Here is a 288,358-nt window from a genome sequence, read left to right as displayed (position 1 = left end):
ACATACTTAACCAATTGATTGGTTGGGGGCCTCTACCGTGAACAAAGAATCAAGAAAATTGTAAGGTAATTAGTGAATTTTGATCATTTTCTATAATTTCTCAATGTTTCTCTCTTCTCAACCCCTCTCAAGCTTGAGAAGCTTAATTGGAATGGTTTTTGAATGCTATTCAAGTTAATTGATGAATGTTAGTGAAGAGTTACATAATTTGATGAATGCTATTGAAGTTAATTGATTAATGATAGTTAAGAATTACATAAATTTTCATTTATGCTTAATTCTAATAGTTTTTATGTAATTTCTCTCTCTCACTCAAGAAATGGTCATACTCATGACCCATTCTCAATCCAAATGAAGCTTTTCATAAAGCTTTTCCTTAATCCAAGATTAAGCTATGCTTGAGGCCAAATTAATGGCTTTTTTCTATGATTTTAGTTTATGTATATTGATGATTCAATCCATTATGGATTGATGATCCAATTAGAGACCATTCTAATTATTTTCTTAAAGATAAGCTTTATCCCTTAGAAAAATTGAGATTTATCAGTCATAGCAGCGGAGCTATGGCAAAATTTTTATAAAAATTACGCATAAAATAATTTCATTCAAAGTATAAAAAGAGGACTTCCTACCATATTCTAGGAATTATCATCCTAGATTAATTGAAAGAATTTCATTGTAATCATGGAGAAATTAAATTTTTATATTATGCATAAAGGATAAGTTTTTATATCAAAAGTGTTACTTTTATCATTTTTATTTTCATGCATAGAAGTATGCATAATGGATAAATTTTTATATAAAAGGTGTTACTTTTATCATAATTGGATTTCATGCATAGAGGTATGTATAAAAGTTGATTATTTTATTATAAAAGTGTTACTTTTATCACAATTGAATTTCATGCATAGAAGTGTGCATAAGAGTTGATTATTTTATTATAAAAGTGTTACTTTTATCATATTTGAATTTCATGCATAGAGGTATGCATAAAATTTGATTATAAAAGTGTTACTTTTATTATATTTGGATTTCATGCATAGAGGTATGCATAAAAGATATTCTTTTATACTAAAAGTGTGATTTTCATCATAAATGGATTTTATGCATAACTTAGATGCATAAGAGAAATTCTTTTATTCTAAAAGTGTAATTCCTACCAAATTGAATTTATGCATAAGAAGATGTATAAAAGATTTATTTTTACTTCGAAAGTATTAATCTCCTTAAATAGAATTTATGCATAAATAAATGTGTAAAGAAATCTTATATCAAATATGTATTCTATAAATAGATATGAGATGTGATAGGATGTGATAAGAGGTGTATAAGATGTGACAAGAGGTGATAAGATGCTTATGAAATAAGTTATGAGGTGATAAGATGAATGAAGATTTGATAAGATGTGTATGGGATGAGGTAAGAAGTGTATGTGATAGGATAAGATGTATATGGGTTGTGATAGGGCGAGAATGGATGTGATGTAAAAGATTAGATGTGAAGGCATATGGGGTTATATGAATGGGAATGTGAAAATGGATGTGGATGTGTGGATGTGGATGTGGAGATGGGAGTGTGGATGTGTGGATGTGGAGATGGGAGTGTGGATGTATGAATGTGGAAAGGGATGTATGCATGAAGATGTATATGCATAGATGTGAATGTGGATGTAGATGTGGCTGTATAGATGTGAATGTGGAATGTGGATGTGGATGTATGTATGTATGTGGATGTCGATGTGGATGTATAGATGTGAATGGGGTGGATGTGGATGTATGTGAATGTGGATGTAGATGTGGATGTATAGATGTGAATGTGGATGTAGATGTGGCTGTATAGATGTGAATGTGGAATGTGGATGTGGATGTATGTATGTATGTGGATGTGGATGTATAGATGTGAATGGGAATGTGGATGTGGATGTATGTATGTATGTGGATGTGGATGTGGATGTATGAATGAGGACGTGATAGTGGATGTATACATGTGGATGTGGATGTATGGATGTGGATATGGATGTGTATGTATGAATGTGGATACGGGATGTGGATGTATAAATGAGGATGTGAAAATGGAGGTAAGCATGTAGATGTGGATGTATGGATGTGAATGTGGATGTAGATGTGGATGTGGATGTATGGATGTGGATATGGATGTGAATATATGATATGTGATGTGAAGGAATCTGAAGTGAAGAGATGGAAAATGATGTGATTGGATGAGTACACATATAAATGGAATGTGGAATAAGTAATGTGGATTAATGAGGGATAATGTGGAAAAATGAGAGTTAATATAGAAATTGTATTTGTAAACTGTTTGTAAATGGCTGTTTTATGTCAAGAATGCTGGGGAAGCATTTTGACCGTCTTGTGATTAAGGTCGTGGAGTCCTAACTGATAAAGTTGCAACTGCTGACGGAGAGTCAATGGAGGACGTCTCGCGTAGCAAGGTCCGACCGAGGTCTTGACCAGCCTCGGTTCGATTAAAATGGTGAGCTTCCGGTACGGTGGATGAGGGACCAAGGAAGCGGCCTATGAGTGAAGCGCTAGGTCACCTGCGAAGGATCCTAGAGGGTGCTGACCATACGGTGCTCGGGCTCTGGGTCGCCTAGGATACCCACGCGTGTGTCGAGGAAGATATTGGAACAAGGAGTAAGAGTTGTTTTCTGAAACTGGGCATGGATCTGGTTGATTGACCTTGTTGGTCTTCAATGGATGAGTCCATGGCTCTTTTTATGGATCTGTTGGTTGATCTTGCCGATCTTCAACGAGAGTCCATCTTGATTTTTATAAGTGATTATATTGCCGAGTATTATGGGCTAGGAACTATTGAAAAGGCCCCTGAGTGGACAAGTGGTGAGCGTTCTAGTTGCCAATGATGCCATAGATACTCTGATGAAGGAATGATGGGAAATTATGAATCAACCGGATAAATTGGAAGATTGTGATCAGTGGTACTATGGTTTCATTAAAGGATTGTTTTAAAGTTAGCTGATGCTAAGAAAAAGGCAATTTCATATTGGGTGTGTAAGTGGTGTGGCTAGTTTTATGTTTGCATGAATTCCGGCTGGGGGGCCTTGGAACTCTTTTCCTTGGTACCCGAGACAAAACCTAACCAAATTCCAAATTGGATCCCATCACTACAGTGGTTGGGCGGTTGGCTAACCCATGGGATTGGATGGGGTTAGGCTGGACTGATGGATCCATAAATCGAGACTCAACTTTTGTTATTACGATAGATAAAGTAAATTCCGGATAGTAATTGTTCTATGGATAGGAATTAACGGCTGTGCCTCTTGATGGGGAAAAAAACGTTGATCCCAATGATCCAAGTGCAAGTTTCTTCCTTGATCCGACCGAGTATCTTTATAGGTGCAGTCGGATCAGTAATGATCTTGACTACGTTAGAGTAAAAAGTTATCTTGGTGGAATCGCCCATGCTTTTTGGGTAAGGGAAGTTTTTCCGGGTTCGGTTTTGGAAAAACCGACGGATTAGTCTCTTGTCCGGATATCCATGGACGAGGCCCCGAGTGTGGGTCCCTGCCCCGCGCATGAAGTGCTACTTCCGCTACTAGTACCTTGAATCCGTCGCATGGTGGGGACAGGGATCTCACATTATGACTTCAACTTCTTCCACCTCTTCCTCCTATTGAGAAGCTCGACCACTTGATCAAGAAGATCGGGCTTACACTCTACCTCGTTGCCCTTCACAAAATTAGCGAGGGTAATAATTTCATTAACCTAAAATTCATTAGCAGATACAACATCATTCGGTCTAGTTTAATGGAGCGACATCTCAGTTCAAATCAAAACTAGCTTTCTACTATGTTTCTAGGTATACTATTCTGACACATTTAGAAATGACATGGATTTTTTTTAGTTTTGGTCATGGGAAGGGGGAGCATGATGGTGCAGGAGCTGTTGTAAAAAGAGAACTAACCCAAGAACAACGAAAGGTGGATGGTACGAAGCTACATGTGCTACTGATGTTGTGCAGTTCTTGAGATGTACTCTAGCAAATGGAGTTTAATCGACATACACAAAGTCTCGTCATGTTAGCAGAGTCTTTTGGGAAATTATAGTGGGAGAAGTTGATAGAGAGAAGAGATGGGATGCTAAAGCTATACCTAAAGCACTACATTCTATTTGTGGGTATTCTAAAAGCGATATAACAACATTGAAAACCCATCCACTCTCATGCTTTTGCAATGCTTGTAGGAGATGTTCCAATTGCTCACATGTTTCCAGTTGGGATTACATAACTATGGAGCCTTTGGTAGATGGCAATTGACAACAATATTGATGATCAACTTGCTAATGATACAATTTTTGAAGGGCATAATGACATACTTAGTGATGCCCTTGTGGTCGAAGAAAATTTCACAGTGATTGTAAAGAAGAACAATAAAGAAAATACATCCTCAAATGCATCAAAGAGAAGGAACTTTGCAAAAAGGCAGCAAAGGACGGGGAAATGTTATTGCTTAAGGGTCTTATGTAATTAGAGGTGTGTATAATGCAAGAAAGACCAAGTAGATCTTTGATCTGTGGGATGACAAGCTAGAGATGCTTATATATTCACACCTTATTCAAGCAATCAAGTTTCAAATGCCCCCACACAAACATAGTAGCAAATTGTTCATGTTGCTTTCTAATGTCGACGAAGATGTGTACAATAGAATGCCCTTTGATCTTGAGTAGAAATTGGGATGTTGGTGAGACCTATATACTACTCAACTAATTTAGTTTTCTGGTTATAGTTTATATCAGTTGATGAAAGTTATTTGTATACAGTTTATAGCCTCTTGCTTTGATGGTGTTGGCCCATATAATGTTCACCATGTTAAGTTTTTTAGCAGCCAATTTTCTTAGGATTTATAACCAGTTTATACCGGTCCATAGCCTCTTTTTTGATGGTAAGACGACACGTTTGTTAAAACATTTCTTGTCTGACTATCTGTTTATGTAGGCTAAAGATTGTTAGACTACTTGGTTTATGAGCAGTTTGTATTCAGTTTATAACCAGAGTTTATAAGCAGTTTGTATAAATAAGTTTTATAACTAGATTGTCTTTGGTTTATAAGCGGTTTGTATAAATAAGTTTTATAACTAGATTGTCTTTGGTTTATAAGCGGTTTGTATAAATAAGTTTTATAAACTAGATTGTCTTTGGTTTATAAGCAGTTTGTATAAATAAGTTTTATAACTAGATTGCCTTTGGTTTATAAGCAGTTTGCATAAATAAGGTTTATAAGTTTTATAACTAGATTGTCTTTGGTTTATAAGCGGTTTATAAGTTTTATAACTAGATTGTCTTTGGTTTATAAGCGGTTTGCATAAATAAGGTTTATAATTGATTTTAAACTGGTTATAAACCGGCTGTTCATAGGTTTATAAACCGGTTGTTCATAGGTTTATAAACCGGCTTATAGGTTTATAAACCGGTTTATATCCTCTTGCTTTGATGTTGGAGATCCATATAATGCTCATCATCTAATACATAGAAATGCAAGGTTTTATGGACATCAACATATAATGCTAAAATATATCAAATAAATTAAGTAGTTAAAGTAAACCAATTGTAACTCCGTATTTCTTGTGTTCACACTTGCATGTCCTACATTTTCAAAAGATAAGATATAAAACTATAGCCGGTTTATGTAACGAGTTACTTCTATTCATGTACAATCGCCTTTAACGAATTACACTTGCATGTGTCATCTTTAACACTTACTTCATTAAAGACTTACTTGCATGTGTCATCATTAACACTTGCATGTGTCATCTTTAACACTTACTTCATTATTAAAGACTATGCATTAAAGTATAACCAACACCCAAAACCTCATCTTCCAGTAGCACCTCTTGACATGCATAGTCTCTATATCAAGGTCTTTGGACGACTATGTTATTTGTTGTGAACTCTCTCCACATAGCCTCATGGCCAGCCAACTATAATTGCTCATAAACAACTATAATCGGTTTATAACAACTTTAATGACTTGCTTCTACTTGTGTATAATTGGCTTTAATGACTTACACATGTTAACCCTTGTCGGCGACCTCTATGGCATCGACGTCAGCCACCGTATTATTTTCACTTCTTTTGGGGCACAAGCGTTAGAATGGCCAGAATTCACAAGAAAACCATGTATTATACATTTTACGTGTGTGCTCACCGCTTGTCTATTAAAGGCACACCATGGGATCATAGGTCGAGAGTGATAGATTTAGAATAGGTGTTTACACTAGCTAGAGTGGCCAAATGAGCCTATGTACCAGACTTTTAACTTTGGCCGCCCAAGAGTGTGAACCCTAGAGGTCACCTACAAAACCTAAATGTAACTCTCATGATCATTCTCTTATAGAACTAATAGAGTGCTCTTCTTCTCTACTCTCTTGCTCTCTTATGTATTACTTACCTAATTCAATTAGAGATATTTTATGCTCATTATGTATGTGTGAGTGTATTTGAGAGAGAGAGAGATTTAGTGAAAGGAGGGTTGAGCTTCCTTTTGGAGTGTGGCTACATGGCAACATCATCTCCTACAAGAATCCTAGCACAAGCATTCATGAGGTGAGTGACACACCTTGCCTATGCAATTGTGAGCAAGGTCATTAGGGAGAATTTGAACATATTTTGGGCCTTTTGCTAATGAAAGTAATTAGCATGAACCAATAGGAATAGAGGATTGTGCACCGTTGGTCTCCTTTGAATATAGGGAGGGAGACTAGGCTGTAGGGAGGGGGACTAGGCTTTCAGCACTAATAATTACACTTGTCCCTTTCAAAAATTAGGGAGGTTAGGGTAGGTATGGTCCCACCATTCTCGTGGCTCAAAAAATCCTTAAAATTTTAAAATTTTTGAGATTCCCCCAAAAGTCACTTTCCCCCCCCCAAAAAACCCATCTCAAATTTCATTATAGTCAAAAATTTCATTTTCAAGTCCGCTTTCCCTCTTGAACGTCCAAATTAAACTCTCGTTAACCTTCCTCCCTTCTTCTTCCATCTCTTCAATATCCATCAAGCCCGAAACCCTAATGTGCATAGCATCTTCGTGTTTTCTTTCTCTATCTCATTCGCTCAATCCTAATCTCACTATTATAGCTTCACAATTGATATGGTTGCACCACGAAGAAGACCAAAATATGAGATTGAGGAGATCTCATTGTACAACAAGAGGGACGATGATGGTGCTTGGGTGAGAGACATTTTGCAAGGGTGCTTGGGTTTTCCTGTAGCCTACTGCTCTATTAGTCCGCACCGAGTTTGACGATGAGATGTGATGGAGCTTCATTGGAAGGGTCATTTAGAGGGATTCAAAAAATCGAGCAATGGAGACCTGGTGGCCATTGTACAGCATGTGTATATGACATGAGACATACATCTTCATAAACAAACTCGATTCCCATGAAACTGTAAGTATCATAGGGAAGGAAGGAGGCATGTGATATTACGATAGCTACATCTTCATAAACAAACTCGATTCCCATGAAACTGTAAGTATCATAGGGAAGGAAGGAGGCATGTGATATTATGATAGCTACATCTTTCATGTTTAATGATCTTATTTTTGGGTTGTAGATATTTTTCCTTCCAACTTGGCAGAGGAGAAACCATTACGAAGCCTTACCGGAACATTTCAAGTACTCCGTGGAGACATTGGTGAGTCACTGTTTTCTTGTAATAAAACCAATGTAGAACTTCTTAAGGAAAAGATCTTCTTTTATTGGCACTCATATGTGGTGCCAATGCATGACGGTGGGTTTGGTAAGCTAGAGATCATCACATCTCCTCTCCCCTCTTTTGTTGAATGGCCAACTCCTGATGCTTGGATGGTTATGGTCATGAAATCAAAGATGCTTCGTGACATACAAGGATCTTTGAAGTTTGCAAAGCCATCTCGATCTATGGGTCTCAGTTGGGTATGCCCAATTCATCTTTTTGCTAAGATGTTCAATCAATTTACTTTCTCACAAACACTTACCATGTTTGTGTGCAAGAAAGTACTAGGTGATGACATGGTTGCCTTGCTTGGAGAGCAGTGGAACATTGTAGAGGGGCAACATAAGGATAATACATTCAAGTGAAAAATAATAGAGTCCATTATTAAATTTCGGTATCTTAAAGCTCGTGCTACCTTATACATTTGCTTTTATTATGAACGGTGGATGAAGAAAAATAGTAGTTGGGTCCCATTGCAAGCGGATGAACAAGTTGTTTTGCCTCTTAACATATGCGTTAGGTTGCCCAATGGTGTTGTGAAAATTGTAAGTGCAAGCAGGCATTGGAGCCTCCTAAATATTAGGGAGCACCTCAATATCATGGGAAGTGAGGATATAAGTGGGGCACAGTTCAAGGTGAAGAATAGAAAGATTCGAATGGGAAGTGAGGATATAAGTGGGGCACAGTTCAAGGTGAAGAATAGAAAGATTCGAATGCAAATGGAGTCGAAGACCTTGGTAGATGCTGATTGGGAATATGATTGTATAAGCATGACTTAATAAGAAAGCTTTGGAGTTTTTTTATGAAGTCTTTTTACAATTATAATATTTGCCTTCGACTCTTGTGCTCCACTCAAACATTTACGTATGTAATTCATCAATGAAAAGTTTTGTCTTGTGATTGTTGTGCCTTTGTAAATTTTTATGTTGTTCTTTTAGAATTACAATATTTGGAGCTCTTTTTATGAAGCCCTTTAAGAGTTCTAATATTTTCCTTTTAGAGCTGTACTCGAGTCATGAGATAACATTTGAAAGAAGTTATTGCAGAATATCTCAAAACCATAGCTAGCCCATTACAAACTCATGTTCCTACCTTGAAAAATTTAAGTACAAATGTGTTTTGAGTAAAAAATATCATAAAATGAGGAGAATTTCTTAATCTTTACAAAAAAGATTATAAAATTAGAAGAAAATTTACAAATATTTATAATAATAAATGGGAAGGAGAATGAAGCTTTCTATTTTGTCTCCATCTCCTCTGGTTTTTTCTCCATGTCCCCCTTTGTCTCCTCTGGTTTTGTGGCCTCCTTTGTCTCCATGTCCATTTTCTTAGACTATTTTTGGTTATTCTTACCAACAAACTTGAGTTCCTTCTTAGCTTTCTTTCCAACACCGTTCTTGGCACCCACTTGAGGACCACTTTTCTTTGAGGTACTTCTTGGTTTAGTACCCTTGGTTTCTTATGAGTGCCTTGTTGAGGAGCACCCTTGGTTTCTTTATGTAGAGTTCCTTGCTTAAACATAAAATGCTTCAGTGGTGAATGTACAGGTATTTTTGTCTTCTTCTTAGATGGAGAGGCTTGCCTTGTGGGGGTGGTGGAGAATCTGAATCATTAGGAGTAATTGAATTATTCAAAATAATATTGATTTCTCTTGCACAAACACTCCACATCCAAAACTCGTGAGATCCAAGAGTCTATCAAATTAAGAAAATTTCTCCGATTTAAGAATCTTGAACTATAGAAAATAAGTTAAAAAATTAGGTAAAGATTTACTGTAAACTAGTGGGTTTTTAACTTAACCTACACTGCTATCAATCTCAGTATATTTAGACAAAAGATATTTCCACACATTAGCAATAACATGCCATCCACATGAGGTAGAATCTTTTTGTAAAGCCACTGGGCTGATTCAAAAACTTATACTCTGCCTCCTTTTTCAAATTCAGATATTCGTCTTCAATAGCTGTAATAGCTCTCTTACATGCCCTATTAATAATTAAATTTTAATATAAGGAAAAATAAAGTATAAAACTTAGAAGGAAGATCAATATTCAAGTTATTAAGGGAAACTACTTACAATTTAATCTGCCCATGCATGCTAGTCAGGCTATTCATAAAAATAACACTTCTTCTCAAAATATTGATAACACAAGCACTCCAGTGTCCACTGGAAAAAAGTAAAAGAAATATTTAAGAAAGCGAATATCCTTAAAAGAATTCCACACATATGTCATATAGCAAGCACATAGGAATCATCAGTTAGAGATGAACCTCTCTACATATGGCAAAACAACAAAACAAATGTTCTTATTTTTCATTGGCTTGAAATAGGATGCCAGCTCGGAAGTCTTCTTCTTCATATCAATCAATGCAGGTGACACTAAAAGGGATCACAAATGAATACTTCATTGACTTGATTTGGAAGAAATTCCTTCATAAGTACCCTGAAAGAGTTTATAAAGGAAAAATAAACAAAATAGAAAATATTCTTACATTATTAAAATGTAAGAAAATAAACATATGTGAAAAATGTATTCATACCTTAAACACATGAGAACAACACTGTCATTGATCTCCCTATCCTTCTCTATAAGCACGTAAATGTCCCCAGGTTTTAATATAGAGGTAGTCTTCCTCCATTGTGCCAACATTACAGAGTAGTTGCCCTGGTACTTGGGCAAGCCTTTGAGAATTGGCCTTCTTCAGCTGCACAAGGGTCTCTAAGCTATCATGCACATGTGAGATATTCTCCTTTTCCTTCACCTCCTCCTCCTCCCCAGATTTCTTGTCATTTGGCTTAGATTTCCTAACCAACTTTCTTTTCTTCTTAGGAGGGGAAGTGACTTCTTCAACTGTTATACTATCTACCTTTGATTTCCTTTTCAATGCTGGGGAAATTACGAGGATATCAAAGGCTTTCTTATCCTTCAATGGCAAGGGATGAAGAAATTTATCAAACCTGTACACCTCACCCTGCTTACAAGTGTCATGTCTCTATCCATCAAAGTGACTCTTCTTGCATGGGTAGCACATATGAAGCTATCATTCATAAAGTCTATAAGGAAGTCTTCACAAGCTTCTTGTAGACATGCCACTACACTGCTCTGCCATCTATAATGTCCTTGCCCTTTGATAATGTCACTTACTATTCTTATAATTCTCAGGAATGGTGCCCTAGGGATGAGAAGATGTGTAGACTCTTGTGCTTGCCTTATCTCAGCAAACAATTTCTTTTGTTTCTGAAGGAAAGTTCTTACCTTAGATATATTAGTTCTACCCTTTACTAGTTTCTTCTCTAATGGTTGCTTAGATGGAGTTGCCTCAGCCTTAATTTAAGGCTCTGGCTGTGAATCTTGTTGTTTTGGAAGGGAGGGATCAGGGTAAACCATCCTCACAGGTTGCTTCATGTACGAGCCATACTTCCACGAAGCGATAGTGATAAATAAATCAAGATGATATCAATCATGCCATCGACAGAAAGAATCAATCCACGGAGCAATGAAGCAAATCCAACCCTTTGAGAAGAGTTGGATTCGCGTCGAAGGAATCTGGCGATGAGCCGAAGCGCTGTCCATATTGGAGCGATAAGGCAAATCCGCGTCATCAACGGAATTGAGCAAAGAAGAAGCGAAGCGATAAAAGAATTCACCCTACACGAGAGCTGAATCTCGCACCGTCGAAGGAATCGAGAGAAGACGTCGCATTCCGTCCACGAAGCAATAGAGAAAATCTGGTGATAGACAATCCTCAGAATTGCACCATCGATGGGAATGGGCCGATGTTGCAACCGTCCACGGAGCGAAAAGAAAAGTTCGAAAATAATGAAAATACTTCTCGCACCGTCAATAATACTCGATTAAAAAAATGAATATTTTCTCCTTTTTATAGAGTGAGATATCATTTTGCAAGGATGGCGTAAGCCCTACACGTGGCTCTTTGACGATGATGTTAGCCCTACACGTGGCTCTTTGGCGATGATGTCAGCACTACACGTGGTGAATCGACAATGATATTCGCCCTACACGTGGCACATTGGCACACTTTGGTGACATCAACCCTTTACTTTCTATATATCAACCCTTTACTTTGGTGACATCAACCCTTTACTTTCATCGTACATGGATGATGTCAGCGCTAATAATTTCTATATATAGTCATGCCTTGTTTAAATTTTATTTTTTTTATTTCGGTCCCCCTTCCTCGTGCCATAGATTGGTTTCGGCCCCCCTTCACTCGTGCTATGGGAATTTAGTTCACCGTGCGATTAGCAATTTCTCTTTTGGTTGGTTCTTCGTCCTCGCGCCGTGGCCAACAATTCGAGCATGGAGCAGGTGGTTCACTATTATGATCCTTTGGAAGATGTAGAGACACTTGAAGAGGTAATAGATGAGCCTAGTGCAAATGAAAACCTATTCGATTTGTTAAGGAGAGCTGGGCACGATGAACGTCTTTCCTAGATGTTGAACCTATATTCAATGTGCCCTTTAATTTGGAATATATTGTTCATGACATGGCAAGCTCTATGTTAGGGGAAGAGTGGGAGGCATATAGTAAATTGGTTAGTACAGAAATTATAAATGAGGGATCATCACAATATGTTCACATGTCTAGCTTTGCCCTATTCTCATCTGAAAAGAAGAGCATGTCAGGAAGGTGGGATACCTATTCAGAAGATAAGAGGATAAAGACTTGAACTGCCCTCTACACAAGAAAAAGTGCAAGGTTCTTGGGTACTACTTTGGATTTGTTGCTTATCTATTTCTTCATGCAGACAAAGAGGAAAGGATGAACTGGAAGTTTAGAAGGGTCAAAAGGTTTCACAAGCTTCATTTTTCACAGAGATTGAATCTGATGATGATGAGGTTATGGATCTAGTTTCTGGTGATGAGAAGGCATCCACTGTTATTGTGACGAGGGATCATCTATGCATGGAGAGCACTTAAAATCAAACTTCGTCATCCCTGGGCTGCCCTCCTTTCTTATAAATGGCAAGAATTTTATCCTTCTCTCCCACATACAAAAGCTTTATAATTTAAGGGAGGATTATTGCCTCGCAATTATAGCAGATGGTTGTGAAGCTGCCAGGGGTATACTCAATGTGGAAAATGAACATAAATAGGAGTTTCTGAAGTTGAACACTGAGGTGACAGAGAACTTCATTGAAGCCCCTAGAGCCATGTCATTGTGCTTTGACAAAGCCAAGGAGACTGAATCTTCTCTTCCCCACAGAGCTAGAATTTCAAAGTATTCAAGAGGAGTTGGGAATTATTGAAATGGGAAGAGAGCCCTTGCCTGCCCTTGATCAAGGAAATGAAGAAGGCTCCATCAATCTTTAGGATGCATCTAAGTTGGAAGAGGATGAGAACCAGAAGGTAATTTATTTGTTCTTAAGTGAGTTTATGGTATTGATTGAATTTCTGTGAGGCAAATTCTTTGTTTAATGTAGATTGAGCTTGATGATGCTGATGGTTTCCTTGGACGTGGAGGTGCTTCCCGTGCAAGATTTGGCCAAGGTGTTCCTCTTTCACACTACATCCCATCTATTGACAAAGAAATATTTATTGTCTACCACAACAAATATTCTAGTGATGCTAAAATTCCACTTATCACACTCAAGGCACTATCTAGATTTATGGGCTATTCTTTTATCCCTTATATACGATACACATAAGGTCATGCTTATAGAGAAGTGTGCTGCTATTCGTATCTTTGGATATGGTACAAGATTTTGGCCTTCTAGAACCAGATACTTCCTCTGTTATGCTAGCTATGCTCTATGTGCCAGACTAGAAGATGTAAATGCACTCAAAGGTTATAGTCGCAAGAAGTTTTTGCGTTATAGAGGAAAAATGCCTAGTGAAGAGGAAGAGCAAGTAGAGAAGAAACTCGAGAACAATTAGTTATCTTATCATTGTAAATATTTTGTTATATCTTATCATTGTAAATATTTTGTTATATCTTTTATGTAACGAAATGATGCGATTAAGTTTTAATTACAAGTCTGTATTAGGCAAAAATGTTTACGACACTCTTCAAAATGTTGTAAATTTCGTATACAAAATTTCTTTACACTAAATCCAAATTCTTCCTTCTCATCTTCTTGATGATCTCCATGCCGCATGACGTGTTGGTCTTGTGCCAGCTTTCCACTTCAGTGATCTCCTCATTTTGGCTTGATTTTGTGCTGCCTTTGCTAAATCACTCGTATGGGCATTTTCCGTTGATAGTTTTCGCACAAAAGTATATCTGTAGAACCAATTGAATATTTATTTGAGATCATAATTTGCACGAGTCTTTCCTCCTCCATGTCGGGTGCTTTTGAAATATACTCCTCTAGCTCAGTAGTGAGATTTTTCCATTCCTTGGGTGCTCCACATGTCAAGAGAACCATATTCATTCATGAAGTATGCACCATGAGCATACAAAATGTGTTGCAAAAGAAAACATGACCAATTTAGAAGCTATTATTCATAATCATTTCAAATTAATGAGTAGAAAGAAACTCATGTTTACCATGTAATGTGTAATGTTGGTATCACCCCATGTATCGACCATGGCTTTTGTAAAATTTTAAAGCTCTTCTTGAAATTTTAGGCGCTCCTCTACAGTCATCCTACTTTTGGTCATTAATTTAACCATCTTATTGAAGTCTGACCAAACCTTCTCACGTAGAACTACAAGGCTTGGATTGGTGCAATCAAACGTTGTACATTTAAACAAATCCTTCCACAAGTACCAAGACTTTGAGTTCTTTACTTTTTCTGGCCTCTCTAGAAAATGTCTTGCCTTATATCCACTCATAGACACCTGCTGGGCCACTTCATGATTGTCTTCTTGTTTTAACAGTAATCTGCACATTGCCGCCATGGCACCTAATTGAGTTGAGTAGCTCCTCTACTTTTTGAAGAGCTTCATGTTGTCTTTTTGTCCCTTGCATAGTAAATGTGTAATCAACATGACACTTGAGCAGACGATCAAACACACGCATGAATGCATGAAAAGTAAAAAAGTGGACATTCTTGAGTTCAAATGGAATAACAAGATTCCATTCGGGGTCTCTCAAATGCCTGTTTGGCTCAGCTAGCATGTTAGCAGACACAAGACACCACCAACCCAATTGCCAGCATTATCATCCACTGTGTCATTCTCTCATCATCTTGATTCTCTAGCTTTCTCTTCCTTCCTGCCTTCTTTTGTTTCTTTTCTCTCACCATTCTCATGCACCATGGACAGGGATTTGGGGTGTTAGCACCTTGTGGACACCCAAGAAGGCACGTTTTTGTCTTCAAGTCACCTCCTAAATGCCAGTCTATTGTATAAGTGCCCTTACCGTCTACTTCTAAATTTTCCTCTTGAATCTGTGCTTTAATGACATTGGTAATCCATGGTATCCTATTAAACATCCAAGCCAGCACTTCATGTGTCTCCTTCGGTACTTCAAACGTCCCAAGCCACCATATCTCTCTCTCAAATTGGACACTAAAAGAGGGAAAACTTGACTTGCAAACCTCTCCCTATTGCTCGTCTGATTGTCTGGGTTTTCATTAGAACCTTCCAAAGGTAACTCAGTCTCCTCAGTCATGTTGATCTCACTCTTTTCATATGCCATTGCCTCATTCATAAGTGTGATACTCATTCGTTCTTCTAACCTCTTACCTTTCACAATCTGACACTCATCCACTTTCAACACAAAACTTACCTTGTCACCATGCATGACAAACAAAAGTAGATAAGTTTTAGTACTTAAAAGATCAATAAAAATCCTTTGCCTTTCCAAATCATCAAAAAACAGATGCTAATGTGTCGAAGGTGCTTCCATGATTATTGTTCTTATCACTCTTTTACTGAAGATTGTGGGGGTATTTCTTGTGGACATCTGTAGGTATGTTTGCCTTGCTTTTTCAAACTCAACTTGGTAAACTTTTTAGAGATGTTAGTGTTGAGGAAACACATGAAGTTGAGAAGTGAGTAAAGAATTAAGAGGGTAGATGTGTTATATGGGTACCGACTGAGGTGGTCCAAGTTGGAGTGAAGTGAAGTGTTTGAGATTGTGTGTTCTTCATCAACATGTTTGAGGAGCTTATTCCAAGACAAAGTGTTCTTTCTAATGCGAGGACATTGACAAGCTGAGTGGAGGAGGAATCATAACTCTCAAGTTTATGCATTTTTTGGCATATGTTTCTAGTCTACAACGATAAATTTTAAGCATTTTAGGTATAAAAATATTTAATTCACATGCTTTCATTGTAAAATCATATGTATATTGGCATGGCATATATAGCGGGTCTGCATTTCAAAATCCATGTCCAATGTCTGTGTGTTCACATTTCAAAAAGGAGTAGGAAAACTTTTTCATATTGGATGGTTTTGAACTTTTCAAAAAAATAAAATGTATTAAACCTTAGTTTACGACTAGCACACACTTGGTCACTCGCTTTCTTTTACTGTCTTGGCTTTGATTAGTTGTGAGATTTGAGGTTTTGTAGTCTAGCCACCCTTGCGGACTGGCAATCCTTCCACGGCTTTGTGGTCTTTTGAATTTTTCACATCCGCTAGTGAGATCATGCCACAGCATATGCTCCAGACAAGCTCTTGGTCTTCCGCTTTTACTTCTTTCGTCGGTGTAGTCACCACACCGGGTGGCCTTTGTATTTTCTCATCCTGAAGCCATTTATTGTCTTTGGAAAAGGTGTAATATCCAAGTTTTCTAAGGTAAAGGCATTCTAGCTGATCGGGTCTTTCACTATGAATGGTTCGATCCACCAGATTTTGAATTTTTTGAGGTGACTCAGGTGAGCTCCCAGCTTGGAATTATAGACCAATACAAGATCTCCTTTCTAAAAAATCCTATGCTTGAGATGCCTATCAATCCAAGCCTTTCTTCTTTGCTGCACTATCTCCTCCTTTAGAGAGCTAATTTACCTTTCTTCCTCTAAGGCTAAGAGTTCCTATATTCTGATCTCCTGAGATTCTTCCATTGGTAGCTTCTCTTGAATGGCCACTCTCAGACTGGGTACCATGGAATTCGTGGGCATAACTGCTTCTAACCCATAGACTAGCTTGAATGATGTTTTCCTAATTGAGACTTTGTAGGATGTGCAAAATGCCCATAGGGTTGTATCCAGCTTCTGGCCCCAATCATTTTTATTAGCATTCACAATTTTCTTTAGAATCTTGGTCAAAACCTTGTTGGTTGATTCTTCTTGGCCATTGCACTATGGATACTAGAGTGAGGAATTCTTGTGATTGATCAGGTATCTCTCCATCAACCCTTTCATTACTTTGTTCATGAAATGCGTGCCCTGGTCACACCATCTATTTCCACCGACAATCCATGCCTAGCAATGATGTCCTTGAAGAGGAACTTCACCTGGGGAGCAAACATTTTGGATATGGCCTCTGCCTTAGATGGATTTATAGCCAATCCTTGGGCTGACGCAATGTGTCCTAACAATGTTATGGATCTCATTGTGCAAAAGCACACTTGGTCGGATTCAACTTCAGCCTTATATCTCTGCACCTCTGCAAACATAGCCTTAAATGATAGATGTGCTTTGCCTTATCTTTAGACATGCTGAAATCATCCACAAAGGCTTTCATGAAGTCTATCAGACAATCATAGAAAATCTCCTGCACCATTCCTCTGAAAGGTGGCAAGTGCAGTTTTCAAGCCAAACATCATAACAATTGCCACAAAGACACCCCATTTGGTGATGAATGCGGTCTTCTCTCTGTCTTTTGGAGCCATCTTCATCTGGTTATATCCATTGAAGCCATCTAACAAGGAGTACATCTCCTTTCTGGCTACCTTATCCAGTAAGGAGTCTGTGAATGGAAGTGGAAAGGGATCTGAGTTAGCTGTGGCATTCAGCTTACGATAGTCCACACAGATTCTGATTTTCATATTCTTTTTGGGGACTACCATGATCGGGGATATCCAGGAAGCTTTACCCACTCTTAGTAATCTGTCAATTTCTTCTTTGACTTGTTTTACATAGTTTGGGTTCATTCTGTACCTTTGTTGTCTCACAAGAATAGCTCCCTCTTTCAAGTTGATGCTGTGCTAGAAGAATTTAGGGTCAATGCCCTCCATGTCTTTGTATGACCAAGCGAAGACATCTTGGTATTCCTTTAGCAAGGATACCAACTCCTCTTTGAATTCATCTTCCACTTTGAGGCTGCTCTTTACATGCTTTTCTTCTTTTCCAGCCCCTAGATTTACCTCCTGTAGTTTTTTTGGGCTTACTTTTGGGCATTGTTTTCTTGGTTTTCCTTTCGCTTTTGCATCCAGCCGAATCTCCTGGATCTCTTCTTTTTGTTTCAAATTCAAGGTCCATTTGATTTCTTTTGAGGCTTTTTCTTGCAAGCTTTTGCTCAATTTTGAGCCCTCAATCTTTTCAGAATCTACTTCTTTCTTCATTTGATTGTCTGGTACCTCCTTATTTCCACCCTTTGCTTCTGCGCATAATGCCTTATTACTCCATCCACATTCAACATGTGCAAGGGCACAAGGTTCGGGTGTTCGTTCGCAGAGTATTATGTTCTCTTTGTCTCATCATCAAAGCCTTCTGACATGTTGAATGTTTCAGCATGGACTGGTCTCTGAGCAAGCTTCACTGATCCCCTTGCATCAGAGAGATCAACCTGCACTTTCCACTTTCCTTTTTTGATGGTGATTATGTTCCTAACACCTAGTCCTGCTTCACCTTGCCATGTCTCAACCAGGGCCTTCCCAATAACACCTGGTAAGACTTGGTGTCATTTTCTGTGGTAATAACCACCACATTGACCTTGAAGACAACCTATTTGATTTTCATTGGGGCATTCTTGATGATTCCTTTAGGTACTACTGCCCTGTTATTTGCCATTCTTATGTTGAAAAGAATGGGCTCCCACTTGAGACCATCCCAATGCAATTTCCTCGATGATGACATTCACTCCGGATCCTCCATCCAGAACTACATCATTGATGAGTACATTGTCCAATTGAATTGTGACTTTGGCCACTTCATCATCTCTGGACTGGCGGTTCTTTGGCTTGCATATTGTTGCATTCCAGAGATTCTTCTTCTATTGAGTTCTTCAATTCCTTGCTCAATCCTTCAATGCCTGCCATGAGGATTTTGGCCTTGAATCTTGGACATAAATCCAACACTTGTCTCAGCTGAACCTGTCTATCCAGCAACATTGATATCACATTGGTTTGTAACCATTTAGCATTCTTCTAGCTTTCTTCTAGGCATTCCTTATTGAAGTGCTCTGCATGCTTGCTTCCACTTGTTTTCGGGAAATCCATAATGATCTCGCGTGAGCCATCCTTTCTTGCCTTTTCTCGATTTCCTTTAGTAGTTTGAATTCTCACCTTTTCCTATTGATCCCAGTACACAGCTGTCTTCTTTGCAGGCTTGGGGTGAGTTTTGGTTATGAAGCGAGGTTATTACTACACCAGATTCATTAGCTTTTGCCCTTGTGACTGCCAAGATGTCATGCACCTCCTTCTGTATGTCATCTGCCTACATCATGTTGGCGCTTGCTGGATTTTCTTTGAGCTACATCAATTATTCTTGTCTTTCTTTATCATGTTTTTTCTTCATGGCACATTCTGCTTTGGTGTGTCCAGGATGTTGACAATAATAGCACGTGAAGGTTGTAGAACCACTGGCTTTTCTCCTTCCTGAATAATTTACACAACCTTTGTTTCCATACCTTTCCATTCCTGGGGGTCTTCTTTATGCTCCTTCCATGTTGTTTACCATGGAAGCTCTATTATTCATGTTATACCTGCAGTTTCATGTACTATGATTGTACATATTACAAATGGTGCAGGTTTGTGGCACAATGCATTCCTCCTTGAGGTGACCTTCTTGCTTGCATTTGGAATAGAACACATTCTTGTGGAAGTTTGATCCCTTGTTCTTTTTCATTTCTTGCATCAGCTTTACTTGCTGCTGCTGCTGCTGCAGCATCAATTCTTCGGAGCTTATTTGTGCCTTTCTGGTTTTCTTCGTTTTGTCTTTCTTTTTTTTCACTGCCACACTAGAGAGTCATGCCAGGAGTCGCTTGAATCATCCTCTTCAGTGGTGACACTCTTCCTAGGCTTCTTCTTTTGTCTCCTTTCTCGACTTCTTTTTTCAACCATTTTGGCTAGCTCCACCAGTTCCTCGAACTCCTCTTCAGTTTCTGCTTGTTTTGTGTTGACTGACGTGGATATCCGACTTAACCCCTTGGACAACAACAAGTTGCATACAGGGTTGGGTTTGTTCTGCCACTCTCTACCTTAAGCTTAGCACCTTTGTTGCATAAGCTTCTACATCCATATCCTCTTGTCGAAGCTATCTCATTTGATCACACAGAGTTAAGTTGCAGACTTTATTTTGCAGAATCTTCCCAGAAAAGAAGTCATGACCTCCTCAGGTTAGGAAATGGTTGTCTTGATATCTTGACACCCACTTCATGGCTCTATCTTTGAAGGTATTCATGAAAGCATCTCTGCTCCACATCCTGAGATCTAGCCACTTTCTAGTATTGCTCAAACCTCCTCACATGCAGATCTGCATCTTCTCCTTTTTCTCCTGAGAACACCAGGAAATTTTTGGCTAATGACACCATGGCTCCCTTGAACCTTTTTCGGGGGTTTTATTGTGGTTGTTCTTCTTGGTTTTGCTGCTCCACCCTTCTTGGGCTAGACTGTGCCCGGCTTCTCGCTCTTGGCACTCCTTTTCTTGGTCCAACTTGTGCTTAAATTTTGACACTTCTTCTTACTTGTGTGGGGTTGCAGAAGTTTCAGCACTGCCTTCTTGATTGTAACAGTGTAAGGAACTCCCAGCTATGAGCTTTCTAGAGGGTCTCTTGGAAGGCATTACTTTCCACCATCCTTAGATCCAAGAACATGCCTAAAGCTAGCTGAGTTGTGTGGTGTGAAGCTCTCTGTATTGTCTTCTCTGGAAAGTTCCTTCCATGCTATGGTTTCTCCTCAGACTTGTTCTAAGCAGTCCTACACTTTCCTTCCATGCTATGGCTGATGCTGTAGAATGCTACTCGACGGATGTTTTCCCTAGCAGTATGCTTTTTGTTACCCCAGTAGGATTGCCAGGTGTTTCACGTTGATTTCCCTCTCAGCGGGATGGCAAGACAGCAACCTGTGGTGACAAACCAGTCAGGAAATATCATGGGAGACGTATAGTCACCCACCAGAGTCTCTGGGTACGAACACCAATTCTCATATGGTAGTGGGGACACACAGAACACCAATTCACTAAGCAAACCTTCACTCTCACTCTCTCAGTTCTCACTCTATAGCTATCCACTAACTATCTCACTCACTCTCATACAAAGACAACATATTCATTAGAAGAACAAAGATACTATAGACTCAATCCACACAATGTAGAGAACAACAATGAAATGGCAAGCTTGCTCTTAGTTATATTCCGGAAGCATTACAGAGTAATTTCCCATTACATACTAACATTCCCTTAGTATCATCATTATAACAAGCTTCAAGACACAACTGTCAACTATCTGTGTACAACTCTAGCACCCTTCATAGATTCCTTCTAATTGAGTATTCATATCTGCTCTTGCCTAACACAGCGTTAACCCCCGTCACCCTCTGTAGAGACCAGTTTCCCTTTTATGCTAAGTCTTCTTGTTCTTAACAACAACGGCAGTTTGCCACCTCCACACGTGTGATACCGAGGTGGTGCTCACATCATGGGGAGTGGGTTTGCCTGCGCCATCTGCCACACCACTGAGCTGATGGGCACAACACACCTATTTTGAGTAGTTTGGCTTGCACATCCGATAAAGTAAGCTATTTTTGTTGAAGTCGACATCTTTGTAAAATTGGACACTATTTTGAGCCCCACAAGTTATTTCAATCTATATGATTAAAATACACCAAGAGGAAGAGTGGGCTTGCTCTCTTGAACCCAATCTTGTGTTATGATTATTTTGAGCCCCACAAGTTATTTCAATCCATATGATTAAAATACACGAAGAGGAAGAGTGGGTTCGCTCTTAAACCCAATCTTGTGTTATGTGCAAATTTTATTCTATGCTATATTAATTATGAACCCAATCTTGTGTTACGTGTGAATTTTATCCTATTCTATATTCTGCAATTATTAATGATTACTCTGTAATTATTTTATGAGTCGTTTTTCTCCAACATATATTCATTAAGCAGTCAAAGTTTTTCAAGGCACACTAATCAAGAGGTGCAATATATCGCTACACCAATGAAACCTAGTATAAAGCTTAGTAGCTTATTACAAAGGGTTATGCTCAGGAGAAGGGAATTATGATAAGACCTTTGACCCTATGTCTCGTATGACTACAATCCGCCCGTGAAGTATTTCATTAACAACATATTGAAAATGGAATGTACATAATTGATATCAAGAAATCCTCCTTGAATTATTATTTGCATGAGGAGGTTTATGTATCTTAGCCTCATGGTTTTGAGTCTAAAGTATGCAGGTTAACAAAGAATTTGTATGGCCTTAAGTAGGCTCCTAGAGCATGGTACGTGAAGATAAATCCATACTTGGTTGTAAATGGTTTTTACAACAATCCCATTGAGAGTGCACTCTATATAAAGAGGAGTAAGAATTGTTTTTTGGTCATCCTTTTATACATATGATGAAATGCTCCTCTCACAAGACATAAAGAGGAGAAGATTTTAGTCTTCAAGGCTGAATTACATGTGTTATTTGAGATGATAGATTTGGACTCATTGCATTATTATTTGGATATACATAGTTTATGCAGGGTGATGTTGCAATCAAAGGACATATAGAGATTGCTTACATAGTTTGTTCTTGAAGACTATAGGCTTGTTACTACACCAAGAGAGGTAGGTTCTAGGCTTAGTCTCTAGGATACAAGTGAACCATTTGATGCATCAATTTATCAGCACGCTATTGGATATACAAGGCAAGGAATTTAGTTTGGGGTCTCCCAGTTGAACAAGTTTATGCAAAATCCCGAAAGTAAGCATTATAATACGAGGCCAGACATTTAGTCTAGGGTCTCCAAGTTGAGAAAGTTTATGCACATTCTCAAAAGTAAGCATTGGAACGATACTCATAGGGCACTCGGTCCTATGGGGTATTCTATGGTAAGGGGTATGCATGCTTTCAGTGACCCGATTGGGCTGGATGCTTTGAGTGACCCGATTGGGCGCTAGATGTTATGACACACGAGTGTCCAACATGAGTTTGGCTTTTGCTTTCATCTTGATGATTCATGTATATCATGGCTTAGCAAGAAGTAGCCCCGACAGTGGCCACTTTGAGCTATGAAGCTGAGTACATGGTAACTTTTATACAGAAAATGTGAAGTGTATATGGCTCAAACAAATTTTGGCAAAACTTGGTGTTGGATAATAGTCCCCCACTACCACTTTTAGCTAGATTGCATTTGGCCGTTTACGAGGAAATCATACTCGCACAAAGCACATTGAGGTACATTATCAATATGTTAGAGGCTTATTTGAAGGAGAGATTACCCTAGCTTATGTCTCTACACACAACAATGTGGCAAACGTATTCATGAAGGCTCTCTCATGAGAGAAGTTCGAAGCTTTTCGTAAATATTTGGGCTTATTTCCATTTGGGGATTGATCATATGATCCTTTTATATGTTCACAACATTACTAGAAGGTGGATTTATAGCCATTTGTATGGTAGCGATGTATGGATAGAGTTTCAGGGTATTTTTTATCTCCTTAGAAGGTTTTTTCTCCCGAGCGTATATACACACTCTCATGAGTGAGTGTGTAACTGACCGTATCATGTCACTTCACTTTTACTTCACTCATTCTCACATCAATCTACTTTGAGTGTTATGCTTAAACTTTCTATCTTTGCTTGCTTCCTACATCTATGTGTTTGTTGCTACCTTTGTCTCCCTCCAAGACTCTTGGCTATAGTACTAAATATGCTTAGTAAAAAAAATGGGCCCTTGCTGAAAAGTTTAAGATGAAATCTATAGGTACAAATTATGGGAAAAATAACAATGCATCTATGAATGCTGCATAGAAAAATAAGTACATGGGATGCATTATAAGCACCTTGCAATGGATTTTGATCATCTACATTCAAAGAATGGACAAATCTACATACTTTTTTATGTCTAAATATCCTTTTATTACAAGTTTCCACATAACATAAAACTTATATACATATTTTTATCTAAAAAGAAGTTATTATCTTATTTCCATTTAGATTTATGTAGATAACCTCCATAGTTGACTTTGATCCTTGCCTCTAGTAAATCATGTATGTATTAATGTGTTTCAATTTGAAGACATATGATATTGGACATGTTCTTCATATGTCTTGAACTGTGTGATTGAAAAAAAAAAGATGTTTAGAGTGCTAGGTGTAAAATGATGGAGTCTTCAATACCATCATTTGATGTGATGAAAAGAAAGATAAATAGTGTATCGAATGAAGATATGAGAATTAAGCATCATAAATACACAAAATATACAAAGTGGTCTTTCACAATCCATGGCCATAGTAATATGCATAATGGACTCATCTTTAAAATTTCTATGATGATAGACCATGAACTTAAGAGATCACTTGTATTTTCTCATAAATCATTTCCCATACCATTGGATTCAAGGTGCATGCATAACACCATAAATGCCATTTTCTCATAAATCATTTCCCATACCATTGGATTCAAGGTGCATGCATAACATTCCAAAAACATGTGTTGATAAGTGCATGGTTACTTTAAAGATTTACTAGTGAAACTAGATTGTTTATGTCTATATCAAAACAAAGTGTACACAATTGTCATTTTTCCAAAGAACCAATATTAGTAACACACCTTCCCCATTTTTTTGAGTACATCAAAAGATGCCCCAAGTATATTAATAAAAATTAGTGGAAACGTTACAAGTGGGAACCATATAAATCACATTCACATTGCCACATGATGATGTGACGAGCATCTTTTTCCATAAAAACACTATGCTAATTACAAAAGAGCACGTTTATATGATCATGTTTTGATTTGGAATCTTTCTTGCTAGAACCAGAGAATGTTGTCACTTCTACATCTTAGTTCTCAAAGATAGATTTCATGTATAGTGTTCACAAAGCAAACATTTTGTAGTCTCTAGATATTTTTTAAACTGTAGCACTTAGTGATAATAGGTGGGGCACATTGTCATGAGAGATGGTGTTGGTGCTGGTGCTATGACCTTTTCATACGGTGTGGTAGTTACGTAGTTAATTGGTGTGAGCAAAGGGTGTGTTGAGAGCCAACTCTCTAAAGGAAGCTAGGCATGATGTGCACGGGTGGATATGTTGTAGTGAGAGGCGGGGCATGGTGGAGGAGACATGATTGTTTGTGCTTTTGGAGGGGTCAAACAGAGGTAGGGGACACGATGTTCAAGAATCACACCTTCATAATTACTAGGGTATGACAAAGTGGAAGAGATAATATTTTAAGTGGTCGAATTCATGGTCCTTAACATAATAAGGAGTAAGATGCGAGGAAAAATCAGAGTTTAAAGTATATTTCCAACCAAAGTACAAAAGAAGAGAGACAAATATCATTGTATAAATATATAAAAGGTTGGTGAATTTATCATATGGAAACCTTAGCCGAATCTTTTTTAAAAATTTAAACTTAATGTCTTGCCGTGTGTATTTTTTAGCAATTTTATCTTCATAACTCACTCAAAACTTATGCTTTTGGCGACTTTTTTTTTGGGGGGGGGGGGCTAGAAAATCTTCATATGAAATAACCCATCACGCTAAAAAATCCCTTTTTTTCTCTTGCCTTTCAACAAGACATTGTGCGGGTAGAGTTTTCTTGGGATCGCTGAATTTTGATTGGTGGATGGGTGTAATATGATTTTTGTATTATTGATATTGGTAGATTTGGTGTCATAATATTTATGGCTTATTATTGTATTTTAGAAGGTTATAACTATTGATATTGGTAGATTTGGTGTCATTATATTTATGGCTTATTATTGTTGTATTTTAGAAAGGTTATGTGTCGAACACAACTTTTGGTCCTTGCTTTGAAGATAAGTCTGAGCTCTTCCCGCCAAGCTCTGATCTCTGCCTCCAGCCAAGCTGCATCGCCGTCTCTCTTTCTCTGCGGGCGGATGCCCTCCCAAGTGCATGGGCACTGAGAGGAGGAGCCCCTCCCTTGTTCGACCCCAGCTTCCATCACCTGCAAAATACAACCAGATGCTCAGCAGTCACTCTTCCGGTGCCTCTCCCTCCTCATCTGTGCAAGCTCCTAGAACAAACCAGTGGAACCAACTCCCAGACAAGCCCTGGGGAGATGAAGCAGTAATAGAAGCAGTAATGGAAGAAAACACCCGACTGATGCAAGAACTAAAGGAAGCTAAAGAACAGCTGCTATCTTCAAAAAGCAAGGATCAACCTAAAGAAGCCCCCTTTCCCCCAAAGGAAATCAGCCAGAACAATAATGAAGTCCAACAGAAAGAACCTAGCAGTGCAGCTGAAAGAGGTAACACTCAGCCCTTATCAGTCCATGTAAATCTTCCGATTGAACAAGTCAGAAACAAAGTTGAAGATTACTCTGAAAGATGTCTGGTCGGCCTGCTTTTTGGCCCGCGCCCATCGAAGGAAGCAATGAAAGCCTGGATCCGAGACAGCTGGTCCTCCATAGGTGTTGAGGTAACGCTCACGCAAGCACTGGCTAAAGGTTACTACATCTTTATGTTCAAAGAGGCTAGCATGGCTATGAAAGTCATCAGCTTGGGACAATGGATGTTTAGACACCTCCCTTTTTGCTTTATGAGGTGGACTAAGGATTTCAACCCGGATGGCCCAAAATCTTCAGTTTACCCCGTGTGGGTAGAGCTCCCCAACCTACCCATACACCTTACTCCCTGGATCAAAGCCATCCTTGCTCCTTTGGGCCAAGTTCTAGGCACCAAAGCCTTCACTGATTACAATCCCGCTTGGCACCCCCAAGTCCTCGTTGAGCTTGACCTTTCTCTCCCCCTTCCGGAAGAGATTTCTATTGGGTGTGGGGAGTTTTCCATTTCCCAACCAATTCTCTACAAGCATCTTCCCAACTCCTGTTTTCACTGTGGAAAACAGGGTCACCTCATCAGGAATTGCCCCATAAAGAATCCTCAAAACATTCTTCCTCACCTAGCTAACAAAGCTCCCCCCCCCAGCCCTTGGTCCATCCCCCCCCCTCCTCTTCCAGCCCGCCATCCAAAGAGTCTGATATGCCAACAGGCAGCAGACGAAAGCCTACTGTCAAACCCAAAACCGCTGCGCCTTTTATAAAGCCTAACAGGTATTCAGTCCTGGCTGCCATTCCAGAACCAGGGGCTACTGAAGAGGAACAGGACTGCGTGGAAAGTACTCCACTTAACAAGCTTAGACTAGAGAAGGAGGTGGACAACCTTGACGACACAGAAATGGGCACTGTATCCAGCCCATCAAAGGGGAACAGAACTGGAGCACAGCCAGATATACCGAATGACATGGAGATCAGTAAAGAGCTTAAGAGAGGGAGAGCTCAACTTGGAGCCACCCCCCAATCAGCCACCAAGGGAGGATCCAGCAAACCCCCCAACAAAAGATAATGAAAATAACCAGCTTCAATGTAAAAGGCCTAACTGACTTGAATAAAGCGCAATTGGTCAGACAGTGGCTGAAAACCAAAGGCCTCTTGGATATCATTGTTCTAGTTGAAATCAAGACTACAGGAGAAGAGTTGACCAGGAGACTCAACTCAGTCTCTCCCGATCACTTCTGGATCCACACCCTGCATACCCACGGAAGTGGAGGCCTAGCAGTGGGTATTCACCTCGACCTTAGTTCCGAACTAAAGGGCTTTCACATAGGACACAACAACCAATGGATTGCAATGTATCTCAACAACTTTACTCTCGTAGGAATCTATGCCCACGGTCCTCAAAAACAAAGGACCGAAACATGGAATGCCCTCCTCAGCCTACAGGCCCCCACCCTCATTCTGGGAGACTTCAACATGGTAGAATCCCTTCAAGACAGGTTCCAAGCCAAGGGGCAGGTCCTATTTGGAAGGGAGAAGCTTGCTTGGGAGAAAGTCAAACGAAAACTCAAGCTACAAGACCTAGGTCAGGAAGGAATTTTCTCATGGCAGAACTACTCATCAGGGGAGCTCAAAAGAAGAGCCAGGCTGGACAGAGCTTATGCCAGCAACGAAATTGTAGCAAAGCATAACAGATGTGAGTGTCAGGTAGACTCTTCGACCTGCATTTCTGATCACTATCCCATTATCACCACTATGGATAATCAGGACACCAGGCATAAAGCTGGATGGTTCCACACTGATCCAACCCTGTTTAAATTACCCATGGTCAAGGAAGAGGTAGCCCAAATCTGGAAATATTTCTTCTCACTAAGCCTTCCCCCTGCTAAAGCTTGGAACCTCGCCATCAAGTCTACTCAAAACCTCCTCAAGCAAGTAAGGAAGGAAGTTTCAGCCCACCGGTCCAGTAGGCTCAAGAATCTGCAATCTCAGCTTAGGATACAGGAGCTCTCTCCCAACCCTGAAAAGCTAAACCAAATCAGAGCTCAAATTAAAAGAGAGGAGGAATTAGCCCATCAGCAAGCAAAGCTCTTCACCAGAGACTGGTGGGCAGGAAAAGCTGATAGACCGAGCAAAGAAATGTTCAAGATGCTTAAAGTGAAACAAAGACAAGAGCATCTTCCCCTCCTCTGCTTCAAGAATGGTGTCAAGGCCAACAATCATGATGAAAACAAGCAGCTCCTAACTGAATACTACAGGGACATCTTCCTCGAAGCTGGGCCCCCCTCTCAAAGCAAGATTAAAGCCATGCAGATCATTAAAGAGGTAAGGGAAGCCACTGTTCCGCCTAATCTTGCTAAAGTGCTGGAGAGGGACATCTCTCAAGAAGAAATTAAAAAGGTAATAGCATCTCTCAAGCCTAACAAAAGCCCAGGGGAAGACGGATTGGCTGCTGAATTCTACCAAACATTCAGCGAGGTTTTAGTGGACCCCATCCTCCAGGTTTGGCAAGAAGCGGTCAAATATGGAGCACTACCCTCCCAAGCTAATCAAGGTCTCATCAAGCTCATTCACAAAAAAGGCCCTAAGGAGGAAGTTGGAAACTGGAGACCTCTTACAATGCTTAACAGTGTCTACAAGATCATCGCCAAAGCTCTTGCCAACCGTCTGTCCGAGCACATGGATAGCTGGATAAATAAAGAGCAGAAAGGATTCATCAAGGGCAGATATATACTAGATGCCATCATAGCACTTTGGGAAGGCTTTGAATATGCTGAAAAATCTAATCAGGATTTTCTATTCATGAAGATAGACTTTGAAAAAGCTTACGACAGAATACACTGGGATTTCATCCTCCAATCTCTTAGGGATATGGGTTTGGGACATCACTTCACCCACATGGTCAAAACCCTCTTCGGGAATGCCAAAGCCAAGATTATCTACAATGGAGAGCTTTCTGCCCCCTTCCCTCTCCAAAAGAGCATCAGACAAGGCTGCCCTTTAGCCCCCCTCTTATATGCCATAGCCTCAGATGGCCTCAACTGGCTCATCAAGGACAAAATGAAAAAAGGAGAGATAGCTGGAATAAAGCTCCCTAATGGAGATCAGATGTGCACACAGATGTTTGCCGATGATACCAACTGTCTGATAGCCAATGAGGAAGAAAGTATAAAGACCCTCTGGGAATGCTTACAAGTCTATTGCATGGCCTCAGGCTCCTCGATCAACCATCGCAAAACAGGCATCAAATCTCTCTTAGATCCTCCACCTAACTGGCTTATGGAAGCAGGATGCAACCTTATCCATGACGGGGAGATTTTCAGGCTGCTAGGAATACCCATGGGTTTTAAGGTCACCCTCAAACAAAGATGGCAGTGGGTCATGGAAAAGATTGACAATAAGCTTCTGAGATGGAAAAGAAGGCAGCTCACCTTGGCAGGGAGGATCATGATTCTCCAGCACTTCATTCTGCCTTACACCATCTTTTTTATCAGCTGCTGGCGCCCACCAGATTCTGACCTAAACAACTTTACCAAGCTGTGTAGGAACTTCCTCTGGGGCGGTGACCCCTGGAATAAGAGCATACCCAAAGTCAAGTGGGACATATGCACCACCCCTAAAGCAAAGGGAGGACTAGGCATCCAAGACATCAGGATCACTGCCAATAGAATGGCATCTAAATGGATCATAAGAGCTTGTGAAAACCCCTCGGAAGATTGGGCCCAGCTCCTCCTTAAGGATACTCCCAGATTTGTTATCACAGGATTCAATAAATGGAATAGCCTACCCCTCACAACCATAGTCATATCCAAGTTCTCCATCTCCCCCAAGGGCAGCCAGCTAGTGTCCTCAATATGGAAAGCTTGGAACAATGTCAAAATGTTCCTCAACCCAGCCCCAAATCTCCGCATTTCTAATGGTGCTCTGGCCGGGGATTCCTGCTGGTGGTCCAGTCTACCTTTCCCCCCCCTTCAACCTGAGGAAGCCCAAATAGCGCTTAACCTTCTCAAGAGAGGCATAGCAACATGGGCTGATCTCAGAGATCAACAACTAGGAACCTGGCTTTCAAGAGCTGATTTAGTGGCAAAGTACGACTGCAGGACCCCGGAGCTGGACCTCGTACAAAGCAGAACCTCGAAGTGGGACCTGCAAGAAACCTGGAAGCTGGACTTCCCTCCTACTTTCAACATCTGTGCTTACCAATGGTCAGGCAGTAAACCTCTCCTCCCCATCCCTAAGTTTTCAAAATCCCCTCCCATCCACCTACCCCTCAACCGTAGATGGCACCTGCAGTGGGACCGCAAAAAATGGTACAACAGCCTCAGGAACCTCTGGAACCCCCTCACTGATCCCAAGAAGTCATGCCTAGCATGGCTCATTGCTTATAGGGCTCTATGGACCCAAAGCAAGGCAGCCAAATTTAATGTGGCCTCTAACCAATGCGCCAGATGTGGTCTCCTAGAAGACGATATTCATATTTTCTTACAGTGTCATCACATTTCACAATCTCTCAAAGAGCTGCAAAACTCAGCATCTAAATGGGGCACAGAGCTATCATGGAAACAGATATTACTGGGAGAAACCATAGGCTGTTCTGACATGCTGTGGAATGTCATTAGAACTGAATATCTATGGCATGCATGGATGCTCAGATTAGCAGCAACGTTCAACAATTCAGATATTAAATGCCCCCCGCTGTCTATCAGTTTAATTACTACATGCAGCAGATACTGGGCTCAAAGACTACCTTATCTAATCAGCTTAGAGGAAAAGCTCGAAATTAAATGTAACAGGAAAGCATCAGACTTCATCAAACAAAAATTGGAAACAATCAAGGAAAAAATCAGGTTAGTCAAGACCAAAGACAAAACGCTGATTGACATAATCTGCATGCAACAAAGCTGATCTTCATACGGCTAACAGTCAGCAACAGGTTCTCTACAAACCCAAATCGAATCGGATGAATGATTCAGGACTCATTCAATATACAGTACAAATGTTAACCAGTCTCCTGCAAGCCGACAGAAACGAGAAAGGACAGGTCCCGGAAAGCGACCTGCAAGACCACCTTGGCAGCGCCAACCCAAGCACCATCCTCAAGGCCCACCTCATCAAGAAGGGCAGACACCAGCGAAGGCCCCTTTGCCCACTGCAAGAACGGTGGATCACATCTAAACAGAGCAGCCGAGTCTCAAGCCACCCATCTCTGCAGCGGAGAGTAGCTGGCACCGTCATCCTCTGCAGGCAATACAAGGCCCAACAACACAGATGACGAGTGAGATTAAATCAGTGGGTATCAAAAGCTAAAATCAAGGCCCGCAAGATGATGCATGACATCAAACCTGAAAAAGCTGCAAGTAACCAGACCTGATTCGAGCCCTCATAAAAGAGACTACCATGGTCGGAGGAAGGAGGAGCTCACCCTCTCTGCCGATTCCCAGAATCTGCAGACGGTTCAAGCGAAGGAGATCCTGCAGTACTGCTTGGCGACGACGGCAGAGAATCTGCAATCCAGGCTTGAGCTGTGTGGAGGAGCCAGCTCAGCCCGTGAAGGAAGGGGCTAAGGAGGAAGAGGTAGTGCCCTTGCTACCCCCTCCCCTCGACCAGCCTGTTGGAGCCGGCGTCGGGGCAAGGTTTGAGCTTCAAGCGGAAGGTGAATCAGCGAGAGAAATCTACGAAGAGCAGGCTCGGCTCGCCATGCAAAGAGCCCACCCCCCTCACACGCGGCGCACATGCCTTCACGTGCGCCGCGAATGCCAATTGGCCATGCTTCCTAGGATCCGTTTTGGAATGTCTCCACGTGTCAGCCATGCAAATATGGCCCTTGTAAATCCGCTCCTCCCTCTTTCTTAATATAACAGCCCCTTTTTTGAAAAAAAAAGAAAGAAAGGTTATGTGTCATATATTCAATATAATTAATTACATATCTTTTTGGTCTTCGATGTAGCTTGGACTTGCATAGGCACCTATACTTAGGGGGTAAAACTTGGTATCATATATATGCATGCTTTAGAAAGGATGAAAACGAAAAAGAGATGCTCGCAAAAGTTTTTCACAAAGATGTAAACTAAAGAGTGTAGGCACCTAGATCAAGAAGAGTTGAGTAAGGTCATTGATGCGGTTTTAGTCTGTGTAATTATAGTTATTATTTACAATAAAGGGCTGGTTTCCACGCGACTAAATTTTCAAGTGGTGGCCCATTAGAAGACAAAGTTGTCAGATTTGGCTTGTGGTTGTGAAGTGTGAACAGATAAGATTGAACTCACAATTAATTGTACAATAGTTGGAACTTGGGCTTCAAAATTGGTAGATTTAGATATTCGGTTTGGAAAGTTATTCGAGAGGCAGACAGAGAGCATTAATTCGACGAGTAATCTCACCCGTCTTTGAGAGGTACTGCTCCTTGAACCTCCAAATTCTAACCAAGGTAACACCTCATGAAATTATTCCTTTATATAATATCGAGATAGAGATCTAGAGAAGTACTCTTCCTTTATAATATAGAGATAGAGATCTTTGCAGAGGAAGCTGCAAGTTACCGAGCCTCAGGCTCGACGCCGAAGCACGTTTGCGTATCTCCTCATTGTGGCCCGCCTCTTGTCGAGCGCCACGTGGACCAATTGCATGGGCACAAAAGGTCGCAGGATCTGTTTGGAGGGGGCCGGCCGGCTTCCACGAAATCATTTTCTGGACGCAGGGGGCTCGCTGGAATCGCCGTGGGCTTTGACGGCGCCGCTAGCTTTGACGGCGAGCCCTGCTGCTACCTTAATCACGAGAATTAGCGCAGTAAACCCCCAACGCTGCCCAAATAACGATCTTTTCCCCTCTTTTTATGCTGTAACGACTCTCTGCAACGCACAGCTCTCTCTCTCTCTCTCTCTCTCTCTCTCTCCACGCATTCTGCTTGTAGCAGGCTGGCTACCTTCTAATCACCCACTTCTAATCACCCATAGACTTAACCTGCAGGTGATGCTTAGAGCGAGACTGCCCTTAATTATTCTGCTTTCTGCATGAAGAGCGTGCCTGCTATGCACAACCGGGGGGGTGAATGGATCGTTAAGTTGGGGTGTGGAAAGAGGGGAATTCTGCTTTGATTTCGGAGCAGGCGTCGCCCATTCGAACAGGGGAGCTTAATTAACATCACAAGAGTAGCATTCAAGAGTAGATCTCTCTACCCTTAAGGATTACTTGCTTCTGTGACCATATAATGGCGGTGCTTTACTCAGCTTAGAACATGTTACCAAGGGCAGTAAAGCCTAGTGTAGTGAGCTTGTGCTTTTTAGAACCCTCTTTAATTTATGGATAAGACTAACGTAAGGTGATTTATGTGGGTGGGTTTTTTCCACTTTTGAAGGATTAGACTATGGAAGTAGGGTGATCCTCTCCGAGGGAGTAGCAAGTAGCTGGATGCCACAGTTTTTGTTCCCCATGTGTAAAGTTTTCCATTTGCATGCTCTGCTGCATATGAACACTTTACTTGCTATGTGCAGGCCCATTATCGTCTCAATAGTGCAGCAGAATTGCTGCAATTCTCTTCTTGGGGAGGCATTGGACTTTGGTGATCTGAAGCTTGTGGTACGAATCCTTTCAAGTTGAGTGCTTTTTCTCGGCTGGAAGAGCCCCAATGGAAGAGTCCGATGTGCCCTCATCCCCACTAACAGTGGAAGCAAGAATGTGGAAGAACTTTCAAAAGAGTTTTAGTGAAGTGCAGGCCATCTTAAGCCACAACACATCTCTAATCCGGGAGATAAATCAGAACCAGGAGAGCAATGCATTTGGGAGCCTGGCAAAGAATATAGGCCTGATAAGGGAGCTCAACACCAACATAGGCCAGGTAGTGGAGCTGTATGCCAACATTGCAGCCGAGTTTGTTAAGTCGTCCATGGAGGAGGACAGCACCACCTCTGCAGAGGTGGGCACTGCTGAGGCTGATGCTGTTGCCCACCTCCAGCCTTCAAATGCAGAGGTTGGTGGCTCAAGCATTCCAAAGATACTAAAGCATAAGTGAACTTATGGACCCAAGGCCATATTATCCATTGCCAACCCTCTACTTGGGGGGAGTTTATTAATCAGTGTCAATATACTCGACATGCTGCAACCTTTTATTCAGCCACCACAAAGACATTGTTCTTTAGAGGAAATCCATGGATGCTTTGCACCTGACAAAACCTAAGTAAAAGCAGCACATTTGAGCCTGCAAGTGTTGCCATGTATTTTGAAGGGAACTGTCTCCTCTTGATCGAAAGCTGGTCTTGCAAGCTCTCTTGTACTTATAGAGCAGCCCGCACTACTAGAGTAGGTCCCTTGGCTCTCATCCCCTTCATGGTGCCTCAAGTTGCAATAAATGAACAATTTCCCCCCCCCCCCCCCCCTCTCTCTCTCTCTCTCTCTCTCTCTCTCTCTCTCTCTGTTGTAGCATAAGCCAGTGAGGGTAATCTGAATGTCTTTTTAAAATTGATGTCGTTTTTCTCTCTCCCGTGGACAAGGGGAAACATAAGCTTGAAGAAAAAAATCGTAATGACTTTCTCACTTAACCTTTATATCCAAGCTCATACACTTAAGGAGGACTCTCGTCTACCTCTTAAAGGAGTCATGGATTGAAGTAAATGCCCATTTGGTAGCATGCCCACGAGTCTCGCTTCATCTTTCATGGGCAATGCACCTCAATCTTGTAAAGATTCAAGATATAAGGTTTAGAGTCACTTTATGCAGATCATGGCTTGCTCATAGCCCTCATACTTCACAAATTTGCTATCAAATCATGGAAGTAATCACAATTTTAGAACCTAAGTAAGTTTCCTAAGCACATTGAGATATGGAAACTACTATAAGGATTGACACCTTGGTAAATGGGAATCTCATGCTACAATCAAGGTTTCAAACAAGGGTCATGCAATTCTACATCCTCCAGCATGTACTAGCTCAAGTACATGTAGGTGCATTGGTAGGCCTAGGCTATTTGGGCACTCTAAGCATGATATGGACATGATGCCTCATTCTTACTCTACTCCCTACTACTGACACTACCTTATGGAGAACTTGGACACAATACTTCATTCTTACCCTACTCTACTCCCTACTACTGACACTACCTTATGGAGAACTTGGACACAATACCTCATTCTTACCCTACTCTACTCCCTACTGACATACCTTATGGAGCACTGGAAACAATACCTCATTCTTACTCTACTCCCTTATGGACATTTCCTTATGGAAAGCACTTGGACATAATGCCTCATTCTTACTCTACTCCCTATAGGCACTACCTTATGGAGCACTTGGACACACAATACCTCATTCTTACTCTACGCCCTATGTGGGCACTTCCTTATGGAGCACTTGGACACGATACCTCATTCCTTTACACCTTGTAAACACTACCTTTTGTGCTGGCACTTTTGTTACACCTATAGCATGTTTTGAGTCAACTTATGTACATCATGAGTACTTAAGGAGTTGCAGCTCTACTCATGTGACATTCCCTTGCAAGAAAATTAGTATTAGTTTGGTAGCCTAAAAAGAATTAAAAGGGCCATCTTTGAAGAGTTAGAAAATGCTTTTTTGCAATTTGAATATTTCTCCAATGAAAAGCAATATACATGATGTTAACTCAAAAGAAAATGTTCAATGAGGCATCCTATCTTCTCTCAACAAATGGGGGAGCATTGTGCCACTTATAGAAAACCAGTAGTTGGTGTCCAAACAAAAAACCTTTCTACTCATATTTGTTAGAGAACAAGAGTTGGTAAACTTGGAGGTACTAAGAGTCATTAGAGTCCCAAAAACCTCCAAGAAACTTGTGCATGTTAGCGTATGCAATAAGTTTAGTCAAAGACACAAACCTTGTACATGTACATTTTCACATGCATGAGAAGATTTCAAAGTCACCAATGATGCTTTCAATGATTAATTTATATAGTTATTGTTGCCATTTATATATATATAGGCAGTGATGTGTGTGAACACACTTAGGACCACCGAGGCACTTTTTCCCTCTTTAGGAGGTTTTTTCCCTGGCTTGTATATACGCCCATCCTTCTAGGGCTAACTTATCTTTTGTACATTGACACAATCTAATACGTTGTGTGTTGTGAGCATTCTTGCTTCTTCTTCTCCAAGCTTTGTGTGCTTTCCTGCAACCCTAATTCCAACAATTGGTATCAGAGCAGGCATCGGCTCCCTGGGCTACACCGCCAGCACCCTCCGACTCACGTTCTCCGATTGAGGTGAGCTTTCACGAGCGCTTGCAGGTCCTTATACTCTATAAATAAGCCCATAGGCCTTTGCGTTCTCAGAAATTGCATCTGAGGTCGTTTCGGGCTCCGTTTTTGCATTTCAAGTTCTGCACAGGTGTTTTCGTCATTTTGTGCAGAAATTTCGACAATGCAATTTTCTGCAAAACAGGCATACGTATTCTATTGTGGACAGTGCTACATAGCACGAGTTGTTCTCTATTCAGTCTTTGCTTCATTACAGGTAGCTTTTGCATCAGTTTCAGTCAGTGGCCATGGCTGATAATAACAATGATGTATTTCGCATGTTGTCTGCTGAAGACAAACTGGATGGAGACAGCAACTACCCACTTTAGGCATACATGATGCAGCATGTTTTGGTTGCAAAAGGAGTGTGAAACATTGTGTAGGGTATGGATGTACGTCCAGGTTCTTTGGATGTAGGATCTATTGAGGATGTTGCAGGTTCTAGCAGCTTTACTGTTGCTGCTGTTTTACCCACTGCTGAACAAGCTCGTTGGGATGGTAAAGATGCACAGACTCATGCCTTGATTGCACTTTCTGTCAAACGTAACATCACCCCACATATTCATTCAGCTAAAACAGTAAAACAGGCTTGGGATATTCTAGCTGGTTTGTATGCAGGTCGTAACGAGGCAAAAATCTCTTACCTGCGTAAAGAGCTAGAATTGAAGATTATGCAGGAAGATGATGACATGAATGTTTTTCTTACTGAGATTAAAGATCTCAAAGAACAGTTGATTTCTGCAGGTGAGATTATTCCTGATCATTCTCTTGTGCAGACTGTTCTTGATGCTTTACCTGAGACATATCAGACTTTTGCTTCCACGTGGAGACTTCTTACTGAGGACAGACCTGATGCTGTCAAGTATGATACTTTAGTCAACAAGCTCTTGCAAGAAGCGCAGTCCAGGCAAAACAAGGCCAGGCAGCGTGCAGTTGATCAAGCATTTATTGCTGCCCAGTAGCAGAGAAGAAGTGGTAAGACAGCCCCTTCCACTGTTTCTTCTCCTATTAGTAGGTCTGCAACTTCTTCTCCTTCCACAGGTAGCAACAATAAGTCTGAGAAGGCTCTTGATAAAGGCAAGAAAAAGACCAGGTGCAACTATTGTAAGGCAAATGATCATGTCATTAAGAATTGCCCTAAGCTAAAGGCTAAAGAGGCAAAGAAGAAAGAGTCAAATGCAGCCACAATAGCGGATGCTTCTACAAATGCAGATTCTGCAAATATTGTGTAGGATACAGAATGGGCGTTTAGTGTGTATTGCCAGTATGACCCATCTGTACATGATGCATGTTTGGCAGTTTCTGTTGACGCTAATGTATGGTATTTTGACAGTGGTGCTACAAAGCACATTACCTCGCATCGTGATATATTCACTTGTCTTGAGGATGTCTCTAATGGGAGTACTGTCACATGTGCCAATAATGCTTCTTACCCAGTGAGGGCGTTGGTAAAATTATGCTTACTGCTTCAAATGGCAGCGCTTTCACACTTTCAGATGCTTTGTATGTGCCAGGGATAAAGAAGAATCTATTGTCTATCTCTGCGCTTGCTAGACTTGGACTTGTAGTCAAATTTGTGGATGACAGATGTACTGTTCATGATTTGACTTCTGGTGATACGTTTATTGCATCTGGCACCTTGTTTTGTGGGCTGTATAGGCTCAATTCTTATGACAACTGTGTGGAAGATTCGGCAAATGCAGTTTCTGATGAAAAGGCAGTTTCAGATGCAAAACTATGGCATGCTCGTTTTGGTCATCTGAACTTTGCTAGTTTGCTACGTTTGCAGAAATTTGATATGGTTTCTTCATTGTCCCCTCTTGAGGCACCATTGAAACATGTTTGTGAAGGCTGTATTTTGGGCAAAATGCAGCGTTCTGCGTTTCCAAAGGATGGTTCTGTGCGGGCCACTCGCAAATTGCAACTTGTACATAGTGATGTATGTGGGCCTATGCAAACTCTGTCATTTGGTAAACACTTGTACTTCGTGACTTTCATTGATGATTACTCAAGGCATGCATGGGTATATCCACTGAAGGCAAAGTCCGAAGTGTTTTTGTGCTTCAAACAGTTTTTTCTTATGGTTGAAAATGTATCCAATTGTACTGTGGGCACCCTCCGTTCTGATCGAGGGGGGGAGTACATGTCTAAAGAGTTTGATGCATTTCTGGCTAGTCGTGGGATAAAACACCAATGTACAATGCCGTATACCCCTCAGCAAAATGGTGTTGCTGAGAGGAAAAACAGGTCACTTATGGAGATGGCACGATGTATGGTCAAGAGCCAAGCTTTGCCACATGCGTTTTGGCTTGAGGCTGTCATGTGTGCTGTATATGTACTCAACAGGTGTCCCACCAAGGCCTTGCAGTCTATTACTCCATATGAAGCTTGGCATGGTAGGAAGCCTTCTATTGGTCACTTGCGTGTCTTTGGTTGCTTGGCCTATGCTTTAGTGCCTGTGCAACAACACAGAAAATTGGATGATAAGGCTGTCAAATGCATTTTTGTTAGCTATAGTGCTGAGAGCAAGGGTTACAGATTGTATCATCCGCAGTCAAAGCGTATCTTGATTAGTCGAGATGTTGTTTTTGTAGAAGATGCTGTGCAACCTTTGTTATCATGTACCAAAGAGACAGGTGTGAGCTCACGGGATGTATTTGATACATTGTTGCCTCTGTTTACATGTGGGAATTCAAATGTAAGTCTTAATGATGCAAATATTCAGCCTATGTAGATTTCAAACGACATCATAGATCAGCCTATTTCTGATGCAGATTTACAGGATGTAATTTATGAGGATAGGGCTGAAAAAGAGAAGGCTAGAGGTATGCCTAAATGGCTGGTGCAAACCTTGTGTGATAGTAAAATTGATGCACCTATATCTAGTCGTACTCGTTCAGGTTTTCAGCATGCCTCTTATGCATCAGATTGTTATGCTTTGGCTGTGTCTAGTATGTGTGAAGAGGAAGAACCTCTTTCATTTGATGAGGCACAAAAATCAGAAAATTGGTTGGCTGCAATGCAAAGTGAATATGATGCTATAATGAAGAATGGTACATGGTCTTTGTGTGATTTGCCTATTGGTAAAAAGGCCATTGGATGTAAGTGGGTTTTTAAGTTAAAACGAAAGCCAGATGGCAGTGTTGATCGCTATAAGGCTAGACTTGTTGCAAAGGGTTATGCTCAAGAAAAGGGCATTGATTTTGATGAGACCTTTGCTCCCACTTGTCGTATGACTACCATTCGTAGCATTTGTGCATTGGCAGCTCATAATGGTTGGAATGTACATCAGCTGGACATAAAGACTGCGTTCTTGGATGGAGATTTGCATGAGGAGGTGTATGTATCGCAGCCTCGTGGTTTTGTTCAAAGAGGGTAGGAAAACAAAGTGTGCAGGTTGAAAAAGGCTTTATATGGTTTAAAGCAAGCTCCACGAGCTTGGTATGAAAAGATACATGCATATTTGACTGCACATGGGTTTCAGAATAGTCCAACAGAAAGCACTTTGTATATTAAACGTGTGGATGGTGTACATCTAATCATTGCTCTCTATGTCGATGACATGCTGCTCACAGGACCAAATGAGAGTCATATTGCTGATTTTAAGGCTGATTTGAATGCCTCTTTTGAGATGTTAGATTTGGGGCATTTGCATCATTATTTGGGGATACAATTTAAGCAGTGTGATGGAGGTATTGCTTTGTGTCAGACAAAGTATATTGAGACATTGTTGCGGAGATTTGGCCTTGAAGACTGCAAGCCTATTCCTACTCCAATGGAGACAGGTTTGAAGTTGAGTCTTCATGATGCTGGAGATCACTTTGATGTCACACTCTATCAGACAGCTATTGGTTGCCTCATTTATGTATGCATTACGAGGCCGGACATTCAGTTTGCAGTCTCACAGGTGAGCAGGTTTATGCATAGCCCAGGATCTCAGCATTGGAAGGCAGTTAAACGCATCTTTCGCTATACTTGAGTGGCACCATACATCTTGGGTTGTTTTATCCCAAGGGGGGATCATTGCCGCCAGATTTACATGCTTTTTCGGACTCAGATTGGGCTGCTTGCTATGACACAAGAGTGTCCACAAGTGGTTTTTGTTTCATGCTCGGTAGCTCATGCATATCTTGGTTGAGCAAGAAGCAACCTACTGTGGCCACTTTTAGTTGTGAAGCTGAGTACAGGGCATCTTTCACAGCTACAGTTGAGTGTGTGTGGCTCAGACGGCTTATGGCTGACTTGGGTGTTGGAGACAGGAGTCTGTCACCTCTATCTTCACTGACAGTCAGAGCGCATTGGCAGTTGCGAGAAACCCAGTTTTTCATGCTCACACAAAGCACATTGAGGTGTATTATCACTATGTCAGGGAGAGACTCTCAGCAGGAGAGATCAGCTTGGCCTATGTGCCAACACAGGACAACCTCGTCGATCTTTTCACAAAGGCGCTTCCTCGTGAGAAGTTTGAAGCTTTCCGCAAAGCTTTGGGCTTGCTCCCCTTTGTGGACTGATCTACTTCGGGCATGGCACTCCCCTATACATGAGTGCCAGCTCTCGTTCACACCATCACTCCCAAGGGGGATTTGTTGCCATATATATATATAGGCAGTGATGTGTGTGAACACACTTAGGACCATCGGGGCACTTTTTCCCTCTTTAGGAGGTTTTTTCTCCCGGCTTGTATATACGCCCATCCTTTTAGGGCTAACTTATCTTTTGTACATTGACACAATCTAATACATTGTGTGTTGTGTGCATTCTTGCTTCTTCTTCTCCAAGCTTTGTGTGCTTTCCTGCAACCCTAATTCCAACAGTTATCGATTAAAAAATATTTAAAATTTATAATAAGAGTCTAAAAAACCTCACAAGAAGCCAAAAAAGTAACTAGATGTATCAGTGAAAAGATTCATAGCACATCTAATGGATAATGGATTTCAAGTCCATAAGCCATTTAAACTCTGAAAAAAGAATCTCCACATGTAAATAACCTACAAAAGAAGAACAAGAGATCAAACTACAACAATGGGATAAAATGGGAACAATACAATGATTATTTCAAAACTTAAGGGATGATGTACTCCATATAAGTTATTAACCATAATATTAGGCCTTTAATGTGCATATAGCACATTAAAGGCCTAATATTATAGCACATTATAGCACAACTTTTATAGTATCTTTTTTGCACTAAGTGCTTATTAACAATGTAATTCTAGATTAGAAAGCTTATGTAAAAGCTGAGCATAACCTAAATTAGCTTCACATTTTGGTAGTAAACATAATAGTTAACATTGCCTTTGATGTGCAGATAGCATAACATTTGTGATGTCTTTTTCACATTTTGGTAATAAACATAATAGTTAACATTGCCTTTGATGTGTTGTTATGGCTCACCCTAACCTCCCTTGAAACACATCCAACAAGAGATTACCTGGTGACTGAACCGCAATTGTCGTGAAGATCTTTCCAATGGCGGGGCTCGTAACCCTTGAGGTCTCCAAACTCTACAACTCCTTGAGAAGCAATTCCACTGCACCTCTCCCACAAGCATTGTCACACCGCCGCGTTGCACTATGGGTACTCGTACCTCCTCTCACCACCTCACTTCACTCACACACACTCACTAGCATACATTAGGGAGAGAGATTAGCAAGAGGATTAGCAAGAGCAAGACTCAATTTCATAATGGGAGAGTATGTTGTATTATGAGAGAAATTCACTTATATACATGGCCATAAGTGTTCACACTCACTTCTTAAACTGTGGTCGACCGAGCACTTTAGGACTATAAGAGGCCTAATGCTATTACAATGACTACTCTCATAATATATCCATGAAGTACAGGACCTGGGACTTCATCCTAACTTACTACCACACGCTATTGAAGTAGGAGTTACCATAGATACTTCGTCACACCATTACGAGCGTCCGTCCGAATTGTAGATTTGGACAACATTGCTTCATATCTTGAATGTATGACCCTTTGGTGTATCTACTTTGACTCCTTAATGTAAGATAACGGTGGTATTTCTTGTTAACTCTAGGAATGGGTTAACATTCCCCTCTTCCTGTTGATGGTGATCGTGTCCTCGTGATTGATCGAATTGAAGACCTTTGTGTGGAGAGAATGGACAAGATTTGTCGATGGCTTTGATGTTGAATGACGTTCAATGGTCTTTGTTCCTTCGGAAGGAGTAAGAAAGGCTAGTTAGTAAATGAAAAGGTTAGTGGTTTATTGGGAATTTCTAACGGGGTGGTTTGGTGGGGTTTTTTGCCGCGCGAATGATTACATTTTTATATTTGTTAGAGCATGTTTTTTTATTTTTTATTTTTTGGCTCACTTTGTTTTTTGCACAATCATAAGCAAGGTTATATGTGATTTGTGTTAGTAGGGATGGTAAGAGATGTTAATAATGGGAGAGAAGAGATAGAAAGGTCCGGAGGAACGTAGACATTATCATCAGAATGAGATGGTGATTCTTAGTTTCTCATTTGATTTATTGAAGCGACATTCATCATTTGAAGAAATTGGCCTTCGATGATGTCCCTTTGTGGCAGGATTCTTGTCAAATGTTGTTGAGTAGGACATGTTCCTGCATGCTTCTTTCCATGTTCTTTTTATGTTTTTATGTATATTTAACTGCTCTTATGAAGTAGATATACATGAAGTACAGTCAAATAGGCTCTTATTAAGCTGTTGTTTTTATGTATATTTAAGTGCTCTTATGAAGTAGATATACATGAAGTACAGTCAAATAGGCTCTTATGAAGCTGTTGTTTTTTATTGAAGTAGCCACTTGTTGGTGAGGATTGAAAGAATTACGTCAACTTGTGCGAGACTAATATAGATATCTTCACTAAGGATTGAAGATCATTGATTTGTGAAGATGGTAACATCATTTGGAGAGGTTTGTAATTTGAAGGAAAATTCCATACGATGGGTTATACCATTGACTAGGCTTTCGCCCACCATGGCCCCCCATCTAGAGATGTACCTGGAAAGTTGTTGATTGGTGAGGCTTTGGTACAAATGCCCTCCAGTGTATGAGTGTGGATATGTACTCATGGAGCAGCTACTACATTAACTTAGCCAAAAGAATAGTAAGCTATAAGCTTAACAAGATATAATGGCTATTGAAGATCCTTGGGAGTTGCTTATGATATTCTACCATTTCTAGGTAGGCCATATGTGTGACTCCCTTGTGTTTTTGTTTTTTACTACCACCTTATGAGCAACAGCAGGTTCTTGTTGAATCCTAATTTCCAATCATTCCTTCATTGGTGTACCTATGGTATCATTGGCAACTGGAACACTAGACGGTCAAAATGCTTCCCCAGTATTATTGACATAAAACAGTCATTTAAAAATAGGTCATAAATACAGTTTCTATAATGAACTCTCGTCTTTCACATTGTTCCACATCTGTCCACATTACTTAATCCATATCCAATTCATATGTATTCCTATTCCTATTCTCATCCAATCACATCATTTTTCATCTCATCACATCTTTCCTCATTTATCCTCATCTCATCCACTTGCATCTACCCATATTCACATCCCATCACACCTCATTCATTTACATCACATATCATTCATTCACATCTATCTCAATTTACATCACATCTCATCACATTCATTTCACATTTCATCTCATTCATTCTTATCCCGATTCACATCACATCACATCTCATCCATTCACATCCCATATCATTCATTTACATCCGATTCACATGACATCACATCTTATTCATTCACATCTTGATTCACATCACATTACATCTCATCCATTCACTCACATCGACATCACATCCTTTGACATACACATCCACATCCATTCTTCCACATACACATCCACATCCATTCTTTCACATACACATCCACATCCATTCTTCCACATACACATCGACATCCATTCTTTCACATACACATCCATATCCATTTCCATTACATCACATCTTATTTTCATCTTATCACATTCTATTTTCATCTTATTACATCCATTCACATCTGATCGCATCCGATTTACATCTTATCACATCCATTTCACATGCTATTCCCATTTAATAGCTTTTTCTAGTTTGATTTCGATAATGGAACTTTTTCTAAATTTCTACCAATTGCTTGGCGTAATTAAAGGCTCCTTTTCTTGAACGACTATTTCTATATTCCTTCTCAATTCCTTAATTGAATTATATTCAATATTCCTCTTTTGAATAAAAGAATTCATGGGATTTATAGAAATCCATTCTACCCATATTTTCACTTTTGATAAATAGTCATAAATTGAATTATACTAAAAATTTCCCTTCTTTCCATTTAATTTCTTGGATCTCAAATACCATGGGAATTCCTCTTTTTTGCATTTAATTATTTGCATTTCAATGTCATGGGAATTTCTCTTTTATCATCAATATTTCTCATAATAAAATACCCATTAATTCAATATGCTAGGATTTTCTCTTTTCCCATCTAAATGATGGAATTCCAAATGTCATAGGAATTTCTCTTTTACCATTTAAATATTTCTCATAGATAAAATAAATTTATCCAAAATTTATCTTTGAATTTAAATAAAATACCCATTAATTTCAATATGCTAAAAATTACACTTTTCTCATTTAAATATTTGAATTCCAATATGGTGGGAATTCCTCTTTCATCATTTAAATTTATCTACGTAAAAAGATAAATTTAACTAAAATCTTTCTTTAATCTTTAAATAAAATATACATTATTTTAGCATCCCAATTTTTCTCTTACTTCATTCGAATACATGGATTTCCATTGTCATGGGGGATTACTCTTTTATCGTAAAAATGAATTACTAGAATTTTCTCTTTTTTCTAATTAACTATTTATGCATAAAAAATCAAAATTTTCATGATTATAATGAGAATCATTCAATTAATCTAGGATGATTAATCCTAGAATATGGTGTAGGAAGTCCTCTTTTCATATTATGAATGAAAATGATTTATGTGTTAATTTTTCAAAAATTTTGCCATAGCTTCGTTGCTATTACTAATAATTCTCAATAATTTTAAAAACATAAAGTTTAGTAATATCATATGATAGAATAACCATTAATTGGATCAATATCCAATTATGGACTTGATTCCTAATTTTAAATAGCATAAAAGCATTAAAAAGCCACTTATTTGGCCTCAATTTGACAAGCATAGAAATTACTTTTAGATTAGAGAATTGCTTCATGAGAAGCTTCATTTGAATATAGAATAGGTCATAGGAATGACCATTCTTTGGCGGAGAGAGACATGCTTTAAAAAATATTTAATTTAAGCATAAATAAAAATTTATGTGTTTTATCACTACAATTCATTAAAGAACTTCAATTGTATTAAAAAGCCATTCAATTGAATGCTTCTCAAGCTTGAGAGGGGTTGAGAAGAGAGAACATTTGGAGATTAAAAAAAAAGACCATAAACCACACTTTACCTCTTAGATTGCTTGATTCTTTAATCAATGTAGAGGCCCCCAACCAATCAATTGGTTTGGTATGTTGATGAAGACTCCAAGGAAGATTGAAGAGAGAAACTCCAATCTCTCCAATTTGTAGAGGATTTTTAGAGGATAATAGAAAATATCATTATTACAGTATCATATTGGCATAGTATAGTTCTCATATTTTTTTACAAAGGGCTAAGGATCTATTTATAGGTAAGGGAGGCCTCTAACCAAGTCCAACTAGTTTCTAGAAATTTTTCGATTCAGTTTGGCTGAATTTGGACAAGATTTGGATCTAGTTTGGCTCCCTTTTGATTTGGTTTGATCTAGGAGAGAGGAGAGATAAAAATATCACAATATTTTTGAGTTTAAAGCTCCACCACACATCTGTAATAGGCACCTCCTTGAAGAGCCCCCTTCTCCTTACCAAGGTGTCAAAATTGAATCATTATACCCAAATTATCTCATTTTTTAAAGTAATATTCATAGTTTTTTACTAATAAACCTTGTACTCAGTCTACTCTTTATCTTAAGTGGACATTTACTCATTTTTGGGTATTTTTATTTTATAAATTGGATTTATCTCCTCCCCACACTTCGATTGATCCTATTGGTCCATAGGAACCTTAATTGGACCATAATTCAAAATTTTTTGAAAATCTAAACCCTTAGGCTAAGGTTCTTTATACTTATTTTCAATTAATTTCAAATGCACATTGGAAAGTTCTTTTTGAATTTTTGTTTCAGGGGAAACCATTTAAACACTAGGAGGATTTTTATATCCAAAAATATCTCAAATTTGGATTACCTCTCTCTAAACATTTTCTCTCTCCAAGTCAAAATAGGGTAAAACAGAATCTTTCTTTTATTTCAAAGAGGGAAATAATTATAAGATCAGAAGGGGAGGTTTTTACACCTGTACACCTCAAAAGCTAGAGGGAGGAATCTTACATTAAAGATGTAAGTGCTGATGTTATGCTGGCTTCACCATGAGAGAAGAGCATTCCTCCAAATGAGACTAATTTAATAAGGGATTCATTGAATTCCTCATGTGCTTTCTCAACCACATAATTCATGCAATCTATCTCTAATCACTCTTCTGTAAAGGGTATGTCTTCCTCTTGAAAGGAAAAGGGGTACTCCTCTGGGTTCTGTATTTTGGTTGCTTTTTAGGATTGGCACTATTAGGTTCAATCACAACCGGTGATCCTGTAAGACACTCAACCATGCTAAGCATGCTCTCTTGAGCTTGTTTTTTGTGTTGCGCATATGTCATGTGATCATGATTTTTAATTTGGGGTGGTTGGGTGGGTTCTAGTTTCTGGATTGGTCTATTAAGTACACTTAGTGAGATGAATCAAAACTTCTTTCATCCTCACTAAGTGATGTACTAGAACTTGTTTCATCTTCTTACTTTCTTTGGATTGTCAGGTTTTCATTATGTTTGCCCATGCGACGAGAACGAATTTCTTTTGGGCTTTTGTATCTTGTGTCACACATATGGGTTTTGTGGTTTTAGTGGTGGATTTTGAGGTGGATGCTTCTGTATCATGTGTAGATTTTGGCTCTTTTGGGTTTATGTCCTATACAAGCTCCTTTTTTCTATCTTTTAATTCAACCTTGGTTTCGATAGTTTGTTGTCCTTTTTTTTCTTTGTTTTAAGGCATGTTCTTCTACCCATTTCGAAGAGTTATCTTTTGTATTCTTTTTTACACTCTCTCGTGCCTTGGCTTGTAAGCGTGTAAGCACATTCAAGGGTACCATGGATAATTGCCCGTTTTGTACACTTAAGATGTTTAGAGTTGTATTTTGTGAGACAAGTTGCATTGAAGCAACTCGTCTTGGGCAATCTTGGAACATGTGATCAATGCCACATTGTTTACACATAGGTTGCAAAGTGTTAGTGACTATGGGCATGGAAGTATTCCAAACTGTACAATCTGCTACTTTGTGCAGTCCACGACAATAGAACATTGAAGTGTTTGTTTAACTACTTCCTGAGTGGTTTCTACCCTTTGGACTATTTCTGTTTGGTACACAGGAGATGGAGGTTTTGAGTCAATTGTTGATGACTTGGGACACTTTGTAGTATCATGACCAAAGGATTTACAATATATGCAATATATAAAAATAGGTGCCTTGTATGCACAATGGGGATTGGGATGGTTGTAGTGATTGCACTTAACATAAGGCATTCACTTCTCACTTGCAGAGGCATTAAGAATGTTTGGTTTTGGAGGATTTCATCCTATCTTAGAGATGTCGATTGAAAGCTTTGAAGCAAGGCTACATAGAGTTTACGGAATGATAATTCCGAGATCGATCTTTCTTTTGCCATTACTTTACTTGGTTTAGTTGAGAGACATCTCATATCATAATCATCTTCCAGCATGTTGTTATCTAAACGTATTGCTTCTTTACAACATTGATCAAATATTTCTGGGTTGGATACAATGATCAAGTTATGTAAGCTGTTATTCTTTAAGCCCATGTTGAAACATCTCTTCAATTAAAATTCGTTCAATTTTTCCCATGACTCACATCGTGAGTCCAAGAGTTTTATCTGAAGGATAAAGTCTCTAATGGTTTTGCTTGGTTTACGCTCAATTGAATAGAGTTCTTTTGCTGTACTCCACTGATCAACTTGTCTTAAAAAGCCATGGATAAAGGCTGACTTTAAGGTTTTGAAGTTGGTCTTGATCGCCAGCATCAATGTGATGAACCATCGACTAGCTTTTTCCTCTGACCATAGGTTCAACACATGTACCCTGGTGAGGCAGGTTAGATTTCCAAAGGCCTCACATTGTTGTTCAAACATTTGTATGAATTAAACAAGATCAGTTGTTCCGACGTATTTGTCCATAATTTTGGAGATCTATAGAGCCGTATTTTTGTATGTCACTGAGACTGTATGTGAGTGCTCTTGTTGGTAGGGACTCACTGAGTCCTTGGTCAACCCCCCTTCCTAGACTAGTCAATATATCTAAGGTGTGGGCATCCACGGGTTGAAAAGGGTTGGTAAGTGACAGGGGGTGTGAAACCCGATGATACTCTTGTTGTTGGCATGGTAAATGGTATTGGAAGGTGCGTTTGGGACATAGATCTCAATGGCTTGAAGATGTCAGCCATTGGGTTCAGTGAGAGTGTCAGTCCACATAGTCCCTCTATCGTTGCCATGTCTGATTGCCTAATTGTTCCTTAATGAGCAAGCACACAGTTTTTTTTTTGTTTTTTATATTTTCTCACTGCCTGTTTTACAGCCTCAAGAGGCCTTGAGTACTCTTTGGTAGGTCAAACGAGTATCCGTTTTGTCCTAATTAGCTGATGCTACACGCACGTGAACCTCTGAGATATTTTTTCGAAAAAAGTGCATGCTAGTAACTTCCTAGATGGAAGAGGAGGTCCTAAAACCCATTTTCCATCACAGTCTTAAGACGAAATTCTTTTCCCTGTTTCGTAAAACGTTTTTTAGGGTGTTCCAAAAGGAATTTAGAAAAACTCTGTATGAGAGAGTTGTAGTATTTTTGGAGTACTACAACTTTTTCTCTCTGAGTCATTCATGATTTTGTCATTTAGACCCTCAAAAAGTAGCTCGAATATGGTTCGAAGTCATTTTTGCGCTGTTTTTTATGATTTTTAGTGCTTTTCGGGTTGGCCAAAACAATCGATTTTGACTTTGGATAGCCAAGACCAAATTTGAAGAGCTCGATGTTAGCTTTTCGACGAGCACTAGAGTGCCTTCATTAGATTCACGGTGGTTTAGGAGATACGAGCCTCCAAACAGGGGTGTTTTCTAGAGTCCCCTTTCACATCATGAACTAGTAGAGTGCAGTTCATGGCGTGAAGCGAACTTTACGGATTTTATCAAATTTGAATTTTTTTTGGGATTGTTTCACGTCATGAGATATTTAGTGTTTCACGCCATGAAATGCTTAGGGTTTCATGCCGTGAACCGGACAGACTTCACAGATTTTATCAAATTTGATTTTTTTTCGGAATGTTTCATGCCGTGAGATATTTAGTGTTTCACATTGTGAAATACTTAGGATTTCACGCCGTGAACCAGACTTCACGGAAAAAATTATATTTGATTTTTTTTGGACTGTTTCATGTTGTGAGATATTTAGTGTTTCATGCTGTGAACTGTAAGATCCCTGTTCCCACCGAGCAACGGATTTGGGGTACTGGCAGCGGAAGTAGCGCTTCTCGCGCGGGACAGGGGTCCCACACTCGAGGCCTCGCCCACGGATATCCGGATAAGAGACTAATCCGTCGGTTGTTCCAAAACCGAACCCGGAAAAACTTTCTTAACCGGAAACATGGGCGATTCCACCAGGATAACTTTTTACTCTAACGTAGTCAAGATCATTTCTGATCGAGATGATCCAATTACATCTATAAGATACTTAGTCAGTTCAAGGAAGAAACTTGCACTTGGATCATTGGGATCAACGCTTTTTTCCCCATTCAAGAGGCACAGCCGTTGATTCCTATCCATAGAACAGTTACTGTCCGGGATTTTTTTTTTCGATCGTAAAAACAAAAGTTTGAGTCTCGATTTACGGATCCATCAGTCCAGCCTAACCCCATCCAATCCCATGGGTTAGCCAACCGCCCAACCACTGTAGTGATGGGATCCAATTAAAAATTTGGTTAGGTTTTGTCCCGGGTACCAAGGAAAAGAGTTCCAAGGCCCCCTAGCCGGATGTTCATGCAAAATAAAACTAGTCACACCACTCACACACCCAATATGAAATTGCCTTTTTCAACCAGATTCAACCAGTTTAAAACAATCCTTTAATAAAACCATAGTATCATTGATCACCATCTTCCAATTTATCCAATTGATTCTTAATTTTCCATCATTCCTTCATCAGAGTATCTATGGCATCATTGGCAACTAGAACGCTCAGGAGCCGTTTCGATAGTTCCTAGCCCATAATACTTGGCAATATAATCACTTAACATGATGGACTCTCGTTGAAGATCAGCAAGATCAACCAACAGATCCATATAAGGAGCCATGGACTCATCCATTGAAGACCAGCAAGGTCAATCAACCAGATCCATGCTCGATTTCAGAAAACAACTCCAACTCTGTTCCAATATCTTCCTCGACGCACGCGTGGGTATCCTAGGCAACCCAGAGCCCGAGCACCGTATGGTCAGCACCCTCTAGGATCCTTCGCAGGTAACCTAGCGCTTCACGCATAGGCCGCTTCCTTGGCCCCTCATCCACCGTACCGGAAGCTCACCATTTTAATCGCACCGAGGCTGGTCAAGACCTCGGCTGACCTTGCTACGCGAGACGTCCTTCATTGACTCCCTGTCAGCAGTTGCAACTTTCTCATCACGACCTTAATCACAAGACGGTCAAAATGCTCCCCCCAGCATTCTTGACATAAAACAATCATTTACAGACAGCATTTACAAACAGCATTTATAAACAGTTTACAATACAATTTCTATTTTAACTTTCATTTTTCCACATTATCCCTCCGCAATCTACATTACTTATTCCATATTCCATTTATATGTATACTCATCCCATCACATCATTTCCATCTCATCACTTCAGATTCCCTCACATCACAATCGTATATTCACATCCATACATCCACAACTATATGCCTACATTCACATCTACATGCATACATCTACATCCCTATGCATACATCCACATCCACATTCACATTCACCTCCATACATCTGCATCTACATGCATACATCCACTCCACATTCACATCCACATCTATACATCTACATCTACATGCATACATCCACCTCTACATCCACTTCTACGTCTATACACCTACATCTACATGCATACATCCCCATCTCCATTCACATCTACATCTATACATCTACATCTACATGCATCCATCCACCTCCACATCCACATCTACATCTATACACCTACATCTACATGCATACATCCACATCTCCATTCACATCTACATCTATACATCTACATCTACATGCATCCATCCACCTCCACATCCATATCCACATCTATACATCTACGTCTACATCTACATCTACGTGCATACATCTACATCTCCATTCACATCCACATCTATACATCTACATCTACATACATCCATCCACATCTCTATTTATATCCTCATCTATACATCTACTTCTACATGCATACATCCACATCTCCATTCATAATAAAATTCTTTTAATTAATCTAGGATGATAGTTCCTAGAATATGGTAGGAAATCCTCTTTTTATGCTTTGAATGAATTTATTTTATGCGTAATTTCTATAAAAATTTTGCCATAGCTCCGCTACTATGACTGATAAATCTCAAAAAAAAAATTTTTAGAGGGATAAAGCTTATCATTAAGGATATAATTAGAATGGTCTCTAATTGGATCATCAATCCATAATGGTCTCTAATTGAATCATTAAGAAAACAATTAGAATGGTCTCTAATTAGATCATCAATCCATAATGGGTTGAATCATCAATGTGCATAAACTAAAAGCATAGCAAAAAGCCATTAATTTGGCCTCAAGCATAGCTTAATCTTGGATTAAGGAAAAGCTTTATGAAAAGCTTCATTTGGATTGAGAATAGGTCATGAGTATGACCATTTCTTGAGAGAGAGAGAGAGAAATTACATAAAAACCATTAAACATAAATGGAAATTAACTTCTATAGCATTTATTAAATTATGTAACTCTTCCCTACTATTCACCAATTAACTTCAATAGCATTTAAAAAACCATACCAATTAAGCTTCTCAAGCTTGAGAGGGGTTGAGAAGAGAGAATCATTGAGAAATTATAGAAAAGATCAAAATTCAATATACTTACCTTATGATTTGCTTGATTCTTTATTCACGGTAGAGGCCCCCAACCAATCAATTGGTTTAGTATGTTGATGGAGCCACCAATGGGGATTGAAGAAAAAGAGAAGTGTCAAAAACTAGTGAATTATTAAAAAATTCACAGTTCTTGGCTTAGGTGGAGTAATATAGCATAAGACACTATATTTTGGCTTAGATGGAGTAGAGTAACAAAGCATAAGACACTATCTAATTTGGCTTAGGTGGAGTAGAGTAACAAAGCATAAGAGACTATATATTTTGGCTTAGGTGGAGTAGAGTAACAAAGCATAAGAGACTATGTTTTTTTTCAACAAGGGGAGGCTTCTATTTATAGGAAAATTTGAGCTCCTAACCAAACAAACTGATTCTAGAATTTTCCAAATCAGTTTGGTTACTTTTTGACCATTTTTAGGTCAATTAAGCTAACTTTTTGGAACTAGACTTGAATGAGGAGAGAGGAGAGATGAAATATCTTAATTTTTATGAGTTTAAAACTCATTCAAGCATGTGAAATATGCACCTCCTTTAAAGAATTCCCCTTCCTTACATATGTGTCATAATGGAATCATTTTAATATTGCTCATAGTTTTTTACTAATAAGCCTTGTACATTTTCAACTCTTCATCTTATGTGAGCATTTAAGGGACTCCCCTTCCTTACATATGTGTCATAATAAAATCATTATTCCCAAAATATCTCATATTTTTAATATTGCTCATAGTTTTTTATTAATAACCCTTGTACATTTTCAACTCTTCATCTTATGTGAAATATGCATCTCCTTTAAAGAACTCTCCTTCCTTACATATGTGTCATAATGGAATCATTTTAATATTGCTCATAGTTTTTTACTAATAAACCTTGTACATTTTCAACTCTTCATCTTATGTGAGCATTTAAGGGACTCCCCCTTCCTTACATATGTGTCATAATAAAATCATTATTCCCAAAATATCTCATATTTTTAATATTGCTCATAGTTTTTTACTAATAAACCTTGTACATTTTCAACTCTTCACCTCATGTGAGCATTTACTCATTTTTGGGTATTTTCTTTTTACAATTTGGATTTATCTCCTCCCTACACATGGATTGATGCTATTGGCCCATAGAAACCTTAATTGGACCATAGTCTAAAGATTTCTGAAAATCTAGACCCTTAGGCTAAGGTTCTTTATACCTATTTTCAATTAATTCCAATTGCACATTGGAAAATTCTTTTTAAATTTCTGTTTCAGGGAAACTCATCTGAATTATAAGAGATATTTTTCTATCCAAAAATATTCAAAATCTGAATATTCTCTCTCTAGAATATTTTCTCTCTCTAGGTTAAAACAGCCACAAACAAGATCTCTTATATTTTAGAAAAGGAATTGATTACAGGGGAATATACTAGACATCAAAAAGGGGTTGGGGGAGGAATCTTACATTCTACCCCACTTAAAAAACGCGAGATGTCCTCATCTCGCAACTTGGAATAATTTCGCAAGATGCACAAATATGAGACTTAGAGAAAAATTTTAATCACGATTAACCACCAAGAAAAGTCTTAAAGAGAGCAAGATTCAAAATAAGAACAAGATTTAAACTTTATTCATTCACGGGACTTATACAGTAAAGATAGAAGAACTCTTTACACTTCCATAAGCCCGTCCATCATATGGTCACAAAAGCAGTCCTCACAAGCTGCACAAGTATAGGGTAATTCATCTATGGGAATGATTCTGCTGGTTATTGCCGCACCTATCTCAGCGGTATGAGGTGATCTAACAAAAGGACCTCTGAGAGGCAAGCCAAAAACGGGGTAAAGGCATATCTTCTCATGAGGAAGAAAACACGCCAGTAAGAAGACCCGCTCAGAAAACCCAAGATGCCTTGATCTCATGACGCAGTAGTATCGGGGACCCAAACCCAAGGCTTCGATAACCATGGCCAAGCGGACATTGTTACGAAAGTGCTGCTGACCCCAAGGTGTTACCCTAGTTATGTTTTGATAGGTCCGCCATTTGGTCTGCGCTACAGAAGTTCCTAGGTGAGGAAAAAGTAAGCGCTCATACTGTTCTATAAAGTCTTTCTTCACAGACTCTCTTGCGTCTTGAAGGTGAGAAATCATCATGGATAAAACTAGTTCTTGTTGCCAAGCCATGAAGGAGATTAAGAAAGAAAGGAGATTGACGGGAGTAAGATTACTGTGAGCGACAAGTAAAAGTTACGACTTATATAGAGGAAGGAGCTAGCATAACCTAGAAGCCATCGGTAACTTGCCACTGAAGTTTTACCGTCTTTCCATGAATTTGAGTTTGACACATTTTTCTATAGAAGGCATTAAGAATTTTGAGATGAGGAGATAAAAGAAACTTGTAGGCTAAGTCACCTACTTTCATTGAATTTAGATATAAGGATCACAATATCTGGGGGATAACTTCTTATCCTCCCCAAGAGATAAAGAACTTCTTTTGGGCCGTACTCGAATGAAAACCAAAACCTTGGTATCCAAAACACCGATTCTCACTTCTAAACTCATTGTTCTAAATCCTTAAAACAGGCGTGACTCCTGAGAAGTATTCTAGGAAAAGGATCTTCCTTTTTTAAACAGAAATTTTCTTTTATTTTAGAGAGGGAATAATTATAAGATCAGAAAGGAAGATTCTTACTCCAGTATACCTCGAAGGTTGGGGAGGAATCTTACATGAACTCTGACTTCACGAATTTTATCAAATTTGATTATTTTTTTGGGACTGTTTCACGTCATGAGATATTTAGTGTTTCACGCCGTAAAATGCTTAGGGTTTCGTGCCGTGAACCAGACTTCACGAGAAAATTAAATTTGATCCTTTTGTGCGCACAGGGATTGTTTCACGACGTGAAACACTTACTGTTGGTTCATGCCGTGAACCACTTTTAGGACGTGAAATGATTTTTTTTTGGGAGTCTAGTGGGAAATACGAATTTCCATGTTGAGGGGGGATATTTTTTGAATTTAAAATTAAGGAGATATGGGCATTTTTCCAAAAAGGTAAGTGGGAATCAAAAAGTCAATCTTTTTATGACACACCCTTACACCCTTAAATGATCCCCAAAATGGACAATTTGACAATTCATGGGCATCTACTCATTGAATGCTCATTAGCCTTAATGAGTTATGTAAAAAGGTGATTAAAAACTAATCAAAGATTAATCCTTTCAATAATCTTTTCCTCTTTTATACTAATCAAAGGCTTTAATTAACCACTAATTCTTAATTAATTCACACAATTAAGCACATCATTGGATAGAGCAAGGGAATGCTAAGCTATGTGCATCAACCAATGTGTAAATTAATCTAAAATAGGAGATTAATTAGAATCTTAATTTTGGTCTCTTGTTTTAAGGTAAAATTAAGCAAAGAGAGTCAAATTCCTCCAATTGATGAAGAAATTGATATAATTAAGTGTTTTGATGCATCTAGATGCTCTCAAAACACTAATTTTGACTACTCACATGATCAATTTAGAACCCAAATAACACATTTTCTAAATTTATGTCCCTTGAAGTGGATTAATTACTCTTAATGATAAAAACCAATCCATTAAGAGAAATTAGTCGAATTCAAGGGTTTTTTATGGTTTTGATAAATTTTTTAAAGGATTAAGCTACTCCTAATGCTTGCTAAAACTCTAATGCAAACAATTTCAACAAAAAACACACCAATTAAGATAAAATTAATGATTTTAGTTTTATGTTTAACACTAAAGAGAGCTAACATTCACTAAAAATTACAATCTAATGCATTGTTTGATGCAATGGATGCAAACTAATCCTAATACAAACTATGTGCAAGCCCTAAGAACATTGAAAACAACAACAAAAACAAAAAATTAAGCTAAAAATTAAGCAAAAAGCATTCTTTACAAGACAAAAAAGAGAGCTATTTCTCACAAAAGCACACACAAATCACCAAATTAAATCTATATCTTTTTCATGGGAAACCATTAATCAAGATAATGGACAATGGGTAATGCATAGATTAGAGGAAAAACGATGGAAAATGCCAAGGGATGGCTCCCCGGCAGCAGCATCGCCAAAAATGTTATGGCTCACCCTAACCCCCCTTTGAAACACATCCAACAAGAGATTACCTGGTGAACCGCAACTGTCGTGAGGATCTTTCCAATGGCGGAGCTCATAACCATTGACGTCTCCGAGCTCTACAACTCCTTCAGAAGCAATTCCAGTGCACCTTCCATGAGCATTGTCACACCGCCGCGTTGCACTAGGGATACTCGCCCCTCCTCTCATCTCACTTCACTCACACACACTCACTAGCATGCATTAGGGAGAGAGATTAGCAAGAGCAAGACTCAATTCTTGTACAATGGGAGAGTATGTTGTATTATGAGAGAAATTCACTTATATACATGGCCATAAGTGTTCACACTCACTTAAACTGTGGCCGGTCGGGCACTTTAAGACCATAAGAGGCCTAATGCTATTATAATGACTACTCTCATAATATATCCATGAAGTACATCACCTGGGACTTCATCCTAACTTACTACCACGCGCTCTTGTAGCGGGAGTTGCCATAAATACTCCGTCACTCCATTACGGGTGCCCGTCCAAATTGTAGATTTGGACACCATTGCTTCATATCTTGAATGTATGACCATTTGGTGTATCTACTTTGACTCCTTAATGTAAGATAATGGTGGTATTTCTTGTTTACCCTAGGACTGGGTTAACATGTACAGATAGCATATTTTTTGTGATCTCTTTTTCATACTAAGTGCTTATTGACAATACACAATTCAATGGGATGTTGAGCTTAGAAAGCTTATGTGAATCATAACTTAAAATTACCTAAATTATCTTAACATTTTGGTAATGAACACTTGTTACCATTCCTTGAGTGTTTGATTTTTTTCTTACTAATGTGCATGTGAGTAGGGATTTGCTTCACTCTTGAGAGCTTGCTTATCTTCTTCTCCCCTTGTTCCTCTGTATCTATATCTCCACATCTCTATCCCTAGCTCAAGAGAGAGTGGACACAATAGCAAGGGTGAGAAGAGCTATCCACAACTCTATTTTCTTGTTGCTATCTGGCTATTGAGAGGTCTTGTCATACAATATGACACAATGTAGAGGAGGGCATATGCAAGTAGTTTAGCCTAGACTCTTGCACTTCATCTCTTCTTTCCCCTCATGATTTGAAACACCCTAGGTAAGAACCCACCTACTTGTGTGTAACTCAAATTTGATAGATTGAGAAGCATACATAGAGCATTGCAAAACACCACACATGGACCAGTAGGAAATGAATAGGGGTTCGATAACACTCTAACCCCATAGGATCCAAACTAAATACAATGGTATAATTGAGCTAGACATTGGCATAACCTTGGCAAGCCTAGTGCCACAAAACTATGACTTAGGCATTTTGGCATGAAATCGGTTCACTAAAATTTGTTGGTGTGGTTGGCTCACATCTCTGATGGTTCACATTTAGTGGTTCTTATCTAGTGGCTCATGTATGGTGACCCATGTCACATCTACATGGGCTCATGTTGAAGTAAGCTCACATGGATGAAATAGGCTCACAATGTTGGTTTTGGAAATGAAATAGGCTCACACGGATGAAATATGCTCACGATGCCAATTTTGGATATGGAATAAGTTTACGAAGGTCTGGTGAGCTAGGTTATGCTAAGTTATCGAGCTCAACCAATGCAAGGAGACTTAAAAGATGCTATATTCCATATCAAAGTGCACCCAAGTTGAGGCTAATTACAAAAAGGACCATCCCATAAGCCATTAAAAAGGCCGCAACAACATCTGCAGATTATGTTGGCACCGCATCGTCTGCCACTAAGTGCTTAAAATAACTCCACTTTCGTTTTTCTTTATAATCCTTTTATCTCTATGAGATAAAAAGCACATATTAACATAGAAGTATGCTCTATTATTACAACAATCAAGTATTTGTATACGTATGTATATATAAAGGACATGATAGAGCTACTATAGAGTTGGAAGATACATTATATGGAACTTTTAAGAAGTGGGGATTGGATGCAATTGGTCATAGCCCACTACTACTAGGGGTAAAACCTACATTTTGATTGGAGTAGACTACTTGAACAGATGGGCTAAAGCCAGATGTGTGAAGAATATAACTGCTAAAAGAAGTGGCCAAATTTGTATTTGAAGACAAGATTTGGCATGCCTTTGGCTGTTGACAGATCAAGGGCCTGGATTCAAATGAGAGGTCATACAAGAGCTCATGCAAAAATTACATATCACACATAGGTACTCCACTCCGTATTATCCACAATGCAATGGAATAGTAAAGAGATTCAATGGAGAGTTGTGCACTATGATAACTAAGTGTTTGTTGGAAGAACATCCCAAGCAATGGGATTTGCATGTTTCCTTAGCGTTGTGGGCCTGGATAGCTGTCAGATCCACTAATGAGTTTTCACCTTACCATCTTGTTTTTGGAAAAGAGGCCATGATGCCTATTGAGGTTGAAATCCCTAGTTTACAGTTTCTTTTGAAGCATCAAGAAAGTGGCTTGGATGAGTATGAAGAGAGGTTGTTGGATCTTCAAGAGTTGCAATTAGCTAGGGTGGACACTTTGGACCACTATATTCAATTAAGCAATCAGAGAGCTAAGCATTTCAATCAGACTATTAAGGACAAAGGTATTAAAGAAGGGGATTTGGTTCTCAGGTATAACAACAAACTGGATAATACCTTCTAGACTAAGTTCCAAATTAAATGGGAGGGTCCCTCATTAGGAACTCAATGGAGTCTTCTTGGGCCCTTTTATTTGGCAGTTTAAGGGAGTCAAACCTTTTCTCTTAAGAAGAAACGTTTTCTAATTTGAAGCTTCAAAACGGCTACTTTATTCGAATTTGAATTTGGGGGGAAAAATAGAATTTAAAATCTAGCGGATAAAACCATATCATGTAACATATCTATGGAAAGCTCTTGATGCGTAGATCATGGATCTGTAATCTCCGCTCAGATCGGAGCTTGTATGTAGAAGTTATGGAGGTCCGAAAATTGTAAAATTGCCCCCCCTTTTTGGGGGAAAAAGTGCACCCTTTGACCACTCTTACACCTCTCTTACAAACCAATGGTTTTTGCTTACATGGCGGGCTCCTATTTGTCAAAAAGTTAAACGTTTCCATAACCTCATGGCAAATTAAAGGGCCCAAGAAGACTCCATTGAGTTCCTAATGTCAGGGTGGTACATATATATGAGAATGGTACTTATTAGCTAGATGACATGGATGATCAGTTGCATTAAAAAAGACTCAATATTTACAAGATAAAGCCATAATTGTGCAAAATTATGAGAATTCAGAAGGATTCAAAATGTTGGATACCAGCTTGCCTATTGTTGCAGATGTCCCAACTGATACAATAGATACTTCTTGTTGGGACCTAGCTCTACTTTTATTTGAGGATTGTTTTGGTGAGCCAACAACATGTGGTTGAGCATGAATGCTCTCCACTTAACAATCCTTCCATCCCTATATTTTGGATGAAAAGCACTTGGAATGTTTATTGCATTTGGGTTGGCTTGAGCTGATTACAGAGGTGGTCCTCCACTTTGAAGCAAAAATCCATTTTCTAGGAGCATTTTCACCTCCATGGCCTGTAGACATGTCCCTTCATCCACTGGCCACACCCCAGCAGCAGGACAAATGTGCCAATCACATGGTTTTCATCAACATCCCAAGAGTGAAAGTTATAGAACCATACAAAACACCCAACAATAACACAAAAACATATGTCCATGTGCTTCCCCTCCTTGTGCACCTTGTAGCTTGTTCACTGTAATAGTCAAATATTCTGGCCTATGGCTTTCTTCTTCTAAGATGACACCTTGATCTACATGTACCGGTCTTTTTTAGGAACACTACCTCAATGTATATTTACACATTGCATCTCAAGAGAATTTATCCCCAGTGGAACGCCCAGATGTCCCACCAAACCAACCATGTTTCCAATACTGCAATCTCTCCTTGTATTGCGTGCCTTGACCGCCGAAATTTCTTGTTTTCATTTTCTCAATTCTCAGTCCCGCTACCTCAGATGGTGAATTTCTCCATTTCATACATAAAGACTTATGATGCTCATGAAAAGGTGGCCGTATACATTTTTGGGTATGAAGCACCATGCTCTACTCCCAATGAAAAATGTAAGTTCTTTCCTTCTCTGGCACCCTTTTATTTGCCCCTCTAAAGTAAATAGCATGATTTCTAACCCTATTTGCATTGGCTTCGTCTGCCCATGAATCCCCAAAATTTTGCTTTCTCATAGCCGTTCTCTTGCACCACATGATTTAGCATCTTCCAAAACTCTATTTGTGCATACCTATCCTCTACTTTAAACTCACATGTAGCTATTGTCAAAAGCTCACGGACATAAAGGCCATACACGTGGGCACACATAATTGGCCAACCAAGGACTCTGTTTACATGGTCAAAATGCACCCACATATCCTACAGATTTCCCCCTTGTCTCATTCTATTGAGAAAGTCAAGGCCACTTCCAAGACCTTTAGTTGACATTTCAAATAGATGTGGTTGATGTTGCTCACTCAATTGTCCCGAGAAAAGCACACTATGGATAAATGGATATCTGCATCTATTTTTTAAATCCAAAACCGCCTCAAGACCCTTTTATGAGATGCTTTTGGCTCTTTTTGCATACTCCAAGCATCTTTCTATCTTCCTTTTGTTTGACAATGGAGTGACATACTGAAGAAGCTCTGCAAACTCATCTTCACAATCTCTGAACTTCCAGGTTTGATATCCCTCATTAGCATGTCTTAAATGACATCTTGAACCACAGTTGTCTCCAATTGTTTCGTTTGTTGTAAAGGGATTCATTGCAACACGAGACAAAAACTTTTCCTCAATCTCTTGTTTCACACTCCTACGTAGACCCATCTCATAATAAGGATGATTGTGATTACCAAGGTGTATAGCACATCATGTAGTATAGTCACGATCTCTTGGGAGATAATAATAAATTACGGCAAGTCATGTGGAGACACAGTCTAGCATTTGTGCACAATGCTTACATGAAATGTTTCCAAACTCTAGACCAATCAATCCCACAAGATAAGTCCGTTTTAGTCTTCCTTTCCACTGTCTTTCATTCTTGTAAGATTCCTCCCCAATCTCTCAGGATGTCTAGTGTCTTCCGCTATAATCAATCCCCTCTTCAGAAATATAAAAGATCTTGTTTCTACCTGTTTTGGCCTAGAGAGAGAAAATATTCTAGAGAGAGATTATTTCCATTTAAAATCCCCTGAACCTTATTTATATGCAAACCTTTTACATATACATAATCTTTTCTAGTATTACCTTTTAGAGTTTCCTATCAACCTCATAACATTTCCTCCCCCTTAAAAGAAAAGTTTTCATCTCAAAAACAAACTCAAGAAACCTTTTCTTTAGAGGGGTATGTCTTTTCTCTGAGCGTCTTGGTCTGAGCACATTTTTCTGAGCATGGCCTATATTGTGATTTCGTAGACAATTTTATCATAACATCACACACCCTTTACTCATAAAACTACCCTACAAAGAGGCTATATACATTTAATTACATTTCTTTCCAATAGTATTTAGGGCTTATAAGATCCCTTTATTCACAAAACTACTTTTCATGTCTACTTCATTTCAACACCCTCCACCTACATCATCCATCATTCATACTACCATGATAGATAGTGATGATGAAATGATTGCAAGTCACATGGTGAAGAATTTAGGGTGCAAATTTGCATGCATCTATGCCGAAACATTTATTAGTTGCAAGGAGATACTTCAAGATTCAATTCACCATGATGATCATTTGTACACAACTCATAGTTTTGACATGCAAACCTTAATTAAGATATGACATGATTATCACATCTCTAGCAAGTAGAAAAAGTTTTATGAAACCAACATGCTCACAATTGAATATGCGATATTGAGATTAATATTCATGGTGGGTACTCACAATTGAATATGCGATATTGAGATTAATATTCATGGTGGGTACTCACATGATGTACTAATAGTTCTTCAATATGATTACTACATCTCTAGCAAATGAAATAGGTGTAAGACACCGCAAAAGTTATGCATGTTCAATACTAGGGCATCACAAGCAAAATGAATTGCTTGAAGGGAAATACTCATGTCAAATCACTAGACTCAATGCTTGAAGGGAAAAACTCATGTCAAATCACTAGACTCAATGCTTGAAGGGAAAAACTCATGTCAAATCACTAGACTCAATCTTCTTTACTAATGTCATCCACATAGATATTGCGACGATGCCTTCTCTCTTTGATGGGAGCATTGAATGCAATGTCATTACACATCATCTCAGCCATAGCACCTGCATAAGAAGGCAAAAAGCTAAAATAGATCAATCAATATCAATGCCTCATTGATAATAATATTCTCCAACCAACAAATAAGTTTAAAAAGATTAAACACGAGAGTAACATACTTACTAGTCGTCTGGAAGATTAACAACCATTTCCACATCTTCGGAATCATTTAGAGTCCCATAGTTGCTTAACACATTTCCCTTTCCTTTCTGTCCATCCAAAAATGGTTGCAATATGGAATTGCAAATGTCAGGATCATTCTCAATAGATAAGCATGCTCTCCCAGAATGCACGCATGCTTTTTGCATAGAACCAGTCCCAGCACCTAAGTCCACCACATGTCCAGAAATTGGACACAAGAACTCCAAGAAGTACAACATCATGCATGGAGCCTTCTCCAATGCACCTCTCCATGGAATACTCTCTCCATGTTTTATAGTCTGCTCACTTGTTGGTAAATAATGATGAAACAAACTACTTCCAAAAGCAATGCCCAATTTGGTACCAACCACGGAAGCATTTCCAGGATTACAAACACAAGACACAACATCCACCTAAAGATAAGAAAAGAATTAAACATATACTTAGTACAAGCCATTTCATTATACGAGAGCATAAATTCTTTCAACAGGTCATTGTATGACAATTGTCTCACCTTATGATCAATACCACCAACTTTGATTGTGCAATATGCATCTAAGCATTGCATGTACATTTGACATGCAAACTCCAATCTACTGATCCTAGCATAACGCTCAACCAAATGAAGAACATGAGGAGCACACATAACTAGGATCCAGCCAGAATTTGAAACAACTGTGGCCGCTACTAGCAAGGAGTAGTGTACATGGTCCTCTGTTAATAAATTCCAAGATGGAGATGTGGAATCTTGTACTCCAAGAGCTTCTAGCTGTGTAGGCAGATCAATAATGACAAAATCTGCAGCCCAAGCAACACTCTTACCATTTCTTGTTTTTCTTTCACCTCCAAGACCCACAAAGTATTCCTTCATGTCTATATAGGCTTGTGTGAAGTTTGAGACAGACAATTGCTTCCCAAACTCGACATAATCATAGCACCAAACCTTGCAATGTGAAGCATCACATGTGCCACTCTGATTCAAAGTTAGAGAGGTCAATGGAATGTACAAAAAGCGGACAGACCTATCTTTCCATTTACATCCTTTCAGAATGGGTGTAGACTGCAGTACCTGCACATCTGTACCCACACCACATATGTAAAGACACAAAGTGATAACAACATATGTTACACAAACAAATAATAGCTTGAAAAAAGATCAAGAGAACTTACCATTATTAGTACCAGGATTTTTTGGTGGCCTACCACCCTTCTTTAGTTCCATACTTGAATCTTTGTCCTTTTTAGTCATCTTCTCAAGTGTTTTTTGAACCTCAATGACTGCATCATCCTCATGGACTGAATTTGAGCTTGATGAACCCATCTCTCCCTTTTTATGCTGTGTGTACAGCTCTACCTCCTCCTCGATGCAACATCCTTTTTTCATATCGAGCCACCACGGGCAGTTCTTTCTCTCCCACTCAGAGAGCACTTGCTTCCCTTCTTTTTCTATCATGTTTGGAGAGTACATACAGAATTTTAAGTCTTGAATTTTTGTCCATACTCGACATATGGGCAACAATTTTTCAATCTTACCAACAGCTTTTAAGGATTGCAAGAATCTGCATACAATAAGAGTCTTAGTACAGAAGCGAAATACTTAAGGATGGATTTTTAATTGAAAAGGAAAAAACATGTATTGCTTACCTAAACACCAATCGTCGAGGTGCCCTCGTCATCTCCATTTGTCCTGTTGCAGCTGTAGCAACAGTCATTGAATCCTTTAAATCTTCATAAAGTTCAAGTCTGTTCATTGCTTGTATTTCCCCAAAATACTCTCTCAACGTAGGATCTTGAGGAAGCACAAAGCTAGCTTGTTGACTAGCAACCAAGACCTGAGAGAGTAACCTCTCAGATTCACAAAGCAACTGATCCATCCATGCCTCTTTCGCCATCCACTTTATGAATTCTCTATCAGCTTTTGGCATCCCATAACTTGTTCTCAAATTTGAATCTGACCCTAAGATTCTGAGGGTTGCTAGTTGTGTCTCCTTTGAGACTTTTGCAATGGAGATGTTATACAACTTTTCCAATGTGACAATGGATGATTTATCATCAAATGGGAGGCTCCACAAGATATTAAACCAATCTTCACCATTTGTTGGTTTGACAATAGACAGAATCTACATATAAACAGTACATGCAATCGTCACACTCAACTGTATTCTTTAATCATACAATACATGCATATCCCATACCTTGATCATTTTGTAAACAAAGATCATATGACCAATCTCAAAAAACACTTGAACACTTTAAAAAGTCAACTTTATGTTAAGAATCATTAAATTAACCATACCTTGATCATTTTTCGACCATACTTGAGATTCACATCCTTTCGAATACTTTTAAGTGATTTCTCCATATCAGCAACACTCAAATTTGGCTGAAGTTCCTTTAGCTTTGCATCATAATCTTGCTTGTATAGTGGCTAAAATATATACCAAAGAAATGAATGAGTACAATGAATTAGTTAGTTCTAATTTAAAAGACATCCATGACAAATGGTATGAAACTTACTGCAAAAACCATTCTCCCTAGCATCAGAGTTGTCAAAGGATACCAAGTACTTGATCCTTTACTGCTTTCATTTGCCCTATGCTTTTCAAGTGTCCTTTTTTCTTCCTCAGAAAAAAGTGATAAGTACTCATTCTCATCACATGAACACATTGTCTTCGTGTTGAACAAATAATCCTTGAGATTTGTTTTAATAATTGCTGTTTCATTAAGGTTGAAAAATAAAAAATACATAGCTTCAAACATATTAAGAATTGTTCACAAAACCCTAAAAAGCTCGAAAAAAGGTAACACATATAAGTAAGAACTCGCACTTACAGATTGAACCTTTGAAGAGCAGCTATTAGCTTCATTTCTGTTTCTTTCTCTGGAGTAATAAAACTTGCTAAAACTCGAATATGCCATGCCTTTGATGTCTTGAATTTCTCCTCAATTAGAGACATCCATGCAACAGTACGGTGATTCCCCTCCCACACAAAAAACATCTTTCGAGACAAAAATGACCAATCAGCATCATCAACAATCTGTGCCTCAAATTCTGCATTTACATCCCTCCAACAAGAATCCCATGATTGTTCAATTTCATCTGTCACCTCTTGTGAAACACCATCCGAAAGTGTAGTAGATAAAATAAACATTCCTTTCTGTTGAATATATTTTTCTGCCTCTAGAGCTTGCTTTAGGCTATCCATATCAGTTCGTAGGCCTCTCACTCTTGTGTTTACAACACAACGACATAATGGGATCAAGGGAGCAATCTTTCCAGGATTGATTGCAAGAGATTCAATAACATCCTTCCCTTGGCCAATATCAAGTGCAGCAGGAAACTCTTGCTCAAACTCCTCATCTAGTTGTTTATCCTCTTTCTTTCTCTTCTTAGAAGATTCCTCCACAATTATAGTAGTGTCTTCAAAGTTTTCCATCTCCTTATCCTCTTCAACTTCAATTTCAACCTCTTTTTGAATCTCTAAATTTGGTGTAGCTTCCACTTGCAAACTTCTCTTGCTACTTGTCCTTCCACCTCTCTTGCCTCCTCGTTCTCCTCTTCCACCTCTCCCCCTCCTTTCAGAAGTTCTTAATTTTACCATCCTGCCAATGTGACAAAGATGCATTTAAAAAAAGAAGTCATCACATGGCATAGAATAGACCTACAAGGTCAATTAAGTCCTAGCATTACTTCAATAGCATACAAAGAAACCCCAAGAGGCTTCAAAATAGAAAATACCTGAAGCCTGATCGTGATGCTGCTAATTGAAGTTGCACTTGACGAGATGATGGGGCTTGAGGAGACTAGCTGGACAACAAAACCAAACAAGAAAAAGTTATCAAGCATACAAGAACAAGTTATTAACCTTAAAAGCGTACAATATCTCGAATAGTGTTATGTCTCCTAAGGCCTCCTCGTCAAGTACTATGCGTACATATGTCAATATCATTTGATGGACATATCATAATATGCCTTTCCACAGTTTTAACATGTTATATTTAGGTCACATGAGATAAAATGAAATCATTCATGTAAGCATAATAACTCTTGTAATTCATTCCTGAGCTATAAAGTTAGATTTTGGTAAAGTGTTGTTTGGTGGTAATCATTTTGTATGCATTGAAATGGAATGTCTAAAAATATCATTAACTGAGTGTTATAATCATGGATCTAGAAAACTTGCACAGGAGAGAGATGCATGTTGTTCCCCTCCATATTAAATTTTATTTTATATGTTCTATCTATACTATATAAAAAAGACTGGAGACTTTTTGACACATGTCATCAGAGAATACAGCGCGGGAGAGAGAGAGGGGGAGGGCGAAAAGAGAGAGAGAGAGAGAGCCTCAGAGAGGTGTCACAGACGGATGAGAGCCTACTTGTCTTTACAAAAACGTGGTTGCAGCTTTTGCTTTCATGCATGGCTTGAAATTTATGATTTTTTTGGCAACCGTTAGAGACAATAGAATATCAAATATACATTATAAAGGCATCTAAAGTGAAACTTCCGTTCAGAATAAAGCAGATGCGTCAAAATGCGTTTGCATTATATGCTTTATTAAAGTTGGGAGAGGCTACATCGTCGTCACGATCAGCGCCGATTCGTGTACCTTCTAAACAGAGCAAGCACGTAAAGTAATGAGTCCCTAGCATGTGGTTACGTAGGCGAGATTCAAAGCAATACAACAGACGAGCTGAGACACGTAACTCTTTTCTTGGATCCTCTAACCTAGTGATGGCGCCACAGCTGACGTGTTCTGGCAGAAGACGGTGGGCATACCTTTCAGACGCCGTCCGCAGGTTGACGTCGATGACAGGTTGAGACGCCGTCCACAGGTTGACGTCGAGGGAGGCAGAGCCTTGATGATCAATAGCCTTCTATTGACTGAAGGTTTCATCTATACCGCGATGCAGAGCAAGGGCGAGGGCGAGGGAGGCAGAAAGGCGTTGAAGATAGAAAACGAAAGGCCAAAATACCCCTTTCGTCGACGAAAGGGGTATTTTGGCCTTTCATTTTCTTTAATTTTTTTAAGAAAATGAAAGGCCAAAATACCCCTTTCGTCGACGAAAGGGGTATTTTGGCCTTTCATTTGCATGAGGAAAAAGGTGGGCCACCCCCAAACGAGATTTAAAGGATACCGTCTTCTTGTTATTTGTGTAAGATAAGATTCTCATGATTTTATTGTTATAAAAAATTTCATGAAAACGATGCCAAAATTTGTCGGTCATTTAAGGATACCATCTTCTTGTTATTTGTGTAAGATTCTCATGATTTTATTGTTATAAAAAACTTCATGAAAATATCGTGTGATATCGTGTGTCTGCTAACACAATTGCAAAAAAACAAAATGGTTGTTTGAAGTTTTAAGTCACTTTTTCATAGGGATATCATTTCAAGTTATGGCATTTATGGTTGGTGTTTAAGAGACTAATGAGGAGAATTAAGACAAACATTTTTTTTCAAATTTGGGGTCCCTTTTTCCTCATGAAAATTTAAAGGCCAATACACCCCTTTCGTCGACGAAAGGGGTATTTTGGCTTTTCATTTTCATGAGCCCTTAAGAAAACAAAATGGTTGTTTGAAGTTTTAAGTCACTTTTTCATAGGGATATCATTTCAAGTTATGGCATTTATGGTTGGTGTTTAAGAGACTAATGAGGAGAATTAAGACAAACGTTTTTTTTTCAAATTTGGGGTCCCTTTTTCCTCATGAAAATTTAAAGGCCAATAGACCCCTTTCGTCGACGAATGGGGTATTTTGGCTTTTCATTTTCATGAGCCCTTAAGAAAATTTAAAGGCCGATAGACCCCTTTCGTCGACGAAACGGGTCTATTGGCCATTTATTTTCATGAGAGCCTAGAGTACAGAGAGACACGAGGGCGCGGGAAAGGGGGGCGACGTGCGGGTGGGTCACGAGTCATCACGAGGGCGAGGGCGGCAATGGCCGATCCAATCCATAATTCATCCAAGGGCTCTCATGAAAATGAATGGCCAATAGACCCCTTTCGTCGACGAAAGGGGTCTATTGGCTTTAATTACAATCTATGCTACCAAACTATGATGTTAATAGGAACCATGACTTATAATGATTATCATATGAATGTAGAGATGGTTCCTATTACCATTGTCACACTTGTGCCGACTTTCACAAGACCTATCTTACAAAGTTGTGAGTATAAACAATGGGCAGTGTGTGCAAAGCATTTGTGAGCATTTTTTCTTGAGGCAGACTCTTGTTTAAAATGAGTTCTTGAAACGAACACTCTCCTCTTGATCTCACCCTTTGGACTTCATCTCATTGAGTTGCACAGCTCAAACATTCCGTTCTTATGGAATCTGTCACAATTCAGAATGAGGATAGATCTTTGCATATGTTTGTTCGCACTTCCATAGGTAGAGGAGTGTTGTCAGAGATGGTGCTTGCTAGCCATTTTCAATTCACACTTGGGTCCATATCTGTCCATCAGCACTTTGGTGATAATGGGTCTGATTTGACAATGGAGCTGCAATATGAAGTCCATGACGATGGATACAAAATGTTTCACCTTGATGCGCAGTTTGGTGATATTTTCACCGTGAAGGGAGAAAGATTCAAGCTTGATGACAATGAACTTCAGAAGACTCTAGTGCACGAAAACAAAAAAGATTTCTACTCTGTTTGCAACAAAAATGATGAGGCAAGGAAACATGATTCAGCTAGCAACATTGAGAATGACAAACAACATAGTGTCATTGAGATTATTATGCAACTACCTATAAAGAATAGATTGCGTGAGGCCTATGAGAAGGTTGGAATGTGCGTCACTGTGGATGAGTTGCCTTCTACTTATGATGGTGATGTTTTCTTTGAGCTACCAGCTACTTCAATGAAACATCGCACAAAAGGTACGGAGTCAAAATTTGATGGTCATGTTTGGAGTGATCCTGTTACAACAAATATAGTATTTCCTGGTGTGGTTCGTAGAAAGGAATGTGGAGGTCACCTCCGTTGTATAAATGCAACTTGTGGTTATAAAGAAAGAATTGGGATAGAGAATGAGACACAATGGGATGGGAGATTGATTAGAGTGTCCCCAGCAAATGTGTCAATTGAATCATATGGCTCCTTATCATGTATACATTGTGGTCGTCCACCAATTTGCTTGGAGAGATGTTACTGTGAAATGTTACTCTGCATGCCAGAATGTAGAGATGGTGTGAATCTTACTTGTGCAGTCATACACCATGGCCATCATAATCATCCCGTTGGAGATGGTTTGTGAAAAGATGCAGGTGGGAGGAGAGCTTGAGCTCTTGCAAGCACACACACACACTCACAAAACCCTAATAGAGAACACACAAGGTGAGAGGCTGAAAATCTTCTTCTTCTCTACTCAACACTCAACACACCATATACAAAGATAAGAGTACAGACAATATGAAAGGTACTCAAACAATACATACACGGGTTCTCTATAGTGTGAACCCGACTAAATGAGCTGGCGCTATAACTATGCCAGTCTCTAGAGTGGCTGTCACACAGCCTGTCATCCCACTGGCCGCATATCACCCAAGATCTCACCAACCATGCCAGTGGTGTAAGTGTGGGGCCTATCCCCCAGGCGGGTCATCAGTGTCCACCGCCTCACTAGAGCTCGATATCTCAACACTCCCCCTCGAGCTCAACTCCATCTCATGTACACCAAGTGAAGCCCTGAATCTGCGGAGCTTCTCTGTACCCAATGCTTTGGTGAAGATGTCAGCTACCTGATCCTCTGTGCTGACATAAACAAGGTCAAGGTCTCCTGCCAAGACCTTCTCTCTGACGAAGTGGTAGTGGACCTCTATGTGCTTCGTACGAGCATGAAAGACTGGGTTCCTGGCCAGCTGTATACTGCTAATGTTGTCACAGAAAATGACAACTTGTCTATCCACTGATAGACCCAAATCTGCAAGTAGCTTTCTCAACCAAGCTACCTCACATGCTGCCATAGCAGCTCCTCTGTACTCGGCCTCTGTACTCGATAGAGCAACCGTAGGCTGCTTCTTGCTGCTCCAAGTCACAGCAGCACTCCCCAAAGAAAACATGAATCCACTGGTAGATCTTCTGTCTGAGATACTACCAGCCCAATCAGCATCTGTGTACCCATGTACACATATCTCTGTCCCAGTCTCATAGAATAGTCCACAATGCAAAGTAGACCTCACATACCTCAGTATGCGTCTCACAGCATCCAAATGCGGTTTCCGTGGAACCTGCATAAACTGACTCACCAACCCAACAGCATAGCTCAAATCTGGTCTGGTGATCGTCATGTAGATCAAACTTCCGACTATGCTCCTGTACATAGTAGGATCCTCCAAGATCTCTCCTGAATCTGCACTCAACTTGCCATTCTGATCCAATGGCACAGAAATAGGCTTACAGCCTGTCATACCATACTTGGACAACATGTCCAAGCCATACTGTCTCTGCAGTAATCCAATACCATGTGGTGACCTAATCACCTCAATGCCCAAGAAATATCTGAGCTCTCCCAGATCCTTCATCTCGAACTTCTGTCTAAGCAAGATCTTTACATCAAAGATCTCTGCATCATGGTCCCCCGTAATGATCAAGTCATCTACATAGATGACAACAAGCACAACTCCTCTATCACCATGTCTCACATACAATGAGAAATCTTCATTGCTACATGAAAGCCAATAGTGACAAGATATTCAGAAATCTTGTCAGACCATGCTCTTGGTGCTTGCTTTAAGCCATACAAGGCTTTCTTCAACCTGCAAACATGCTCGGGGTGACCCACATCCTCATAACCAGGTGGCTGTAACATATACACCTCTTCTTGCAAATCCCCATGCAAGAATGCATTCTTTACATCCATCTGATGTAAAGACCATTTCTTTGACGCAGCCACTGCTATCACAACTCTCACCGTTGCCATCTTGGCAACTGGGCTGAAAGTTTCCTCATAATCAATCCCATATGTCTGCGCATATCCTTTGGCTACCAATCTAGCCTTGTACCTGTTTATGCTTCCATCACTGTTATGTTTAACTTTGTACACCCACTTGCATCCAATGGCTTTCTTGCCTTCTGGCAATTGCACTAAATCCCAAGTTTCATTTCCATATAGTGCATCCATCTCCTCATCCATAGCTTTCTCCCAATTCACATTTCCAACAGCCTCATCAATGCATGTGGGTTCAACAACCTGCACAACCTTTGCCATATATGCATAGTGATGTGCCACATAACCATCATATGTAAATCTCTGCACAGGGTTCTTCACTCTCCCTGATCTTTGCAGCTTTTCATTCATGGCCTCCATAGCCTTCTTTACACCAGGTGTTCTCATAGCTGGGATCCCAAGCTCCTCATCAAGGCTCATATCTGAGCCACTAGACTCTCCATCAACATGAGAATGCCCTGCAGAAATGTCAGGCATACCAAGGGGCTCAACCACTTTCTCTTTTCCTTTACGTGATGTACTAATCACATTTGCAGGGCTAGTATTATGACGTAGCCTGCCACTCCATGGTCTATCAACAGACCCACTAGATGAGGACTCTCCTGGTCCACTCAAAGACTGTGATTGCTGCTGACCTGCATTCTGTGCAACCACACTTCCACTCAAATCAGCCCCAACAGCTTCTTTTTCAGCAGCATACCAGCTGCTCATCTCATCAAAGACAACATCCCTGCTTACCCTCAACTCACGTGTAGCAGGGTTATAACACCTGTATCCCTTCTGCTCAAGGGAATACCCAATAAACACACATTTTTCAGCTTTCGGATCCAGCTTAGTTCTCAACTCATCTGGCACATGCACATATGCAATGCATCCAGATGAGACAAATCTGGTTTTCTGCTAGTAAACCTCTCCTCTGGAGTTACATCATGTATGGCTGCAGTTGGAGTCCTGTTCATGATGTATACTGCTATAGAAACAGCCTCAGCCCAATAGCAATGCGGCATATTCTTCTCTTCCATCAATGCTCGCGCAATCTCAGCAATGTGCCTGTTTTTCCGCTCAGCAACTCCATTTTGCTGCGGAGTGTATCTGCATGTAAACTGTCTCCGAATACCATTCTAAAATCTGAAATTCTGAAAATGAGTGAACACCTCACTCTTCTCCTTCATGCAATATACCCACACTTTCCTTGTGTGGTCATCAATGAAAGTGACATAGTACCTGCAGCCTCCCATAGACACGGTCTTCGTAGGACCCCATACATCTGAATGCACAACATCTAGTGCATTTCTGCTCACATATCTGTTACGTGGAAACACATGCTTTGTTTGCTTCCCAAATTGGCATGCTTCACATATTTTCTGCATACCTTCCACCTTAAATTTTGGCAGCCCTGTCACAATTCCTTTTGTCTGCATAGACTTCAATCTCTGCACATTTACATGTCCAATTCTTTTATGCCATATGTCTGTGTCTGCAACAACTCCTGAACCATTTGCAAACATCGCAGCACTCATTTCAGGCATGTCTACATCCAACGTAAACATTCTGCCCACTCTGTTGCCTTTTGCAACCAATCTGCACTTGTCTTTGAAATCTTCAACATAACACCCATCAGGGTTAAACCGAACCTGCAACCCCTGCTCAATCATCTGGCCAACTGAAACCAGATTCTTTGTTATGTTCGGTACATGAAGTACATCTGCAAGGTACTTCACTTTGCCATCCTGCATAGATAATGGCACATCTCCAACGTGGGCAATTGGATGAGCAGTGTCATCCCCTGTTTCCACAAAACCTGGTCTTTCCGGGTTCTTCATCTCCTTGAACCACTCCCCATGACTCGTCATGTGGTTCGAAGCGCCTGAATCCACATACCATACATTATCTTTTTGTGCTGCATCCACATTTTCAGACATGGCATTCACGACATGCTGCATAACAAACAACCTTTCATTATCCTCATTATTTCTGCTTGAGGATGCATAGTTGTTTTGCTGCACTTTCCCATTTTGCATGTCAGCCTGCTTCTTATAACATTCTGACTGCACATGTCCTGGCTTACCACAATAGTAGCATTCACGTGCATCATTATATTGCCTTTGCCAATTTCCACGGCCTCTTTGACTCCCCCTGCCTCTGAATTTGCCTCTTCCACCTGCGTGTTGTTATTGTTGTTGATTCTGGGACTGTTGTTGTTGCTGCTGCTGCTGGCCATAATTCTGATTACCTGTTCGGCCACCTCCTTGACCGCGTCCACGGCCTCCTCTACCTCGTCCTCTTCCTGAACTCGTGTAGAAGGCCTGTTGCTCTGAACTGTTTTTGCTTTGTGAAGACTGTTGGTCTTCACCCAAGCTCTTCTCTTCGATAATCAGCATAGACACCAAATCTGTAAAGTTGGGAATGTTTTCCCGAGTCTGAATGGACGTCTTGAACGCCTTGTATTGTGGCCCGAGACCACGTAGACAGACTTCCACCTTGTCATCATCATCTACTGACACACCAATAGATGCAAGGGATTCCACAATACCCTTTATCTTCAATGCATAGTCATTCACAGACATGCTCTTTTTCTCCACAGTATGAAGCTCATTCTTCAACTGTATCTTACGTGCCTTGGTATTTGTTTCATAAAGCTTTACCAAGGTGTCCCATGCCTCCTTGGGGGACTTGGCATCCTGAATGTGCCCAATCATGGTGTCCTGTATACTAATGGAAAGCCAATACATTACTTTCCTGGCTCCTTGGTTCCAGTCTTTAAACTCTTTCACATCTGCAGCAGTCGGATTTATATCCGGTATCTCCGGTGCCTCTTCATGCTCACCTTCAATGTAGTCCCAATAGCCTTTTCCCATCATGAAATTAGTCAACCTGAACCTCCAAGCATGGAAGTTATTCTTGTCCAGCTTCTCAGCCACAATCTGTGTTATGCCATCATTAGACATCTTGCCAAACACACAATTTTACCAGAAACTGCACTCTGGTTTTTCTGCACAACCTGCAGTATTTTCTGCACAGCGGTACTGGAGTACTCAAATGTCACAATCAGTGACTTCAATGTGCATACATACACCCAATGGCAACTGTAGACCTCTTTGCAGCACCCACAGTGTCTGCACAGTCAATCTGTCTTCCTGCAGTTCGTAAAACAGAGTTCTGCAGAGAATCGATGACTTACCCGCAGTGCTCGAAATCGCCTGCTTTCTGAAAAACGGAGGTCCAGACGCGCCCGAAACGCGTTTTCGGCCCGAAAAGTACAGTCCGAAGGACTATATAGTTGCCCTATAGCTTCACTCCCGCGAAGAAAGCTCCTCAATCGGAGATCGTTTGCCGGTGCCTCCCGTAGACAAGGGTGTAGTCACCAACACAATAGGGAAGAGTAGTTGTAGCTCTTACCCTCGTACCGCTTCCTGTGGTTCTCTTGCTTGCAGCTCAGCCCTTAGCACGAACCAGGCTCTGATACCATGAAAAGATGCAGGTGGGAGGAGAGCTTGAGCTCTTGCAAGCACACACACACACTCACAAAACCCTAATAGAGAACACACAAGGTGAGAGGCTGAAAATCTTCTTCTTCTCTACTCAACACTCAACACACCATATACAAAGATAAGAGTACACACAATATGAAAGGTACTCAAACAATACATACACGGGTTCTCTATAGTGTGAACCCGACTAAATGAGCTGGCGCTATAACTATGCCAGTCTCTAGAGTGGCTGTCACACAGCCTGTCATCCCACTGGCCGCATATCACCCAAGATCTCACCAACCATGCCAGTGGTGTAAGTGTGGGGCCTATCCCCCAGGCGGGTCATCAGTGTCCACCGCCTCACTAGAGCTCGATATCTCAACAGTTTGACTAGAAGAACAAAGGATGCCATTAAAACCAAAGTTTCTGAAATGGTGAGGGCTGGTGGTGCTGTATGCCCTAAAGGGATACAAAATATAATTGTCCAAGACATTATTCTGGAAACTTTATTGTCTAAAAATGTGCAAGATGGGATTAAGATGTCGGATGTTGAGCTACAAGATTTGCTTAAACAATGTGAACCTTTGCTTGACAAAAGAAGGTAATTACCATAACATTTGTTATTGCATTGGTTTATTAAATTATGTTATCATAATGAATATTGATCAACTTTATGTCTGTGTAGATTATCAAGATGGATTGAGGAGAGTCGACGTGACTCTCGACCTGTGTCAGATGGGCTAGATGGAATTTTATACTTGAAAAGACATTGTAGATATAATTATTTCCAAAGTGTAGTGTTTCCTGGACAATTGCAACATAGTTCATTCAGTAGGTGTCATGTATTTAAAATGTCTACCCAAGGTTCTGGTTCAGGGGTTGATTTGGTAAATAAAATGAGACCTGGAGAAGAACTGGGTCATTGTTGGGTGTTGTTTGACTTTGTGAAGCGAATGAAAGATTGGACTACCATGGCTTGCCATGTGTATAATCCTTTTATCCAAGAGTTGCAAACAATTGCAACTTGTGACTTCAAGGTGGAAGATACTGACGCACAAATTCTATTTTGGGATACTCTCAACAAAGTAATGGTTTCAGAAGGGTTTGACAATGCTGAATTCAAAGGGTTCATGGCAGATGAGGCCCAAGCCAACTGGAGAGCTGTACGTGCCACTTTCAATGGTGGCCCTGACAATATTATGGAAGGGAAAGAGCGTTCTTGCCTTTTCCATTGGGAGCAAAGTCTTCATTCCCATGCAAAGGCATGTATAAAAGTTGGCAGCCAAGAGGAATTTAAAATCCGATGTAGACGCTGGAAGGATGCCTCTACAGAGCAAGCTGCAGAAGTCGAAATGAGAAGCCTAAGGGCATGGTGGAATGCAGGCCATGCAAGTGACTCAGACTTGCCACGGCTTGAAACTTGGTTTGCATGGTGGCATGCTAGGATTTCCCATTGGGGCCACTACATTATAGAGGTTGGTTTTGTATTTCTCTTGAATTTTTTTTGTCATGTTAATAATGTAATTTTGCCATTACAATATCTCTGCAGAGTATGTCAGATAACGAGAAGTACTTGATACCTCGAACAAATCTAGCAGAGTCTATTCATGGTAGTTGGAGGGCTGGATTGAACCATGTCAAATATGTTGGTCTCTACAATGCCTCTATTAGTGACCTCTCAAATGCAATTTTACAAAGCGCTAGATACACATCTTTTTTGAAGGGCCAGTTTATCGGAAGTGGGCCGAGTCTGGAGACCTTAAAAAAAAGATCTTTAAAATCTCGGATTGACATTAGTGCCAAAACAGTTGTTGATCTAACAAGTGATGTTGCAAAGGAAATGGGTGTTGCATCTGAAGTATGTTTTAATGATGGAGATGACAAGACTGTGCGAAGGAAAAGGCCAAAGTCAATGCCTTCAAATATATGTGAGGATGATAGTCACCGCCCTGAGTACAGTTATGCAAATAAGAAAAGATACTCCATGTCTTCAAAATCTAGTACTAAATTTGCAACAGAGAGTTTTGAGGATGATGATTCCAAGAGTGTACAAGAATATGAAGTGCATGATGCAAATTGGGCATTACGAAGAGTTCCTATAACAAGCCAAGTCCGTTGCCAGGCTTGGCTTGGACAAGGAGGAAAATGTAACAAGCTTGTCAATATAAAGGATCGTGAAAATCGACGTGGAGTTGTTGCACCATCATTCTTTGGGAGGATTCAAACACCAATTGGAGTGCGCTCCCAAATGATTTGGTTTTGTGGAAATGATGTAACCCACACATGGAAGCCATCAACTAGCATTACAGGTATTCCAGGACCATCACCAGGAAGGTGGAAGGTTCAATCAGGAACATCCTTGACAAGTGCAGAGATTGCCAGGTTAACAAGCTCGGGGTTTGTCATATTAGGAGTGTCAACTCCGATGGTGGGTGCAAGTTGTGCTTCACCAATTCAAGCCCATGATGAAACAATAGTATTGCATGAAGATCGACCTCGGCGTCGAGATGGCAAAGCAATCAGATGGCGAAACAAAATCTCCAAAGAAATGGAAGATAGAATTCAGAGGTCATTGGTCATGAAATGCATTGTTAAGGACACAATAGTCGTGAAGGCCATGGAGCATGCTGAGTTCATTGTTTCTACAGAAGGATCAATGCAAAAAGGTATTGAATACAAGATTGACATTTCTCCATTTCCTTCTTGCAATTGTGAAGACTTCATTGGACGATCCCGCAAATTGGATGCCTATATTCCATGCAAACATATTTATTACATCTTCCTTTCATACCTTGGATTGGATAGCAGAAATAATATGTTTGTTCACCAAGCCACCTTGAGTAAAAAAGAGATATTCCAGGCATTGTCCCGCATGCCTTGAGGTTTAGTTTTTGGAGACTGTACTTTCATGATGGTCAACAAAAAATGGAAGGGCTATTATAATAATCCTTTTTCCATAAGGATTTTGAAGCACAAAAATGTATTTTTTTGAAAACTGAACCTTCATGATGCTGAATACAAAATGAAAAGATATCTATAATAATCCTTTTTTCCATGAAGATTTTGAACCACAAGAACAATGTTTTTGGGGCCTTTTGCATTTCTCCTTGTGTAAATTTTTGGTTTGTTTCTCTACTTGTTGATAATTGTGGCAAGACGCTTTGTAGGAAACTTATTTGAAATAACATGAACTCAACACATCTAGTAGTAGCAAAATACCAAACTATGAGTGTAAAATATTGACTTAAAATTTGGCTATGTTTGTTACATTTCCTTTTGTACCTTGGATTGGATATAAGAAATCCTTTTTTCCATGAGTAATTTGAACCACAAGGATAGTGTGCTAATTATTCTCCACTTGATAATTGTGGTAGGACATTTTGAAGGATGATTTTACATCACAAAAGTTTGAACATGTCTTCTATGTGATAAATCATGTCTTCATTTTCATTTGCATAGGTAGAAAACTAATTTGAAATAATGTGAGCATGTATTGGAAAATACAACAAATAGCAAAATAGAAAATATTGTGAGTGTATTTGACTTAAAATTGGGCTATATTATTTACATATTAACTTATATGGATAGAAAAGATAATATTTTTGGTCACCAAGCTAACTTGAGTACAAAAGAGATCTTCACAGCATTATCTTGCATGCCTCAAGGCCTGGTTTTTGCAGATTGCACACCTTCATTATGTTGAACAAATTTGAAAGGACTATTATAATAATACTTTTTTGCAGATTGCACACCTTCATGATGGGAAGCCTCATTATCTTGCATGCCTCAAGGCCTGGTTTTTGCAGATTGCACACCTTCATGATGTTGAACAAATTTGAAAGGACTATTATAATAATACTTTTTTGCAGATTGCACACCTTCATGATGGGAAGCCTTGTAGGATAATTTTACAATCACAAAACTAGTTGTTGTGGTTTATTAGTTTACAAGGATAACCACTTCTTTTATTGTTTCTTTAATTGAGCAATATGGACCCTTCATTTACAAAACGGTTTCATAATCATGGCCTCATTTCATGAACTTCAAGAGTTAGAAAACTTGTTTAGTCAGAAATGAGGATATCCATTTCTTTTCTTAAGCAATATGACCCCTTTATTCACAAAAGGGGTCCATACACTTGGATTGTTTTCATAAACTTTGACACAAAAAAACTACATTCTGATCCAATTTGCTCAAATGCTCAGATGGTTTTGCTCAAAAATTAGAAACCCCCTCTTTAGAGTAGCCACTTTCCCAATTTGATCCTTCTTTTTTGATCTCTCATTCCATTTTACTAAACATTCTTTAAACACAGAATGTCTAGTTTTCTTTTCTCGATACTCGAGAATCTTTTCAAGATCACGAGGAAGAATAGGTGGTTCTATAAAATCAACCATTACTTCTTTTCCAATGATGTTGTCATTGTTTCCCATCTTGTGTTTCAATCTACTAAAATGGAACATAGGATGTACTCTGGATCCTTTAGACAAAGCTACCTTGTAAGCTACACTTCCAATTTTTTAAAGTATTACATAAAGGCCACAATGGCTTAGGCTTAACTTTGGAATGTTTGAACTAAATCACCTTCCTCAAAATTAATTGGTCTTCTTTTACCTTTCTCAACTAATAGAACGATCCTCCACTCTTTTAACATTTCTTTTTGCAACGTTTAGCATTTCTTGCATGTCTTTGAGAAAGTCTTTTACACTCTATAATTTTTCTTTTTGTAACCCAATAGCTATGGGTGCTCTATGTTGAAATCCATAAATTAGCATGAATGGACTAAAACTGGTAGCAGAATGTTTAGCACTATTATAAGCAAATTCTAATAATGGAAGATACTCATCCCAGCTATTTTACTTATGATTAACATATGCTCGAAGTATATCTTCTAGAACTTGATTAACCCTTTCCGTCTATCCATCGCTTTGTGGATGTTCAAACGTACTCATACTAAGTTTGGTGAATAACTTTTTGAATACTTCAACCAAAAATGGCTTGTAAACTTTGTATCTTGATCGCTTACTATATCTACTGCTGGCAATCCATACAATTTGTATAGATGATGGATAAACATTCTAGCCAATTTTAGTGTTTTTACTTCTTTTTTAGTTGGTATAAATTGTACCAACTTGGTTAACCTATCCACTAATACCCACACTAAATCATGCCCTCTACTTGTTCGGGGTAGTGCTATTATGAAATCCATAGAAATACTTTCCCACTTACCCTCGGGTATTTGTAGTGGTTATAATAATCCACCTACATTTAGGTGCTCAACTTTATTGACTTGGCACTTAGGGCATTTTATAACACAATTTTAGATGTCCTTCTTTAAACCTACCCAATAAAACTATCTTTTAACAAGTGCATAGGTCTTAGAAATTTCTGGGTGCCCCGCACTTGGATTATCATGACATTCTAGTAAAATATTCTCACGAATATTTTCTTCTTTGGGTACACAAATGCGACCTTTATATAACAAGTACCCATTATCGATGGAAAAAAATTTCCAATGATCTTTTTCACTTATTAACCCTTCTTTAAGTGATTCCTTTGAACCACTGTATTTTTAAGTGACATCCTTTTATCACTAGCAGCTGCATTTTTAAGTGACATCCTTTTATCACTAGAGCAGCTGCATTTTTAAGTGACATTTTTCTTTACTCTCTATTTGAGAGCTATCTTTTTTAATTGTGTAATTCTAAACTACTTGATAGCTAGGGTCATTAGTGCATTTTCCTTTTAAGTGAACTAGCAACTCACTTTCTAGTTGAGTAAAACTTAACTCATTTATCATGGATGCTCGACTTAGAGCATCTGCCCACCACGACATTAAATTTTCCTTTTCTATATCTGATTTGAAAATCAAACTCTTGTAGGATTTTAGCCCATCTAGCCTTCCTACCTTTTAACTCCTTTTGAGTACTTAACCATTTAAGACTTTCATGGTCAAACAATACCTCAAATTTGGCACCATACAAATCATGATACCACTTTTTAAGAGCCTACACAATTGCAAATACATTTTTTTCATAAGTTGAATAGTTACTTTGAGCTTTGTCCAACTTTCTACTTTTGAATGCAATCGGCTTTCCCTTTTGTAATAATACTACTCCTACAACAAAATTACTAGCATTTGTTTTTCCAATACAAATGGTCCATTTGGATCCACTATTTGCAAAATAGGAGCTCTAGATACTATTGCTACTTTCAATTTTTCAAAACTAGCTTGTTGATCCTCATGAGTCCACTTAAATTGTTGTCCTTTTCCTTTAAGCTAATTCGTCTCATTGGAACATCTATCTTAGCATAATTCGATAGAACTCTGCAAGTCCTAAAAGGGTTTGTAACTCATCTATATTAGATGGGACCTTCCATATCAATATAGCTTCAAATGTATCACGATCCATACAAATCCTTTCCTTGGACACTATGTGTCCAAGATATTGCACTTCCTTTGTGAAGAAATCACATTTAGACTTTTTAGCAAATAATTTATTTTTCCTCAATAATTGAAATACTTTTCTAAGGTTCTCAATATGTTCTTGCTCATTTTGACTAAAGACTAGTATATCATTGATAAAAACCACCACAAATTTACCTAAATAAGGATGAAGTATAGTGTTTTTCATAGTCATAAAAGTAGCGGGAGCTTTAGTTAGACCAAAAGGTATAACTAAAAACTCATAGTGCCCAAAAGATGTCCTAAATGCTATTTTTGGAACATCTTCCATTCTAATTCTTACTTGATGATATCTGAACCTTAAATCTATCTTACTAAAATATTTAGCACCTTTAAGTTGATCAAACAACTCATCTATCCGAGGAATATGAAATTTATTTTTTATTCAATCTACGATAATCTATGCGCAAGCACATAGTCCATCCTTTTTTGGCATTGCATAATAGAAAAACATTTTTTCTCTTATATTATCTTGATGAAGCTTTTGGAGCTCAATATTACGTATCAAAGGAGAAGATGGTACATTGTGCTCTGCTTGCAATGTAATAAGTTTGCCTTAATGCTCAAATGTTAGTGTATTATGTGCAAATAGCTTCTCAAAAGTGTTTCCCCCAATGAAAATAACCATTCTCCCCCAAGAATTACATCTACGGTCGACAAACACCACTTGAAAATCCAAAAGTGCTTCACAATCTTGGATTTTTATCCCAACTTGGTCTATCACAGTATCCCACTCATCTTTGTCATAGCCATTGGATTATGCTACTATATACTACTATGAGAACTTGGGACTTGAGGCAACTTAAATTTCTTAGCCAAGTTGTAATTTAAAAAGTTGTGTGTGGTTATATCATCTATGAGGATTCTAACTTTTTTATCTTTAATATTTCCATGCACTCAAATCAAATCATGTGGTCTAAATTATGGTTCCCACATAGATTTTGCCACCACACACAACAATGCTTTTCATCAGAATTACAAACCTTGACTGATTTATATTTAGGAGAATCCTTACATGTTAAGACTTGAATAGTGTGCACTGATTTTTCTTCAGGTTTATCATTACCATTCCAGTAAGTTCTTGTCCTTGTGGGACTTAGGATAATGCTTTTTATCATGTCTCGGCTCAAGACAAGAGAAACAAAGTTTTTCTTTAAGCTCTCTCTCAAAATCTTTCTTTTTTAGAAACTTACTAGGATTGGCTTTTTACTTTTTTGAAGGTTCATCTCTTTTAAGAAAAAATTATTTCTTTTTTGAGAGCCAAAATTTTCTCCATGAGGCTTATATGAAAATTTATTATCTTTTTCCTTTACGATTACCATTACTCATGGTATCGTAAAAAATGTTTGCAAATCTTATACCCTCATCTAATTTTTTGGCTCTTTGGAGCGAACTTCCTTCTTGTACACCCTTTACAAGTCTCTAATGAAGCCTCTTACTTTTTGAAAATTGTCTATGCCCTTAAGTTTTAAGATAATTTATCTATAGCAAGCTATATATTGAGTGAGATTTAAATTCTTTTGTTCCATAGAACAATTATCCCACTCCTCTCAATTCTAATCTTCTTCATTTTTAGGAAGATATTCCTTTAAGAATAATTCCTTGAATGAATCCCAAGAATCGGGTACTTGCCTAGCTTCTGCTGAACTCATCCACCACCACTTATAATCTTTGCTTTGTAAGGATAGGCTAGCTTTGCCTTGTAAGGATAGGCTACCTTAATGGGGTGGTTATGATCAGGCACATTTCTTAAAAGATGCAAATCTTGCCATTTCTGTAGAAAAATATGGACCGCATATTTATTTCTCCTTCTCTTCTCCACTAAAAGTGGGTGCCTTTAAATCTTTGAATACCATACCTTAGTCTCTAGTATTGGGACCCTCTTCAATTATGGTTTTCTTCAATCCTTTTTCTAGAGTTTTTTCGCTTCCCTCATCAATGTTACTTTATTTCTTTTCCTTGCCCTCCCATCAAGGAGCTAAGAAGACCCATCATTTTCTCAATTTTATTTTTTGTATTAAAGATTTTTTCTTTTATCTCCTTCATTTCTATATCATCATACTCATGAAGATCTAAATCTTGCATATCCATTTCATTTGGTTTTGTAATATCCCTTTCCATGTGGAAAGAGGACATTTGGTTTTCCTCCTTCTCACCATTTTCATACTTCCCACCTTGAGAAGCCATTTACTCTAACCATAAGCAAAATGGAAAATTTCTTTAAAATAAAAAAAATGCAACGCAATAACCTTACTCGGTTGGGTAATTATGAATTGTCTCTAATGATGTGGAGAACAATTCTATTGATTCCTCCTTATTGATATTTTCTTCAACGATTCTTTAAGGTTGTCATTACTCCACTTGCTCCATGTAGAATTTACAAAGTATGTCCAATGTATTAGGCAAGAGGTATGCCTAATTTATTAGGCAAGAAGTATTTTGTATGGAGAAGATTTGAGAAATATAGAGATTAGCTTATGAAAATTAATAAAAAAGAGATTAAGGAGTAGAGATTAGAGTTAGTAATGTAGCTCAATGGAAACATGAAAGAGAAAGAACTTGGCTCGGATACCAATGTAATGCTCCTTGCATTATAAGCTTGGGGACTTGTAAGACTAGAACTTTGATTCTACACCCAACAATATCCCAAATGAGACCTAAAATCATGGTTATATAGGCCTAAGTTATGCATGACCTTCCAACATCAGTCCCCAACCAACACTCGCCCCCCTCATGCTTGCATGTTTAGCCTCCGAGAACTTAGTTGTGGGAACAAAAATACTGGACTCATCTTGATTCACAAACCAAGATCCCCAATGGAATGCCTGGATATCCCACCAAGCTAACCATGTTTCCAATACTGGAATCTCTCCTTGTATTGCATGCCCTGACTGCCTGAATATCTTGATTTCATTCTTACAATTTTTAGTATCTGGAACACTCATTAGAGTGTGGTTGAGCTGAGGAAGGCTCATTTATAGATTTGGACGTGTGCGGAAGGTGCATTTGCATTGAGCAAATATGTCAAGACAACAACCTAGTACAAATTATGGGTGAAAAGTTGGATAGGAAGAACTTCCAGGCATGGAACTATAGGATCAAAAGCTTTCTGAAGGAAAAAGGTTTTTGGAACCTTATTACAGGTGCGAAGCCAGAGCCGGAACTACCCCCACAACATACACAGCAGCAGGTTATAGCTTATAAGCAATGGTCAGAAAGAGCATACAAAGTTTTGCATTATCTGTCTATATGTATCTCGGATGCTATACTCATACATATACATGATGCTGAGAATCCCAAGGATGCATGGGATACATTGGTAAAGCTGTTTGATACAGACACTAGTGCTTGCAAGTCTCAGTTGTGCGACAACAGATTCATAATGTGAAACGGAAAGGAAGGAGTATCCATGATTATGTACAAGAGATAAAGAAGTATGCAGATGCATTGGCAACAATCAATGCCCCCATGCCTGATGATGATTTGGTAGACATTACCTTGCGTGGTCTTGGCAAGGAGTATAAGTCTTTTGATACATCCATCTCGGTTTGGAGTACAGGTTTGCTAGACTTTGATGAGTTGGTTTCACTCTTGCTTTGTTGAGGAAATTAAACTCAGTGACTCCTTTCATGATGCATCTACTAGCCATGATGCATCTACTAGCCATGATGATAATGGCAGAAACCAGGCTTTCTATTCTCAAAGGGGATATAGAGGCAGGGGGAGATTTGCATCACGTGGCCGTGGTAATGGTCGTGGATGGCAGGACAGGTCACCACAACAGAATTTTCAGCCTACATATGGTGCTAGAGGTGGTCGTGGGTATACACCTCAGAGAGGGAGAGGTAATCTTCGTGGTAGAGGACGTTGGCAAGGCCAACAAACATCTATACAAAATGTGGAATGCCATTACTGTGGGAAATTTGGTCATATGGCACGTGATTGTTTTCGCAAACAAAATGATTTGAGAGAGGGGGTAGAGCACAACATGGTGAAAATTATGCACAACATGGTGAAAATTATGCAAGTGGTGGAAATTATGCATCAAGCAGTAATGATGGCAATGCAAATCACTTGTTTGCCATGAAACATGTTGTGGGATCTATGATGTCGAATGGTGAAAGTGATGACACTTGGTATATGGACTCTGGAGCATCAAACCATATGACTTGTCATGGTGAATGGTTTGAGCATATGAAGCCTATGGATGTGAAAGGCTATGTGGAGACAGGAGATGATATCCAACATGATATCACACATGTTGGAAGTGTACCATTGGTTATGCACAATGGTGAAACAAAATCTATGGCAGATGTCTTGTATGTGCCTTCTATTACAAAAAGTCTAGCCTCAGTTGGTCAAATGATGGAACATGGTTTACAGGTTCGTTTCAACGAGCATGGTTTCTTCGTTGAGGATTTCAAAAATGGATGTAGAGTCATTACCAAAGGCAAGAAAGAAGGGAGGTTATTTAAGCTGGACACGGTCATTTATGTCTCACACATATTCCTACCTAACATGCTAGCACATAGCACAGCTGGCACAAGCTGACATCGAGCTTGAATCTCAACAGTCCCTCTCAAGCTCATGATGTACTGCCATAGATGAAGATGTAGATGAGCTTGGGCTTTCAAAGCTCTCAACACTATGATGAAAAATAGGTAGAGGGAGAGGAGACACACACACAGGAGCAAACCCTAATGTATATTGCAAACCCTAACCATAGAGGGAAGCCATCTCCCTTCTCACACAATGCATAAAGCCATAATCCATAATACACAACACACACTATGTGTAGTGTCCACACACAGCTAACCCTAGCTACTAATGTCCACACACTATGAGTAGCTGGACGCGGTCATTTATGTCTCACACATGTTCCTACCTAACATGCCAGCACATAGCACAGCTGGCACAAGCTAACATTGAGCTTGAATCTCAACAGCCCCTCTCAAGCTCATGATGTACTGCCATAGATGAAGATGTAGATGAACTTGGGCTTTCAAAGCTCTCAACACTCCCCCTCAAGCTCATCCCACGTACTCCCAACATAGTACGGAAGTACTCAAACTTCTCCCTGCTAAGTGGCTTTGTAAAGATGTCGGCCACTTGCTCTTTAGTCTTCACGTACTGCAAATCCACTGTACCATCCATCACTTTCTCTCTGACAAAGTGATAGTGGACCTCTATGTGTTTCGTCCGCACATGAAAAACTGGATTCTTGGCCAACTGTATGCTGCTCATGTTGTCACAATGAATGACAACCTTTCCATCAATAGGCTCACCCAAATCAACCAAGAGACTCTTTAACCATACTCCTTTTCATATGTAGCAATGGCTGCACCCCTGTATTCAGCCTCTATACTAGATAAAGCAATAGTAGGTTGCTTCTTGCTACTCCAACTCACCACGGCACTTCCAAGTGTAAAGGCATAACAGCTTGGGGGCCATGCTGGAGGTTTTCAGGGGCAGAAGAGGTAAGACGACTTCTTTGTTTTGGAATTTTCGAGGTGCCAGGAGCCAGGAAAAAAGGGCGGCCTGTAGAAAAAACCTGTAGGAGGCTACTGAAATCTGCCCTGAGCAAAAACGAGCTGCTTCCAGGTGTTTTTGGGTTGTGTTTTGCTGGGTCCTTGAAGAATTTTCAGTTCAGATTTTGTGTGGGCCAGAGAAGAAGCCTTGGAGGCTGAGGACTTGTTCGGTGGACTACAGGGCCAGAAGATTGCATGCGTGGCTGCTTGCTTGGTTGTTGTTAATGTTCAAGGAGTTGGGGCGTGGACAGAAGTGTGCACATCAGGGGAGCAAGTTGCTAGCCATGAGATCAAGAACCGTGGAGTGTTAAGAGTGGGCTACTGTGGCTGTGGGATAGTTGGAAACAAGGAGCCTTGGAATCGACTCTTGCAAGTAATCCCGATTGCTAAAACAACAAGAAGAAGACACCGGAGACTTAATAGGTGTTGGAGAGCTCTTCTTGTAGCATCCAATGGGCTGCCCAGAAACATAGAGAAGAAGCTACACGAGGAGGTTTTTGGCTAGGAAAGTTGCTGAATTTTGAGAATTTCAGATCTGTTTTGGGCATTTTGATTTGCTGTATTTTTGTGGAGGTGTTCCCAAGGTGCTGCGGGTCAGGAGCTACAGGAAAAGAGGTGTTTTTTGAATTTCTAAGTTGGCTGCTGTGCAGCAAAATAGTAGCAGAAGGGGTAAAACAGGAGGAGTTTTGTGAAGTCTGGAGAGTCAGTTATATGCAAGTTTTGTGGATTGTTTGTTTGCCATGAAACATGTTGTGGGATCTATGATGTCGAATGGTGAAAGTGATGACACTTGGTATATGGACTCTGGAGCATCAAACCATATGACTTGTCATGGTGAATGGTTTGAGCATATGAAGCCTATGGATGTGAAAGGCTATGTGGAGACAGGAGATGATACCCAACATGCTATCACACATGTTGGAAGTGTACCATTGGTTATGCACAATGGTGAAACAAAATCTATGGCAGATGTCTTGTATATGCCTTCTATTACAAAAAGTGTGGCCTCAGTTGGTCAAATGGTGGAACAGGGTTTACATGTTCGTTTCAACGAGCATGGTTGCTTCGTTGAGGATTTAGAAAATGGATGTAGAGTCATTGCCAACAAAGGCAAGAAAGAAGGTAGGTTATTTAAACTGGATGCTAGGATTCTTGAGTTGAAATCAGCCTTTAAAAGCCGAAATGTGGTACAAGACATTAACATGTGGCATAAAAGGATTGGACATGTGAACATACAAAGGTTAAAGAACATGCAGGCAAGAGGCATTGTTAGTGGGCTGCTGCCTAGATTCAAGTATGATGGGAATATGCATGTTTGTGATGCCTGTCAGTTTGGAAAGCAGGCAAGGTTGCCGTTTCCTAGAGAAGGCAACATGAGTAGCAAGCCACTTGAGATAGTTCATAGCGATGTATGGGGTCCTGCACAAAACCCATCCATTAAAGGCAGCTTATATTATGTGAAATTCATTGATGATTTCAGCAGAATGACTTGGATTTACTTTCTCAGAGAGAAAAGTGAAGTGTTGGGAAAGTTTATGGACTTCAAAGCTTTTGCAGAGAAGCAATATGGCTCTTGGATAAAATGTTTGAGGACAAATTGGAGGTGGTGAATACACCTCACATGCTTTTGAGCATTTCTTGAGAAAGCATGGCATAATAAGGCAATTAACTTACAGGTACACACCTCAGCAAAATGGTGTTGCTGAGAGAAAGAATAGAGTCATTTGTGAAGTGGGCAGGGCGATGCTCAATGAAAAGAGCATGCCAGACTATTATTGGGTAGAAGCATGTGCCACTGCAGTGTATATACTTAATAAGACACCCACAACAGCCATACATGGAAGTACGCCAGAGATGCGGCTTACAGGTTTTAGGCCAGACATTGGACACCTCAAAGTGTTTGGTTGCATAGCTTATGTACATGTGCCTGACGATGAGAGAAGGAGGAAGTGAGGCAAAAAAGTGTGTGTTTGTTGGTTATGCATAGGATCGCAAGGCGTATAAATGTTACAATCCACAAACTAGGCAAGTGGTTATCTCACGAGATGTGGTGTTTGATGAACTTGCTAGTTGGTACAAAGCAAAGGATGAGGGTGTCATTGATTCTCTTGATGCTGATGTGCATGTGAACTTGCCACAAGCAAGTTCTATCTCTATGTCTGGGTCAGTAGAGTCTGAGTAGCACTATACATCCATGGTCAGGATGCTTGAGGCATGAGAGTGTGAGCACTGGGAGTAGTGCTGTGGATAAAGGGAAAAAGAAGGTTGAAGGAATTGGCATTACAGGTTATGAGTCGTCAAGTTCAGAGAGTTTGGATGAGGAACTTGGCATACCATTTTTACGCACACCTGGTGCAAGGCAGAATAGATATGTGCCTCCACATGCTAGAGTGACAGGTGTTCAGAGTGATCCGCATGCATTGTGGAGATCCCAAAGGGTCAGGTATCCAGACAGGTTGACAACGTATATATGACCTCTTTGGTGAGGCATGTGGAACCTACATGCTATACAGAAGCTATTTGGAAAGCATGTATGGGAGAAGGCAATGGATGTTGAGATGGACACATTCCACAAGGCAAAAATGTCATTGGTTGCAAATGGGTTTACAAAGTGAAATGCAAGTCAGATGGTTCCATTGAACGCCATAAAGTGAGATCCGGGTAGCTAAGGGTTATGCACAAACCCAAGGCTTGGACTATGATGAAACATTTAGTCCAGTTTGCAAAGATGGGAACAGTGAGAGCAGTCATTGCTATGGCTGCAGCAAATGGTTGGGAAATGCATCAAATGGATGTGAAAAATGCATTTCTAAATGGTGATCTACAAGAGGAAGTTTATATGGCACAACTGGAAGGTTATGTACACCCAAGATATCCCACTCATGTATGCAGATTAAAGAAAGCATTATATGGTCTGAAGCAAGCACCTCGTGCTTGGAGTGATAAGATGAGCTGATATCTTATCTCCCTTGGTTTTCAAGTTTCTTCAGCAGATTCTTCACTCCAAGCACCTCGTGCTTGGAGTGATAAGATGAGCCAATATCTTATCTCCCTTGGTTTTCAGGTTTCTTCAATAGATTCTTCACTCTATGTGAAGGAAACAGATCATGGGATTGTCTTACATCATTTCAGGTTTCTTCAACAGATTCTTCACTCCAAGCACCTCGTGCTTGGAGTGATAAGATGAGCCAATATCTTATCTCCCTTGGTTTTCAGGTTTCTTCAACAGATTCTTCACTCTATGTGAAGGAAACAGATCATGGGATTGTCTTACTTGTCAGTAGACTCTTCACTCCAAGCACCTCATGCTTGGAGTGATAGGAGGAGCCGATATCTTATCTCCCTTGGTTTTCAGGTTTCTTCAACAGATTCTTCACTCCAAGCACCTCGTGCTTGGAGTGATAAGATGAGCCAATATCTTATCTCCCTTAGTTTTCAGGTTTCTTCAACATATTCTTCACTCTATGTGAAGGAAACAGATCATGGGATTGTCTTACTTGTCATCTATGTGGAGGACTTGATTGTCACAGAAGATCATGTTATGCATGTCAAGAAGGCCCACGGCTTTGGCCACCTTCGCCTTCACTCCATGCGCCTCCAACAGCCTTTTTCTGTCAGCCGCCACGTCAGTTGCAGCGACGACCTTATCTTTTGCTCTTCTACTCCACGCTGCAGTGCATATATATAACTATATATATATGTATATATATATATATATATATATATATATATATTTTCAATCGCTTTCAACGTTTTTTGCTACAGGTCGCCTCCACTGCCTGCCTCTTGGTCGCAGTGTGTTAGTTGATTAGTGAAAAAAAAATATGCCAAAAAATACAAAAATAGAACTCTTAATCCTAATTAATGGCGGGATTACTCAACCGCAATGGGGTTTTAATTTTTTTTTGCTTCTCATCAAAAAACAGAAAACACACAAGGCGCCCTTGAGAGCACACACTCAATTCCCTTGCAAACTCTACTCTAATCTACCCTAATCCATGATTTTGCAATCAATAGAGCACTTAGTAAGAAGTAATGGTTAACACCCTTCACTAACTTAGGTGTGCGTCCCCGGCAGCGGCGCCATTGTTTGGGGCATCATAGCATAGCGGAGGCTACACTCCAACCCACACACTTTGTCAATCCGTGAATGCAACCCGGTTAGCGCATAGAGGCTATCTCAAATGGGAGAAGATTAGTTAACCACACACTAATGACTTCTAATCCTACTCAATCCTTCTTCAACAATCAAGCAATCAATCTAACATAATCAACGCATCAAGATTAGGCTACACTTAAGCACAAAAATGCAACTTATGCAAAGAATCTAACATGCAAAGAGCTATCACACAAGCCTCAACTACACATCATTTCATGCACAAGCTTTTAGCATCAAAACATCATTAAGAAATCTAGATTAGCAAGTGTGTAGACCGCAACCTCAAATCATTGAATACGTAGAGAATAGAGAGTACAAGATTGAAGCAAGAATGGAGATGGAGAGCCTTGGGAGAGCACATGAGAAGGAGCTATGGAGCAAGCTCTCCCTATGAGCCTCTCAACCAAATGACCAAAAAGTCCTCTCTAGCTCTCAAATGAGCCACTTTTTATACAAAAACTCTAAAACTCCCAAAAGTTCCCATGTGGGATTATTGTCAAGCCCTCTCCCACATTCATCTACAACTTGGAACTCTTTACAAGAGCCCTAAGTGTCTTTTTTGTTGCATCCTTGCATTGATCTTCATTTGTCATGCAACAAAGGCCCTTCATGAAATATCCAACACATGCACGGATGTCTTATCTTCTCTAAACCGTTTGAAGGAATTCATCACGGATGGCATCATAAGTGGGAAAATGGGCGTACGCATATTCAGCAACCCAGAGAGTGGCACTCCGCTGTAAGGTTGGGACGAATGTGACCTTTTTGAGGTGCTGGTCCACTGGGTCGGGTACATTTACGTGCCAAGCACTATCGAACAATAGGATGTGAGCATCCGCATCCTCCAAGGATTTCTTGGAGAGCTTGGGATACTTCATGACGCTGAGCCGATAGCATGTTATAGTTGAGAGGACGAGGCTGTGGGGGGGGGGTGGTATGAACAGTGGTGGGGGTGGGGTTACCGATTCTTCTTTGGATTGGGATTTGGGTTCTTCAGGTACATCTTCGGCTGTGAGTTGAACTTTGAGTTTGGCAAAACGGAGTTTCCAAGCTTGATCGTGCATCAAATAGTGCCTTTCATGTGCTGACATAAAGGACGGACTCAAAAACATGGGAAATAGATTCGAACACAACGATAATCAGGCACAGCAGGTGAAAGGGCACCAACAAGAAATAGCAAAAAGCATCATGGTTTCCAAAGTGTTGTCGAGGTACTGACCGTTGTCCCCTAGCAACTTGCAGAGAGACTCTGGTCATGTGCGCAACATACACGAGGTGAATACGAATTAGACTCAACATAGACACAGCCCACAGGCAACAGATAACTACTTGAAGGATTCAACTGAGTACCTTTCATATTATGTGTACTCTTCTTCTTGTATATTGTGTGTTGAGTGTTGAGTAGAGAAGAAGAAGATTTTCAGCCTCTCACCTTGTGTGTTCTCTATTAGGGTTTTGTAAGTGTGTGTGTGTGCTTGCAAGAGCTCAAGCTCTCTTCCCCCTGCATCTTTTCATGGTATTAGAGCCTGGTTCGTGCTAAGGGCTGAGCTGCAAGCAAAAGAACCACAGGAAGCGGTACGAGGGTAAGAGCTTTAACTACTCTTCCCTATTTGTGTTGGTGACTACACCCTTGTCGGGAGCTCTACGGGAGGCACCGGCAACGATCTTTGATTGAGGAGCTTTCTTCGCGGGAGTAAAGCTATTGGGCAACTATACAATCCTACGGACTGAAATTTTTCATGTTGAAAACGCGTTTCGGGCGCGTCTGGACCTTCGTTTTTCAGAAAGCAGGCGATTTCGAGCACTGCGGGTAAGTCATCGATTCTCTGCAGAACTCTGTTTTAAGAACTGCAGGAAGACAGATTGACTGTGCAGACACTGTGGGTGCTGCAAAGAGGTCTACAGTTGCCATTGGGTGTATGTATGCACATTGAAGTCACTGTTGGTGACATTTGAGAGTACTACAGTACCGCTGTGCAGAAAATACAGCAGTTTGTGCAGAAAAAACCAGAGTGCAGTTTCTGGTAAAATTGTGTGTTTGGTAAGATGTCAAATGATGGAATAACTCAGATTGTGGCTGAGAAGCTTGACAAGAATAACTTCCATGCTTGGATGTTCAGGTTGACGAATTTCCTGATGGGAAAAGGCTATTGGGACTACATAGAAGGTGAGCATGAAGAGGCACCAGAGATACCGGATATAAATCTGACTGCTGAAAGAGTTTAAAGACTGGAACCAAGGAGCCAGGAAGGTTATGTATTGGCTCTCCATTAGTATGTAGGACACCATGATTGGGCACATTTAGGATGCCAAGTCCCCCAAGGAGGCGTGGGACACCTTGGTAAAGCTTTATGAAACAAATACCAAAGCACGTAAGATACAATTGAAGAATGAACTTCATACTGTGGAGAAAAAGAGCATGTCTGTGAATGACTATGCGTTGAAGATAAAGGGTATTGTGGAATCCCTTGCATCTATTGGTGTGTCAGTAGATGATGATGACAAGGTGGAAGTCTGTCTTCGTGGTCTCGGGCCACAATACAAGGCGTTCAAGACGTCTATTCAGACTCGGGAAAACATTCCCAACTTTACAGATTTAGTGTCTATGCTGATTATCGAGGAGAAGAACTTGGGTGAAGACCAACAGTCTTCACAAAGCAAAAGCAGTTCAGAGCAACAAGCCTTCTACACGAGTTCAGGAAGAGGACGAGGTAGAGGAGGCCGTGGACGCGATCAAGGAGGTGGCCAAACAGGTAATCAGAATTATGGTCAGCAGCAGCAGCAGCAGCAACAACAACAGTCCCAGAATCAACAACAACAACACGCAGGTGGAAGAGGCAAATTCAGAGGCAGGGGGAGTCAAAGAGGCCGTGGAAATTGGCAAAGGAAATATAATGATGCACGTGAATGCTATTATTGTGGTGAGCCTGGACATGTGCAGTCAGAATGTTATAAGAAGCAAGCTGACATGCAAAATGGGAAAGTGCAACAAAACAACTATGCATCCTCAAGCAGAAATAATGAGGATGATGAAAGGTTGTTTGTTATGCAGCATGTTGTGAATGCCATGTCTGAAAATGTTGATGCAGCACAAAAAGATAATGTATGGTATGTGGATTCAGGCGCTTCGAACCACATGACGAGTCATGGGGAGTGGTTCAAGGAGATGAAAAACCCGGAAAGACCAGGTTTTGTGGAAACAGGGGATGACACTGCTCATCCAATTGCCCACATTGGAGATGTGCCATTGTCTATGCAGGATGGCAAAGTGAAGTACCTTGCAGATGTACTTCATGTACCGAACATAACAAAGAATCTGGTTTCAGTTGGCCAGATGGTTGAGCAGGGTTTGCAGGTTCGGTTTAACCCTGATGGGTGTTATGTTGAAGATTTTAAAGACAAGTGTAGGTTGGTTGCAAAAGGCAACAGAGTGGGCAGAATGTTTACATTGAATGTAGACATGCCTAAAATGAGTGCTGCGATGTTTGCAAATGGTTCAGGAGTTGTTGCAGACACAGACATATGGCATAAAAGGATTGGACATGTAAATGTGCAGAGATTGAAGTCTATGTAGACAAAAGGAATTGTGACAGGGCTGCCAAAATTTAAAGTAGAAGGTATGCAGAAAATATGTGAAGCATGCCAATTTGGGAAGCAAACAAAGCATGTGTTTCCACGTAACATATATGTGAGCAGAAATGCACTGGGGATGTTGTGCATTCAGATGTATGGGGTCCTACAAAGACCATATCTATGGGAGGCTGCACGTATTATGTGACTTTCATTGATGACCACACAAGGAAAGTGTGGGTATACTTCATGAAGGAGAAGAGTGAGGTGTTCACTCACTTTCAGAATTTCAGAGTTTTGGTTGAAAAGCAAACAATGAAATATGTAAAGTGCTTAAGGTCAGATGGAGGGGGAGAGTACTTCTCCAATGAGTTCTCTGAATTTTTGAAGAAGAATGGTATTCGGAGACAGTTCACATGCAGATACACTCCGCAACAAAATGGAGTTGCTGAGCGAAAAAACAGGCACATTGCTGAGATTGCGCGAGCATTGATGGAAGAGAAGAATATGCCGCATTGCTATTGGGCTGAGGCTGTTTCTACAGCAGTATACATCATGAACAGGACTCCAACTGCAGCCATACATGATGTAACTCCAGAGGAGAGGTTTACTGGCAGAAAACCAGATTTGTCTCATCTGAAAGTCTTTGGATGCATTGCATATGTGCATGTGCCAGATGAGGTGAGAACTAAGCTGGATCCAAAAGCTGAAAAATGTGTGTTTATTGGATACTCCCTTGAGCAAAAGGGATACAGGTGTTATAACTCTGCTACACGTGAGTTGAGGGTAAGCAGGGATGTTGTTTTTGATGAGATGAGCAGCTGGTATGCTGCTGAAAAAGAAGCTATTGGGGATGATGTGAGTGGAAGTGTGGTTGCATAGAATGCAGGTCAGCAGCAATCACAGTCTTTGAGTGGACCAGGAGAGTCCTCATCTAGTGGGTCTGTTGATAGACCGTGGAGTGGCAGGCTACGTCATAATACCAGTCCTGCAAATGTGATTAGTACATCACGTAAAGGAAAAGAGAAAGTGGTTGAGCCCCTTGGTATGCCTGACATTTCTGCAGGGCATTCTCATATTGATGGAGAGTTTAGTGGTTCAGATATGAGCCTTGATGAGGAGCTTGGGATCCCAGCTATGAGAACACCTGGTGTAAAGAAGGCTATGGAAGCCATGAATGAAAAGCTGCGAAGATCAGGGAGAGTGAAGAACCCTGTGCAGAGATTTACATATGATGGTTATGTGGCACATCACTATGCGTATATGGCAAAGGTTGTGCAGGTTGTAGAGCCCACATGCATTGATGAGGCTGTTGGAAATGTGTGTTGGGAGAAAGCTATGGATGAGGAGATGGATGCACTATATGGAAATGAAACTTGGGATTTAGTGCAATTGCCTGAAGGCAAGAAAGCCATTGGATGCAAGTGGGTGTACAAAGTTAAACATAACAGTGATGGAAGCATAAACAGGTACAAGGCTAGATTGGTAGCCAAAGGATATGCGCAGACATATGGGATTGATTATGAGGAAACTTTCAGCCCAATTGCCAAGATGGCAACGGTGAGAGTTGTGATAGCAGTGGCTGCGTCAAAGCAATGGTCTTTACATCAGATGGATGTAAAGAATGCATTCTTGCATGGGGATTTGCAAGAAGAGGTGTATATGTTGCAGCCACCTAGTTATGAGGATGAGGGTCACCCCGAACATGTTTGCAGGTTGAAGAAAGCCTTGTATGGCTTAAAGCAAGCACCAAGAGCATGGTCTGACAAGATTTCTGAATATCTTGTCACTATTGGTTTTCATGTAGCCCAATGCAAATTTCTCATTGTATGTGAGACATGGTGATAGAGGAGTTGTGCTTGTTGTCATCTATGTAGATGACTTGATCATTACGGGGGATCATGATGCAGAGATCTTTGATGTAAAGATCTTGCTAAGATAGAAGTTTGAGATGAAGGATCTAGGGGAGCTCAGATATTTCTTGGGCATTGAGGTGATTAAGTCACCACATGGTATTGGATTACTGCAGAGATAGTATGGCTTAGACATGTTGTCCAAGTATGGTATGACAGGCTGTAAGCCTATTTCCGTGCCATTGGATCAGAATGGCAAGTTGAGTGCAGATTCAGGAGAGATCTTGGAGGATCCTACTATGTATAGGCGCATAGTAGGAAGTTTGATCTACATGACGATCACCAGACCATATTTAAGCTATGCTGTTGGGTTGGTGAGTCAGTTTATGCAGGTTCCACGGAAACCGCATTTGGATGCAGTGAGACACATACTGAGGTATGTGAGGTCTACTTTGCATTGTGGACTATTCTATGAGACTGGGACAGAGATATGTGTACATGGGTACACGGATGCTGATTGGGCTGGTAGTATCTCAGATAGAAGATCTACCAATGGATTCATGTTTTCTTTGGGGAGTGCTGCTGTGACTTGGAGCAGCAAGAAGCAGCCTACGGTTGCTCTATCGAGTACAGAGGCCGAGTACAGAGGAGCTGCTATGGCAGCATGTGAGGTAGCTTGGTTGAGAAAGCTACTTGCAGATTTGGGTCTATCAGTGGATAGACAAGTTGTCATTTTTTGTGACAACATTAGCAGTATACAGTTGGCCAGGAACCCAGTCTTTCATGCTCGTACGAAGCACATAGAGGTCCACTACCACTTCGTCAGAGAGAAGGTCTTGGCAAGAGATCTTGACCTTGTTTACGTCAGCACAGAGGATCAGGTAGCTGACATCTTCACCAAAGCATTGGGTACAGAGAAGCTCCGCAGATTCAGGGCTTCGCTTGGTGTACATGAGATGGAGTTGAGCTCGAGGGGGAGTGTTGAGATATCGAGCTCGTCTAGTGAGGCGGTGGCCACTGATGACCCGCCTGGGGGATAGGCCCCACACTTACACCACTGGCATGGTTGGTGAGATCATAGGAGATATGCGGCCAGTGGGATGACAGGCTGTGTGACAGCCATTCTAGAGACTGGCATAGTTATAGCGCCAGCTCATTTAGTCGGGTTCACACTATAGAGAACCCGTGTATGTATTGGTTGAGTACCTTTCATATTATGTGTACTCTTATTCTTGTATATTGTGTGTTGAGTGTTGAGTAGAGAAGAAGAAGATTTTCAGCCTCTCACCTTGTGTGTTCTCTATTAGGGTTTTGTAAGTGTGTGTGTGTGCTTGCAAGAGCTCAAGCTCTCTTCCCCCCTGCATCTTTTCAATAGGTAACTCCACTAGACATAGTACGTGAACATAAATGAATATACAAAGAACATAACGACACATATAAAAAGAGAATAGAAAAACACACAATCTTGCGTTATTCCAAGGAGAACATATGATACAATTGGCAGCCATCCTTTTAAAGTTTAGGTTACATCCTTTTATACTACTTGCTTGTAGTATTCATAGGGGTACTGTGATTCCTCGGTGATAAATTGCACCAACTGGGTATTAAGGGAGCGTTGGCTCTGTGATAAAGTGCACCGACTGACATTCAGCGGGCTCTGACATTCGACAGCTGCTGACATTCGGCTCAGCGAGGGCGGCGTTCCAGCTGCGAGACAGTCTGGCTGTGGTCCACGGCCAACAAATGCCCAAATGTTATGGGGCTTCGCCCAATTGCACTTGGGAGCACAAACAGCTCAATTGAGAAGCCAATCTACCATAGCTTGATGCACAAAATGCAAATGGGGGTGTGTCACTCACCTTGTTGAATGCTGGTTTGTTGGGATTCTTGTGACTACGGTCACTAGCAGGAGCACCCAAGAGCTCCACTCCACCAGTGCTCTCGCACTCCAATGGAATCTCAATATCTCTCTCACACGTACAACAACTCTAATTGGATTAAGTAAGAGATTAGGCAAGAAGCAAGAGAATGGAGAAGAAGGGCACTCTAGTAGCTGCATAAGAGAATGAATGGTGAGAACTACAAAATGACCCTTATCTTGGCCCCAAGCACTACACCTTGGCTGGCCATACTTTAAATATAGGTCACTAGCTATCCAAGGATACCTAGGCTTGTGCAAACACTTAATCTAAGTATACAATCTGAATAATTAATCTTGTGGCGTGCCTTTCATAGACAAGCGGCGATCGTACATGTAAAATATACAATATTAGCATTTCTAATGCCAATGGGGCCAAATGAAGTGACAGTTGAGAATGCCTAAAAAGCACAAGGTTTTCATAACTCCATTGGCTAATATACATGCCTCACATAATGGATTTCACTTGGCATGACACCAATGCACCAATTTTGGATCCGGATTGTCAAGAATGGTATTATCAGGGATTGTCTAGCATACCACCTTTCCAAACACACTCGCATTAATTTTATGCACCATTAGGAGTGACTTATTGTGGAAATAATTGCATTGATTCATTTTTATTGCAATTCCATTCCCCCATGGCTAAATGTCATCAATGTAAATGGCGTGTACTTGTTGCCTCATCCCACCTTTGTTGGCAATGTAGAATGTATTTTCTATGTTATGGGACCGCATTACTTCAATCCATGTACTTCAATCCATGGTAGGAGTAACACCACAAAGGCATGATGACCTGAGTTTTCTTTATGCGATCAATGAACCTAACCAAGTAAGAACACCCTAAGAGGAGGCAATGGAGCAATGGAGGCAAGAGCGTTACCTTGCGCTCACCCCACCAGTTCATGAGATGCTCTTACCCCCCACACCATGTCTATTCTGTGTAGTAGTAGGCAAGTTTATAGATGATTTACACAGCATCAGATGCTTGACCAACTTACCTGTAGTACCTATGCCCTTTCATAGCCAGGATGATGCAAAGACATCATATCGTTCATATCGAGCCAAAGGTTATGTTTTAGGAAAACCCAGTGAGGGGGAAGATCAATCTAGTGACGTTGAATCGAAGCATGCTTATGAGCTATGGTTATTTGACGATGAGCTTGCTAGATGAGTTTGATTTATAGGTTATTGAGGTGCAGTCATGTAGGCTAGATCCAGATATACAACTTGCAGTGGACATTCAACCTCGATATGGACTAGATTTTTCCACTTGCTCAGGTGTATCCTAACTCACTCTCAAGTTTGAAACTCTTTTTGCATATCATTACATACATTTATAGAACTAAAAAGATCTTATGACTAGATAAAAATTTCTTTCTAATTGCCACTTAGAGAAACTTTAAGGCCATATTATTTCTTAGACTTAGTAACGTCCCTACCTGTCCATGAATGACCTTAAAATATGCCGATGGAGTATGCCAAGTACTCCCACTCAGCGTTTAGTGACCTTTAGACAGTGTTGCAGGTGAGAAAATAAACAAAACTTTAAGGAAAAATAGAGAAGGGAAAAAACACGAAAAACACCAAGAAGATAACTATCGCCATATAGGATCCTAGTAGGACTCTTGGTTACTAGTGATGGTACCTTGAGACCGATGCCTTATTTCTTATGGGGTAGCACCTTGTGTCATGAATATGTTGAAATATACAAGTGAATAGGGTGTGTGTGGGAGCAAGCCCTTGGTTAGAGGCTGTAAAAGAGAAGATGTAACTGTGAAAGAACCTATGAAAAGGTGAGAAGAATCTACTGGGAGAGAATAAAGGGTAGCATGAGAGAATTTAGGAGTGTGTTATTCTGGGAGATATTCAGGGAAAAGAGAAGAGGTGGAGAGAATCAGGCAAAAGGTGGAGATATTCTGGGAGTGAATCATGGAGAAATCAATGGGATTAGATGCTTGATGTAAACTCTATAAATTGAGGCATAGCCCTAATGAGAATTTGCTGGTTTTTGAGTATCCATGCCTACATTAATCTATGTGCTAATTATTCACTAATTACGTCTTAATCATTTCTTAATCACTTTGTTAATTATGTTGATTCTAGTGTTTGATCCACCATAGCTCATCATTATGCTCAAATTTCAACATGGTATCAGAGCCATGCCTAGAATCAATTAGATTTATGAGCCCATTAGTTAATTAATTAGGATTAGTAGATAATTAGCAAAAAAATCAAATTTTTAGTGAGTTTTCACTTCTCCCCTTCACCCCCAGCCAGTGGAGGATCTCTAGCACCTTGCACACATAGAGTTAGGGCATAATCTTTTAGCACTAGCTAGGTAACATCTATGGCTTCAAGCCTATGCAAAAAACGCAGCAAACCGCCATCAAAATGCGCTGATTTTCGCTGATTGCTGGGCACCGTTTTTCTGAGGGATTTTTGCGATTGTTGCTTCGTCAAGACAAATCTTTCTAATTCCTCCTAGCCCAAGGGGTAATCAAGCATGCTCTACAAGCTGGTGAAGACAGAATTGAGTTTTATCAAGTCTACAGTGAGATCCAAGCTCTTCATCAAATCTGCAGGTGACTTTGGTAAAACAGAGATTAAGCTTTCATTATTTGGTCAAATCTTATGTTTCTTGGCTTAATCCTCTACTAGACTCATTGCTATTGATGCCTTTGAAAGCATTTGAGCTTATTTGAAGTGGAAGGCACCAGATCTGGACTCCCCGCATACTCTGTTTTCTGCACACAAACCAGAGCATTAATTTGCTTCTGGTAAAATTGTGCTGATAAAATTGTGAAAATCATCATTTTGCATTTAACCTTTGGTTAATGCCTGTAAATCTCACTCAAATTCAAGATTATTCACAGCCAGAGTTGCATTTGGAATGTGCATGAGAATGAATGCTATACGCATTATGTATTGGGCACATTGCATCAGTGTAAAAATGGGAACAGACACTGCCCTTGTCCAGATTAAGGCAAGAGGTAAGACCTCCCGCATAAATTTGGGTTTGCATTGCATAATGATACAAAATAAACATAAAAAGCCCAAAGGAACTGTCAGCAAAACATTGAAACATGTTGCTCACATGGAGCAAAAAGACCTGACGGACGAGCTCATGGCCCCAACCATGAAAGAAGAAGAATATCTCTTCCCAAGAAGAGGATCCACACCAAGAAGATCTGAAGGAAGACATGGACACGAGAAGAGAAGCTGCCACAAGAAGAGAAGCTGCCCCGAGAAGACTGGAAGAAGAGACGAACGCGTGGACAGATGCTGCCACGAGAAGAAGACTAAAGAAAAGAGAAGATGTGAGGCTCCAAAGAGTGAGGAGCCATGTGAAAATCTCTGAGAGAGAGAGAGAGAGAGAGCCCACAACCCAATGTAACCTGCCCCAATAAAGTAAAACCACCTCTGAGCCACCGATGATGTAGGCCAAGTGGTAGATGTATGTGTGAGCACTTTAGTCAAGGTCGCGGGCACTTATAGTAGCCTTGGACACATAGAGAGAGAAAGTGTCAAGGACTATGGAGTTTAGGGACTTGAGGCACTGGTCGCGGAGTGTCAAGTAAGAAAGAAACTTGAAACAGGGTCCAGGTGTGCTGAGATAACTTGAGGGGAGGAGTAGACACTGGTCGCGGACCTCCAAGTAAGGGGAGGCAAACTTGGTATAGGGTCTAGGTGTACTAGGAGTATTCACTTGAGGGGAGGTGTTGAAATATACAAGTGAATAGGGTGTGTGTGGGAACAAGCCCTTGGTTAGAGGCTGTAAAAGAGAAGATGTAATTGTGAAAGAACCTGTGAAAAGGTGAGAAGAATCTACTGGGAGAGAATAAAGGGTAGCATGAGAGAATTTAGGAGTGTGGAGTTATTCTGGGAGATATTCAGGGAAAAGAGAAGAGGTGGAGAGAATCAGGCAAAAGGTGGAGATATTCTGGGAGTGAATCATGGAGAAATCAATGGGATTAGATGCTTGATGTGAACTCTATAAATTGAGGCATAGCCCTAATGAGAATTTGCTAGTTTTTGAGTATCCATGCCTACATTAATCTATGTGCTAATTATTCACTAATTACATCTTAATCATTTCTTAATCACTTTGTTAATTATGTTGATTCTAGTGTTTGATCCACCATAGCTCATCATTATGCTCAAATTTCAACAGAATAAACTAATAAAAGAGAGGAGGAGCCATCACCATATTAGGAGATTCTCGATGTTCTTAGATACTTGGCACAGAGGTCTCTTGACCATTGACTTGGTCTCGATGGGTTGGTGGTCAATGGTCTCGATGGGTTGGTGGTCAATGGTCTCGATGTTCTTAGATACTTGGCACAGAGGTCTCTTGACCATTGACTTGGTCTCGATGGGTTGGTGGTCAATGGTCTCGATGGGTTGGTGCCTTATCCCTTGTATTATTTTTTCTTTTAAAAAAAACACCTTCACACTTAGCGCTAAGTCCACTAAAGTCTGTGTATCTTGAGATTGAACCATAACCGTAGGCATATGACTAAGACTAGTTTAGGCATAGATAAGCTTATTACTAACCTCTAAGTTAAATTAGCCTTACCTTTCCTCTTTGTAGCACAACTTGAAGTTTACCAGTCTAACAAAAAAAGGAGAAAAAAATGCATGCATAATCATGTTTCATATTATTGTTACAAGGAACTCTTTACTGGTTGATTTATTTTTTATGCAAGTATCACGACACTTGGTCTTCAACTACTATCATCACCTTCCTATTGGCATTGACTCATCTTCACCAACATATTCCGAGGATGGAATCTACATCAAGAAGGGGGCATATTAACCCTTATTGGACACCTCTCAGCATCGACGCCATCCATTGGCAACCATCACTTCATTTGGTCATTGGCATTAAAAATGCTAATATTGTATCTTTTGCGTGTGTGATCACCACTTGTCCATGAAAGGCGTGTGCCATGGGATTAATTATTGAGATTTCATGCTTGGATTAAGTTTTTGCACAAGCCTAGGTGTAGCCAGGGACCTATATTTTAAGTATGGCCAGCCAAGATGTGAATGCTTGGGGCCAAGATAAGAGTCAATTTGTAATTGTCACCATTCTTTCCCTTATGCAGCTAATAGAGTACTCTTCTTATCCATTCTCTTGCTTCTTGCCTAATCTAACTAAAGTTGTTATATGCTCATTGTGTATATGTGTATAAGAGATTGAGTGTATATGTGAGTGTATATGTGTAAGAGATTGAGTGTATATGTGAGTGTATATGTGTAAGAGATTGTGAGGAGGATCAAGCAGACAAGTTTGAGAATTTTTTAAACTTTCGTTTTTTAAAAAACATTTTTGGATTGTCCAAAGTTTTTTCAAAATGCGTTTTTGGTGTTTCTTAACCCATTTGGCACAAAAAATAATGTACTTTTTTCAAGTTAGTCAAGCATTATAGGCGCTGGCTCCCATAGTTAAATCTTAACTATGGAAAAACATAATTTTTTGGGGTGTTACACAAGTTGCGTGTCAAAACGATCGCAATGTCCCAAAACACATTTTAGGTCAACTTGTGCATGTGCTTTTCCAAAAGTTTATACATATATATATATCGCCTCTGTGGCCCTTTTACCTTTTCCTTTTCCCTTTTCCCTTCTCTTTTTTTTTCCCTTTTTAATGTTAAACTTGCAAAAACACAAACTTCTGTGTTGCAAATCCTGCTCTAATTTCAGTTTGTATCCCAATTTTGTCATGTGAGGAGTCAAAATTAGGGTAAAAACTATGCTGCAAAACCAATTCTAAGGTCAATTTAACCAGATTCTCTCCATTATATGCTCGTGTGACTATTTTTTTCATTTCAAAAATATAAATAATGAATTACCTAAGGTCAATGGGTCATGTGAATAGAACGCATCAACCCATGTGTCTATATGGTTCTTTCCCTCGACCCAAATAACTGAAGAAGCGGATGTATTATCCAATGGTTGTTTTACATAGGAATATTTGATTGATGCACATTCCTTTTTTACACAAATATGGAGATCTAGTTTAATTTTTTTCATGTTAGTAATATCCTCTAAGAAGGGAGGCATGGGTTTAGACTAAGTTTAAAAATGAAGGTAGGGTTTTGGTTGCGAGAATGGGCTTATGAGCTTTGCCTTGGATGTGAGTTCCATGTTTTGGTTGCGAGAATGGGCTTATGAGCTTTGCCTCGGACTTGAGCTTCCCTTTTGACCCGGGAGCTATTGTCACATTCGATTCAAGGGTCCGTGTTGCATAATACATTTATCAGAGTAAGATTAAATTAGAGATATAGATGAAAAAAGAAAAATTAAAGGAGATATTTTTCATATAGACTCCAGTAGTTAGGAAGGGAGGGGTTGGTGCAGTTGATACCCACACAATTAGTAATATGTGACCCTATAGGACTAAATTGGTAATAATAAAAACTTCCTTTTTAAGGCTAGCTATCATTAAGAACTCATTTTTTAATAAAAAGACACTAAACTTATAAATTTTTATCCTAAACCCTAATTTTAGGATCCTTTAAAAGGGTTATGCTATTTATGAATTGTGAGATATGATGGAAAATATGTAGGGCTGTAATAAGATAGTTGTTGGTTAAAAAGGTCTTTGAAAAGCTATTTTTGGGGGTTACATATGATTGGGGAGACTTTTTTGAATATTAAAAGTTAATTTTTTTAATAACTCTATTTTTAGGGTTATTTATTTTCAGGTACCCTAGTTTTTTCATTTTTGCATCTCTCTAAACCACTCTCCATTATGGAGGGCCCTTACACCATGGGAAAGGCATGGGGAATGACCAAATGTTGTGGGGCTTTGCCCAATCAAACTCAAGAGCACAAACAACTCAACCAAGAAGCCAATCTACCATGGCCTAATGCACAAAATGACTCGGGGATGTATCCCTCACCTCGTTGAATGTTGGTTGCTGGGATTCTCGTGGCTATCGTCGCTCTGAAGGAGCACCTGAGAGGTCCTCTCCACCACCGACACACTTTAATGGAAGCTCGATCCTCCTCTCACTCAATGTGTATCTGCAGTCATGGAACTAAGCAGCATCACAAAAAGTTGCTTACTTTTCTCTTCAGTTTGCTTCCTTGAAGCTACATAGTTCCCTTGTTGCATGCATCTTTCTACATTTAATGTCATTCTACGTTTATAGTACTCATTTACTATATGACCCGGTTTGCCATAATAATAGCACTCCATGTTACTTCCACTTTGATTTATTTGCCACATCCACCTTAGCCTATTTGGGCTGTCCCCTTGCCTCTAGAGTGGCCTCTTTCACCCATTTTTGTGAATTAAATTCATGTTGTTGTTGTCCATCTGGTTGCCAATGATGCCATAGATACTCTGATGAAGGAATGATTGGAAATTAAGATTCAATCGGATACTTGGAAGTTTATGATCAGTAACACTATGATTTCATTAAATGACTGAATTAAATACATTTGAATCTAGGAAAAAGGCAATTAAATATTGGGTGTGTAAGTGGTGTGACTGGTGTTAAATTTACTTGAAAATCTGGCTAGGGGGCTTGGGAACTCTTTTCCCTGGTACCCAGAACAAAACCTAACCAAATTCCTAATTGGATCCCATCACTACAGTGGTTGGGCGGTTGGCTAACCCATGTGACTGGATGGGGTTAGGCTGGACTGATGGATCCGTAAATCAAGACTCAATTTCTATTTAGTTCGATAGATGAAGTAAATCGTGGACAAAAATTACTCTATGGAAAAGAATCATGATTTTTGTCTCCAAAATGGCCTACACCTTGAGCTCTAGATGAAGATCTATATCTACCTTTACCTATGTATATGTAGAAGGCGCACACCTAAATAATTGAAAAATATGGTTTACTTCTAGCATTCATCTCCTCAATGATCAAAAGGGCTACAAGTTCTTCAAAGTTTGGGAAGTTTTCCCGAGTTTGGATAGGTGTCCAAAAAACTAATCATAGTCTTTGCCAAGCCCATGACCGCCGACACCAAGTCGTCACGATCAACTGGAGCTCCAATAAAGGCAAGGAAATCTATAATCCCTTTGACTTTTAGTGAGTAATCATTGATGCTCATCTTATTCCTCTTTAGATTATGCAGCTCTTGCTTCAACTACATATTTCTTGCCTTGATACTTATGCTATACAACTTAACCAAGGTCATCTTTAAATTATGCAGCTCTTGCTTCAACTACATATTTCTTGCCTTGGTACTTATGCTATACAACTTAACCAAGGTATCCCATGCATCCTTAGGTGTCTATGTATCTTATATATGGTTGATCATAGCATCTGACACTTTAATAGACAACTAGTACATCAATTTGTTGGCTTTCTCACCCTTTGAACTTCCATGCTTGGAAGTTGTTCTTATCCAGCCAGCTTCTCGCTCACAATCTGGGATAAACTGTTAGACATGATTACCTATGGAAGATTACCAAAAATAGTGCTTATAAAAACTTCTTCACTTATAGCAAATATGTAATCTCTAACACACTCACCTCCTACCGTACTATAAACTTTTTATATTGTAATTGTATGCAACTATATGTGACCCGATCACATAAACATTCGTCCACCAATAACTTGCAAATTATAAATTATAGGTACATACTATTTGCATGGACTATCTTGCAACCAACAACCTGCAAATTATAAATTCTCTGCAACCAACAACTATATGCAACTATTTCCCAATCACATAAACATTCATCCACCAACAACCTGCAAGATATAAATTCTTTGCACGGACTATATTTGCAATCAAATTACTAGATCATACTTTGCCTTAAGAAAGGAATGCATTATAGGAGGAAGTTCACTAGTTTTCACATGCCTTTTTGATGCCTCCTCACACCAAGAGGGGCATCTTACACATGTCATTAGCACATTTTTTGTCAAAACGGTAATTCAATTCAGTATCTTCCCAAGATAGCCTTGCCAATTTTCTTCAGATGGGCAAGTAAAAGCATAAAAAACTACAAGACTTATTTTCTTCTTCACATCAACAATGTAACCATCATCCAAATATTGAAACTTTATCCCCGCATATGATACTATCTAGGGATCCTTGGAAGTGTATATGCTCCACTAGATCATACTTTGCCTTGAGAGAGGAATGCATAATAGGAGGAAGGTCACTAGTTTTCACATGCCTTTTTGATGCCTCCTCACACCAAGAGGGGCATCTTTACACATGTCATTAGTACATTTTTCATCAAAATGATCTTCCCAAGATATGTTTATCCCAAAATCAACTCTTAAATGTTCTGCTTTTTGTAATATAGCCCTGCCTTTTATACTTTATAATATACCACATAATTCCTTAATGGACAAAATACCATCAACAAAAGGAGAAACATATCTTCTCAAAACTATAGGCCCAACAAGTAATCTACTAAATAACAACTTTGCTTTAGATTATTCTTACGTCTCTTGTAGAGGAGCAATACAATAAGAATTTTTTGACTTAAGCTCATTTTGCTTGGCTTTCAATTATTCTACTTTCCTATTCTTCATCTCACGAATCTATCGACCCATCTCTTAATAGCATCCATTTCTTTCAAATTCTCTCTAGAGTGTAATACTCTCTTGGCTCTATGTGCTTCATCACATCTTTAAGTATTTTTTTGAATGCCTATACATGCAAATTCAAAAATGCCTATACAGAGTGTAACATTCTCTTGGCTCTATGTGCTTCATCACATGTTTAAGTTTTTTTTTGAATGCCTATACATGCAAATTCAAAAACTAAAACTATCACTATGTGTGTGTGTGTGTGTGTGTGTGTGTGTGTGTGTATATACATATGCATCCAACTTCAATAACTCAAGTGGGGTTTGAGTACAGGACTCTCAAGAAAGCAACATTACTTAGTTTATATTAAGTGTGAGTAAAGCTACTGGAGAGCAAGTGAGTAGAGCTACTTGAGCAAGATAAATTAATCATCACTTGAGATGTCACTCTTGAGAGATAACTTGGGTTTGTTGAAGTAGTTTACTCAAGCACAATGTAAATTACTCGAGTAGCACTACTCAAGTTAAGTTACTCATACCAATCTTTCATAGATGATGCATCACTTTATCTAGATTACTCAAGCATTGCTCAAGTTAGCTTAGTCTACTCAAGTAACTACTCGAGTTAAGTTACTCATACAAATCTTTCATAGATGGTGCATCACTTTATCTAGATTATTAAAGCATTACTCAAGTTAGCTTAGTCTAACAAGTCTATCGACAACAAATGAAATAGCCTAAGCTTCGCTTGAGCTAATAGCTATCTCAGCTTCAACAGCTCCCTAGAGATATAAGTTGGGTTATTTGATGAAGCTCTCTAAGTGTTATCTCATCTTCAACACAACTTGAGATAACTCTCGCGAGATATAACTTGGGTTATTTGAGATATAACTCTCTCGAGATATAACTTGGGTTATTTAATGAAGCTAACAAGAGCAAACCTCTATCCAGCATAGTGGAAAGAAAACTTGAGCACTTCTTGAGTTAGCTCTAGAGCGAGCCGAGCAAAGCTCTATCTAGCATAACACAGAGAAAATTTGAACAATGCTTAAGTTAACAACTCTGTTAATTCCAAAAAGGATATAATCTCTTGAAAGCTTTCAGCTTAGAGTTTGTTTTTACTAGTGACTCGTCACTCTATAATTTTGCTGATGTAGAAGATCTTGGGAAACAACTTCAATTAATGGACACTTCCTCTCGATTTCTCTACTGTTTCTTTAATTGTGATGACGGAGTAACACTACTAGAAGGCACTAAATTCATAAATGGAGTACCCATCAAAGAAGTGTTTTCACCAGCACTAATCAAAATTTACAGTAATTTATGCCCTGGCCCACCAATCTCGATAGTGTCTTAATCCTTCAATATATCTTGTGATTAAACATTTTTTGATCACTCTAAAAAAGTGCCTTAGCTTTCAAAAGCCATCAATACGTCAGTGGGCACTTGCCCTCGTGGCTCAACTCATCGCGACCCACCTTATCGAAGAGGTTGTGGGTTCGAGCCCTAACGTCGTAGGGATGTGTGTGTGAGTGATGTAGCTTCTAGCTCGGCTAGATCCCCTTGAAAGGGGACTCTCGAAAAAAAAACCCATCAATAATCTCTTTATGGGATCTCTTTATCAGAAACTATTGAGCAAATTCCATTGCAAGATGTGAATTCTTTCCTACTATTGGCCTTCATCATCGCAATATCGTAGGTGACCACCACTAATGCTCTCGGCTCATGACATATTCCCCGAACTTTCTTAATCTAGCCTCAAGCTCAATAGAGCTATATTTGGGTCATTGTATCGTATCGTTCTCCACCACGTCACTAAGTCGTTATATGTCTATCCTTCACCATCTATAAACATGGGTGGCTGGTATTGTCTTTTATCATTGTTTGCTACATTCTTTTATCATCCTCATTTGCCACCACCAATTATGTATAGGCACTTATTGCGAGGAGTTCTTCTTATTACAAAATTGTTCACTCTGGCACGCTGCTCTTAGATGTAATGAGTTTTGATGATTTGAACTTTGTATGCACTTGGCCCGTGCGATGAACAACTTTTTATGAGGGATGGGGGATGGGCTATACCAAGGTTACATGTGAATGCACGTGGAACTAGAACGTGCACTTTTTAGAGGCGGTGATGTTACCTATCCAACATCGAGGCTCCTGCACGGCCGTTTCTCACCGTTTCTGTCACCGTGCATCCGCCGGCCAAATGCAAAGGGCGTGTGTGTGTACACGACATGTCACCTTACGAGTCATTTGATGCATGCCCATCTGTCACTTCAACTTTTTCTCCTTTTTTTAAATAAGTGAATTTGACAGGTGGCTTTTTACTTCCCACTCAATTCTCTTGCAAAAATAATTTAAAAAAATACGTCTCTCGCAAAAATCAAAAAACAATTGCTGTGATAGAATTGTTGGGTGTCTTGAGAAAAATCCCGAGAAGTATACAACACGTCAAGGTCCTTCACATCATCTACTACTGTTCACGTTACTTCGTGCAACAAACATTTATGTGCAGAACGAGTGGAAAATCAGCCAAAGTGAGTCTAGAACTTTAAGAGACCACCTACACCCCCATGCCCCACTTGTAGGATTTTTTTATATATATAGAAACTGTAAATATGTTAAGATAAATATAAAGAGCATTGCAAAATTCATGCTTAGTATATTAGAAGCCTTCTATAAAATTCTACCAAAACATGAACTAAAAGTAAGTGCTTCAATATATATTATTAGAAGCCAATCCAACAAAATCAAGGAAAAATAAGATAACTTATCAACTTTGATAAGGTTATGGTTGTAAAACAATAAAACAAACTTAACAGGCACAAATATATGGATTGCAAAAGGAATGAATCCAAATGCATTATGCAACTCAAGTAGAAGAATGCATCATTATTGAGAGTACTTCACAAAGAAGGCAAGTGGGTAGTCTACCGTGAGGGTAGAGCTCTTATTGAGGATTTTTGCAAGCCTCAACGAAAATCACAACCAAACCCAAATGATTTCTAGTGAAGGTGATTGTATTTAATGCTTGGCATCGTTGATCTACTAGTAGATTAGTAGATCTCCAAAGAGGCAAGAGGAGGATAATGGATATAAAAGCATTGGCAACAAGTAGATTGGGAGCCAAATGGTTGTCATAACTTGAATGAGGCATGGGCAAATCTTCTATTGAATGATGTCTCACAGTTTAGTCCTAGGTAATGCAAGGCATGAAAAGAACTTCCTTAATTTTTAGTGCTATGTGCTAGCTTTGGATCATATTGTAGGGGCTTCATGGGCTAATATCAGCCCGCAATTTTGAAGGGCAGCCCAACAATTATTTCATTTGACATGTAAAAATTGGACTAACATTTGTTTCCCTTATAACTTGGAAGGGCATCTTTAGCAAATCCCATTAAGAGATATTCCGCATTATAGCCCGCGACTAATTCAACTTTTGCTTCTGGTGGATTAGACAGAGTTTCATGGAAGCCTTTCTTTGGAGGGGTAACATTTTGGAATGCCCTTATGTAAAGGGGTAAAAAGCCCTAAGGAAGGGTTCGAGAAGTCTTCAAAAGTTCTAAGTGAGGGTTGGCATGGGCGATTGTCCCCATCCCCACCAACTCTAGCGTGAGAACTTCATGGTGTGAAGTCACGAGTGAGAGAGAGAGTAGAAAAATGCTTGACACGTGCGATGAGAGGGGGCAGGGATTCTATACACGTACTCTACCACGTTACGTGATCTCCTTTGACAAGCTGGGGGTCGTCTTCGTCTAGAGCTCGAGTATCTTTCACACGAGTAGCTGTGGACCTTTCGACGTGAGCCTTTTTACATGGTGGGTTTGCACCTCTCCTAAGCCCAGCAACCCACCTGCACCCACTCTCAAATATTTTTTGATTTGCCTTATCATCAGAACGTGACAGGCTTTGGAAAAATTGGAATCTTAATCGGGCCCGACGAAGTTAACCCCCCCTTAAGTGCCCTCCACGCATTTGTTTTAATCCGTTTACATTACACGAGCCTTAATTTCTTTAATCCACTTGTATTATTTTGATGTTATAAACGTGATTTTGTGGCTGCATGCAATCTCGCTTTGCTTGCTTGTGCGGGCAAGCGGGCTTGTTACGCTTGGTGGTATTTAGGCAATGCTCTGATGGCGGTTTTCTCAGCGAATTGCGGCCTTATTTTTTCATTTAATTCTTCGGGAAAATGCCTCGTTTAAGGTTGATCTGAGAGAGGGTTTGTAAAGGGCCCAGCTCATGGGAAGCTCTCATCTGAACGAAGACATAATTGACGCTGCTTGGAAAGATGGTAACAGCAGTATTGAAGGGTTTTCGATGGAGCTTTCCCAACCGTGCGGCGGTGATGCTTTAAATCCAGGAAACGGTGCTTTTCTACAACGAGTGGATCGTCTCGACAACGTTGTAAGTGAAATTGGGTCTCCTATTTATTTTCTAAGAAGTATTTGAGCATATACATGTGTTACAACAGGTGTTGGAATAGAGGTTGGCATGGGTCTGTGGATGGATGGGTGGGTGTGGGTGGGTGGATGTGTGTGTGTGTGTGTGTGTGTGGGGGGGGGGGGGGGGTGGAAGGGGGGGTGTTGTGTCTCTGTGTTGTCATGAAGGCATGTTGCAGGCTGCTTACAGTGATGGGTGGGTGGATGTGGATGTGTGTGTGTGTGTGTGGGGGGGGGGGGGGGGGGTGTTGTGTCTCTGTGTTGTCATGAAGGCATGTTGCAGGCTGCTTACAGTGAATTCATGTATCTTTCTTTCTGTGGGTTGCAAATTTCCAGTATGTGACTTGTTTTTCTTGTGAAGCTCTCTTCTATGGAAGAAAAGCTTCCCACAGAGCAGTCCATCTGCTCCTCATCGAACCCGCACGCAAGTGGGCGCTCATCATCGGGCCCCCCAACTCCTTCCAGTTTGGAGAAGCGCTGCAAACCTGCAGAGTCCGTGCTTGAAGAAGTTGAGGAGAAAGGCACCTTAGTTGAGCGAGTCTTCGAGCTCGAGAAGCGGGTTTTGAAGGTATTTATGCTCATAGCTTGACAATGTTTTTATCATATATTTTTGGGGAAAGTGTTTCTCTGTTCGAGTCTATGGGTGGCACTCTAAGACCGTGTTAGACCCCGGCTAGAAAAACAAAACTAAAACAGCTGTAAAGATCTCCCTTTCCCCCTGTGAATGATGTGCAATGTTTCTATCAGGGTATAATTGAGTGTGTTGAGAATTTTCATGCCAAGTGTGTTAGGCATCTTAACAGCCATGCCCATAGAAAGCATAAAGAATTTATCTTTGTAAGTTCCATCTCTTGATGAAGTGTTGGAACTGTTGTTTGGGGCTTTTCAGCTGCAACGAATGATTTCGGCCAAGGCGGGCAGCGACTTTCTTCATCCAGAAGTGGTGGTTAATGCTGCCCATTCAGCTCGACCTCATGCTCAGGATATTGATCATGATCAGCACTGCTTCCAAGAGCTTATTGATGTTGAGAAGCATGAGGTTTTGACAATTGTGACTAGTGCCTCCACAGAGCACAATCAATATCCTGAGGCCCGTGTACGTTGTTCAAAGAACAATGGTGATCGACAAAGAGGAGAAATTCCACATAGAGGAGGGCACAAGGTCCTCTCTCTCTCTCTCTCTCTCTCTCTCTCTCTCTCTCACACACACACACACACACACACACACGCACGCACGCACACGCACGCACGCACCACGCCTATGTGTGCGGGCACACTTGTTCTCACTCGCTAATTAAGACTTCTCAATGCATTACTCAATGCCAAGTGTGTGTGAAATATTCTTAACTCTTGTGATCTTGTTTTCAGGGGATGGTGTCAAGTGAGGGTGATTCCACTCAGGAACAAGAGCCGGCAACAGACCAACAAGAGTCCAAAAAGAAATCCAAGAGAATCAAGAATTGGCTATCAAAACGGTTTCACATGCCTTTTTCAGGCAGCACTACACAGGTGGAAGCACACTAATAACGCATGACGCACGCACACATGCACACATCTTAACTATTGTAAATATAGTCTTGACAATGTATTTGTGTACAAGTGTCAAAGGGAATTTTCTAGCACCTTTACAAGTTGGACCAAACTGAGTTAGCCTCATGTGGTGCTTAATTTTAATATTATGTTCATTTTTTAGTCACCCCACATGTATCATGCGCTGTTTTTGAGTGTAATTACAATGCAAATATGAAGGTTTTAAATTAACCCATTCATCTTGCGTGTGCACGCATGTATGTGTGTGTGTGTGGGTGTGGAAGGAGGTGCACATCTGCCTGCCCATGTGTGCATAGAGAGAGAGAGAGAGAGAGAGAGAGAGAGAGAGAGATTTTAACATTCAGTGTTTTTGTACTTGGACACATTCTTAATGTTTATATGGAGTTTTGGTTTCAGGACAAGAATACCTTTTCAAATGGACATTGTTGGAATCCAAATACCAAAACTAGACCCTGTTGGAATATCAAAAGAGGAGTGTTGCATCCAAGCCCTAATGCACACTGTGGTCATAACTTAGTAGGTGACGAGTCTCCATAAAGTGCAGGTTCAAGCCATAGGTAAAGGCCATTATTGAATCTTTTAGAGGCCGTAAAAAAAGCAAAATTATCTTGATTGAATATTAATTTGTTAAGCAATAATGAAAATAGTTCATGGGCTATCTGTGTCTCAGTACCATTTGGTTAGAAAGCAAGCGGGTTAATTTACAGGATTGAGAGTCTGTGTCTTATAAATGCAAATCAAGAAGGAGAACTCTTGTATATGAGAAGATGACCAATCTTTGTAATATAATACATGGTGTACATAGGGGGTCATCAGTTTGATATTGATCACAAAAGTTTTGTGTATGCATCTGTTGAATAATGGAAAATCATTTATTTATATCTTATAATTTGCAGCTCTTGTGGCACTTTGAAATCTTTGAATATATAATCTCTATTGGCAAATTGAAGAGGAGACTGCTGAGTTTTGGGTAGTGGTCGTTACGCGCATAGGCAAACAAATGGTTTACCGATTAGCGGTTTGAAAAGATGGATGGTGCATGCAATGGTTGTAATCCCCAAGGCCAGGGATTGTTGCACAAACCGTCAGGACCAAGGGTTCCCTTGATCTCGGTTTCAGACCGTGAGATCCACCTTTCCAAGGGTACAACAGGTTGGAGTGAGCCCCTCGTGCAAATATTTGCAATAGGCATGATTACCATAGTAATAAATGGTAAAGATGTGTGGTATTTTTACTCCCCCATGCAAACATTTGGCACATGCATGGTTTCACTACAATAAAGATGTGTGGTGCTTTGACAATTCATATGACACTATAAATCTTGATCCTTGGCTCACCAATTATTGATTAATGATTGATCCACTCCACTCCGATGTGTCGAAGATGACTGGTCATGCATGCAGAAGGCTTATAGAAGAGTATAATCAAGTTGCCTAATTGACAATATACTCAAATAAAACATGTTTATTATGTCCCAGGTCGACAAAGAATCTACTGTCGGTAATCTAATTGCTTCTACTGAGTTTCCCCACCAATTTTGTACCATCCGAGTTGAGATGGCCACTAGCAAGCATATACAAGTTACAAGATGCAAACAAGAAGGAAGACTAAATCATCTAATGGGGTTAATAACCTTAAAGAGCCTACTCAATAGTCTCAAAACTATTGGCAACTTGGAACTTAGTGATGCACTGTAGACACCCCTCCCCACAAGAGATGCAAAAGCAACTACTACTACTCCCATGGTGCATAACCACACTAGATCTCTCTTCTGGAGCTCTACTTTCAACACCCTCCCTTACAGCAACAAGAAGACTCTCACTCCATGCTGCATACCCACACTAGCTCTCTCTTTTTGAGCTTTACTTTCAACACCTTCCCTAAAAGCAACAAGAAGACACTCACTTGGTCCCTCCCACAAGCTTAAATAGGGGGCTTTGAACAAGGACTCTACCATGGTCTCCCTCAATCTCACAAAGCTCCTTGTATGGCTTTGAACATAAGGTTTCACTACATAGGAGCTCACACACCCAAGGTTTACACAGTCTTCCAATCACACATTAACATGCTCCTCCTCCTAGGAGGGCACAGCTCGGCGCGCACATTAACATGCCTCATCATGGGTAGTGCAACACACTCCAAATATGGCTCTCTCCGCCATCATGTGCCTCACGATGGGCATCACAATTTTCTGGCACTCTTGGCCACTCCATGCTGAAGAACTCGTCGCGACGACAAATCTAATGATGATGATGCACATTTAGGTTTTCAAACAACCACTCGTAGGTTATCTTCTCCCTCCTTGTGTTGGAGCTGCTCACGGCCACCACACAGCGTGGATGAAGCTAGTACTCTAGCAGAGCTTACATTCCACGCTGAGTGGTGCCACCTTGTAGATGTTGCTGTTTCTGCCTGTGGAATATGAAGAAGACGACTCACAAGACTTGCTCTACTACTTGGCAAGGGTCAGGAAGCGCTAGATACTTTTGAGAAGAGAGAAAGCAAGGCTCTAGATACCATGTTAGAAACCATGAGATTGATGTAGATTAAAATATCTTCATTGCATGCGGGCGTGGTGTCATGCTACTTGACCATCATACAAGCTTCACATGCATCTAACATTCTACAATCCCAAACTCTTACATCTTTTTCAATATTATATATGTGACAGAAATTTATAATCTTTGGAAAAAGCACGGAACAAAAAATACAAACGCAAGAGAGAAACACTAGATTGGGTCCCAACTGCTCCCCAAAGCATGTGCCAAAAAGCATCCTCACTTGAGTATTTATAGTTTTTTATTACTTACAAAAATAGGTTACAAGGCTATTTTAGCCCTTGCTTGCTCTACAAGCTTTTTTTAACAAAAATTGGATAATAAAATATCTGAAAAATCTCACTCCCGTGATAGTCCTCCCGGTTGAGAAGGCAACCATCCTCGGTTGTAAATATCAGCGCCGCACACAAGTGATTAAACGCATTAATTGTTCCCATGTGTAAGCAATGATCACATAGGCGTCCGTATTTGACCATTCCCGCATTGGATTCACTCACAATGTCTTTACACGCATTGCACGTGTCTTAGAGTCAATCAGATTACTCACAATCAAACTCTCACAATCTTTACATGCATCACACATGCCTTAGAGTTGATCGGACTCACTCACAATCAAACTCTCACAATCTTTACAAGCGTCACACGTGTCTTAATCACACTGCCTTCACACGCTTTGCACGTGTTCACGTAGTTGATCGGATTTACTCACAAATCAAACTCACACCACACGTCTCACACGTTACCATTGATCAGATTCACTCACAATCAACTTAGCTTGGGCATGTCTCACACGTATTACCATTGATTTGATTCACTGTCAACTTAGCTTGAACACCTAAGATATTCTTTTCACTTGTTGGGTCACCCAACAATTAATAAATTAATTACGAAATTCACTTTGTTTCTACAAAATAAATTGCAACACTAAGATCAAGATGTTAATAAGTTAGTTCAAATCCATCATGAATTGCAAATTTCGAATATAAATCTTGTTTTCCCAAGGTTTTGGCAAAATAAATTAAGACTAGAAAAACATGTAAAAATTTATATATTATTTGTTAGCTTAATGTTAAAACAAGTGATGAAAAATAGATAACATGTGCATTTGGAACTTTTTTAAAAGGTTGCTATAAAAATAAACTTAAATAATAAATATTAAATAAAACTTGACGATATAAAATAGAATGCAAAAGTAAGAAGGTCTTACCTTGATGTATGAAAAAGTTAAAGAAAAATAGAGAATTTGAAACAATTCATAAATAATTGAAAAATTACTCATTCGATAAAGATGAGGACTTATCACATAAGTCGAGCTGATAATTGTCGGAAGCTCAACACAGCTCCATGGTAGAGATCATTGGTATAGCCTACACATTATGTTTACACCACACATAACAACATGCCTACCCTCATGTATAAACTCAAGTCCATAAACTAGTTAATTGAAATAACTATACGGCCTAGAATAATGTCGACCCGAGTGAGATATATAATTGAAAAATTTACCCAAATCGCGAGTCCCTGGAAAGCTGAGAATACATCTAAAACCATTCAAACAATTAGGTCATGATCGTATAACAATAATTGCTTTTTTTTTAATATTTAAATTCACTCTCTTCTTGTTTTTCTTCTTCTCCTTCTTCTTTCTCTTCTTCTTCTCCCTCTTCTTTCTTTTCTTCTCCTTCCTTTCCTCTTCTTCTTCTTCTTCTTCTTTTTCTTCTTCTCTTCCTTCTCTCTCCTCCTCTTCTTCTTCTTTTTCTTCTCTCTCCTCTTCTTCTTCTTCTTCTTTTCCTTCTCCTTCTTTTCCTCTTCTTCTTCTTCTTTTTCTTTTTCTTCTTCTCTTCCTTCTCTCTCCTCCTCTTCTTCTTCTTTTTCTTCTCTCTCCTCTTCTTCTTTTCCTTCTCTCTCCTCCTCCTCTTCTTCTTCTCCTTCTCTCTCCTCTTCTCCTTCTTCTTCTCTTTATCTCTCCTCTTCTTCTTCTTCTTCCTCTTCTTTTTCTTTTCCTCCTCCTCTCCCCTCTTCTTCTTCTTTTTCTTCTTGTTCTTCTTGCACCTCACCTAGCGTTGCCACACAGCCCTCCTTTAATCCCATATTGCTTTTTGATAACTTGGCGGCTAAAAGGGTACAAGTAGAAGAACGAGATATATCTTGCCTTTGTCTCTTAAAGATACATCGGTGCTCGACTCGTCGATTGCTGGCCGTGCGGTTCCGTCGTTGGTTGTTTGGCACTTGTTTTTCGTTGGTCGGTGTCCGATGTGCATTGTTGTTGTGACGCGTTGGCCACCTACTGACTGTAGGGCTTCTATTACACGCACTATGCAGTTTGCCGGGAGTTGTACTTCGATGCGCACTATCACTGCCGGTGGTGTGACATTCACAGTGGATCCTTAGGTTTTGTGCCACCGCATTGATGCATGTGCAGTTGCTTGTACCTTAACACACTGGACCTGTTGGTCCCAGGCCGTCTGACAGACTAAGCGTAACCAGGGATCTGATACCACTATGATGAAAATCTACAATCCTCGAGAAGCACGTAGAATAAAAAATACAGATGCGAGAGAGAAACACTAGATTAGGTCCCACCTGCTCCCCCAAGCGTGTGCCAAAAAGCATCCCCTTGAGTATTTATAGTTTTTTATTACTTACAAAAATAGATTACACGACTATTTTAGCCCTTACTTTCTCTACAAGATTTCTTTTATAAAAAATGGATAATAAAATATTTGAAAAATCTTACTCTCGTTGATGATAACATGGCTTAGCTATTGGCTATGTGACCCTTAAGCAAAGATGATAACATAGCTTAGCTATTGGCTATGTGACCCTTAAGCAAAGAAGATCATCTTGAGCCATGATGTAGTATTCTAAGAACAACCACATTGAATGGAGGAGGAGCTTCCCTCATCTATATCATGCAACAAAGAGATCACTAAAGCAACATAACCTCCACCAACAGCATGGGCCTCTTTGCATTCCAATGGAGGGTAGCCCAAACCTTTTCCTTAATGCATAAGCATGGTCTATGACTGAAATAGTACCTAAACCTTGATTAGCCTCTTTGCATCATTGCCCACTATAACCATGAGATTATCTCCCATAAGCTCCAGAGAGGAATTATGACTACATGTGTATAGAAGAATGATCTAAGAACATCATATATTACAACATTGGGTGTCTCACTGATCTATTTATGAAGCATGAATAGATTCTTCCTTAGTCTTGAGAGTACATTCTTAGTATTTGTTTTTATTTTCTCGTCTGATTTAAACAATTAGAATCCTTACCTTTCTTCTTTGTGTTAGTGTAGAAAGTGTGGTCTCCACCATTATAGTAATGCTCCTTATTCTAAAGTAATGAGATGAACTCCTAAAATGTGATAGGAGACGGCTTGACACCAGTATTAAAAAATGTAACAAAACTATAATATTTAGGTGGCAATCCTCTAGCTAGCATGAGAAAGATCTAGGGAGAGAACACTCATGCCGATTGAATCATTTTGGTACGGAGATCTTTGATATTGATAAGGAACACCTCCACCACTTCACCTTCATTCAAATCATCTTATCGAAGCCAACGTTTAGGATTTTGAATCTTTGAGGGATTTGAGGCCTTGTACAACAAAGCTCACACTTTTGACTGTGGAGATGTGTTGAACCACACCTATGGAAATGCGTTGAACCATGGTCAATGAACCATGGTCAACACACTATCTTCCACACGCAATGGCTCAAAGAGCACCTACATCCTTAGTATCCAAGGTTGGACAAGGTTGACAATAGGTGTAGGGTTTTACCTTCTGCATTCCTCCTTTGGTGGTGAGGGGTGAGAATACTCATAGGAGGATATAATAGCTTTGAATTTGAGATTTTAAAGAGAAAATTTGGAGACATAGAATGGTGGTGGGAAAGGTCTTTGGAAGATGCCATTTCTTGTAAGGAAACCTGATATAGTAACTAGCAAAGAAGTTTTGTGTCGACAAGACATCTAATACCATGTAAGAGGATACAATGTGTGGGTGTATACAAGAGACCATTCACAAAATAAAAATTTAAAACTCAAAATTTTATAATAGCAGAGATTTAAGACAATACTAGATTACTGCTATGATGGCAAATCCCCACACTTGTTTGCATAGCTATTAAAGCTCCACACTTGTATGCTCATGTGAAGGGAGTTTCTTGATGGTTGATCTAAAAATATTAAGAAGGATGCTATATGCTAGTAGAAGCTAGGGATTAAACTCACAGTGATGGACTAGTTGCATAGCTGGCAAAGCTCCACACTTGTATGCTCATGCTTCTTTTGATGGTGGTTGATCTAAAACTATTAAGAAGGATGCTATATGCTAGTAGAAGCTAGGGATTAAACTCACAGGGGTAGCATGACATGACTTTATAGGTGTATGGTCATAGTTGTTTGCTAGCATCCACACAGGGTGTAGCCTTGGGGCCTCACCCCATAGAAATAAACTAGTTAAACTAGAAAATTGCTACGTAATTGCCCCACCTCCCATGAGCATTAAGGATCATCTTGGGACCATTTGATCACATAATGTCAAGATAGGGTGTAAAAGAGTAAACTCTACCTACTCCATGTGTGGATCGTTTTACGGGACAATGGTAGCATGTCACCCATTTGGCAATGTGCCAAATCTAATCTAAGATGTCTCTAGATTAGCTTTGGCAATGTGCTAAATATAATCTAAGATATCTCTAAACCATCTAGTGTTCTAGGTCACCATCCAATGTGAATTCGCCAATGTGAATTCGAGGATGTCGGGCTCATCTCACCATGTCTACTCCTTATAATGGGGACTGTATGAACCTGAGTTGATGCATGTACAATATAATATAAGGGTAAAGCATTGATATCCCCAGTAAAAACTGTTATTAATTTGGTTTTTTTCTCTATTTAAGTTTTTTTCAAGCTGAGCCATGTCCACATTATGACAAGTAAGACTTAAGTCATCCTTGTATGTGAGTAGTGTGGATCCATAGGCTGGCTAACTCACTTTAAGAATATGTGAGTAGTGTGGATCCATAAGTTGGCTAACTCACTTTAAGAATAAGTGACACACTACATCAAATATTTTTCTAGCTCTTGAAACAAATATGCAAGTCTAAATTCTCTAAAATTGGATAGAAAAAATACCTTGGACATCAGGAAGAGCCACTATGGTCGCTGCTGTAGGCTTGCCCTAAGGCAACCTTCTGTAGAGGTGTTTGGCTATTGAGTCCCTTCCCTAGGCCTCAACCTAGGACATAGTTGAGGGAGTATGAGTCCATCCAAAAGTTATGACAAAATTGGGGCGAGAGGGTTATCACTGGTTATTAGGAACAATGTTGTGGGGGAGAAGGCCAGATATCCCCTTTGGAGATCACTATTTTTTTAAAGAATCAAAATTTTTCTTCCGGCTAGTCTCTATGGTGCCTCTCTCTTGATTTATCTCATAAAAGTCTAGCCACCTACACCAAAATCAAATCCTAAAGATAAGAGAGCCAAGTGGGCCTGCACCCTTGTCTTCCCCTTAGTTGGATCTAGCTTTGTGAGCTCTATCGGTAGATAACATAGTAAACATTCCACGTAGGGAGTCATCCTCTATTGCAAGGATGCACCCCATCACCCATTGAGAGATACACGTGGAGACACATTTTAGATTCAAGATTTTATTCGCGAACCAAGACTAATGTCGGTTGGTCAAGATCTTGGTGAGATTGATGACAAAATACTCGTTGGGGTTTTTGTTACCAAAAAAAAGAGTGCCAACATGTAGTCACTTAATGACTTAGGAATAGATTTTTCACCATTTAGACATTTTCCCACATGGGTTATATTATGGTCTTGTACTTGTCACCACCAACAAAGAGTGCCACCATAGAGTGTCACCATCTAGTTATTTAATGCCTTAGGAATGGCTTTGTTACCATTTAGACATTTCCCCACATGGGTTACATATGGTCTTGTTCAAGTCAAGAGCTTACCTTAGCCTTGCTGAATCATGTGTCGTTGGGTCTTTCCTTAGAGCCCACAATCGCAATTTCCCAATGTGGGTGCACTAACTCATCTGTGCATCCTCACTCCATTTTTGCAATTTCTCGACGTGGGTGCACTAGCTTGTTCGTGCATCCTCACTCCATTTTTGCAATTTCTCGATGTGGGTGCACTAGCTTGTTCGTGCATCCTCACTCCATTGTCACACATTAGAATGCTCCTTTTCCAATGGGGTGAAAGAAGAGCTCCCTATCTCTAGATGAAGGTAAAAAGAAATAGCCTTCATGATGGTTCTTTTTCAAAAAAGGTGGAGGAAGGAGAAGAAGCTATGCAAGAGGCAAACCTACAAACAAACCTATCTAGCATGCATCCATCAAGCTAGTAAGATTGAATAGCATACATGAAAATAAGAATAGAGAAGAGAAGAGAGCTCACAAGTATTATATTACAATGTGTATTGATTAATATCAAAAATTGACTTATACAAGTGACTAATTTTCACAGTATGTTGGCCAAACTCAAAAAATGGTCCGACCGCTATTACTAGTCTTAAGCAAGTATGTACATGAAGTCCTTAGACTTTTCCTATTTGACATTCAACTCAAGGTAAGGGTGATTTATATATTCTAGCACCATATTACAAAAGTTAAGTGCCCATTCGAGCGGGTAAGATGGAAAAAGTCCTCATGATAGGGGCCTTATAGTAGGCCCGATAGGTAAAACCATGTGAACCTAGGAAGTGGTTAGCATGCCCTCTTCCTCACGATGGCCGTGATCACCTAAGCCCCAATCTCATAGCATGATGCTTGGGTAACATGTTAGCCAGGGCAAGGTTAGGCGTGTGGACATCAAGTCAAAGGTTACATGCATTGAAGCTCTTTGAAACGTAGTGAAATATGCAAGTGATGTGCATATGCAATGGGCAGAAGGTCTGCCCATGTATCCTCCAACTCAAACTTTCTCACACCCAACTGCTTTCTTTAACATTTACTTGACAACCCTTTCTTGGGGAGTCAAGATCGTTAATGCATGTCATCAGACTTTGCCCATAGCCACAATGGAGCTAGATGGCCTCTGTGACTCAAGGGATTTGGCATTAGTGAGCACAATGGATAGAGGAAATGTGGAACAAGAGTAAGTGTGGTCAAAGGAGAGACTACGCAAGGTTCTTACAAATTTGAGGAGGATTCATGCCATGGGTTGGCACCATGAACTAGGTTTGTGCTTACCATGGTTCCCCCATCTAGAAATGTACGTGGACGGTTATTGACGACAATGAGGCTTTGCGCTTTGCCATGGTCTCCCCATCCAAAAATGTACCTAGACAGTTGTCCAAAATGAAGCTTAATATAAGTTCTTGAGATAGTGGCACCTATTCTTGTTAGATGTATCTACTAAATGCAAATCTTATGTGTATATTACAAGTGTCATCAGGGCATGGGACTAAAGGTGTGCATGTTGTGGGGTGAATCCTAGCCCTACCCAAAGCATGCAATATACATAAGATGGTGTGTGGTGGATCATAGCTGGCAAAGTCGACGTGTGGCCAAATGGATAAGCGCAGGTGCGCGAAACCAAAATGGAAGGTGTATGGGCAATCCCAAGGAGACAAGTGACACAGTGTTCTAGAAGAATCAAGGATGGAAATGGGAGTTCAAAAAGGAGATTTTTGTTTTTCTTTGATATAGATAAGAAGGTGGGCTTGAGAGACCACCAGAGAGGTGACTCTAGTGAAGTGTTTCTTCTGCAATTCCATTTTCTTCGATGAGAGTATGCAGGTTAGAATTCCTTCAGTTTTTCAAATTTGTATAGAAGCAGAGGAGCACAATGTGAGAGGAGTTGATTGTGAATCAGAGCACAATGTCAGAGGAGTTGATTGTGAATCAGAGCCGAGAGGAGTTAAATTGGCCAAGAGGAGTGTCCCTGGGTTTTTAGTGCAACTTCTCTGTTAGATACATGGCCCAGTTTAATTTCTTCTCCGACGGTAGTTATGAGCATGGATCTTTGAAATACTATCATCGGGGTTCACTTGAGGGGAACCTTTATGTTTTCTTCCTATGTTGGTGCCCACGTCCCAAGGTTGTTGGGACACTATTCTTTAATCTATCACGAGAAAAACAGTGAGTTTGATTTGTATCAGCTGAGTATGGATACAAAGTCTTCTGTTTTGAGGTTTCTATAGTGATATGTGTGTTGATTTGATAGAGTTTATGAAGATTGAGTCCCTGTGAGTATCAGACTGACAATTGGGGAACTGATTATGAGTCAGAATGAGAAGAGAAAGTCTACAGAGTCGGTTGAGTGTCACATCAAAACAGTTAGCTGAAGGAGCAGAGGACTAGTTTCAGCTTGTCTAAGCTTTAGGGAAGAGTTTTTTACTTAGGTTGGACAGTCAGAGAGTTGTCAATCGGATGGGTTTATGATCTAAGAGTGCTTCTATGGGTACCTGTGGATTAGTTGTTGTCATCCAAGTGTCGAAAGGCTGGATCCATTTTTGGATAGTGAGTTCTGAGGGGGGTCTAGAAGAGTCTGCGGAGACAAAGGAGAAAAAACCTGAGTTAGGTGAGCTAGTTTAGTCGGCTTTGAGGGAATTAATAGGTTGGAGTCAGTTGTGGGCTTGCAATTGTCAGCAAAGAGTCTTTAGTAGGACATCTCTTAGAAGTAAGTATTGCAAGGGTCGGCGGATGATAGAGGACACTTGGGGAAGGTTCTATTTTAATTGAGAGATTTTGAGTCAGCCGGTTCTGTGTCAGACCTCTGAGGCAGAATTCAGCCTGGTTCAGTTAGCTAGAAGGGTCAAAAGAGGGTCAGTAAGGTGTCTAGGAAGGACCTGAGGTTGTGGATATAAGGCTAGGTGATGTTGGAGGGCATCAAAGGATCCTAGAGGATCTATTTTGGACTGGGTTCAAGTGGAGGCTTTTGGAAGCAAATTTCAGACAGTTTTGTGTTAGCTGGAAGTGAATTTGGTCAACTGGATGTCACCTGAGGTCAAGAGAGGCTTTTGGGTCGATGATTAGGGACTTTTGAGGTGAGTGTTGACCTAGGAGGACAGTTTGAGGAGGCAGCTGAGTCTGGTAGGGAGGTTGGGAGGGTGTTGAAGTGTCCCTTTGAGTCAGCTAAAGGGCTGGGGACAATTGCCAGGCTGATTATTTGGTGCCCTTGGAGGTGGGACTGGGTGTCCCCCATTTATGATCCCACTATGTCTTCTTCTTGTTTGCCTGCATAGGTGGTGTAGTAGGGGCCATCACCTAACCACCACACATCATTTGGTCCCCCCACACTGAGGATCAAAAGATTCTTGTTAAGGGCTTTGATCAGCCATTTGGAGTCCACTTGAGAAGCAACTTAGAACCTATGGTGGCTGATTTTAGATCTGATGTGTTCAGAGGTGAGAAGGGTGAGGATGTCACCCAGTTTTTGAGGAATATTGAGTTAGTGGCTATAGGCAATAATAGAGATGATGATTCCTATAAGCTGAGGATGGCAGATTTTGTTGTTAGAGGATGAATATAAGACCACAGTTGATAGAGAAAGTTGGGATAGTTTGAAAATAAGACCACAGCTAACAGAGAAAGTTGGGATGGTTTGAATATAAGACTACATTTGACAGAGAAAGTTGGGATAGTTTGAAGGAAGCCTTGAAGAGAAGATATAGGAAGGTGGTTAACCTAGAGGACTTATGGAGAGAGCCCCATAGGATGAATCAGTGAGAGGATGAAGACATGCCAGATTTGGTCGACAGGTTTGAAGCTGTTTTTGGAGAAAGCTTCTGAAAGTTTTGGGTGAGAATCAGGTGCCATCTGATTTCTAAAAAAGGACAGATTCATTGGTGTGTTGCATGAGAGCATTAGGTTGAAAGTGGAGCTGAAAGATCGTGATACATATGATAGGGCAGTCACGATGGCAGTGGAAGAAGAAGATGAAGATGCAAGAACTGGCTAGGAAAGAGAGGGAAGTAGACAGGTATGAGGTGATGGCCTTGCCCATGAATATGCATGCATAGAGGGAAAGTTGTATGGAGACTCCCAGGTTTGTGAAGTCACGTAGAAGATAGTAGGGTCTGCATCAAGAGGTACAAAGGCTGATAGTTCATGTAGGGAATTTGAATATGGCTGTGCTTGGGATTTGGGGAGTTGATTAGGATCAAGAGAAACCTCTGAGTTAGTTTGATGATGTGAGTATGGCTGGAGCTATCATGGAAATGGGAGAGTCTTCTGATGAACCAGATGAGGTAGACTTGGATCAGAGTTGGGTAGAGGTAGTAGTGGAAGATACATGCATTGATGCGCATAGAGTCTTGGAGCTGACTGTTGATATGCTTTCAGAGGAGGCATATACAAGTTTGAAGGATGTTGACTATGTGTATTCAAGTGAGGAACTAGAGGAAGATGGTGTTGTGAAGCGGGCATCTCAGTATATTTTAGAATTGGCAAAGGATTTCGGGGATGTTATGAATGCTGAATGTGAATGGGTTGAGCAACGAGATGCTCCTTTGTGTTTTGTTGATACTTTTTTGAATGATATTGATGCGACCTACTTTGAAGTGGATAATGGGGGTATTTTTGCACATGTAGTTGAGCCTGTAGAAGTGGCATATGTGAATGACCTAGCCATGTAGCTGTAATGAGTTGGGTGAGGGTGGCTGCATACATGATGCTGGCTGTTGGAAACAACCCCAAGGTGTGGTTGCAAATAAAGAATGAATGAAGGAATCTATGCTGACACTCTTTTGCAAGGAGAAGAGAGATGTGAGAAGGCTTGTGACTCCATGTTGGAAGGTGAACATTCCGGTCCATGTGAATGTTCCTAGAGATTATCTGGATGGGAAGCCTTGTGATGGCAGGAATGTTGTTGGGGAAGAGAAGAGTATTTTTCTTGTAGATACAGATGTGTTTGGGAAGTGGGATGAATGCCAAATGAAGGCACATAGGTTGGGAAGAGGATATTTGTTGTGTAATGGTACCAAGATGTCTGACTGGAGGAACCAGAAAGAGAGCTAACAAGAGGTCTAGTTGGGTTGGGTCTTTTGATGGAAGCATAACATAGATGTTGTTTGCAGGTTGCCTGCAAATTTTTGATCCCGATGGGTGGATCAATTCAGCTGCATTATTTTGGAGAGTGTTTATATACCCTTTTGATCCAGGGGGATGATGAAATGCTGGATCAAGTTTTTGTAGTTGTTAGTATTGTTGTATAGATAGGTTTCTAAGAGAGAGCAGATTGGAGCTTAAGGAGTGATATGAAACACATGAATGTGTTTTACCTAAGGGGTTGGGCTATACGTGAGGTGAATCCTAGCCCTATCCAAAGCATGATGAATAGAAGCATGCATAAGATGGTGTGTAGTAGATCATAGGTGGCAAAGTCGACGCCTGGCTAAATGCATAAGCCCAAGTGCATGAAACCAAAATGGAAGGTGTATGGGAAATCCAAGGGAGACAGGCAGCACAGTCTTCTAGAAGAATCAAGGATGGCGACGGGAGTTTAAGAAGGAGATTTTTGTGTTTCTTTAATATAGACAAGAAGGTGGGCTTGAGAGATCACTAGAGAGGTGGCTGCAGTGAAGTGTGTCTTCTGCAGTTTCATTTTCTTCGATGAGAGTATGCAGGCTAGAGTTCCTTTAGTTGTTTCAGTTTGTAGAGAAGTGGAGCAACACAACGTGAGATGAGTTAATTGTGGATCGGAGTGAAAAGCTTTGGAGACTAGAGAATTGGCCAAGAGGAGTGTCCTTGGGTTTTCAGTGTAGCTTCTCTGTTACATATATGGCCGCATTCAATTTCTTCTCCGACGGTAGCTGTGAGGATGAAACTTTGAAATAGTGTCATCGGGGTTCACCCGAGGGGAACCTTTGAGTTTTCTTTGTGTTTTACGTCCGAGGGCTGTTGGGACACTGTTGTTTAATCTATTAGGAGAAAAACAATGAGTTTAAGTTGTATTGGCTAAGTATGGATACAAAATCTTATGTTTTAAGGTTTCTATAGTGATATGTGTGTTGATTTGATAGAGTTTATGAATATTGAGTCCCTGTTAGTATCAGACTCACAATTGGGGAACTGATTCTGAGTTAGAATGAGAAGAGAAAGTATACAGAGTCAGCTAGACATTAGAACAGTTAGCTGAAGGAGCAAAGGGTTGGCTTTAGCTTCTCTAAGCTGTTGGAAGAGTTTTTTATTTAGGTCGGATAGTCAGAGAGCTGTCCAGTTGTTAGCAATCGGATGGGTTTATGATCTGAGAGTGTCTCTATGGGAAAATGTGAATCAACTGTTGTCATCCAGGTGTCCACCAAAAGGTTGGATCCATGTTTGGATAGTGAGTTTTAAGGGTCTAGAAGAGTCTCTTGAGAACCCCTGAAAGGTGTATTGGATCAATTGCCGGATGGGGATTTGTTCCAGATTGTTGTGGCTCCAAATTGGTATGCTGAAATGCTTATTTTCTTAATAGAATGAAATTTTCCAGCAGACATGACCAGAGATCATCGAAAGCGTTTAACTCTCCATAGTAAACCCTTTCTGGTGAATATTGCGGGCTAATTGTACAAAATGGGTATTAATCAAATTAGTCACTGGTGTGTGTGTGTGTGTGTGCAGTCACATGAGCAGCAAGCTGTATTGATGGAAGCTCATCAAGGTATCAATGGAGGCCATTTTTCTAGAGAAGTAAGCGACCGAAAAACTTTCCAAGCTAGATTATGGTGGCCTACAGTGATCAAAGATGCATGGCAATTTTTTTGGGAGTGTGATGTTTATCAACAACCGACGGTAAATTGAGTGGTGCAGCAGATCGGATCCACATAATCTAGTGCTCTCGATGGACCTTTTCATAAAAAATGGGGTCTGGATTTTGTTGGACCATTTACAACTCTAGCTCAACAAATTGGCAATAAGTATATTCTGGTAGCCATGGATTATTGAACCAACAAATGGGAGGAAGCTAAGGCACCAAGAGATAATAAAGCCACCTCAATGGGGCAAAGTTCTTGTATGAAATGATGATCACCAAGTTTGGTTGTCCAATTGAATTAGTTAGTGATTAGGGTGGACATTTTTTGAATTAGTTAGTGATTAGGGTGACATTTTTTGAATGAAGTGATTAGGAGAATAACTCAACGGCACATGGTTAGTCTGAATCCTCCAATAAGATTTTACATAAAATTTTGAAGAAAGTGGTTAATGAGAACCAGATAGATTGGGACCAGAAGCTGCACTCTGCATTATGGGCATTTCGGACTGCTTATAAGTCAAAACAAGGTAAACCCGTTTTTGATGGTCTACGGGATGGAAGCGGTGGTTCCAATGGAGTTTGTTGTACTCGGTTTAAGAGTGGTGACTACCCAAGTATCTTCGGAAGAGTCCAAAGAAAATCGATTGGAACAGTATTGGCTTTGGAGGAGAAGAGGTTGCAGAGTATCTAGACATCCGATATTGTTCCAGCGCCACCGGAGGAAGCTTTGGATTGATCAGATTACAAAATTTTAGATTTTTGATGTTGATGATCCGGTCTTATTATTAAATTCTAGAAGGGGTCCTCACATCAGGGTAAACTTAAGTTACAAGAAGGGCCCATACCGGATATCTTCCAAACTCGGCATTGGCACATTTGAATTAATAACATTGGATGGTGTGAAATTACCGAAGCCCATGAATGGTTTCCAATTAAAGCCTTATTTTAAATGAGTACCAGAATCGATGTCTGTTCTAGTGTACACTATTGTTGTCATGCACATACCTACCACATGTCCTCATCCAAGTTGTCATATGCATTAGTTCATGTGTATCCAAATTGGGCTATTATTATCACATTGTGGGGCGGCCTTTCTTTTACTTCGCTTTGCCACCTTATCCTCTCGAATGTTGTGTGCCTTCAATATTATCATCATCAAGAATTCATGTGCAAATCTTTTGACCGTTTGGAAAACCATATTTTAACGTTTTCATCACCCACCCTTGTGTTCTTGTACTGTCTTCTGTTTTGCTGCTCTTGCTCTCATTACTTCCTTTGCTTATAGTGTTCATTCACAGCCATGGTTGAGTTTGAGAAACTCACAGTAGTTCTCGACGTTAATCTCAAGGTTAACCGTGTTTGGCTGGAGAAGGTGGGCGTACTACAATTTGCCTCATTGCCATGGAATCCTCACGTGCTCAGCATTGATGTTTTGGAGCAGTTTCTTGTTGGAGGTACAAAAGAATGACATAATCAAAATAGCTCAGACCCTCTTTACTACAGAATATGTTTACTACATCTTCGGGTTGCCCTTTGGAAGGGGCCCTGGATGTGACACCTACTTCAAATGAGGACATGGAATTTTACTTTGGCTCCAAGGGTATAGCTAAGGAGTAGAAGCCGAATAACCACAAAGAGACTCAAGACAGGTTGCACTTCAAATTTTTAATTGAGATAATCATTTTGACTCATAAAGTTACATACACGTCCAAAAGGTCCATGGGTATGTATCTTTATACTTCTGCAAGCAACCCAGTGGCATGGGCACACATCTTATTTCAGCAACACTGAAAGCGGAACTCTAAAGTATTGGGCTATGGCCCTCCGGATCCAGTTGATAACTCAGAGGAGCTATGGCCCGTTTCCTTCTTTTTTGGACACTGTGGAAGTGGACACACTAATGTTGCAAGCTGCTTGCTGATGTATCTCCCAGTGTGTTGAACAGAAAGTTACTCTGAAGACAGTCGATTTGGCTGGCCTAGATTCAATAAAAAAGGAGCTACGAAAAGCAAAATAATATTTGCAAAATCTCTTCGTCGTCCAACCAAGGGTGCAAACTATAGAGGCGGAGCATGTCCATTTTTGCAATATCATTGCACTCCAGGCCAAAGAGCTGTCCACCACAGAGGCCAAGCAGAACAAGGTACAGATGCAACAGCAGATCCGAGATCTGTAGGAGTAGAAATATATGAATGCTAAGCTGAAAGGTCAAAATCTATTGAGCTAGCATCATGAAGCCCAAGTCAAGGTGGATCGGGCAACTTTGCAAGTCCTATAGAGCAGAATTAGTGCTCTTGAAGCTGACAAATGATCAAGAAGTCTATGATTTGTGTGCAACTGATGTGGATACTTACGAAGCTCATATCCATGAACTTAATATGCAGGATATATCGAACTGTCCATGAACTCATGGACAGTTTATATGCAGGATATATTGAAGAGTTCAAGAAAATTATTGAAATCACATGCCGCTCGGATGAGCTTCATCAGAGACAACATGATGATGAATCCGCTGCTGCAGGTGGATCCGGCAGTGGTGGTGGCAGAGTAGATGAACCTCTTAGTCTTGTTCAGTAGCTGGAAGGCAAAAACACTCAAGGGCAGACATCCAGTGATCCTCAAGGCAAGGGCAAGCAGATACGCTCAGATACAGATACTACTTTGGCCCAACTCTACATGCAATATATTATTATTATTTAGGAGCAAGCCCGGACATTTCACCACAATTTTGAGTAGTATAAGAATGAGTTCAAGGCACTTAGACTGGCAAATCAGTAGTTGGAGGAGCGTAATGCTGAATTTGAAGATGAAAAAGTCCATGATTTGGCCAAGATTACAAAATTACGTGAAAAAACTGTTGCTTCTATTGAGTTGAGAGATGCAATCAAAAAGTTGGATCAGTATGAAGAACTTTAGTGCCTACAACATGAACATATAGAGTATGTAAATATGAGTGAAGGCAAAGAAAAACTTTTGGAGGTGAAGACTAGTCAACTTAAAAACTCCGTTTAGGTTTTGGGAAAGGGAGATAGAGTGGTGTGCTATATGCATATAAGAAGCAGTGGAAAATTTATGCTCCCTGAATCTACCACTTCCCTCCAACCAGCAAATTATGTAGAATATCGTGGCCCATTTCATTAGGGACATGCCAGAAACCACCTCCAGAGGATCGTCGTCAAGAAACTCCGAATCAACGACAAACTTTGGAGCACCCTTCCCGTCGATACAAAGAGCCTACACACAAAGGCCAGGCATGTAAGGGTTCAACTCATGCACACAAAAAAGGTGCCGTTACCTGACTATAATTTGTCAAAGTAACTATCTGGAGGTTGTGGAGCAGCCTGAAGATCTTCTAGAGTCCGGCAATCCGGAAGCCCACCAACCTCATTTTTTTCAATTATTGAATTTCTCAATTTCAGTCTTATAGACAAGTTCATCCATCTGCTCACATTATAGATGTCGATTTCAAAAACCCATTAGATAGAACTGGATTAAGTTTTCAAGAAAAATTTTCTCAAAAAGTTACAAAATTTGGTTTTTTCATTACTTATCCTTGTCATCAAGTGGGTTCATCTTTCATCCTCAAGGCGTATTACGCCCACAGGGTGTGCCAGGTGTTAACCCGTAGTTAGTATCCACCAAATAGTTATACTTTATTCATTATTCATTATTTAATCATCGACATACTAAAAGTATGTGTCTCTTTGTATCCTAACTGGAATTACCTTATGGTGCAAAACATAATCACTTTGAAGTACGTACATAGAAGAGAGAGAAGCAGCAGTATATGCACATACAAATGGTTTGCCAATTATTATCTTTTGAATACTTTTGTCTGTGCTTTATATTCATTTATGTTCTTTGTTTGTAATGTGTTATCATGAATAATGGTACATGGTGGCTATTTGTCAACACCAATGCCTTGCTCCACGCCCTCTACATCCCCTCTCAAGTCTGCATTATGCAGTGCCCTACCTTACGTCGTTCGAGGGGGGAGAGAGAGAGAGAGAGAGAGAGAGAGGCATGCAAGTGTGGATGCACCTTTGCGTGTATGTGCATGTTCTAAGTTTTTTTTTTGGGTTTTTAGGTTTTGAACCATTCCTGATAGATGTGACTATACATTTGAGTGGGGGTATTACGATACATATATACAATAGGGGGTTAAGGTTTAAGGTATTACTATGTGTGGGCTTAGTAAGCAAAGGTGGAGAACCACTTACCCATCCATAACAAAAGCTAAGATGCTACCACTGTCGGCTTTACTAGTGTGCTTGCCTTAACTTTACCACCCTTCTAGATGATGTTGTGGTGTGGTGCACGGGGATGTAGACCGTGGTGATCCCCTTGAGCTTGGGGGATGCTTGGTGTTTCGAAGGGGGCACACATGTGACTCTTTCTCAAGGGCTTGGCAACAATGGTGGAGGCTCCTCCTTGATTGGATTAACAAGGGTGAGACCACCATGTATGTGGTGAAACGTCCACGGGTTCTTTTGATTGTCTTCTTGGTAGGTTAACACCACATGAGTCAAGGGTACTATCACTGCTTCCACTCTTGCTTAAATTTTGGGGGTGGGTGGTGTCGGAGGCATGGCTTTAGGTCTCCACACAAATGACATTTGAGGGTATGTTTATAGAGGCCCAAGGCATAATTTTATTTGATGTTGAACCCCAAATGTAGGGGTTCCCTTCATAGAGATCTTGGGCAATAGCTTCATTAGGATCCATAAAGGTGTTGCTTGTGCTAGGTTGGCATAGGTTGGTACTAGCGCCATCGCTTTGATATTTTTGGATGAGGGGGTTATGGTGCAGAGACGACAAGGTTTTTGGGACCCAAACACAAGGTTTTCCCTTGTAGCCAACACCTTGAGCTTCTAGCACCCATAGTGAGGCTTGGGTTGGGGGTACAACATCTTTGGTTAAGGGTCCCACTCAATCGTTTATTTTTTACTCATAGGTAGGCTTCTAAAGCCAGGTGTGTTCTTTGCATCAAACCTACCATGGCTAGCTAGGATACTCTTGGGTTACCCACTGAGCCTTGTTAGTGACTTCCCTGAGGGTCTATTAAGGTTGGCATTTATGATGTGGTATTCATCTCTATTGGTGAGGTTTTGGATCTCCATTAGGGTTATTATTGTGGGCTTGTCTTCATCTTTGTTGTTGGGTGAGGTTTTGGAAATTTGCATTAGTAGGGTTGGAGGGGTTGGTCGCTCGACACATCACATCAAACAAGAGGAGTGGTGTGTGTTTGGGGTAAAATGATGGTGTGTACTTAGATGACAAGGTTGATAATGAAGGGTTCAAGATATCCTCGTTCACACCAAACGTACCATAACTACTATTCTCGGAGGTGCCTTAAGTGTCATGGTTCTTCTATGCCAGCTATGACTATGTAATTAGTGGTGGGACACGATCATCCCCTTTTGAGGATGATGCATTCTCTCATTGTACCTGTGGGGGTCCCATAAAACTTACAAGAGGCATGTTTCTCTCTCTAACACACACACACTCTCTCTTTAACTCAATCTCTTTACCTTTCTCTAGAAGCTCCTAAACTGTGGAGCTTCTCTGTAGTATGACACCTTTCTAAATATATCAGCTACATGATCTTTTGTGCTGATATATGCCAAATCCACATCACCTACTAGAACCTTCTCCATCACAAAGTGATAATGCACCTCAGTGTGCTTTGTCCTAGCATGATACACTCAATTACTAACCAAATGTATATTTCTCATGTTGTCACCAATAAAATGATAACAACCTTATCCAACCATGAGCTCACATATATCTGCAAGTAGCTTCAAACACAACCAGGCTACCTCACATGCTTCCATATTAGCTCCCCTATATTCAGCCTTTGTCAAGCATTGCTCCCAAAAGAAAACATAAAATCGTTAATAGATCTCCTATCTGAGATGCGACTAGACTGATTTGCATCTATATACTTGTACGTGTACTCGTCCATAGTGTCTACACATGCATATACTTATATATGTAGTCTAACCTCATAGAAAAGTCCATAGTGTAATATGGAATTTATGTACTTGAGTATCCTCATAGCAGCATCCAAGTGTGGCTTTTTTTTGGGGCTTGTATAAACTGACTCACCAATCCAACACCATAGCTCATGGTGATAGTCATGTTGCTGAGACTACCAACAATATGCCTATACATAATAGGGTATCCAAAAGGTTACATGTATCTAAAACCAGTTTTGTCAATGAGACTCCCAACAATGTTCCTATACATAATAGGGTTCTCCAAAAGATCACATGTATCTAAAGCTAGTTTTGTGTTCTTCTCTAATGGCACTAAGATTGGCTTATAGCCTATCATCTCATACTTGGATAGCATGTCCAAAGCATATTACCTTAGCAAAATACAAATCCCATCATGTGATCTAATCACCTTTGTACCTAGGAAGTATTGCAGCTCACCCAAGTTCTTTATTTTAAACTTTATATTAATGAGCATCTTCACCTTATGAATGATAGCATTAGTGTTCCCTGTGAGATAATAATCAAGTCATCAACATAGATGACTACTAGAACAATGGCTATCTCAATCTGATACTCTCCTATCGTGTGATTGTGCTCTAGGTTCCTATTCCAAGCCATGTAAATCACCATGTAAAAATGTATTTTTTACATCCATTCAATGTAAAGACCATCCCTTACCGGCAACCATAGCCAATGATTACTCTCACAATTGTCACAGTTTTGCCATCTAACTAGGCTAGAAGCCTCCTCATAGTCAATGCCATTGGTTTGTGCAAATCCTTTGTCTATCAATCTTGCTTTATATACGAGATCTCAGCTGCCATCCTAGTAACTGGGCTGAAAGTCTCCTCATAGTCAATGCCATAGGTATGTGCATGTCCTTTGGTTACTAATCTTGCCTTATACCTGCTCACAGACTATCTGAATTCTAGTTTACTTTATAGACCCACTTGCATCCAATTACCTTCTTCTCCATAGTAGGCAAAGGCACCAGCTCCCATGTCACATGTGCATCCAATGTAGGTTTATCCATGGCATCTTCCCAATTCTTATGTTTAAGTACCTCCTCACAAAACATGTGGTCTCTATATCTTATATTAGCTTTGATCACATATGCATAATGATGGGTTGTATACCCACCATCATATCTCTACTGGATATTTGACCCTCATAGACTTGTGTACACCTAGACCACTGCCAAGTATTCTCAACACTGCTTTGGTCCTTTTGTATGCCTCATGTAACAATAGCTAGGATCCCAAACTCCTTATTAAAGCTCTATTCTAAGCCACTATTATTCCCATCAACAAATGAATTAAAACATCAGGCATGATGAAATTCTCTCCAACACTCTTGGCTATAGTACTAAATGTGCTTAATAAAAAAAAGAGCCCTTGCTAAAAAATTTGAGATAAAAGCTATAGGTACTATCAAGCCTCCATGCAACGCAACCTAGGTCTCTGAATCAAGCCTCATGCAAAAAACGTGAGAGAGAAGAAGATGAACTCAAGAATAGCAAAAACAAACCTAACTTGGCATACCATGTATAAAAAAAATAAGTGCATGGGATGCATTATAAGCACCTTGCTATGAATTTTAATCATCTACATCCCAAGAATAGACAAATCTACAAAATTCTTGATGTCTAAATGTCCCTTTGTTACAGTTTTCACATAACATAAAACTTAAATGCATATTTTTATCTAAAAAGAAGTTATAGTTTTGTTTCCATCTAGAAAAATAAATATTTTTAATAATGTAGATAACCTCCATATTTTTACTTTGATCCTTGCCTCTAGAAAATTATGTATGTATTAATGTGTTTCAATTTGAAGATAACCTCCAGAGTTACTCAACTTTGACTTGGATCCTTACCTCTAGAAAATCATGTATGTATTAAATTAATGTGTGTTTCAATTTTAAGACATGTGATATTGCACATGTTCTTCATATGTCTTGAACTATGTGATTGCTTAAAAAAATATGTCTAGAGTGCTAGGTGTAAAACGCCAAAGTCTTCATTACTATCATTGGCTACAACAATGAAAAAAAAAAAGATAAATAGTGTATCAAATGAAGATCATGAGAATTAAGTATCATAAATACACAAAATATACAAAGTGGTCTTTCACAATCCATGGCCATAGTAATATGCATAATGGACTTATCTTTAAAACTTCTATGATGATAGACCATGAACTTAAGAGATCACTTATACATTAACACCATAAATGCCATTTTCTCATAAATCATTTCCCATACCATTGGATTCAACGTGCATGCATAACATTCAAAAAACATGTGTTGATAAGTGCAAGGTCACTTTAAAGATATACTAGCGAAACAAGATTGTTTATGTCTATATCAAAACAAAGTGTACATAATTGTCATTTTTCCAAAGAACCAATATTAGTAACACACTCTCCCCATTTTTTGAGTACATCAAAAGATGCCCTAAATATATTAATAAGAAGGAGTGGAAATGTTACAAGTGGGAACCATATAAATCACTCACATTGCCACATAATGATGTGACGAGCATCTTTTTCCATAAAAAACTATGCAAATCACAAAAGAACATGTTTATGATCATGTTTCAATTTGGAATCTTCCTTGCTAGGCCTAGAAAATGTTGTCACTTTAACATCTTAGTTCTCAAAGAAGGATTTTATGTATAATGTTCACAACGCAAACATTTTGTAGTCTCTAGATATTTTTTGACTATAGCACATGGTGATAATAGGTGTGTTGAAATATACAAGTGAATAGGGTGTGTGTGGGAACAAGCCCTTGGTTAGAGGCTCTAAAAGAGAATGTGTAAATGTGAAAGAACCTGTGAAAAGGTGAGAAGAATCTACTGGGAGAGAATAAAGGGTAGCATGAGAAGATTTAGGAAGTGTGGAGATATTCTGGGAAAAGTGAAGAGGTGGAGAGAATCAAGCAAAAGAGGTGGAGATATTCTGGGAGAGGTGGAGTGAATCAAGGAGAAATCAGTGGGATTTGATGCTTGGATGTAAACACTATAAATTGAGGCATTGGCCTAATGAGAATTTGCTAGTTTTTGATTATCCATGCCTACATTAAGCTATTTGTTAACTACTCACTAATCACATCTTAATTATTTACTAAATCACTTTGTTAATGATGTTGATTCTAGTATTTGATCCACCATAGCTCATCACATTGCTCTAATTTCAACATGGTATCAGAGCCATGCCTAGAATCCATTAGGTTTATGAGCCCATTATCTAATTAATCAAGATTAGTAGATAATTAGAAATTAATCAAATTTTTAGTTATTTTTCAACTCACCTCTGTACCCCCAGCTGGTGGAGGAGCTCTAGCTCCTTGCACACTCAAAATTAGGCCTATTTCTTCTAACCCTAACTAGCCAACTCATTGCTACTCCAGCCAATCGAAACAACGCAGCAAACCGTCATCGGTGAAGGAGAATTCCCGAATTTAGCAGGCGCCTATTTCTGGGAGAAAAATTGAGATCTTCACTTCCACAAATCAAATGGTTCTAATTCGTGTTAGCCCCAGGTGTTTTCAAGCATGCTCTACAAGCTGGTGAAGTCAGAACTCAATTTGATCAAGTCTACAGTGAGATCCAAGCTCTTCATCAAATCTGCAGAGCAGCAGGTGACTTTGGTAAAACAGAGATTAAGCATTTAATGTTTGGTCAAATCTTGTGTTTCTTGGCTTAATCCTCTACTAGACTCATTGCTATTGATGGCCTTGAAAGCATTTAAGCTCATTTGAAGTCTAAGGTACCAGATCTGGACTCCCCATATACTCTGTTTTCTGCACACAAAATAGTGGATTAATTTGCTAATCAGTGATTAATCAGTGCTAATCACTATATTTTAGTGCAATTGAGGGTTCAAATTAACCATTAGGTATCTGATACAGATTCCTATAACTTCAGATTGCAATTCGGAGTTGGTTTAATACTCCAACCATTCCGTACGAATTGGTTACCCTTGATTTAATGTAATTTCTGGTGATTTTATGTTGATAAATTTGTTGTAATCATCTCTTAAACACTAGATTGAGTTGTAAAAGGGTAGACACTGCCCTTGAATCTTGAAATTGGATTAAGAGGTAAGACCCCCTTCACATCATCATGAGTGCAGCACAAGAAATAGCCAAATTTAATGGGGAGCAGTTTTACACATGGCAGACAAAAACCATGTATTTGCTCATGAGGAAAAATCTGTGGGGGCTAGTTGTTAAAACCCTAAGATCTCTCTAGATAATTGTTATGCATAAAACATGCATAGAACAGGCATAAACTCAACCACCCAACCACCCCCGAGCCCAAGGGATGCACACATGAATAAAGAATGAAATACATCATACCTCTACCTTGATGTCCCATACCATCAAGAGGTATAATACAAACCAATAGCATGTAGCTATAGTGTGAAATGGTAGGTGAGTAGATATGGACCTCTACACAAGAGACCATAGCATAGCCTTGGCCTCATGGAGCCCAAACCTCCAAGCCCCCTTGAGTGTGCCCCATGCCCCTATTATATAGGAGGGCCCTCAAGTGACTCTTGACTTTCCATTCCTCATGTGTGACCCTTGGATGCCTGACCCTAACCTTAAACCTTAAGGTTAGTCCTAACCCATGCTCCACTAGAGCTTGTTCCCATGCTCCCATGCTCACAAGCCTAATGTGGGTTAGCCTCCTAGTATATGCACACATAATGTGTATATAATATAGCACACATAATGTACATATAACATACTTCCCCTCTCTCAAAACATTGCACTCTTGCAATGAAAAGAAGGAGAACTGCGCTGAACAATCTCAACCGACTCCCAAGTCGAATCCTCAATTTCCCTATCTTTCCACCTAATTTTAACCTCAAGGATAAGTCAACTACAAAGTTTCCTTTCCCTGAATTCATGTACCTTATCAAGTTCATGTGGAACATAGGATAATTCATCGACTTTAACGAGTTCTTGAGGAGTAACTATGTCATCCTCACCTCCCAGTTTCCCTTTCAATCTATCAATATGAAAGACTGGATGAACTCTAACAATTGGAGATAGTTTTAGTTCATACGCAACCGTGCCAATCCGATATATAACTCGAAATGGACCACAATATCTAGGAGATAAATTCGAGCATTTTCCCATTGACAAAGTCTGAAAATCTTTAGGAACATTAAAATAAACCAACGCTCCTGGTTCAAAAGACCAAAATGAGCGTTCTCTATCAACATAAAACCGTGCCCTATCATGAGCACTCCTGATAGAATCCCGAGCTTCGGTCAGAATTTCCTGCATATCTTGCAAGAAATCCCTCGATGCATCAAGCTCGATGTCCTTAAGACTGACATCAATAGGTGCCCTGAGTTGATACCCATACATAAGTATGCACGGACTAAAATAATAGCCGTAAATTTAGAACTGTTATAGGCAAATTCCATCATTGAAATATTTTCCAATATGATGATTTTCTAGAGACATGCACGAAGCATATACTCTACAATCTGATTCATACATTCTGTTTGCCCAATCAGACTACTGCGGATGATCAGAATAATTCACATTCAAAGTAACTTCCTCGTTGTAAACCATTCGGAATAAAGTAGGAAAACATGGCATTATAACAGCAGAAACCAGGGATTCATCGGTGCCCCGACATACCCACATCTGCATATGGAATACTCAACGTCTCGAGTTATCCATATCAACATAAAGAATCATCAACGTCTCGATGAGACACATATGTCCATCCGTAAACCTATCAGGTTGATTGTGTAAATCACCTAAAGTACGGAACTAAAGAAAGAAATGCCAACAAAGGAAGAATCCAAATTTCCTTATCCGAACACAACAAGATAAACTTGTTTGAACTCTAAAGAAAGAGATTTCAACAAGTGAAAATGCCGATGAGATTGCCCTCATCATAACATTTAGGCTATAGATAAAAGAAATTTATCTAGAGAATGCCCACACTATAACTTCTAGTGAATTTAGAAAATAAGATTGTCTTTGAATGTTGAGGTCAACATGCTAAGTGATGTAAGCAAAGCAACAATCTTGAGCCCAAATTATCCCATAAGATAATATATGTGAGGGATCCCTAGCGTCCCATACCACCATGATACCACCCATACATACCTTAATAATTTGAAACTCCCTAGTATGCCGTCTAGGAAAATATGAATAAAATCCTGTATAAAAGGAATAAGATGGCCTTATCCAGACTTTCACATACTAAACCTGTCTCTATATACTTGAGACTACATCAAGGAATAAATCCTTATGAGTACATCATTAGAAAAGAAATTGAATTATTGGCGCCTTTCTAATGATAACTACCCAAAACACCATAAAGTTAAGGTAGAAAAATAACTCACCTAGATATATAAGCAACTAGGTATCCGAGTTGGAATATGTACAAGAGTACAAAAAATATACTCCAAAATTACGTGCAAAAAAAATGAAGGTAAATGCTACCTTCAAAGTACATGAAATTATCCAAAAGATCAAAAGATCCTTTTAAAACCATGGATAAAAGCATAGAAGCTCCTTCAATCCATAAATAACATAGTTGATCATAAAAATCAATGCATACCATCTAATGGACATAAATCATGCCAAAAGAAGCATTTAAATTGGTGGCCAACTCATCAATCCGGAGTATATGAACATTGTGTTGTTCAAATAAAACTCCAAAGTAAGAAAGTGAAACACATGTGTGTAACACTCAATAAGAAAACCCTAGACATAAGTGATCTAGGCAAAACCTGATGAGTCCATATAAAACTTGGAAAACATCCAATAAAATCCACCAAAACAGACCGATCAACTGACCCATGATAGAGGCTTAAGAAATTAAGCACAAACCACACTTTAATAAGTGCAAAATAAATTATCATGGAAAAGTGTCAAAGGTGAAACACACTTTGAACGTAAATTATAGCCATCAAAAGAAATTAAGGAACATGTCCAAAAGGAATGGCTAAACAATGGTAAAAAATCATGAATACATCGTTTAGAATTAATCCAAACATAAATATCCATTAATACGAGGTATAATCGTATTAATAATATGTGAATAATACGCATCTATCTAATGTCAGCACGAGAAAACGTACTTCAACATTAAATAACCCTCGAAAATATTAAATTCTCGAGAAAAAGAATTATCATGATTTTTTTCTAATTTTCCCAAATTTTACAGGGCCTCAAAATATAATAATTTTGAATTCCACCAAACCTATCTCATGGCATTCCAAACCTATATTTTTCCAGAAAATTTTTAGCAATTTAATTTGCCAAAATACCATTGATATTTTAAAAATACCAATTTTTAGGATTTCTAAAAATAATTTCTAGAAATTTCCTAATTTTCCCTGAGAATCCCATCGTTCACGAAATTTCCAATTTCGCCCGACAATTCTCAAATCCAATGAAAATTTTCAATTTTAATGGATTTTTCTAATTTTCTGGGTCAAAAAATATATTTTTAAAGGAATTTGAATGGTCACGGGCGCCCGAATGGACACACCACATGCCAAACACCAACCCCACATTTTCCAAAATTTAAAATAACCTTTGTCTAATTTTCCACTAATTTTCATGAATTTTTTGAAATTTTTAATCAACCCCGAACGCATTTAGAATACGAACGGTCAAAAAATTTCGGAATTCCAACGGTTTTCCCGGAATACGGAAAGCCAAAAGTTTTGGGAAAATGAAAAGACAAAAAAAATTCGGAATGTGAAAGGTCAAAGGTTTCCGGAATACGGAAGGTCAAAAGTTTTTCCGGAATTCGGAAAGCCAAAAGGTTTTGGGAAAACGGAAAGCCAAAGGTTTTCCGGAAGTTGAAAAGCCAATATTTTTCAATAAGAAATTTTCAGGATTTTTTCTGAGATTTTTTACTCAAATCCAGTAATTTTCAGAAACTTCCAGGCTTTTTCCCAAGCTTTTTCCTTGAAATAAATTCAAAAGCCTTTTTTTTTAAATAAAAAAAACTCATTTTTAAAAAAAAAAAATGAATATATGTTTTATTAAGGCTTTTAGCCTTTTGATTTTTTTAGGGGGGGGGGGGGGGCGATTTTTCGCCGGCGGACGGCTGCTGCGCAGCCCCCCCCTCCCGTCGTCGCCTGCTGCGTGTAAGAGAGAGAGAGACATTGATTCTCTCTTCTCCCCTCTCTCCTCCCTTTCCTCTCCATTCTCTTTCTCCACCCTTCTCTCTGTTAATCAGAGATTAGCTTAATCCTCAATTAAGCTTTTTTCAATTAAATCCTTAATCATAATTAGCATTAATTATGATTAATGTAAAAAATTCATTTTTAAGAGAATTTTCACCCGGAAAAGAGAAAGAAAAATCAGATTTGAGAGGCGGAGAGGACCCCACGCACACGGGAGAGCAATTTATGCATCAACACGCTGTCCCCTACTGAATTTCAGTAGCAAATTGACAGAAATTTGATCGCATTCCCGCGGAAAAAACCCGCAAAAATGTATAAAAAATACATTTTTAATCATAAAAATGCTCAAAAAATTCCTAAAAAATTAGGAAAAATTTCTAAAAAATTCTAGAAATTCAGGGAATCCATCCTACAAAAATATCCACCATAAACTTTATGGTATTTTTGTAAAAAATTCCATTAATGCTCGATTTTAACCATTAAAAATAGAGAAAAATAGCATTAACTCACGGAATTTCCCCGCAACGTCGATTCGTCCATTGAATTGAAGTACCACACGTTCCAATCACCATAACGATGATCCATGTGCATTTCATCAACACAAATCAACAAAAAAATAACATTTTATTAGTAAATATTAAAATTTACTAAAAAAAATCAACAATTAAATAGAGATTGCTCTGATACCACTGTTAAAACCCTAAGATCTCTCTAGATAATTGTTATGCATAAAACATGCATAGAACAGGCATAAACTCAACCACCCAACCACCCCCGAGCCCAAGGGATGCACACATGAATAAAGAATGAAATACATCATACCTCTACCTTGATGTCCCATACCATCAAGAGGTATAATACAAACCAATAGCATGTAGCTATAGTGTGAAATGGTAGGTGAGTAGATATGGACCTCTACACAAGAGACCATAGCATAGCCTTGGCCTCATGGAGCCCAAACCTCCAAGCCCCCTTGAGTGTGCCCCATGCCCCTATTATATAGGAGGGCCCTCAAGTGACTCTTGACTTTCCATTCCTCATGTGTGACCCTTGGATGCCTGACCCTAACCTTAAACCTTAAGGTTAGTCCTAACCCATGCTCCACTAGAGCTTGTTCCCATGCTCCCATGCTCACAAGCCTAATGTGGGTTAGCCTCCTAGTATATGCACACATAATGTGTATATAATATAGCACACATAATGTACATATAACACTAGTTGAGGGAAGAGATGAATGCCCAGAGGCGAGAGGGAAAAATGAGTGGAAGAGTAGGAATGAAAAAGCGTTGGGACTTATTGCACTCAGTTTAAATGATGAAATCATTCATCACATCACATGGATAGAATGGGCAAAAGATGCATGGGATGAACTCAATAAATTATTTGGCACACGAGCAAAAAATTCAAAGATAAATTTGTTAATGCAATTCTACAAATTGGACATGAAGGAAAGTGAACCTTTAATCACACACTTGAACAGATATAAAAGCATTAAGCAACAACTAGCAGCTATTGGCAAAAAGGTAGAAGATGATGAGGCACTAGCAGTGCTTCTGAAGAGTGTGGACAAAGGTGAATATGAAAATATTGTAGCAACACTAAAGAATGTACCTGAATTGAAGCTACATGAGATAGAAGCAGTCTACTAGAGCAAGAGAGTAGAGACAAAGAGAAGAAATGGCTCGACTCAACAGCAGGAGAAGAAAAAGCATTCTTCACCCGAGGAGGATTCTCTCGAGGACGAGGACGAGGAAGAGGCAGAGTAGGAGGAAGGACCTTCACTTGCCACAAATGTGGAAAGCCATGACACATGGCAAGAGACTGCTACAGCAAACCCAAGAGAGAGACCCCACAACCGAATGTAACCTGCCCCAATAAAGTAAAATCACCTCTGAGCAACCGATGATGTAGGCCATGTGGTAGATGTATGTGTGAGCACTTTAGTCAAGGTTGCAGGCACTTGTAGTAGCCTTGGACACATAGAGAGAGAGAGAGTGTCAAGGACTATGAGTTTAGGGACTTGAGGCACTGGTCGCGGGCTATCAAGTAAGAGAGAAACTTGGTACAGGGTCCAGGTGTGCTAAGTTAACTTGAGGGGAGGTGTGGTAGACACTGGTCTCGCAGACTATCAAGTAAGAGGGAAACTTGGTATAGGGTCTAGGTGTTCTAGGAGTATTCACTTAAAGGGAGGTGTTGAAATATACAAGTAAATAGGGTGTGTGCGGGAACAAGCCCTTGGTTAGAGGTTGTAAAAGAGAATGTGTAAATATGAAAGAACCTGTGAAAAGGTGAGAAGAATCTATTGGGAGAGAATAAAGGGTAGCATGAGAAGATTTAGGAAGTGTGGAGATATTCTGGAAAAAGTGAAGAGGTGGAGAGAATCAAGCAAAGAGGTGGAGATATTCTGGGAGAGGTGGAGTGAATCAAGGAGAAATCTTGGGGATTTGATGCTTGGATGTAAACACTATAAATTGAGGCATTGGCCTAATGAGAATTTGCTGGTTTTTTATTATCCATGCCTACACTAAGCTATTTGTTAATTACTCACTAATCACATCTTATTATTTGCTAATCACTTTGTTAATGATGTTGATTCTAGTATTCGATCCACCATAGCTCATCACATTGCTCTAATTTCAACATGGTATCAGAGCCATATTTATAATCCATTAGGTTTATGAGCCCATTATCTAATTAATCTCAAGATTAGTAGATAATTAGAAATTAATCAAATTTTTAGTTATTTTTCAACTCACCTCTGTACCCCCAGCTGGTGGAGGGTCTCTAGCTCCTTTCACACTAAAAATTAGGCCTATTACTTCTAACCCTAACTAGCCAACTCATTGCTACTCCAGCCAGTCGAAACAACGCAGCAAACCGCCGTCAGACGAAAGAGAATTTGCAAATTTAGCAGGCGCCTGTTTTTGGGAGAAAAATTGAGATCTTCACTTCCACAAATCAAATGGGTCTAATTCCTCTTAGCCCGAAGTGTTTTCAAGCATGCTCTACAAGCTGGTGAAGTCAAAATTCAATTTGATCAAGTCTACAGTGAGATCCAAGCTCTTCATCAAATCTGCAGAGCAGGTGACTTTGGTAAAACAGAGATTAAGCATTCAATGTTTGGTCAAATCTTGTGTTTCTTGGCTTAATCCTCTACTAGACTCATTGCTATTGATGGCCTTGAAAGCATTTAAGCTCATTTTAAGTCTAAGGCACCAGATATGGACTCCCTGCATAGTCTGTTTTTTGCACACAAAATAGTGGATTAATTTGCTAATCAATGATTAATCAGTACTAATCACTATATTTTGGTGCAATTGAGGGTTCAAATTAACCTGATACAGATCCCTACAACTTCAGATTGCAGTTCGGGGTTGGTTTGATACTCCAACCATTCCGTACAAATTGGTTACCCTTGATTTATTGTAATTTCTGGTGATTTTATGCTGATAAATTTGTTGTAATCATCTCTTAAACACCAGATTGAGTTGTAAAAGGGTAGACACTGCCCTTGAATCTTGAAATTGGATCAAGAGGTAAGACCCCCTTCACATCATCATGAGTACAGCACAAGAAATAGCCAAATTTAATGGGGAGCAGTTTTACACATGGTAGACAAAAACCATGTATTTGCTCATGAGGAAAAATCTGTGGGGGCTAGTTGAGGGAAGAGATGAATGCCCAGAGGAGAGGGGAAAATGAGTGGAAGAGTAGGAATGAAAAAGCATTGGGACTTATTGCACTCAGTTTAAATGATGAAATCATTTATCACATCACAGGGATACAATGGGCAAAAGATGCATGGGATGAACTCAATAAATTATTTGGCACACCAGCAAAAAATTCAAAGATAAATCTGTTAATGCAATTCTACAAATTGGACATGAAGGAAAGTGAACCTTTAATCACACACTTGAATAGATATAAAAGCATTAAGCAAACAGCTATTGGCAAAAAGGTAGAAGATGATGAGGCACTAGCAGTGCTTCTGAAGATTGTGAACAAAGGTGAATATGAAAATATTGTAGCAACACTAAAGAATGTACCTGAATTGAAGCTACATGAGATAGAAGCAGCTCTACTAGAGAAAGAGAGCACAGGCAAAGAGAAGAAATGGCTCGACTCAACAGTAGGAGAAGAAAAAGCATTCTTCACCCGAGGAGGATTCTCTCGAGGACGAGGATGAGGACGAGGACGAGGAAGAGGCACAGTAGGAGAAAGGACCTTCACTTGCCACAACTGCGGAAAGCCAGGACACATAGCAAGAGAGTGCTACAGCAAACCCAGTGGAGAAGGAACGAAATCATCGGCAAACTTCATGGAGGCTCCAAAGGAAGTGGAGACGGATCATCTTTTCAGAGAGAGAGAGAGAGAGATAGAGAGAGAGAGAGAGAGAGAGAGAGAGACTCCACAACCGAATGTAACCTGCCCCAACAAAGTAAAACCACCTGTGAGCCCCCGATGATGTAGGCCATGTGGTAGATCTATGTGTGAGCACTTTAGTCAAGGTCACGGGCACTTGTAGTAGCCTTGGACACATAGAGAGAGAGTGTGTCAAGGACTATGAGTTTAGGGACTTGAGGCACTGGTCGCGGGCTATCAAGTAAGAGAGAAACTTGGTACAGGGTCCAGGTGTGCTAAGTTAACTTGAGAGGAGGTGTGGTAACACTGGTCGTAGACTATCAAGTAAGAGGGAAACTTGGTATAGGGTCTAGGTGTTCTAGGAGGATTGACTTGAGAGGAGGTGCTGAAATATACAAGTGAATAGGGTGTGTGTGGGAACAAGCCCTTGGTTAGAGGCTGTAAAAGAGAATGTGTAAATGTGAAAGAACTTGTGAAAAGGCGAGAAGAATCTACTGGGAGAGAATAAAGGGTAGCATGAGAAGATTTAGGAAGTGTGGAGATATTCTGGGAAAAGTGAAGAGGTGGAGAGAATCAAGCAAAAGAGGTGGAGATATTTTGGGAGAGGTGGAGTGAATTAAAGAGAAATCAGTGGGATTTGATGCTTGGATGTAAACACTATAAATTGAGGCATTGGCCTAATGAGAATTTGCTAGTTTTCGATTATCCATGCCTACATTAAGCTATTTATTAATTACTAATCACATCTTAATTATTTACTAATCACTTTGTTAATGATGTTGATTCTAGTATTTGATCCACCATAGCTCATCACATTGCTCTAATTTCAATATGGTATCAAAGCCATGCCTAGAATCCATTAGGTTTATGAGCCCATTATCTAATTAATCAAGATTAGTAGATAATTAAAAATTAATCAAATTTTTAGTTATTTTTCAACTCACCTCTATACCCCCAGTTGGTGGAGGAGCTCTAGCTCCTTGCACACTCAAAATTAGGCCTATTGCTTCTAACCCTAACTAGCCAACTCATTGCTACTCCAGCCAGTCGAAACAACGTAGCAAACTGCCGTCGGATGAAGGAGAATTCACGAATTTAGCAGGCGCTTGTTTATGGGAGAAAAATTGAGATCTTCACTTCCACAAATCAAATGGTTCTAATTCGTGTTAGCCCCAGGTGTTTTCAAGCATGCTCTACAAGCTGGTGAAGTCAGAACTCAAATTGATCAAGTCTACAGTGAGATCCAAGCTCTTCATAAAATCTGCAGAGGCAGCAGGTGACTTTGGTAAAACAGAGATTAAGCATTCAATGTTTGGTCAAATATTGTGTTTCTTGGCTTAATCCTCTACTAGACTCATTGCTATTGATGGCCTTGAAAGCATTTAAGCTCATTTTAAGTCTAAGGCACCAGATATGGACTCCCTGCATAGTCTGTTTTTTGCACACAAAATAGTGGATTAATTTGCTAATCAATGATTAATCAGTACTAATCACTATATTTTGGTGCAATTGAGGGTTCAAATTAACCATTAGGTATCTGATACAGATCCCTATAACTTCAGATTGCAGTTCGGGGTTGGTTTGATACTCCAACCATTCCGTACAAATTGGTTACCCTTGATTTAATGTAATTTCTGGTGATTTTATGCCGATAAATTTGTTGTAATCATCTCTTAAACACCAGATTGAGTTGAAAAAGGGTAGACACTGTCCTTGAATCTTGAAATTGGATCAAGAGGTAAGACCCCCTTCACATCATCATGAGTACAGCACAAGAAATAGCCAAATTTAATGGGAAGCAGTTTTACACATGGCAGACAAAAACCATGTATTTGCTCATGAGGAAAAATCTGTGGGGGCTAGTTGAGGGAAGAGATGAATGCCCAGAGGCGAGAGGGAAAAATGAGTGGAAGAGCAGGAATGAAAAAGCATTGGGACTTATTGCACTCAGTTTATATGATGAAATCATTCATCACATCACAGGGATACAATGGGCAAAAGATGCATGGGATGAACTCAATAAATTATTTGGCACACAAGCAAAGAATTCAAAGATAAATCTGTTACTGCAATTCTAAAAATTGGACATGAAGGAAAGTGAACCTTTAATCACACACTTGAACAGATATAAAAGCATGAAGCAACAACTAGCAGAGCAGCTATTTGCAAAAAGGTAGAAGATGCGGCACTAGCAGTGCTTTTGAAGAGTGTGGACAAAGGTGAATATGAAAATATTGTAGCAACACTAAAGAATGTACCTAAATTGAAGCTACGTGAGATAGAAATAGCTCTACTAGAGCAAGAGAGCAGAGGCAAAGAGAAGAAGTGGCTCGACTCAACAGCAGGAGAAGTAAAAGCATTCTTCACCCGAGGAGGATTATCTCGAGGATGAGGATGAGGAAGAGGCAGAGGCAAAGTAGGAGGAAGGACCTTCACTTGCCACAACTGTGGAAAGCCAGGACACATGGCAAGAGACTGCTACAGCAAACCTAGTGGAGAAGAAACGACATCGGCAAACTTCATGGAGGCTCCAAAGGAAGTGGAGTCGGAAAATCTTTTTTGAGAGAGAGAGAGAGAGAGACCCCACAACCCAATGTAACATGCCCCAACAAAGTAAAACCACCTCTGAGCCACCGATGATGTAGGCCACGTGGTAGATGTATGTGTGAGCACTTTAGTCAAGGTCGCAGGCACTTGTAGTAGCCTTGGACACATAGAGAGAGAGAGTGTCAAGGACTATGAGTTTAGTGACTTGAGGCACTGGTCGCGGGCTATCAACAAGTAAGAGAGAAACTTGGTACAGGGTCCATGTGTGCTAAGTTAACTTGAGGGGAGGTGTGGTAGACACTGGTCGGCAGACTATCAAGTAAGAGGGAAACTTGGTATAGGGTCTAGGTGTTCTAGGAGTATTCACTTGAGGGGAGGTGTTGAAATATACAAGTGAATAGGGTGTGTGCAAGAACAAGCCCTTGGTTAGAGGCTGTAAAAGAGAATGTGTAAATGTGAAAGAACCTGTGAAAAGGTGAGAAGAATCTACTGGGAGAGAATAAAGGGTAGCATGAGAAGATTTAGAAAGTGTGGAGATATTCTGGGAAAAGTGAAGAGGTGGAGAGAATCAAGCAAAAGAGGAGGAGATATTCTGGGAGAGGTGGAGTGAATCAAGAAGAAATCAGTGGGATTTGATGCTTGGATGTAAATGCTATAAATTGAGGCATTGGCCTAATGAGAATTTGCTGGTTTTTGATTATCCATGCCTACATTAAGCTATTTGTTAATTACTCACTAGCACATCTTAATTATTTGCTAATCACTTTGTTAATAATGTTGATTCTAGTATTTGATCCACCATAGCTCATCACATTGCTCTAATTTCAACAAGGTGGGGTACATTGTCATGAGAGATGGTGTTGGTGCAGTGATGTGACCTTTTCATATGGTGTGGAAGTTACATAGTTGATGGGTGTGTTAAGAGCCAACTCTCTAAAGGAAGCTAGGCATGATGTGCACTGGTGGATATGTTGTAGTGAGAGGCAGGGCATGGTGGGGGAGACATGATTGTTTATGTTGGAGGGGTCCAACAGAGGTGGGGGACATGATGTTTAAGAATCACACTGTCATAATTACTTGGGGATGACAAAGTGGAAGAAATAATATTTTAAGTGGTGGAATTCATGGTCCTTAACATAATAAGGGCTAAGATGCGAGGAAAAATCCGTATTTCCAACCAAAGTATAAAAGAAGAGAGACAAATATCATTATATAAATTTATAAAGGTTGGTGAATGTATCGTATGGAAACATTAGATGAATCTTTTTTTTAAAAATTATCTTATGTCCCGCCATGTGTATTTTTAGCAATTTTATCTTCATAACTCACTGAACACTTAATCTTTTGGTGACGTAAATTTTTTTGGATAGAAAATCTTCTTATGAAATAGCCAAGGTTTAGAACCTTATCTTTTGATTCTCACAAATAAGCACATGATAGATGGCACACACTAATCTTACAAATACACATACACTTATCTTATCCAGTTATAAAGGGTGTTCATACCTCAGTAGATGTTCATACCCATGTAGGTCATTCCCTTACTCTCATCAAATGTTCCTTGTCCCTTTATTTGATTCAATTTAATACCACTTTATCAGACCCTATCTCAACCCCCACCTTCCACATCATCTTAACCTAGCATCAACACACTGCATGTGGCAACACCATCACTACGCTTTTTTTCTTTAACCAAGCCATCTCCTCCTTGGACACCACACTTTTGTACTCCATTGAATCCAATTTAGTCATTGTCTAACCTTGCCATGTGGTACCACATGCTCATAAATTCTACACCCTTTACTTAAAGAAAGATCACTTCCTTGACCTCACGACATCCCGCTACCTCAACTTCCCCATCCATGAAGGATTTACTTCAATCAATCATGCCCGATGATAGCATCTTGAAGTCCACCTACCACCAACTTTGTCATATTCCCATCTCCTTCTTGGACATCACACTTATGTACCCCATTCAATCCCATTTAGTTGTGTCTAACCTTGCCGTGTAGTATCACATATTAGTAAATTCTACACCCTTTACTAAAAGGAAGATCACATGCTTGACCTCACGACATACCCCTACCTCAACTTCCCCATCCATGAATATTTACTTCATTCGACCATGCTAGACCATTAAGAAATGAAGTCCACCTACACCACCAGCTTTGTCATATGCCAAACAACCAATATAACTCATAGGTCATTTGTGACTATATCACATAGTCTACACTTTCCTCGAGCAATCCCTCCTGCCACACAAGAGATGTGACTATTCATGCCATCTATGTGGCTTACCCATAAGACATATCCATCAAGGCAATGTTGAAGTGGAGATCAATGTAGCAACACTCACATAGATGCAGTAAGCAAGGAGAGAGAGATGGAAAAACAACACTCAAAGTAAATTAATGAGAACGAGTGAAGTACAAGTGAAGTGACATGATAAGGTCACTTACACACTCATAAGAGTATATACATATGTAAAGGGGAAAATACCTCCTAAAGAGGGAAAAAGGGACCTGGCTCATTATTAGTCTATGTCCACACATCACTACCATATAAATGCTACCAGTCCCCCCCTGTAGTGATGATGTAAACATGTACAGAGATCCTGTGGTGTGGCTAATCGATCCCCAAATGGCATGGGGAAAGCTTTGGTTTTATCTCGTGAGATAGACTTTGTGAACATATCTACCACAGTCATGTGTAGAGATATAAGCCAGGCTAATATCTTTTGCAATAATCAGCCTCTCCCTAACATAATGACATAGTTCTTTGTGTGAGCATGAAACACTAGGTTCCTTACAAAAGACTACTATTACACTCTGGTTGTGAGTGAGAAGATGGAGGTGGAGGACTACTGTCCAACACCAACATAATGACATAGTTCTTTGTGCGAGCATGAAACACTAGGTTCCTTACAAAAGACTACTATTACACTCTGGTTGTGAGTGAGAAGATGGAGGTGGAGGACTACTGTCCAACACCAAGATCTAATCCATACACTCTCTAGAGTTGCTCTGTAAAATTTGCCCTCTCTTTAGCTCAGAAACTCAACAAAGTGTCTGGCTACTTCTTTACTTACACATGATACACATGAATCATCAAGGTAAAAACAAAAGCCACTAGTAGAAATTCGTGTGTCATAGCATACAGCAAAGGTGCAATCTATAACCAAAGGAATTAGGTTTTCCTTATCCAGATCGCGCGCTATCAAGAAGAGGCTTTTATGGTGGATATTTGGGGGAGACGTTGCTCGTGCTCCCCACAGAGTCAATTTTCGCCTAATTCCATGTAGAGGGAGGTTGGTCTTGGTGCCCTTAAGATTTGTCTAAGAGGGCTATGGGATTGGTGGACACAGCTGCTTGCATTTCACTTAGCACAAAACAGGTACGTTTCTAGAAATGCCTTTTTGCAGTAGCCATTAAGCCACGTGGACAACCAGTTTGGGCAACCTATACCATCCAAGTTTGGCCCTAGGGTTCTACTACAAGGCCTCAAAAAGCTCACCTCAATAAGCTTAGTGGCCATAGCAGAATCAAGTCTACAATCTGACAACCATTTCAGGTATTCTATAAGCTTCATAAGTTCAATTATTTTTGAGGTGTTCATGCCCCTTGATACGGAAGGTACTTCAAATCCCATATGCACTTGGAGAGATCCTTGTTGAGAACTCTTAATCTAATTATTAAGATTCAAAATTCAATGCTTATGTTGCCCAAGTCAATGTCCCTTCTTGTACAAAGGTCAATGTATGTGAAAAGGCTTGTGCTTTTCAAGCTAAATGCATGTATCCAAGCTAAGTTGAGAAAAGCTCATAAATGTTCTACTGAATTGAGAAAATGTCAAGAGATAGACACTAGCCCATGAGCTGGAATGCCATGTGGTAAGACCTCTCAAAGTGATCACCAAGCTGTATGTGTCTATATGCATCACATCTATGTGTGTCTATACATCTATGTGTGTCACTATGCCAAGCTATGACAAGATTATGGCATGTGTTATGACACCTATGCAACTATCCCATGTCCCAATAATGCAATGTAATGCACCTATGATTCATGCTTTTTCCATGATGTACACCATATATGTAAGCCATGAATTCTCATGGGCTATGGTGATGTATAGACCCATGATGATGGAGTCACATGAAGATCAAGATGAAGACAAACATAAAGCTCAACATGAAGATGAAGACCATGGAGCCAATGATTGGCTATGTGATGATATGTATGTTTATGTTCCCATGACATATGCCATGTTATGTGTATGATGTCTATGATGTTTATGATGGTGGTACCATGATATAGTGGTATCACAATGTATGGTTGATGTATGCCAACCTCTGAGGTCAGTGTGAGTGGGAAAAGCTGGAAATGGGCAGTTACGCCAATGTATATTCATGATGATGTAATCATCTCTAGCCACCAATGATGTAGGCTAAGTGATATATGCATGTGTCTCCATTAAGGGGGGACAAATGACATGTCTATGTATGCATGTCTCCATTAAGGGGGGACAAATGACATGTCTATGTATGCCACATTATCTTCTTGGAAGGTTTTGTGACAAGGAGCCTAAGGAGCATTCCAAACTTGTCAAATTATTGCCTAAGGAGCCTAAGGATTTCGACAAGGCAATAAAATACGCTTAGATATTCGGTGATAGATCTCGCAGGTCAAAATGATATATGGGAGTGGAGATAAAAAAATTAAAAGAAAATTCTTTTGGGGTGACAGGGACATTGTTAGGGCTCTATTTACAGTACCATAGATTATTTTACTTTGTTTTAGTTTTCAAGTTTAGCAATTCCTTTTTGTAAGTCTTTTTGCAAAATACCTTACTCAGACTTTCATTATGTCTTGGGGACATTCCAATGAAGGAATGCGGTTATAACTACTTGTAACTGATGCAGTTTTTAATCAGCCGCACTATTGTGTTTTGGATATGATGAATTAAGGAGATTCTCATGCGTTCCGTAATGGCATTCGAACTCATTTCTGTCATCTACATGTGTATTCTGATTTCAGTCTTACTTCTATGTATCCGAATTAAGTTTAGTGAAAGTCTGATTTGAGTTAGGAATATACACTGGCGATCCTACCGGTTTCTACTTTGAAAAGGGTAGATTAGAAACAAACCTAGAGTTTTTCGGGGATGAGAGAATTTTTTCTATATGGATGGGTTGCTGTATGATTTCCGAAACTGGGTAACAGATGAGGAGGAAGTAAATGCTTATGCAGAAATATTCTTCAACCAGAATTTCTCTGACCTTCCTAGAGATATTATCTCCATCATCAGAAACATGGTGTGGAGCGCTCGTGTAGGCCCTTAGCTTTGATACTATGTTAATTTCTAGGATCTAAGGAGGTTCATAGAACATTATCAAATCCATGGCTTAACAAAGATAATTAACAACTCTAAAGAGAATTAAATCAAGCACTAGAAATAAGAATAAACAAAGCACTAATCATATTATGATTGCATTAATCAAGGTCTAAAAATGAGCCAAGGATTACATGATTTAATAACTCTCAATAGCCCTTTAACCACAAGATACATGCACCCTTGTGCCATCCATGTGTCCATAAATGCCTACATACCTTGTGCACCCTTGCACTTTCCATGTGCCTACTTTTTGACCATTGACTTCCTTTTGCATTCATCCATTCACATGCCCAAATAACCTTAGCCTTTATCCATTCACATGCCCAAATAACCTTAGCCTTTATCCATTCACATGCCCAAATACACTTAGCCTTCATCCATTGCTATTTCATATCATTCTAGGCTTCATCTACTTTGATCCCACATACATGTGTCCCATACATGACATGACAGGCATCATATTTCAGCAAAGTGAAATGTCACACATAGAGCATTTGTCTCACTCCTACCAAGACCTCTGAAGCTCATTAACTGGTAAAAACTCTTTGTGGAATGTTGTCCCAAACTCTACCCAAGTGTGAGGTCGTCTGGCACTATCGACCAAACTCATCCACCATTTATATTCTTTATCCATCAAGGAAAAACTTGCCTCATTGGGCCTTAAATCCTCAGGCGTATGCTTGAGGTTACGTAAGTCTGATACTTCTGTAAGAAAATGTTAATTGTGTCTTTGTTGCGTTCCTTTTTCTCTCTCCCAATCTCTGCACTTTGAGATCCTTAAAGATCCCAACAGACGCTTCGGATTGCTTGGCAAACTCTACGGACTGCTGCCACCCTATGGAAGTCCCAACCTCCTCCTGCTGAGAAGAAGTAAATTGTACTCTTCTTTGCACGGACATAGGAGACGCAACACGAGGAGTGACTAGATGTGAGTCTAAATAATAGGCAAACTCCTAAGGATGGTAAAAATTTAATTTTGATTTTGTTCTAAGGTTTGAGTCCTAGCAAAAAGGTACAAAATGAACTCGCGTGAGACCTCCTGGTCTGAGATTATATCAACCTCGAATTGAACATCGGGATATGCATCACCGAACTTGTCCTCATTCAAAAGGTCGTCAAACAATAGATGTGCCTAGGTCCAACACTGTATAGCCAATCTCTTATCGACTGGTCAACCATCAGTGGGTTGTGTTCAGTCTCTGCGGACGAAATCATGGGGTCGTCTATGGACAAGGAGAGGGTTAGGGACGTGCCTCGTACACCACTAGGCTCTCCTACACGCTAAGTCATGAGGTGGACAAAATAGCCTCCATCTGGCATACTCTTGTCACATGCGGGCAACCTCAACCTGTTTAAGGCTAGAAATAAGTGATAATATTCAAGAAATACCCTAAACTTCCTGAGACAGGTACGCTACCCTTGCCTAAGCGAAGCCATGTTTTTAATAAATAAAAATTACAAAAACCATGCAAAATTGAAATGTAAAAAAACTTTGTAGAGTGTACACACGGAACCACGATATGTCGTGGAACAGAAGCTCGAAGCCAATGGCACCGGCACCCTACGTCATCGTCGATGGAAACTCAAAGCCGATAGTGCCGCTCGACAGAACCTCGAAGCCGATGATGCTCCGAACTTCGCCGGAATTACCTCTAGCTCGCTCGTATCCCCGCGGATGCTTGTAGGCAGCACACTAGGGCAGCAGATGATGCCAAGTGGATACCACGTAGTCGCCATGGCAGCGTGTGGCTTGTTCTTTGCTGCCTTCTTGTGTGTGTATCACCACACACATGCCACTTCAAAGGTGGGACAGAGAGAGAGCTGGGAAACTGGCGCAAGTCCTCTCAATTGTGTGTAGAAGCTCACACACGGCTGTAGAAGGCGCCCAATCAATCGTAGCAAAACGACGAGCAGCAAGAGATAGCAGCACAAGAGACAGCCCATGTCTGCACAAGAGACAACAAAGTCGCATGTTTACTTGTTGGAAGGAGTTTAAGGCCGAATGCAACTGGGTTTTTGACTTGTCGGGTCTGTGTCGTGTTCTGCTGCCTAGCGAACGCTGTCCGGACAACGGCATTACGTGCGTGTGTATCGGCCCCATGTGGAGATGACTATGGCTCTAGTTGCTAGCAGCTATTGTGCACCTGCTGCTTGAGGAAGCTCTTGAGTTTGTGGTCCTTGGCGCGCCCAGCGTTTGTATGCGCTTGCCTTGGTTGCACACATCGTTGCTGATATGGGTGTGTGATCGTGCGTTATCTGCTAGCTATGTGTAGGTTGCAATAGTCAAGAGAAGGCGCCTCTTGCCTCCCAATGTGTAGCAAAAAAAATACTATCATTTTTTCTTCTGCCTCCACACCAAGAATCGTGACTTTTCCTGTATAGAGCAACGTGTGGAAGAAAAAAAAAATTAAGATAAGAAACTTTTCCATTCACTACTACATGATAGCCTAATACCGGTACTTATACCGACGTCATTAAACGGGGTCTAAAAAAGCCCCGTCATCGGTATAAACCCCGGTATCTGCGCCGGAACCACGACGTCGGTATTTACGTCGGGCATTAATATCGGCGCTTACATATACCAATAGTTTGAAGGTCTTACATTATGGTAATGCCTCCCAATTGATGGTCTCTCCTTCTGCTTCAAGCATCTCAAATAAGGCCACAAGGCCATATTTGTGAGCATACTTCTCTTCTCGCCTACTTGGTGGGGGGCGATTCATGGCCAACTCCTACATAAACGATTAACAATTACAACTTTTAGAAATCAACATTTAGCCCACATACACACATTTAGATAAACAAAAATACTACAAATACTTACGAATTCGTGGCGTATGGTTTCGTAACCACCACTCCCAAGATGAGAAGCCCCTACTGTTTGGAGTCTTGTCCTTGCCGCCTCTCTTTGTTGTTGAAACCTCTCTGGTGTCTCTGTGAGCTCCTGAGCTATGGCTTCCCACTCCCTATCATCTAGCCAAACAGGTTTCTCTTTTCCCTCTCTAAATGCATCCCTCGCCTCTGACCTACGATGCCCCATCAAAATGCGAGCTGTATATTGTATCCACTCATTAGAGACAACATTCATAGGATCAAATGGCTGAAACTCTTGCTTTATCTTTGTATTTATGTAATTTTTCTTCTCCTTATCTTGTTGATCCCATAAAGTCATAAGAGAGTTGTGAAACTGTATAGTGCACAATTGTCGAATTCCTGTCTTCATTGCCTTCCCTGCACTATTCATTATAGGTGCCCCATCCCTAATTGTGTATATCTTGTTGTTGTCATGGTCATGTGTACCCCAAGGAGTGGAAGGTGAACCTATGGGGGTGTGCTATCAACAGATGAGAGCGAAGGACGACGCTCACGTGGTGGTGGTGTCACAGCATCTGTGGCACTACCACCACAACAACCTCCCCCTGAAGACCTACTACGTGAGCGACGTCTATCTGAAGAGGTGGTAGATCGAGCTGTAAGAGGAGTGGAAGGCTGTGTGGTATGAGGTGTGGGAACTGCTATCGTACCTACAGGTGTGGGAACTGCCGTCGTGAAGCCAGATGGTGAGGCAGATGTCCCTGCTCCTGAACCCCAATAAGTCTGAGCCATGGCTCTCTGCTCTGGAGTCATGGAAGAGAAAAAACCATATAACTGCTTGGCACTCATGCCCTGAGGTGTAGGGTTAAATGAGAAATCAGGACTGTAGTTGAGCGACGGTGAGTCATCACCCATGGCCTGTTGGACAAAAAATAATATGACAAACTTGTGCGAAATGAAAATTACATGATAAACAATGAAAGAACCATATGACAAACACTAACAATGATAAACAACAATGGTAAACCATATCACTTTGCACCTGCACTAGTGATTATGACGGTAAACATTAACAATGGTAAACAATGAAAGGACCATATGACAAACATTAACTTCTCTAAACAACAATGGTAAACCATATCACTTTGCACCTCATATAACAATGGGGACCTCAATGGAGTCTTCTTGGGCCCTTTTATTTGGCAGTTTAAGGGAGTCAAACCTTTTCTCTTAATAAGAAGAAACGTTTTCTAATTTGAAGCTTCAAAACGGCTACTTTATTCGAATTTGATTTTTAGGGGAGAAATAGAATTTAAAATCTAGCGGATAAAACCATATCATGTAACATATCTATGGAAAGCTCTTGATGCGTAGATCACGGATCTGTAATCTCCACTCAAATCGGAGCTTGTATGTAGAAGTTATGGAGGTCCGAAAATTGTAAAATTGCCCCCCCTTTTTGGGGGGGAAAGTGCACCCTTTGACCACTCTTACACCTCTCTTAATCACCAATGGTTTTTGCTTACATGGCGGGCTCCTATTTGTCAAAAAGTTAAACGTTTCCATAACCTCATGGCAAATTAAAGGGCCCAAAAAGACTCCATTGAGTTCCTATAATGAATGTTATAAAATCATTACAAATATGTCATAACTATTTGCATAATCATTAAGATACATCATTTTAAAAATCATTATCTATTCTATCATCCTCATTAAGATCAGTAGCCCCAAAGAGATCTATGTCTATGTACATTTCACCATCCTCATCATTAAAAGTCCCTTGATGAAGGATGTCCTTATCATCTATGTCTTCTTCCTCAACAGGTTTTCCAACTTCATTGGTTTGCACCTCTTCATTTGGATCTTGCTTTGGTTGCTCCTCTTCATTTGCTTGCTCCTCTTCATTGTTGATATCGGCTTGTTCTTGTTACTCCTCACTACCCTGTGAATCCACATCACCATGTTGTAGCTCTAATTCTCACAAATTTGCTTACTGCGGGGGGCGACTTGAACCACAAATAGCCAGCGTGGATCTTTTGGATCCGCTTTAAAGATAACCTGCTCACAATGCTCTGGGCACACAAAAGTATCTTGCTGATCGGTCCATATCTTTGTGGAGTCCACTTGGATGAGGCCACTCTTGTCTTTACGTACAGTTGCATGTGGCCCATTTGTGATTACCTTGAACCACTTCACATCAAAAGACAAACAACTCAAAACTTCTAAAGCCAACCTTTAATATGTCTTGAATGGTTCCAAAGTAATCAAGCATTCCACTAATTGTGTTATCATCACTTGCACTTGCACGACTTTCTTGAACAAACTGTGCTGTGACACCACAATCAAAGATTGCTCTTCTTTGGTCTATTTGTTCTACTCGAAAATGACGTCCATGTGACCAAAACGCCCCATATTTGTGATACTACAAATAGCACATAAAGATTGTTGATGGACAAACAAAAACTGAGACATGTAGAGAAAAAAAAGAGAGACATGTAGAACTTAAACTGAGACATGTAGAACTTAAACACTTACATGCCAATCGCATCCTTTTGTAAGCTCCTCCTCCTTCTCTGTTATAGTTAAATCAGCACGTTTGGCTTCTAAAATTGTAGCTTCTAGCCATCTACCTGTGGAAAAGTCCGGAAGAGCTTGCAGACCTTTTGGATATGGGAGATTTCTCGTAGTGCGATTCCTTCTGAAACTTAAACGATCTTGTACTCGCTGTCGCTTGAGAGCTTCATATGTCTCAATCCACTTCTCGATTACATGTGAGTTCAAGATGCAAAATTTGTTGATTTTTTCTCTCAAATTGTTATCCATCTTTCTCTTAATGCCTTGGCCTTGAGGTTCCTCACCAATGACTCGCCTGTTAGACTCTTGAGACTATAGTCAAGGTATCTCTGGATCTGAAGAACTTAAATATTCAGTGATGTAAACAAGGGACTCTTGTATCAGCCACCCTTCTGACATACTTCCCTCTGGGCGAGCCATTTGGTGAACAAATCCCTTTAATGTCTTCATAAACCTCTCCAAAAAGAACATCATCTTGAATGGACTGTTCCAGCATCTGCAACCTCATCTACAACATGAACTAGCAGATGCATCTGGATTGTTAATAAACTTGTAGGGAAAAACTTCTCTACCATGCAGAGTGCCACTATGGAGTTTAAAGGCGCTGTCTCCAAAGTGTCTCTCTTTATCTCTTTTGAAGAAATCCAACGCACCAATGTGCTAATATTATAGATAGTAGCTCTAATGTCTTCAGTGAGGCAATCCTTTATTGCTATGGGGAGCAAAAATTGTAGAAACTTGTGCCAATCATGACTCTTGAGGCCACTAAGATCATCATCCTTTGTAAATGCACTTTTCAAGCAATGCATACAACCTGTAGGAGTCCGAAACTCTGAAATTGTCCTCTTCACTTGTTGTTCCTCCATCTTACTAAAAACCCATGGGGCTGTTGGAAGTAGCACCTTTCCATTGGGTCTAGTGCGAGCCCACAACTCTTGCATGCAACCTATCTCTTCTAAGTGGTCCCTTTGGCCTTTAGTCTCCTTTTTTCCTGTCATGGTCTTCCACAGAATGTCAGCTACATTCTTGAAAATATGCATCGGGTCAAGCGGGGGTGGTCAAAAAGCGAGCCAAGAGCAGCGAGCACAAAGCAATGAGTAGAGCTCATGTTCTTGTGAAAGTGAGCAGGTAGGGGCATGGTATGATGTTAAGCGAGCATGAAATGTTAAAGAGAAGAGTGGAACCACAGTGCAATTCTGTAGCAATCAAACAAAGAAGACATGAAATGATCTAAAATGACCATTGCAATAATTTTTTTTTCGAACCAATGGTGCAGATACAAAAAATCACTATTAAACCCATATTGCTTGGCTCGCTAAAAAGATATTGAATCTATAGTATTCACAATGTTGGAGAGTCATTAGCAAACAAAAGACAATAGACAGGAAAATTTATAAAATAACCAAAACATTTCCAAAACAAGTACTACGGTTCAGCTGGTATGACATGACCCCCATACATATTTCAACTAAAGTGGGTTGCAGGTTCCTAAAGCTGTTGAGGATGACTTCTAATAGACTTAGTTAGTATGTCTTTTACAATTCTCTCAGAAATACAAACTTGATGAATATGCATATTGTTGTTCACATCCTGTCCAAGAATCATTAAGAACACAAAGTATATGTGCTTGCATGCAAGATATGGTCTTTTCTTGGCCACTCTATCTCTGAACTCCACACATGAACACATTGGATTCTTCTGAATAGTGACCTCTATCAGAGATGTGTCTTGGCTCCCATTGGTCAATGGATTAATACTAAATGTTTCCTTTACCCCTTCTATATGTATATGGCTGCCTACAACTTCTGCATGCATATCTAAGGCTGCAGTGATTTGACCAAATGCAGCCTTTGAAATTCCTCGTCGATATGGAAATTGTTTCACCTCCTTGTTTGTCTCGCTAGTGCCTTTTGCAAGCTCCTTTTCTAGAAAAAACTCAAGAGGAATACCAATGTCATATCCTGCTCTAATAAGCTTGCAGGCTTCTTTCACTTGTAACTTGGTACCTTTAGCAATGGGCCAAACACAAGGGACATCCTCTGGTGGATGTAATATTGTCTTTGTAATTTTTCAAGTGTGCCTAACATCTGTATTACAAAAATAGCAATACTTCTCCTTTTTCCAGGAGGATAGTTGACAATCACTCCAAAAACAAGGACTGACATCACCCCCTCGCAACCTTGAGCTACACTTGCCCAGTGGTTGCACTCAACTCGATTCACTGTTGGTATCCTCCGCAAGGCCCACTTTGTATCATGCACATCACTTTCAAGGCTCTCTAAAACTTTGCATTGCTCATCGACCTCTATTGCAGGCTCTAACCTCTCTCTTGTCACATAGTTAAACTCAGGCCTATGGCTAGAGTTGCCAAAGTTTTCTTCTGTCAAGTCATGTAGTGGCCTTTTGGCTCGAATAGTTTTATTCTCACCCTTGAATTTTACCCTATTTGAAAACATAGGGGTCCCCGCCACTGCATCATCCACTGCTCGTGAGGTAGCTATTGGGGATGGACTTGCTTTCTGTCGAGAAAGAGCTCTCTCAACCAAAAGCTCCAATGTAGGCCCACAACCTGTGTATTTTCCTTCCAAGAAAGCCAGTTGTCTGGCACATTGGAAGTAAGCATTGATTAGATCTGTCACACAAGCATCATAAAGACTAATCTTTTGCCTATACCCCTCCCCTGCCAACCAGCTTGCATGCTTGGTCTCTGACATATTTGTCCTTGGGACAAGAGCATTGACAATAGGCTCTCCATCCTACAAGAGAGTGGTAGAAACTGATTAAAAACAATGCAGTGCACATAAGTAGGAGGCACACAATAATACAATGAATAATCTCTTACAAACATTACCTTTAAAATGAAATGACCCCATCGACTAACCCTATAGTGCCACCAACTCAACCAGCTAAGAAGCTTAGGGATGTGGGTGAGCTTTTGTTTTCATTGTCCAGGTTGAACAAGTAAGTTAATTTGTTATCAGAGTCTCCTTCTATGTCAAGTAAGTTGTTTGTACTCAAGAATATTAACATATTTCTTCTTTGTTTTGTAGGACGCATGATTATGCATTTGTGCCAACCACATTTGGTGATCGTCTATTTCAACTAAGAAGATTGGGAGAGTCCGACCTAACAACTCTCATGGCACATTTGGACAATGAGGACAAGCTATGGGTTGAGAGAGAGATGCAGAGTGCATCTGCCAGAGGAAGGCCTAGTTGGCTTCATTTGCCAATCCAGATTATGACTTGGCTCTTGTTCAAGGATGAGATGGAGCAAAAAATTGATGAGGCATCAAATGGACCACTTGCCGAGTCTGCTAGGGAGAATGTGACTCGAAAGGTAGAAGTTCTCTACAGAGGAAAAACATCAAAATATGCAAGGATTGCTGATCCCTCCAACGGTGAGGCCTTTTGGTGTGCAGTGCTCTCCCTCCCATGGCACGCGTCAAGCAATCATGTGGCCACAGAGGAAAAGCTCAATATGATAGGTTCTGCTTGCATCAGAGACACAGATAAGGCTCACATTGTCAAGCTATTGGACAACTCTCAGGCTGCAGTGCGATCACTTGAGGGTATGCCAAATGATAAGACAAAGGTTAGGGAATGGCTGCACATGTACTCCTACTGGCTTCAGATCACGGAGCTGGGTTTGAGAATCCAAAATGATATTAAAAATGCCGATCGAGTCAGGTTGCCAGGTGAGAGCCGATTCACCTCTTTTGTTGTTCTATGCAGAAGAAAGTACTTCAAAAGGGTTTTCAAAGTGCACGAAGGAGGCATAAAATTTAGCCATGATATTGACCATCAACCAGGCCTACAAAGTGCTACACGGCGAGTCGTTTTTAGGTTTTCCTCCAACATAACCCAGATATTCCTTGTTAAAAAACATGCATGCTTCTTTCTGTGTGTTGTTTTATCATTTGTGCTTTGGCTTGCAGATGGTTGCTTTCTGAAATTGAGGAGCACCAATTGGATATTTTACCCCCTCTCGCTAGTGTGTGGCTTTGTGTTGACAATCAATCTTATATGTATGCCGATTTGAAGCTTGGAAGAGTAAGTGATTGAATTTGTCATTTTGAATCCATGATTGAGAAACATGTTCATATTGAGGGTGAGTTGTGTTTACCCATGTTTGTCATTGAACAGGCCATGTCAAGCATAGAGTCTCGTTTCTGCCCGTGGTGGTTGGACCTTGAAAGAAACCATGTGCCTGAGGAGGAGCTTGATCTGTATCGCCAACATAAGTCTATATTGGAGCTTCATTAGGAACTCAATGGAGTCTTCTTGGGCCCTTTAATTTGCCATGAGGTTATGGAAACGTTTAACTTTTTGACAAATAGGAGCCCGCCATGTAAGCAAAAACCATTGGTTTGTAAGAGAGGTGTAAGAGTGGTCAAAGGGTGCACTTTTTCTCCCAAAAAGGGGGGGGGGAAATTTTACAATTTTCGGACCTCCATAACTTCTACATACAAGCTCCGATCTGAGCGGAGATTACAGATCCGTGATCTACGCATCAAGAGCTTTCCATAGATATGTTACATGATATGGTTTTATCCGCTAGATTTTAAATTCCATTTTCCCCCCCAAATTCAAATTCGAATAAAGTAGCCATTTTGAAGCTTCGAATTAGAAAACGTTTCTTCTTAAGAGAAAAGGTTTGACTCCCTTAAACTGCCAAATAAAAGGGCCCAAGAAGACTCCATTGAGTTCCTAATGCGTAGCCAGCAAATTGATCATAATGAGGCCACATCCACATCACATGCAACATCGATTGCATCGGCTTCTTTTCGTAAGTCATTGCCAGTGAATTTAGGGAGGGAAATAGTGAATCGTGCATTGGAGGTGAATCGAGCAATGGAAGCAAATAGGGAGCAGAGTCAACAACAGACATCCAATAGTAGTGCAGGCGGGATACAACCAACTGACATCATAACCAAGACATTGCAAGCTCTAGGTATGTGAGCTTCCTACCTCATCTCTATCGTGATCCGATTGTTTTGACTTGAGACTATGTGTGTTAAATGTCAAAAACCTGTCTATAGGAACCATTTATGCCTTCAATGTCAGTATTGAGGACCTTGCAGCTACTTTTGTGAACATGGAGGATGCATCATCATTGGGAAAGCAAGTGCTTGATGCCATGAATGTTATTTGCACAGTAGGGAATGTCAAGAGTAGAGGGTCCGATTACTGTGTGGAGTTGATATTTGCAGACTTCCCCTCAAATATCATCATTGGAGGTTGTGTTGCAAACAAGGTTCCATATTGGAATAAGATTGGGGATGGCATGTATGACTCTACTTTTAAAGTTGTTGATTCTTGTCTCTCGGATCGAGGCTTCTTTACATGCCTTTACACTATGGAAGAAGGAGTGACCATTGAGCAGGTTGCACAGAGCGTTGGGTTTGGCATTTATCATAGACAGGTTGTGAGGTGTACTCCACCTATTGGGAAGAAGATGGGGCAAATGATTACTACCCAGGTATTGGTGTTGTTCTCTTTGGGGCTGTCATTTGTGCAAATCTTCTTTGTCCCATTTAAGGTGAAAATGCATGAACAACCAATGTGTCTTTGCTTGTAGGTCACTTGTCTAATATTGGCTGTTTTTGTTCGCTCAACATCTCCTGCTACAAGCTTTGTGATGCATGGGGATCAACTAAGGGATTTGGCACTAGGTGATGATCTTGATGTAGGGCAAGATCTTATCTTTGACATGTATGTATGCATTCAAATCAAGATAGAATTTAAAATGATTTTCGGTGATCTTTATGGCATATGGTTAATGGTTTGTGTGCGTTTTCAAGAGTGCCATCGGAGGATCTGGTGAAGAGAAAGGGTAGACCATGGCGGGGCGGTTGTCAGAGAGGTCAGCGGCTTAGCAAATACATCGTCTCCGTCTTCAGTCGTCCTGGGGACACGATTTTGGATTTGTTTGCTGGCACTGGAACTCTTGGGCTAGTGGCAGCATTTATGGATCGCAATGTCATAATGTTAGACAAGGATGAGCGGATCTATGATCACCTGTTAGAACCATACTCAGCAAAGGTATGCATGTTGAAAAGATAAATATGTTAGTAGAGAATCATTTTGTATTGATAAAGCTTATTTTCTTTTCTTTGTGTCTCTTGCAATTATGAGGATCACATGTCTACATCAGAATGCCATTAGAGATAGTCTTTTTTTTAATTGAGACAATCATTTTTTTGGGACTATTGGAAGTAATGTTTTGATGGATGTTATGCTTCTGAATGTTTTTTACAATAGCATGTAGCTGATTGTTGGACAATTTTTATTTGGATTATAAAAATTTTAAATCCTATGGTTATGGTTTCTAAAGAGTATTATATTGTTGTGTCAGTGGTATGGCTATTAAAATTGGTGTGCATCTTAATGGCTTGATTTCTATGCTCTCTGGTCGCTGTGGTTTCCATGTGGTTGCAAACAATAGTTTGTTTCTATCAGTAGCTCAATGACCAATTCAACGTCTTTTTAGCGAGCCAAGTAGTATGAGTTTTGTAGTGATTTTTTATATCCGCACCATTCATTTGAAAATGCTTTATTTGCAATAGTCATTTTTAAACTTTTTTAGTCTTCTTTGTTCTGTTCATTATAGAGTTGCACTATGGTTTCACTCTTCTCTTTAACATTACATGCTCGCTTAACATCATACCATGCCCCTACTTGCTCACTTTCACAAGGACTTTATTTCTACTCACTGCTCTGTGCTCACTGCTCTTGGCTCGCTAAATAGACGCACCCGGGTCAAGCAAATGGTTTATAAGAAGATCACCCCAATAGGGGAGTTGGTGAAAGATAGAGAGCCTCTTCATCCCAGGACATGCCAAGTTGCCACATTCCTCCCATTTGATCTTCGAATCGCTTGCCTTCAGTGCACTTGGAGGAGGTCTTCCTAGATTACCATCCCGCAATTCATGATTTTCTGGAAGATACCTAACATGTCCTTGGTAGACATTCTTTCATAATGCTTTTGAGTATCTTGAATCAAGTCGAGGACCACATAGAGGACATGCATTATAACCCGATATAGACAAACTTGAGCATTCTCCATAGCCAGGCCAATCATGCATTGTCCACTTGAGAATACCTTGCACAGTTGCAAGTCTTTGGCCACTCTGCTACTTTGACATGTCCTTCACTTCAATTCCATTCCACAAGGTGCGTAACTCATCAATAAGTGGTGCCAAATATACATCCATGTTCTTCACCTTGTACTTTCCTGGAACTATTAATGAGAGCAACAAATGACCTTTCTTTATTGCTAACCATGGCGGAAGATTATAATTCACAAGAAGGTAAACAGGCCATGTGCTCCATGAAGAGCTCCTTAAACCAAAAGGGTTTACACCATCCATTGCTAGGCCAAGACGGAGGTTACGAGGATCTTCCCTAAAAGCCGGCCATTTCTCTTCAATGTGTCTCCATGTGGGTGAATCAGCAGGCACACGCATCACTTCATTTGTGGATCGAGTTGTGGCATGCCATGTCATCAAGCTTGCTATAGATTTGCACCTGAACATGATTTTTATTCTTGGGATGATTGGAAAGTGCCTAAGAACCTTTAGCGGGACAGCTTCCCCCTGAACATCTTCTCTATATCTGTTAATTAGAGCCACAATGGGGACATTCTTGCAAATGCTCATATTCATGGCGGAAGAGGCAACAATCATTGCGACAAGCATGAATATTATTGTAATCCATGCCTATGGATTTCAATAACTTCTTGGCATCTGCACGAGATGGAGGCATCTCGTTGCCGTATGGCAATATCTGGTCTTTCAAAAGCCTGCAAGTATGGCAATATCTGATCGTTACTATTAAGATTTAGTCAAATACAAGTTGAAAATTTATCATTTCAACATTAGGTTAATCTCCATAAATCCCTTACTTGAAGAGTTCAGTGACACTTGTATTAGACTATCCAAAAATTGACTGTAAATTTAGCATCGTAAGAGATGCACGCAATAGAGATATCTTGGCACCATTGTATAGTGGAAGGCGTGCAAGTTTACGCATGGCCTCTTCCTCTGGTTCATAATTTGACCGTTGAGAATGTCGTGGTTGATGATCTTCATGTTCATGCTCCTCGAAGACACCTTCTTGTTTCTCCATAAAGGCATCCAACATTTCCTCCATTGGACCTTCTTCCATTCCCTAACCTTCTTCCATTCCCTCGGGTGCTGTTAATTGAGCTCCATCTGTCACTCCCTCCTTTGATATTCTCATCCTTTGTTGGGGACGAGAATTCATAGGCGCAATGTTATCAAGATGCGGTTGCATACTTGCTTGGTTATACGATTGAAACCGTAAATTTTGTAAGCGCTCCATTGGAAATATGCCAGCGTCATGAATATGCTGGTTGCAAATCCTTCGTTTTCGAAATATTTGGTACTTACATCGCATGCATGGACACACTATTCTCTCTTCAAGATTGAGAGGCTCCATCTAGCAGGATAACATGTATATGTAGCTCATTAAATGCAAATCATTATGCATTACACAAAGCATTATGTAAACCATAAAACAGGGCTTCTTTTCCCCAGCCGTGAGAGGGAGATTTTAAAAATAACATTTAAAGCGTCAAACGGGCTTCTTTTCCCCAGCCGTTGAGGGAGATTTTAAAAATAACATTTAAAGCATCAAACGGGCTTCTTTTCCCCAGCCGTTGAGGGAGATTTTAAAAATAACTTTTAAAGCGTCAAACGGGCTTCTTTTCCCCAGCCACCATTGAGGGAGATCAAGTATACATTAGCGATGTTTAGGCATATACATATGCTTATGGATATGTGCTTTAGGCAATTACATTAGAGTATATACATATAGACATAGCGTTCACATGCATGTCTTAGACATTAGATTTCAAGTCGAAAAAGAGACGAAAACGTCTTGGGTATGCGCCAAAAACAAAATCTCTCTCTCTCTCTCTCTCTCTTGCAAAGTGTGTGTGTGTGTGTGTAAATACAAATAAGCACATACATTAATTTCTTATGCACTCACATATATGCTAATATTAGCATATATGTGCATAAAACAACAAGCTTGCATACTCAATTTCAATTAAAAATTACAAATTGACAACAAATTAAAAACAACAAGCTTGCATACTCAATTTCAATTAAAAATTACAAATTGAGAACAAAAAGAGAAGTAATAAAACAACATAATTGGTAATATGCTTACCTCTCAAATGTGGATTGGATAGTGTGTGTTCAAAGCAGATCTGCAAGGTAGGACACACGTGGAAGAAACAAACCTACACACACATTGCATACATTAGTAATAGATTCACATACACAAGCTCTCTCACTCTCTACATCTCTCACACAACACACATACAAATCTTCTCTCCATACATAATTAAGAAGGTTAGAAGAAGGATGGAGAGAGGGGAATGAGATATACACACACCTCACACATTTAACCTAATCTCCATTTACCCTAATCTCTCCACACACACACACACACAGATGAGGAGAGAGGGAGAGGCAAAACGCCATAAGAAGATGAGGAGATGGGGAGAGACAAACCACCCAAGGAGAGAGAGAGAGAGGGAGATCTACACACACACTTCACTAGGTCTCTCCACACACACACACACACACAACAAGAGTGGGTTGAATGGAAGAAGGCGAACGCTTGAGGGAGATGGACGCATACCTTCTCTGGATGCAGTTCGACGCCGTGCAAAACAGAGAACAATAGGTTCTCGACTGTAAAAAACTTACGGGTGTCGGTATATCTGTCGGTATATCCATCGGTATATGCATCGGTATATTCGTCGGTATATGTGTCGGTATACCCATCGGTATAAGCGTCGGTATACGAACTTTTGAAAATTACCCGCCCGACTTTTTGCCTCCAAGTTTAGGACGTACATACCGACGTTCGACATTTGCGTCGATGTTCTAATGTCGGTATGCTCTAAACCTCTAGTAGTGATTCTTGAGATTGGATCACACGCTGAGAGGAGAAAGAATCGTCGCAAGCTTTGATACCAATGTGACATTACCATAGGTAGCTACTAGCCATCATAGCCACCAAGATGAGAGGGGAGAGGAGGGTTCTTGTTCACCACCTAGCCGTAGAGGAATGTAGATAAGAATCCACATTTTTGAGCTTATGTAGTGGCCTACGTTCCCACACATGCACATTTATCGCCCATGGTCCTCCGACCCAGGCACCTCACCCCCTGGACCCTTGACACTCCTGTCGATCGCTCTCCATGTCCAGTCGCTACATAGCCAGTTATAAGCTATGTGTGAGACTGAAGCTTTTGGAAATATAGCATAACTTGGTAGAGAATGAAATAGGAAAGAGGCTGAAGAAGTTTCAAACAAATCAAGGGGGAGAATTTACATCAAGTGAGTTCAATGCCGACTACTGCAAAAGGAGCATAGGATCAACATAGATTTGACAGTTACTCATAATCTGTAAACAAAATGGGGTTGTAGAGCATAAGAATCACATAACTTAGTAGAGAACAAGAGAAGAGGCTAAAGAAGTTTTAAATAGATCGAGGATGGGAATTCACATCAAGTGAATTCAATGCCTACTACTAGAGCACGGGATTAAGAGAGATTTGATGGTTGCTCGTATTCCGGAACAAAATGGGATTGCATAGTGCAAGAATCGTAGTGGTGGGAGATGGCATGAAGTAAGCTAAAAGGCAAAGGATTACATAATTGTTTTCAGGCCAAGGTAGTTAACACTGCAGTGCATGTCCTTAACAGGAGTTACATAAAAGGTAGGGAAGGGTATGGTACCGTTCCAAACTCATCCAGAACCAAGTGGGATTCCAAGAGCAGAAAGTGTACATTATGGACTCAAAGGGTTATTGACTTAGGACTCACAGGTAAAGAAGATAATTGTTAGCCATAATGTGGTGTTCGAGAAATAACCTCATCATGCGAAGGAGATGGCTCCATCCACACCATTCTTTAATGAAGAAGTAGCCCAACAGACACAACCACCACCAGTGATAGTACCAACTCCACAAGAGGTGGATTCAACAGAGATAATGATGAGAAGAACACTACACCTCATAAGGTGCCATATCCTAAATGGGTGAGGCATCTCTTGGATGGGAAAGCTCCATCAACTCACAGAAGTAGCTCTTGAATGGGAAAGCTTCATCGGCAATCGTAGAAGTTGTTTGTAGATCTAAGAGAATAGAAGAGAAGAAGAGGGACTCCACTCACATTGTCAATATGGCTTTGATGGTGGCTGAGATAATGAAAGTACAAGAGCCAGCTACCTTGGAGGAATCATTCGCAGATCTAAAGTGAAGGGGCCCTTAATGTGGCTGATATAATGAAAGTAGAGGAGCCAACTACCTTGGAGGAAGCATTAGCGAATCCAAAGTGAATGGGGGCCATGGAGGCGGCGTTTGACTTAATTTTGAGAAACCACACTTGGGATCTTGTGAATTGTCTTGCAAAACGAAAGCTTATTACACAAGTCTAATGATATCAACTAATGGTATAATGTTAGGCAAGGCTCATGGAAGGCTTTTGCATAGGTCAAAGGTTAGACTTTTAAGAGACATTTCCCCCCCATAGCTAGATTGATCACTATTTGTACAATACTCGCCTTGATTACTCATGGGAAGAAGTGGCCCCGGTATTACAAATGGATGTGAAGTCAACTTTTTTGAATGGTCACATATGAAGGAGGAGGTTTATGTGGTGCAACCACTTGGGTTTGAGATACCAATTTAAGAAGCAAAGTGTGCAAACTCCTGAAAGGCATTTTATGCATGAAAACAAGCCCCTTCTCGGACATGGTACCTATAGATAGGTGCTTTCTTTGTAAGTAGTAGTCTTTCTAAATTCCCATCATCAGATGCAAATTTGTATATTTTCTTTGAGCACATGTGATCATTATCCTACATGTGGATGACCTCATTATGACAAGGAACCATGAAGAGAAGCCACCCACCAGGTTTGAGATACATGATTCAAAGAACAGAGTGTGAATACTTTGGAAGGCATTGTACATGTTGAAACAGGCCCCTCGGGAAGCCACACATTAGGTTTGAGATACATGATTCAAAGAACAGAGTGTGAATACTTTGGAAGACATTGTACATGTTGAAAACAGGCCCCTCGAGTATGGTACTTGTGGCGGATAGATGCTTTCTTTGTAAGTATTTTTCTTTCTGAATTCCCACCATCAGATGCAAATTTGTATATTTTCCCTAAGTAGGGCAAGTACATGATCATTGTCATATATGCAGATGACCTTATTATGATGGGGTATCATGAAGAGAAGTTTCGATAGACACATGAGATGTTGAGTTCAATTTTAATATGATAAACTTTGGGCTTATGCATTTTTGTTTAGGAATAGAGGTCTGGCAAGAGTCACATGGAATCTTCATTTCTCAACAAAAGTATGCAAGAGAAATTCTGAAGGCGTTTGGCATAGCTGAGTGCAAGCTAGTGGTTACACCTATGGAGGTTGATGCGAAGCTTTTTGTTGAAGATGCTTCTCCACTACTGGATATGAAGGAGTATAGGAAAGTGGTAGGGGTTTTGATGCTTCTCCACTGGTGAAGATGATTCCCCACTAGTGGATATGACGGAGTATAGGAATTTGGTGGGGAGTTTGATCTTCCTATGTAATACACAACCTGCCATTAATTTTACAGTTAGTGTCCGTAGTAGCTTCTCAAAGTCAGCCTTAAGAGAACCACTAAAAGGTAGGGATACAGGTGTTGAAATATATCAAAGGTACCATAAGGTATGGCATCGCTTACAAATCATGCAATTCCTTTATTGGATTTTGTGATTCAGATCGGGTAGGAGATTGTGATAGTAGGAAATATGTTTCTAGTTACTGTTTTCTTATTGGGTCTAGAATCACATCTTGGATCTGCAAGAAGCAACCTACAGTGGAGAGATATTTGTTGGAGCATCATCTTCATCAACTTGGCATTGGACCGAAGAGATAGTTCACGAGTAAACATTGAGGGGGGGTATTGGAAAAACATTTTCTCAATGCTCCACCCTCATGATGTTTCTGCGGGCTAGATGACAAATGTACTCTATTTTCTCCCTTTATGAGGTGTAGCTGTTGTGGTGAGCACTTGGGCACCCGACACATGGCTAAATGTGGCTAGATGATTAGGAGATAGCTTATGTAGAATTGGCACTCTTCCAAGTAGGATGCATGCTTGTGCAGGCTATGTGACCGTGTTATTACTGAGTACTAGAGAGAGAAAACCGAGGACACTCTATTCTCAGGTTACAAGGTCCATTTGAGGGCCCAAAAAGTCTCAAGAGTTGCACAAAGTCCCCCTATGAGACCGTGTTATAGTTTAATAAGGCCTCATTTGGATGATGTGGTTAGTTGGTCATTTTGGACCAAGTCATGGGATGGTTGACATGGCCAACCTACATCCGCTAACCCTAAGTACTATATATTGTTGAGATATCGAGCTCATCTAGTGAGGCGGTGGACACTGATGACCCGCCTGGGGGATAGGCCCCACACTTACACCACTGGCATGGTTGGTGAGATCATGGGTGATATGCGGCCAGTGGGATGACAGGCTGTGTGACAGCCATTCTAGAGACTGGCATGGTTATAGCGCCAGCTCATTTAGTTGGGTTCACACTATAGAGAACCCTAGTATGTATTTGGTTGAGTACCTTTTCATTGTGTGTACTCTTATCCTCTCACCTTGTGTGTGCTCTTTTAGGGTTTTGTGAGTGTGTGTGTGCTTGCAAGAGCTCAAGCTCTCTTCTCCCCTGCATCTTTTCATGGTATCAGAGCCTGGTTCATGCTAAGGGTTGAGCTGCAAGCAAGAGAAGCACAGGAAGCGGTACGAGGGTAAGAGCTTCATCTACTCTTCCCTATTTGTGTTGGCAACTACATCCTTGTCAGGAGCTCTACGGGAGGCACTGGCAACAAACGATCTCTGATTGAGGAGCTTTCTTCGCGGGAGTAAAGCTATGGGGCAACTATACTGTCCTATTGGACCACATTTTTCGGGATGAAAATGCATTTCGGGTACGTTAGGACCTCCGTTTTTCAGAAGGCAAACGATTTCAAGCACTGCGCGGGTATCTCTGCAGAACTCTGTTTCAAGAACTGCAGGAAGACAGATTGGTTGTGCAGACATTGTGTGTGTCAGTTTCCATTGGGTGTATGTATGCACATTGAGGTCACTGGTTGTGACATTTGAGTGTAGTACAGTACCGTTGTAGAAAATACAGCAGTTTGTGCAGGACAAACCAGAGTGCTCTTTCTGGTAAATTTGTGTGTCTGGCAAGATGTCAAATGATGGCATAAGCCAGATAGTTGCTCAGAAGCTTGATAAGAACAACTTCCATGCTTGGAGGTTCAGGTTGACAAATTTCCTGATGGGAAAGGGTTACTCGGACTATATAGAAGGTGAGCATGAAGAGGCACCCGAGATACCGGAGACCAATCCGACTGCTGCAGATGTGAAAGAGTTCAAAGATTGGAACCAAGGAGCCAGAAAAGTTATGTATTGGATCTCTATCAGTATACAAGACACCATGATTGAGCACATACAGGATGCCAAGTCCCCCAAGGAGGTGTGGGACACGTAGGTACCTTGGTCTCTTATTAGCTTGCGTCCACACACCAATACCATATAAATGCTATAGATTTGTTGATAGTGGGTGCACAATTAATGATTAGAATGATAGAGACATCAGAATGATAGAGACATCACAATTAATGATCAGAATGATAGAGACATCACTGTGGTATCCGATACTCTAAGCCATGGGATTTACAGGTTGGACAAGTATGAGAGATTGGCACATAATGCTTGTTTAGTTGTTGCCACACATGCTATGAGTGATACGAAGCTATGGCATGCCCGCTTTGGTCACGTGAATTTTGACAGTTTGCCACAACTTAAAAGGAAAGAGATGGTGCCAATGTTACCAAAGCTTGGACATTGCACCTGAGGGGCGTATTTTGGGCAAGATGCAAACGAGCATCATTATTGAAAAATGGATTAGTAAGGACTATCAATAAATTATAATTCATACATAGTGGGGTATGTGGTCCTATGAGCATACCATCAATCAAGGGATATCTCTAATTTGTAATTTTTATTGATGACTCCTATTGTGCAGGTGCACTTGGGTGTATTAGTTTTGTTAAGGAAAAGTCAGAGGTTTTTACATGCTTTAAACACTTTGTTTCTATGGTTGAAAATGTGTCTACATGTAAAGTTAGCACCCTTCATATAGATCAATAGGAGGAGTATATGTCAAAGCATTTTCATGCATATATGGCTGAAAAGAGGCTTAGAACATCAATGCATGGTGCCTTACTCACCTGAACAAAATGGTATGGTTGAGAAGAATAATAGATCTCTCATGGAGATGGAATATTACATGGTTAAAGGCTATGATTGCCTCATGTTTTTTGGTTGGATGTAGTTATGTGTGCCACTTATGTGCTAAACAAATGCCCCACTAAGAAAATTACCTCTTATGAGTCTTGGAATGGTAAGAAGCCCTCTATGGCTCACACTGTGGCTCTTTTGTGTATTTTTGGTTGTCGTGCTTATGCTCTTATGCCTTAGCAACAATGTAATAAGGTGGTAAAATTAATTTTTATAGGATAGAGCTAAAAAAGCAAAGGTATAGACTCTACCATCTAGCCACAAGGTGGATTTTGGTGAGTAGATATGGTTTCTTTAAACTCAGTTCATCCATGTTTTTATGAAAAAAACATCAAAATGTATGCTCACATGACATCTTTGATATACTCCTACCTTTGTACAACGACGGACAACACGGAGGATGGCCATATGTGGAGTAAATGCATGCTCAGCAAAGTGCTACAAATCAGCCCATACTCAGCTGAAAATTAGCTTAAATTTTAGCCCACATATCAGCTCATTGATGATGCAATTGTGGATAATGCATAGTGCATGAGTAAAGGGCAGCCATATAGGCATCCAAGTGTATGCCAAAATGGTGAGCGATGCAGATATTTTAGGATAGAAAATCGGCTACTCCTTTGCCTAGCAAGACACGTACAGGTTCTTATCATGAATCTTGTTCTTTTGTGGATCATTCTCTCAATGCCACAATGAATAGAGGAACGTGTTTCCTTTGAGGGAGCATAAGAAAATGATCATTGGGATGCACACCATATGGGATGAGTATGACTCAATCCTTAAAAATGACACTTGGTATTTGGCAGATTTACCTTATGGTAATTGGTAAAAAGTGGGTTTATAGCTTAAGCATAAAGCTAACAATAGTGAGGTAAGGCTGATTTCAAAGGGTTATGCTCAGGATAAGGGCATAGATTATGTGATGAGACCTTTGTCCCCACTTCTCGTACGACTATAATCCGGTGTATTATTACATTAACAATGCATCATGAATGGAATGCTCATTAGTTGATATCAAGACTACTTCCTTGAATAGTGATTTACATGAGGAGGTTTATGTATCTCATTCTCATGGTTTTGTTTAGAAGGGACATGAGTTTAAAGTATCTAGGTTAAGAAAGGATTCATATGGCCTTAAGTAGGCTTCTAGAGCATGGTATGAGAAGGTAAATGCATACTTGGTTGCAAATGGTTTTTGCAATAGTCCCATTGAGAGTGCCTTGAGGAGTAAGATTTGTTTTTTAGTCATTGTTTCATACATATGATGAAATGCTGCTCATAGGCCCTAAAGAGGAGAAGATTTCAGCCTTCAAGGCTAAAATAGATGTAGCTTTGGGCTCATTGCATTATTATTTTGGCATATAGTTTATGCAGCATGATGATGGTATTATGATGTTGTAGTTAAAGTACATATAGAGACTACTTACACAGTTTGGTCTCTCTTGAAGACTCTAATCTTGTATCGACACCAAAAGAGGTAGGTGCTAGGCTCAATCTCAAGGATACAAGTGAAACATTTAAAGTGAACCATTTGATGCATCACTTTACAGCATGCTATTGGGTGCCTCATCTATCTATGCAATACAAGGCTAGACATTCAGTTCGGGGTCTCCCAATTGAGCAAATTATGCACAATCTCGAAAGCTGCCAAGAGAGTATTCCGATACTTGTAGGACACTCACTTGGGCTAGGGGGGGGGTGATATTCATTCAACCTGCATATTTTCAGTGACTCTGATTGGGATCGATGTTATGACACACGATGAGTGTCCACTAGTGGCTTTTGCTTTCATCTTAGTGATTCATGTATATCATGGCTTAGTCTCGACGATGGCCACTTCGACCTCTGAAGCTAAGTACAGGGCAACTTTTATATAGTGACTATGGAGTGTGTATGGCTCAAATAACTTTCCACAGATCTTGGTGTTGGTGGACAACCCACCTCCACCTTCACTGATAGAGTTAGAGTGCATTTGGATTATGAGGAAATCATGCTCGCACAAAGCACATTGTGGTACATTATAATTATGTCATGGAGAGGCTTATGGAAGGAGAGATTAGCCTAGTTTATGTCTCTACACATGATAATTTGGCAAATGTGTTCACAAAGGCTCTCTCACGAGAGAAGTTTGAAGCATTTCATAAATATTTTCGCTTATTGCCATTTGGGATTGATCACATGATCCTTATACTTATTCACCTCATCATTACAAGGGAGATTCAAATGGTAGTGATGTGTGGATATAGGATAATAATGGGACGCGGTACTTTTTCTCTCCTAAGGAGGTTTTTCCCCCTGAGCGTGTGTACACACTCTTATAAGTGAGTGTGTAAGTGACCGTGTCATGTCACTTCACTTGTAGCTCACTCATTCTTATCAATCTACTCTTTAAGTGTTGTTATGCTTCTCTCTATCTCTGCTTGCTTGTTGTATATGTGTGTTTATTGCTCCCTTTGTCTGTCAACACTCTTGGGTATAGTACTAAATGTGCTCAATAGAAAAAATGGGCCCTTGCTAAAATTTCACCAAAGAATTAAGATGAAAGCTATAGGTATGGGAAAACAAATGTACTATGTCCACATGCACATTCCTTAGAGTTGAATTTTTGGTGGATATTCCTATTATGGTGGTGGGCATCTATGAATGTTGTATAGAAAAGTAAGTATATGGGATGCATTATAAGCACTTTTGATCATCTACATCCAAAGAATACACAAACCTATAGACTTCTTTATGTCTAATATAAAGCTGAAATATCCCTTTGTTACTTCCACATAACATAAAACCTATATGCACATTTTTATCTTAAAAGAAGTTATAGTCTTGCATCCATTTAGATAACTCATTCTTTTTTGATAATGTAGATAACCTCCATAGTTAATGAACTTGTGGCTTTGATCCTTGCCTCTAGAAAATCATATATGAATATGTGTAGAGTACTAGGTGTAAAACGATGGAGTCTTCATTACCATCATTTGATGCAATGAAAAGAAAGATAAATAGTGTATTGAATGAAAATCATGAGAATTAAGTATCATAAATACACAAAATATACAAAGTGGTCTTTCACAATCCATGGCCATAGTAATATGCACAATGGATTTATCTTTAAAATTTCTATGATGATAGACCATGAACTTAAGAGATCACTTGTACAAATGCCATTTTCTCATAAATCATTTCCCATACCATTGGAGATTCAAGGTGCATGCATAATGTTCAAAAAAAATGTGTGGATAAGTGCAAGGTCACTTTAAAGATTTACTAGTGAACCGAGAATGATTATATCTATATAAAAACAAAGTCTACACAATTGTCATTTTTCCAAAGAACCAATATTAGTACACACACTCTCCCCAATTTTTTAGTACATCAAAAGATGCCCTAAATATATTAATGAAAATTAGTGGAAATGTTACAAGTGGGAACAATATAAATCACATTCACGTTGTCACATATTGACGTGACGAGCATCTTTTCCATAAAAAACTATGCTAATTACAAAAGAGCATGTTTATGGTCAATATTTTGATTTGGAATTTTACTTTGCTAGAACTAGAAAATGTATTCACTTTTGCATCTGAGTTGTCAAAGAAGGATTTTATATATAGTGTTTCACAAAGCAAACATTTTGTAGTCTCCTGATATTTTTTTACTGTAGCACTTGGCATTAATAGGTGGGGCACATTGTCATGAGAGATGGTGTTGGGGTAGTGATGTGACCTTTTCATACATTGTGGTAGTTACGTAGTTGATGGGTGTGAGCAAAGGGTGTGTTGAGAGCTAACTCTCTAAAGGAAGGTAGTAATGATGTGCATGGGTGGATATGTTGTAGTGAGAGGCGGGGCAGGGAGACATGATTGTTTGTGTTTTTGGAGGGATCAAACAGAGGTGGGGGACACGATGTCCAATAATCATATGTTCATAATTACCAGGGGATGACTAAGTGGAAGAAATAATATTTTAAATGGTGGAATTCATGGTCCTTAACATAATAAGGGCTAAGATGTGAGGAAATATCGGGTTTAAAGTATTTCCAACCAAAGTGTACAAACAAAGAGAGGCAAATATCATTGTATAAAGGTTGGTGAATTTATCATATAGAAACATTAGACAAATCTTTATTTGAAAAATTATCTTATGTCCTACCATGTGTATTTTTAGCAATTTTATCTTCATAACTCACTCAAAACTTATGCTTTTGGTAGTTTTTTTTTGGGCTAGAAAATCTACTTTATGAAATAGCCCATCGGGCTAAAAATAGTCCCTTTTTTTCCTTGCCTTTTAATGTTGGGACCATTTTTGTCGAACTTGCTGAATTTTGAATGGTGGATGGGTGTAATATGATTTTTGTATTATTGATATTGGCAGAATTGGTGTCAGACTAAGTATGGCTTATTATTGCATTTTAGAAGGTTATAACTATTCTACAAAAGTGGAATGTGTCGTATATTCAATATAATTAATTGCAAAAAAAAAGGGGAATGGTTCCTTTTGAAAGGGCACAGCCCGTATCTGCTATGTAATCGTCAGTCCCTTTTCTTTTGCTAATTCAAAATCCCTGCTTTTTATTTTGAAAAAAAAAATATAATTAATTGCAAAAAAAAATCTCCTTTGAAGAGAACGGCTCTTAAAAATCTTTACAATTCATTTTCTGTAAGAAGGGCTAATGTTTGTAGCTGGGACTTGCATAGGCACCTATACTTAGTTTATAATATATATGCATGCTTTAGAAAAGAGTGAAAATGAAAAAGAAATGCTTGTGGCAATAGGTGTAAAGGAAATAGAGTAGCTAATAGTAAAATTATTTACGATCATAGGCGACTCTAAATCTTTAAGTGGTTGGCAATTAGTGTGTGTGTGTTAGAGTAGTGTACTTTCAAATTTCCAGCCAAGCCCCTATTTTTTAAAAAAATGAAAAGAGATAAGGTTGGGCTTCAATATTGGTACTTTAGGTTTCGAATCCTGCTGAGTGGCCGAGCCTCAGGCTTGGCACCGAAGCACGTTCGCGTATCTCTTTGGATGGCCCTTATTGTGGCCCGCCTGCCTTGCCGTACCACGTGGACCAATGGCATGGCCACAAAAGGTCGCAGGATCTGTTAGGAGGGGCCCGGCCGGCCCCCACGAAATCATTTTCTAGACGCAGGAGGGTTGCCCGAATCGCCGTCGGCTTTGACGGCGCCGCTAGATTTGACGGCGATCCCTGCTGGTACCTTAATCACGAGAATTAGCGCAGTAAACCCCCGCATTAGCTTCCCAAATAGCGATCTTTTCCCCTCTTTTTATGCTGTAACGTCACTCACTCTCTGCAACGCACAGCTCTCTCTCTCTCTGTCTCTCTCTCTCTCCACGCATTTCTGCTTGTTGCAGGCTCGCTACCTTCAAATCACCCATAGACTTAACCTGCAGGTGATGCTTAGAGCGAATCTGCCCTTAATTATTCTGCTTTCTGCATGAAGAGCGTGCCTTGAATGGATCGTTAAGTTGGGGTGTGGGAAGTGGGGAATTTTGCTTTGATTTCGGAGCAGGCGTCACCCATTCGAACAGGGGAGCTTAATTAACATCACAACAGTAGCATTCAAGAGTAGATCTCTCTACCCGTAAGGATTACTAGTGCAGTGAGCTTGTGAGCTTTTTAGAACCCTCATAATTTATGGATAAGACTAACGTTCGGTGATTTATGTGGGTGGGTTTTTTTCACTTTTGAAGGATTAGACTATGGAAGTAGGGTGATCCTCTCCGTGAGAGTAGCAAGCAGCTGGATGCCACAGTTTTTGTTCCCCATGTGAAAAGTTTTGTTTGTTGCATATGAACACTTTACTTGCTATGTGCAGGCCCATTATCATTTCAATACTGCAGCAGAATTGCTGCAATTTTCTTGGGAAGGCATTGGACTTTGGTGATCTAATTTGTGTGGTAAGAATCCTTTCACGTTGAGTGCTTTTTCTCGGCTGGAAGAGCCCCAATGGAAGAGTCAGATGTGCCCTCATCCCCACTAACAGTGGAAGCAAGAATGTGGAAGAACTTTCAAAAGAGTTTTAGTGAAGTGCAGGCCATCTTAAACCACAACACATCTCTAATCCGGGAGATAAATCAGAACCAGGAGAGCAATGCATTTGGGAGCCTGGCAAAGAATATAGGCCTGATAAGGGAGCTCAACACCAACATAGGCCAGGTAGTGGAGCTGTATGCCAACATTGCAGCCGAGTTTGTTAAGTCGTCCATGGAGGAGGACAGCACCACCTCTGCAGAGCTGGGCACTGCTGATGAGGCTGATGCTGTTGCCCACCACCAGCCTTCAAATGCAGAGGTTGGTGGCTCAAGCATTCCAAAGATACTAAAGCATAAGTGAACTTATGGACCCAAGGCCATATTATCCATTGCCAACCCTTTACTCGGGGGGAGTTTATTAATCAGTGTCAATATACTCAACATGCTGCAACCTTTTATTCAGCCACCACAAAGATGTTCTTTAGAGGAAATCCATGGATGCTTTGCACCTGACAAAACCTAAGTAAAAGCAGCACATTTGAGCCTGCAAGTGTTGCTATGTATTTTGAAGGGAACTGTCTCCTCTTGATCGAAAGCTGGTCTTGCAAGCTCTCTTGTACTTATAGAGCAGCCCGCACTACTAGAGTAGGTCCCTTGGCTCTCATCCCCTTCATGGTGCCTCAAGTTGCAATAAATGAACAATTTCCCCTCTCTCTCTGCTGTAGTATATGCCAGTGAGGGTAATCTGAATGTCTTTTTAAAATTGATGCTTTGCACCTGACAAAACTTTATGCAAATCATGGCTTGCTCATTGGTGAATTTATATAATCTCATACCGTCCAAATCATGGAAGTAATCACAATTTTAGAACCTAAGTTAGCTTCCTAAGCACATTAAGATATGGAAACTACGATAAGGATTAGCACCTTGGTAAATGAAAATCTCACGCTACAAACAAGGTTGCAAACAAGGGTCATGCAATTCTAGATCCTCCAGCTCAAGTATGTATACGTGCATTGGTAGGACTGGGCTATTTGGGCACCCTGAGGCATGATACCTCAATTCTTACTCTGAGGCACCCTGAGGCATGATATGGGCATGATACCTCAATTCTTACTCTACTCCTTACTGACAGTACCTTATGGAACATAACCTAAATTAGCTTCATATTTTGGTAATAAACATAATAGTTAACATTGCATTTGATTTGCAAATAGCATAACTTTTGTGATCTCTTTTTCACACTAAGTGCTTATTAACATGACAATACAATGCAATGGGATGTTAAGCTTAGAAAGCTTATGTGAAGCATAACCTAAAAAAATCTAAATTATCTTCACATTTTGGTAATGAACACCTCGAATATCTGGTGGTGGGTAACCAATTGTAAACACATGAGGCTTCGAATATAAGACATTTTGAGTAATGAGAAATAGAGAATCCCATTGTGAAAAATTGATGAGTTTAAATTTTCTTCGTTCTTGTTGTTGCTAGTGCTTGAAGGTTTGATTTTTCTCTAATTAATGTGCATGTGCATGTGAGTAGGGATTTGCTTGAATATTTGATTTTCTTCTTATTAATGTGCATGTGAGTTGGGATTTGCTTGAATATTTGATTTTCTTCTTATTAATGTGCATGTGAGTTGGGATTTGCTTCACTCTTGAGAGCTTGCTTATCTTCTTCTCCCCTTGTTCATGTGTATCTACATCTCCATCTCTAGCTCAAGAGCGAGAGTGGACACAATAGCAAGTGTGAGGAGAGCTCTCCACAACTCTATTTCCTTGTTGCTCTCCAACAATTGAGAGGCCTTGTCCTACAATATGACACAATGAATAGGAGGGCATACATGAGTATTTTAGCCTAGACTCTTGCACTTCGTCTCTTCTTTCCCCTCATGATTTGAAACACCCCAAGTAAGAATCCACCTACCTGTGTGTCCACCCAAGACTGACAACTCACATTTGATAGCTTGAGAAGCATACACATAGCATTGCAAAACACCACACATGGACCATTGTAACCACGAACAAGCAAGGGAAATGAATAGGGATTCGGTACTCACACCTAACCATAGGCTCCAAAACTAAATGCAACGGCGGTAAGCTACCCACCACCGAGCTAGACATTGGCATAACCTTGGCAAGTCCGCAACCACAAAATGTGGCTTGGGCAATTTGGCATCAAATAGGTTCACTCAAATTTGTTGGTGAGCTTGGCTCACATCTCTAATGATGGTTCACGTTTGGTGGTTCTTATCTAGTGGTTCTTATCTAGTGGCTCATGTTTGGTTATCACATCTAGATGTGCTCACATCTCTAATGATGGTTCACGTTTGGTGGTTCTTATCTAGTGGCTCATGTTTGGTTATCACATCTAGATGTGCTCACACAATTTTGGATGAAAGAGGCTCACACGAATGAAATAGGCTCATGATGCTAGTTTTGGATATGGAATAACCTCACGAAGTTCTGTTGAGATAGATTGTGTTAAATTATCAAGCTCAACCATAGTGGAGGTATGTATAACATGCCAAGATGACACCTACACACTTATGCTTGGTGAGATTATAAAAGATATGCTGCTCCAATGCTTCACATGCTATAATGCTCTAATACCATGAGAAGAATGTAGGGGAGAGGGTGAGCTTGATCTCTTTGCAAAAGCAAACTTCTTCACACACACACACGAGTAGAGAAGTACACAAGAGAGATAGGTGGCTGAATTTTATTCTTTCTTCTTCACTTCTCTACGACCATAACGTGTTCATAAGAGTACATACTATATATGAAAGTACTCTAGTACTAAACAATACAGGGTCCATAGTGTGAAGTTGACTATATAGGAGCTAGTGCTATAACTATGCCACAACTCTAGTAAACCAAAGTGGTTATCATGTGGCTCTATCATGGTTTTCACGTAACGAGATCAAGAGGCCAGCAAGAGACAAGCAAGGGAAGCGATACTACATGGGTAAAAGTAATCTTTTTCCCTTTGATTCACAAGGAAATCTCTACAAATAGATGCTAGTCAAGGACCGACAAGAAGCACAACAAGAGAGGAGACACTATTATATCATGGGGAGCCCCCTTCTATGAAGAAAAAATGTTATTTTTTCCATCCAAAGTCATTTTGGATCCTATTTAGGTCTAACAATTTTTATGTAGAAATTCTTTACTACATTGTTTATGTGCATGCTTCACTTGGTCGGTTGTGCATAATGGTTGATTTAAAGTGCCTAAATAGATTTTGGGATTTGCACATGTGGTATATATATGTTGATGTGATTGGTTTCCATAATAAAGAGGTTGCGTACTACGTTTATAATATTGCTAGTATATGGTAGATGTGACTGATTCACATCAAGTGTGATCAATGTTACAATTATGTATGTATATGGTAGATGTATATTTATGTGATTGATTCACATAAAGTTCCTACATAACACATTTACAATACCACTGGTAATTGTGTATATATCTATCAAAAATATTATTGAAGATTGTAGGATCGTTTGTAAGTGTAGAAGTTACTGCAAGTCTACCAAATACCATATTTGGTGTTGGTGCAAGCTACAGGAAAACAATATCTATCTTGGATTGTGAGCGAGGAGATGGGCAAGTACAACTTCCAAGCGTGGAAGTTTAGGATGACAAACTTCCTCATGGAAAAGGATATTGGGAATTCATTATAGGTGATGAGAAGGAGATGAGAAGGAGATGAGAAGGAGCCAAAGCTTAATAGGAGAAATCCCATTATAGGTGATGAGAAGGAGATGAGAAGGAGCCAAAGCTTAATAGGAGAAATCCCATTCCTTAATAATAGGTACTAGCCTTGAAGGCATAGCATAAGAGGGCCAACAAGGTTATGTTTTATCTCTCTATTAGTGTGTCGGATTCTATGATTAGAAGATGAAGGGATACTTAAAGATGCATGGGATACCTTGGTTAAGTTGAATAGCACAACTACAAAGGATAGGAGGAAGATGTAATTAAAGGGATATGAACTATGCATCTTCAAGTAAACATATTGCAGTTAGAACTAAGAAACTTTTTTTATAGTAAGGGAGCTATGCATCTTCAAGTAGACATACTGAAGATAGAAGTGAGAAACTTTTTATGATGCAGCATATGCTTAGTTCCACAATTGTATATGCATCAAATTTAAGTGAATGGTATATTGATTCCACCGCACCTAATCACATGATCAGCCATGGTGAGTGGTTCAAATAATACAGGGATTCGAAAAAAACATGTTATATAGAAACACGTGATGATACATTGTACCCTATTATGCATGCTGGTAAAGTTCCTTTATCTATGCAGCATATACTTAGTTCCATAACTATAGATGCATCAAATTCAGGTGATGTATGTTATATTGATTCCAGTGCATCTTATCACATGATCAGCCATGGTGAGTGGTTTAGATAATTGGAAAAACCACGCTATGTAGAAACATTGGTGATGATGCATTGTACCCTATTATGCATGTTTGTAAAGTCCTTTATCTATGAAAGTTGGAAAAATGAAGTAGAGAAAATTGCCTGGAGTAGAGGGGTGGCGAAACCACCCATAACACTGTGTGGAAGGGGGAGGCGAAACCACCCATAACACTGTGTGGAAGGGGGGGGCGAAAACCAGCCCCACGACCTCTTAACGAGGCAACACAAGTGGCCAGCTAGCCACAGGACGTGTGCAGAGGGGGGGGCGAAGAATCTGCGTGAAGCGACCGAGCCCGACTGTGTGAAACTGCTGTGAATGGCTGTAACGAAGACCACCCGTCTGTAAAGAGAGGTCGTCTGAGGCGAAGAGAGAAAACAATGCTGGCCTACGTTGTGCAGAAAGAGCACAACGGCCGCTTTCTCTCTCCCTCGGCTCTGTGAGACACCAGCTGCGACGGCCAGGCCATACCCGGCCAGCTAGGCCAGCCAGGCGGCGGCCTGCGTGGGCCAGCCAGGAGGCGGCCTGCGTGGCCAGCCCCAGGAGGCGGCCACCAGAGCAGCCGGCGGCCAACCACCACAGGCAGCCAACGGCCAGCCACCACAGGCAGCCAGCCAGCCAGCCAAAGAAATAAAAAATTATTTCTTTTCTTCCATATTTTAATTATTCATTTTTAATTTTTATTCATTTTTACTAAAAATTTAAAAATGAAACTAAATTCAAACGGATCCTTTCTCTTGGCTGGGGAGGAGGGATAATCCCGGGCAAGGGATAATCCGACTCTTTCAGGCACAGTCTCCCGAGCAAATTTATTTTTGTTATGAGTTGGAGGCATTTTTTCTTGCGGATCGGAGCATCCCGGAGAAGAGGCACTGTCTGGAGGCTCGCAGCGCAACACAAATCGATAGGCGACCGTAAAGGGGGGTGACTATTCTCTCTCCACCACCACTGCTCATTTTATTAGTGTTCTTTTTTTGTAATTTCTGAGTTCTCGCATTGTTTTTTGCAAGAATTAAAGATGTCTGCTAGGCGTAGTGTGTCCCCACCGCCTTCTACTTCTCTAGGTTTTTCAGGTCTCTTGTCCTCGGTCGCGGACCCCGACCGAATTGTCAGGCCGTACACGCCCGACCGTTGTCCGCCGGTCCGGAGTGCGCTCGTCGATCACGCGTGATCCGCCAGCACCCTCCTCGTCTATTGACCTCGCCTTAGGACCCAGCGAGCCCGCAGCGGCCGCATTAGCAGATGACCCCTTTCTGGCCGATGAGCCAGAGGACATGAACACCGACGTCGTCTCGAGGAGACCGAGGAGGACCTCTTGGAGTACGACAATGATGATTATGACCTATTGGACCTTGCCGACGTCCTGACAGAGACGGAGCTCTCTAGTGGACTGTTTAAATATCTTAATGCCAAACTGAACAATATGGGTAAAGTCCAGGCTGATCTAGTCACGATGCTACAGAGCTTCTCCACACGATTAGATGCACTGACAGCCGCCTCGGCTAGTACTCCAACTCCTCGTGGTAGCCGAGCTCCTGCGGCACGGGTGAGCATAGCCTCGCCAGTGGTTGCAGGAGTACAGGCCGGATGCGCCTGCGGGGCTGTCCGTAGTGACAGCTTCGTCGTTATTAAAAGACTTAAAGCCGCCTAGTTTTGGTGGCGAGGAGAAGGAAAGAAACAAGGACTCGGTCAATATGTTTCTAGCGAAGTGGTCAGATTTGCACGCGCTACGACAGTAGCCTAGCCGTATACAGCCCGTAGAGGCTAGCCTCTCATTAACCGGCAAAGCATACAAGTGGTGGATGAGTTTGACAACTCGTCCTGCCACTTGGACGGAGTTTGAAACGATGTTTCGAAAAGAATTTTTGCCTGTTAATGAGGTAGAGAGAAGTATGGGACAAGTGCTCGATGGAGAACAAATCCCTAACTCAGTACATCTCAGACTATAGGGAGATAGTACTCAAGCTAAAGGGAATCGATGCATTCCAGACATTGCGAGGCTTTAAGAGAGGCCTCAAAGATGATTACCTTGAGTACGTAGAGCCCTTACAGCCTAAAGACTTAGCAGATGCAATTAAGTATGCGCAGATATTTGATGACATCAAGCGCCGTAGTACGCGTGGTGGTTCTAGCAGGGCCGAGGGTAGTGAAAAAAGGAGGTCAGGCCTCAAAAGAAAAGGGTTCCGCAGTGATAAACAAGGGGATAGGACGGACCAGGAAGGACAGGGTGGTCATTGGTCTAAAAAACCGCGGCCATCCAAGAAGAAAAGAGACAGCGAAATCCAAAAGAAAGAGCAGTATATTAAAGCGCAAAAGGAAAATTGCTGCCTTAATTGCAATGAAGTAGGGCACACGAAGCCTGAGTGTCCAAAGCCTAAAGCCAGCACGAGTGGCAACGAGCCCAAAAAAGATGGTAAATCTTCTAGGCAGTTGCATACAGTGCAGAGACTCCCTCTCAGTTCCGCAGAGTTCAGAGAGGTGACAGTGTGTCATTGTCATGAGCATCACACTTGTTCAGTGACACCAGCGATGTGGCAGCCTACTGTAGGTCCGCATGACATGGTGCGCATGTATGGCACCATAGGTGGCCGTAGAGTCACAGTTTTTATTGATGATGGAGCTAGCCACAACTTCTTGAACTACTCGTTAGTCAAGAAGTTGGGATTGATTGAGACCCGGAGTGATCATGAGTATACTGTTGGCCTAGCCAACGGATATGACAAAACGGTATGGAATACCGTAGTATTGGGGGTCCCATTATCTATGCAGGACTACGAGGCTCCGCTTGACTTTCAGGTCATGCACTTAGCCAGAGCAGACGTATATCTAGGCAGGGAGTGGCTGTATGGCTTGGGCCCTAGTCTACTAGCTCGGAATTACTTACATAATACGCTATGTTTTGAGCACGGAGGTAGAGTCATTACCGTGCAGGGTAACCGTACTGTCCCTGCCACACCACTTATTTCCTCCATGGAGCTGTGTACAGTGGCCCGCAGAGACCAGATAGCAGAGGTATATGCTTGTTACACTCTTTTGAATTTTGTTTCCGTAGATGAAACGATAAATGATGTTTGCGTAGACAAACAAGGAGAACAAAATAACCTTGGACGAGACCCACTGTTTGAAAACCCTGTTTGGCATGCATGTGATTCAAACAAGAAAAAATCCAAGGTGAATGAGACATTAAAGAAAAAGTACGTAGATACTTTAATGAATTTATTAGAGGAATTTCAAGATGTTTTTCCTGATGATTTACCAGATGGTTTACCACCATCTAGAGAAGTAGACCATGGCATTAAAGTTATGCCAGGATCAAAACCTATAAGCAAACCTGCTTATAGATTAAGCCACTCCGAGGCACAGGAGGTGGAAAAACAATTAACAGAATATTTGAACAAAGGCTTTATTCGGCCTAGTTCAAGTCCGTGGGCATCGCCTATTCTTCTGGTAAAGAAGAAAGGCGGATCTATGCGGATGTGCATATACTATAGGGCTCTTAATCAAATAACGATTAAGAAAGGCGGATCTATGCAGATGTGCATAGACTATAGGGCTCTTAATCAAATAACGATTAAGAATAAGTATCCGATGCCACACATGGATGAGTTGTTTGATCAACTCTATGGATCGAGATACTTCACAAAAAAAGACCTGAGATCAGGGTATCATCAGGTTAGAATTATTGTAGAAGACAGCATTTAGGACCCGTTTCGGGCATTTTGAGTTTTTAGTTATGCCATTTGGGCTAACCAATGCTCCAGCGACGTTTATGACGCTGATGGACAGCATTTTACATCCATATCTGGGAAAATTCGTAGTAGTTTTCCTAGACGATATTCTTGTGTACAGTAAGACACAGAAAGAACACATAGAGCATTTGCGTCTAGTGTTCGAGTTGTTGCAAGAGCACAAACTATTTGCAAAGAAGAGCAAATGTGAATTTTTTGAAACAGAAATTCACTACCTTGGCCATATTATATCCACCGATGGTATGCAGATGGAGCCAGAAAAAATAGAGGCTATTCTTAAATGGCCAGCGCCGAAGAATCTCGAGGAACTGCAGATTTTTCTTGGCATGTCGGGGTTCTACTGACAGTATGTGAAGGACTACGCGAAGATCGCACCTGATGTTTCAACATGTCACTCCTTTGCTGATGGAGATACTAGACTAAAGCTTTGACGAGGAGTTTGGGATCCCAATTATTGTTATACCTTTTGTATAAAGACCAAAAAAAGTGTTGAGAACACTTAGGAGTGATCCAAGTATATGAAGCTCTACTAGAGTTAGTGTATACAGCCCCTCATTATGCATATATGGTCAAAGCTATAAGAGGTATAGCCCACATGTTTTGAAGAGGCACTTGGATATAAGCATTGGGAAGATGCCATGGATGGAGAGATGGTTATGTTAGATGCTATAATGATACATCGGATTTGGTACCTTTGCCTAAGGAAAAGAAGGCAATTAGATGTAAATGGGTCTAAAAATTGAAGCATAATTCAGATGGTATAGTTTTGTTATCAGGTACAAGGCAAGATTGGTTGCTAAGGGATATACACAGGCATATGACATTGACTATGAGGGGACATTTAGCTTGGTTGCTAAGATGATAACGATGAGAGTAATAATCCTATGGCTTCTACCAAGGGATGGTCTTTACGTCAAATGAATTGTAAAAATGCAGTTTTACATGGTGACTTTATAGGAGGAAGTTTGCATGGTGTGGCTACTAGCATGTGGATGAGTACTAGAGTTCACATAACACATCTTTTCTTGCACCATTAACAAAAGTAGATCCGTACGGGCCTATTTGGACTCATTTTGAATAGTACTTTAATTCACTTGGATTAGAGCATCCCCCCTTCCTCGTGTAGACTAGTGTTGGAATGTTATTTCCACTTATGGTATTGGGCACAATCATATAACAACTCAACTGAGGAGAGCTACCTAGGTGGTCTAGAACCACTTATGATCTTGGGCATAATCGTACAAGTCAGGTGAGGAGATCTAACTAGGTGGTCTAGAATCTCATGCACAATGGTGTTGTGGGCATGTTTTTCCCACTTATGGTCTTGGGCACAATCATTCAACTCAACTGAGGAGAGCTACCTAGGTGGTCTAGAACCATTCAAGTGTCGGGTCTTCACTAGAGATCAACACTTTTGGTGACCCTACTACGAAGGAGACTAACTAAGGAATGAGTGTGGGGAATGAATGAGAGGAGTGAGTATTGGGAACTTTTTAGGAAGCATTGGTGATTGGAGAAAATTTGGATAGGAAGGTAAGAGGTGAGTGATATAACCATTTCTTGGAAGGAGTGTAACTACATCATGATAGGAGTTGTGGTCATGAGGAGTAATTTCTAGTAAATCTTCTTGTAAAGATATGCACATGGAGGTTGCATCAAAAATGATAAACAATCATCTAGATCAATTCATTATATTGATGCAATAGCCAAGACCAAACAGAAATGATAAACAAATCAGCTCTCGAGAGAAGACTTGGAACAACACGAGAAACAATAAAACAAGAAGCTATGAGGGAATCTGAGATCTAAGGTCAAGAAATTCAAGTAATTCAAGAAGATCAAGGATTTCAAGAAGGACAAGGCAATGGTGGAGAACAACTAGATCTGTAAGACAAAAGGTAGGAAGACCACATAGAAGCCAGATAACCTCAAGTAGTAGCAATGCCACTAAAGTACACAAAGTTCAAAGGGAAGAGTGATAAAGATCCAAATGAACATGTTTTCTCTTTTAAAATCATATTTTTGGCCATCTAAGAATTAGTAGCTTAGAAGATAGAGTTTTTTGCAACAATATTGGGAGTGGTAAAGTAGGCAACTAATATGCATAGTATGGTCTAGGCCACTTCCAGACATTTGATAAGTGTTAACCCATTTTGGGGTTAACAGAAGTTCCCACCATAATTCTACATCAAATACAAAAGACAGAGACTCTAAATCATGTATGGTTAAACTATGAAGAAAAGGTGTCCAAATCTACAACTTAGATAGGCATGCCCAAAAATATTCTGACGGAATACTTATGGCAATCATTCCTAAGAGCATGTGGCAAGCTAGAATGGACTCCCCTATGACTATGCTTCACGCATGCATTATATAACCAATAGGCCACTTATGAGCATGGGGCACCTGATGGGTAACCGTGTGCAAACACTTATAGCCTTGTATGTAAGTCACATTCTCTCATAATGTAAGAGACTCTCCCATTGTGTAATTGAGTCTTGCTCTTTCTAACCCTCTTGTTAATTATCTTCTCTAAGTTTGCATGCCAATGAGTGTGTATGAGTGATTTGAGGTGAGAGAAGGGACAAGGACCCATAGTCCAACATGACAGTGTGACGACGCTCACCAAGGGATGATGATGAAAATTACTACCTGTGGAGGTGTGGAGCTCTTAAAGTGGTGTGCTTGAGCTACAATGATTGTAGCTCATGAAGGTAATGTCTTGTAAATATGTTTCTAGGAGTGACTGGGATAGGCCATAACATTTTTGGCACCACTGTATGACTAATCCCTAGCTTTTTCTATTGTTTATTCTCTAAATCTATGCATAACCCATTACCTATACTCTCTAGTAGTGTAAAAGAGTTGGCTTGATGGAGATTTGCGACGTTTTTGCTCTCTTTTTTGTTTTGAAAAGAATGTTATTTAGATTGATTTCTTATTTTTGTTGTGTTTATATTGTTTGTAATGGTTCATGTAGCATAGGTTAAGATATGCTTAGAATACAACATTTGCATCACACAAAGCATTAGGAAGCATTTTAGTGAAAGTTTTATTCTCTTTTATATTTTAGTGAAAGTTTTGTTCTTTTTTGTATTTTTTAACATAGACTTTAGAAGCTAATTTTTGTACTTTAAATGAGTTTTTCACTGAATTTGAGTATATTAGAGTGTTAGAATGCATTTTAGTTAGTGTAATCAATAAAAAACCTTTAATTTTTACTAAATACACTATTTGGATTGGTTTCTTGCATTAGGGAAGTGATTAGTGAAGATAGAGTGGAAAAACACACAAAATTAGATATTTTAGTGGTTTTTGGATAAATGTGAGTTTAGAAATAGTGATTAGGAGAGCATAAAGTGCATCTTGATGTAATCTTGCACCAAATAAACCCATAAAACTATAAAAATTAAGGAATTTAGCTCTCTTTTGCATAAGAGAAGAGCCCATAATTATGAGCTTGATTAATATTTAATTATTTATCAATTTACACATTAGACAATGCACATGCCTTAGCAATTCAATGCTTAACCTAATGATATGCTTAATGGTATGAATTAATTATAATTAGTAATTAATTAGTATCTCTTAATCATTATAAGAGATACTAATTAACTACTAATTACTTTTTTATTTTAAAATGATTAAGGGATACTAATTAACTACTAATTAATCTCATTAGTGGCTAATGTGCATTCAATGAGAAGATGCCTAGTGAGCTAGATAGGATCCACTTTTGGATGACACTTAATACATGTGTAAGAGGAGTGTAAGGGTGTAACATACCCATTGTAAATATAGCACATTAAGCACAATATGTCATATCCATTGCAAGTATAGCTGAGGCAGTTCATTACATTGGTTGCATTTAGTTGTTATTTTTTATCTATCAAAAGCAAGTATTTTGAGGCGATTGTGAATTAAGCACTTTCTACTCAAGAAATGAGAAAAATGTCATTGGGCCACTAGGGCTTGCTCTTTGATGAAATAGAAAGTTTGCAGTCTACTGGGGATTTATATTAGAGGCAGGTATAGTTTTCCTGATGGCTCCGTCAGCTAGGGTGGCCACTGCTATCGCACCAAGAGTCTAGGGCTGTGTTCGAGCAAATGTGTTCGAGCAAAGTATAGGGATGGCAAGATAGTGTGCTGGAGAAGCAAGCTAACTAAAGAGTTCTATGAGAACATTGAGAAAGGTCAGTCTATTGCAACTGAGATCCTAAGGGAGGTGATTATCCTTTGTAATGAGACACACATTTTCTATGTCAACACAGAGGTTTGGCAAACGGTGTGAATTACTCAGTCACAATTTCTCAATTCCCAAGGTGTACATGTGTAGACTTCTAGAAGAGAGAGGCTAAGCACTCAGTTTACTTGCCATGCAAGCACCTCTACTATGTATTCTTACGAGTGCTGAACTTGGATGCTACTGCTCATGATTTCATGCATAAACAAGCACTCACAAAATTTTAATTATTCTAGGCTTTGTCGGGGCATCATTATCCCACAGCTACTAAAACTACCTAGCTACTTCCTTGTCAATGCTACATGCATTTAACTTTTTGGTAGAAGCATCTCTAGATGATAACTTTGGTCCTCTCAATTCTACCTATATGGCAAACATCTTTTGTAGGCATCGTATGTCACCCAACGGGGTTGTGGTGGTGGGACCCACCACTCGTGCGCCTGGGGTGTCAATCAGGCTGTCGAGATTTTTTAAGAAAAATTGTTCATCGAGACTTCCTCTCGGGATCCTATGTGTGCTTTCCGTCCTCGTTTAGATATCCAGAATACTATTAATTTTGGTTTAAAACAGCCACATTTTAAAACTTCACGGGTTGATTTAGGCCACTTCGATTACTCATTTCAATCCCAAAAAACCCTTCTCGGGATATTGTCGTGCTTAAGATTTCAAATTTAAATTCAATTCTCTCATTTCCTGAGTAGAAAGTGCTTAATTTGCAATCGCCTCAAAATAGCAGCTTCTCAAGGATAAATATGACAACTAAATGCAACCATAATGAATTGCCTAAGCTATACTTGCAATGGATATGCCATATTGTGCTTAATTTGCCATATTTATAATGGGTATGTTACATCCTTCCCTCCTTAAAAAAATTCAAGATGTCCTCATCTTGACATAAACTCTAGGTAATCTTTTAAGGGGATTGATGTTGCATAACTGCATGGAGGGTGGCTTGTTCTTTTTCTTCCATTTCTAAGGTCTGTTCACCAATCATGGTACAAGTGCGAGCAACAGGTAGTCCATGGCCTTTGCCATGCCCATTACCACCACTTTGTCCAACTTAGTGGTTGGGGGCCGCACGGCCCTGGTTTGCTTGGTCACCTTGTGGAATAGCACCAGGATTAAAAGAGGATCTTGCAAGTTTGGGGAAAGCTTCATTACAATAAAAACACCTTTGGTTTGTTGAAATGGTTTGTTGAAATATACAAGTGAATAGGGTGTGTGCGGGAATAATCCCTTGGCTAGAGGCTGTAAAAGAGAATCTGTAAATGTGAGAGAACCTGTGAAAAGGTGAGAGAGAGAATAAAGGGTAGCATGAGGAGATTTAGGAGGTGTGGAGATATTCTGGGAGAGGTGGAGTGAATCAAGCAAAAGAGGAGGTGTGGAGATTTAGGAGGTGTGGAGATATTCTGGGAGAGGTGGAGATATTCTGGGAGAGGTGGAGAGAATCAAGCAAAAGAGGTGGAGTGAATCAAGGAGAAATCAGTGGGATTGGATGCTTGGATGTAAACTCTATAAATTGAGGCATTGGCCTAATGAGAATTTGCTGGTTTTTGATTATCCATGCCTACATTAAGCTATCAATTAATTGCTCACTAATTATGTCTTAATTATCATCTAATCTCTGTTAATGATGTTGGTTCTAGCATTTGATCCACCATAGCTCATCACATTGCTGTAATTTTAACATGGTATCAGAGCCTAGCCTAGAATCCATCAAATTTATGAGCCCATTATCTAGCTAATTAGGATTAGTAGATGATTAAGAAATAATTATTTTTTAAATTATTTTCAAGTAGCTCACTGTACCCCCAGCCAGTGGAGGGGCTTGATCTCCCTCTAGGAGCAACATTAGGGCAAGCCACTTGAGCCATACATAGCTAGCCTCCCCATAGTCAAGCGAATCGGTGCAGCAAACCGCCAAGCCACTTGAGCCATACATAGCCAGCCAAGCGAATCAGCGTAGCAAACCGCCAAGAAAAGCTCACGATTTTTGCTAATTTGCAGGCACCGTTTTTTTGAGGAAAAATGATATCTCTTCTTCTCCAGTTGCAATGGGTCTAATTCCTCTTGGCCCTAGGGGTTTTCAAGGTGCTCTACAAGCTGGTGAAGATAGAATTTGATTTGATCAAGTCTACTGTGAGATCCAAGCTCTTCATCAAATCTGCAGGTGACTTTAGTAAAATAGAGATTAAGCATTTAATGTTTGGTCAAATCTTGTGTTTCTTGGCTTAATCCTCTACTAAACTAATTACTATTGATGGCCTTGAAAGGATTTGAGCTCATTTGAACTCTAAGGCCTCAGATCTGGACTGCATGCATACTCTGTTTTTTGCACACAAAATATTAATCAATAATTAATCAATGATTAATTAGTACTAATCACTATATTTTGGTACAATTGAGGGTTCAAATTACTATTAGATATCTGATACAGATACCTAATTACTAATCAGTATTAATCATTGTATTTTGGTGCAATTGAGGGTTCAAATGATACAGATACCTAATTTACTACTTAGTGATTAATCAATGCTAATCACTATATTTTGGTGCAATTGAGGGTCCAAATTAACAATTAGGTATCTGATACAAATCCCTATAACTTCAGATTGAAATTCAAAGATGGTTTGATACTCCAACCATTCCAACCATTCCGTACAACATTCCGTACAAATTTGTTACCCTTGGTTTAATGTAATTTCTGGTGATTTTATGCTAATAAATCTGTTGTAATCATCTCCTAAACACCAGATTGAGTTGTAAAAGGGTAGACCCTGTCAATTGAATCAAGAGGTAAAACCTCCTTCACATCATCATGAGTACGGCACAAGAGATAGCCAAATTTAATGGGGAGCACTTTTACACATAGCAGACAAAAACCATGTATCTGCTCATAAGGAAAAATCTGTGGGGGCTAGTTGAGGGAAGAGATGAATGCCTAGAGGTGAGAGGGGAAAATGAGTAGAAGAGAAGGAATGAAAAAGCATTGGGACTTGTCGCATTCATCACATCACACAGGGATACACTGGGCAAAAGATGCATGGAATGAACTCAATAAATTATTTGGCACACAAGCTAAAATTCAAAGATAAATCTGTTAATGAAATTCTACAAATTGGATATGAAGGAAAGTGAACCTTTAATCACATACCTGAACAGATATAAAAGCATTAAGCAACAACTGGCAGCTATTGGCAAAAAGGTAGAAGATGATGAGGCACTAGCAGTGCTTCTGAAGAGTGTGGACAAAGGTGAATATGAAAACATTGTAGCAACATCAAAGAATGTACCTGAATTGAAGCTACACGAGATAGAAGGAGCTCTACTAGAGCAGCAAGGAGCTCACGATATTGATTGTTCTTTATGAGATTTAGAATCATAACACTTGGGCTACTTAATCTTATACCAATCACAAGAACACTAAGAATTGGGAATAGGGATCCATCCCATCCTACATCCAACCCCATAACTAAATTAATAATAACTAAATTAGTCTTACAAGAATTCCTAGTAATCAAGAGAACACAACATACAATTCCCTAAACCTAAACTGTGCTCTGATACCACGTGCAAGGTCCCCTACCAAGCTAGGTCAAGGGGATCCTTTTGATAGGCAGCTAAGTCCCCTTGTCTCTCCAATTGTTGATGACACCTCGATCTCTCAAAAATATGCGGATACAAGCAAACAGAGGGACCTAACTCTATCTTCCAGGGGAAACATAGTCAATCTAATAGGAATCTATTCCTCCGATCAAACGGCACTCAATGTGTGTGATCGAAGGATGGAACAAGTCCACACTTGGTTCATATGCCTTTTTGCTCTTTTCTTTACGAGGCATAGTTTTGTTGGATCGTTCCCCTAGAACCAAAATTGTTCAGACCCTATTTCTTACTATGGATCGTTTAATAACTAAATCTATTGGAAAGTTACCTAACTCATCGGGTCCACCCATCCATAGGATAGCGCCATCGAGGCATCCATTCACCCGATTTCCATCCACTCACTTGTTCATTTTTGTTATAGAAGTAGAATCTACCAAACTGTGAAACATATAAAAATAGGTTATTTAATTAAATAGTGTTCCTTAAGACAACCTTTGAAAATAACAATATTTGCATCAAACAGTTCTTAATATGGCCAATATGGACCGTGCCAGCACGGGCTATCAAAGGGACCTTATTTTGCATTTTTTAGAATTAACCCCTCTTTGTCTAGCATTTTGATGGAATTGTGTTATATGTGTTTGGTGAAATTAAATAGAATACACATTGCCAATATGGACCATGCCAACACAAGCTATGAAAGAGACTTTGTTTTTCCTTTTTGATAGAATATGGTGGGGTTAGTGAAGGGGGTGGCGAGGAAACTTGAGGAGTGGTTATGGAAGGTTTGGGAAAAAGGGGAAGGGTAGTGAGTGAAGAGGTTGAAGGAGGAAAGCTGGTGCCTATGAGACGATGAGTTTTGCATGGAGGGTGGGGGGCTCGAGGGAGTGTTGACAGGCACTAGTGCGGGGTGGGTTAGGAGGAGGTGGTTGTTGAGAGCTGGGACCTGGAATGGGAGTGGGAGTGTGGATGAGGGGGAGGATGTGGTAAGGGAGATTGTGAAGTAGGGGAATCTCCTTGGATGGGGGGATCCGGGCCTTCATCCGCTGTCACCATCATTGTTGTCTTCGTCGAGGTTGCGGGGGCCTAGCCTTTGAAGAAGAAGAAATCCCTTGCTCCATGAGCCTCTTCGGGGGTGATGTTGAAGGGGAAGGCAATGTGGGAGTCATTACAAATGATAATTCGTGTGGTCGTGCCAACTTCCAATTGGCAGTAGATATGATGGTAGAGGATAAGGAGGCCCGATACTACCGAGTAAGGGGGGATCTATATACATAGTAGAGGGTGGTCCGCGCTACCTTCAAGGAAGGTGAGGGTGGCGATGACATTTGAAGAGGGGTATGGATACAAACAGAGGCCATGGGAGGTGGCAATGTTATGTGCACATTATATTATATGCATATACTAGGAGGCTAACCCACCCTAGTCATGTGAGCATGGGAGCATGGGAACATGCTCTAGTGGGACAAGGGTTAGACCTAACCTTGGGTTGGGATTAGGGTCAGGAAACCAAGGGTCATATATGGAAATGGAGACTGAAGAGTTTCTTAAGAGCTCTCCTATATAATATGGACATGGGGCTGTCTCAATAGATGTTCTCTTGTGTAAAGCATAGTATCTGTTGAAAAATACAAGTGAATAGGGTGTGTGTGGGAACAAGCTCTTGGATAGAGGCTGTAAAAGAGGAGATGTAATTGTGAAAGAACTTGTGAAAAGGTGAGAAGAATCTACTGGGAGAGAATAAAGGGTAGCATGAGAAGATTTAGGAAGTGTGGAGATATTCTGGGAAGTGTGGAGTTATTCTGGGAGATATTCAGGGAAAAGAGAAGAGGTGGAGAGAATCAGGCAAAAGGTGGAGATATTCTGGGAGTGAATCATGGAGAAATCAATGGGATTAGATGCTTGATGTAAACTCTATAAATTGAGGCATAGCCCTAATGAAAATTTGCTGGTTTTTGAGTATCCATGCCTACATTAATCTATGTGCTAATTATTCACTAATTACGTCTTAATCATTTCTTAATCACTTTGTTAATCATGTTGATTCTAGTGTATGATCCACCATAGCTCATCATTTAGCTCAAATTTCAACATGGTATCAGAGCCATGCCTAGAATCAACCAGATTTATGAGCCCATTAGTGAATTAATTAGGATTAGTAGGTAATTAGCAAAAAAAAATCAATTTTTAGTGAGTTCTTCATCTTCCCCTTCACCCCCAGTCAGTGGAGGACTCCATTCTCTTTGCACACATAACATTAGGCTAAGCCCTTTTAGGCACTTATAGTAGACTCATAGGGCTATACTGAACTCAATTCTTGTGGGCCAATTCAGCGCAGAACTGCAGATTTTCGCAGATTGAAGGGCGCCGTTTTTCTGAGATATTTTTGCCATTGCTACTTGCTCAAATCAAATTGCTTCAATTCATCCTAGCCCAAGGGGTAATCAAGCATGCTCTACAAGCTGGTGAAGACAGAAATCAATTTCATCAAGTCTACAGAGAGATCCAAGCTCTTCATCAAATCTGCAGGTGACTTTGGTAAAACAGAGATTAAGCTTTCATTATTTGGTCAAATCTTGTGTTTCTTGGCTTAATCCTCTACTAGACTCATTGCTATTGATGCCTTTGAAAGAATTTGAGCTCATTTGAAGTGGAAGTCACCAGATCTGGGCTCCCCGCATACTCTATTTTTTGCACACAAACCAGAGCATTAATTTACTAATCAGTGATTAATCAGTACTAATCACTATATTTTGGTGCAATTGAGGGTTCAAATTAACCATTAGGTATCTGATGCAGATCCCTATAACTTCAGATTGCAAATCGGAGTTGGTTTGATACTCCAACCATCCCGTACAAATTGGTTACCCTTGATTTAATGTAATTTCTGGTAAAATTGTGCTGATAAAATTGTGAAAATCATCATTTTGCATTTAACCCTTGGTTAATGCCTGTAAATCTCACTCAAATTCAAGATTATTCACAGCCAGAGTTGCATTTGGAATGTGCATGAGAATGAATGCTATACGCATTATGTATTGGGCACATTTTATCAGTGTAAAAATGGGAACAGACACTGCCCTTGTCCAGATTAAGGCAAGAGGTAAGACCTCCCGCATAAATTTGGGTTTGCATTACATAATGATACAAAATAAACATAAAAATCCCAAAGGAACTGTCAGCAAAACATTGAAACATGTTGCTCACATGGAGCAAAATGACCTGACGGACGAGCTCATGGCCCCAGCCATGAAAGAAGAAGAATATCTCTTCCCAAGAAGAGGATCCACACCGAGAAGAAGATTTGAAGGAAGACATGGACACGAGAAGAGAAGTTGCCACAAGAAGAGAAGCTGCCCCGAGAAGAGAAGCTGCCCCGAGAAGACTGAAAGAAGAGACGGACGCGTGGAGAGATGCTGCCATGAGAAGAAGACTGAAGACAAGAGAAGATGTGAGGCTCCAAAGAGTGAGGAGCCATGTGAAAATCTCTGAGAGAGAGAGAGAGAGAGAGAGAGAGAGAGAGACCCCACAACCCAATGTAACCTGCCCCAATAAAGTAAAACCACCTCTGAGCCACCGATGATGTAGGCCACGTGGTAGATGTATGTGTGAGCACTTTAGTCAAGGTCACGGGCACTTATAGTAGCCTTGGACACATAGAGAGAGAGAGTGTCAAGGACTATGGAGTTTAGGGACTTGAGGCACTGGTCGTGGACTGTCAAGTAAGAAAGAAACTTGATACAGGGTCCAGGTGTGCTGAGATAACTTGAGGGGAGGAGTAGACACTAGTCGCAGACTACCAAGTAAGGGGAGGCAAACTTGGTATAGGGTCTAGGTGTACTAGGATTATTCACTTGAGGGGAGGTGTTGAAAAATACAAGTGAATAGGGTGTGTGTGGGAACAAGCTCTTGGATAGAGGCTGTAAAAGAGGAGATGTAATTGTGAAAGAACCTGTGAAAAGGTGAAAAGAATCTACTGGGAGAGAATAAAGGGTAGCATGAGAAGATTTAGGAAGTGTGGAGATATTCTGGGAAGTGTGGAGTTATTGTGGGAGATATTCAGGGAAAAGAGAAGAGGTGGAGAGAATCAGGCAAAAGGTGGAGATATTCTGGGAGTGAATCATGGAGAAATCAATGGGATTAGATGCTTGATGTAAACTCTATAAATTGAGGCATAGCCCTAATGAAAATTTGCTGGTTTTTGAGTATCCATGCCTACATTAATCTATGTGCTAATTATTCACTAATTACGTCTTAATCATTTCTTAATCACTTTGTTAATCATGTTGATTCTAGTGTATGATCCACCATAGCTCATCATTTAGCTCAAATTTCAACAGTATCTACTCTCTTGCCATTTCATACTAGAGCTACGTGTCACTGGATTGAAGACATACCTCTTGGTGGTATGGGACACCAAGGTTAGGTATGTGGTTCTTCATTCATTACTTTAATGTGTGCACCCTTGGGCTTGGGGGTGGTCGGGTGGATGAGTATATGCCTGGATTATGTGTGTTTATGCATAGTGATTAGCTGGAGAGATCTTTAGGGTTTTAACAGTGGTATCAGAGCGGTCTCTAGTTAACTTTTGATGTTTTTTCTCCTCTTAATTCTCTCTCATTATACCAAATTTTTAGGATTTTTACGTAAATGTTAACAGTTACTAAGCAAAAAAAGATATTTATTGGTTTGTTTTGGTGTCTTATATGTTGGAACGTCAATATGGCCGGTTGAAACGTGGTGCTTCTCAATTTGGATGCACGTATCAACGATGCGGGGAAATTCCATGAGCGAAAATGCTATTTTTTCTCTATTTTTATGTTAAAATAAGCATTTTACAGATTTTTTTAAACCTAAATACCACACATGCTCTTGTAGGTATTTTTTGGTAGAAAGGATTCCCTATATCTCTACAATTTTTAGGAATTTTTCCTAATTATTTAGGACTTTTTTTAAGAGCATTTTTTGTAAAAAGGTATTTTTAATACATTTTTGTGGGTTTCATGCAGACATGTTAGCAAATTTCTACCAAATTTCTGTTAAAAATTAGTGGGGGGTAGCATATTAATGCATCGGGTTCTCTCTTGCATGCCCACTATATTTTCTATCTCTCTCATAGGAGTTTTCTCATAGGAGTTTTCCTTCAAAAGATCTCTTCCACGTGGGAACACCCCTTATGTGGGTAGAATTGATTAGTGAGAATAAACATGATTAATGATTAACCAACATCATTAGTGGTTAACCACTCTATTTAATAGAGGAAGAGAGGAGGGAGATGAGAGAAGGGTTGAAGTGGTTGATGAGGTGGAGAAGGGGAAGAGAAAGAGAATCTTTTGCTTTTCCTCTTCTCCCTCATGCAATTGCACACAGTCCCCGGGGGGGGTTCGACCCCGCTGGCGGTGGCAGCCTACGCTGTTGGTCCTAAGTGTGTTCACACACATCACTGCCTATATATATGGTAACAAATCTACCCTAGGAATGATGGTGTGAACGAGAGCTGGCACTCATGTATAGGGAAGTGCCATGCCCGAAGTAGATCAATCCACAAAGGGGAGCAAGCCCAAAGCTTTGCGGAAAGCTTCAAACTTCTCACGAGGAAGCGCCGTTGTGAAAAGATCGACGAGGTTGTCCTGTGTTGGCACATAGGCCAAGCTGATCTCTCTTGCTGAGAATCTCTCCCTGACATAGTGATAATGCACCTCAATGTGCTTTGTGCGAGCATGAAAAACTGGGTTTCTCGCAACTGCCAATGCACTCTGACTGTCAGTGTGTAGATATGTGTAGATAGAAGTGGCAGACTCCTGTCCAACACCCAAGTCAGCCACATAAGCTGTCTGAGCCACACACACTCAACCGTAGCTGTGAAAGCTACCCTGTACTCAGCTTCACAACTAGAAGTGGCCACAGTAGGTTGCTTCTTGCTCAACCAAGATATGCATGAGCTACCGAGCATGAAACAAAAACCACTTGTGGACACTCTTGTTTCATAGCAACCAGCCCAATCTGAGTCCGAAAAAGCATGTAAATCTGGCGACGACGACAACGATCCCCCCTTGGGATAAAACAACCCAAGATGTATGGTGCCACTCAAGTAGTGAAAGATGCATCTAACTGCAATGCTGAGACCCTTGGCTATGCATAAACCTGCTCACCTGTGAGACTGCAAAATGAATGTCCGGCCTCGTAATGCATACATAAATGAGGCAACCAACAGCTGTCTGATAGAGTGTGACATCAAAGTGATCTCTAGCATCATGAAGACTCAACTTCAAACCTGTCTCCATTGGAGTAGCAATAGGCTTGCAGTCTTCAAGGCCAAATCTCCGCAACAATGTCTCAATATACTTTGTCTGACACAAAGTAATATCTCCATCACACTGCTTAAATTGTATTCCCAAATAATGATGCAAATGTCCCAAATCTCACACCTCAAAAGAGGCATTCAAACCAGCCTTAAAATCAGCAATATGACTCTCATTTGGTCTTGTGAGCGACATAGAGAGCAATGATTAGATGTACATCAGTAATATGACTCTCATTTGGTCTTGTGAGCAGCATGTCATCGACATAGACAGCAATGATTAGATGTACATCATCCACATGTTTAATATACAAAGTGCTTTCTGTTGGACTATTATGAAAACCATGTGCAGTCAAATATGCATGTATCTTTTCATACCAAGCTCGTGGAGCTTGCTTTAAACCATATAAAGCCTTTTTCAACCTGTACACTTGTTTTCCTGCCCTCTTTGAACAAAACCACGAGGCTGCGATACATACACCTCCTCATGCAAATCTCCATTCAAGAACACAGTCTTTATGTCCAACTGATGTACATTCCAACCATTATGAGCTGCGAATGCACAAATGCTATGAATGGTAGTCATATGACAAGTGGGAGCAAAGGTCTCATCAAAATCAATGCCCTTTTCTTGAGCATAACCCTTTGCAACAAGTCTTACCTTATAGCGATCAACACTGCCATCTGGCTTTCGTTTCAACTTAAAAACCCACTTACATCTAATGACCTTTTTACCAATAGGCAAATCACACAAAGACCATGTACCATTCTTCATTATAGCATCATATTCACTTTGCATTGTAGCCAACCAATTTTTTTATTTTTGTGCCTCATCAAATGAAAGAGGTTCTTCCTCTTCACACATACTAGACACAGCCAAAGCATAACAATCTGATGCATAAGAGGCATGCTGAAAACTTGAACGAGTACGACTAGACATAGGTGCATCAATTTTACTATCATGCAAGGTTTGCACTAGCCATTTAGGCATACCTCTAGCCTGCTCATTTTCAGCCCTATCCTCATAAATTACATCCTGTAAATCTGCATCAGAAATAGGCTGATCTATGATGTTGTTTGAAATCTACATAGGCTGAATATTTGCCTCATTAGGACTTACATTTGAATTCCCACCTGTAAACAGAGGCAACAACGTATCAAATACATCCCGTGAGCTCACACCTGTCTTTTTGGTGTAACATGATAACAAAGGCTGCACAACATCTTCCACAAAAACATCTCGACTAATCAAGATACACTTTGACTGCGGATGATACAATCTGTAACCCTTGCTCTTAGCACTGTAGCCAACAAAAATGCATTTGAGAGCCTTATCATCCAATTTTCTATGTTGTTGCACAGGCACTAAAGCATAGGTCAAGCAACCAAAGACACGCAAGTGACCAATAGAAGGCTTCCTGCCATGCCAAGCTTCGTATGGAGTAACACGTTGCAAGGCCTTAGTGGGACACCTGTTGAGTACATATGCAGCACACATGACAGCCTCAAGCCAAAATGCATGTGGCAAAGCTTGGCTCTTGACCATACATCGTGCCATCTCCATAAGTGACTTGTTTTTCCTCTTAGCAACACCATTTTGATGAGGGGTATACGGCACTGTACATTGGTGTTTTATACCACGACTAGCCAGAAACGCATCAAACTCTTTAGACACGTACTCCCCCCCTCGATCAGAATGGAGGGTGCCCACAGTACAATTGGATACATTTTTAACCATAAGCAAAAAATGTTTGAAGCACAAAAACACTTCGGACTTTGCCTTCAGTGAGATATACCCATGCTTGCCTTGAGTAATCATCAATGAAATTCACGAAGTACAAGTGTTTACCAAATGATGGAGTTTGCATAGGCCGACATACATCACTATGTACAAGTTGCAATTTGCGAGTGGCCCGCACAGAACCATCCTTTGGAAACGCAGAGAACGCTACATTTTGCCCAAAATACAGCCTTCACAAACATGTTTTAATGGTGCCTCAAGAGGGGGAAATGAAGCAACCATATCAAATTTCTGCAAAACACAGCAAACCAGCAAAGTTCATATGACCAAAATGAGCATGCCATAGTTTTGCATCTAAAACTGCTTTTTCATCAGAAATTGCATTTGCTGAATCTTCCACACACTTGTCATAAGAATTGAGCCTATACAGCCCATAAAACAAGGTGCCAGATGCAATAATCGTATCACCAGAAGTCAAATCATGAATAGTACATCTGTCATCCACAAATTTGACTACAAGTCCAAGTCTAACAAGCGCAGAGACAGACAATAGATTCTTCTTTATCCCTGGCACATACAAAGCATCTGAAAGTGTGAAAGCACTGCCATTTGTAACAGTAAGCATAATTTTACCAACACCCTTCACTGGGTAAGAAGCATTATTGGCACATGTGATAGTATTCCCATTAGGGACAGCCTCAAGACAAGTGAACATATCACGATGCGAGGTAATGTGCTTTGTAGCACTAGTGTCAAAATACCATACATCAGAGTCAACAAAAACTGCCAAACATGCATCATGTACAGATAGGTCATACTGGCAATACACACTAGACGCTTATTCTGTATCCTGCACAACATTTGCAGAATTTGCATTTGTAGAAGCATCCGCTATTGCGGCTGCATTTGACTTGGACTCAAAGGGTTATTGACTTATGACTCACAGGTAAAGAAGATAATTGTTAGCCATAATGTGGCGTTCGAGAAATAACCTCATCATGTGAAGGAGAGGGCTCCGTCCACACTATTCTTTAATGAAGAAGTATCCCAACAGACACAACCACCACCACTGATAGTACCAACTCCACAAGAGGTGGATTCAACAGAGATAATGATAAGAAGAACACTGCAACACCTCATAAGGGGCCATATCCTAAATGGGTGAGGCATCTCTTGGATGGGAAAGCTCCATCAACTCACACTCATAGAAGTAGCTCTTGAATGGGAAAGCTTCATCGACAATTGTAGAAGTTGTTTCTAGATCTAAGAGAATAGAAGAGCAGAAGAGGGACTCCACTCACATTGTCAATATGGCTTTGATGGTGGCTGAGATAATGAAAGTACAAGAGCCAGCTACCTTGAAGGAATCATTCGCGCAGATCTAAAGTGAAGGGCCCCTTAATGTGGCTGATATAATGAAAGTATAGGAGCCAACTACCTTGGAGGAAGCATTAGCAAATCCAAAGTAAATGGGGGCCATGGAGGCAGAGTTTGACCTAATTTTGAAAAACCACACTTGGGATCTTGTGAATTGTCTTGCAAAATGAAAACTTATTAGTACACAAGTCTAATGGTATAATGGTAGGCAAGGCTCATGGAACGATTTTGCATAGCCCTTCTAAACAAGTGTAATGATGGCCTTCCAAATGGTTTTGGAAGGGCAACTAATGGTATAATGTTAGGCAAGGCTCATGGAAGGGTTTTGCATAGGTCAAAGGTTAGACTTGTAAGAGACATTTTCCCCCCATAGCCAGCACATGCTTGGCCCTTAGAGCTGATTCTACCAACTACTCCATAGTCATGGTGGCAAGATCTGCACAGCTACTACTCCTCATTTAAGTTGTTTGCTAAGGTCCTTCATGAAGTATGAGTTGAGGATCTCCTCCGTGGGCAGATTAGATGCATCCAATCTACGAAGAAGCTTTCAAAATTTGGTGATTCATCTGGCACAGCTTATCAAGCACATGCACGAAAGTCTTGTCCTCCCTAAATCTTTGGAGGAATGCATCTCGTATGGTATCATAGGTGGGAAAGTGGGCATACTCATACTGAGCAACCCAAAGAGCGGCACTCTTGTAGAGAGTCGGGATGAAGGTGACTTTCTTTAGATTTTGGTCCACCGAGATGGGGACATTCACGTGCCAAGCACTTCCAAACAGAAGAATCTGAGCATCCACATCCTCCAAGAATTTCCTGCAGAACTTGGGACACTTCACGGGTGACGATGGCGGCTGGTCGCGAAAGCATGTTATAGTTCAGAAGGTGGGTTGGGGTGGTGGGGGTATGAATATTGGTGAGGGTGGGGTTAAACAAGATTATGGTGTTGAAGGTGGGGGTGGTGGTATGAACAGTGGTGGAGGTGGGGTTATCGGTTCTTCTTCGAATTCAGAGTCCAAGTCTTCAGGTTCAGGTGCTGCGAGGGATTTTTTGGGTGTAGCAAATTGGAGTTCTCGAGCTTCACAAATAGTATTGTTCATGTGCAGAAATGAATGATTGATTTAAACACAAGGGATATTGATTTGAACACAAAAATAATAAAGCAACAAGAAGCAAAACAACACAAGAAAGAGGCATCAAGATGTATTGTGGTCACCAAAGTGTTATCGTGGATTGACCACTGTTATCTTAAGCAACATGTTGAGTGGCTCTGGCCATGTATGTAGCATACACCAGTTGAATATGGATCAAGAACAAGACAAACAATCACACCCTATCAGCTATATAGGTGACTGTGCAAACGGAGACTGCATACTAAGACTACTCAGCTCGTGCGGATGATCCCGATCATTGTGTAATAGAAATACCAAAAGATTCAATAGATAGAATCATCGATAATGATGAGTCAAGATGATTTAACAAATAGACGGACTAACCCAGGAGATACACAGAGAATGATACAAAAGACAATGATCTTCCTTTATTGCAAAGAGACAAATATATAGAGACAATAATCTTACAAAGTGTTATCAAACAACAACCTTTACAATGTTTAGCTTACATCCTTTTATACTACTCATTTGTAGTCCTAGTGTAGTATAGAGATATCGCCATGTTATGAACATGTGGATTTACAGAGTAAATGACCACCGCTTCTTCTGACATTGCCATGCTGCTTTGGCTCAATGGGGCTGGGCGTGGCAGTCTAACGAAGACCAATTGGCCAACCAACGAGATCCAATATCAAAATTTCATTCAAAAAAATCTTTCTTTTTAGTCCATCCAAATCTTCCCAACACACGCATGGGTGTCCTAGCAACCGCGAGCCCGTGCATCACCTAGTCAGAACCCTCTAGGATCCTACTTAGGTCTCCTAGCACTTTACTCAGGGACCGCTTCGTCGGTCCTCACTCATCGTACACGGAAGCGCACCATTTTAACCGTACCGAGGCTGGTCAAGACCTCAGTAGGCTTTGCCGCCGCGAGCGATGTCCCTCAACAACTCCTCGCCAGCTGTTGCAAAACGAACCTCCTCTTAGTAAAAAACATGCCAAATGCTTCCTCCAGCATTCTGGCGTAAGTCCTTTAAATGAAAATAGAGGTTTTATATGCAAGTAAAATTTCTAGTTTGAGATTGGTTCCACAAAACCCCCTTTTCTTTAATTTCTAATTTCATAATTGTAAGATTCCTCTCTCTAGCTTTTGAGGTGTGCAGGTATAAGAACCTCCCCTTCTGATCTTATAATTATTCCCCTCTTTGAAATAAAAGAAAGATCTTGTTTTACCCTGGAGAGAGAAAATGTCTAGAGGAAGGTAATTCAAAATTGAGATATTTTTGGATGTTTTACCCTGTTTTGGCCTAGAGAGAGAAAATGTCTAGAGGAAGGTAATTCAAAATTGAGATATTTTTGGATATAAAAATCCTTCTAGTGTCTAAAATGGTTTTCCCTGAAACAAAAATTCAAAAAGAACTTTCTAATGTGCAATTGAAATTAATTGAAAATAGGTATAAAGGACTTCAGCCTAAGGGTCCAGATTTTCAAAAAAAATTAGATTATGGTCCGGTTCCTATGGACCAATAATATTAATCCAAATGTAGGGAGGAGATAAATTGAAGAATAAAAGAAAAACCCCCCAAAAATGAGTAAATGCTCACATAAGATGAAGAGTGGACTAAGGACCAAAGAAAACAATTAAAAAACTGAATTTTGACACCTCAGTGTTGTGGGGATCTCCCTTCATGAAGTAGGCGCATTTTTCTCATCATTACCCCCAATTTTTAATCAATAAAATGAGATATTTTCATTTCTCCTCTCTCCTAATTCAAAACTAGATCCAAAAAGTAAGCTGAACTGACCCAAAAATGGTCAAAAATTGACCAAACTAATCTGGAAAATTCTAGAATCAATTTCCTTGGTTAGAGGCTCACTTTTTTCTATAAATAGAAGCCTCCCCCCTTTGTAAAAGCTTAATGGTGTTTATGCACTATTACTTTGCTCCTGTCCTGAGCCATCTACATTGATTTTTTTAATAATTCAATTGTTTTTGGCCTAATCCTCTTGAAAGTGAATTGGTGGCCACTCTTGCTTCAAAGAAGAGTAGAACCCTCAATCCCTCAAGCCAAAGGAGAGCTTACTTACTTGTTTAATGAAGAATCTATGGTTTTCTTAATTTTTATGTTTTGTAAATGTTGAATTAAATTCAAATGCTATGCCTTTGATAAAAAGGCCACCCCCTTCTCCTCTTTACATTCCAACCTTTCTCAATCCTAGAAAGATTAACTAAAGGATTAATTAAACTCTTTTTATTGTTTACTCTCTTGAATTTAAAAAATTATGTAGATTAGAGTTATATAAATCTAATTTGGGATAATTTAAATTAAATAAAGAATGATAAAAATAAGAAATGGTCAGTCATACCAAAGGAGGTTATGGCAAAAAAATTTAGAATTTTGTGGAAAAGAAAGTTTATTTTTTATGTTATTCCAAAAGAGTAACTCCCACCGTTTTCGCATCTAAAAGAAATATTCTAATTACTCCATGTATGTATTCTAATTAAATAAAGAATGATAAAAATAAGAAATGGTCAGCCATACAAAGGAGGTCAGCCATACAAAGGAGGTAATGGCAAAAAAAATTAGAATTTTGTGGAAAAGAAAGTTTATTTTTTATGTTATTCCAAAAGAGTAACTCCCACCGTTTTTGCATCTAAAAGAAATATTCTTATTACTCCATGTATATATTCACCTATGAATATGCATGGATATCACTCATATTAATTATTAAATTTGATTTTTATGCATAGAACGATGCATGAAGGAATTTTTTTATTACAAAAGTGTTATTCTCATTAAAATTGATTTTTACGCATATAGAAAGATGCATAGAGAATTTTTTTTATTACAAAAGTGTTATTCTCATTAAATTTGATTTTTATGCGTATAAAGATGCATAAAGGAAAATTTTTTACTACAAAAGTGTTATTCTCATTAAATTTGATTTTTATGCATAGAAAGATGCATAAAGGAATATTTTTTTAATTACAAAAGTGTTATTCTCATTAAAATTGATTTTTATGCATAGAAAGATGCATAAAGGAATTTTTTTAATTACAAAAGTGTTATTCTCATTAAATTTGATTTTTATGCATAGAAAGGTGCATAAAGGATTTTTTCTTTAAATTACAAAAGTGTTATTCTCATTAAATTTGATTTTTATGCATAGAAAGATGCATAAAGGAATTTGTTTTATTACAAAAGTATTATTCTCATTAAATTTGATTTTTATGCATAAAAGATGCATAAAGAAATTTTTTTATGCTCATTAAATTTGATTTTTATGCATAGAAATATGCATAAAGGAATTTTTTTATTACAAAAAGTGTTATTCTCATTAAATTTAATTTTTATGCATAGAAAGATGCATAAAGGAAATTTTTTTATTACAAAAGTGTTATTCTTATTAAATTTGATTTTTATGCATAGAAAGATGCATAAAGGAATTTTTTTTAATTACAAAATTGTTATTCTTATTAAATTTGATTTTATGCATAGAAAGATGCATAAAGGAATTTTTTTAATTATAAAAGCATTATTTTTATAAAAATTTATTTTTATGCATAAATAGATGCATAAAGAAATTCTTTTTATTTTAAAAGTGTTATTCCTATTAAATTTGATTTTATGCATAAAAGGATTTTTTAATTATAAAAGAATTATTTTCACTGAATTGATTTTTATGCATAAATAGATGCATAAAGAATTTTTATATCAAATTTATAATTCTCTTAAATTCTATGTTTAAATTCTTTGAGTATTTGATAAAGGAATAATTAAATACTCTGAGAGAGAAATTTCTATCGTTTTATATTCACACGGATTGTAAAAAGAGAATTCAGGAAATCTATCGAGATCGAAATATTCAGATAAATGATTAATCTCTTTCCTCATTGGAATTTGTAACTAATTTAGAAATCAGTTAAGTGAACATTCAAAGAAAGAAATTCAATAAAATAGTAACTGAATTATCAAACCTTTTCGAGAAAGATAGATCAAGAAAAATCTTATCTGACTCGAACCTTGAATCAGACTACGACCAAGGCCAAACTCTTTCGTCAGTTTTGAGGAAAGAAGGTGTGACCAGTTTAGAAAAATACACTCAAAACTCCCGCCAAATCTGAAACTAAGTTTAAGACCCTTCGAATTGATATGTGGATCAAGGTTATAGAATTCGAGGAATTCTAGTATGAAATTCAGAACTCTGATCAAGAAGTTTTGGGGATACTGATTCAAGAAATACTCCTTGTATTCAAAAGAAAATCAAACTGAAAACTTGCATAGAATAGATGTAATCAGATGCGATGCGAATCAGATAGATGTGAATGAATGGATGGTTGTGAATGTGTATGTGAATGAATGGATGGATGTGAATGTGTATGTGAAAATGGATATGAATGTGCATGTGAAGAATGGATATGGATGTGTATGTGAAGAATATATGTGAATGTGTATGTGAAAATGGATGTGAATGTGTATGTGAAGAATGGATATGAATGAGTATGTGAAAGAATGGATGTGGATGTATGTGAAGAATGGATATGGATGTGTATGTGAAGAATGGATGTGAATGTGTATGTGAAAATGGATATGAATATGTGAAAAAGAGGAATTCCCATGATATTTAAGATCCAAGTAATTAAATTGTAAGAGGAATTTTTGGCATAATTCAAATTATGAGTATTTATCAAAAGTGAAATTTTGAGCATTATTAATTTTATTGGGAAATATGGGTAGAATTGATTTTTGTAAATCCCATGAATCTTTTACTCAAAAAGAAGAATATTGAATATATTTCACTTGAGAAATTTGAGAAAGAATATGAAAATATCCATCGAGAAAAAGTACCTTTAACTAGGCCAAACAATTGGCAGAATCTTAGAAAAGTCCCATCGGTATCGAAAGTAAAAAACGGTACTAAATGTGAATAGATGTGAATGCGATGTGAATAGATGTGAATGCGATGTGATAAGATGTGGATGTAAATGGATGTGATGTAAATGGATGTGGATGAGATGTGATGTGATGTAAATGGATGTGGATGTGGATGTGGATGTGATGAGATGTGGATGGGATGTGATGTGATATAAATGGATGTGGGTGTGAATGTGATGAGATGTGAATAAGATGTGATGATATGTGAAAGGATGTGATGTGATGTATGTTGAAATATCAAGCTCGTATACAGCTGGAGGATAGCACATGGTGCTGACAGAGTGACAGTGTGGTAGATAGATATCGTGTGGTGATGAGATGTGAATAAGATGTGATGATATGTGAAAGGATGTGATGTGATGTATGTTGAAATGTCAAGCTCGTATACAGCTGGAGGATAGCACATGGTGCTGACAGAGTGACAGTATGGTAGATAGATATCGTGTGGTGTTTATGACCGCGTCCAGCTGGTCATGTGTGGTGTGGACATTATATTGGGTTTACTTTGTAGTGTGGACATAACACTATGTTGTGTTCCCTTTTTGTGTGTGTGAGAGAGATGGTGACTATGGCTTCTCTCCTTCTTTATGGTTGATGGATATGGATTAGGGTTTGCTTCCCTTGTGTGTGCTGCCTCCTGCTTCTGTTTTTTATCATGGTATCAGAGCCAAGAGCTCATTAGCTGAGTTGTGAGAGTGAGTGAGAGAAGAGGGAAGAAGAAGAAAAAGCTGTGAAGGAAGCCATTGAAGCTGTGGAGCAAAAGAAAGCTATGGAGCACACACCGGCATCAGATCTGAAAGCTAAGGACCATTGGTAAGTGTAGCAAGACCCCCTCTGCGGATTGCAGGTGCCAAAGAGCAAGTTCAGTGAAGATTGAAGTGCATAAAGCAAGTGCAAATTTCTGGTTTTTTCTCTAAAGCTTTCATGGAAAGCTTGAAGTGAATGTACTCCTGGTAAATGTACACACAAAGGCACGTGTATTTGGGCTTGCAAATGTATTAACAAAGTGGGCACAAGCAACATACAGAATCTTGAAGCAGATTGATGCATACAGATTTGAGCAAAATCAAGTGAAAGTGGATTTATGTAAAAGTTTTTGGTTTTTCACAAAAACAGTGGACATACCCCCCGTGGAGGATCAATTGCAGGAGCTAGAGGCAAAATTGAGCTAAACCCTTCAAGAGCAAGGTAGTTTAGGTCATTGCTAAGAAGCTTGTCACTTCAATTGTGATTTCCCCTCTCTCCTAGAGCTCCTGGAGCAGGCGGCGCATGCTGATGCAGATACTTGGACAGTTTGCAAAGATTTTGATCTAATTTCCTCATTTGGTCACCAAAGTGAATGCTTTAAAGCTTGGGGAGTTTAGCAAAGACATTGCTAAGGTCTTGTGATGCTTGGTTGCAGCTCATTTCATGTATTTGGAGCTCATTGAAGTGATTTATCAGAGGTGTGCAGATTTGCAGAAAGTCTGTCCAGAAACAGAGCATTTTTAATCAAGGCATTAATCCTTGTCTATATCAAATTGGTCTAATTCCTCTGGTACAAGTAGAGTCCTATGAGTTGCTAAACTTTTGAATCAAAAAGTTTTGGATTTGGAGAAGATTTGAAGGAGCTAGAGCATTTTTAGTGAGAGGTGGTACCTGACAGATGCAGAAAAAGGCAAACCAGAAGCTACAAAAATTGGTGGTTCTCATTCACCTTGAAGAATTTGATCAAACCCTTCTAGGATATGTTGGAGCAATGTGTTGGGAAGCCAATGCAAGTTGAATCATTGAATTTGGACAAGATTTGAAGGATTTAGAGCATAATCTTGACTGGTTACTGGCGAGAAAAAAAAACTAGAAAATTTTTTGTGAAGGAGTATCATTTGATTTCAACTTTGATCGAGTGTACATTGTTGATGAATCATTGTGGGATGTAAATGCACACAATTTGCAAGCATTTGATGTGATTTGGAGAGATTTGGAGCATTACAGGTACTTCATACATTGTGATCAACGGGGTACATCTACTACAATTTTTTTTGCAACAATGGGAGATGGTCCGATACAGATTGTTGGAGAGAAGCTTGATCGCACTAACTTTCAAGTGTGGAAGTTTCGAATGAAGAGTTTTTTGAAAGGCAAAGGTTTATGGAGTCTCGTCTCGGAGGAAGACCCGGAGCCATATCTACTTCCTCAACCAAATAATGCTCAGTTACTGGCTCACAAGCAATGGGTAGAGCGGTCTTCGAAGGTGTTGCATTATTTTTCTATATGTGTAACAGATGCCTTGCTTATTCACATCCAAGATGCAGATACACCGAAAGAAGCATGGGGTATCTTGTGCCGAATGTATGAGACAGACACTGGTGCAAGGAAGATACAACTAAAGCAACAGATTCACAGTGTAACACGAAGGAATCGGAGTATACATGAGTATGTTCAGGAAATCAAGGGTTATGCAGATTCCTTGTCATCAATCCATGCCCCAATGGATGATGATGATTTGGTTGCTCTCACATTACGTGGTTTAGGCAAAGAATACAAATCTTTTGACACTTCCATCTCAGTAAGGTTGGGAGGAATGCCACACTTTAATGAGCTTGTGTCATTGCTCATTGTGGAAGAATTGAAGCTTGGTCTTGGTGGTATGAGCGTTACAGGTGGTGCATCCTCGTCAAGCAATGATGAGCATGCAAGGAATCAGGCTTTTTACTCATCTAGAGGCTTTCGAGGTAGGGGGAGATTTACCCCTCGAGGCCGTGGAGGACGTGGTTGGAATGACAGGTCTACTCAACCACAATCAAATCAGAATTTTCAGAATTCACAGTCATCATTTGGATCACGTGGAGGTCGTGGATTTCAATCCCATAGGGGGAGATTTGGAACAGGTGCTCGTGGTAGAGGACGATGGCAAGGTCCTCAACAAAATTTGAATGGGATTGAATGTTACTATTGTGGCAAACTTGGACATTTGGCAAAAGATTGTTACAAAAAGCAGAATGATGTGAGGAATGGAAGACCACAACATGGAAATTATGCATCTACCAGTAACAATGATGGGAGTTCGAATCATCTTTTTGCAATGAAGCATGTTATGGGGACAATGGATTCTCAGAATGCAGGAGATGAGTCATGGTATATGGATTCAGGTGCCTCAAACCACATGACATGTCATGGTGAGTAGTTTGAGAAGATGCAACCATTGGATACAAATGGTTATGTGGTCACAGGAGATGATACTCAGCATCTTATAACACATGTTGGCAGTGTGCCTTTGAGGATGCATGATGGAAATGTGAAGAATATGTCAGAAGTGTTATATGTACCATCCATCACAAAGAGTTTGGCATCAGTAGGACAAATGGTTGAGCAGGGACTACAAGTCAGATTCAATGAGAAAGGTTGTTTTGTGGAAGATTTCAAGCATGGCTGTAGGTTGATTGCCAAGGGCAAGAAGGAAGGAAGGTTGTTCAAATTGGATGCAGGCATACCAGAATTGAGCTCAGCCATGTTTTCAAAGAGCAATGGGATTGTGCAGGACATTGACATGTGGCACAAGAGGATTGGACATGTCAATATACAGAGATTAAAGAACACGCAAACAAGAGGCATTGTCAGTGGATTGCCTCGATTTAAATATGATGGACATATGCATGTTTGTGAAGCCTGTCAGTTTGGAAAGCAGGCAAGGTTGAGGTTTCCTAGAGAAGGAAACATGAGTAATAGACCACTTGAGATAGTGCACAGTGATGTATGGGGCCCAGCACAAAACCCATCTATCAAAGGAAGTCTATACTATGTGACATTTATAGATGACTTCAGCAGGATGACATGGATATATTTTTTAAGAGAGAAGAGTGAAGTGCTGGAAAAATTCATGGATTTCAAAGCTCTTGTAGAAAAACAATATGGCTGTTGGATTAAGTGTCTGAGAACAGATGGAGGTGGTGAATACACCTCAAAAGCTTTTGAGCATTTCTTGCGGAAGCATGGGATAAGGAGACAGTTGACATGCACGTATACACCTCAGCAGAATGGTGTGGCTGAGAGAAAGAATCGAGTCATATGTGAAGTGGCAAGGGCAATGCTCAATGAAAAGAGCATGCCAGATTACTATTGGGCAGAAGCATGTGCTACTGCAGTGTATATCCTGAACAAAACACCTACAGCAGCCATTCATGGAAGCACGCCAGAGATGCGACTTACAGGTTACAGGCCAGACATTGGACATCTCAAAGTCTTTGGATGTGTAGCTTATGTCCATGTGCTTGATGAAAGAAGACGGAAATTGGATCCTAAGGCAGAGAAATGTGTATTTGTTGGATATGCACAGGATCGAAAGGCTTACAAATGTTATAACCCTCAAACTACACAAGTTGTCATCTCACGTGATGTGGTGTTTCATGAGCTTGCTAGTTGGTACAAAGCAAGAGATGAGGGAGTCATTGACACACTTGAGGCTAATGTACCTGTGAACTTGCCATCACAAGCAAGTTCTAGCTCTACTACTATGTCTGGGCCAGCAGCAGAAGCTGAGAGTAGTAGCAGTGTACGTCCATGGTCAGGACGATTGAGGCATGAGAGTGTGAGCACTGGGAGTAGTACTATGGATAAAGGCAAGAAGAAAGTCGAAGGAATTGGAATCACAGGCTATGAGTCCTCTAGCTCAGAGAGTTTGGATGAGGAGCTCGGGATACCTGTTGTACGCACACCTGGTGCTAGGCAGGACAGATATGTGCCACCACATGCTAGAGTTACAGGTGTACAGAGTGACCCGCATGCATTGTGGAGATCCCAGAGAGTGAGATATCCAGTGGAAAGATTGACATATAGAGATTTTGCTATGCACTATGCATACATGACATCTATGGTAAAGCATGTGGAACCTACATGCTATACAGAGGCTATTGGCGAGCATGTATGGCAGAAAGCCATGGATGAAGAGATGGATGCTTTGGACAAAAATGATACATGGGAATTGGCTGAGTTACCTCAAGGAAAGAATGCAATTAGCTACAAATGGGTGTATAAGGTAAAGTGCAAGTCAGATGGCAGCCTAGAGAGACATAAGGCAAGGCTGGTTGCTAAAGGATATGCACAAACTTATGGTCTTGATTATGATGAAACTTTTAGCCCAGTGGCTAAGATGGCTACAGTGAGGTCTATCATTGCACTAGCAACACAAAAAGGTTGGGCTTTACATCAAATGGATGTAAAAAATGCTTTCTTGAATGGTGAACTACAAGAAGAGGTGTACATGGAACAACCAGAAGGTTATGTACATCCAAAATATCCTACTTTCGTTTGCAGGTTAAAGAAAGCACTCTATGGGTTGAAGCAAGCACCTCGTGCTTGGAGTGACAAGATCAGCAGATATCTTGTCAGTATTGGATTTGTGGTTGGAAATGCAGACTCTTCACTTTATGTGAAAAAGACACATGATGGTATCGTGATGATAGTCATTTATGTTGATGATCTGATTATCACAGGTGATTGTGGGAAAGGCATTGATGAGGTTAAGGCCTCTTTATGCAAAGAGTTTGATATGAAAGACCTTGGTGATTTAAGGTTCTTTCTTGGCATTGAGGTGATTAGAACAGACAAGGGTATATGGTTGGTGCAAAGGCAATATGCACTTGACATGCTGGCAAAGTATGGTATGACAGCATGCAAACCAATGTTGACACCATTAGAGAAAAACATGAAGCTTAGGGCTGATTTGGGTGATGAGCTTGATGATATCACCATGTATAGGAAAATGGTTGGAACCCTTATCTACATGACCATTACGAGGCCAGATCTCAGTTATGCAGTTGGTTTGGTGAGTCAGTTTATGCAGAGTCCTCGTAAACCTCACTTGGATGCTGTGAGACGGATTCTGAGATATGTCAAAACTACCGCGCATTATGGTCTTTTCTATGAAGCAGGAAAAGACATGCATGTCTATGGATATACAGATGCAGATTGGGCCGGTAGTGCATATGACAGGAGATCTACCAGTGGCTATGTTTTCAGCCTTGGTAGTGGAGCTGTGAGTTGGAGCAGTAAAAAGCAACCTACAGTTGCTTTATCTACCACAGAGGCAGAGTATCGTGGAGCAGCCATAGCTGCATGTGAGGCTATGTGGTTGAAAAAGTTGCTAGATGATGTCAGGATACAGAGTGATATGAGAGTTGTCATTCATTGTGACAACATGAGTAGTATTCAGCTTGCTAGCAACCCAGTTTATCATGCCAGGACCAAACATATTGAGGTCCACTATCATTTCATCAGAGAGAAGGTGCTAGATGGGCATGTTGATTTGACATATGTGCAGATAGATGAGCAGGTTGCAGATATCTTTACCAAAGCACTTGGTAAAGATAAGTTCGAGTATTTCCGTACTAGATTGGGAGTCCTAGAGATGGACATGTCGAGCTTGAGGGGGAGTGTTGAAATGTCAAGCTCGTATACAGCTGGAGGATAGCACATGGTGCTGACAGAGTGACAGTATGGTAGATAGATATCGTGTGGTGTGTTTATGACCGCGTCCAGCTGGTCATGTGTGGTGTGGACATTACATTAGGTTTACTTTGTAGTGTGGACATAACACTATGTTGTGTTCCCTTTTTGTGTGTGTGAGAGAGATGGTGACTATGGCTTCTCTCCTTCTTTATGGTTGATGGATATGGATTAGGGTTTGCTTCCCTTGTGTGTGTTGCCTCCTGCTTCTGTTTTTTATCAATGTAAATGGATGAGAATGAGATGTGAATGGATGTGGATCTGGTTAGATATGAATGGATGAGATATGATGTGGATAGATGAGATGTGATGTGATGTGATGTGCACTTGGGTAAATGTGAATGGATGTGAACGTGATGTGATGATATGTGGATGTGATGTGGATTTGAACAAATGTAGATGGATGTGATGTGATATGAATGGATGAGATGCGATGTGGCTATGTTGTGATGTGATGTGATGTGATGATGATAGATGTGATGAGATGTGATGAGATGTAATATGATGTGACTGGATAAGAATGGATGAAGGACGATGGGAATACATATGATTGGATGTGGAATAAGCAATGTGAATTGATGTAGAAGAATGTGGAATAACGAGAAATGATGTGGAAAGATGAGAGTTCGTTAGAAACTGTATTTATAAAACCTATTTTTAAATGACTGTTTTATGTCAAGAATGCTATGGCAGCATTTTGACCATCTTGTGAATGAGATCGTGGAGACCTAAGTGATAAAGTTGCAACAGCTTTCTGACAGAGAGTCAATGGTGGAGGACATCTCGCGTATCAAGGTCGACCGAGGTCGTGTTGAGTGACCAGTCTTGGTTTGATTTAAATGGTGAAATTCTAGTACTGTGGATGAGGGACCAAGGAAGCGGCCTATGAGTGAAGCGCTAGGGGACCTACGAAGAAGGAGCCTAGAGGGTGTTGACCATACGGTGCTCGGGCTCTGGGTCACCGAAGATACCCACGCGTACATCGGGGAAGAAAATGGAATAAGGAGTTAGAGTTTTTTTCTGAACTCAGGTATGGATCTGGTTGATTGGCCTTGCTGGTCCTCAATGGATGAGTCTATGACTCTTTTATATGGATTTGTTGGTTGATCTTGCTGATCTTCAACGGAGAGTCCATCTGGATTTTTCTTATATGATTATATTTCCAGGTACTATGAGCTAGGAACTATTGAAAAGGCCCCGGAGTGGACAAGTGGTGAGCGTTTCTAGTTACCAATGATGCTATAGGTACACCGATGAAGGAATGGTTGCAAATTGGAACTCAAGCTAGATGTTTTGGAGGATTATGATCAGTGATACTATGATTTTATAAAAGATTGTTTTAAAGATAACTGAATTTGTGAAACATGCAATTTCATATTGGGTGTGTAAGCAGTATGACTATCTTGAAGTTTGCTTGAAGCATCAGCTAGGGGGCTTGGGAACTCTTTTTCCTCTGGTACCCGGGGCAAAACATAACCAAATTTCTAAATGGATCCTATCATTACAGTGGTTGGGGCGGTTGGCTAACCCATGGGATTGGATGGGGTAAGGCTCGACTAATGGATCCCAAAAATGAGACTCAATTCTGTTATGTTACGATAGATGAAGTAAATCCCAGATAGTCCTTGTTCTATGGAAAAGAATCAACGGTTGTGCCTCTTGACGAGGAAAAAAGTGTTGGTCTCCATGATCCAAGTGCAAGTCTCTTTCTTGATTTGACCATGAGACTTACGGGTTTGGTCGGATCAGTTTGGTTAGTGAAGACCTTGACTACGTTAGAATAAAATATCCTAGAGGAATCACTATGTCTGCTGGGTGTGAGGAAAGTTTTTTCGGGTTCAGTTTTAGAAGAACCGAGGGATTAGTCTCTTGTCCAGATATCCATGGTGGGCGAGGCCCCGAGTGAGAGGTTTTGCCCTGTGCAAGAAGTGCTACTTCCACTGCTGCTAGTACCCCGGAATTCGTTGTGTGGAGGGGGCAGGGATCTTTCATATACAATGCCAACCAGGCTACAAGGTAGGTCTTGGACAACGAGAGTGCTTCCCATACCGTCGTCCACCTTAGCTCGACCTTGTCCACGATGCGCGCCATCTTCCCAGGTTCGAGTAGTGGTACTTGCACCATAAAAACGTCATGCGCCACGTACGTGATGTCTTCCAGGGCCCCACCACCAAAGACAGAGTGGAGTGGCATAATATTACTTGCCGACAGGAGTTGGTCATGCCCACCCATGCCCTTTCTTTTCTCCTTCACGACGCGCTATAGGTGGAAAATCGCTTCAATCTCTACAACTTGCCGACTCTCACCCACATCCACCAAGATTTCAATTGGGCAGAGTATTTGCACAAAGAACTGCATACCATATGCTCCTCACTGCTACTCACCAAGGTGCTCTACCATGCTGTTGACTGGGAAGATCTTGCACAACTTTTCTGCCTTGAAGACACGACCTCCATTCCTCCCCCTATCCCTAAACCACAATCTTCACTAACCCTGCCCCCCTCCAAGCGCCACATCTCGATCCCCAAGCATAGGAGGAGGCGTGCCTTGCAAAGCCGTTCAAAGAGGAGGAACTTCACCGTACCGCCCAATTCCTTGAAAAAAAAACCTTCTCTAAACATCCAGCCTAGGAAGCCAATCCCTTTCCTCCCCCCACTCATCTGAAAAAAGGTCCAACTGTATCACCTTCTATCTCGCAATGCCATACAATGGACGGGTACCCTCCTACTGGTACAAGCCGGGTGTTTTCTCTCCTAATAGTAGGCATGCTCTGAAGGAATCCGATCCTCCCACGGCACCCTCCCAAACTTTGCACCCTCCCACAGCACCCTCCCAAACTTTGCACTCAAACCTCGCTAGCACTTTACATCCACCATGATGGACTACATGTACTGGAAACATGAGTAAGTCATCTTGCCACCCAACAAGCCATGCTCCTATCCGGAGCGAATCAGCTCTAAACCTAGCAAGACCTCCAGGAAGCCCTCCTTTGCCAATAACCAACTGCAAACATCCCTGGAGGACCAAGAGGCCACCCTTTCTACCATCTTGGCCATCATCACCCAACTATATCAACAACTCCATGCAACCCAGGAGGATGCCCAATCCGCCCACCACACCTACTCCCTTGCCCCACTAGGAAGCTCAGGACCTGTGCCACCAAGCCAAGACCGTCGAGGATGGTTGCAATAGGATCCATGTCTCCTTTGACTCCTATAAGAAAATGGTTGAGCAGACATTGCAGCAAAAGGATGCCCAAATGTGGGCTATAGAGGAGCATGCTCCCCAATCCTAGCCAACCACTACGAGGCATACATCTAGTACTTTGGAGGGAAAAGTTGATGCATTAATGGACGTTCCCACTAAATTGCCCACCCTCTCCACCCCACCCTAAAACTTGGCCCAACTCCTTGAATTACTGTGCCATCCAAGACTTGTCCTCTAGCTATCATGACCTTGTACATGTGATCATTCTGAGTGGTTTCTAGCTTCATCCTCACCACTGGGATTAAACAAAATATGAACCTGATGTCCATTTATTATTCCATAAACATGAAATAATTCGTTTGGATCAAAAATGTCTTTACTGAAAGTACAATCTAGACATTGGCTTCCTCTTCAAGATACGTAATATTGACTTCAAAAAATTTACCTTGAAGTTCTGTAATGTTCACGGATTTCTTTGGTATAAACTTCTTCCATGCCACCTTTTGCCCAGGCACCAAAGGTGTTGCAGCTCCATTCAAAGGACATAATTTCTCCGTGTGTCCCTTTTCTTTGCATTTGAAACATGTGATATTAACCCTACTCACAAATTTTGGCTTTTTGCTGGCGTTGTCACAAAATGTTTTGGTTTTGGTGTAAAAACCATCTTCCTTTTTTATCCACTCTTTGTAAAAGTGAACGTGAATTTCTGTTCATTAGACGATGGTTTTGAAGTGTTAGCATCGACCATTATCTTATGAAAAACCTAAGCTTCCTAAATAACATCCTCAATTGTTTTGACTTTGCATTTTTTTCCCTCATACAAATTCACTCTTTCCAATAGCCTCCTCTTCTTCAACTTGGAATTTAAGATCTTCCCTTCTGAGTCGGGATGATCACACATCTCGTCGACATTATCATTGATCGAGAAATCAATGTGAGCCATGGTAATAAGGTTCTCAAAAATCACGATTCACTTGAACCAACTTCAATTGACCACCCTTGTCCAAAATGTAGATATCTAGGAAATTAAATCACTAGAATTGATTGCACATAAGAAAAAATACTTCAATTAGCATTTGGTGGCTAAACAATGGTAAAAAATCATGAAAACACCGTCTAGAACTAATCCAAACAGAAATAACTACTAACATGAGACACACTTATATTAATAACCTGCATCCATCTAATTTCAACACGTGAAAATGTACTTCAATACTAAATAACTCCCAAAAATATTAAATTCTCAAGAAAAATAAATTATCATGATTTTTTCTTATTTTTTTAGGGCCTCAAATTTACTAATTTTGAACTCCACCAAATACTATCTTATGGCACTCCAAATCTAAAATTTCCATAAAATTTCAGTGATAAAATTCATCCAAAATATAATTGGTATACAAAAAATACCAATTTTTAGGATTTTTAAAATAATTTTTAGAAATTTTCCTAAGTTTGGTAATTATAAAAAGAATTACCCCAAGAATACCATCGATCATGAAATTTTTTAATTCCGCTTGACAATCCTCAAATCTAATTAAAATCTCTAATTTTAATGGAATTTCTAAATTTTTGGACAAAAAATAGATTTTTACAAGAAATCGAACAATCACGGGTTCCTAAACAGACATGCCACATGCCAGATATTCCAAAAATTGGAGAAATCCATTGTCTAATTTTTCACAAATTTTCAAAAATTAAATTGTACCCCGAACACACGAGAATATCAAAGGACACAAATTTCGGAACCCAAACAATCACCCCAAAATGTGGATAGCCAACGGTCGCAAAAAATGAAAAAAGGCATGTAACTCTCGGAATGCGAATGGTCAAAAAATTTAGACCTGAAAGGCCAAAAGATTCAAGACGATTTAAAAAAAATCATGAAAATGAAGATTTTCTAAAAAATATTTAATTTAAAGCTTTGTAAAGTTTTAAATTTTTCTTTTTTAAAGAAACATGGGGGGGCGTATGTTGCCATATAGATGTGTGTGAACACACTTAGAACCGTCGGGGCACTTTTTCCCTCTTTAGGAGGTTTTTTCTCCCGGCTTGTATATATGCCCATTATTCTAGGGCTAACTAATCTTTGTACATTGACATAATCTAATACACTGTGTGTTGTGTGCATTCTTGCTTCTTCTTCTTCTCCAAGCTTTGTGTATATGCCCATTATTCTAGGGCTAACTAATCTTTGTACATTGACATAATCTAATACACTGTGTGTTGTGTGCATTCTTGCTTCTTCTTCTCCAAGCTTTGTGTGCTTTCCTGCAACCCTAATTCCAATAATTGGTATCAGAGCAGGCATTGGCTCCCAGGGCTACGCCACTAGCACCCTCCGACTCACGTTCTCCGATTAAGGTGAACTTTCACGAGCGCTTTGCAGGTCCCTATACTCTGCAGATAAGCACTTAGGGCTTTGCGTTCTCAAAAATTGCATCTGAGGTTGTTTCGGGCTCCGTTTTTGCATTACAAGTTATGTACAGGTGTTTTCGTCATTTTGTGCAAAAATTTCGACAGTGCAGTTTTTGCAAAATAGGCATACATATTCTATTGTGGACCATGCTACATATAGCACGAGTTGTTCTTTGTTCTTTGCTTCATTACAGGTAGCTTTTGCATCAATTTTAGTCAGTGGCCATGGCTGATAACAGCAATGATGTATTTCGCATGTTGTGTGCTCTGATGGCAAATTGGATGGAGACAGCAACTACCCACTTTGGGCATACATGATGCAGCATGTTTTGGTTGCAAAAGGAGTGTGGAACATTGTGTAGGGTATGGATGTACATCAAGGTTCTGTGGATGTAGAATCTATTGAGGATGTTGCAGGTTCTAGCGGCTCTATTGTTGCTGCTGTTTTACCCACTGTTGAACAAGCTCGTTGGGATGGTAAAGATGCGCAGGCTCATGCCTTGATTGCACTTTCTGTCAAACGTAACATCACTCCACATATTTGTTCAGCTAAAATAGCAAAATAGGCTTGGGATATTCTAGCTGGTTTGTATGCAGGTCGTAACGAGGCAAAAATCTCTTACCTGCATAAAGAGCTAGAATCGAAGATTATGTAGAAAGATGATGACATGAATGTCTTTCTTACTGAGATTAAAGATCTGAAGGAACAATTGATTTCTGCAGGTGAGATTATTCCTGATCATTCTCTTGTGCAGACTATTCTTGATGCTTTACCTGAGTCATATCAGACTTTTGCTTCCACGTGGAGACTTGTTACTGAGGACAGACCTAATGTTGTCAAGTATGATACTTTAGTCAACAAGCTCTTGCAAGAAGCGCAGTCTAGGCAAAATAGGGCTAGGCAGCGTGCAGTTGATCAGGCATTTGTTGCTGCCTAGCAGAGAAGAAGTAGTAAGATAGCCCCTTCCACTGTTTCTTCTCCTATTAGTAGGTCTACAACTTCTTCTCCTTCCACAGGTAGCAACAATAGGTCTGAGAAGGCTCTTGATAAAGGCAAGAAAAAGATCAGGTGCAACTATTGTAAGGCAACTGATCATGTCATTAAGAATTGCCCTAAGCTAAAGGCTAACACTTTCTGCTCTTGGAATCCCACTTGGTTCTGGATGAGTTTGGAACATGCATAGAAAAGTCATAACCAAATGTCTTGAAATATGCAACTAAGGGTTTCTTACTTGAATAAGCTTTCTAAGGTACCATACCCTTCCCTACCTTTATGTAACTCCTGTTAAGGATATGCACTGCAGTGTTAACTACCTTGGCCTGAAAAGAATTATGTAATCCTTTGCCTTTTATCTTACTTCATGCCATCTCCCATCACTGTGCGATTCTTGCACTATGCAACCCCATTTTGTTCCGGGATATGAGCAACCATCAAATCTCTCTTGATCCCGTGCTCTAGTAGTAGGCATTGAATTCACTTGTTGATGTGAATTCCCATCCTCGATCTAAATTCCAAAAGGTCCGCTTTTGAATCTTCAGATGAGGACAATGATTCTGATAACTCGTCACCAAGTGAGGAATCGAAGGAGGAGGAGGAAGATCACAAGGCAGAGTCAAAGAGCAAGAAGGCAGGAAAGACAGCTAAGGAACTAGCTGCAACCATGGCTCAGTTGACTAGTGAAAGGGGAGTCTGCCTCTATAGCTCATCCCAACACATCACTGTAGGGAGGACACTATATGCTAGCACCACAACACTCACAAAACACATATCTTAGACACACTCTATCCAAAAACATGTGATGGTCTTGGGTGATGGATCTATATCACCACCAATAGCCACACAAGAAGAATATTAACTCAAATCTAAATTAGATCTCTCCACTCTAGTATCCTCTGACCATTCCACACCCTCAAATATCTCAGATCCCACAAAGAGTCAACAGACTCAAAATTGATAGCAGTTGACTCTCTACTAACTCTGAAACACTTTCAGCTCACAAATCAATCTGATTGACTGCTGTTACTACTGACAATCCTCTGGTTTCATGCCCCAAGTGCCTCTATTCCAGTAGGCGACACCCTAGCCATTGTACATACACATGTGGCCACCACACACCACACGTTTTGCCGTGAGGCAAAATGATTTATGAAGAGCCCTCATCTAGTGGTGCACGTCCGTACATGCACCTCAACTTGGATAGATGTCGGGAGCACACCCATGTGTCTCCTTCTATAACCACGAATCTATTCCCATTCCCCACCCATGTACCACCTCCCCTTGATTCCCAAATTAACATTGCAAGCATAGCACAAGCTCTAGGAAGGGGAGTGGCACTACAAATGCATCCACAAACATCACATACACAACCTATGTGGGTGAAACTTTTCAAACTTATGCTAAAATTTCATGGAGTTGGAGATCCCGTATCCCACCTAGATGTCTTTAACCAAATCTGTCAGGCATTTGAAATTTTCGATGATGCAACTAAAGTCTATCTCTTTGGATTCAGCCTTGAAGGCAAGGCAGTGCAATGGTTCCAATCCTTGGATCCTCAGCATAAAGGTACTTTCAAAGCAGTGAGAGAGGCCTTCATTCTTGGATTTGCACCCTACGGGCCTAAATGGAGCCTCGTCATCCAATTGTTCCAATTGGAACAAAAACCACAGAAAACCTTATGCAACTACATCGCACAAGTCAAGTACCTCAATTACTTGATGCGTGCAACTACATCACACACATCAACTACCTTGATTCATGTTGTGAAGAAAGGGAAAAATTGAGTGACAACAAGCACTTAATGGACCGTTTCCTCTTGGGCTTGCACAATCCAAGGCTTCACGACCACATGTTGGTGAAGGACCCCTCCACCTTTGATCAAGCCTGCAAACGGGCGATCTCTCTTGATGACAACATGCAAGAAAGCCATTTCACGCAACTGGCCAACCGAGCCAATGACAACCCCAAGCTCATTTTTGTAACATTACCCTCATCTCCTCCCAGGGCACCATGCATTATTGGTAGCACCATCTCCAACAAACCACTCCCACATAGCACCACCACGACCTTCTATAGTTCCCATCTTTCTATTCCAACTATTGCCTCTCTAGGTAAACTCAGTCGATCATGGAAAGATTAAACCCGGGTCCATTACTAAACTCCTAGAGCCAATGTGCTCCGCCACCCCTGAGGCACCCATAACACATCATCTCCCTTTACCTGTGCCTCACACCGACCCTAGACCAATTAGGCACAATAGCTGCACCCACATGGAGACCACCACTTTAGTGTTTCCTCTTCCAGGGACCCCATAGAGTGGCTGAATTCCCTCAAAAGAAAATCTTGCCAGAGTGAAACCACAATGTCACGGCTGTGAAATGGACCATTACTTCAAGGATTGCCCTTTGCAATTAGTTTCTCACTCCATGGTCAAAGGCATGCCATCCCTCAATGTGTTGAGTGTTCGTCGACATTGGAAGATCTCCACTATCCCATTGAATGTCATCACACAACTGCAGGCCAAACCAAACTCAAGAAGGCCAATAAACCCAAGCAGTCCAGCACCTTAGTTGGTGAATGTGCCCCATCCAAAAAGAAACAATACTCTAAGAATATTGGCCACGGTGAAGATCAGGTTACCATCTATAGTGGTTGAACAAAGTACACATCCTCCTCCTTTGGGAGGGATCATCGTGCCAAAATGCCACTTCCCCATGCTATCCCCAAAGACTAACCGAACAACGGCTGGCCACATATTCTAATTCCATCCTCTAGAAGCAACGCCTTTCAGGAGTCCAAAGTACTAGTAGAGCACTACCAGGCTCAACTTGAACCAGGTCCAAGCACTGGTAGAGCAATACCAGTCTCAACTTGAACCATAGCCCTTTTTTGCATCCCTTGAACCAATATTTGAGTATGCGCAGTCTCCCATAATTACTCGATGTCTAGGACAAGAACCTTTACTTTTGCAGTAAGGCAGGAGACCCAGCTTCTATTCAAGCTCTTCTATTCAAGCTTGAGGAAGATCTGTTTGCCAACATGACACTGACACACAAAGATCTTGCCCACCTACTCCTCCTAATCCTCCATTGCCTATTCTATAGGAGGCCAAGCCCAAATCCCATGTTCGCATCGAACAGATCAATGCGGACAATGACACAGGGTCCGACAAAGACTCATGAGGTGTCCACACCAAATTTGTTGAGGTATTTTATCCTCCCACGGAACCCAAGTCTCGACCTCAATCCCCATAAAAAATGAGGACCAAATTTAACTTCCATAAACCATGACTAGTCCACCCTATGAACAAGCTGTCATCAACGCAACTTTGCTGGCCTCTCAACCTTTCTTTCTTCCCAAATCCAAATGCCCATTTGAACCTTGTTAAAAAGAAATCTAAATTTATGGAATGACCTTAGGGATTGGATGGAATGAAAATTATAGGTTTCTGTTGTGAGCAGCTGGAAGCGGTGAGAGCACACGAGGAGAGTAGGAGAGAGAGACAACACAACCATTTTTTGGTGGTAGCAAAAACTACCTTATCTTCTATTATTCCATTTATATATGATGGGCTGAGATACCCATATACAGGGGCCTTTACCCCCAACAACCTCCCACTTAAAGGTGGCTCTAAGCGAGAGTGGTACATGCGAGCATAGTGCTCACCCCAATGCCCATCATCTCTCTGAGACATGCAAATCTCTCAAATGCTAGACCCTTCGTCAAAAGGTCTGCAGGATTATCATCCGTATGCACCTTGATAAGCTCAAGCTTCTTGTCCTCAATCTCTAATGAAATGATACTTGACCTCTATGTGCTTGGTCTTTGCATGAAAGACCGGATTTCATGCCAGCTGAATAGCACTCATACTGTCACTATGCAACACAGGAGTATCAACTATAACTCCCAAATCTCCAACTAGCCGACTAAGCCAAATGGCTTCCTTGCATGCCTCTGTGGCTGCAATATACTCAGCCTTTGTGATAGAGTGAAACACACTTCTGTGCATGTGACATCCATGACACTGCACCTCCAGCAAAGGTAAACACATAGCCAGAAGTAGACCTCCTCGTGTCAGGGTGACTTGCATAATCTGCATATGTGTAGCCCAGTACTACACATGCATCTTGTCTACCAAAGCATATGCACATCTCTTGTGTACCTCGCAAGTAACGTATCAAACCCTTCACTGCTTCCCAATGCTTCTTGCCTGGATTTGCCATGTACCTGCTAACAACTCCCACTGCAAATGCAATGTCGGGCCTCATATCTATCATAGCATACATCAAACTGCTAACTGCTGATGCATAAGAAACCTTAGCCATCTCGGCCTTCTCACCATCTGACTTCGGACAATCTTTTTGGCTGAGTTTCACATATGGAGGAAGAGGAGTGCTCAATGCCTTCCCCCCGCCATATTGAAACGCTCAAGCACTTTGCCGACATACTCTTTCTAGGATAACCATAAGAGTCCTTGCTTTCTGTCACGCGTAATGTGCATGCCCAAAATGTGTCTTGCATCTCCCAAGTCCTTCATGTCAAATGCCTCATGCAACTTGGCCCGAATACCATCTAGCTCATAGCTATTCCTGCTAGCAAGTAGCATATCATCCACATATAGAATGAGTATAACCAAGCTGTCATCTATGGCCTTCTTGGTGTAAAGACAGTGATCTGACTCACTCCGCCTAAAATGTTGAGATCTCATGAATGAATCAAACTTGTGATACCATTCCCTGGGTGCCTGCTTAAGACCATATAGGCTCTTCTTAAGCTTGCATACCAACTTCTCTCTGCCTTTTTCCACAAAGCCCTCAGGCTGCTGCATGTAGATGTCCTCATGCAAGTCACCATGAAGAAACGCAGTCTTGACATCCATCTGCTTTAACTCCATGTCATCTTTAGCTACCAAGCCAAGCACACATCTGAGTAGTCATCTTCACGATGACGACTGGTGAGAAGATCTCATCAAAGTCCATACCCTTTTCCTGCTTGAATCCCTTGGCAACTAACCGCGCCTTATACTTAGGCACTACATCACCTGTGACTTTCATCTTGAACACCCACTGGCATGGAAGTGCATGCTTCTCTCTAGGCAAAGAAACAAGATCCCACGTATCATTCTTTCTGAGTGAATCCATCTCTGACTACATAGCAAGCTTCCACTTGTGCTTGTCATCATGACGGTTCTCCGCAGTCAGTCAACATTACATAGTCTGCGCGCCTGGCACAAATCTATCTGGCGGTCTAGAGATTCTGGTTGACCGTCTCTCAAAGGCATGTCAACTTGTTATCCATCATTCATATCAGCCATACCCTGCTCATCACGTCCACCAAGTGATGAACTATCATCTTCCCTTTGTTGTGAACCACTGGGAGTACCTGGCTGTACCATTTGGTGCATGAACAACTTGCCTTCTACCATCATGTGCCAGTGGATTAACATCCTGAAAGGAGACTCTACGCATTTCCACATGTTTGATGGGTGTCTTATGCATCTTCTTCTCATTGAAGACCACATCATGGCTGCATATGATTTTCTTGCCTTTTGGATCAGAGAGACGATATCCCATCTCTCCACTTTCACCATAACCCAAAAAAATGCATTTCTTAGATTTCGGATCTAGCTTCTTCCGAAACTCTTTTGGCACATGCAAATGCCTCACACCCAAATATGCGCAAGTGATTGTAAGAGGGCTTCTTGCCACTCCATGCATCTTCAGGAACGCTATGATCCAAATTCTTATTTGGTGATCTGTTAATCACATGCTTAATCACATGCACTGCAATCTTCAATGCCTCAGCCCCTGACAGGCTAGCATGAGAAAGCATACACTACATCCTCTCCTGAATAGTCCGGTTCATTCTCTCTACAACTCCATTCTGAGCTAGAGTACGAGGAGTGGTAATAAGCGCCCTCTTTATGCCACGTGTGTCACAAAAATGTTGAAACTCATGAGAGACATAATTCTCCGCCATTATCAGTCCGCAAGCATTTAAGCTTTCCATCTCAACCGAAGCCAACCATTTCTGAAACACATTGAATGCATCACTCTTACGAGCCATAGGATAAGCCCAAACTTTCCTGGTTGCATCGTCAATGTGACAAAATATTCAGCCCCTCCCAATGATCGAACTGTAGCTAAAACATTGTGCAGGCTACAACTTTTTGCTGTCTTGCAGACCTTATAACTTGTGATGCATAATCCAGATGAACCGACTGTCAAAAGCAACTTGTAGCCTGTTTAATGGTTGCAAACTATCCAGTTCAAACCTAGACTAAATTCTTTACAGTCGAAAAGATATTCAGGTCAAAAGCAGGCTTCACAGGCTGCAAACTATAACTTTTTGTTGTTTTCCAAATTTGATAACTTTTGACAGATAATCCAGATCAGAAAACTTTCAAAAGCAAAGTTTTAGTCCTTGAAATGGCCTACAACTTCTCTGTTCAACTCAGATTCTGAATCCTCACATCTTGAGAGATATACTCTCTTGAAAGTGACTGTTTGCACTCTGATACCAGTTGTGGTATCAGAGCTGAAGCAAATCCTTGCTCAATAGGCATCCGAATCTGATTTCTTGCAAAAGTTCTCCCACTTCAAAATAGCTTCCAAATGAATGAAAGAAGCTCAAATAGCATGAAACCATGAAGCAACAACCTCTAGTACTCGTAGCAATAGAATCCCTTCAGATAGCAAAACTCGTTTTTGCTTCCAAAGACCAAATAGTAAAAACGACCAAGTATATGTCAAAATACAGCTCCCACGGGCAACCCACGGGTAGCGGCAAGCTCTGACAGGCTGGGCGATGGAAGGAAGAAACTGCCCGGGCAAAAATTGAGCGTTTTGAAGCAAGAAGATGGCTAAAAATTGTTGCTATAGCCCAAAAAAAAAACGAGATCTATTCTATTCTCTCCGTTTCGAAGCTCCAGAGAAGGAGAAACACTCCCGCATGATGCTTCCACAGCAGTAATAAAGCAATGGGCAACAGGAAGGGCAACAGGAAAGCAATGAACAATAGCTCTGATACTAGTTGTTGTGAGCAGCTGGAAGCGGTGAGCACACGAGGAGAGTAGGAGAGAGAGACAACACAACCGTTTTTTGGTGGTAGCAAAAACTACCTTATCTTCTATTATTCCATTTATATATGATGGGCTAAGATACCCATATACAGGGGCCTTTACCCCCAACAGTTTCCATATAGGAGAGAGCTAACTTAGATTCCTTCGATGAATCTCAGCCCCATCATCTTTGAACTAATCCATGAGCACAATCCACAACCCAAAGGTGCACCAACAATTCGAGTAAATGTGTTGGGCCACTAATTTGAAGGTGATGACACAAACACATCCCTGCCCATTTCCTACAATGGACATGTGGTCAGAGGGGGGTGCTAGCGTAAGCATCCTCACAAAAACGTGCTAGGAAAACTGGGGACAACCGCCCCTTAATCCCACCCAATTGGTGATAAATCTTGCAGATGGTACATCTGCACGACCCCTTGTCCTAGAAAAGGACCTCAAGATTAGAGTCAATGACATGACCTTAAAACTCACATTTATAGTCATGGACTATCGTCATGGCGGCTACGACAGCATCCTAGGAAGACCCTTCATGAGACAGACACAACCGGTCATGAATGGGACATAAATCATGTCTACCTTTGCAAAGGGAATCAAACACTCAAAGTGAAATTACATACTTGGCGCACACATCCCATGGTCAGAGGTCCCTTTGCCGAAGATTCCAGGACCACCACCAAGACCAATGATCTCTTTGTTTGTGACACTTGTCATCAAACCCTTGATGACACATGGGAGCCATACACAGTCGCTTCTGTCAATGATGTTGAAATTTGAGCATTGTGATGAGCTATGGTGGATCAAACACTAGAATCAACATCATTAACAAAGTTATTAGCAAATAATTAAGATGTAATTAGTAATAGATTAATGTAGGCATGGATACTCAAAAACCAGCAAATTCTCATTAGGGCTATGCCTCAATTTATAGAGTTTACATCAAGCATCTAATCCCATTGATTTCTCCATGATTCACTCCACCTATTTTCCCTCATTCTCTCCACCTCTTCACTTTTCCCAGAATATCTCCACACTTCCTAAATCTTCTCATGCTACCCTTTATTCTCTCCCAGTAGATTCTTCTCACCTTTTCACAGGTTCTTTCACATTTACATCTTCTCTTTTACAGCCTCTAACCAAGGACTTGTTCCCGCACACACCCTATTCACTTGTATTTTCAACACCTCCCCTCAAGTGAATACTCCTAGTACACCTAGACCCTATACCAAGTTTGCCTCCCCTTACTGATAGTCTGCAACTAGTGTCTACTGCTCCCCTCAAGTTATCTTAGCACACCTGGACCCTATATCAAGTTTCTCTCTTACTTGAGAGCCTGCGAGACCAGTGCCTCGAGTCCCTAAACTCATAGTCCTTGACACACTCTCTCTATGTGTCCAAGGCTTACTATAGTTTCCCGCGACCTTGACTAAAGTGCTCACACATACATGTCTCTACCACGTGGCCTACATCATCGGCTCAAAGGTGGTTTTACTTTGTTGGGGCAGGTTACATTGGGTTGTGGGGTCTCTCTCTCTCTCTCTCATCAGAGATTTTCACATGGCTCCTCACTCTTTGGAGCCTCACATCTTCTCTTGTCTTCAGTCTTCTTGTCGTGGCAGCTTCTCTCCACGCGTCCATCTCTTCTTTCAGTCTTCTTGGGGTAGCTTCTCTTCTTATGGTAGCTTCTCTTCTCGTGTTCATGTCTTCCTTCTTTAATTCAACCCTTCTTTATCCTAGATAAGTAATCAAATTGTTAGAATTATACTTTTCATATTGTTTCTCTTTTAAAAGTGGAATTTGATTAGTTTAGAATGCTTTGAACCATTTGGGGATAATTTTTAAGTAATTTAAGAAAAAGAAAAATTAAAAAATGATCAGCCATACAAAGGAGGTTATGGCAAAATTTTCTTAAATTTTGTGAAATTATTTTTATCTTTTATTATTCAAAAAGAGTAATCCCCACCATTTGTGTATTCTAAAAGTGTTATTTTCATTCTAAAAGTGTTATTTTCATTCTAGGCATAGAAAAATGCATAGTAGAAATATTTTTATTATAAAAGTGTTATTATTCAAAAAGAGTAATCCCCACCATTTGTGTATTCTAAAAGTGTTATTTTCATTCTAAAAGTGTTATTTTCATTCTAGGCATAGAAAAATGCATAGTAGAAATATTTTTATTATAAAAGTGTTATTTTTATTAGAATTAAATTCTATGCATAGAAAGATGCATATTGGTTTTTTTTAATTATAAAAGATTGATTTTCATTAGATTTAAATTCTATGCATAGAAAGATGCATATTGGATATTTTTTAATTATAAAAGTGTGATTTTCATTAGAATTAAATTCTATGCATAGAAAGATGCATATTGGTTTTTTTTTAAATTAGAGTGATTTTCATTAAAATTAAATTCTATTCATAGAAAGAGGCATATTGGTTATTTTTTAATTATAAAAGAGTGATTTTCATTAGATTTAAATTCTATGCATAGAAAGATGCATATTGGATATTTTATTACTATTAAAGTGTGATTTTCATTAGAATTAAATTCTATGCATAGAAGGATGCATATTGGGAATAATTTTTTTATATGAAAGTGTTACTTTCATCAATATTGATTCTTATGCATAAAACGATGCATAAAAGAAATTTTTTTTATTATAAAAGTGTTACTTTCACCAATATTGATTTTTATGCATAAAATGATGCATAAAAGAATTTTTTATTATTATAAAAGTGTTACTTTCATCAAAATTGATTTTTTTATATAAATAGATGCATAAAAGGATTTTCTTTCATATAAAAAGGTTATTTCCATAGAAGTTGGATTTTATGCATAAATAGATGCATACATAATTTTTTTATATCAAAATAAGAGTTCTCTTTAGTCCTATGTTTAAATCCCATGAATATTGGTAAATGAATAAGTAAATACTCTGTGAGAGAAAATTCTACCGTTTCATATTCTCTAGGATGGTAATGAGTAAATTAAGAAAAACTATCAAAGTCAGAATTTTAGATAAATAATTAATTTATTCCTCATACGAATACGTGATTAGTTTTGAATTTAGTTAAGCAAAATACTCAATGAATGAAATTCAGTAAAGTATTAATTGAAATATTACCCTTCAAGAAAGATAGTTCAGGGAGAATCTTTCTAGACTCGAACCGTGAATCAGACGATGACCAAGACTTAATCTCCTTCGTCAGTTTCAAGAAAAGACGATATGACCAGTTCAGTATGCTACACTCAAATCACCCACCAAATCTGAAACTATGTTGAGACCTTAGATTTTGATCTAAGGTTCAAGAATATAGAATTCGAGGAATTCTGCTTGGGAATCCAGACCTGTGAAGTATTGGGATATGGATTTAAGATATACTCAGTGTATTCAAAAGAAAATCAAAACTGAAAACTTGCATAGAAACCATGTTTTCTTAAAGGACTGTCTTATGCCAGAATGCTGGAGGGAGCACTTGGTATATGTGTTTTTCTAAGGGAAGTTTGGTTGCAACAGCTAGTGGGGAGTGTTCAAAGGGGACGGCTCACGCTGCAAAAACCTGCCCAGGTCTTGACCAGCCTGGGTATGGTGAAAAATGGTGTGCTTCTGGTATGATGGGTGAGGGCCGACGAAGCGGTCCCTGAGTGAAGTGCCAGGACACCTAAGGAGGATCCTGGAGGGTTTTGACCAGGCGATGCACAGGCTCGCGGGCTTAGGACGCCCATGCGTATGTCGTGGAAGATATATATATGTATGATGATGAGAAAATTATTGTAATCTGTTATACTGGATCTTGTTGCTGGTCTCAACAACAACGGAGAGTCCAGAGTGATACTGTTTTGTGAGAAACAAGGATTGAATGAAAATTTTGAGTTATGACATCTGTAACCAATAATTGTTTGTCAATGGATTGTTTTATAAGTTAAAGTTTAAAGAGGAGTGTGTGCGTATCTGTATTCTAAAGCAAAAGTTAAGAAAGGCATTCAATTATGGGTGGGTGAGTACTTGTTTGGTCTACCAATTCCAGTGGTTGGGCAGTGGCTAGCCCATGGGCCAGATGGGGTTAGGCTAGAATCTGTAGAGTTTTAATAATAAAATTGATTAATAGGAATACTCTTAGAACTCAAGGGATGAATAAAAGCCTGAAGACTTCTCTAATGAATAGATCAATGGCTGTGCTTGATTCAATTAGGAAAAAAGCGTTGATTCATTCAAGTTAAGTCTGTAATAGTTTCCCTTCTAAATGGTTTAATCAGATGTGAAGGTTAGTTCAGTATCTTGACCTCGTTAGAAAAATTCATTAAGAAACTAAATATGGTGGAATCGTCCCCGTATTTTGGGCATGGGAAATTTTCCCGGTTTTGGTTTTCAGAATGACCACCATCTTAGTCTCGTGCTCAGACATTCAAGGGCGAGGCCCCGAGTGAGAAACCCTGCCCGCACAAGAGGAAGCTACTTCCGCTGCTACCATCCGAGAATTCGGTGTTCAGAGGGGGCAGTGGGATCTCACAGTTGGTATTAGAGTGCTATTGTAAATTTACGTAACACCATCAGAAATTGCTTAAAATTTTAAAGTAAATCTGGGAAATAATGTATTCGCTTTTGTTAAATTTATGTTGAACGAACTTTAAAAGTTAAAAACTTATAAATTGAATTAGAAATTTATAAAGGGATACCCCGAATCTATCTGGCATTCCTAAACTCTCCTAGAGTTAGGATATGATAGTCTTTGCACTCAAGCACCTCATCAACTCTTCTACTACGACCCGAGTAAGTAGAGTGAGACTCGCACGTCATTTTGAGAGTCTTTACTTTCCTGATCCTCTTGAGCGACGTCGATATATGTGGTTCTGTTGAGGACGATGTATTAATATCAGTACCAGTCAAGGCTCAAGCAAAATATTTCCTTAGCCATGATTCTGATAAGGCTAGGGCTTGTTCAGCATGTACAACTCTTTGATCATTCACCTAGGAACTTCAGAATTTCATGCCGAGTTTTTTAGGCTTCTTAGCCGCTTTATCCCTAGAAGTAGAATTACAGCACCTCTTTCTGTAATGAATCGTGTGAATCACGGTATGTCTCCTTCGTAGTTTCGCTTCTTTATGCATATACGATTGAGGCGGTGATTTTTGGGAGCTGTGATGCTCTATGTATATATCAAAAACTTTTGATAATAAACGATGTTTTGCAAAATAAAAAATAAAAAAAATCCAAATTATTTTCATGATTGTGAATATGGTTAATAAAATTATCAGAGTAAATCTTGTTTCATGAAGTATGATGAAATAATTATCTATTTAAAGAATAAATCATAAAATTAAATAATCATAAATCTGTTGTCAAAGTTAAGTTGACGAAAATCTCGTTTTGTCAGAATCATGGGGCGTGCAGCCCGTGCAAGAAGGAAACCGGATCCTGTAACCGATGAGATGAAGAGTTAGATCTGGATGTTCAAAAAGCCCTGCACAGATCCTAGCCTGGTCCCTTCAAGGGTGAAGGGGAGAAGTTAGGTGAAGTAGTGGAAAAGTGGATTGAGGCTATGGAAGAATACTTTGATGTAACTGGCTACAATGAGAGAAGCAAGATGGCTCTCGCCAGGTTAAAGATTGTGGAAATGGCTAGGGTCGCTTGGAGGAATCACTGCAAGACTAACCGTCTCGACTGGAATACCCAGACCTGTGGACCGATCTTAAAGCTTACCTCAAAAAGAGGTTTTGTCCTCCAGGCTTCCTTGAAACTAAAATGAATGAGTTCTTAGAACTAAAGCAAGATAGTCGGACAATTGAAGAGTACCATCAAGCTTTTGCCCTTCTCCTCAAATATTCTCCACAATTGGATGAAGAGCAGCTGATGTGGCTAGGTTCATTCGAGGAATGAATGAGCCATTGAGTAAAGAATTCCAAACCTGTCTCAATGGCCGAAGCAATAATAATGGCAAAGGACTTTGCTAAAGCCTTTGTAGTTAAGGTCCCGCCAAAGCTTGCACCCTCTAACTTTAAAAGATTCCAAACCCCGGGAAGTACTTCAAGCTTTCCTCCCCCAAAGAGGCAGCAAGGCCCAATTCAGAATCAAGATATTGGGAGATTCAAAAGTGAAGTAAGACCCTGCCCCCAGAACACTTTCTCAGGAGCCCCACCTATTTCAAGGATTCAGAGGGATGAGCTCAGAAGTGAGAACCGGTGTTTTGGATGTCAGGGTTTTGGTCACCAGCTGAAAGACTGCCTGACTCCTGCCATGTCAAGGGGAGAGGGAAGTCAAGGACCAAGAGTGCAGAGACCAGTCCCTTCCTATCAATCAAATCAGGGCCCATCTCATCAAAATCAAGGCAATCCCAAGAGAACTCCAGCTCAGCCATCTGCCTCTATCTAGAGTAGTCTTAGAACTCCTTCCCAGAACTGGGGCAACCAAAGAGAAAGAGTTCCGCCTCAGAGACTGCACAGCAGCCAGAGCAATCACAATAGCAGAAGTAGTGGAAGAAGAAAGAGGACAGATTTATGCAGTCACAATAGCAGAAGTAGTGGAAGAAGAAAGAGGACAGATTTATGCAGCAATTGAAAACCAAGGGCCAAACCATCAATTCTCCATCATCCATACTCCAATTGAGTATCAAGGTAAGCCTTTTAAGCTTTTGATTGATTTAGATAGTACTGATTCTTTCATTTCCCCTGGATGCTTGTGTAAGCTAGTCTTAGATCAAAAATCAAGAAAACCTATGCAAGTTGAATTGGCTAGTGGGAAGATTCTTTTCACTCACCTTGAGACAGATCCTATTCAGTTCAATCTAGATGGGAATTTAACTGACTGTCAATTCAGAGTTATACCTTTGGGAGACGGGATCCTTGGAATGGATTAGCTCCACAAAAATCATGCTGACATTCAATGTCATAATGGAACCCCTTCCGTGACCTTCACGGAAATAAAGTTCAAGGAACCGAAATCTCAAGATCCTCAAGTCTACAATTAGTAAAGGCTTCTAAGTTACTAAAAGGGCTTAGAAAGAAGCAGCTCATTTATGTTGTCAAAATGAATCCAGTAGACTCAAAGTTAAAAGCTAAAGAACCTGAATGGTTAAGTGATTATGATGATTTATTCCTAGTAGAGCTAACAGAGATGATTTATTCCCAGTAGAGCTAACAGAGATGCCTCCAATTCTTCAGGAAATGGACCATGTGATAGAATTGACCCCCGGAGCTAAGCCAGTAGCCTTGTGCACGTACAAAATGCCAGTTCTTGAAGCCATAAAACTCAAGGAACAGCTTAGACAGCTGTTAGAACAAGGGTTTATAAGACCCAATGTTTCACCTTGGGGTGCGCCAGTTCTCTTTCAGAAAAAGAAAGATGGAATGCTAAGACTCTGCGTGGATTACAGAGGTCTCAATCAGCTGACAATTAAGAATAAGTATCCCATCCCCAGAATTGATGAGCTTCTGGACAGGCTAAGTGGAGCCCCGATCTTTACAAAGATAGATCTCAAATCAGGGTATCAGATCAGGATTAATGAGCAAGATATCCCGAAGACAGCCAATACTCGGTATGGGCATTATGAATTCATTGTCATGCCATTTGGATTGACAAATTCCCCAGCTACATTCAATCACTTAATGTAGGACATTCTCAGAGAATACTTGGATGATTTTGTTCTTGTTTTCTTTGATGATATTCTGATTTGCTCAAAGAATGCAGCTGACCCATGAAGCTCATGTCAGAAGAGTTCTTGAGATCCTAAGGAAGCACCAACTCTTTGCAAAAAAGAGCAAATGCACTTTCTCTGTCGACTGTGTTGAATACTTGGGCTTTCTGGTATCCAAAGATGGAATTTCTCCAGACTTCGCAAAAGTCCAAGAAGTCATAGATTAGCCTGAACCAAAGACAGTGAAAGAAGTTAGAGGATTCTTGGGATTGGCTGGTTGGTATAGAATTTTTATACCAAAGTATGCTCTCATAGCTTCCACCTTGACTAATCTTCTCAAGAAGAATATCCCGTTTCAATGGTCTACCAGGTGCCAGAGTGCTTTTAATAAGCTGAAGACCGCCTTGGTAACCAATCCCGTTCTAAAGCTGCCAGATTTCTCTCTACCCTTTGAGGTAGTAACTGATGCCAGTGGTTTTGCCTTAGGAGGTGCACTCATGCAGGAAGGTCATGTAGTGGCCTATGAATCTCGAAAACTCAGAACGCATGAGAGGAATTATGCTGTCCACGACCTGGAACTACTTTCAGTAGTATATGCCCTGAAGTTGTGGGGAGACATTACCTACTGGGTCAAAGATTCATTTTGATGACAGATCATCAGAGCTTAAAGTGGATCTTCACTCAGAAGGATCTCAACATGCGCCAAAGAAGGTGGATGCAGACCCTGCAGGAATTTGATTTTGAAATCAAGTACCACCCAGGCAAAGAAAATGTGGTAGCAGATGCCCTCAGCAGAAAAGCCTCCTTGCTTGCAATTACTGTAGTGTCAAATCCTTTGATTATTGAAGCAAGATCATGCAGGATAGATTCTTTGGCCCTATTGCTACCCTACTTATGCAGGAAAGCAAAACTCCACAGGAGTTGAACCGAGTTCAAGGGTACAGCCTGGATGATGGAATTATGTATTATAATCGCAGGCTATGCATTCCCAATGATGAGAGAACTAAGGGTCAAATTCTGAATGAAGCCCATGACAGCCTTATTGCGGGACATCCAGGTTTCATCAAAACCTACATGTCTGTGAAGAAAAGCTTCTTTTGGCCTGGTCTACAAAAGGATGTGCTTAATCATGTGTACGTCAATGTTTGACCTATCAAAAAGTCAAGGCCGAGAGAGAAAAAATGCTTGGGAAGTTACATCCATTAGACATCCCCCAGATGAAGTGGGAATGTATCTGTATGGATTTTATTACTGGATTACCTTCAGTGCAATTAGGTTACAACTCCATCTTCGTGGTAGTTGATAGACTAACCAAAGTTGCCCATCTGATTCCAGTAAAAGAAACCTACACTGCAGTGGATGTGGCCAGAGTGTTCCTCAAGGAAATCTTCAGATTGCATGGCCTACCTAGAAGAATAGTAAGTGATCGAGACCCCAAATTCACGTCAAGATTCTAGACTGCATTTTTCGAAGCAGTAGGAACTTTCTTGGATCTCAGCACAGCCTACCACCCTGAGACCGATGGTCAAACAGAAAGGGTAAACCAAGTAATCGAAGATATACTTCGGTCACGCTGTGGTGGTAGGGAACCCAAGAAGTGGCTAAGTTATCTACACCTAGTCGAGTTTGCCTACAATGCTTCTTATCACCAAAGTATTGGGATGAGCCCTTTCAAAGCTCTGTATGGACAAGATTGCTTAACTCCATTAACTTGGTCCGACCCATTGATTAGGGTCAAGATGTCGAGACAAATGCTTGACGACATGGAGCAGCAGATGCAGTCAATTCGTAAAAATATAAAAGCTGCCCAGGATAGACAAAAGCAGTATGCAGATAAGATGAGGACAGACAAAAAATTCGAAGAAGCAGATATGGTCTTCATTTGAGTACGCCCCAAAAGAAGTTCTCTATCTCTTCGGAAGTACAAGAAGTTATCCCCCAAATATTCTGGACCATATCTCTGAAATTTGAGATAAAAATTCTCTGAAAAGTTTTTTAAAATTTCTTCTTGAAACCTTTTGGCTTTTCATCTTTCAGAAAACCTTTGGCTTTCTGCTTTCCCGAAACCTTTTGGCTTTCCGAATTCTAGAAAAACTTTTGACCTTCCATATTCCGAAAACTTTTTACCTTTCACATTTCGATTTTTTTTTGTCTTTTCATTTTCTTGAAACTTTTGGCTTTTCGTATTCTGGGAAAACCGTTGGAATTCTGAAATTTTTTGACCGTTCGTATTCTAAATGCGTTCGGGGTAATTTAAAAATTTCAAAAAACTCCTAAAATTTAGTGGAAAATTAGACAAAGGTTATTTTAAATTTTGGAAAAATGTGGGGTTGGTGTTTGGCATGTGGTGTGTCCATTCAGGCGTCCATGACCATTCAAATTCCTTCAAAAATATATTTTTTGGCCCAAAAATTTAGAAAATCCAATAAAATTATAAATTTTCATTGGATTTGAGAATTGTCAGGCGAAATTGGAAATTTCATGAACGATGGGATTCTCAAGAAAAATTAGGAATATTCTAGAAATTATTTTTAGAAATCCTAAAATTTGGTATTTATAAAATATTAATGGTATTTTGGCAAAATTAATTGCTAAATTTTTTTTTAGAAAAATATAGGTCGGAATGCCATAAGATAGTTTGGTGGAATTCTAAATTATTATATTTTGAGGTCCTATAAAATTAGGAAAAACTTAGAAAAAATCATGATAATTCTTTTTCTTGAGAATTTAATATTTTCGAGGGTTATTTAATGTTGAAGTACGTTTTCTCGTGCTGACATTAGATAGATGCTGGTTATTCGCATATTATTAATAAGATTATACCTCGTATTAGTAGTTATTTCTGTTTGGATTATTTCTAAACGATGTTTTTATATTTTTTAACCTTTGTTTAGCCATTCTTTTTTGGCATGTTCCTTAGTTTCTTTTGATGGCTATGATTTGCGTTCAAAGTGTGTTTCACCTTTAACACTTTTTCATGGTAATTTATTTTGCACTAGTTTCATGGTAATTTATTTTTCACTAGTTTAAGTGTGGTTTATGCTTGATTTCTTAAGCCTAAGACAAATTCTAACATGGGTTAGTTGATTAGTTTGTTTTGGTGGATTTTATTCGATGTTGATTTTATTCTAACATGGGTTAGTTGATTAGTTTGTTTTGGTGGATTTTATTCGATGTTTTTCAAGTTTTATATGGACTCATCAGGTTCTGCCTAGATCATTTGTGTCTAGGGGTTTTTTAATGAGTGCTACATGCATGTGTTTCACTTTCTTACTTTGGAGTTTTGCTTGAACGACACAATGTTCATATACTCTGGGTTGATGAGTTGGCCACCAATTTTAATGCTTCTTTTTGGCATGATTAATGTCCATTAGATGGTATGCATTAATTTTTATGATCAACTATGGTTTTCATAGATTTGAGGAGCTTCTATGCTTTTATCCATGGTTTTATAAGGATCTTTTGATCTTTTTGTTGAAAGAACGGTAGAGGGGGAGGAGACACATACACAAGAGCAAACTCTAATGTATATTGCAAACCCTAACCATAGAGGGAAGCCATCTCCCCTCTCACACAAAGCATAATGCACTAATCCATAATCCACACAACACACAATGAGTTGTGTCCACACTCATCTAACCCTAGCTAATGTCCACACACAATGACCAGCTGGACACGCGGTCATTTATGTCTCACACATGTTCCTACCTAATCTGCCAGCACATAGCATAGGTGGCTCACACTGACATCGAGCTTGAATCTCAACAGCCCCTCTCAAGCTCACGATGTACTGCTGATGAGGATGTAGATGAGCTTGGGATATCAAGACTCTCAACACTCCCCCTCAAGCTCATCCCATGTACTCCCAACATAGTCCGGAAGTACTTAAACTTCTCCCTGCTAAGTGGCTTTGTAAAGATGTCTGCCACCTGCTCATCAGTCTTCACATACTGAAGATCAACTGTACCATCCATCACCTTTTCTCTGACAAAGTGATAATGGACCTCTATGTGTTTGGTCCTCGCATGAAACACTGGATTCTTTGCCAACTGTATACTGCTCATGTTGTCACAATGAATGACAACTTTGCCATCAATAGGCTCACATAAATCTGCCAAGAGACTCTTTAACCATATAGCCTCACAAGTAGCAATGCTCGGCTGGCTGCACCCCTGTACTCAACCTCTGTAGTACTGGATAAAGCAAATGTAGGTTGCTTCTTGCTACTCCAACTCACCACGGCACTTCCAAGTGTAAAAGCATAACCACTAGTAGATCTCCTGTCATATGCGCTACCTGCCCAATCAGCATCTGTGTAGCCATGTATGTCCAAGCTTTTACCACTCTCATAAAGTAGACCATAATGTGCAGTGGTCTTCACATATCTCATGATGCGTCTCACTGCATCCAAATGTGGTTTTCTGGGGCTCTGCATAAACTGGCTTACTAGCCCCACAGCATAACTCAAATCCGGGCGTGTGATAGTCATGTATATGAGACTACCAACCATCTTCCTGTACATAGAAGGATCATCCAATTCCTCGCCATAATCAACCCGCAACTTCACATTTTGTTCCAAAGGTGTACTCATAGGCTTACACCCTGTCATGCCATACTTTGCCAACATATCCAATGCATATTGGCGCTGTACTAACCATGTACCTGCATGATCTTTGACCACTTCAATTCCAAGAAAGTATCTCAACTCACCAAGATCTTTCATGTCAAATTGCCCACTCAAGGCTTTCTTGACATGCATCACATCTGCACCATGATCACCTATGATGATCAAGTCATCCACATAGATGACTAGTAAAACAATCCCATGCTCTGTCTTCTTCACATAGAGTGAAGAATCTGCTGTAGAAATCTGAAAACCAAGTGAGATAAGATATCTCCTCATCTTATCACTCCAAGCACGAGGTGCTTGCTTCAGACCATACAATGCCTTTTTCAATCTGCATACGTGAGTGGGATATCTAGGGTGTACATACCCTTCTGGCTGTGCCATATACAGTTCCTCTTGTAGTTCTCCATTCAGAAATGCATTTTTGACATCCATCTGATGCATTTCCCAGCCATTAGCTGCAGCCATAGCAATGACTTCTCTCACTGTTCCCATCTTAGCCACTGGACTAAAGGTTTCATCATAGTCCAAACCTTGGGTCTGTGCATAACCCTTTGCTACCAATCTTGCTTTGTGTCTCTCAATAGAACCATCAGATTTTTACTTCACTTTGTAAACCCATTTACATCCAATAACATTCTTGTTCTTTGGTAATGTAACCAAGTCCCATGTATCATTATGGACCAATGCATCCATCTCTACATCCATTGCTTTCTCCCATACATGCTCTCCAATAGCCTCTGTATAGCATGTAGGTTCCACATGCTTCACCATAGATGTCATATATGCATAGTGCATAGCAAAATCTCTATATGTCAACCTGTCAACAGGATATCTGACCCTCTGGGATCTCCGCAATGCATGCGGGTCACTCTGTACACCTGTAACTCTAGCATGTGGTGGCACATATCTATCCTGCCTAGCACCAGGTGTGCGTAAAATAGGTATGCCAAGCTCCTCATCCAAACTCTCTGAACTAGATGACTCATAACCTATGATTCCAATTCCTTGGACCTTCTTCTTTCCTTTGTCCATAGCACTACTCCCAGTGCTCACACTCTCATGCCTCAAACGTCCTGACCATGGACGTACACTGCTACTCTCAGCTTCTGTTTTGCTGGCCCAGACATAGTAGTAGAACTAGAACTTGCTTGTGGCAAGTTCACAGGCACATCAGCCTCAAAAGTGACTCAATGACTCCCTCATCTTTTGCTTTGTACCAACTAGCAAGCTCAAACACCACATCTCGTGAGATGACCACTTGTCTAGTTTATGGATTATAACATTTGTATGCCTTTTGATCCTGTGCATATCCAACAAATACACATTTCTCTGCCTTAGGATCCAACTTCCTTCTTCTTTCATCAGGCACATGTACATAAGCTATGCATCCAAAAACTTTGAGATGTCCAATGTCTGGCCTGTAACCTGTAAGCCGCATCTCTGGCGTGCTTCCATGAATGGCTGCTGTAGGTGTTTTGTTCAGTATATACACTCAAGTAGCACATGCTTCTGCCCAATAGTAATCTGGCATGCTCTTTTCATTGAGCATCGCCCTAGCCACTTCACATATGACTCTATTCTTTCTCTCAACCGCACCATTCTACTAAGGTGTATACCTGCAAGTCAATTGTCTTCTTATTCCATGCTTCCTCAAGAAATGCTCAAAAGCCTTTGAGGTGTATTCACCACCTCCATCTGTTCTCAAACATTTAATCCAACAGCCATATTGCTTTTCTGCAAAAGCTTTGAAATCCATTACCTTTTCCAATACTTCACTCTTCTCTTTCAAAAAGTATATCCATGTCATCCTGCTGAAATCATCTATGAATGTAACATAGTATAAACTGCCTTTGATAGATGGGTTTTGTGCAGGACCCCATACATCACTATGTACTATCTCAAGTGGCCTGTTACTCATATTTCCTTCTCTAGGAAACCTCAATCTTGCCTACTTTCCAAACTGACAGGCTTCACAAACATGCATATGTCCATCATATTTGAACCTAGGCAATCCATTGACAATGCCTCTTGTTTGCATGTTCTTTAATCTCTGTATATTGACATGTCCAATCCTCTTATGCCACATATCAATGTCCTGTACCACATTTTTACTTTTGGAGAACATGGCTGATTTTAGCTCAGGAATTCCAGCATCCAGCTTAAACAATCTGCCTTCTTTCTTGCCTTTAGCAATAACTCTACATCCATGTTTGAAGTCTTCAACGAAGCATCCATGCTCGTTGAAACGAACCTGTAATCCCTGTTCCACCATTTGACCAACTGAGGCCAAGCTTTTTGTGATCGAAGGCACGTATAACACATCTGACATAGACTTTGTTTGACCATTGTGCATGACCAATGGTACACTTCCAACATGTGTAATGACATGCTGGGTATCATCACCTATTTCCACATAGCCTTTCACTTCCATAGGCTTCATATGCTCAAACCATTCACCATGACATGTCATATGGTTTGATGCTCCTGAGTCCATATACCATGTGTCATCATTCTCAGCATTTGTCGTCACATAGAACCCACAACATGCTTCATGGCAAACAAATGATTTGCAGTGCCATCATTACTGCTTGATGCATAGTTTCCACCACCATGTTGTGCATAATTTCCACCATAATGACCACCACGTTGTGCTCTACCCCCTCTCAAATCATTCTGTTTGCGGAAATAATCTCTCGCCATATGTCCAAATTTGCCACAATAATGGCATTCCACATCTTGCATAGAATTTTGTTGAACGTCCTCGACCACGGGGGTTACCTCTGCCTCGCTGAGGTGCATATCCACGACCACCTTGAGCACCATATGAAGGCTGAAAATTCTGCTGTGGAGGCCTGTCCTACCATTCACGACCATTACCACCACGTCCACGTGATGCAAATCTCCCCCTGCCTCTAAAGCCTCTCTGCGACGAGTAGAAAGCCTGATTTCTGCCATCATCATGGCTAGTAGATGCATCCAGAAATGAATCACTGAGTTTGATTTCCTCAACCAACAAGAGTGAAACCAACTCATCGAAGTCGGGTAAACCTGTACTCCTCACACTGAGATAGATGTATCAAATGATTTATATTCCTTGCCAAGACCATGCAAGGTAATATCCACCAAATCATCATCAGGCATGGGGGCATTTATTGTGGCCAAAGCATCTGCAAACTTCTTGATTTTTTGCACATAATCATGTATGCTCCTTTTATTCCTTTTCACATTATGTATCTGCTATCGCCCAACTGAGACTTGTGAGCACTTGTATCTGTATCAAACATCTTGACCAAAGTATCCCATGCATCTTTGGGATTCTCAGCATCCTGTATGTGTATGAGCATAGCATCAGAAATACATATAGACAGATAATGCAGCACTTTGAATGCTCTCTCTGACCATTGCTTTTATGAGCAATAAGCTGCTGTGCTGTGTAGGTTGTCGAGGTAGCTCAAGCTCTAGCTCAGCACCTGTAATGAGATTCCAAAATCCTTTTCCTTTCAAGAGAATTTAACAATAGATTAGTCTTAAATAAATACAAAAACTAGTCCCAAAGCCTACTCTCCTATCCAACAGTTTTGCAACCGATTGGAGCTTAACAAGGAGTGGTAGTGTGTGTATGGTGCTCAACTAATGTAGGCACTCGCTCCCCGGCAGCGGGGCACCATTGTAGAGCGGTTGTCTCTACCCTGCAATATAGTGCTCATAGAGTACTACTGATCAACAAATGTGTTAAGAAACACAATGTCAATCTGAGGACTCGACCCGATTAGTGCATGAAGGCTTATCCCATGAGGGAGAGCTCACATACACAAACCACCACTTGACGATTCAACCATTCAGCACCTCAATCAATCTCTCAATTCCTTAAATCCACTACACTAATCAAGAGAACAAGCAATGCATGACAATCTCTTAATCCCATTCAAACATTGATTAAATCTTAGCTTTCCCTAATGCCTGCAAACCCATAAGCGTGCATCTACTAACCCACAAGCTTAAGCAAGCATAGAATGTAACATTCACAAACCCACAAGCTCATAGAGAGAGTCTATCCATGAATAACTCATTGCCAATGAAGTGGGCAAGAGCTTGCATCAATGGAGACTACACACACACACACTACAAGCATGCAGCATGCTTGATATGTCAGAAAGTCAAAGCCGACAGAGTAAAAATGTCTGGGAAGTTACATCCATTAGACAGCCCCGAGATGAAGTGGGAATGTATCAGTATGGATTTTATACTAGACTACCTTCACTGTAATCAAGTTACTACTCCATCTTCGTGGTAGTTGACAGACTAACCAAAGTTGCCCATCTGATCCCAGTAAAAAAACCTACACTACTGTAGTGGATGTGGCCAAAGTGTTCCTCAAGGAAATCTTCAGATTGCATGGCCTACCCCAGGAGAATAGTAAGTGATCGAGATCCCAAATTCACGTCAAGATTCTGGATTGCATTCTTCGAAGCAGTAGGAACTTTCTTGGATCTCAACATAGCTTACCACCCCGAGATCGATGGTCAAATAGAAAGGGTGAACCAAGTAATCGAAGATATACTTTGGTCATGCTGTGGTGGCAGGGAACCCAAGAAGTGACTAAGCTATCTGCACCTAGTCGAATTCGCCTACAATGCCTCTTATCACCGAAGTATCGGGATGAGCCCTTTCAAAGCTCTATATGGACAAGACTACCTAACACCATTAACTTGGTCCGACCCATTGATTAGGGTTGAGATGTCTAGAAAGATGCTTTGACAACATGGAGCAGTAGATGCAGTCAATCTGCAAGGATATAAAAGCTACCCAGGATAGAAAGAAGTAGTATGTAGATAAGAAGAGGTCAGACAAAAAATTCGAAGAAGCAAATATGGTCTTCATTCGAGTATGCTCCAAAAGAAGTTCTCTATCTCTTGGGAAGTACAAGAAGTTATCCCCCAGATAATGTGGGCTCTGATTACAAAGAAAGTAGGTGACTTATCCTATAAACTTTTGCTGCCTCCTCATCTCAAAGTACATAATGTATTTCATGTCAGCCTACTTGAGAAGTATGTACCGAGCCCGAATCATGTGCTTAATGATGAACTCTTAACTTCTTCAACCTAAGGGAAGATGGAACTCCAACATGAAGAAATCCTTGATGTTTGAGAAAAGGTTCTCAGGAATAGAATTCTGAAAGAATTATTAGTCAAATGGAAGTTCTATCCTTTTGAAGACGCCACCTAGGAGAATGAAGCCAAAAATTGTTGTGGGATTACCCCCAGTCCCTCAAGATGTTGAGTTTCTTCCCCTGTAATCAATCCCCTTTTCAAAATCATAAAAGATCTTATTTTTACCTCTTTTGGTCTAGAGAGAGAAAATATTCTAGAGAGAGAAAATTTAGATTTTAGATACCTTTGGATGGAAAAATATCCTTTCTTATTAAAATAAATTCTCCCAAAACAGAAGTTTAAAAAGAAATTCCTAAGGTGCATTAGAAATTGATTATATAATCTGCACAAAAGACCTTAGCCTAAGGGTCCAGATTTTTTGAAAATTTTGGATTAAGGTTCTGATGGACCAATAAGATTAATCCAAATGTAGGGAGGAGATAAATTGAAGAATAAAATAAAAACCCCCCAAAAATGAGTAAATGCTCACCTAAGATGAAGAGTGGACCAAGGACCAAAGAAAACAATTAAAAACCCAAATTTTGACACCTCAGAGTGGGGATCTTCCCTCATGAAGGAGATGCCTTTTTTCTCATCATTAGTCCCAATTTTAAATTAATTAATTGAGATATTTCATCTCTCCTCTCTCCTATTTCAAGTCTAGTTCCAAAAAGTAAGCTGAACTGACCCAAAAATGGTCAAAATTTGACCAAACTGATCTGGAAAATTCTAGAATCACTTTGCTTGGTTTGAGGCTCACTTTTTCCTATAAATAGAAGCCTCTCCCTTTGTAAAAGCTTAATGGTGTTTATGCACTTTTACTCTACTCCTGCCCTGAGCCATTTACATTGAATTTCTTGATAATTCAATTGTTTTTGGCCTAATCCTCTCCAATGGCCACTCTTGCTTCAAACAAGAGTAGAACCCTCAATCCCTCAAGCCAAAGGAAAGCTTACAACTCCATGTAAGCTAAATTTTCTTACTTTTTTAATTTTAAATCTATGGTTTTCTTGATTTTCATGTTTTATTATTGGTTGAAGTAAATTCAAATGCTATGCCTTAATGAAAAGGCCACACCCTTCTCTTCTTTACATTCCAGCCTTTCTTTATCCTAGAATGATTAACAAAAATATTAATTAAACTTTTCTTATTATTTAATCTCTTGAATTTTTAAAATTGTGTAGATTAGAGTCCTATACATCTAAATTGGGTTAATTTAGTCAATTAAAAAATATAAAAAAAATGAGAAATGGTCAGCCATACAAAGGAGGTTATGGCAAAATTTTCCAGAATTTTGTGAAAAATAAAGTTTGTTTTTATGTTATTCCAAAAGAGTAATTCCCATCGTTGGTGCATTATAAAAAAATATTCTAATTACTCCATGTACATATTCACCTATGAATATGCATGAATATCATTGACATTAACTATTAAAATTGATTTCTATGCATAATGAATTTTTATTATAAAAGTGTTATTTTCATTAAATTTAATTTCTATGCATAGAAAGATGCATAATGGAAAATTTTTATTATAAAAGTGTTATTTTCATTCAATTTAATTTCTATGCATAGAAAGATGCATAATGGAATTTTTTTATTATAAAAGTGTTATTTTCATTAAATTTAATTTCTATGCATAGAAAGATGCATAATGAAAATTTATATTATAAAAGTGTTATTTTAATTAAATTTAATTTCTATGCATAAAAAGATGCATAATGGAATTTTTTTATTATAAAAGTGTTATTTTCATTAAATTTAATTTCTATGCATAGAAAGATGCATAATGGAAAATTTTTTATTATAAAAGTGTTATTCTCATTAAAATTGATTTTTATGCATAGAAAGACGCATAAAGGAAATTTTATTATAAAAGCATTATTCTTGTAAAAAATGATTTTTATGCATAAATAGATGCATAAAGAAATTCCTTTTATTTTAAAAGTGTTATTCCTATTAAAATTGATTTTATGCATAAAAGGATTTTCTTTTATAAAAGTGTTATTCTTATCAAAATTGATTTTATGCATAAAAGGATTTTCTTTTATAAAAGTGTTATTCCCATTGAAGATGATTTTTATGCATAAAGAATTTTTATATCAAAATTAAAATTCTCTTAAAGTCTATGTTTAAATTCTATGAGAAATTGATAAATGAATAATTAAATACTCTAAGAGAGTAAATTCTATCGTTTTATATTCACACGGTTTGTAAAAAGAAAATTCAAGAAATCTATCGAAGTCGAAATATTCAGATACATGATTAATTTATTCCTCTTTGGAATTAGTAACTAATTTAGAAATCAGTTAAGTGAATATTCAAAGAATGAAATTCAATATTTTAGTAATTGACTTATCTGAGAAAGATAGTTCAGGAAAAATCTTATCAAACTCGAACCCTGAATCAGACTATGACCAAGATCAAACTCTTTCGTCAGTTTCGAGGAAAGAAGATGTGACCAGTTTAGAAAAATATATTCAAAACTCTCGCCAAATTTGAAACTAAGTTTGAGACCCTTCAAATTGATATGTGGTCCAAGGTTATAGAATTCAAGGAATTTTATTATGAAATTCACTAACTCTATCAAGAACTCTCGCCAAATTTGAAACTAAGTTTGAGACCCTTCAAATTGATCTGTGGTCCAAGGTTATAGAATTCAAGGAATTTTATTATGAAATTCACTAATTCTATCAAGAAGTTTTGGGGATACTGATTCAAGAAATACTCCTTGTATTCAAATGAAAATCAAACTGAAATCTTGTATAGAAACCTTATTTTCTTAAAGGAGTATCTTACGCCAGAATGCTGGAGTGAGCATTTGGTATATGTTTTTTCTAAGGAAAGTTTGGTTGCAACAGCTGGCGGGGAGTGTTCAAAGGACAGCTCAAGCGGCAAAGCGTGCCCAGGTCTTGACTAGCCTCGGCACGGTTAAAATGGTGCGCTTTCGGTACGATGAACGAGGACCGATGATTCGATGAAGCGGCCCCTGAGTGAAGTGCTAGGACACCCAAGGAGGATCCTGGAGGGTTCTGACTAGGCGATGCATGGGCTCGCAGTGCCTAGGACACCCATGCATATGTCATGGAAGATATGTATGATGGACAAATGATTATTGTAATCTGTTTACTGGATCTCATTGGTGGCAGTTGGTCTCAAACAATGGAGAGTCCAGAGTGATTCTTTTTTTTTTGAGAAACAAGGTACTGGATGGAAACAATGGAGAGTCCAGAGTGATTCTTTTTTTTTTTGAGAAACAAGGTACTGGATGGAAATTTTGAGTTATGATATCTGTAACCAATAACTGTTTGTCAATAGATTATTTTATAAGTTAAAGTTTTAAAGAGGAGTGTGTGCGTATCTGTATTAGAAAGCAAAAGTTAAGAAAGGCATTGAATTATGGGTGGGTGAGTAATTGTCTGGTTCTACCGATTCCAGTGATGATTGGGTGGTGGCTAACCCATGGGTCGGATGGGGTAGGCTGGAATCAATGGAGTATTAATTAATGAAATTAAAATAATAAGAATACGCTTAGAATTCGAGTAGTTAAATAAAAACTTGAAGACTTTTTCAAATGATTAGATCAACGGCTGTGCTTAATTTCGGTTAGAAAAAAAGCATTGATTTCTTTAAGTTAAGTCTGTAATAGTTTTCCTTCTATCTGGTTTAATCAAGTGAAGGATAGTTTAGTTCTCTTGACCCCGTTAGAAAATTTGTTTAAGAAAATCAAAAAGGTGGAATCGTCCTCGTTTTCCGGGCAAGGGAGATTTTTTTGGTTTCGGTTTCAAAATGACCACCAGGTTAGTCTCGTGTCTGGACATTCGTGGGGGCAAGGCCCCGAGTGGGAAACCCTGCCCCGCACAAGAGGAAGTTACTTCTGCTGCTATCAAAACAGGAATCCGCCGGTGCGTGGAGGGGGCAAAGGGGTCTCACACTATGGACCAATTGCAAGTCTCTTCTTTGATCTGACCATGTGACTTCAGGTTCGGTCGGATCAGTTTATCTAGATAGCTTAGGGAGAAGATAGGACCTAAATCTTCTAAGACAAAAAATAACAATCACCATGATCTACTCGGCCTTTGAAGATGTCCTCTCCCCTTGTGTTTTCTACTGCCAAAGTACACATGCCTCATGTATGAAAAACCTTGTCCTGGGCCAAATGACACTTGTTTGGATACAATTGATCTCCCAAATCATCAGTTCTCCTCCTCAAATCCAGTTCCAGTTTGTCACAATGAACCCACCTGCCGCTATAGATGCAAAAGTCATCAATAAAATCCCTAATGGAAAGATCCCAGATAAGGCTCAAACACCAGGTTCATGAATATCTGAAAAGTTTCTCGAGCATTTGTCAGCCCAAAAGGCATGACCCTATAAGCAAAGTATCCCCATGGGGTGATGAAAGTAGTTTTTCTTTGGTCCTCTAGAGAAATAGAAATTTGAAAATACCCTGAATACCCATCACACAAAAACTGTATTTCTCATGTCCAAGCAACATTGTCCAAAAATCTCATCTTGTAAAGGTAATGGTGGATAGTGATCTCTTTTAGTCATAGCATTCAGGGGTTTGAAATCCACACACAACCTCCATTTTCCATTCTTTTTTGGAGTAATGATCACTGGGGAAGCCCACTCAGAGTTATCCATAGGGAAAATAAACCCTCCCTTTAACAGCTTATCTACCTCTTCTTTTAGCAATTGCTATTGTATGATTCCCAACCTCCTCTCAGCCTCTGAACTACTGGCTTGGCTCCTGGCTTCAATTGGATTTGATGTTTGATTGTAGATACTCCTCTAACCTATATGTAAGAAGAGATAAACAAATTTGGAAATTTCTACAGCATGCCCATATACTCTCACTTCTCTGCCTCAGTTAGATCCTTGGCCAACATCTTTTGCAAAACCTCTTCCCTACTTGGTTGCACCTTAGTTTCAGACTTTAGCCTCTTTCCTTCCTCTGCCCATAGCTGCATAAACATGTGCAAAAGGTATGAATCTAGCTCTAATTATTGGACCTCTTCCCCATCATCTACGGAGCTGATTTCCTCAATTTTTGAGTGTTGTTAGGGACCTGACCGCCGTCCTGAGTAACTTGTTGAGTGGCTTTGGTTATGCACGCATCATACACTAGTCGGATACAAATTGGGCAACACAAGACAAAGCCTATCGCCTACTACAGGTGACTGTGTAAACGAAGACGAGCTACTAAGACTACTTGGCTCATGCAGACGATCCCGATCGTTGTGTAACAGAAATACCAAAAGACTGAATAGATAGAATCGATAAGAGACAAAACAATTAAATAGACAGAGATGGACTGGCCCGAGAGATATATAGAGAATGATACAAAAGACAGTGATCTTCCCTTATTGTTGGAAAGAGACAAAAATATACAGAGACAATAATCTTATAAAGTTTTATCAACAACAACCTTTACAATGTTTAGCTTATATCATTTTATAGTGCTCATTTGGAGTCCTAGTGCAGTACTTACAGAGATATCGTCGTGTTTTGCACATGGGAATTTATGGAGTAACTGACCTATTAACTAGTGGTAATATGCGTTGCTTCTGACATTTGGCGACACCGCTTCGGCTCAATGGCTGGGCGTGGTAGTTTGGCAGCTGGGTGGAAGTCCCGATGGCTGGGCGTGGTAGTTTGGCAGCTGGGTGGAAGTCCGATGGTTGGGTGTGGCAATCCGGCCTGCTGCTGCTGCGGTTATTCTGCGTCTTGGCCAACGGCCAACACTTGGCATGCCTAGTGGGTTGGATTCCGAATCCAATGACTTGAACCCCGAATCTTTGAGGCTCTTGATGTTAGATGCTCCTTAGCTTGTTGTTAAAGTCCATAACCTAGAGATGGGTACCATGTTAGATGCTCCTTAGCATCTTCTCTCCACCTGGGGAGTTTTGATCATAGTAGGCAGGCAGGATGATATGCCTTTGCAACCTTAGCGCCCAGACTTCTACACCCAGTGGTGCGAACACATCCGGGTGATGTGGAAGAATATGAAGGATGACTTCTTCAAGTTTGAGCTACGAAACACTAACACCAGTATGGCCAATGACTTCCCATTGCATTGGGCTAGCTGAGGTGCCCACCATCGCTATTGATCTTCCGAGCTAGGAAGATTTAGTCTTTGACTCCTCAGAGCTCATCATAATCATTGCCGGGAGGCTAGTTGGGGTTGTTTGGGCTGGGGGGCGAGGGTGGGAAGGGGGTGGGGGTTGAGGCCATGCTACCTCAAAAAGGCATCCATCATCCTCTAGGGCGTGAGGCTTAGGTAGGTTGGTGATGATATCGGCAAAAAGGATTCGGAGGTAGTGATAGCCTTAGCGGATGGTTTGGGTGAGGTTGCCCTAGATTCGGATCATCTCACGCTGCAAGTCCATTATCTCGGTTCTAGCAGAGATTAGTTCGGGGTAGAGGGTGACATTCTTGGCTTCCTCGATGATGCCAGTAATGCGAGCTGGATATCTACGTGGGTGTCCTTGTAAGATTCCTCGATGATGCCAGTAATGCAAGCTGGATATCTGCATGGGTGTCCTTGTAAGATTCCTCCCTCTAGCTTCTGAGGTGTAAAGGTGTAAGAACCTCCCCTTCTGTTCTTGAAATTATTCCCCTCTCTGAAATAGAAGAAAGATCTTATTTTATCCTATTTTGGCCTAGAGAGAGAAAATGTCTACAGAGACATAATCCAATATCTTTGGATATAAAAATCTTCCTAGTGTCTAAATGGATTCCCCTGAAACAGAAATTCAAAATGAACTTTCCAAGGTGCATTAGGAATTAATTGAAAATGTGTATAAGGGACCTTAGCCTAAGGGTCTACATTTTCAAAAAAAATTAGATTATGGTCCAATTAAGGTTCAAATGGGCCAATTGGATTAATCCAAGTGTTGGGATGGGATAAATCCAAAAGAATAAAAGAAAATACTAAAAAATGAGTAAATTCTCACATAAGATGACGAGTTGATTGAGTACAAGGTTTATTTAGTTAAAAATCATGAGATATTACTAAAAAAATGAGATATTTTGGAATAATGATGCATTTTGACACCTTGGTAAGGAAAGGGGGACTCTTGAGGTAGTAGGCACCTATTTCACATGTGTGGGAGTGTTTTTAATTCAAAAAAATTATGATATTTTTATCTCTTCTCTCTCCTGGATCAAACCAAATAAAAAATTATGATATTTTTATCTCTCCTCTCTCCTGGATCAAACTAAATAAAAAAGGGAGCCAAACTGGTCCAAATCTTGTCGAAATTGAGTCAAACTAAACGTGAAAAATTCTATAGCCCAGTTGGACTTGGTTAGTGGCCTCCCTCATCTATAAATAGACCCTCAGTCTTTTGTTAAAAAAATATTGGAGCTATACTATGGCAGTATTTGTTTCCAATTTATCTCAATGACTTTCTTCTTCTCAACCCCTCTCAAGCTTGAGAAGCTTTCTAAATGAATGTTTTAATTCAAATCATGCTTTCCCTTAAAGTTTTAATGCTTGATTAAGAGAAAGTTAATCTTTATGCTTATTTGTAATATTTTCTTTAAATAAATCTCTCTCTCTAAAAGAATAGCTATCTTTATGGCTAAATCCTTTGAAAAAGGATGCTTCTCAATGATAGTCTCTTAATTCAAAGCTAAACTCTAGGCTTAATAAGCTAAAGATTAAGAAAATGGTATTTTTATGATTTTATATTAATAAATAATGGTTAATTATTTTAGGTTATTTATAAGTAGTTAAAAACTACTTTGATTGATTCTGAATGAGAAATAGATTATCCTATCAATTTGGGAAAAGAGAAATAATGGAATTAGCTTAATCTAGTGGGATAATCATAATTAAGTTTATGATTATGGTTAAAATTATGATTTAAATTCATTGTTTGATTTTAAGCATAAAAGAGGAACTACTATCATATTTTCATTACAAGCTTTTTGTTCTTTAGAAAAAATTTGAGAATTATGAATAATAGTAGAGCGAAGCTATGGCATTATTTTCAGAAAATAATACATATCTTATTTTATGCATAATGCTAAAAGAGGACTTCCTACCATATTCTAGGATTGGACATCCTATGCAAAAAGAATAATTTTCATCATATTCATGAGAAATAAGTTTTTTGTAATTATACATAATTAATTGATTATAAGAAAAGAGTAAATTTTGGTAAATTTATTTTTATACAAAAGGACGAATTCCCATGATAATTGAGATTCAAGAAATTAAATGGTAAAAGAGAAATTTTTGGCATAATTCAAATTATGAGTATTTATCAAAAGTGGAATTTTGAGTATTATTATTTTTATTAGGAAATATGGATAGAATTGATTTTTGTAAATCCCATGAATCTTTTACTCAAAAAGAAGAATATTGAATATATTTCACTTGAGAAATTTGAGAAAGAATATGAAAATATCCATCGAGAAAAAGTACCTTTAACTAGGCCAAGTAATTGGCAGAAACTTAGAAAAGTCCCATCGGTATCGAAAGTAGAAAAGGGTACTAAATGTGAATGCGATGTGATAAGATGTGAATGTGATGTGATGATATGCGAATGGATGTGGATGTGGATGTGGATGTGGATGTGAATGTGATAAGATGTGTATGTGATGTGATAAGATGTGAATGTAATGTGAGGAGATGTGAGTGGATGTAATGAGATGTGATGTGATGTAAATGGATGTGGATGTGAATGTGATGAGATGTGATGTGATGTAAATGGATGTGGATGGGATGTGAATGTGAATGTGATAAGATGTGCATGTGATGTGATAAGATGTAAATGTGATGTGAGGAGATGTGAGTGGATGTGAGGAGATGTGATGCGATGTAAATGGATGTGGATGTGAATGTGATGAGATGTGATGATATGTGAATGGTGTGATGTGATGTAAATGGATGAGAATGAGATGTGAAGTGATAGATGTGCATGCATGGATGGATGTGGATAGATGTGAATGTGAATGAATGGATGGATGTGGATAGATGTGCATGTGAATGAATGGATGGATGTGGATGGATGTGAATGTGAATGAATGGATGGATGTGGATGAATGAGATGATATGTGAATGGATGTGATGAGATATGGATAGATGTGGATGGAATGAATGACATGTGATGTGGATAAATGTGGACGTGATGTAATGTGGATGGAATGAATGAGATGTGATGTGGACGTGATGTAATGTGGATGGAATGAATGGGATGTGATGTGGACGTGATGCAATGTGGATGGAATGAATTTGACGTGATATGGATGGAATGAATGTGATGTGATAAGGATAGATGTGGATGCAATGAATGTGATGGATGTGAATGGGTGTGGTGAGATATGAATGAATGTGATGAGATGTGAGTGGATGTGATGAGATGTAAATGGGTGTGATGAGATATGAATGGATGTGATGAGATGTGAGTGGATGTGATGAGAAGTGAATGGATGTGATGAGAAGTGAATGGATGTGATGAGATGTGAATGGATGCGATGAGATGTGAATGTGATGTGAATGGATGCGATGAGATGTGAATGGATGTGAATGTGATGTGATGATATCTGAATGGATGTGATGTGATGATATCTGAATGGATGTGATGTGATGTGAATATGATATGATGAGATGTAAATAGATGTGAATATGATGTGATGGGACGTGAATAGATGAGATGTGATGTAAATCGAGGTAGATGTGAATGATAGGATGTGATGTGGATCGGGGTAGATGTGAGTGGATGAGATGTGATGTGAATGGATGTGGATATGGGTAGATGTGAATGGATGAGATGTGATGAGGATGGATGTGATGTGATGTGATGAGGATCTGAATAGATGTAATTGGATGTGATGAGATGTGATGTGGATGAATGTGATGTGATATGGACAGATGTGATGAGATGTAAAAATATGATATGATTGGATGAGAATGGATGAAGGATGATGGGAATAGATATGACCAAATGTGGAATAAGCAAAGTGAATTGATTTGGAAGCATGTAGAATAATGAGAAATGATGTGGAACAATGTGGAAAGATGAGAGTTCGTTAGAAACTATATTTATAACCTGATGATTATTTTATGTCAAGAATGCTGGGGAAGCATTTTGACCATCTTGTGAGTGAGATCGTGAGACCTAAGTGATAAAGTCACAACTAACGGAGAGTCAATGGAGGATGTCTCACGAAGCAAGGTCGGCCAACGTCTTGACCAGTCTCGGTCTGATTTAAATGGTGAGCTTCCAGTACAGTGGATGAGGAACCAAGGAAGCAGCCTATGAGTGAAGTGCTAGGTGACCTGCGAAGGAGCCTAGAGGGTGCTGACCATACGGTGCTCGAGCTCTGGGGGTCGTCGAAGATACCCACGCGTGCATCGAGGAAGAAACTAGAATAAGGAGTTAGAGTTGTTTTCTGAACTCAGGCATGGATCTGGTTGATTGGCCTTGCTGGTCCTCATCAACGGATGAGTCCATGGCTCTTTTATCTGGATATGTTGGTTGATCTTGCTAATCTTCAATGGAGACTCCATCTAGATTTTTCTTATGTGATTATATTTCCGGGTACTATGAGCTAGGAACTATTAAAAAGGCCCCTGAGTGAATAGGTGGTGAGCGTTCTGGCTGCCAATGATGCCATAGGTACACCGATGAAGGAATGATTGCAAATTAGAACTCAAGCTAGATATTTTGGAGGATTATGATCAGTGATACTATGGTTTTATTAAAAGATTGTTTTTAAGACAACTGAACTTGTGAAACATGCAATTTCATATTGGGCGTGTAAGTGGTGTGACTATCTTGAAGTTTGCTTGAAGTGCCGGCTAGGGGGCCTGGGAACTCTTTTCCCTGTACCTGGGACAAAACATAACCAAATTTTTAAATGGATCTTATTACTATACAGGGTTTTGGCAGTTGGCTAACCCATGGGATTGGATGGGGTTAGGCTGACTGATGGATCCCTAAAATGAGACTCAATTCTGTTAAGTTACGATAGTTGAAGTAAATCTCGGATAACTCTTGTTCTATGGAAAAGAATCAACGGCTGTGCCTCTTGATGAGGAAAAAAACGTTGGTCTCTATGATCCAAGTGCAAGTTTCTTCCTTGATCTGACCATGTGACTTACGGGTTTGGTCGGATCGGTTTGGTTAGTTAAAGCTCTTGACTACGTTAGAATAAAAATATCCTGGAGGAATCGCCTATGTCTGCTGGGGCGAGGGATGTTTTTCCGGGTTCGATTTTTGAAGAACCGAGGGATTAGACTCTTGTCCAGATATCCGTGGGCAAGGCCCCGAGTGAGAGGTTCTGCCCTGCATAAGAAGTGCTACTTCCGCTGCTAGCACCCCGAAATTCATTGCACGGAGGGGGTAGGGATCTTTTAGTCTTGGTTCTTTCACCTCTGAGTGACTCGCCTTTGGCTTGGTTTTTTTGATCTGGGTGTTGTTGGTGCTGTTCTTTGTAGGACATCTTCATGGTGGTCATCTGACATGCAACTCAACATAATTCTTTTGGAGGGTTGCCGCATGATCCTTCAAGAGAGCCATGGTTGAATCTTATTTAGATGTGGTCCCCTCGGAGTAGGGTACCATGGCCAGTAGAGGTTCTCCATATCGATTGGTGCCTTCGAGTAGGTCCTAGGTCGGCTTCTTACCTAAAATCTTGGCATTTTGTGCTTTGCGTTGAACAAGCTCGTGCTCGAGTTGGTCCATCTTGGCGAGGAGGTCATCAAGCGTTCAACTCGGTGCGCCAGATTGTGCACCACCTTCATCATCTAAGTCGGCATTGTCTTTCAGCCCGCTGATGGTCGGTTGCTTGCATTGGAGGGTGATTAGGTGGAGCTCATCCACCTGGTCCCATAGACAACTCTACTCTTCTTGGAGACTGTTGGAGAGGTTGGAGGATGTCGGTGTTGATCTAGATGGTGTCGGGGGAAGGGTTGGTATGGGACTTGAGCTGGGCATAGAGGAAGGCAATTTAGGTTTTCTCCTATTGGGTTTGTGTTTTGAGGGAGTTAAGAAAATCGGTGAACTGGGAGGCGATTGAGCTTCTTTGTCCACAATAAGCTCCAGCTATACGAATCAGCCATCCGATCTCAGAGGGTGTTGTTCTCCTACTGGAGGTGGTTGGCGGTGTCTTGCAGGCGGACTGTTTGGGCGACTGCTTGGCGGGTGCCAAAAGGGTTTTCTCCTTGGAAGCATTGTGTGAGGTACTCGACGTACCGGCGGGTTGTGGGGATGTCGATGGGAAGTGGTTGGTTTCGGGATCCTGTGGTGCTGGAGGCTACCATGGACTACATTGGGGTGACTAGGACGGGTGGAGGGTTCTTCGGCACAGCTAAGTGGAGGGAAACTCTAGTAGCCAAACTTGGAGTGGTAGATCCACTTCTTTCTTCGCTTCTGGATCACTCTGGTGATGAAGAAGCTCTTGAAGCGATATTCATCTGACTCTAGGAGCTGATCTAGACGATGCTGTAGGGACTCTTCGGGGCTTAATTTCTTGGGCAATGGCAATCCAAAGGCTCAGCACTAGGAACTCCATTGGCAACAGTGCTTCAGTGTCGTATACCAATTCAACGGAGTCATTCATGTGGAGACCTTGTAGGCAGTGTAGCATTTCATAGAATAACTTGGTTTTTGACTTGGCTGAACTGTCGCGGAGTGCTTGAGCTTCCACCCACTTGTTGGTGATGTAGTCTATTTTGCCACACTAGAATATATTTGTTGCAGGTGAAGTGGGTTGGTGGCTTGAATGGTCCCACAAAATTGAGACCCCATTTTTGGAGTGGTTTGAGGGGAAGGATCAGGTTATGTGGCATGTGGTCTCTTGGCTGGTTGTTTGGTGGCAAACATCACACTGCTTGGCCCACTTGTAGTAGGTATCCCTGAGTACCGATGGCCACTAGATACCGGCCTGGATGATCTTTCATCCTGTGACTTCTCTTGCTGCAAAGTGACCTCTGCTAATTCCTTAATGGGCCTCTCGGAGGACAGCTTCTTGTTTGTGAGGTGGAATGCACCTCCGAAGAATCTGTTCAATGCCTTTCTTGTATAGCTAGTTAGCTATTACTTGGAAAGACTGGCTTCAGATTGCAATTTGTTTCCTTTGATCTTGAGAAAGGCAATCCTCCATCACACCGGTGGTGATAACGTCAGCATTTCATCATACTAGGTTTGTGGAATTAGGATGATGACTTTAGTTATGAACAGCTCTGTATCACGTAGGTCATCCGCTATGCCGATCAGGTCTTTGCCAGATTCTAGTCGTCTAGATAGGTAATCTACCATAGTATGATTTGCGCCTAGGGCGTGCACTATGGTGAACATGAATTTGTATAGGATCATCATCCAGCACACCATCTTGCTTGCCAAATTCTACTTATCTACAAGATAGAGTAGGGCATAATGATCCACATGGAAGGTAAATTTGTTGCCCAACAAGTAGCGGTGAAACTTGCCCACACTGAATAAATCATGCCAAGGGTTTCCCTATGAATGGTGGAATAATTCATCTTGACGTTTGAGAGGCAACGGCCGGCATAGTAAATAGGTCGGAACCATTTCTTCTCGGCCTCTTGCATCAAGCCATTACCTATGGCCACAACTGAAACATCCAACAAAAACATGGAATGGCAACTCCCAATCCGGAGCTTGAACTATGGTGCTTTAGACAGCATTAGCTTGAGGCATCAAAATGCGTGATGTCGCATTTCTCTGACCAGTCTCAAAGGTGGCTTGTCTCAACAACTGCTGGGTCGGCACTTTGAACTACGTCATTTGTTGGTTTAAGGGAACTCCTACATGGGCGAGGTACTAGAGCATTTGGCTATGCCATCTCACTGGCCCCAAAAATCTTTGCAGCTCCTTCACACTTGTTGAAATCAGAGCTTTCTGGATCACTTCCACCTTGGCCGGGTCTACTGTAATGCCTTTCTGAGAACAATGTGGTCGAGGTGCATACCGCTCTGGACGGCGAAGGCACATTTAGCAGGATTCGGGCTAGCTAGGACACTTGGCACTTGGCCAAACATAGCTGCAGGTGTGTCAGATGATGGGAGGATTTCCCAACAAAGACACTGAAATCATCAATGAATACTTGCATGAAGGAGGTCAGAAATTTGACAAACATCTCCTAAACCATCTACTAAAACGTGGCCGGGGAATTCTTAAGCCCAAAGGTCATGACATTAGATGCAAAGGATCCCCATTTAGTGATGAAGTCTGTCTTCTCCCAATCTTTGGGTGCCATCTGGACTTGGTTGTAGCCATTGAATCCATCTAGGAAGGAATACATTTAATTTCCAGCTACAACATCCACAACATAGAATCCATCAATGATAACAGAACGGGATCTGAGATGGTGGCTGCATTCAGCTTCTAGTAATCTACACAGACCCTGAGCTTCTAGTTTTTCTTTGGAATGATCATGATCAGAGACAACCATGTCGCCCAATCAATCGGATAGATGAATCCAACGTGCAGGAGCTTATCCAGTTCTTCTTTTACCCTTTTGGCATAATTGGGATTCATCCTGTACCTCTGTTGTCGGATGGGTACATCATATTCCTTGAGGTTGATCCAATGCTAATAGAAGTGGGGGTTGATCCCTTTCATTTCTATATAGCTCCATGTGAACACATCCTTGAAGGACATGAGTAACACCCAGACTTCTTCACGGAACAGAGCATCCAGCTTGGCATTGACTCAAACCATCTTCGGGCGCACATTAGCTAAATATCTAAGATACCTTGAATGCCACTTAATTTGACCCACATATCTCATCAACTCTTTAACATTGACTGGAGCCTTTGCAGATTGGATGGCTTAAATCTTCTTTACATCAATGGCCATCCCTTCACTTGAAACCACATGACCAAGTAGTACCCCACTTTTAACAGCTATGACACTCTTGTAAGGATTCAGTGCCATTCTGAACTGTCTACATCTCTCCAAACATAACTTCAGATGTAGCAAATGCAAACCCTCATAAAATATTACAAATATGGCTCAAATACCTTATGTGCAACAAAGTTGAATGATGGTGGTCCATTCTTCAAGCCAAAACTCATTACTGTATACACAAATGCACCCCACTCATCAGTAATGAAGGTTGTTTTGTATTGATCCTCCTCTCAGCAACGTGAATCTGATTATACCCAGAAAACCCATCCAGAAAGCTATACATTTCATGACCTGCAACTGCATCACAAAATGGCATTGGAAAAGGATCAGTAATAGTTGCTGCATTAAGCTTTCTATAGTCCACACATACTCTCAGCTTCCCATTCTTCTTAGGTACCACTATAATTAGAGACAACCATGACACCTCATTCACTGGCTTGATGAAGCCTACTGCCAACAACTTATCTATCTCCTCCTTAACCTGCTTTGCAAAACTAGGGTTCATTCTGTACCTTTGTTGTGCAATCGAAAACTGCATCTTTCTGCAAGTTAATATGATGTTGATGTAATGCAAGGTCTATACCTTTCACCTGAGAATACTCCCAAGCAAATACATCCATGTATTCTTGCAACAACTGTAACAACTCCTTCAAAAATTCTCCTTCAGCATGGACACTCACCTTTACCATTTTTGGGTCAGCCTCTGTACCCAAATTAATCTCTTTCAATTCATCCTCCTTAACCCTACTAGAAGTGCCAAACTTCTTGTCATAGATTCTTTCAGCCATAATTCTTGCATCCTTCTCCTCCTGCTCAATCTGTTCCTTGGTATAGAAGATTCTTCTGTGTGTTCCATCAGCTACCTAAATTCTGTTCCCTAAATCTCTTGTCCAGGTACTACATCAGACCTTTCCTGAACCTGTTCTTTATCCGGCTGTAATATATGTTCCACATCCATGTCAAACACTGGAACAACTATTGGATTTGCCTTCAGAAACTCCTCTTCCTCCATCATCTTCAACTTCTTCTGCCAAATTGATAGTTTGTGCAAATAATGGTTTCTCCTTAAGTGGAATTGCATAGGTATAGTCACTTTCTTCTTCCCTTTTCTTATAACAACCACATTCTCTCCCCAATCTTGTTTGACTTTGGCCATTCTGAGCCAAGGTCTTCCCAACAGCATTTCATAAGAGGATGCTGAATTTGACATTCGCATGACCACAAAATTGACCAAGAAGGTCATACCTGCAATTGCAATATGTTGCTGTTTGAGAATTCCTAACGGTTGTACTCGTGTTTGATCTGCCATCTTCACATGAAAAGGTGCTGGGGCCAACTTTCCCAAGCCCATTTGTGTATAAACAACTTCAGATAAAATGCTTACTCCGGATCCTCCATCCAACAATACATCTTCAAAAATCCTACCCTCAAACTGAACTTTGATTTACAAGCACAAGAAAATCAACATCTGTTGGATCAATGTTGTTTACTGCTGGGAACCCTATTTGATGAACCAATAATTGATTATCCTAATCCTGAAGTTTCCTCAACAACCTCTCCCTAAACGCTGGCACCAAGCACTATAACTGATCTAATGACCATTGCAAGGAAGAGTTGATGAGTACCTCAAACCAATCTTTGTCCTAATTTTCCTCAAGTTTAATGTTGTCCTTTTGTTGCTGTTGGTCGGACTGACTTTCTAACGCCGATGCAGGCACAGCGTGCTTCCTCTGCTCCTTCTGAATCTTCTTCTGGAACTGATCCCTAATTCCTTTCTGCTCCTTCCAATCTATTGGCCCCTTTGCTTTGGATCTAGTGATAGCCATGACTTCAACATCATCAACTTGCATGCATTCATCACAAACCCACTCTTCCTTATCTTCTTGCTTGTGCTGCTCCTGAGTTGGTTGACTAACACCATCATACTCTTTCTGATCTGAGAGATCAACCAAAAGTACATTAGCTTGAGCTGGTTGCTGATTCTGTTGCTGTTGCTTTTGTTGTTGCTGTTGCTATCCTCCTTGCTGGTTACCCTGATTATACCTTAGCACAGGCATTCCCCATTCTTCTCTATTCCTAACCCACAATGGACAATTCAGGCCTACCCAATGATCTAGTGCACCACAGTACACACAAGGCATAGCACCTGGTGGTCTCATATCATTATTCTCCTGCTCCCTCCATGGTGGTCTTGGAGGTCTAGGCCTCTGAAATGGTGTTCTGCCCCTAAATGGAGCTACTTGATTTGCCCCTACATCAACTCTACCTCTTCCTGCATCAGGTGTAGGCTATCCTCTGCTTTTAGGATTGTACCAACACTGAGATGTGCTATGGCCATCCCTTTCACAAATGTGACAATACTGCTTCTCCTTTGGTGCTACTATAGAATACCCAAACTTTTTCAACTTACTTACCAAGTCCGCCTCTTTGGGATGCTTATCCTTCTGTTTTTTCTTCTTACTTCTCTCCTTTCTTTTTCTTTTGTCCTCCTCTTCATCACTTTCTGATGATGTATCTGAATCCTCCTCCTTGTTTGAATCTGATGATGTATCTGAATCCTCCTCCTTGTTTGAATCTGATGTTGCATCTGACCCTTTTTTAGAATCAATCAAACTGGAGACTTCTTCGTACTCTTGCAGATTTTCCTGCCAAGAGTAAAGCCCCTAACAGTTACCTTACTTGCCTTCCCCCTGCTGCTCCAGAATTCTCCCCCTGTTGGTCTACTGCTCGATTTTCAGAGAGTGGACTCTCCTGACCATCCTGGGCATCTTGATCGTAATGAAATGGATCAATATTGCCTACTTGGGCTTGTGCCCTTGTATAATAAACTCTGGCTACTCTTCTCTCCCTCTCTGACATGCATCCTCACTGGCGTTCATCGCCTTTGTCCAAACAGGATAAACACAGCAGGATCGCCAATTGTGTTGGGGTTCAACAACACAAACAGAAATGTAACAAACAGACACAATTTCTCAATAAGAAACATGTTGATTAGGCGAAAACATAAATTCAGACACAACAGAAATGCAATGCACAGACAGAAATTTGATAGAGTAAGGTCACACAAGAGATAAAACACTCAAAATTCTACTTCATTCTCTCTCCTTCACATTACATTGCTTCCCCTTCTTTTCTACCTTGCTCAAAACGTTACTCGTTCCCCAAAACGTTATTCTTGAATAAGCGTTACCTATCTTAACTTCCAAGATCCCAAGAAAGTCATCATACATTCCTACCACCTTATAATTCTGACTTAGCACATATCTGACTTACTAAATATCCGACTTCTTACATATCCGACTTACTACATATCTGACTTAGCAACATTCAACTTAAGAGAACTATGCCTTCAACAGATAGTTAGCATAAAAGGAAAGTTGCCAGGGAGATAAGTCTGATCCCCTAAGCAAAGGGAAATTTCTTGACGAGGTTGAAGATTTTTTTGAAGCCTTAGCCGATGATGGCAATACCTCGAGTCTATATGTAAGCAGAGTACTCACATCAGCTGAGAGGAATTATGCTGTCACTGAAAGAGAAGCATTGGGCATGGTATATGCTGTCACTGAAAGAGAAGCATTGGGCATGGTATATGCTGTCACTGAAAGAGAAGCATTGGGCATGGTATATGCTGTCACTGAAAGAGAAGCATTAGGCATGGTATATGCTTTGAAAAAATTTAGGCACTATTTGTTGGGAAATAGGGTAATTTTACATATTGACCACCAAGCTTTGTTGTACCTAATCAAGAAGCCAATGCTAACAGGAAGGTTGGCTAGGTAGATGTTGTTATTACAGGAGTTTAATTTTGTTATTCTTCATACTCCAAGAAAAGAACATGCCATTGCTGATTACTTGAGTAGGTTAGAGACAGGTGAAGAACCAGTGGGAGTGAATGATGATTTACCAGATGCTTCATTATTTGAAGTTCGGCCTACTGTGTCGGATTCTTGGTATGACCAATTATTGATATTTCTGAGTGATGGCACTATCCCATCCCAGGTGAGTTTACTGCTGCTGCAGATCAGTGGAGGAAGTTTGCTTTGAAGAGTAGACCTTTTTTGGTAATTGCAGGAGCATTATATAGGAAGGGCATTGATCAAGTCATCAGAAAAGGTGTGTTCCAGATTTTGAACAGAATGCTGTTATTCAAGAAGCACATTCTGGTGCAGCAGGTGGACATTTCTCAGGAGATATAACAGGAAAGAAAATTCTCCAAGCTGGATTGTGGTGGCCCACAGTTTTGAAGGATGCCCATGAGTATGCTAAGAGGTGTGTAATGTGTCAAAAGACTGGTCAGCCAGATAATAAGGATAGAATGTCAGATCATCCTATTCTGCCACTGGAGCCTTTCCAAAAGTGGGGGATGGATTTTGTGGGACCTGTTAAGCCTACAACAAGGAAAGGATGCAGGTATATTTTGGTTGCAATAGACTATTGTACTAAATGGGTAGAAGCTATAGCTTTGAAGGATAATAAAACTTCAAGTGTTGCAAGGTTCTTGTATCACAACATAATGACCAGGTTTGGGTGTCCTGTGGAGCTTGTGAGTGATAGGGGATCTCATTTCTTAAATGAGGTGATAGATGAATTGACTAAAACCCATATGATTATGCACAAAAAGTCTACAGCTTACCATCCTCAGGCTAATGGGCAGGCTGAAAGTACTAACAAAACATTGGTTGGAATTTGAAGAAGATAGTGGCACACAATCATAAGGATTGGGATGACAAATTGGACTCAGCATTATGGTCTTTTAGAATAGCCTTTAAGGTAACAACAGGGATGATACCATTTAGATTGGTGTATGAATTAGAAGCTGTGGTGCCTATGGAGTTTGTGGTGCCAAGTCTTAGAATCACAGTTGAGAAGATGTCTTCTAAATTGTCAGTTCAGCACAGGAGTAAATATCTGATGCAGTTGGAAGAAGACAGGTTGGTCAGTTCATATATCACTGAGGTGATCCAGAAGAGACGACATGCATGGGTGAGTATGAATGTAAAAGTTAAAGTGTTTCAGGTTGGTGATTGGGTGATGGTGTACAACTCTAAATTGGGACCTCATCCAGGGAAGTTGACACTTAGATATAAAGGACCTTATCAGATTGTGGAGGATTTGGGTCAAGGAACCTTTATTGTTGCAGATGTCTTTGGAACAAGGGTAGAGAAGCCAATCAATGGTTTTAGGCTGAAGAAGTTTCAAGGGAAACCACCACATCTTGATTGGCCAATTTCAGCTTTGGTGCATGTTGAGGAAGTCAGATCCGACTCACCAGAAGTTAACACAGCACAGAGATGGATGTTCTTAATGCAGAACATAGGTGTTGAGATGATGGCAAGAAGCTTAATTGTTGGCACAGGGTGTTTTGATCAGTTGTTAAATTTTTTTCTACAAGACTCCAGTTGAGGACTGCATGCCCAGTAAGAGTGATGATTACTTTATGGAAGTGTGTGTGGAGATCTTACGTTAGGAGATTTTTCACGAGTGTGAGCCATCGCGTCTTCTTTTCCCTCATACATCACCCTTTATGGTTTTTGTCTGTGTTTTCAGAGCCCCTTCAGTCTCCCATGCCTAAGGCGAAACCCCTTGCCACCATGCGACCTCTTCAAGATGATGAATTGCCAGAAGTGCTGAAGAGACGAGGCTACGCCGCAAGGGAGCTAGCGTGCGGGTGGATGTGACTAGCTCTGAGGAAGACTTGGAGGGTTCGACGGATGAAGAAGCTAGCATGCCTACAGCTATGTCAGCTGGCAAGATGATGCAGTCCTTAATGGACCCATTCATGGACTTCAAGGTGGAGATTGATATTCAGGCAGATAGGAACGCCACCTAGTTGCAGAAAATTGGATTGCACGAATTTGCTACTTTGCCATGGGATGAATGGAGGAATAATCTCTATGCAAAGTCACAGGTGGAGATTTTGAGGAAAACAAAAGGACGAATTTCTTCAAAGGTAGTATTAACTCCTGAAATTGTTGCTGAAGTGTTTAAGTTGCACTGTTTTTCACAAGGTCCTATACCTAAGTGCAGTGAGGACTCTTTGAAAATGGAGTTTGGTCCTCGCGAGGGCGGAAGAGAGTATTATATGCTGAAGAATGTCAGTCATGCAAGACGGGAGCAGCTTAAGTGGTATTTGGAAAGGCTGTGTTTTCTTCTTAAATTTGATTATATGTCAAAAGAAAACTATGCTGCTCTATGTTGGGCTGAGAAGGGTGAACAGGTCAGTTGGGCACATTGGTTGTATGAGAGGATGTACAGTGAAGTGTTTGTGTCTGACAAAAGGAAGACTTAAACTAACAGTAGGCTTTGTGCTTACTTGGCAGCTTTGTTTTACTATGCTCAGAAAGTTGATGCAGGGGATGTGATGTTGCCAAACAAGGACAAATATTTGGGAGGTGAGCAATCTCAGCAGGCAGAGCCGCAGGTTTTGCAGAAAGCAAAGATGTCTGATTTGTCTAAAGACAAAATGGAGGTTTTTTAGCACATGAGGAAAGTTGGATACAATGTAAAAGAGTCTTTACCATTAGTTGACTCACCATAGTGTTCGTAGTATTTTGGGGAGTTGGAGGTACATTGTCCAATGGAGGTGATGGAAGCATAAACACCAACTAAGTTGGGTAAGACTTTCACTTTGTCCAAGAGAAGAAAACTTGATAGCAGCATCAAGAAGTTGGTGACTAAGTTTGATTTTGGTGGTGATGAAACTGTTTTTACTCAGTCTGAGTTTCACGTAAAAGATGGAGTCATGGCTAATAAGATGTTGACAGCTGTACAAGCTTTTATTGGTAAGCAACAGGTTCAGTTTAAACAACACAGGCAGCAGATGGTAGAGTATGGTGTATCATCTGATGTGTTACAAACAAAGGAGTTGCAGATACAGCAATTTCAGAATGAGCTGCAAACAGGTGAAGGAGAAGCATAGTAAGGAAATGAAGGATATGTTGGAGCATCATTCACCTGAAATGGTATAGGTGAAGAGGTCTATGGGAATGTTCAAGGAATGGACAGAGAACCTGGAAGAGAAGGTTGGTTTGGAAATGTTCTGTCTAGATGGTTAGTGTCACAATGGTTTCTCCATGCCACCTTGGTTGTTTCCACAATTTTCAGCCTAGCAAGAGCCATTTGGCTCCTCTCATTGTAACCGGTGACATCAAAATACTCCTCCATTGCTTCAACCCATTTCTCTACAGCTTCACCCAAGTTCTCCCCTTCACCTTTCAAGGGTCTTGGTGGCTAAGTTCTGTGTGAAGAGCCTTGCGAACATCGGGGTCAAGCTCTTCTTCATCAGTGAGAGGGTCTGGCTAACGGCCATGATTCCCTCGCCTCATGATTCTGTCAAAAATGATATATTATTAAATTTTTATTTTGATATCGTCCACGAGATCCTAAGACTTAAGAGGTTCGGAAAATAATTTCTTGAATAAGATAAATGATCTTATTGGAGATCTATGACATATGTCCGGTAACATATGTTGCATTATCAATTCATCAAAATAAACAATCACTTATACAATAGGGAATTTTTTCACAAAACATTTCTTTATTTATATAAAAGTTGCAATATGTACATAGAGCAGCTCGACTTCAGAAGTCAAAATCTCCTCAGGAGACACATAAGACGGCAATACTAGGCTATATACATGCCCTGATACAAATGTTCCCTTGCTGCCAAGGGAGCTACTATCTTCTCCTTTTATAGGAGGAACAAAGCGACTAAGGATTTTGTAGATTTGGCAAGAAAGTCTGAAATTTTGAGGCGTTGAGTGATATAAAATAACACCATGTATCACTTTCAGCTTCATTAGAATCATGCTCAATGAGAGATTTTGCCTTAGCATCACACGCTGGTCGCAAGAGGCGTGGACATACTGCCTTGCAAACCACTTATGCTACCGTCTCTCCCGTTGGGTCAGGAAAATATAGATCCTCGAAATGGCCTGCGAGTCTGGCTCGGCTCGTTCGAGTTGTAGCGGAAGAGATGAGATGCTTAAAGGCAAACGCAGTCATGTCTTGTGACTGGGTAAGGTCGGAAACACCAAATAAGTGTGGAACTTCCATCTATAAAATCAAATTCTTTGATTAAAAATCTTCATTAATGAGGCTTATGAAATGAAAATACAATATGTAAATAGTGTTTCTGAGTTTTTATTACAAATTTCTGATAAGAATTCATTTATCCTTATTAGCCTTCAACAAAGCTCTGATACCAGCTGTGAGAACCCCACCCCCCCTCCGCGAGGCGGTGCCCCTTCCGAGGGCACTGGGGCGGGCGAAAGCAGTGTTAGCTTCTCTCGTGGGGGAGGGATCCACACTCGGGGCCTTGCCCATAGATGTTTGGACAAGTGACTAGTCCGGCGGTTCCTCCAAAATCGAGCCCGAAAAAACTTCCCTCACCCAGAAGGCACAGGCAATTCCTCCCCCAGGGAAAATCTTTGAATGGGAGAATTAATGTAACGGGTCAAAGTCTTAACTATTCAAACTAATCGACCGAACCTGAAGTCACATGGTCAGATCAAAGAAGAGACTTGCACTTGGTCCATAGAATCACCGCTTTTTCCTCCTTTAACGGCACAGCCGCGCTGATTCCCTCCCACAGAACAAGGGCCTTCTCAGGACTTAACCTAACTAACGTAACAATTCCTACCTTAATGGTATCGTAGGAATCCTCCAATCTCGCCTAACCCCAACCGGCCCATGGGTTATTAGCCAACCACCCGACCACTGTATTGGTGGGATTTCTTTATAAAGATTTGGTTATGTTTTGCCCGGGTACTGAAAGGAAAAGACTTCCCAAGCCCCCTAGCCGGCATTTCATGCAAAAATTAAGGTAGGCATTCCACATACACACCCAATATGAAATTGCCATTTATAACAGATTCGGTTGTCTTTAAAACAATCCTTCAATAGAAATCATAATATTACTGATCATCATCCTCCAAAATTTTGAGTCCATTGTGTTACAAAATATTGTTGAGATTCAAGCTCGATGTCAGTGTGAGCCAGCTATGCTATGTGCTGGCAGATTAGGTAGGAACATGTGTGAGACATAAATGACCGCGTGTCCAGCTGGTCATAGTGTGTGGACATTAGCTAGGGTTAGATGAGTGTGGACACAACTTATAGTGTGTTGTGTGGATTATGGATTAGTGCATTATGCTTTGTGTGAGAGAGGAGGTGGGAGATGGTGGCTGGAGAGAGTAGGGGTCGTGTTGTTCGGGGTCGCCGATGGTAGCGACCAGAGAGAGTGGCCTTCTTTCTTTTGGTATGGTTGGCACAACCACAGACGCAGGCAGAGAAGAAGCGAAGAAGTGAGGGGTGAGTCGGCGGGGGACTTGAAGTGGGTTGCCGCCTTGTGGAAGAGGTATGTTTCTTTGGTGAGCATGCAAGGCTGACGGAGGGGAGTCGCTTGGCGGTGTGGCTGACTGAAAAGGGGATGCTGGTGTCGAAGACCTTAGGGAGCGAAGGTGTTGGCATCGACTAGGCAAGGGAGCCGCCTAGGGGATCAAGCAAGGAGGAACCAGAGGAGTGGCCTTGTGTCTTGCTGGGGCCGGCTGCTGCTGACGTCGACTGGGAGAGCTAACGGCTAGGGAAGGAGCTGCGTCGACTGCACCAAGCTAGAGCAACTGGACGTGAAGAGGCAACCGCTGAGTGAAAACGGGTTGAAGGTCGTGGTGGTGACTGACACAAGCCGCAGGCACAAGGAGAGAAGAGGCGAGAGCTGCTGGTAGGAAGGGAAGGTTGCATTGGTTTTTGTGGTGGGCTGGAAGGCAAAAGAGAAGGAAAAAAGCTTGAAGCTGGTAGCGAAGGGGAGAGCTTGAAGGTTTTCTTTTAGAAGCTAAGTTGGATTTTTAAGGTGTTGCTAGCGATTACTAGGTGAAGGGAGAGCTAAGACAGGGGACAGAGAGAGAGAAGACGGGCTGTCTGTACAAAGGAGAGGAAGGCCTCAGAGTTAAGGAGCGATGCGAAGGTTGGCTGCAGCCGCTGAAGCATGGAAGCTGGCAGTGATTAGAAGGGAGGGCCGCCTTTGGGATGCAAAAGAAGAGCTATGGGCAGATGAAGGGAGTGAAGGAAGCCGAGTGGAGCTGGCTGAATTGTGAAAGAGGGACCTTTTTTACATTATTGTGGATAAGTGTGCAGTCTTTGATTTTCTTGTGGAGTACAGAGTTTTGAGGTATCTCTGTGTGGTGTTTTGAGAGATTTCTGTTTCCAGCATCGTGCTGGTGGTGCCCCTTGTGTTTGTTGTGTTTTCCAAGGCTGCTGGGTAGGTAGCTATAGAGGCATTTCTCCTTTTCCTAGCCTCTCGACACCGTCTCCAAAGAGACACCAAGGTCCCAACTAGAATCTGGAGACGGGAGGCTTCAAGAATGAAGGAAGACCTTTCCCTCGAAGTACTTTCTTAGGAACTTCGGCTCTCTCAAGAATGCAAAGGGAAGAGCTTTGAAACGAGAACGGATGCTTCGGATGTCAGGGGTTTGGGCACCAGCTCAAGGATTTCCTGTCTCCTTTTGTGGGCCAAGGAAGCTAGGGTCCCTGAATTCAGAGACAGACTCCTTCATATCAGTGCAATCACTTAGGGTCCCCCGCGCCAAAATTAGGGAAACCCTAGAAGAGTGCTAGCTCAGCTTGCAGCCGCCATGCAAAACAGTCTCCGAACTCCCTCCCAAGAATTGGAGTAACCAAAGAGAGAGAGTTCCAACTCAGACTACAATAGCCAGAGCTGTCACTATAGCTGATGAAGTGGAGGAAGAAAAACAACAGATCTATACAGCAATATAGCATCAGGGGAATAACCATCAATTTTCAGTCCTCCAGACTCCACCAGAGTACCAAGGGAAGGAATTCAAGCTTTTGATTGATTTAGGCAGTAGTCATTATTTTATTTCCCCAGGATGTCTGCGTGAATTAGTCCTAAATCAAAAATCAGGGAAACCTATGCAAGTGGAATTGGCAGTGGAAAGATTCTTTTCACACACCTTGAGACAGACCTTATTCAGTCTAGTCTAGATGGGAACATAATAGAGTGCCAGATTCAGAGTCCTACCCTTGGGAGTCTATGATGGAATCCGTGGCATGCATTGGCTCCATAAGAATCAAGGTTTTATTCATTGTCACAAAGGAACCATCTCTTTCCTTGACCTTCAAGGGAATAAAGTTCAAGGAACTGGAATTTCTGGATCCCCAGTGCTACAATTAGTCAATGCTTCCAAATTATTAAAAGGACTCAGAAAGAGGCAAGTTATTTATGTCAATTGATGAATCTAGTAGTAGACATAAAATGCAAGGCTAAAGAACCAAAGTGGTTAAGTGAGTAAACAGACGTGTTCCCTAAAGAGCTGACTGAGATCCCTCGGAGTAAAACATGTAGGACAAATTCTTTACCCCTATTGCTACCCTTCTAATGCAAGAAAGCAAGACTCCTCAGGAAATGAGTTGAGTTCTTGGGTACAAATTGGATGAAGGATGCATATATTATAATAATCGGCTATGTATTTCCAATGATGAGGGAATAAAGGGAAGAATTATGAGAGAAGCCCATGATAGCCTATTAGCAGGACATCCAGGGTTTATAAAAACCTATATGTCTGTGAAGAAAAGCTTCTTCTGGCCAAGACTCAAAAAGGATGTACTTGATCATGTGCGAAAATGCTTAATGTGTCAGAGAGTCAAGGCAGAGAGAGTCAAGATGCCAGGGAAATTGTAGCCTCTAGACATTCCTCAAATGAAGTGGGAATGTATCAGTATGGACTTTGTCACTAGATTACCTTCAGTGCAATCAGGTTACAACTCCATTTTTGTGGTAGTTGAGAGACTAACCAAAGTTGTCCATCTGATTCTAATGAAAGAAACATACACTGTAGTGGATGTTGCCCGAGTTTTCCTTAAAGAGATCTTCAGATTGCATGGTTTACCCAAGAGGATATAGTAAGTGACAGAGATCCCAAATTCATATCAAAATTCTAGACTGCATTCTTCAAAGTAGTAGGAACTTTCCTGGATCTCAACACAGCCTATCACCCCAAAACAGATGGCCAGACTGAAAGAGTGAATCAGGTAATAGAAGATATCCTTCGATCATGCTGCACCAGTGAACTCAAGAAGTGGTTAAGCCATTTGCATTTGGTCAAATTTTCTTACAATGCTTCTTACCATTGAAGCATTGGGATGAGTCCTTTCAAAGATTTGTATGGACAAGATTGCCTTACACCGTTGACTTGGTCCGACCCATTGATCAGTCGAGATGTCTTGACAAATGCTTGATGATATAGACCAGCAAATGCAATCAATCCGTAAAAATCTAAAGGCAGCCCAAGATAGGCAAAAGCAATATGCAAATAAAAAGAGATTAGAGAGAGAGTTTGAAGAATTAGATATGGTCTTCATTCGAGTACGACCAAAAAGAAGTTTCTTATCCTTAGGGAAGTACAAGATGCTCTCTCCCAGATACTGTGGGCCATATGCTGTTATAAAGAAAGTGGGCGATCTAACTTATAAACTTCTTCTACCTCCCCATCTCAAGGTACATAATGTATTCCATGTCAGTTCACTTAAGAAATATGTACCCAGCCTGAGTCACATGCTTGATGAGATGAACAATTGATCTCTCCGACTCAAGGCCAGCAGATGGTACTCCAACCTGAGGAAATCCTTGACGTTCGGGAGAAGATTCTTAGGAGCAGATTCCTCAGAGAATTTTTAGTAAAGTGGAAATTCTTCCCTCTAGAAGATGCCACCTGGGAGAAAGAAAGAAGAGTTGGCAAAAGATTACCCCCACTTTGCGAGATGAGGACATCTCACATTTTTCAAGTGGGAGAGGATGTAAGATTCCTCCTCAGCCTGAATAATGAATAAGCTTTTACTTCAATGCCCTGTAATCATTTCCTATTTCTGAATACAAGAAAATATTGTTTTTCCTTGCTTTTGCCTAGAAGGATGAAAAAATTCTAGAGAGAGGTAATTCAATATTGAGATATTTTTGGATATAAAAATTCTACAAATATCACAAATATATTTTCCTGAAATAAAAATTCAAAATAAATTCTCTAAGTTGTATTAGGAATCAATTAAAAATGATTTAAAAGACCTTAGCCGCCTAAGGATCAAGATTTTCTGAAATTTTTGGATTATGGTCCAATTAAGGTTCCTATGGGTTAATAAGATTAATCCAAGTGTTGGGATGAGATAAATCCAATGAATAAAAGAAAATATCCAAAAATGAGTAAATGCCCACATAAGATGAAGAGTTGACTGTATTCTCATCTGTGAGCTAGACCATGCCAGTATCACATTAAAATAAGTATATTTTCTATTATCCTTTAAAAATCCTCTACATTTTGGAGAGATTGGAGCTTCTCTCTCTCTTCAACCTTCCTTGGAGCTTTCCTCTCAACACACTAACCAATTGATTGGTTGGGGGCTTCTTCTAAGAAAGAGAAGCAAGTAAAACAAGAGGTAAGATGTAATTTCATGGTTTTTTCTCTAATATTCTAAATGTTTTCACTTCTCAGCCCCTCTCAAGCTTGGAAAGTATTCAAATGAATGGTTTTTCAATGCAAATCAAGCTCTCTAATGAATTCTAATGATTAATCACAAAAAGTTTATCTTTATGCTTAATTTAGGATGTTTTTTATGTATATCTCTCTCTCCCCCAAAGAATGGTCATTCCTATGACCAATTCTCTATTCAAATGATGCTTCTCATGGAGCAATTCTCAATTCTAAAATCAAACACTATGCTAGTTAAGCTAGAGGCTAAAGAAAAAGCTTTTTAATGCTTTTATGTTACATAAATTATGATGAACTTATGATCTAGATCCATAAATTGGATTTAGATCTATTGATAGTTATTCTATCATAATTGTATCACTAAGTTTTATTCTTTTCAAAATTATTGAAAATTATCAGTAATAGCAGCGAAGCTATGGTAAAATTTTTAGAAATTAATACATAAATCATTTTTATGTATAATGTGAAAAGAGGACTTCCTACCATATTCTAGGATTAGTCATCCTATGTTAAAAGAATAATTCTCATCACATACATGGAAAATTAAATTTTAATGTTTATGCATAAATAGTTAATTAGAGAAAAAGAGGAATTTTTAGTAATTCCATTTTTATGATAAAAGAGGAATTCCCATGATAATGGAGATCTATGTATTTCAATGGAGAAAGAGAAAATTTGGAATATTAAAATAATTGATATTTTATTTAAAATTAAAGAGAAATTTTAGATAAATTATTTTTATGCATGAATAAATTTAAATGATGAAAGAGGAATTCCCATCATATTTAGAATTCAATAATTTAAATGGAAAATTTGAAATTCTTATCATATTTAAATTAATGGATATTTTTATTTAATTTTTAAGAGAAATTTTAGTTAAAATTATTTTATGCATGAATAAATTTAAATGATGAAAGAGGAATTCTCATCATAATTGGAATTCAATCATTTAAATGGTAAAAGAGGAGTTCTTGGTATAATTGGAATAATGCATATTTTTATTTAAATTGAAGAGGAATTTTAGATAAATTCATGATAAAAGAGGAATTCCCATGATAATTGGAATCTAATCATTACATGAGGAAAAGAGGAATTTTAAGCTTATTTAAAAATTTTGATAATTATAATTAATTAAAAGAAGAATCTTTATGATATTTAAGTAGAGAAAGATTTGAATTAATGACAAAAGAGAGATTTTCACCATAATTCCACCTAGGGAATTAAGATTGAGAAATTAAATGGTAGAAAGAATATCTTTAGATATTTTATGTGGTTAAATCACCAAATTGGTATTTACCCAAAAATAGATTAAATAGAAGAAGAGTATTTTCATTAAAACCCAATATTCTCTAATAAAACCATTTCTTAATCTACTATTCAAAAGAAATAATGAAATTTGCAAAGTTGGAATTTTCTTACGATTAGAAGTTCAGTAGTTGTTTCAGTAGTTGTTTATCTGAGAAAATCCTTGTTAGAACTAAACTGAATGATTTTGATTGAATCAAGCAAAAACTTCGTGTGACCAATTCTAGTTCCTAAATACAAAGAATAGAGTACCGTTGAATTAAACTAGTTTTCCTTTGACCAAAATCACCAAGAATCTAGTTGGACAATTAATCAAATGATGGGTAGATTACCCTAATGAGAGATCAAGGATTCTCATTATGAAATTGGGAATTAAGGAGAAAAGGGTTTTGTGGAACCAATCTCAAACTGGGAATTTTACTTGCATAGAACCTCTATTTTCATTTAAAAAACTATTTTATGCCAGAATATTGGAGGAAGCATTTGGCATGTGTTTTACTAAGAGGAGGTTCGTTGCAGCTGGCGGGGGGAGTCATCGAGGGACATCGCTCGCAAATCCTACCGAGGTCTTGACCAGCCTCGGTACGGTTAAAATTTTGCGCTTCCGGTACGATGGGCGAGGATCGATGAAGCGGTCCTTGGGACACCTAAGTAGGATCCTAGAGGGTTATGACCAGGTGATGCATGGGCTCGCGGTTGCTAGGACACCCATGCGCGTCGAGGAAGATTCGAATGGACTAAAAAGAAAGATTTTTGTGAATGAAATTTTGATATTGGATCTCGTTGGTTAGCCAGCTGGTCTTCAAGGGAGAGTCTAGATGACATATTTTGTAACACAATGGACTCAAAATTTTGGAGGAAGATGATCAGTAATATTATGATTTCTATTGAAGGATGGTTTTAAAGACAATCGAATCTGTTATAAATGGCAATTTCATATTGGGTGTGTATGTGGAATGCCTACCTTAATTTTTGCATGAAATGTCGGCTAGGGGGCTTGGAAACTCTTTTTTTCGATACCCGGGCAAAACATAACTAAATCTTTATAAAGGAATCCCACTAATACAGTGGTTAGGTGGTTGGCTAACCCATGGGCTGGTTGGGGTTAGACTAGATTGGAGGATTTCTGCGATACCATTAAGGTAGGAATTGTTGCATTAGTTAGATTAAGTCCTGAGAAGACCCTTGTTCTGTGGGAGGAAAAAAGCAGTGATTCTTTGGACCAAGTGCAAGTCTCTTCTTTGATCTGACCATGTGACTTCAGGTTCGATCAGATCAATTTGAATAGTTGACTTTGACCCGTTAGATTAATTCTCCCGTTTGAAGATTGTCTTTGGAAGAATCGCCTGTGCCTTCCGAGGGAAGCTTTTCCGGGTTCGATTTCGGAGGAACCACCTTGTCCAGACATCTGTGGGGGCGAGGCCCCGAGTGTGGATCCTTGACGTTGCTTCCACCGCTAGTGCCCTTCGGAGGGGGCACCGCGGAGGGGGGCAGGGGTCTTACAGCTGGTATCAGAGCTTTGTTGAAAGCTAATAATAAGGACAAATGAATTCTTATCAGAAATTTGTAATAAAAACTCAAAAAGAGCATTTACATATTGTATTTTCATTTCATAAGCCTCATTAATGAAGATTTTTAATCAAAGAATTTGATTTTATAGATGGAAGTTCCACACTTATCTGGTGTTTTCGACCTCACCCAGTCACAAGACATGAGTGCGTTCACCTTTGAGCATCTCATCTCTTCTGCTACAACTCGAATGAGCCAAGCCAGACTTGCAGGCCATTTCAAGGATCTATATTTTCCTGACCCAGCTTGGCAGAACAAGTGGTTTGCAAGGCAGTATGTCCATGCCTCTTGTGACCAGCGTGTCATGCTAAGGCAGAATCTCTCATTGAGCATGATTTTGATGGAGTTGAGAGTGATACATGGTGCTATTTTATATCACTCAATGCCTTGAAATTTCAGACTTTCCTACCAAATTTACAGACTCCTTAGTCACTTTGTTCCTAATAATAAGGAGAAGATAGTAGCTCCCTTGGCAGTAAGGGAACATTTGTATCAGGGCATGTCTATAGCCCAATATCACCATCTTATGCATCTCTCGAGGAGATTTTGACTTTTGGAGCCGAGGTGCTCTATGTACATATTGCAACTTTTATATAAATAAAGAAATGTTTTGTGGAAAAATTCCTAGTTGTATAAGTGATTGTTTATTGAACAAATTGATAAAGCAAAATATGTTACCGGACACATGTCATAGATCTCCAATAAGATCATTTATCTTGTTTTAAAAATTATTTTCCAAACCTCTTAAGTCTTAGGATCTCGTGGACGCTATCAAAATAAAAATTTAATAATATATCATTTTTGGCAGAATCATGAGGTGAGGGAACCGTGGCCGTCAGCCAGACCCTCTCACTGATGAAGAAGAGCTTGACCCTGACGTTCGCAAGTCTCTTCATAGAACTCAGCCAGGACCGTTCAAAGGTGAAGGGGAGAACTTGGGTGAAGCTATAGAGAAATGGGTTGAAGCAATGGAGGAGTATTTTGATGTCACTGGTTATAATGAGAGGAGCAAAATGGCTCTTGCCAGGCTGTAAATTGTGGAAACAGCCAAGGTGGCATGGAGAAACCATTGTGACACCAACCATCTGGACAAAAATACCCAATCCTGGAATAATCTTAAAGCCTATTTAAGGAAGAGATTTTGTCCCCCAGGTTTTTAGAAACCAAAATGAATGAATTCTTAGAGCTGAATTAGGGGAGCAAAACCATCAAAGAATATCACCATGCATTTGCTCTTCTCCTCAAGTATTCACCACCTCTAGACGAAGAGCAACTTATGGCCAGGTTCATTTGGGGAATGAACGAATTCTTTTATGCATCATTTTATTCATAAAAATTAATATTGGCTGATATTGCTGAAACCTTTTCCGAATCCCAATCTGATACCCTTTCCAGGACAACTAGCTCATTGTCTATGGACAATCTAGGGCCGTCAAAATAGTCATCCCTTAGCCCCAAATAGTACACCCACAAGATCTTTTAATCCATTTGAAGCCGACATCATGGGGTTACCACTCAATGTGAGACTTCAATATGTCTACACGAATGCTCAAGGAGCTGAGATCTTTATGGATCCACAACAACGGTATCTCGTTAAGATCACAGACTTTTTCTCAGAGCTTGATAGAGCACCTCTAGTCAATGACCAGGGTAACATGTACATGGGTGGAGATGGTGTTCGCTACGAAGTCACCTATCATCCAGAGAATGTAGACAAATTAGGGGAGCTCTCTCAAAGTGAGTTCTTAGACTTATCAAAGCCTTCCAGAGCAAGGGAGTCTAGAGATGATTGACTCATTGAGCCAGACATGCCTGGACCATCCAATGCCCAGTCCCTAAAGCCATCCATAGATGATTTACTTTTTGAAGATCTAAATTTGGAAAGGGACAGGAAAGGCAAGAGCAAAATGGATCAGGGGGTTGAGAACTAATGGGAGTTTGTACGACAAATTCCAGTGACAAAGGTCTTTCAAGATGACCCACTTCAAGAGGTCTATAAGGACTCTTTAGAAGGATATTATGCTACAACTAGATTGCCAGAGCTAGATCTTCCTCTAGCACTTGTGGTGGTAGTCGAGAAGCTTGTACGATACAAGAACCGAATCGTTGATAAATGGGCCAATGAATACCGAACCTTAGATTGGAAGGAAATTCGTGAGCTCACGTGGAGAGGACAACCATTATTCATGGAGACACAGCCTTTCTTGGAGAAACTGTTGCTCCTCCCCTAAGAGAGTTCACTAGAGAGGGACCCTCAACATCAAACTGGACCACTGCAACAAGTAGCCCAACTCTAGCACCAAGATATTATCCTACACCAAAAGTGCAACCACAAATCACACCACAACAACGTTTCTCTCACTATGACAATCGGAGGGTAGGGGAGCCAACTCGGCCTCCCATAAATGCACCTCCTGAAATGCGGGTAACAAGATCTTTGGAGGGGGTTGGTGAGGCAGGTAATAGGGGACCCACACCAATTTGGGTGAGGCAGGTAATAGGGGACCCACACCAATTTGGGATGCATGTGGACCATCTTACCAAAGAGAGGAACAGTTCCCACTGAGAGAGAGGCCGTAGGCCCGCGATGATGAGTATTCAAGACGAGTAAGGCCATCAACTCTTCAGAAACTGGTAAAGAAGTACGAAGGGTTAGGAGATCCATATGACCATGTAGCAGCATTTAGGCAAGCAGTTTGAGCTGAGCAAGTGACTGACAAGCATACGCAAATTGAAGGATTTGGGCTCACTCTTGAGGGAAAGGCCCTTGCTTGGTTTCACGCACTAGAAATCTTCTTTACGAGTTTTGGAAGAGAGATTCATTGCTACTTTTTCCTTGATGGGGATTCAGCATGACACAGTAGCAAACATCTACTCTTTCAAGCAAGGCGAGACAGAGAGTGTTAGAGACTATGTAAATAGGATGAAGCAGTACATTAATTGTTGCCCAGAAGATGAGAAGCCCACCCAGAGTCGATTAATTTCTCTCTTCTTAAAAGGACTCAAAAATTCAACACTGCACACACATCTCTATGCAAAGAAGCATACAAATTTCCATGAGTGTTGCCATGATGCTATGGATTTCACAGATAACTTCAAATTCCAAGATGGTACTGGCCCTGAGGTGCAACCTAGAGATGAGTGGGGTGATGACCAAAGTTCAGGGTCTAGCGCAATAGTAAATCCAGACCAGATAGCTAACCTAGTACTAAGGAGATTGGGACAAACCTATCACCCACCCATGCAGCCACAACAATAGCAGGCAGCGACGAATGAGGAGTGTACTACCTACAGGTCCTCATCTTTGTGGACCATGTGGTGGTAACCATAAAACCAAAGAATGTAATACCTTTTCTCCTCTAGTCACAAACCAACCCACAAAGAAGTGGTGCTAGGCCTGTGCTTAGAATTATACCCACAACACACAGGAATGTACTCGCATTGCAAGAATGAGACAGGAGCGTGAGAAGCAAAGGGGTGCAGTGGCTCCACAAATGCATCAACAGTATACTAATTTTGAACATAAGCCACCGATGGCACAAGAGCAAGCAAGACCTGTACTTGGAGCTCAACCTCCTGCTCCTGGACTGCTCCTGTGATGTTTATTGACTACGACAATTCAAATATGTGTAGAGACTTGGTAAACCCAAGCTATGTGGAGGAGGAATATGCATCATATTCATCCAAGGAAAATCTCTTTGAAAGTCCCGCATATCCAAGCCAAGCACTGGAGCCTCAAGGGGAACAAAAATTCTTTGATGTTGCTAGGCGGCTACCAACCTAGGACTCCAGGCCCCTCAGGTTAATGGCAGCAAAGGAAAGTAGAAGCCACACTAATGGCCCCCTATTATGAGTGTAGAGAACCCCATTGGGCTCGTGATTGTCCACATCGCCCAAGGCAAGCAGCTCGATCCAATACAACAGTACCACAGTTTCCACCAATTGAAAGATATTGTCTAGGGTGTTGTGTAGAATACTTTCCAAAGGATTGTTTGCTGAAACCACAGGAGGAAGGCACCTCTCAACCAAAGGACTCACTCAACTTTGTAGAGGCAGTTCCATCACCACCTTCATCAGAGAATGAGGGTGTCGTGTCACTTAGAGTCATGACTAGATCACACACACGAAATGTCGAAATGCAAACTGATGAGACACCTCGAACTAGGGATGCAAAGGCAAATCTAGTGGACAAGACCCTACATTCCAATAGAAAAAGGACCACTAGGAGGAAAAAGAACCGCAACAAGCAAACTAAGAGTGCATCTAATAGTTCTCAATTTGAAGTCTCTAAACAAAACATGAAGGATCAAGCTTTTACATCCCAAGAAGTGCATGAGGAGCATCAACCTCAACCTGGGCCTAGTGCTAAACAAGATGAGGCTAGTACAACCAAGGATAGTTCTGGGGGTTCTGTTTTTGTGGATAAGGTGAACGAGACTCTAGATGCCATCATTGATGCTCATAGAAGTCGCATTGCAGCTTTATCTGAGCTACCCAAGAAGCTTCAAGAATACCCAAACCCTCGTGATTGAGGAGAAGATCAATCTAGCTATACATCAGCAACTCATTAGGGAAGCTCAATCAATACTTGAGGGCCCACCTCCCCCTATCCCTCGAGGCCCAACCTCTCTTAAGCAAGCATTAGAAACCATACCAGAAGTGTC

General features: G+C 40.1%; 1 protein-coding gene and 1 pseudogene across 5 annotated transcripts; both read left to right on the top strand.

Moving 5' to 3' along the window:
• The first annotated feature begins 112,825 nt into the window (after positions 1 to 112,825).
• LOC147614545 (uncharacterized) lies at positions 112,826 to 115,681 on the top strand. The gene is made up of 5 exons (XM_086781092.1): positions 112,826 to 113,209; positions 113,606 to 113,812; positions 114,134 to 114,406; positions 114,613 to 114,753; positions 115,192 to 115,681. Exons 1-5 carry the CDS (start codon positions 113,045 to 113,047, stop codon positions 115,330 to 115,332), a joined length of 927 nt encoding a protein of 308 aa, XP_086637218.1. The 5' UTR covers positions 112,826 to 113,044; the 3' UTR covers positions 115,333 to 115,681.
• A 66,921-nt stretch (positions 115,682 to 182,602) lies between these two features.
• On the top strand, positions 182,603 to 184,041 carry LOC147614544 (protein ELF4-LIKE 3 pseudogene; annotated as a pseudogene). 4 transcript variants are annotated; one of them, XR_015263147.1, is made up of 2 exons: positions 182,603 to 182,923; positions 183,174 to 184,041. The product of XR_015263147.1 is annotated as a protein ELF4-LIKE 3 pseudogene, transcript variant X3 (transcript). The 4 variants fall into 4 exon arrangements; XR_015263145.1 differs by having other exon boundaries at positions 182,603 to 182,965; XR_015263146.1 differs by having other exon boundaries at positions 182,604 to 182,939.
• Positions 184,042 to 288,358: the final 104,317 nt, after the last annotated feature.

The sequence above is a fragment of the Cibotium barometz genome, chromosome 42, assembly GCF_041138505.1.
Source record: "Cibotium barometz isolate CiBa-2024 chromosome 42, ASM4113850v1, whole genome shotgun sequence".
In the NCBI taxonomy this organism is placed as follows: Eukaryota; Viridiplantae; Streptophyta; class Polypodiopsida; order Cyatheales; family Cibotiaceae; genus Cibotium; species Cibotium barometz.
Note: the sequence above shows the minus strand (reverse complement) of the source record. Positions and strands in the feature narration are given on the sequence as shown.

What these genes read in the sequence shown, in the direction of transcription:
- LOC147614545 (XM_086781092.1), top strand. Translation starts at nt 113,045, where the DNA reads ATGGGAAGCTCTCATCTGAACGAAGACATAATTGACGCTGCTTGGAAA. An exon ending in TGGATCGTCTCGACAACGTT is followed by an intron (nt 113,210 to 113,605) that starts GTAAGTGAAATT and finishes TTTCTTGTGAAG; the next exon opens with CTCTCTTCTATGGAAGAAAA. An exon ending in TTTCAGGCAGCACTACACAG is followed by an intron (nt 114,754 to 115,191) that starts GTGGAAGCACAC and finishes TTTTGGTTTCAG; the next exon opens with GACAAGAATACCTTTTCAAA.